At 43.1% G+C, this 288,358-nt stretch overlaps 12 protein-coding genes and 1 non-coding gene across 16 annotated transcripts; 8 read left to right on the plus strand and 5 right to left on the minus strand.

The window, feature by feature from the left end:
• Positions 1-5,534: 5,534 nt before the first annotated feature.
• Positions 5,535-10,986, plus strand: LOC117746276. The gene is made up of 7 exons (XM_034555318.1): positions 5,535-5,660; positions 5,772-6,014; positions 6,238-6,428; positions 6,679-7,281; positions 7,363-8,986; positions 9,428-9,497; positions 10,814-10,986. Exons 1-7 carry the CDS (start codon positions 5,535-5,537, stop codon positions 10,984-10,986), a joined length of 3,030 nt encoding a protein of 1,009 aa, XP_034411209.1.
• A 17,136-nt stretch (positions 10,987-28,122) lies between these two features.
• Positions 28,123-78,934, plus strand: tox (thymocyte selection-associated high mobility group box). Its single transcript, XM_034555862.1, is given in 14 exon segments — positions 28,123-28,728; positions 45,497-45,562; positions 52,772-52,882; positions 58,744-58,761; positions 58,763-58,798; positions 58,800-58,877; positions 58,879-58,956; positions 58,958-59,032; positions 69,051-69,296; positions 71,720-71,956; positions 72,346-72,426; positions 73,019-73,627; positions 77,253-77,413; positions 77,546-78,934. Coding segments are annotated over 14 exon segments (1,938 nt in total). The 5' UTR covers positions 28,123-28,623; the 3' UTR covers positions 77,583-78,934.
• Positions 78,935-82,272: 3,338 nt separating this feature from the next.
• On the minus strand, positions 82,273-86,829 carry lrrc53 (leucine rich repeat containing 53). Its single transcript, XM_034555788.1, has 3 exons — positions 86,545-86,829; positions 86,030-86,222; positions 82,273-85,330 (listed from the first exon to the last, which is right to left on the minus strand). The coding sequence occupies exons 1-3, from the start codon at positions 86,764-86,766 to the stop codon at positions 83,016-83,018; spliced, it is 2,730 nt and encodes a 909-aa protein (XP_034411679.1). The 5' UTR covers positions 86,767-86,829; the 3' UTR covers positions 82,273-83,015.
• Positions 86,830-87,789: 960 nt separating this feature from the next.
• cryz (crystallin, zeta (quinone reductase)) lies at positions 87,790-101,941 on the minus strand. Of its 3 annotated transcripts, XR_004611346.1 has the most exons (10): positions 101,735-101,940; positions 95,439-95,591; positions 94,326-94,489; positions 93,197-93,248; positions 91,692-91,841; positions 91,471-91,572; positions 90,594-90,689; positions 90,351-90,497; positions 88,131-88,210; positions 87,790-87,907 (listed from the first exon to the last, which is right to left on the minus strand). XR_004611346.1 is itself a non-coding variant. In XM_034555789.1 (9 exons), exons 1-9 carry the CDS (start codon positions 101,840-101,842, stop codon positions 88,240-88,242), a joined length of 1,038 nt encoding a protein of 345 aa, XP_034411680.1. In that variant the 5' UTR covers positions 101,843-101,941; the 3' UTR covers positions 88,197-88,239. The 3 variants fall into 3 exon arrangements, 2 of the variants coding, with proteins under 2 accessions (XP_034411680.1, XP_034411681.1); XM_034555789.1 differs by lacking the exon at positions 87,790-87,907 and having other exon boundaries at positions 88,197-88,305; positions 101,735-101,941; XM_034555790.1 differs by lacking the exons at positions 87,790-87,907; positions 88,131-88,210 and having other exon boundaries at positions 90,241-90,497.
• An 827-nt stretch (positions 101,942-102,768) lies between these two features.
• dars2 (aspartyl-tRNA synthetase 2, mitochondrial) lies at positions 102,769-113,452 on the plus strand. Its single transcript, XM_034556235.1, has 17 exons — positions 102,769-103,195; positions 104,425-104,524; positions 104,854-104,920; positions 105,036-105,137; positions 106,141-106,236; positions 106,336-106,459; positions 108,438-108,484; positions 108,683-108,789; positions 108,888-108,957; positions 109,487-109,666; positions 109,910-110,017; positions 110,181-110,243; positions 111,034-111,186; positions 111,286-111,504; positions 111,601-111,711; positions 111,794-111,869; positions 112,255-113,452. Exons 1-17 carry the CDS (start codon positions 103,027-103,029, stop codon positions 112,488-112,490), a joined length of 2,028 nt encoding a protein of 675 aa, XP_034412126.1. The 5' UTR covers positions 102,769-103,026; the 3' UTR covers positions 112,491-113,452.
• An 8,366-nt stretch (positions 113,453-121,818) lies between these two features.
• bpnt2 (3'(2'), 5'-bisphosphate nucleotidase 2) lies at positions 121,819-128,223 on the plus strand. Its single transcript, XM_034555847.1, has 8 exons — positions 121,819-122,606; positions 123,072-123,144; positions 123,510-123,656; positions 123,775-123,934; positions 125,236-125,331; positions 125,497-125,658; positions 126,058-126,192; positions 127,065-128,223. Exons 1-8 carry the CDS (start codon positions 122,488-122,490, stop codon positions 127,205-127,207), a joined length of 1,035 nt encoding a protein of 344 aa, XP_034411738.1. The 5' UTR covers positions 121,819-122,487; the 3' UTR covers positions 127,208-128,223.
• A 2,137-nt stretch (positions 128,224-130,360) lies between these two features.
• On the minus strand, positions 130,361-132,903 carry LOC117746570 (ankyrin repeat domain-containing protein 45-like). Its single transcript, XM_034555796.1, has 4 exons — positions 132,098-132,903; positions 131,706-131,873; positions 131,539-131,624; positions 130,361-130,843 (listed from the first exon to the last, which is right to left on the minus strand). The coding sequence occupies exons 1-4, from the start codon at positions 132,330-132,332 to the stop codon at positions 130,697-130,699; spliced, it is 636 nt and encodes a 211-aa protein (XP_034411687.1). The 5' UTR covers positions 132,333-132,903; the 3' UTR covers positions 130,361-130,696.
• On the plus strand, positions 132,838-132,909 carry trnaq-cug. The gene has a single exon. It is a non-coding gene; the product is annotated as a tRNA-Gln (tRNA).
• A 567-nt stretch (positions 132,910-133,476) lies between these two features.
• Positions 133,477-139,901, plus strand: trnau1apb (tRNA selenocysteine 1 associated protein 1b). Of its 2 annotated transcripts, none has more exons than XM_034555626.1 (9): positions 133,477-133,637; positions 134,418-134,515; positions 134,633-134,732; positions 135,653-135,705; positions 136,295-136,423; positions 136,843-136,959; positions 137,773-138,040; positions 138,430-138,475; positions 138,955-139,901. In XM_034555626.1, the coding sequence occupies exons 1-9, from the start codon at positions 133,602-133,604 to the stop codon at positions 139,089-139,091; spliced, it is 984 nt and encodes a 327-aa protein (XP_034411517.1). In that variant the 5' UTR covers positions 133,477-133,601; the 3' UTR covers positions 139,092-139,901. The 2 variants fall into 2 exon arrangements, with proteins under 2 accessions (XP_034411517.1, XP_034411518.1); XM_034555627.1 differs by having other exon boundaries at positions 138,433-138,475; positions 138,955-139,237.
• A 1,687-nt stretch (positions 139,902-141,588) lies between these two features.
• Positions 141,589-143,822, minus strand: fitm1 (fat storage-inducing transmembrane protein 1). The gene is made up of 2 exons (XM_034555319.1): positions 143,644-143,822; positions 141,589-142,261 (listed from the first exon to the last, which is right to left on the minus strand). The coding sequence occupies exons 1-2, from the start codon at positions 143,820-143,822 to the stop codon at positions 141,589-141,591; spliced, it is 852 nt and encodes a 283-aa protein (XP_034411210.1).
• A 13,686-nt stretch (positions 143,823-157,508) lies between these two features.
• On the plus strand, positions 157,509-171,151 carry myh7l (myosin heavy chain 7-like). The gene is made up of 38 exons (XM_034556536.1): positions 157,509-157,526; positions 158,375-158,560; positions 159,076-159,219; positions 159,711-159,867; positions 159,965-159,992; positions 160,096-160,201; positions 161,537-161,629; positions 161,750-161,813; positions 161,941-162,039; positions 162,178-162,281; positions 162,758-162,896; positions 162,976-163,094; positions 163,241-163,390; positions 163,519-163,689; positions 163,778-164,087; positions 164,173-164,249; positions 164,340-164,545; positions 164,622-164,745; positions 164,847-164,983; positions 165,087-165,342; positions 165,421-165,663; positions 165,745-165,921; positions 166,023-166,168; positions 166,250-166,340; positions 166,416-166,805; positions 167,380-167,506; positions 167,593-167,711; positions 167,803-167,999; positions 168,488-168,671; positions 168,820-168,985; positions 169,071-169,195; positions 169,272-169,580; positions 169,664-169,867; positions 169,967-170,263; positions 170,353-170,457; positions 170,533-170,628; positions 170,715-170,849; positions 171,063-171,151. The coding sequence occupies exons 1-38, from the start codon at positions 157,509-157,511 to the stop codon at positions 171,081-171,083; spliced, it is 5,820 nt and encodes a 1,939-aa protein (XP_034412427.1). The 3' UTR covers positions 171,084-171,151.
• A 5,753-nt stretch (positions 171,152-176,904) lies between these two features.
• LOC117747120 (myosin-7) lies at positions 176,905-194,166 on the plus strand. The gene is made up of 38 exons (XM_034556537.1): positions 176,905-176,992; positions 177,174-177,386; positions 178,467-178,610; positions 178,708-178,864; positions 178,946-178,973; positions 179,829-179,934; positions 180,025-180,117; positions 180,194-180,257; positions 180,350-180,448; positions 180,553-180,656; positions 181,227-181,365; positions 181,448-181,566; positions 181,682-181,831; positions 181,987-182,157; positions 182,246-182,552; positions 182,662-182,732; positions 182,881-183,086; positions 183,294-183,417; positions 183,878-184,014; positions 184,125-184,380; positions 185,074-185,316; positions 185,399-185,575; positions 185,684-185,829; positions 185,916-186,006; positions 186,094-186,483; positions 186,578-186,704; positions 186,846-186,964; positions 187,046-187,242; positions 187,483-187,666; positions 188,146-188,311; positions 188,404-188,528; positions 188,607-188,915; positions 189,004-189,207; positions 189,332-189,628; positions 190,535-190,639; positions 190,747-190,842; positions 191,134-191,268; positions 194,092-194,166. The coding sequence occupies exons 2-38, from the start codon at positions 177,186-177,188 to the stop codon at positions 194,110-194,112; spliced, it is 5,808 nt and encodes a 1,935-aa protein (XP_034412428.1). The 5' UTR covers positions 176,905-176,992; positions 177,174-177,185; the 3' UTR covers positions 194,113-194,166.
• A 15,273-nt stretch (positions 194,167-209,439) lies between these two features.
• Positions 209,440-278,984, minus strand: map4l (microtubule associated protein 4 like). The gene is made up of 16 exons (XM_034555320.1): positions 278,795-278,984; positions 264,707-264,793; positions 263,061-263,138; positions 261,503-261,742; positions 253,139-254,461; positions 225,344-225,711; positions 223,838-224,029; positions 222,540-222,654; positions 220,496-220,555; positions 219,136-219,377; positions 218,186-218,242; positions 212,929-213,021; positions 210,824-210,905; positions 210,625-210,734; positions 210,216-210,405; positions 209,440-209,444 (listed from the first exon to the last, which is right to left on the minus strand). The coding sequence occupies exons 1-16, from the start codon at positions 278,982-278,984 to the stop codon at positions 209,440-209,442; spliced, it is 3,432 nt and encodes a 1,143-aa protein (XP_034411211.1).
• Positions 278,985-288,358: the final 9,374 nt, after the last annotated feature.

Genomic DNA, 288,358 nt, shown 5'->3' on the forward strand with positions numbered 1-288,358 from the left:
ACCGAACCACAGCGTCATCGTATCAACACTGTTATGGCGTTTGCACTGTTAGAGCTGTTAGCACTGTTAGTGGAGGCAATCCCTCAATCATTGATATCCTCTTAATTTAAAATGTAGCACCTTTAACAATTTATTTCACAAGAAGGCCTACTTGTTTATTTTATAATGTCTTTTTTATTTGATATTGAGTACTTTGGGGATCAATTTATTTTGTTTATTAATATTTGTTTAATCTCAGTAGTCATACCATATTCAGATAGAATGGGACTGAAAATACAGAAATTGATGAAAGTCAATAAATAGACTGGAAGTGCACATATACTATACTATCTCTAGCAACACAGTCCCGGTCTTCCAGCTCACTTTATATTTGCAGCAGGGAAACTATCCCTTGAGTTGGGTTTCTGTCTGTAAAAACATCTGACCAACACAAAAGCCACTTAATATCCACTTAAGCCCGGCGCTGAAGCTTACCTGCACATTCGCCCTCAAACTCCTGGCTATAATAGTGGTAATGCACTGGCTTACAACTAAGTCGCTCCAACATACTAAGAATAAACATACACTCAGAGAGTATATTGAGTTTTGTGTACAGTGTTGTAGATGGTGTCTTTTTCACGTTATGTTGCAACTTGAAATGTTTTTGTTTTACTGTCAGACCCCGTGCAGTTCAGTTTAGTCTGGTCTGACTTGTGGCCAGCTGGCTGGAAATGTGTGAACATAGAACCCCAAGCAGGAGCAAATATCCATGAATTCATAGCACTATCAGTGAGTATCTTATTGCACAGAAAGTCACACTCCCCATACAAGGACACGCTGGCTTTGCTACCTGCACTGCTTCTGATTTGAGCACCAGTGACAGTCATGTCAGCATGACATGGCAACACCTTCCCAACACAGAGCATGAAGATGCTTCTTTATGGTGACTGTGTGTTGTCTTTCTACATTTGAATAATTCAGATACGAAAGCAGTCTGTGAGAGCTGTGATGCTTCAACTGCTGTCAGTGCTGGGAGCCAGTCCAGGACTGAAAAGGTTGGAGTGGTTTTCTTCACAGAGAGGTCAACACGTCTGATTTGTTTTTTTATTTCATATCAAATGTCTCCTTCCATAAATGGTGGAGGTCCGCTTTTTTATGATTCCTGTAGACGCTTTTCAGTCCGGCATCTGTTTTTCCCAGTGCTTTCATTCCTCATTAAAATTAATAATGTGAAATAATGGTGACTGTGTGTTGTCGATATTGCATTTCACTCACTGCAAAGTGATTAGTGATGTCAACCTCAAGTAGGAAAAAAATGTGTGTATAACCGTGGTAAGTAAAGTAGGCCCAAGTTGAACTGGAAGGTTGTCTGTAAACTGGGATGGAAGTTGTCTGAAGTTCACTTGATGAATACATTATTTTTATAGCTTATAAAGTGGATGGCTAAAACTACATTAATAAGACCCACATTGTGATAAACCAGAATTATCTTTAGAGTGTCACTTTAACCCCCAGGTCTGAACCTCCTCTTTATATCCACCTGCTGCATAATGAGGAAAAATGCAGTTAGTGGGGCATTCAGCCAGCTAACGTAAGCTAGCTGACTATTTTTATATTAATGCTTCCTCCACACACTCTTGCCACAGTGTCGGATAATCAGAGGGCTGTGATTGTAATGCTACGCAGCGGTTCAAGAAAAAGGAAAAAGGAAAGACGCTGTTGGTAGAGGAGAGGAGGAGGGTTTGATTAGAGGGAGTTAACATTCTTTTATTTCATGACGTAGATTAGTCCAAATGGTTGACTCTATCTCAGAATTGGCTTTGCAAGAAAACATGTAGTTTGTATTGTATTTTCAACCAGGAATTGCCGATCTCTATAAATTTGGAAACAAATATTAACACCAGCATTGATGTTTTTTCCTCACAGTACAGTGAGAAAAAAACATATTTCAGTTTGAAGTACCTCTTTAAGGACATGGGGGCATCTACAGACCCCCAATGCTCGCTGAATGGATGTACAGGTTCTTAGTCAATTACTGGGACTTCTTAGTTCTAGGTGCATATTTTCCAGAAACCCTCAGAAGTGCAGGATTTAGCTGGGTTGTGCAGGGGGAAGAGCTCCTTCTTCCTGGTGAAACCACAGAGACTCACAGTTGCTTTATCACTTTGTGGGAATCATATTACATGATTTGAAATAGGACTGCAGCATATGGTACCTTGCGTAAACATGAAATGGCTTTTAAAAAACCTTGTTTTATCCTTTTCATTTTGACATGTGCAATATGTTCTTCTTCTCTCATTTTCAGTTTTTCTCATATTCATCTGCACACAGTATGTTTACTGTGGCATTTAAGTGCATTTGAATTGATTTGAGAGAGAAAGAGAGGGATGGAGGGGAGAGGAGAGGAGGGAGAGGGGGATGGGAGAATGTTGCCATGACAACTGCCATAATAATCATCCTAATGATTGATGTGCTGCGCTCCATTTCTCCGCGTTTGGACTCTCTCTCTGTTTTTCTCTTTTTTTCTCAGTCTGCCTGTCTGTCCTGTGTGTTCCTTGTTTTTCTATGTGCGTGCCATTACAACGGGAGATACTGAACACAAAAACATAATTGTCCATTAAAATATTGGTGGGAGAAAGAGAGGTTGTTTTAATTCATTACTGTTTATTAATGTTCTATTGGAATGGATAACCAGATCACTTTCACATCATCACTTCAGCCTGAAAAAGGAAATAAACCAGTCGTCCAAACACAGTGACGTGCGTACTTAATTACCTATCAGCTCTCCATCCTCCCCAACATAGCATAACCCCCCCAATAGCTCATATGCGACTGTAGGCCTTCACATTGTCCATCATCTGTTAACAGCCAAATTACTTCAGCAGTCCCTCCAGAACCGATACCAGTTCCACTCTGCTGGCATTTTGAGCCTGGTTCCTGGGTCTGAGCCAGAAAAAAGGTTCCAGACAATGTATGTGCAGTTTTCTTCTTAGCATATTTCGGACCAAAAATAAACATAGCGGACAGAAAAACGTCCTCGAGACCCTGAAACCACCTTTTTAAAAGCTTAAACGGTGCAAACAGCCAAGGTCTCTGAACAAATAAATATTTAAGGGGTATTAATCTGGGAACAGAAAATGCCCCAGCTTTAAGTCCAGGTGCACTCTGTATCTGTTCAAAGCTATTGCCCCGTGTACAACCCCCCACTGTAGGTCCGCAGTCCACTTTTTCAATGGACAGCTTGTACAAAGACATCTAGCTATCTTTCAGGGAAACATATGGACCAAATAACTCAGTCTCCTTGACTCCATCCCGGCCAAAGAGCGCAGGTTCAGAACCTCAACTCAGATTTGGTGGACTGCTATTTTACCTGAAACTTGTCCAGGTGTGGGGATGTGAAAGACAGCAGCTTCTTCTTTCCTGCAACTCCCCCATGGCAGGGATCATAGACAGAGAGGGGAACAGTAAAAGGTCCTTCCACCGGTCACACAGAGTATCCGAGATTGCAACAGGATAACAAATACTCCCTACCCTCTGCTGATCAGCCTGATAGAGGAGATGTTGCTATTCTCTCCTCGGGTGTCCACAAATGTTGCCTTCATCTTTATTCAATGGCCCAGTTTGGTGCAATCAGCCTCTCTTAGACTGCAGTGTTTAAGCCTTAATAAAGTACTTAAAAAACAAAGTTCCCTCAAACAACAACATTCCCGGAATCTTATTTGGTGTGATACTGAAAATCTGCAATACCTGCAGTACAGAGCTGGAGAAAGTTGTCAGTTCATAAAGGTCTGTGTCCTCAGGTTACAAGAGGAAAAACGTTTTATCATAGCTTAATTGCCCAGCTCACCTCAGCAGCAATTGTACAGTCCAAAGTCTAAATTAGGTGGACTTTAGACTGGATGTCAATCAGTACCTGGACCAGTGCCCTTGGTCAGACCAGAAAAAGTCCAGGATGGCTCTCTGAATGTCCTCTATCAGGCCAATTGGTGGCATCAGAACAATCAGAACAATGAATGCCCACCAAAGAGTTAGTTAAACAAGTTATTGCCAACCAGTACTGTTCCCTTAGATGACAACTCGGGTAGCAACCATTTCCATTTAGACAACTGGGCGCACACTTTCTCCTTTACTCCCTCCGAGTTTTCTTTGAAGCCCTCAGTGAGCCAAAACATGTTCAGCACTTTCAGCCCCTCTTTCCACCGCTCAAGTCTGGGCACTGCCTGATCCCTCCATTGTCCCACTACCAAGGCTTCACTCTTAGCCTAGTTCATCCATGCAGATAAGGCCTTTTCATACAGGGACAGGCTATCCTGCAAACGTCTGTCTGGAGGCAAAGTTGGCATAGGCAGACGCAGCGGGAGGACGCTCAAGCCGAGGGTACCCCGACCTCTCAACCTGCACAGCAAGGGCTCGATAGCTAAGCTATAGTTGACCTGAGATGGGGCAACCCTGTTTACCCCTAGCTGTCCAGGGATGGGTCGACTTAGCCCTGCCCCCACTTTCACATTGTACAATAAACCAACCCAAAGCCAAAAAAGCATCACCATTACCAAAAGCCCTAAGTGAAGAAAACAAATAAGAGTGATCCACCCTGTCAAAGGCTTTCTTCTGATCCAGAGAGACAACACCAACATTAACGTTATCATCAGATCTGCACACATCAAAAACAACTTGCATAAGGAAAATGTTGTCCATGATTGTCCTGTGATGAATGTGATATATTTAGTCCGTACAATTACTTCCAGGATGTCCTTAAGTCTGTTTGATGAGGCTCTGGAAACTAAAGCAGTTCTAAAGAAATCCTTTCCTGGTCAACAAAGAAAGCACTGCTCGCCGAGACGAGACGGGAAGAGATCCTATTCTGAAGCATTCCAAGAGAACATCATGCAAATTAGTTCCTACGGTATTCAAGAAGCACTTATTATTGTCACAAGAGAGTCCATCAATCCCTGGTGCCTGTCTTGATACCATCAGATTGACAGCAACTAGTGTAGGCGATGAAAGGGGAGGAGAGGAGTAGGAGAGGAGAGAAGATGAGAGGAGAGGAGAGGAGAGGTTTTAAAGAGTCCTTTATTTCACTATCGTGAGAACAGCAAAACACTCTACAAAATCATTTGGAAAACAAGTAAATAATAGTCAAACAAACAAACAAACAAATATAGCCAAAGAACAAGCAAATAAACAATCACAATGTTCAAAAATGTACCAGCAGCTCTCCACCAGCACCCACTGAGCATAACATGCTCCCATTAGTCCATTTGTCCCTGAAAGCCTGTACATTGTCCACAGCCTGGTAATAGGCGTGTTCCACCCTGCTTTCAACAGTCCCTTCAGAACCCTCACCGGATCCTAACTACCTGCTCCCCTCGCCCGATTCTTCCGTGTCAGCCAGATGGCCAACTTGGCAGAACCAGACAAAAAATTCACCAGTGTGTGGACAGCCTTCTTTTAATGCAATATTTCGGCCCAAAAATAAACAAAGTGAAAGAAAAGTCCTCTCTAAAACCCTGAAACCATCCCTTCAAAAGTTCAAAGAGGGCTGAGAGCCGAGGACAATGAACAAACAGGCGTTCCAGGGTCTCCGCCTCACAGCAGAAATAACACTCCTCCCCAATGTGTGGATCGAGGTGTGCCCGGTATCTATTTGTGGCTATAGCCCTGTGCACTACCCTCCACTGGAGGTCTGCTGTCCGCTTCTCAATGGGAAGCTTGTACAAGCACCTCCAGCTGCCTTTTGGGGAAGAACCTAGGCCAAAGTACTCGGTCCACCTCGACTCCTTCAACCCCGCCAGAGAGCGCAAGTTCACAACCTTAATGCCAGTCCCCCACAGTCCCCCAGTCCCATCCCACCGGTCAGACAAAGCACGACTTCCTGCAGCAGCTCTCAGGTGCCGTGGCAGTGTGGCACAGACCTCCTCCACCAACCGTCAGTCAGCCTGACAGACGTGATGTTGGCGTTCTGCCTGAAGGTGGACATGCCTGAAGCTATTGATGACGTTCACCAAGTGTCCCAGCAACCGGCTTCTCTCAGCCAGGTTTACAGACTGTCAGCGTTTGAGTCCTTATGAAGCTGTTGAAGAACAAAGGTTCCTCCAACAGCTACACGCCCGGAGTCTCATCAGCTTCACGTGAGATGTTAAGAACCTGCCAGGCCTGCAGAACAGAGCCGTAAAATGGCGTCAGTCCGGACAGATCCACTACCTCAGGCTGTAGGAGAAAGAGCTGCTTATCATATCCCAACCGCCAAGCTCTCCTCAGCAGCAGTCGATCAGCATCTATCCAGCTGGGGCCACAGCCATAGAACAGCCTCTGTGCAGTCTGGAGTCTGAAAGAGGCAATCCTGGACAGGATATCGATGAGACCATGCCCCCCCTCTGCCACCGGCAGATAGAGAGCCGCTGCACGAACCCAGTGCCGGCCAGACCAGAAGAAGTCCACAACAGACTTCTGTATCTCTGTCATGAGGCCCGCTGGTGGCATCAGCGCAATGAGCCTGTGCCAAAGAGTCGAGGCAACCAAGTTATTAGCAACCTTCCCCTATATGACAGCTGGGGCAATAACCATCTCCACCTAAAGAACCGAGCACACACCTTCTTAACTCCCACCAGTTCCTTTTCTGATAATCCTCAGAGCCTAACAAGATGGCGGCGCGTGTGGACGCAGCGGCCCCTCTCTGTCCTTGTTCTTGTTTGTACGAAGTTTGTTCGAAGTCTTGTTCGTCTTCATCTCGTCTGTCTACGTCGGAATACAACTACAGTCGGCAGGTTCTGTTAACCATCAGCAGGACCAAACTTTACAACACTCTGGACGCTGCACAAGCAGAAATAATCAAGGAGCTAGGATTACTCCGCCGGCCTTCGAACACACCGGACTCGACTGCCACTCCTCCCCGAAAAGGAGGCGCCGCAAGCGGTGTGAGAGGAAGCAGAAGAGGGGAAAGCGCGGAGGTATCCGAGCTAGGCTAGCGGCTAGCCCAACTCGCCCAGCCATACCATCCATTATCATGGCTAATGTGCGATCCTTGGACAATAAAATGGACCACATACGACTGCTTCGGACGGCGCAGCGAGACGTGAGGAACTGCTGTGTGTTTCTTTTCACGGAAACATGGCTAAATGACAACATCCCCGACTCCGCTGTGAAACTCGAGCAGCTAACATGCCACCGAGCAGACAGAGCCCTCGTCAAAGGAGGGAAGACCCGCGGCGGAGGGGTGTGTGTTTACACACTGGATGCATGGTGTCGGGACGCTGTCGTGGTATGTAAACACTGCTCTCCACTGGCGGAGTTCATGATTATAAGGTACCGTCCTTTTTATCTGCTGAGGGAATTTACAGCGATCCTGCTAGTCGCTGTTTACATCCCCCCCACCCCCAACATCAGTGACAGAAACGAGGCACTGTGTGAACTGTACCAGGCTATCAGTGAACAACAGACAGCCCACCCAGACGGCTTCACCATCCTCGCTGGTGATTTCAACCATGCAAACCTCAAGACTGTCCTTCCCAAACTACATCAGCACGTTGACTTCCCAACAAGAGGAGACAACATTTTGGACCTGGTCTACACTAACCACAAAGGAGCGTACAAGGCCTCCCCCCTACCCCACATTGGACTCTCTGACCACATCACCGTCATGCTAATGCCAGCATACAGACCCAGAGTGAAAGTCTCTAGACCGGTTCTGAAGCAGGTCCGGGTGTGGCCAGAGGGGGCCTCCTCCGCTCTCCAGGACTGCTTTGACTCAACAGACTGGGGTATGTTTAAGCAAGCAGCCACATACAACCACCACACAGACATTGAGGAGTACACAGACACTGTTACTTCCTACATCAGTAAGTGCATGGATGATGTGACCCACATAAAGACCATCACCACTCGGGCTAACCAGAAGCCGTGGCTGACAGAGGAAGTCCATCGGCTGCTGAGGGCCAGAAACAAGGCCTTCAGAGCCGGGGATGAAACTGGCCTGAGAAGAGCGAGAGCCAACCTGTCCCACGGCCTCAGGAAGGCAAAACAAGACTACACAAACAAGATAACCTCGCACTTCAGAGACAGCAGAGATACACAGAGCCTGTGGCAGGGCATTCAGACCATTACGGACTACAAACCCAAGCCACAGACCTGCGACAACAACGTCTCTCTGTTAAATGACCTCAACAGCTTCTTTGCACGGTTTGAAGCACAAAACGGCACACGTCCATGCAAGACTCCACCCCCTCCCCACGATCAGGTCCTGTGCCTGTCTGCTGCCAGCGTGAAGAGGACACTCTCCAATGTCAACACCCGCAAGGCAACAGGTCCAGACAACATCCCTGGTTGTGTGTTGAAGGACTGCGCAGAGGAGCTTAAGGATGTCCTTGCGGATATCTTTAACACTTCTCTGAGACAAGCTGTTGTTCCAACGTGCTTCAAGGCCACCACCATCATACCTGTGCCAAAGAAACCCACTCCGTCCGGCTTTAATGACTATCGTCCAGTGGCACTTACCCCCATAATAATGAAGTGCTTTGAACGACTAGTCATGTCACATATCAAATCCATTCTCCCACCCACCCTGGACCCTTTCCAATTTGCATACCGTGCCAAACGGTCCACGGAGGATGCAATCTGCTCTGCTCTCCACCCAGCCCTCACCCACCTGGACACAAAAGACTCATATGTGAGAATGCTGTTCATAGACTTTAGTTCAGCATTCAACACCATAATCCCACAAAAACTCATCTGCAAACTTGACCAGCTGGGGCTCAACACCTCGCTGTGTAACTGGCTGCTGGACTTCCTCAGTGAGAGGCCACAAGCAGTACGTGTGGGCAACAACACCTCGAGCAGCATCACACTGAGCACGGGGGCCCCTCAGGGCTGTGTGCTCAGCCCACTGCTCTTCACCCTGCTGACTCACGACTGCAAAACCACCTACAGCACCAACCACATGGTCAAGTTTGCAGACGACACAACTCTGGTTGGTCTCATCACCAAGGATGATGAGACTCACTACAGGAAGGAGGTCAGTCTTCTGACCACGTGGTGCGGAGACAACAACCTCCTTCTAAACAACAGCAAGACCAAGGAGATTGTTGTTGACTTCCGGAGAGGCCACACTGAACACCCACCACTGACCATCAATGGTAATGTCATAGAGAGAGTGAGCAGCACCAAATTCCTGGGGGTCGACATCAGTGAAGACCTCTCCTGGACAGCCAACACAACATCCCTGGCAAAGAAAGCACAGAGGCGCCTCTACTTCCTCCGGAAGCTGAGGAAGGCAAGAACCCCCCCACCCATCATGTGCACCTTTTACTGTGGCACCATTGAGAGCATCCTGACCAACTGCATCACTGTGTGGGGCGGAAGCTGCACGGACTACAACAGGGAAGCCCTGCAGCGCATAGTGAACGCAGCTGGACGCATCATCGGTGCCTCACTTCCCCCCCTCCCCTCCCTGCAGGACATATATAACACCCGCCTCACCCGCAAAGTGACCATGATTGTGAGCGATTCCTGCCACCCCTCACACGGTCTCTTCAGCCTCCTGCCCTCTGGGAGGAGATACCGGAGCCTCCGGGCTCGCACCACCAGACTGTCAAACAGCTTCATCCACCAGGCTGTCAGGAAGCTGAACTCTCTCCCCACCCTCCCACTCCTAAAGTAGACTCATATGTCAAATGCTGCTTTATATATTGTTTACATGTTCTTTGTTGTTGTTGTTAACTGTTTGCACTTTATTACTTTTATTTATTATTATTATTACTACAATCACTTTATGTTGGACAGGAGAGAAACGTACTTTCAGATCTTCTGTATGTTTGCACAAATGGAAGAAGTGACAATAAAGCTAACTTTGAACTTTGAACTAAAAACACACCCAACACCTTAAATCAGTGTTTTTCAACCTTTTATGCGTCAAGGCACACTTAAGACACAGAAAAAATCTCACGGCACACCAACAACAGGAAATGATATGCAAATCAAACCCAAACATAGATTCAGCATGAGCATAATATACTCTAAGAAATCAGGGAAACGCGTGTTCTATTTGTTGTGTTTTATTAAACTTAACATCATCCTAATGCCACAGGCTTTATGCCCAGGTACAGATCATTTTATGCCTGTTTCATAGTGTTGTCATGCAAACAAACAAAATAGTTTGGATCCTTGTCTTGGAGCGCAGGGTGTTTAGTTTGCAAGTGGCGTTTAAGCTTGCTAGGGACCATGGCACTGTTAGCTAGCTTTTCCCCACACACAACGCACAACGGACTCGGTGCGGCGGGAACCCCAGTGAAGGAAAATCCAAATGACAGATACTCATCACTGTACTGTCTTGAGCTCACCGTTTTAGCCTTCTTTTGACACCCACTTGTAGTGGGTTCATCATCTGGATCAAGTGTGGGGGGATCTTGATCAGGACCTAGTTTTCTTTTCAAAAATGTCTCCATTAGACTTTTATGCGTGTACTGTACCTATCTCTCTTGAGCCTTCATACCACTGTAGCGACCCTGTGACATGGCTGTCAATCACAGTGTGGCACCGTGCATGCTGGTCGAGGGGGCGTGCCTGTGATTGGAGGAGTAGAGGGGAGGCGGGATTAACCGGTCGGAAAAGGGAGTTAAGTGTAGAACGTCGTCCCGTCTCCGTGTCATCAGTGCAATAACGTCCGAAACATTACACCACCAACAGCGCGACGACATACACACACACAAACACACAAGTTGGCTTTTTTTTTCCACGAATGAAGTGACAGTATGTAAAAAATGTTTATTTTTCACGGCACACCTGACAGCCGCGGCACAGTGGTTGAAAAACACTGCCTTAAATCCCTCTTTCCCCACTGAAGTCCTGCAGGCAGGTGAGGCAAAATCTGCTTTCTCCACTGTCCCACCAACAAGGCTTCAGAAGCCTCATAAAGAGACAAAGAACATCTCCCTGGTCCCTGATGAAGATGTTTACATCATCAGCATACACAGACAAAGCGAGGGGACGACAAAGACTGGAGGACCCAGGCAGTGAAAGTCCACCGAGTTGACTTCTCAGCCTGCACAACACGGGCTCAAAAGCAAGGCTGTGCAGCTGCCTTGAGATAGGACAACCCTGCATTATCCCCCACCGTAAAGGGATCGGTCAACTCAGCCCAGCTTCCATCTTCACCCATCTTCCCATTCAGCACCATTGTACAACAAACCCACCCAAGCCAAAAAAAACCTCACCAAGCCCAAAAGCCCTAAGTGCAGAAAACAGGTAAGTGTGGTTCACCCTATCATTAGCCTTCTCTTGATCCAGTGAAACAATACCAACATTGTGGAATTTACACTGTTCTCTCCGGCATACAGTATGTTTGGTCACTATCTACAACTACTTCCAGGTAGTCTGTTGGACAAGGCTCTGGAAAGCACCTTATAGTCTGTACAAAGCAAGGCCACTGGTCTTCAGTTCTTAAGAAGGGCCTTCTTAGGCAGCAAGGAGAGGACCACCGGCTGGCAGGAAACAGGTAGTGATCCTGTTTGAAAACATTCCACCAGCACACAATGTAAGTCAGAACCGATACTGTCCCAGAACTGCTTAAAGAAGTCTTGAAAAAAGCCCAGCAAAGGCTTTATTTCGTCAGGCTGCTCAGGAAAGCCGGTCTGAGCCGTCGCCCTCTCACCCAGGCCTACAGAGGACTGGTAGAGAGCATCCTCACCGCAGGCATCACTGTCTGATATGGGAACACCACACAGACAGAGAGGAAGGCTCTGCAGAGAGTCATAAAGATTGCGGAGAGGATCACAGGGACAACACTTCCTTCCATGGACTCCATATATGTGTGTAAAAGAGCAGAGGGAATCATCCTGAGACTCACTCCACCCAGCTCACTCTCTGCTCCGACACAAACAAAGCTCATACAACCTGAGACACAGCAGAGCGGACAGCATCATCACCCACAGAACACGCTTCTTCAATAGCTTCTTCCCGGCCACAGTCAGACTGATGGCAACACTACCTCACTACACTTATGTGCAATATGTGTCATTTTATTTTATTACTTAAAATAATATAATTATGCTGCCCTCAGTATATGTGCCGTGATACACCTTGGCAGTTAGACAAACTCCTTCCTGACATCACGACTCTGAAGACAGTTGTCCGTTGTCCACAGGTTTATTGACGTAAGAAAGAGTAAAACTAAAACACACAAAGGGCATAATGAATACAAACAAAATGCTTTCTTTTTAACCTTACACATACACACAATGTAAATATACAGATTCTTAAATGAAATAACTTTCTTTATTTTTAACCGCTACTTTTATGTATTTACTACTGATTTACACATATGTTCCTTATGTTCCATATGTCATATGAACAACATTCATAGCGGAGTAGTCATTAACTATGACTCGATGGACTTTGTGCATAAAACTTCCCAAACTAAACATTGTCACAAAAATAATCATCTGCGATCATAAGTAACAATAAAACAAATCAATACATACCAACGATGCCATCAAAAGGCATAAGATGCAAGCAGACTCAACTGGATTGTAAACTGAGCCATGCTCTTCCTTCACTTCCTGATTACAAGTCCCCTAACAAGTTACAAGACATTTCCTGTTTCAAAATAAAACGTGCTGTTTCAAAATAAACAATATAACTTACTGATTTGACAATTGTAAACAAAACAATATTTAATAATTTAATTTAATTTAACACCCCTCTGTATAGATCACTACTTCTGAACAGTGTTTTCTTTATATTTTATATCTTGTATCTTGTATTTATATTTTATATCTGGTATTTTTCTCTTTTATATTTTATATCTTGTATTCTGAAACGCTGACTCGGAGAGCCCTGCATAAGAATTCCAATGTGTCTGGACTGTTGGTCCAGGCACAAATGGCAAATAAAATTCTTGAATCTTGAATCTGTGGAGAGACCGTCAATTCCCGGAGTCTTTCCTGAAGACATCTGGTTCACTGCAGCCGTTAGCTCCTCCAGGGTCAGCTCTCCAACCAGTGTCGCCCTCTCTGAAGGACTGAGCTGTAGAAGACCCTCCAGGAGCTCCTTACGGCTCTCCTCACAGCATTGTTCTTCCCCAGACAGAGCAGCGTAGAAACCCACAGCATGGGTCCTCATCTCTCTCTGCTCGATGGTTATCCTGCCTCCTGGGAGCTTCAAGCAGGTCATCTGCTTCCTTTGTGCCGTCGATCTCTCCAGATTGAAAAAAACGAGCTTGGGGCATCCGTGTCTGTCAGCTGGAGAAAATGAGACCTGACCAGGGCTCCCTTCACCCTCTCTTGCAGGAAGGAGCTCAACTCCGACCTCCTCTCCTTCAGCAGTCGGCCCATACTGGGATCCGGATCTCTCTGGAAGCCTTCCTCGCTATTCTTTAGGTTGGCTTCAAGGTCCATCAGCAAACGGTCCTCCACCACCTTTTTTTTGATTTACAACTTTCATTCCTAATGCCCTTTTATGCCTATCCCTCCCACCATTGATGTGTAAAGACCCTACATTAAAGCTCTGCATAGGAAGGTCAGAGGATAGAAAGAGACGAGACAAGACAAATAAGCAGAAGAAGGAAACATCCTGTGTGACACATGATCATAAACTGTTTACTTTGTGTTTTTTAACCTTTCTTTTCCCATTCCCTCCTTTCCTCAGTATTGTGATGCCTTTCCTCAGTATTGTGATGTGTTTCTTCAGATATGAAGGGATGTGGCCTGTTTAGGAGCTTGAATCAATCTTTCTGTGTCATTGCATTGACCATTCAGGCGTTGTGTGTGTGTGTGCGTGTGTGTGTGTAGGATATTGTGTTATACTGCTCTTGTGGAGACATGAATCTGAATATACTGTCCCATTGTGGGGACCAACCCTTTTTTTGGGGGGGGGAGGGGGGGGGGGGGTAAAATGAGGACCGTTACATGCCCCTAAAGACTTGCTTTTAAGGTTATGGTAAGGTTAGGTTCAGTCTGGTAGCGGTTATAGCTAGGGTAAGTCTCCAGGAAATGAATGCAAGTCAATGTCATGTCCCCAAAAGCCATACAAGCTCGACTGTTTGTGTGTGTGTGTGTGTGTGTGTGTGTGTGTGTGTGTGTGTAGGTGTGTGTGTGTCATAATAGATAGCCTTGTAATATACTACAAACAAATAATCTGTGTCTGCATCAAAGAATGGCATGTGTCTTGCATCTACTGAAGTAAGTTGTGCAGTCGTTGATAGGTGATAACATTGTAAATCTTTTTTTAAGGAATCAGAGACACGCCTCACGCCTCAGCAGAGATGGTGGCACAACCTTTTCATCATAAAAAGTGTTTTGAAAGTCCATTATGAAATTGGATTAGCTAATTAATAAATCTGGTATCATAATTAACAGATACAAGATTACAACCTCATCACCGAATATTCACACATCTTTATGTGCATTCCTACGATACAAGCACTAATTTCATTTAGCATGACACCCTCCACATGCACTTTCATCATATGGGATCTTATGACATCCATAACCTTATACAATATGTCAGGTCACACTGCAGACCTTTCCTAAGCAAAAAGCTCTTTAACCTCTAATCCTAAATCATCTGCCTATACTATTCTCAAACAGAGAATTCCACATTTTAAAATCCTGCAGAGTCTATAGCTTATTTCCTCGTCTGTTCTTTAAATGTTTGTTTTTCTTAACCTATGATGCATTTGTGACTTTATTGACAAAAGTCCTTTCTGAAATGAATAGTTCCAACTCTTGTGAAACTTACTAATTTGCTTGCTTACCCATAGTTTTGTGAGAAGATCAATTCCATTTTCATGTCTGTCTGTAGAGCCAACCGGTGGTTAGCTTAGCATAACGACTGGAGACTGGGGGTAACAGCTAGCCTCGCTCTACCCAAAGTGAACAAGTACTGTCCCTCTTTCTTGGCTGGTTGTGGTGACTTCTTCAAAATGTTGTTGTCACTGTGAAGTTGCTAGGTAACCAGCGAAAACTGGTCTGACTCACAGGATGTGGACCGTATTCTCCTCCCTTTCTGCTATCTGTATTTTGCAAACCCCCCGTCGCTGCATCCTGTGCATAGTGCCGCCCAAGACAATTGTGGTTGGGTTCGAGAAATGCAAACAAGCCAGAGCGTTTTTGACCCCGATAGGAGCATGATAAAGTGTGGAGCCCAACCTTACTTTAGCGCTGACACAGTGTTGTGCAGATGGCCATGTGAGATTGTAGGTAAAACTAGAAAATATTTATTTTACATTACACACTGGAAGAACACTATTTATAAATTGTCATGATGTGGTATATTTCTATAAAAGTGTCTGTACAGTCAGGGCTGGCAACCCAGCAAACTGTTTATAATACATAACAAAGGTTTTTTCTGCTCTGTAATTGTGTAAATTCATCATCCAAATGGTTTTATATTCAATAAAAGAGTAGGCTATTTCACAACAATGCAACTGAGTGTATAGGCTAGTGTAACCTTGAGCTGCTCGTCTAAAGGAGAGATGAGCAGTGGGCCACACAGCTCGGCAAATCACCCCATGCTTTGGAAAATTGTGTTGGACATTTTTCTGAAAAAGATTAATCAATTGCTCAAAGAAAATCCGATTAAATGATATTACAACTCATCATTAGTTGCAACCCAACATCAGAGGGGGGGGGGGGGGGGGGAACCTGTCAAAATGGAGTAGAACTCATCGCCACATTGTTGTCTATGCAAAACTGACATGCTGTCAGAACACTATCTCTTCCTCTCCTTAACTCTCTCTCTCTCTCTCTCTAGGATTCGGGCTTTAGTGGCATGGAAGTTTAACAATGTTACCTCAATAACAGTAATATACTGTATATATATCCTATGCATGTGTGTGTGTGTGAATCCTTCACTGTCCCTCAGGTTGTGGCATGTTGATATATATTGGATCCTTAGAGTACTTATGTTAATGAGAGGCCATTCAACTCTTTGTAGTATGACATTACAGAGTTGAGTTGAACTCATAGAAATGTTGACACTAAGCTTCGCCCTTGCGCATACTATTCTCGCCGGTTGACCCCGGCGGAGGGAAATTATGATGTCGGAAACCGAGAGCTGTTGGCCATTAAATTAGCTCTGGAGGAATGGAGACACTGGCTGGAGGGGGCCGCTCATCCATTCGTGGTCTGGACGGACTATAAAAATTTGGAGTATATTTGGACGGCCAAGATGTTAAACTCTCGCCAAGCGCAGGGTGATCGTTATTCTATGGACGCTTCGACTTCTCCATCTACTACCGTCCAGGTCAGAAGAATACCAAGCCCGACGCTCTCTGTCCTGGTACCATTTTCCCGGCAATCTGTGTGGCAGCTTCTCTCACGTGGGAGATTGAGGCGGTTGTGCAAGATGCTCTCCGGACTATGCCAGACCCCGGTGGCGGGCCTCCCGGCCGTCTCTTTGTTCCCCCACCTGCACGCTCCCAAGTGCTCCAATGGGCTCATAACTCCCGTTTCTCCTGTCACCCGGGTGTCAGGGCGTACCATCAACATGCTCCGGCGGACTTTTTGGTGGAAGTCACTGGAGGCAGACACCAGAGCATTTGTCCTGGCCTGCTCTACTTGTTCCCGCAACAAGTCGTCACATCGACCCTCTTCTGGTCTGCTGCAACCACTCCCGGTACCACATTGTCCCTGGTCCTCACATAACCTTGGACTTCGTCACAGGCCTGCCACCCTCACAAGGGAACACGATCATCGTCACGGTGGTAGACCGCTTCTCCAAAGCTGCCCACTTCCTCGCTCTGCCCAAGCTTCCCTCTGCCCGGGAGACGGCAGACATTATGGTCAACCAGGTGTTCAGGTTACATAGGATTCCGGTGGACATCGTGTCAGACCGTGGTCCCAATTCATTTCCAAGGTCTGGAGAGCCTTTCGGCCAGGCTCTTGGCACAACAATCAGCCTATCCTCCGGGTTACACCCCCAGTCTAAACGGGCAGACAGAGATGCTAAATCAAGAGCTCGATGCCTCCCTCTGCTGTGTGGCAGCATCGAACCCACGCATATTATTATGTAAGTATGGAACAATATACAGAATATTTAGCCAAGAATCGAAAGACAATGTATTGGTGCATGGTATACTTGTACTGTAAAAATAGTCGGAGAACAAATTAAGTATTTTTTACCAATTGAGAGCAAAAAAACTGTCTGTGGTGAATACTCTATGTGCATTGATTCTTTTGTATGCATATGTGTGCATATGGCTGTGTGCTGTACAGCACCATAATAAACTAGAAAATTTCGCAAGAAATTTAAATGGTGTGGCTTCTACCGAGAGGTGTTTAGACAAATGTATATATCTAGTGAGGGGGGAGGAGGGGGGAAAGGAGAGGGAGGGGGAGGTGGGGGGGGAAGGAGGGGTGGGGGTGAGGGGGAAGGAGAGAGAGAGGGCGGGGATAGAGGGGGGGGGGAGAGAGAGGGGGAGGATAGAGAGAGAGGGGGGTGAGAGAGAGAGAGAGAGGGGGCGGGGAGGTGAGGGGGAAAGGAAGAGGGGGAGGGAGGGGGGAGGGGAAGGAAGAGAGAGAGGGAGAGAGAGAGAGGGGGAGAGAGAGAGAGGGAGGATAGAGAGAGAGGGGGGAGAGAGAGTTCTACCAAACAATTTAAAACATTGTAAAGAAAAACATGATCAAATCACCAAAATAGAATTATCAATAGAGAGGAAAGACTGAGCCGAATGTGTTGATGTATTGGTTATCTTGGTGGAGTAAATATAACCGGAGTTACTATGAAGCTCTTTCTCCTCTGATCTCTCTATAAAAGACACACACATGTGTTTTTGGGTTTAGATATGACGCTTAGTCACCGTTTACAAAGTGCTCTCACTTGTCTAAAGAAAGAAAATTTGGCTCGGGTTTTATAATGGGGGCAGATGGGCAGAGAGTTGGACTTGCTCGCTCGTTAAGGGTTCTCCGGACAAATGTGGGAAACATTGTGGATTCTATCGACACATGTGAGGACCGGCACAAAATTTCCTACGTTTTGATCCATAAATGGTGTAAATAGGGTGCCGACTGTGAGACTTGTGGCAAAATACGTTTTATTTTTTTTAGACTTTCGGTTTGTCCTCTCACCCTCTGGCAGTTGGTCTGTCACTCTAGATCTGAAAATTCCGTCCCACACACACCCATTACAAACTCTGAAACAGCCCAGAAATCTTCCAAGACTCGAACAAAGATTCTGTCTAAACTGTGCTAGCTATGAAAAAAATTTCCAATTGGGCAAATAAGCTCCATCCTTTTGTTAACGTTTTAAACTTTAAATCATTTCTCTACCTTAATGTATGGAGACACAGTGTGGGCACAAAGATTAGCGTTGATTAGCGTTTTCTCTTCCGAAACCCCATTCAAGTGGATTGGACAATTTCTCACCGTTTTGGGGGCTAAGCGCCTGGCCGATCTCTTAGTATCGAAAAAGCACACGATTCCCTATCAGGCCACACGTTTTGATGTATTTTGATGCATCTGCAAGCTACGCTTTGGGATCCTTAGTGGTCCAAAGTTCTGGCGGAAGAGGGAGAATTGGAAGAACTAGAAAGAGCATTTCCTGCTGAAAATGCGTTGGAATGCAAAAAGCTGAAGCTTAAAGTGAAATATTTTAAAAAATAGCTGAATATAGCTGGAAAATAGCTGAATATCGCTGAAAATAGCGGAATATAGCTGAATATAGCTGAATATAGCTGAAAATAGCGGAATATATCTGAAAATAGCGGAATAGCCGAATATATATGAAAATACAGAAAAGGCAAACTACCTGCTGAAAAGTGTTGAAGCCCAAAAGCATTTAACTGAATTGCTGAAAATCCTTGTTTAAATGTATAATTGGAAAAATTGAAAGGAAAACTGCATCATCTAAATAATCCAAGAGATGAATTACAATCCAAGAAAGGAGATAGAGAGACAGAGAGAGAGGGAGGACAGAGAGAAAGAAAGAGGGGAGAGTGGGGGAGACAGACAGAGAGAGAGATATTGAGAGAGTTGTTATAGGCAGAGGGGGACAGAGAGAGGGAGGGAGGGAAAGAGAGAGAGAGACAGAGAGATAGGGAGAGGGAGAGAAATAGAGGGAGAGTGGGAGGGAAAGAGTGACAGACAGAAAGAGAGGGGGGACAGAGAGAGAGAGGAGAGAGAGAAAGAAAGAGGGGAGAGGGAGGGAAAGAGAGACAGACAGGGAGAGAGAGAGAATGAGAGAGTTGTGAGAGGCAGAGAAGGACAGAGAGAGGGATGGAGGGAAAGAAAGAGAGATAGGGAGAGTGGGAGGGAAAGAGTGACAGACAGAGAGAGAGGGAGGACAGAGAGAGAGAGGGAGAGAGTTGTTAGAAGCAGAGAGAGAGAGAGAGGTGTGTGTCTGTCAAAGTGCACTAATGAGAACACCTGTGTGACTTGTGGGGCTTTTATTTTGAAAGGGAAGACAGAAAGATAGACATTCTGTAGCTGTTCTGTGTGTGTTTGTGTGTGTCCTCTAAATGTAGCTAAAACAAGAATGAGTGTGAGTTTTTGCTGTGAAGAATATCTCCCATAGCCTCCAATTCATTTATTTTTTTCGGAAAAAGCTTAATATCATATAGAACTTCAAAAGCAAGACCCCAAACTAATTATATATCCTGAGACACAAGACACTTGCGAACCCATAAATGCCGCTTGTGGGTCTGTATGTTAGACGATGTGTCTCTAGTCGCGATTTACAAATCAGGTGCGATCGTCTGTGAGAAGACGTTTTGGAGGGAAAGATATAATGGGGCTCTATGCGGCAGAGCCTGGACTTGCCCCCTCGTTAATCCTGACAAATGGGGGAAAACATCGTGGATTCCATCGACACCTGTGAGGACCAGCACAAGAATCCCTACGTTTTGATCCATAAATGGTGTAAAAAGAGTAGACAGTGTGGCCGTAGTGACGATTTACAAATCTTTTTTTCGCACGATCCTGAAGCGCCACTCCACTCTGGTGATGACATCACAGCTCTAAGCTTCCACATACACACACATTGAAAACTCTCAAACGAGCTGAAAAACACATAAAAACTAAAACGGAGACAGCTAAATAAGTATAAAAGCTATCAAAAAAAGCTAAATTATAAAGTTATAGCTAAAGATTGTAAAAATCGGATTTGAAGTTTTCCTCCATAGGAACCTATTCATTTTTTATTCCATATAAATATGAATTATTTGAAGATATGAGAATATAAAAAATATATGAAAATATACAGTAATAGCTGAAGATTATGTCAACATTTAAAAATGTAAATGGTGTCTTTAGCTGAAAGTATGAAGATGTTATAAGGTTTTAAAAGTTTAAGATTTTCTCCATTGTGATCCCATTTTTAAAAAAAACTATAAAAAAATTTATAATATGAAGATTTGAAAAGTTGAAAAGTCTTTCAGCTTGATTCCCGAAGGAGTTGAATTTTTTTATATTTGAACAGTTTCTATAGTTGTTCTATAGTTGAATATATATATATAGAGAGAGAGAGAGACTCACACACACACACACACACACAAAAGAATATATTGTTTTGTACAAGGGTCATAAAAGTTCATATTAAATCTGTTTTTCAATATGACTTCTCCTTTTCTCTTCCTGTTCAAAGCGTAGATGAAAATAAATATCAATAAGTATAAAACAAACCGAACACTGACTCCAGATAGAGACAGTCACGTTTCTCCTACATGCTTGGCACACGGCAGGAGTTTCAAACGTTAATGTAGTGATGTCACCATATTCCCAGATCTTCATAATGAGTACAGTATTAATAAAACTGCTAGAGAGAATGGCAAAACCAATCCTTGTGATTAAATCTGAACACTGTATCAATATTTACTCACGCTACTGCATCCGGGACCATATTTACCTATTAAGCATTCATAAGCAGTACATACACACATTAAGTAACTTATAACCCACTACAGTGTAGTCTTAAGCAGATAGAGGTTTACAGCTGTAACTCATTATGTGGCTGTTGGATCAACAGATGCTAAAGGACAACATAGAGACAACAGTGATGGAGACCTCTGCCCCTCCCCCCACCCGGCATGTCATTCTCCAGCTGCACTGATAAAAGCAACAAAAGCCCTGAAACAAGTATGAAAAAGTTGCATAACAACACATTACAGCGTCTCGTAAACAATTTACTAAATGCTCATATACTATTCATACATGCTACATGCCAAAATACAGTGTTACCTACTGTTCAGGCCCGTAGAGATCACCCCGCAGCCCCGCACCGCGGGGGGGCCTCGCAGGTTTTTTTTTTTTAATCCAACACTAGCCAGCGGACTCGGCCGTATTGCAGCTAAGTGTCGGCTGACTCGGCTGTGTTCCGGCTCGATGCGGCCAAATGTGAGCCACCTTTGGCACATTTCACTGTTGCCATGTCTGGCCCAGGTGTAGCTGTTACGGACATGGGCAGATTCTGTCTGAGACATGGCAACCGGTTTATCGGCAGCCATCATCGACTCTGTCAAAGTCAGACAATGATATGTACCAGTCAGCGAGTGCCCTTGCTGAGCAATACTCTGACGACTTATCTGCGGACTTCCCAGACCAGGTGCTTGCCTTAAGACAGGCATTAGAGTTCGCCATCAGGGAAATAAAAAATGGCTCAATTTATGATTTAGCGAACACGCTAATAATAAAACACAACTCCATACTATCAAGTGTGCCTGATGTAGCCACGGCCATCAAATTATTTCTGACAATACCCGTGACTGTCGCAAGCGCTGAAAGGTCATTTTCCAAGCTAAAACTGATCAAAACATATCTCAGAAGCTCCATGTCACAAGAGAGGCTGTCAGGTCTGGCCATCCTTAGCATAGAGAATAAACGTGCGCGCAGTTTAGATGTAAAGAGCGTGGTTAAAGACTTTGCACACAGATTTGCTAAAAGACGCGCACATGTGTATTCAAATGCAAACCTGTAGAAAGTAGCCTACTGGTGTATCGACTATATATAGGCATATTTGTTATGTTGTTGTAACATATGTTCTGTTTGAGCTGTTTGATAGGCCCTAGCATATGTTTTTTTTCTGTTGGAATACATTTGTTCTCTGTTTGAGCTGTTTTTTCTGATTGAATAAATTTCCCTCAAAAGAAAAGCTTGGGTCCTGTTCGTTTATCTTTGGATAATGACCGCCGGACAATACATTATCCCTTACATATGGGGGGGGGGCCTCTCTGGGTTATTCTGCAGGGGGGCCTCATGTGTTTCCGTTACGGCACTGCTACTGTTACCTACTGTTAACTACTATTACCTACTGTTACCTACTGTTAACTACTGTTAACTACAGTTACCTACTGTTACATACTGTTAACTACTGTTACCTACTGTTACCTACTGTTAACTACTGTTACCTACTGTTACCTACTGTTAACTACTGTTACCTACTTATTCTCATTAAGTCTAGTAGCAAGGAGGTCTTTATTCTTGGTGTACATGCAGTATGATGCAGAGGGTCATGCTGCATGGTGTTTACATCAGAGCTGTAGATGAGGCCCCAGCTGACATGTTCTGATCTGAGCCTGGCTGCTCCCGACAGCACCTCATTTCCTCTAACGGTCAAACCAAAAAGCCTCAAACATTAAAGGTATGGACCCAGGGCCCTATTTCTCGTACGTGGCTCAACTAAGTCGATCAAATGTCCTATTAGCGAGCTAAAATTAACAAGATGATTGACATCAGGCTATCCCAGTTTCTCAAAGGCTGATCCGCACTCAAACCATCTCGTTAATTCGAGCCAGACGTCAGTTCACAGGATAGTTCCGCGTGCCCGTCCGACTTCAAAAGTCGTCGATCACAGAATCCATACTAACAGCACAAAGGAAAATAAACTCAAAGGAAGAGACTCTTTTTCTCCGCTGAGGAGCAGGAGATGATCATGAACGTATTTGAGGAATTCCAGACCATAATCATGGCAAAATCTAATAAATTCATTCACTTCACTCGCGCTTGAGAGGGTGCATGGCTTTCCCGCTCCATGGAAACATTTATAACTTCCGCCATTCACCATGGAACAAATAACCACTATTTCTGCTTTATACTTGTTGTGGAAATCCCACAAACGTTGGAACATCTAATGCCCTCGTGTTTGGGTTCATAACATTAATATCATATATATATATATATATATTTATACATATATATATATATATTTATACATAACATCACCCGTGGCACACACAGCTCGATGACTTTCACCGACTATACGTCTGGATAAGTGGATCCTCTTTATTCGCATCCATTCGTCTGTGCATTGACTTTCATGGAATCTACTCGCAACGCTTTTGGTGTGAACGCAGCATCAGTGTTGGGAAAATGTATCGTCTAATTTTAAGTGCCTCATTCTTTAAATGTGCCTGGTGGCAGTCGGCGTAATGGCATGCATCATCCTATGAGATATAAAATAACTATCTCAACTCTTTCAGAAGTAGATAATATATAAGTGTATATTCATGTATGTGGAGATGACCATGTAGAACTTGTATTGCATTTACTCGGACATGGCCAGGGAACATGATGAACACATCCATGAGTTCCACCAAAACCACAGCATACAGCGGCTTTCCCAGTGTTCTGCATCGCCGACACTGTACAACAATGTACCACACTGTACCACAAGGCTCTGCATACAGACGCAGAGCCTTGTGGTACAGTGTGAGACAGTCAATGCTGCGGCGTGTGGTGTTCAATGTACGGCTCCAGAAGGTCTTTAATAAATGATTCCTTGTGGGCAGAATCGATGGCGTTCGTACAGGAAGTCATCATCACGTCATAAGAACTCTCTCCCTATAAAACGTTAATCTAACTAATACCGCTCCTTCATCAATGAGGAAGTGAGCTGCAACTTTCTTCAGGGGGAGTGGCTGGATAATCTGGCTCAAATTTGATGTGTTGCTATGGTGATTTTTCCAAACTTGCTTCGAGGAACCGAAAACCCTGGCTTGTGTAATCTCATCCGCGAAATTATCCCGCTAAACACGTTAGCCATGTACGAGAAATAGGGTCCAGATGTCTCTCAGCTTTCTGATTTGATAGAACTCCAGTGGTGGGAGAGGACAGATACATGACAGATACAGGGCGAGGGGCAGCAGTTAATTAACGCTCATTAAAAAGCATCACTGTTACCAACCTGAAACATGAGATCATTCACACCCTGTAGTTCATCTCTCTTGAAGTGGGTTCAGAGCGAATATTTAAATATTTAGAAATTCAGGATTTGACTTTAAGGTGGTGGTGACCCAAAGGTGAGAGAAGGGAGCTTGTGACCGGCAGGATAAATCTGGGTGCGGGGGGGGGGGCTCCCTCATTACCACCACTGAGGTGCCCTTGAGCAAGGCCCTTAACTCCAACTACTCCAGTGGGGCTGCACATTATAGTAGATCAGACTGTAGGTGTATCAGGCAGCTTAGAGAAGAAAAAAACACTGGTCAAATTCTGACTCTCTCCAGCCCCATCCTCTCATCCCCAGGCCCCTTCCTCACCATCCTCTACCTGTCCACCAGGCGCCCTCCCCCACATTCCCCCTCACTCGCTGCCCTAATTCCCTGTCCTCTCTCCCGCTGCCATTAAAAAAAGGCATTAAATTCTACAAAACAGTCACAAGAATAATTAATCAAGTTGCAGCAACCTTCAATCATTTAGTTATTTCAATACATCAGGTGTGACGTCAGCTGTTGGACATCTCTGGCACTGTCCTCAAAGTCCTCTCAAACTATGGACGGATTCAGTCGTTGCCCCAGTGACTGAATCTCTTTGATTTCTAAATTGAGTCATATTGGCGGGCTCTTTATTTTTTATGTCTACTGACGGTGGCACAGCAAACATTTAGTGTACTGGATTTGACTCTTCTGGTGGTCACAACTAAAAAGTCATGCCAACGGTACTTTTTGCACAACAGCACTGTTCCGTTCCCCTCCACTGTCATTACAATGCCATGCATCCAAACGTTGTTCAACTTTTGGTTCACTTTATAAGAAATGGAGATTCCAGAGAATGGTGCACAAAACATCCATATTTAGCCTGCTTGCATATAGAGATAGAGCATCAGAGAAACCCTTTTTGATATGACGTGTTGCTCTTTGTCACACAAAGTAAACATGACAACAACAACAACACAATTCTCACAATATTTACTAATATTTTGAGTCTTTCTCCCGCAAATTGCACCTCCTCCTCTCTCATACTGGAGAGCTGTAATACCTAAAGGACTGGCGGTTTTTAGCCCGGAGTGGATTTCTGCACTATGAATCTATAATGTAATCCCCCGACATGATGAGACACACATCATTCAAATGCTACAGTACATTAATGTTTCAACCCATCAGATATGTGAGAAAGCTCATGCATGGAAATAGGAAAATTGTTCGAGGTAAAGTGTGTGCGTGTGTGTGTTTGTCTTTAAGTGCATGTGTATGTGGTTTGCATTATATATATTTATATATATATTTATATATATATATATATATATATATATATATATATATATATATATATATATATCTGTATGATAATGTAAGTTGACATGCATATGGTGCAGCACTGGCATGGTGTGTTTATGCTGCAGTTGTGTCCTTGCATCTGTTTTTTATATCTGTGTGTGTATGTGTGTGCGTGTGTGCATGTGCATGTGTATATGTGGAGTATTTAAGTGTATATGTGTGTTTGATTAGTTTAGTGCATATGAGCATGTGGGTCGGCGTGTGTATACTGTGTGTGTGTGAGTGTAGTTTTATAGAGAGGAACTGTGTGTGGGGGAGGAGAATGTGCAAGTGAATTATGTATTTTTCAGTGGGGAGGGGTGCATATATGTATGTGGGGGATGGGCAGAACACCCACTGTATGTATGTTCACTAAGTATGTGTGGGCTGGCTTGTGGCACGTGCGTGAGTGTGTGTGTGCGTGCGTGTGCATGTGTGTGTTAGGGAGAGAGTGAAAGAGAACATACATTTTACGACACCTATTTCTGTGCGTATAAACTCAGTGTGTATGTGTATATTTGTATGTACTTGTGTGTCCAAGGTTATGTTTCCAAAATACAAGTGTGTGTGTGTGTGTTTTTGGATCGTATACGTTATGTGTACGTGTGTGGGTGTGTTTTGCTACTATATAAAGTACAATTATGTGTGTGTCTGCAGGTACTTCATGTGTGTAAGTGGATTTCTAAATTTAATATGCATGTGTGAGCATCTGTTGAAGTGTACTGTATGTGTGTGAATCAGTGAGATGTGCATCTCTGTGTGTGTGGGGGGGATAGAATCTCTTTGTTTATGTGCATCTGTGTGTATGTATTTATTTCCGGGAAATGGAAATGTATTGTTCTGTCATTGCAGATCTTAGTTAGTTGAGTATTGAATAGTCTCTGTTTGTCAAACACACACAATCTGTTTCACTGGAGGAAAAAAATGCAGTTTTTACACACTACACTCATCAACATCATATGCCGACATATCTATATGTGTGCAGTGCACAAGAAGATAATGTGTGTGGAGTTACTTTTCAGGCATTATTGACAGCAAGTGGAAACCGCTTGCAGCGTCTTTCTTTTTCATGATTTCAAGGTGCACGCCGCACGAGCCTCAGGTAGTATTAAAGGAGTTAGAGGTAGAAGACAAAAATGTAATCAAGGTTAGCGGGCCTACAGTTTGTAGAAAATGTTTCCCAATGTTGTCGCGTGTGAAAAGAACCAAAATGAACACTGGAATGATTCAAACTGCATTTGTAAAGGAATGATTCTCTCCCTGTCTTTTTGATCCCCATAAGCGATTGATTATGTGACCTGTGATCGCTATGAGCTGTTTACACTGTAGTTCGTACAACATGCCGCCCAACCTTTGAAATGCCAAACTGTTGCTTCAAACAGAGTCTGTAGATGTGGAAAAGTTTATATATGTATCTAAAATATATATATATATATATATATATATATATATATATATATATATAGATAGATATAAACTGTATATCGAGAGAGAGAGAGGATGGGCAGCAGAGGGACAGGAGACAGGTGTCTCTAAGCACCTCAACATGAGTAAATACAAGACCAAAGGGCATTGTTCAATCATGTTAAAAAGATCCCACATCACAAGGAAGGAACTTACAGCTTTTCCTTGTGACAAAAAAAAAGAAGCATCCTTATCTCATTCGTGCCGGCACTCCCAGAGAAGTCGCTTGTTGATGGAGCAGCAGCTGCTGGAACCCAACGTGGCATTAAAATGGCACCATAATGGTGGAGGACTGAAGAGAGTGGGGACCACACTCCACCACCAGTGACACAACAGGACTGCTGGTGGAATTCAAATCCGAACCACATGCAAGAAACAAGATAGCATGTGTCCGAGCAAGGTTAACTTGTTAGAGGGCCCTAATTATGTTAGTCATTGTTTATTGCACTTTTAGCGGCCATATCGTTGAACACAACTTCATTTTAGTTATTGCAGAATCCGAGCACCATGCCAACTCAAACAACAACCTTGAAGCTACATTTGATGTGCTGATACTGCACTGGTTTTGTGATAATGTAACCAAATTACCAAGGGCTGATTGACGCACGGGGGACCTGGGTTTTAAGAAGTGGGCTCTGTGCAGTGTTAGCACCATGGACAGCATCACTAATCAACATACTGATTTTTCTACAATCTTTTAATTGTTTTGACTTTTGTTGAATTTTGACTTCACTGAACAAGAGTCACGCATCCCTATAATTTAAAAAACACCCGTTCAGTCACTTGAGTACCTTTATTTAGGCAAAAGAAACACCTGGCCGGACCTTTAGACACACTCTTCTCCTCTAGATGGAGCACATTCTATAGCTCAGCTTCTTCGGATCATGTTTGTCAAGTTGGACGCAATCAGATATGTCGATTACTCTGAAAATAAAATCGCTCAGGGTTCTGCAACAGCATTTTGTAAACAAGATTGTGATTATAATTAGTATAATGAGTCGTGGATGGTTTGAATACGTTAGTTGAATAAGAAGTATGCTTTGTCCTTTCCAATCTCTTTTATTTGTTGTTGTCAACGGGGGGTAGAAAACAAACGGAGCTTTTATTTTGTGAGAAAATGCACATCCGGGTTTGTTACGGCTTACTCTTGCTAGCTTGATGCTGGAGCTCTTTGTATGACTGGTCCGTGAGGCACCTCCGCACCGAACACACGCGCGGCAGCAGCAGCAGCAGCGGCGGAGGAACATTGACACACAGAGTCCCAACCAGGGATAGACCGGGTCCTACAGCGTCCCCCTGTCCGAGCGAGACGTGGCCTACGACGGCACAAGCAGGGAAACGACGCTTTGTTCTAAGTGCATCGTTGCCGTTTTGTTTTTTAAACGCTAGGTATTAAAGAAGTGGGTTTACGGGGAAGTTTGTTTGCTCACGGCAGCGGTGACCGGAGCATGAACACCGGTGCGGGGAGGCATCAGTCTAAACTTCACTGACTCCGTGCGCTCGGTCCACGTTTTTTTCGCCGACTTATCTGCTTGAAACCTGCGTTTATTTTCCAAAAGAAGCTCGTTTTATCGGGCCGCCGTGGTTGTTTCTCTGTTTGGTCGCCGAAAAGCCTCCAACTTTGTAAAAAACATCCAGGTTTCCAGACAGATATTCACAGATTCACAGAGATACGAGAGGGAAGAACTGCGAATAGAAGGACGGACGGAGACGTGGATGTATCTGCAGCCATGGATGTAACAGTTTACCCGCCTCCTCCTCAGCCTCTGTCCGCGTCAGACCACACCAGGCTGGGGCAGCTCTCGTACCCTGACCCGGCCTTCGGGACCAACAAGGTAAGCAAGAAGAGAGGGACCCTCCGTAGACCCCTTCTGCTTCCCGTTGTCTGAAAGATAAGACACCTTTGTCCTGTCCTACTTTGATTACCCCAGCTACCCCCCCCCCCCCCCCCCCCCCCCATGTATTCTTTTATCTTGCCTCGCCAATAAAGTGGTAATTAATTGCTTTATTACACTTTAAACAGCCATCGAAGTTAACTACACCCCCGTTACCATTTCTTCTGAGCACATCCTCTCGGTTCAGTTTGTTGCCAGTGATGTAATGACACCCATAATTAAAAACCTCAGCAGCTGTAATTGAAAGCTAATTAAGTTTAGATATGCACCGAATCACAAGTACAAACAGAGGAAGTGTGGTGAGAATGGAATTACACCGGCAACAAGCATTGTTAGCTTTTTCCTTCTTCTTTTTTTGTATGCTTTAAATAGTTTAGACTGGAGTTCAATCATTTCAGTTTGATGATGCTGGAGTTAATTGGTGTCCGGGGAAGCTCTGCCGTCTTTCTCCCTCCAGAGCAAGGTCAAAGGTTAGGGTCAGATTCGCGACAGAGGTGGAGCTTGTAGGGATCCAGTGTGTTGCCACCTTGAGAGACCCCTCTAAGGCAGGATGGATGATTATATATCTAATTATATTTGATCAGTATAGACCTATCTATCTATCTATCTATCTATCTATCTATCTATCTATCTATCTGCCTATCTGTCTGTCTGTCTGTCTGTCTGTCTGTCTGTCTGTCTGTCTTTTTATCTATCTATCTGTCTGTCTGTCTGTCTTTTTATCTATCTATCTATCTGTATGTCTATCTATACGTCTGTCTGTCTATGTGCAAAGGGATGTGTCTGGGTACTTTGGGACAGACACGAGAGGCAGTGGGACTGTGCACTTTGACAGTGATTAATTGCTTAATTATTTAACTAGTTGCAGCTGATGAGTGCAGCTATTAGAGCAAGTGACAGATTAGTAACCACTCTTAAATCTCTGCACAACACCTTTTTTAATCACATTCATTTTGGTGTTTAGTTTCACAGCATTAAGATGAATAAATACAATTTCAATATAACAATATCACATGTACACAACACTGTTATGTACATGTGATATATGTACTGAAATGTACTTTAGTTCCCCTTTCTTTGATACTTTAATTCACCTGCTGTATGGACTCCTCTGTTTCTCTATTAAATTTCCAAATATATTTCAATTAGCCAACTGATCCGAATACGTGTGTCACACTGACAAGCAGCAGGGAGGTAAACCGAAACGGCATCATGTGATATCCGAGGTAAAAAGCTTTGCTGTACACAACTCCTCATGCTCGTACTTTATCATCATTTTAGCACCGTGGGACCAGAACTAACTCGACAAGTGCTTTAAAAAAATATATAAATAAAAATCTGAAAACCTCTCTCATGGAGTACAGTGGACTATGTGATGTCAGAGTATGCTGTCATCCCTGAGTGGCTGCTGTACAGTTTAATGATTGATGGGGCTATTCACAGGCTGGTTGTCTGATCCTGCCATGCCCGCAGACATTTATTAACTGCTCCCCCGCAGCATCTCTGAGAGGCTGCGTCTCCCTACTGCTTGACCCTCGGCAACAGCAGCGTGGTGTCGACTTGTGGCTACAATAACTTTGAACAGAAACGCTGAGTTCAAACTCTCTGCTAGCGGGCCACCCACTTCGAAGTGCCACACCTCTTGGCTCCATGTGAAGCCCAATAGGGTACAAATGTTAACAAATAGACACCATGAACCTTCCCCAATTCATTACTTAAATAAAGACAATGTTGTTGTATTTTATAACAAGTTGTATATTCATGTTAAAATATGCAAAGAGGCATTATCTGATTCAATATTTGCCAATGTGCATACATGTTCAGAACATTGGATAAAGCAAGGTTTAAAATTCATGGTTTATCAGATATCACTCAAAGGTTTTTACAGAGGTAATTTGAGATATCTCTTTGTATCACTTCATAAATTACAACAGCCATAAAAAGGCATTTGTATAAATTAGGCTCTGAATGATATCTGAACAAACTCCTCTGTAAAAACCTTCAGAATATAGAGAGGAACGAAGGTGGAGAGTTTGGTAAGCTGCAGAAGAGGACATTTCTGGATCCGAGTCTGAGAATTTTCTTTTTTTATAAAAACGACCTTTAGAGACATTTTGAAGACAGGCAAAAAGGTTTAGCAAATGCACTAATGGAAATAACCATGAAACTTCCCCTGTTCACAATTTTTTTTAAATGTTCAGTTGGACAATGCAAGTGAGGCATTACTTAATAGTAACTTTTGCTGAAAACCTACAGATACAAATAGACAGAATAATAAAATAAACTCCTGAATTTGTATTTAGACATGTTATGAAGGCAAAATCTCCAAAGTTTTTGCCTGGGGTGTCTTGCCTCGAGTACTTATTTGAAGCAGGTTTTGGGTAGGTAGTGTGTTTCAGGGTGTGCTGTGAAAGTTCACTATTGCTTCTTTACACGTGCAACTAACCCTAACCCTATACCTCCTTGAGCGGTCACTTGAGAAATGCAGAATAAATAAAAAGTTCCACAATGCGACATACTAAGAAAACGGAGACACTACCTACAGCTGTGATAAACACAAGAGAGGTCGCCTGAAAGATCTTGGGGAAACAAAACCAAAACATTTTGCTGTCTAGTTGTGATGTGTAATTGCTGGTGATGTCCAACGGAGAACAAATGTTTATCTTGTTTGTTTGTTTGGAAAAAAAATATTGCAGCATGACATTATTACATAGTAGATTCTTTACACATTCATTATGTAGTTTGGAATTGGAGCACCACATCTGATTCTCGACCAGTTTTGTAGCCGACTGACCTCTGACCTGCAGCTTGGGCATGAACGGAATATCCCGTCTATGTCTTTATGAGATTATAGTTTTAAATATACCGGGTTTCATTTCACCCTCAGTATTTAATGACTACACTCGCTGTACTGGATGCCAATCTGCTGCTTTTAATCTCTGAATCCAGCATCATTGTGTAGAAGTGTTTTGCACACAGACTCATGCAGCATCGCATTGTGGGCTTTTTTTCTTCGTCAGTGAGTATATTTGTTTCAGAAAGAGGGATGTGGAGAGAGAGCTGTGTGGTGTGGTTGGGGGTAGGGACTGGAGAGAGAGAAAGAGGGAGAGAGGAGAGGGTTGTTGGGGGTTGGGATGTTGTAGATGAGAGAGAGAGAGAGAGAGAGAGAGAGAGAGAGAGAGAGAGAGAGCAGTGGGGGTGGGGCCACTAAGGTTTGTACTATATTTCTCTCTTTTGATTCACGGCTGTGTCGGCCTGATAGAAGAGATCATATTACTCCGTGTGTGTGTGGGGGGGGAACAGAGACAGAGAGTATATAAAAAGAGAGAGATAAATGCACAGCAGAGGAAAGAGGGAAAGGGACAGGAAGTCGGAGTAGAAAGAAGGAAGCAAAGGAGAAACAAAATTAGAAAAAAAGCCAAGAAGGAACAGAGAGAGGTTATAGTGAAAAAGAATGGAGCGAGACCGCGAGTGTGGGTGTACGCGTGTGCGTGAGAGAGAGACAGTAGAGGCGCCTCCTATAGACGTGTTAATGTAAAGATACTATACTTCTAATTACATGGAGCAAAGTCTCTTTACAATTACCTCTGAGAAGTGGAGGTCTAGGCTGAGGGCTACGATGTGTGAGGCATCAACATTTTTTATTTCTACACATACAAATTTTTTTTTTACTGTGAGTTTTAAATGCAGCATATTTGTAATGATCCATCATTTTAGATAAACAGAGGCATTCGCCAAGCTTAGACCGTAAACCAACACGTGTTTGACGTCTGTTAAGTATGACGTCCGTTATGTTTGACGTCCGTTACGTATAACGTCCGATACATCTCACATCCGATACGCTTCATGTCCGTTTGTTACGCTTTACGCTTCACGTCCGCTACATTTGACGTCCATTACGTTTGACGTCCGTTACGTTTGACGCCTGTTACGCTTCACGTCTGTTACGCTTCACGTCTGTTACGCTTCACGTCTGTTACGCTTCATGTCCGTTACGATTCACATCCGTTAAGGTTCAAATCCGTTACGCTTCACGTCCGTTACGCTTCACATCCGATACGCTTCACGTCCGTTAAGATTCACATCCAATATGCTTCACGTCCGCTATGCTTCACATCCGCTATGCTTCACATCCGCTATGCTTCACATCCGCTATGCTTCACGTCCGTTACGATTCACGTCAAATACGCTTCATGTCCGTTGTTACGCTTTACGTCCGTTACGATTCACGATTCACGTCCGTTAGATTCACGTCCATTACGTTTCAGATCCGTTACGTTTTACGTCCGCGGTCTGAAACCACAGCGGAGACACTTCGGTCCTGTCTCCAAGACCAGAGCTGACGTGAAGCTAAGCCACGGTCACTCCGCTTAGCAGCCGGGAAACAACTTGGTCTTGAAAAGCTGCAGCGTTTATTTGTGCACAAACTATATCACTTGATATCTTCCTCTTAAATAAAAATGTCTCTTTCTAGTCACATACTCGCTCCGCTAGGCTCCAGATGAGCTACGCTGCAACACTGGCAATCATGATGTCGAGGATTGGGTTTAAAATTTTAGATTAATTACCTTTCTAAACAGAGACATAATCTTTCAAGAGTGAATCGCAATGCATCTAAGAATTGATTTCCTCCCCTATCCCTACTGAAAAGGCTGTACAGTGTAGCTGTACTTACAACATGGTGCGTGCCCTTCATTAGGAACTATGGTAAGTTGGCCAATACATTAGTTTTTCAGGAGGTTTTGAATCAGAAATGAGTGTCAATTTCCAAAAGCAGAGAAGGCAGCATTCCTCCACACACTCTCAATATGTCATTTCTGTGCTACATTGTACTTAAGGTCTCTGGTATTTCACCGCATCTGAAGCAGCCTTTAGTCGTCTTTCATCTGTAGATGTACATTTACAAAGTAAAGCTGTCCTTTGCCTGTGAAATGGGTTCTATGATTGTAATGGTAATGATCAAACGCATCATAACAACCATTATAACCAAAAATATATGTAATGGCCTAAAAAAACTTGTTCATCATTTGCTACAGGAGTTAATCATTCAAAAATGTTGCGATGTCATGAGGTGTTTTCGTGGTAGGAAGACTTTAAGTATGTAACTAAAAACTAGTGGAGAGGGAGAGGGAGGGAGAGAGGGAGAGAGAGAGGGAGAGGGAGAGGGAGGGAGAGGGAGAAGGGGAGAGAGGGAGAGAGAGAGAGAGGGAGAGAGAGAGACTTATGTAAACATGATGATTGTGAAAGCTGGGTGAGGTATTTCTAAAGCAAATAGAGAGGAAGAGAGAAGAACGGGGAGGAACAAAGAAGGCCTCAGTAAAGAACAGGAGAATATAGACCAAAGGAGAGCGGTACAACAATAACGCAGAGAAGCACGGAAGGAATAGAAGTACACCGGGATCTTATGAAACAGAAGTGAGAAAGTCATCAAGAGCAATTAAAGCTGTAATACTGGTCACACATCTCAAGTACTGGTTCAGCAGGTGCAGCGTTTAAACTCCACTCAGATGCACATTCATGGCTCTGCAGTGTAGCGTCATCATCCCTATTTTAAACAATACTCTGTAGTCTTAAGAATGCTGGTTTCAGCTGATACAGAGTGACGCAAGTTTGGCGCGGATCATTTTCTAGGATGCTGGGTGCTCTTGTATCGCCTCTCAAAAGCCGTGTTTCCCACTGCATGGTTATGGCTCGGCTCTGGTACCGGGTCCTATTCTCAGGGGATGGTTGTAGCGACGGCGCACAAAAAAGGCTTTTTCATCGGCAGCCGAACAGAGGAATGTCTGCACTTTGTTGTAGTTTTTTGCGAGCGCCCCATTGTTCAAACCTCGGTCAGGTGAATTAAAAAAAGTTGGGGAACTTCATGCAAATTGTTTTTGTATTCATCTGCAAGCTCTGTAGTCATTTGCCAAACACTGTGAAGGTGTTGGTGGGACAGGAAGTCTGGTCTACATTACCAGGAGATTGACGTACGCCCTTGTCACGGAAGACATTTTGACATGGTAGGAAAATCACAGGTGTAAATAATAAAATGGTAGCTGAATTATTGAGCTGCTTCAGTTTCCGAGTCCTAATGTTGTTCATTCACTAAAAAAGGTGTATTCCCTATGATCACCACCCCCAACCCAATTTTTTTTTTGTGTGTTTTTCCCTGAATCCTTTCAGGTCTAAATGCTTTCTTCCTGGACCTCATCAACGTCCTCCTCACTGCTGTAGTCTACTGCAAACAAATAAACTTGGTATTAAAATGAACATGGCTTCAGTTTACCAAGTTTTAATGTTGTTCCTATCTTTCATGCTTTTATCTTTTATCCTGTATTATTTTATCGTAAGGTGACCTTGGGTGACTTGAAAGGCACCTCCAAATAAAATGTATTATTATTATTATTATTATTATTATTAAGTAATCAATATGCTAGGTAATGACAAACAGTGTTGGGAAAGTTCACTTTCTACATGAACTAGTTCAGTTCATAGTTCATAATTCAAAATGTTGAACTAAGTTCACAGCTCCAAAAAATGAACTAGTTCAGTTATTTTTTTCAATATGTTGTGAGCTATAATTGAAATCTCTATCTGTATGCAATACCACTCTTGGCCTCTACGCAACTTGGCGCTCTCACACTTGCCAGGCATAGGGCTGAAATGTTCAGACACAACACTGATGACAAAGAGGTTCATGTTTCTGGCAGACAATGTTCCCAACCAGCTGCATTCAGGGTCCAGCTGAGCTAGGCATGCATAGTCTTGTTCTCAACTACATTAAAGTTTTTTTTTCAAAATTCCTGATGGAAAATTCCTGTGGAAACTTTCCGGAAATTTACCCGAAACTTTCCGCCCCTTTGCAACCCTAGTCCTTCACAAGAAGAAGTTCTATTGAAGCCTCTGCCCATTCATTCCTTTGCCCTCTGTGCTGCTGCTCATATAGCATTTCATAAACCCTGCCTCCTCCATCCGAGCGTCCACCCGTAGGCTCTGATTTTAAGTCACCTTTGAGTGACAATTTATTGTCATCTCACTCTGGGCTTAGTTTCACCTGCAGGGTACATTCAGTGTTCATATAATAATAAATCAGCTCCACTTACTGTACATTATGATCACTGGCAAGTAACCGTGGCATAAACAGGATCATCCACTCCATAACAAACCCCTTATGGCAATACCGCCTTTTTTTAAAGAACAATTTTTGTCAGTCAGGATTACAAAGATTAATTAGGATGGATTTGCCAGTAATTTTAAAATGGGCTTTCATGTATCAACAGCGACACAATCAACTTGTCTGCCTGAACACTGCTTGTGATATTTCAGCAGGGCAGTTCCAAAATATATAGGGTGAAAATTAACAGGCAATAATAAAATAGATATATAGGGGTTATTTGCTCAAGCTGTTTTTTTATTTGAGCTGACAATGTGTGCCATGTGCAAACTTATGGTTTACAGTAAACAGCTTATAAAATAATTTTTTACAATACAAACGGAATGGAAATGGTTTAAATGAAACTCCTCAATCAGCTCAGTCAAGGTACATCCCACATGGTAACATCCAGCTAACAAAAGCCAGCAGACGGTGTTTTATGTACCGTGCACTTTGCTTTAGGCTGGTAGACAAAATATCATAACAAATTTCACATATATACACTCCACTAATATGATCTAGATGTACATGAAAGCATGTGGTGCTTTGACAGTGTTGGCTACACACAGATTATCTGTACATGATGGAAGAATGGGTTGCTGAATGCTACAATTAAAATACTGTAAAAGTATAATGTTTTTATTTAAATTGGGTAAATTCGCAAATTTATTTACTCAACTTTCCTTAGAAATATATAAAGGAAATGTTCCACCCCTTTGCAACCCAAATCAGATCCTATTTTATTGCATTGTATTGTTCCTAATTGTACCTTAATGTACCTTATCGTACCATATTGTATTTTATTGTACCATATTGTATCATGCCTTATTGTACCTTATCGTATTGATCATACCATACCTTATCGTACCGTATTGTACCGTACATTATCGTACCATATCGTATTATATCGTACCATAAGTTATCATACCTTGTCATACCATATCGTATTATATCGTACCATACGTTATCGTACCATATCGTACAGTACGTTATCGTACCATAACGTATCGTATCGTACCATATCGTATTGTATCGTATCTTATCATACCGTACCATATCTTATAGCCCCTTTCTGGTATTGCATCCTCCCATTGTCCCTCCTACAGCTTTTTAACTAACCACAGTGTCGGCATCTCATCTAATTATCTATCGGAACACAACCAGTCAATCTGTCTGTCCGTCTGTCCCTGTTGGCCGTCACTCCCGCTACTGAACACCTTGCCAGACCCCCCCCACCCCCACCCCTTCGCTCTCTCCTCCCCTCAACCCTGATGATGATGATTGGGTGACTTTCAGCCCTGTTGCTTGTGTTTTTGGTGTGTCTGAAAGCGTCTCAGTTGGTCAGATTATGGGGACGGAGCGATGAGGGACTCCTGGTTGGTGGAGGGATGCCAAATGGAACAGATGGGTGGAGATAGAGCACTGCCAGAAGAGACTAATTATCAGGATTTAGTTTCCAAAACAAACATATTGCAATCAAATCACATACTGCAATCATTGCTGCACATTGTTGTGTGTGTGTGGGTGTGTGTGTGTGTGTGTGTGTGTGTGTGCTGTATTAGTGACAATTAAGTTTTGGTGGAAGAGATTGGAACAGTTCCTGAGAATTTCTCTTCATATTTTGTTCCCGATCATACAACTATAACTGTGGCGGTGTGGTGCTAATTACTGTGAATAGATTGAAATGATGAAGTCCCATTTGAAATGCCGTGTCTGTTCTGACCCTGTGGCCCTGTACTTTTGTGGACTTGACTTGACTTGATGCCAATCAAATCTTTCTGCTATAATGTGATGTGTCTGCTGCTTCTGTTAAGTGCATACAGTAAAAGTTGTCAGATTTGGGTTTTAACTTAGGTTTTGTGATATTTGAGCGTCAGCATGAATCCTACCTGTTTTTTTCTCCGTGGCAAGTTTCAGTTTTTACTCAAGAGTAAAAAGAAGAACTTCACACTGTGGAGCTTCAAGTCCAGCTGACAGAAATCAGCAATTGAAAAGCAGGCTAGTGTGACAGAAAAAAAGACAAAATGGTGCCACATAAAGTTACAAGTCAAAAAAAAGTCTTGCTTTAATTGCAGTGTAGTCCAGTCCTTAACTTTGGAAATCCCCTCCCCCCCACACCTTCAGATGTCACAATTAGGTGCAACACTATGAATGTTTTCCAGCAGGGACTGTCTGAAAATGTCCACTATGATCCCCAGAATTACCAGTTATCACTTCTCCCATTTCTGAGGATTTATTGCCAGATTTATTCTCCGGAAAAATATAAACTTTTTTGATTAGGAAAAAAAGAATATTCCACGACTCCAAAGACAGTTTTGTAGAAAAAGATCCATTTAGTGATATCATTTATTCAGGAAGTATCAAACCATTATCCTTCACTAGGGCCATTATTAGCCTTTTATTTGGTTATTTATGTTATCATATTGATTGTGTTAATGCATATGGAATACATTGGGCCATGGTTGTAAGGTGTTTTTGGAATTTTGGAAGTTGAACCTGAGCTCCTCTAATAAGCATAATAAACGGTGTGGCCAAAATACAGACACTCAAACCCCGAAGGACAAACATGTACCCATTGAAACCCATTACAACCAAAAGGTTTGATCCCATAACCATTAATCTGGAGCCCAGGCTTCAAATTGATACTCTTTACTATGTTCCAACATATTGAGCCAGTGAGAGTTGTTGCTCATCATTTACATATTTCATACTGTGGGGAAAAAACGTATTTAGTATACAGAAAATAAATTAATGGCATTTAAATGGTTAAGATTCTGAAAAAGAAAGAATATTTACAAAAATATAATGTGTACAATAGTATTTTTATAACAGTTTTAGGAAGTTAACAAGTGGGAGTTTCTTTTCAACTTCACAAAATATGCAGCAAAATCATTGAGATATCAATGAATAAATAAATAAAAATACCCCAATTAGTTTGCATTTTCTTTCCACAAAAAGCAAAGGCAAAGGCATCATGTAAACAAACATTCAACGGGTTAACATCCTGATGTATAGATATTTGGTGGATATGATCAGGGCTGATATTGGTTAAAAGATTTAACTCCCTGAAAGTGGAAATTAATATTAATAAAAATATTTAACTTTGTGTTTTTTGTCCTCGAAGGACATCAGAGCAACATCTTTTTTTAAAGTGTTGCACAAGGATTCAATTAAAACTCTGTCTGTCTTTACTGCAAGAATTCGTACACAAGAGATACACACACACACACACACACACACACACATGTGATACCCTACGCACACACCATCTATCTAGACTTTTAGTCGGGGCGAATACAGTTAGCCAATAAAACTTTGGTTTATATTGCTGTCATGGTGACAGAGATAAGACAGATAAACAATTGCTGAGCTGAACTACCACAGCTGTGTGAATCTCCGTCTCTCTCACAAACACACACAGACACAGACACAGACACACACACACACACACACACATAACACACAGACACACATACAGACACACACACACATACACACACACATAACACACTGACACACATACAGACACACACATACACAGACACATACACATACACACACACAGTCACCCATTAGTCTTCCTCTCTCGTTCCTCACCATCTCTCACTGTAGACTTGGTTTATGTCCCATGATGGAGTTTAGAGTCAACTGAAATCCATTCAGATAGTTTCACACGCCGCCTAAACCCATGAGTGATTACACACTCAGATAGCGTACACACAGATAGCCTTGCAACCCGATTTCTAACTGTCCGACAAGCATCTGTGAAGAACGCTTTATTCTGTCTTAAATTGAAGTTTAATCAGATTAATTATTTAGCGCTTTAAAATCTATTTTCTTCTTGAGTTCTTAGCCCAGGTCAATAAGAGGAAATCTATATATCTAATAGATATCACCATGAACTTTACGTTATGTTTAAATATGCAATTGATGCATCTTCTAATTGTAACCTTTGGTAAATTTAGGAGAAATCTACAGACGCAAATAGAAAAAGTAATAAAATAAGCCCCTGAATGTGTATTTTGGATGATTTCTTTACACTAGAAGACATGCAAAATAGACCAAAATCGCAGAACTGACCAGTGCACCGATTGAGTACTGATTTACTTTACTTTGTGTATTATTACTTTTAAAAGCCTGAATGAATAATTCCGATTAGTTTAAACAGGATATTAGAACTGAATTTTAGGTCTGATTGAATCAAACTCATCCAATTTACATCTTACCGCATGCGTCTCTCTTTACCACTTTCTCCATTTCCTTATCTTATCCATTACATTTCATTTCTCCCAACCTCTCCTTCTTTATCCTGCTCCTTTCCCCCCCCCCCCATGCACTGTATTTCTCGCTTTTCCTTTGTCCTTGTCTGTCATCCTAATAGTCTCTCTCCCCCCTTCCTCCCCCCTTCCTCCGACCCTGACCCACTTAGCTGGCTGCTTGTTATTCAAACCATAGCTTTACCCACACACACACACACACACACACACACACACACACACACACACATACACACACACACAAGCAGCAGAGATGAGAGAGTGAGAGACAGGCATGAAGGGGAGAGAGGGAGAGGGGTAATTTAGTTTGACTACAAACCTAGCTACCTAGAGGCAACAGTACCCATCCTTGATACATGTGCTTCTTATTTCCTTTAAATAATACATTTCTCACTGAGTCAATGAAATGTTGAAAATAATATTCAATCGACTGTCATACAAGACAAAAAAACAAAGCAGAACATCTTCACGTTAAGAAGCTGACACCAGGGAATGTTTGGCAGTTTCACTTGAAAAATTACTGATTGTTTTTTATCGATTCAGTCATCAACCTATTGATTAATCGACTCGAATAGTTGCACCTTAAAAACCTAGATAAATGTATGTTTTAGAACTTTTCATTTAAAGGGTAAAACAAAAACAACCAAAAAAAGAGCCCCAACATAATGATGACCTCAGACTAAGGTGCTACCACAGCTGTGACCTACTGAACCCCGATTTATTTTTAAAGTGAAAAATTAATTTAAGTGGATGCGATGCCAAAGCACCATCTTGGTCTTAGATGATGTTATAACTCTGTGATGGACATTATGACAGCGACGGGTTTTTTTTGTGTGCAAATTTACAAGGTTGTAAAATAGTAAATATTACAAAGACCCTTTTTTACACAAACTACGTCATCTGTTGAACAAATGCCACTCGAAGAAGATCACAGGACACAAAACAGGCGAGAGCCAACACACCGGCCTCTGCATTACACATGTTCATGGTTTAGGGGTTAATTGTTTGCAATTGTGTGTGCATTATACTGTATGTATCATAAGCCTTCTTTCTTTCAATCATTTTATTTTAAGTTTATACAAGTTACACATTACCTCCTAGACAACATAAAACAACAAAAATAAATAAATACAAAATAAAAATATATAACAGCATAATGACCAACTGTAGCATTCTTGTTTTACTATTTACCAACAATGAGTGATGAGTGTGTAAATTGGATTAAAAGAATTATATCCTGCCAAAGTGTGGGTGAAAAAAATATACTCTAATCATACATACAATACTTTTCTGTGTTCTACTAGTTTCAACACTGGTGATGGATCCTAGAGCGCTGTTGCAACACAACCTTTGTGACTGTTTGCTGTAGATCGGGGCTGCGTCTAACAATTATTTTGAAAATCTATCAATTTGTCAATTATTTTTTCCGATTCGTCGATTAATTTATTTGAAATGTCAGAAAATAGCGAAGAATTTTCAATTCAATTCAGTTTATTTTGTATAGCCCAATATCACAAATTACAAATTTGCCTCAGAGGGCTTTACAATCTGTACACATACGACATCCCTGACCCAGGACCTCACATCAGATCAGGAAAAACTCCCCAAAAAAAACTTTTACCAGGGAGAAACTATTGGGAGAGCAACAGAGGAGGATACCTCTATCAGGATGGACAGAAGTACAATAGATGTCATGTGTACAGATGAACAACGTAACTGATGGTATAGCTCAAGAATGTGAATAATGGTAATAAGCGGTATTCCTCACTGTGTGGAAGTGACTGGGATCATTCTTTTAACAAATTAGTCAAAGCTTAATCAGGAATTTAAATTATAGAACTAGAGTTTATTATAATCGGTACCCGATCCAGCTATTTGAGTCAGTATCGGCCTGATCCCAGTATCGGTGCATCACTAGTTGAAACTGGAACATTTCATCCCAACTGCACAACTGTAGCTTGAGAGCTGTATTTGCCCCAGGAACACATTAGCCACTTAGCATTACCACCTACAAATGACTGTATTTTGTAGCCTGGTTCAGTTTACAGTGACATTAGTCAGCATCAAGCCCCGGTCTACTAAAAGTTGCGTTCCCATACAACCAAGCTTCAAATTAGTTGTTAATTGAAACCAAACTAGGTCAGGTTTAGAAAAAAGTAATGGTTTGGTTTAAAATAAGTGTGTTATCTGTGTGACGCAAGTGAAGTACGTTTTGCTCAGGTACATATGTTTGTGTGTCGCACGGGACACGAACAACGACCTCAGGGGTGAAAGTCCTGTGTTTGTGCCATACACCGACTCATACTGACAAACGGTATGAAAATATGTTTTCCCCTTGAAACGTTGATAATGTAGTTTTTCAGGAGACCTGCAAATATGTGGTTAAAAAAGGCAGTTTGTGTGTCACCCTGTGCTCGTTGTTGAGAATGAATTAATCTATCATCTACAGTCTTGGGGCTTCAACATTAGGCTGACGTTGGACTGTAGACTTAAGCAGGTCACAGTGGTCTAGATAAGGATAGGAGCAGGTGGCCACACTGGCTGTGCTCTATAAGGCTGTGCTGGTGTGGATGGTGGTGTTACATAGCAGCAGGGAAAAGTGGATGCATGCAGCACATGAGGGGGGCAGGTATGATGTCCCAATCTATCATCTGATCTCCAAACAGTGGCATGTAGAGTGACAGGCGTGAAGCTGTGCTAGAACTTGCCGATTGGTCGCGGTGAGGTGTGTAGGTATTACAAGCGGTCTGGGATCACTAACTTGTAATAGTGGCATCAACTTTTGGTTGCAGAAACAGAAAATATGGTGGACATAAACTTGTTCATCGTTGAATCATAAGCACAGTAGTCTGTGATGTTGACGGGCTAGTCGACCCCGGCAGTCAAATCACTGAATCTGCATCACCAGTGTCTCTAAAACAGAGGCCTGCATGGACGCCAGTAAACGCACCAACGCTCATGTAGCGTTTCCCTGGTTCAGGTTCTGACAGCAACATCCACATTTAAATATCACTAATGCGCCTGTTTGCTGGCCCTATATTTAATCTTGTAAAAAAAGTGGTTGCCACTGATGACAACCAATGGCCAAGAACTAACTACTACTAATGACTAAAATTGGTTTCAGGTAGTTATAATTATATTGCTGACGATTTCCGTTCCAATTGATCCGATGACACCGGTGGTTACCGTGGTAACGGCAAGTGCGGTTTCCATATTCCAGCTCCCAGAATTACGGAGGCGCCAACTCTCATTGTTTTAATAAAGAAGTCATGCAGCAACTGTAATTTTTCCATCACGCCATGAGCCACGGCGGTCTGATTTCATGCTGTACACGGCGCCAGTAGTGGTGTCGGTCAGCTTGCTGAGGAGGTCAATAGTTTTCCTGGTTACCTGGTAAGTTGTAATGTGAAGCAGCAGAAGCACTGATTGCAGAATGTAAAATATGAACCATAAATAGTATCAAAGAAGGGCTTTGATTCACTGAAAATATTAGTTGGCAGAGATGGTTCGAAAAATGTATCATAAGAAGCCATGAGAAAGATGTTAAAAGATCCTGCTTCTGTTGCATGATGTTGAGAAAGAAACCTGCAATTACACATTTTAAACACCGGCTTTTTTATATATGATGGGCATTGTATTATTATTTATTATTTAGTTTGATTATGGTGTCCTATTCTTTCTAAAAAGGCTTTGTGACATCGTTATATTCAGCTTGTGTGTGTGTGTGTGCGCCTGTGTGTGCCATGTGGGATAACAGGTCTTGTCAAAAAAGTAAATGCAAGAATCCACTTTGACCATGAGGTCAGGTCAGCATGTCTGCTCTTCTCTTCCTCTCCTGTGATTGGTCAGAAAAACTTTGATCGCTCTCATAGGAGGAGGAATGAAGCTCAGGCTGAGAGACGAGACAAAGAGGAGTAAATCCCATCCTTCCTATTACTGTTCTAATTATTTGATATGTGTATGCAAAGCATTAATAACTGGTAATTCCAAAAGCCACACTATGTGTGTGTGTGTACTTGCGTGTTATGTCTGTCCCAACACTGTTTTAGCTTTCTGTTGACTCTGTAAACCTATACCTCATTTGCATAATACCCAACAGCTGGCAAACGGATGGGGTAGTTACACCTGTCTGTCCACCTGTGTTTGTATTAGTGTGTGTGTGTGTGTGTGTGTGTGTGTGTGTTTTGCATCCACCCACCTGTTCAAACGTTCTTCTGTCAACCAAGACAATGATTATGTACCAATGAATTATTTGAAAAAGGTTGTTTTGTTTTGCTCATATTGGTTTGACCAGTAAAAGAGTGCTGCAGGAATGAGTACTTCCTGTCCCCTCGTCTTGAAGTCAATGGGTTTTTGGTCAGATGTCTGAAATAAGGTTAAAACCAGCTGAGGAGCAGTTATACATCAGCTAACTAATGAAAATGTATCCTAACATAATTCAAACTTTAATGATGTTGATGGCAATGTAACAGTGGACAATACAAGTATTCTTTATCATATCAGGACACAACACTGAGTACTGTTAGTCCCCTAAAGTAGTGATATCAGTAGCTGTCTATGGGTTCCTATGACATGCACTGCTGACTATAGGGAGGACAATTGCAAGCTAGTGGATGGAGGAGGAGATAAGGGATCCCACAGGAGGAAGAGTAGGGCAGATAAGAGAGGGAAATGAGGAAATACGAGTCCAGGCTGCATGCTAATAGGATTCATTGTATGCTAGGTAAAATATACCCTTTATTCTGATAGTGTACGAGACAGCATTTATATCATTTCCTGTTTTGGATAGGAAATATTGTAACACGTACATTGACAGATGTCACGCAGTGAATGTTCCCAACAGCACAATCAAAACTAAAGATGTAGTATTCATTCTGATCATTTTAGTACTCTTGATACGGGCCCTTCTCCGCTGCACACTCAAAACCTGCATGCTTACATTTTTAGGCACATTATAAGTATACTCTTTAGGATGTATACATTTTGTAAATTGGTAGTTTAATGTATTTTAAGTAGTTTAATGTATTATTTTGAGGTGCAATATCCGTCCAAAAAACATGTCAGTGATGCTGTTTGTAGATTATGTATATCATCAATATATCTGTGCACAAGACTGATTGTGCACATTGAGCAGGGTTTTCAACGTGTGAAGGAGATGGTATACAGATAGCGGACTTATCGTTCAAAATCTGTTACCTCAATCTCCACTTATGGTCTCCTTGCTGACTGGTTCTTCGTTCGCTGTGTTTGATTATAGTTTATTGACATTGTTGCTCTTGTGTTCTTCTCTCTCCAGCTGGATGGGGACACCATGTTCCTGGGTATGCCAGAGCAAGGCCTTGACTATGCCTCAACCAATCAGGTGTGTGTGTGTGTGTGTGTGTGTGTGTGTGTGTGTGTGTGTGTGTGTGTGTCCTGAAAGTGTTGTAACATTTCCCAACAGAAACGGCATGCGCTGTATCTTATTTAAACACTTTTCAATAAGTGGAATGAGTGAAATAATCAGTTCCAAACGTAAACATGTGTTTCTCGCTTGCAATGATTTCAACAGGAAACGGCCTTAATGTTGTCCCTTTGCTAATATGGTTCATGGAAGTCTGATGGGAGAGAGCTTTTTAGTCCCTGCAGAGTGAGTCTGTTGAGGGTTAATGGTTTCCCAATATCTGTTAGGAGTTAGCTATTAATTATGGCAGGCCACTGAAATAACAACAGTGATACAATGTGATCTCTGAGGCCTCAATGAACGTCTTTCCATTCATCATTCTACTATCATTGGCTTTATTCCACTTGAGAGTGGGGCGTGTCATTCAAACCCAAATTCTGATTTAAGAATCCTTCTTAAGCAAACCTTAGAACCCCGACTAGGTTTATTCTCTTTGCTCCTGTCCTATTTTACTCTGTGGCCTAGTTTGTCCCTGCAGTGTATTTACCGCTATAGAAACAGACCAATCCTGGCTACAAGTAGAGAGACCTCCAACATGTAGTTGGTGCAATATAACAGTTATAATACCCCAAATCATAAAAAAAGAAACGCAAGTGGGAGGAAATGAATCTGGTACATCAAACATTTGGACCAATATCTGAAACAAAATGGAGTCTCCACGTGCTATACATATGGAACTGTTTACATTTTTACAACCTCTCCTCCTGCTCTGTGTTCAGCAGTGAGATTTCAGTTTGTGTCACATGACGTTGGTCTCAGCCAAGTCAATCATGGCTTCCCATGCTGAGGAGCACAGAATGTTATGTTTTTTCTACAAATTCTTGTGAGATCAAACCTTTAATTTGTTGGCATACATTTAAACAAGACATATAGAGTAAAATTATTTTTATGAAATATCACTATTTAAGCTTAGATTTGGTTATTCTTCCTGAAGGAAGAATTCGTCTGACAGGATTTGTTCAAGGACCGATGGAAAATCTTTTTAAAACACATCATTTCTGTTTTTACAGTTTCTGGCTATAATGAATTATGTCATTTTGCCAATTAAAAAAAAGAGAACATGTCTTTGAAACCCCACCGGTAGATTATTAGTGGACAGGAGAGAAGAAACGCTACCGTTATGCCCATGTTCAGATTAACTTCCAGTGTCGTGCATTCATTATATTATTTTACAGATGTGTTTATTGACGCTGTGTCTTTGAGCTCACCTTTAGCTATTTTAGTCTTCTCAGTTAACTCAAGTCAAACCAACTTTTCCTCCCAACCTATTTCACAAATCAAAAGGCACACAACACATTACAGGGATTTTTTTTTATCTCTGCACTTATTTACATGTTTACTGTGTAGATTATCACAGAAGTTTCTTATGAAATGCAATTCTGCCTATAGAAGTAGTAGCTTTATTTGCCTTGAGAAATGGCAATAAAGTACAGAATGATGTCATTATCGTCTCGACTGAATCTTATCTCAATTGCTTTTTTATGGTCCTCGTGACGACTTCGTCGTAGAGGAACCTATTGTTTTTCTAGGAATTCTTCTTCTTATTTTCCTCTCCAAAGAAACCCCTTTTTGGGAACTTTATCGTTTCCCAAAAACTGTTAAATTTGACATGCATATCAGGACTGGTGAAAAATTTGATAATTTGGAGGTCTCGCATTTGGGTACGAATAATTTTCTCTATAGCGCCCCCTGTGACCGATGACCGATTGACTTGTCAACCGTTTTTTTATATCCCATTGTGGTAAGGATCTACCACAATGGGGGCGTGTCTTGTTTTTCAATGCTCATAGCGTCAACACTATTGGAACTTATCACTTCGAAACATTTTTCCTAAGTGCACATGGCATGCCTTAACTTGCATAAAAAATCTTGTGTGATTTGAAGACTAGGGGGCGCTACGATAATTCTCCGAAGTTGGCCGTTTTTCGCGTTTTTAGCTCGTTTTTGGCACTTTTTGCCGTTATACATTTAACGTTATCTCCCACAAAAAAACTTTGCTTTCACCCACTCTCACTTGTCATTAAAATAATTCCAATAAAATCCCACTTTCTGTTTTTTGTAATGCTAAAGACTGTTGCTTTAACTAAACCAATCTTTCCAAAAATAATCATGCATGATGCCAGTCAAGCCCTGAACACATTTCCAAGAAACTTTTGAAAATGTCATAGAAACACCAACTAAAAAAATAAAATGACAAGTTTTAGACCAGAATATCCATCCATCCATCCATTATCACCCGCTTATCCGGGGTCGGGTCGCGGTGGCAGCAGGTTCAGCAGGCCGACCCAGGCTTCCCTCTCACCCGCAGCACTTTCCAGCTCATTCTGGGGGATCCCGAGGCGTTACAAGGCCAGCCGGGAGATATCATCCCTCCAGCGTGTCCTCGGTCTTCCCCGGGGCCTCCTACCAGTTGGACGTGCCCGGAAAACCTCTAATGGGAGGCGTCCAGGAGGCATCCTGACTAGATGCCCGAACCACCTCAGCTGACTCCTTTCGACACGAAGGAGCAGCGACTCGACTCCAAGCTCCCCCCTGATGTCCGAGCTTCTTACCCTATCTCTAAGGCTGAGCCCGGCCACCCTACGGAGGAAGCTCATTTTGGCCGCTTGTATCCGAGAACCAGAATATATATATAATATATATATGAAATATATATATATATATTTTAAATACATATTTGTTTTAAATATAAACTATATATTTATAGACGCAATATATAAATAATTATATCTGTATCTATATATTTATATATGTAACAGATTTGTATTGGGCAGGGAAGAAGTTTACTCGGATGATTTCTTTTCCAGCATTTATTTGCTCCTGCAGAAGACAATAAAACGCACATATTGTCTTACAAAAGGTAAGAAAAAAATAAAATCACAAATTTTAGACACTAATATTTTCTAGCTATACGAGTTCCGATCAATTTTTTTCAGCAAACCGTTGGTGCAGTGAGATAAAACACATGCCTTGAATGTGGGGGCAAATTTTGTCAGCACTTTTTTTTTTTTACCTTTTAATTTACATTACGTGGTCTAGACTTCACGTAGAGACACATGATGCATGTATCTGTTCACATTCTCAAAGCGCCCCTACTGGCCAAAACAAATGAGCCTAAAAATGCATCAGATTCACATGAAATGTACACAACATGGTCTACACTTCACGTAGAGACACATGGTGCATGTATATGTTCACATTCTCATTGCGTCACTTACTGGCTCAACTAGACTTGCTCGAATCTGCCCCAAACTTGACATGCTTGTTACAAGTCACGGCCTGAGGATATCGACAAGTCTAATTTCAGTCGTAGTCAGAGCGCCACCTGCTGGCTCAACTAGACTTGCTCGAATCTGCCCCAAACTCGTCGTGCTTGTTACAAGTCGTGGCCTGAGGATATCGACGAGCTTATTTTCACTCGCAGTCGACGCGCCGCCTACTGGCGAAAGAATATCGGGGTTACGCGACAAACGGTAAAATGGTAAAACGCAAAACCGGCGGCCCCGCGTTCTAGGCCAAGTGGGTCGGCGTCCTGCTGGCGCCCCCGACCGGCGCGGGTGAGCAAGGACCCGTTCATTGCTGCTCGCAGCTTTAATTTGTTTTTGTTTCTTGTACTGTTTATTTTTGATAAATGTTTGACAAACTATTAAATATAAGGTCAAATTATTTTTTCTTTATTACAATTGTGTCTGGATTTGTGGTGTTTTTGGATTATTATTTTATTATGTTCGGAACCCTGATCCTAATAGTGCACACTGGCCACACTGTTAGTAAAGTTCAGAGCGAACCCGTCAGATTGAAACCCGAGACACATTCCAGCCAGATGTTGAAAAAGTGTAAATGCATCCTCCACAACACTGACGCTCTCAGAGGAGATGACTTCTGATCCCCGGTCTGGCTCCTCTGTCTTCATGTTCACGGCATCTTAAGTTACACTGGAGACACACTGCAGCTTTAATTCTGTCTCCTGGATGTAAACGACAGCAACGTTCAAAGGAAGAAACTCGCTTCTCTTCCACTGTTTAAGTTCCAAACTGGGCTCTGAATTACTGATTCAGCAATGACGCAGGAAGTTAGCATCGTACTGGTCCCTCCACAAAAAGACAATGGAATTTTTCCTTTGGATTATTGAGGAAAATAAACTCTGTGGCCAACACAAGTTTATGATACTCATGCGGTTTGTTCAGCAAGATATTCTTCAACAATAAACACCAATTTTATCATTTTTGAAAGCGTGAATGTAATCTGCAGAAGTAAAGCGTAAACAACAGCAGTCACATGAGCGTACACACCAAGGCCGTGAAGGAGGCCTAGTGTTCAGTGTGATGACGTCATTTAGCCATGTTAGGGACCGCCTTTTTTAACGAGCGGGAAAAGCTTAAAAACTCACCAGAGGGGAACGCAGTATTTATAACAAACAAAATCTTTTCCAAAAGACCAACAACTCAACTAGGGAACAGGAAGTGCAGGTTATGCAACTTAAATAAATGATCACTCATTTCTGCAGCCCTTGATGGTGGTTGTAAAAAAGAAATGCAAAAAAAGAATCATTTTCGATCTATTTGTACTCTTAGTCACATATCTGATAATCACAAAGTCCAGAAACAAAATAAACTCATCAATGCACATAATTAGTGGCAATGACCATAACCAATAACACACTCTCCACCAGTATCTCCCTCCCCCTCTCTCTCTCTCTCTCTCTCTCTCTCACACACACACGCACACACACACACGCAGACACACACACACAGATAAAGCAGAGCACTGGATAGGCCCATCGTATAACCTACACATTGAGCTGGGGTTTTAAACAGACTCATAGGAAAGAGGACATCTTCTAGTATATATGTGAAAAGGTATTCTAAATTAAATAGGTGATTTTTTTATGAAAAACGTTTTTTATTCATGAAGTGTGTGTATCCCAAATGAGTGCTGATTAAGGCTCCAGCCCCTCGAGATGCTAAGCAGGATAAGAGGTGCAGAGAATGGACACACGGGTGGAAATTTCCACGAGGGAACATTGCGTCCACTGCATTGAGTGAGCGATCAAGGTTTATGGCGTATGTACAGCTGTCGTGTTACGTCACCTTGCCGCGATGGCCAAGGTATTAAAGATCAGCTGTTTTCAGATTCCTAAGCAACAGTCCCGGAACAGCGCTATGCAGCAAACAGTTTTTTTATTATTATACGGCTGTGGGTGTAACTGCTCTCACTGAGAAGTTCCCAGAGGCCTCGTGGTGCCTCTAGAGACGTGTTTGTTGGTACAGAATTACCTCACCGCCCAGCAAAGCCCGTATTAATAAGAAAGGCCAGCAGAAATGCATTATTCATAGAGTACAGTGTAGAGAATATTGTGCGGTATAGGCATCCATGATTTGATGTTTTATTCATACCGCTGTGCCTTAAGAAGAAGGAGAGCGGTGTGTGGAATAAGAATTCATAGTTGTAGTATTGAAGTGCGCTGCTTCCATGAAGTCAGAGGTTGTTGTGATGAATGTGACCAATTTTAGTCCAATCTGACCCTTCCACTTTTGTCATTTAAAAAAGCATTGTTAATAGAGCAGCAGTGTGGCTGAAGCAGTGGAGGAACTAGCCAGAAAGAAACAATGGGCCTCATTTAGGAGGCCACATGAGAAGCAATTCCCTCTTATTTTGAAATCCTATCCACAATGTCTTCTTATTCGTTTATACTTGTTCGTTAGCACCCACTCATGGCTTGGACTCACCAGTGTTCGTAGTTTTGATCTTCTCTTATGTAAGACACATTTTATGAGAGCACTCTTACACGATAAGAAAAAAAGCATCTTGTTTTCAAAGTCCACAAATTGTTTGTCCGACAAGGAAGCAAGTTTTAAACGTGAGGAACAGGTGAAAAAAGCGCATGAATATCATAAAATAAAATGTTGATTGTTCTATGATGACTTAAAGGATTATTAAAGAGACACTATTGGTCCTTTGATCTCCTTAAGACTCCTTGGCGGATATTGGATGCGTTCGGCTTCTGCATGGCTTACAAACCGCTTTTAGATGCGTTTTGATGAAAATCACATGTTTACTGCTCAAGACTTTGTTTCCCTTTTTTTTCTGACATCCCTTTAGTATCAATATTTGCACGAGGCACAACACCTGCCCTGTTTCGGTGGCGCTGCCGATTTGGATGGTTGAGAACGTTTGGTGCATCTGGAGTTGACTTCTCTCATTTCTTCTCTCGACAAAACGTTAAGAGAAATCAAGAGAAAGTTGCTGCGTGAGACCAATTGTCTTAGTTAGTCACTCATATTGTTGAAATTAAATAGGGAGTGACGAGTTGGACCGTTTCTCGGCCTGTTGCCCTGACTTCCTGGAGCCTCCCTCCGCTGGTTGCCTGGTTACCGGTCTTTATGCTAACTAAAGCTGAGCTAGCCAGCAGCTGGCTCCAGGTTCGTATGTAATGGGCAGATGTGAGAGTGGCGTTGATATCTTCATACGATTCTCGGCATGAAAGATAATACGCATAATTCCCAAATATTAAACGTGTCCTTGAATCCATATTGTGCCTCCTCAGCTTAGTAGAGCTGCTTGTTGGGTGTGTTGGTGTTAAAAAAGAAAACAGTGATCACTACACTTTAAAACATGAACTACCTGTCTGTGCCAGTGTTGTTGTGTGCTCCCGATGTCCCTGTGTTTGTCTTTCTTCCTTCATTGCAACTGTACAGTACTCAATGTAACCTTTTCTTATCAGGGATTAGCTGTGGAGGGAATGAACAAGCAATTTATTTACAGCCTCCCTCTCTTATCTCGTTCTTTCTCCAAATAGCTCCCGACTCTCGTTTTAATCTCTCTCTCTCTCTTTCTCTCTCTCTTTCAGTCAACTCCATTCAGTTGTTGCTGTTAGTTGGTGTTTAAGTAAAAGCAGGATTACACAACCATAAAGATAAAATATCATTTTGACCCCTGTGTGTGAGTGTGTGTGTGTGTGTGTCTTTATGTTTATCTGCAACTGTGAGCAAGGGCTTGTGTAGAATCTCTCTCTCTGTCTTGCTTTGTCCTTGCTCCGCTTAGTGACCTTTTCATTTGACCTTTGACCCCTTTCCTGGCCCCTGAGTCCATTTCAACCGTTGTTTGTCTTTGTTATTCTTCCCACAGTTTCGTGTGCCACAGCCCCCTCACCCTCTCAGCAAGGTGACGCCACCCAACCAGCCCTCCCAGCACTGGAGGAGGGACACACACATGGCCGACTCACACCGTCTGCCCTGGGTAAACGCACGCAGGCACGCGCACACACGCGCAAACACACACACACACACACACGCACACGCACACACAGACACACAAGCACAACACTGTCCAGGCAACCCTCTAATCTTTCAGATGATTTTATAACACTGAAACTCTCACATAAACCATAAACACTGAGCTTAAATGGGCAAATTGTGAAAAAGAAAAGAACATTGAATAAATGCGACATAAAGCAGGTTCAGCCAGTTTCATGCAATAGCAGAACGGGACTTGCAGTTCTAGTCCGACCTGCACCACCTGCTGCATAGGTAAGGAACATATAGGTAGCAGCAGTTTAGACCTGCAGTTGTAAGCAAGCTGATGTCTACCTTTAGGGCTGGACCGCATGTCATTGTTTTACATCAGAACTTCTGTTGAGGCTTTAGTGGAAAGAGATCGATTTGATTATGTTTTTTATCCAACACATTATACTGCTTCAATCCATATGGGAATGGGCGTCACGCCCCAAACTCACCTGTTATCATTAAGGAGACTAAATAAACCCCCTTTGCCTTACTTTCCATCCAGATTAGATCCGTTTGACGAGCAAAAGTGAAGTTGGACATGCACTAAATGTACTTAGGTTGACACCACGCGCTATAGATAGTTTATATAGGGCCCTGTATGTGTTTATGCGGTGTTACTTTCCTTTCCTGTAGGTGGGGCAAGCTGGTGTTTATAGAACTAGTTTGATAACAACTGAACATTAGCTGTGTAGTCTTTCTGATTTGGATTATACTCAAATGGATGTGAACACGGTCAGCTTTGGACACCACGGACAAGTATTAGTTATGTTCATAGGGTTCACTTGGAGGACGCATTCCACAGATGCTCAGTGGATCAGTACGCTGCTGTTTGTTGTGTAGGGGTCATAATGCATAACTGGGGGTACGTGGACATCACTCAGCACTCATATGAATGATATTTTATCCCACACAAAATGATTTGCGGGTTCATCAGAAGCTCCTTCAGCTCAGACACCAGCGGGGTTCCGAGCAGCGACCGGACTGACCTGTCATCCGCCCGCTTCCGTAAAATGTGAGACTTTCTAAAGGGACTTTCTAGAGGGCGCTCAGAAACACTACCACTATTGTCCACAGGGACCGCCAGAATCACCACGGAATGAAGGAATGGAGATCATATTGATGAAGAGAGGGGGGAGATTGAGGTAATCATTGCAGCTGTTCAGGTACACAGACGTTACTCTTCAATATGATATTCAAGTCATCAGATCCACTGTATGAAACACAATAAAACACACAAATAGAAGAGCAAACGGCATAGAGAGAAATTGACCGCTCATATATACCTATCCTATAGCTATCATCACTACAAGTTAGCATTTAGAGATTGCACATTTTGTCCATAAATTTACATTTTAGACAATATTACAATATTAATCTAATTTGATGACTATTAGATATGTTCACATATCCGCCCCTCCTAGAGACATTAAATCACCATTCGTCCATAGAAACCGATGCTGACGGTCACACGTTACTTGTGTCCAACAGACGTAATGTGTTTTTTCATATTGTATGAAACAGTCATGAACAGTGAGTTGTGAGAAGTGTGTAATGTGAACACAACATGCGTGAAAGGACTTTAATCCTGACTACATTAGTCTCTGTAGAAGCTCCCAGAGCACAGGGAACAGGCTATTGTACTGGCATGAATGGAGGAGCTGAGAGAGAGAGAGGAGTAATTTATTCGGAACTTGAAGAAATGATGGATAGAGTAGATGAGGGGGGAGAGAGTGAGAGAGGCAGACAGACAGACAACAGTGTAATTTATGCAGAGCTGTGAGCTCCAACAGGACACTGCGTCTGAGAAACTGTTGGACGTTTTGGTTTGGTGGAGTACGTATACTGGTGGATACACATGACAGAAACAACACACACAGCAGGACTCAAGAACTTGGTGGGTGACTGAACAAGAATGCAAAGACAGCTGATCTTTAGTGATATATAAAACAGAAATATTGTGTTATGCCTTTAGTGATCAGATCGTACCCCGTCAACATTGTCGTAACTGTATAGGAGCAAATACTGGCCCCTGAAGATTTTGATCTCCTCGACCACTTCACAGTTGTAAATGTAAACCTTACCCAATGTGTCCCAGTTCATTTCCTGCTTCAGTGTATGTGAATGACAGGAAGTAAACAAGGAGCCAAGCTCTAGACCCGGGCCCTAATTAGTCGGTCGAGGACCTATTGTTTTTCGAATGTTTCTTATTATTATTATTATTTGGGTACTTTGCATGGGGAAAAGAGGGTCTTGGCCTAAAGTTGCAAACTTCAAAATTCCCACACATGGGGTGTCGGGGAAAAAGTCGAAAAAATTAGCTTGGTGGCGCCCCCTTATGTTGGAAAAGCTAATACTTTTTTTCAGCAATGGCCAATTGACTTGAAATTTGGTACACATGTCCACTTGGACCTGCTCTACAAATATGTTCAAGGTGACCATAAAATGCGCCATCTTAGATTCTCCGCCATTTTGAATTTTGTAAAAAAAAACGTTTTTTCCATTTCCTCCTAAACCCTTGGTCCGATTTTGACGAAAATTTATTTGGTTCACAAATATTAATTTAAGCAGCCCCAGTGCTACGTTTGGCCTACATGTCTAAAACTTGGTAGGCATATGTAAGACATGTAAACGAAAAAGAAAGTCATGCTCCAAACTGTACCGGAAGTCGGCCATTTCGATTTCTGTGTGATTCTTTTCATACCATTCCTCCTAGGCAAATCATCGGATAAATAGATCCCTCTCAGAATGTGTCAGAATAGACTTAAGACCTTGATAATGCTTCACTGTGAAGATTATATGGATTCCTTGAAGGGCGGCGAGTTGGAGCATCGAAGTTTGATCGGCGAAGTCTGATCCTTCGCCGTGACCGAATAAACCATTGTAACATGCTCAAAACGTAACTAAACTTAGCACACATATTTAAAGTCAAAGATGTAGTTACCTGATACAATTTTAATGCTTCAGAATGGCAATATGACTCGATAGCGCCCCCTACAAATATTAATTTAAGCAGCCCCAGCGCTATGTTTCACCTACATTTCTGAAACTTGCTAGGCATATGTAAAACATGTAAACTGAAAAGAAAGTCTCTTGGAACCATGCTCTAAATGGTACCGAAAGTCAGTTTGTGGGATTTTTCCATTAATTCTTATGTATTTCATGCCACTATATGTTACTGAACTCCTGATGAAGGGAATTGATCAGATCCCCTCAAATTTATTATGTTGATGCATGTTGTCTCGTGCCATACAGTAGTGGATACAGCAAGTGGTGGACTGTTTGCAAAGTATAATTTCCAGCATCGCTATTATGTTGATGCATGTTGTCTCGGGCAATACAGTGGATACAGCAAGTGGTGGAGTATAATTTCCAGCATCGTTCCATGCAGGAAAAAACATCTAACTTATAAACGCTTACTCCAACGGTCACAGACCTTCCCGGGCCGCGTGAGCCGGCATCCAGCCAGTACCCCCGACAAACGTGGGAGGAGGAGGAGGAACGAGGACCCGCACATCGCTGCTTGCAGCTTTAATTTATGATTGCGATTCGTTGTAGGGTCATGTATACGCAACAGATCAGGCTGGTGGTCTTCTTTATTTTTCTAATTTAAACAAACTCTGCAACAATCTGAAGAAACATCTTTTAAACTAAAAACTAAATTGCATTTGTTGGGGACTACTTTCAGTTGCAGATTAATGTACTCTACATCCTGTGCCCGGTTAGTATTTACAGCAGCTCCAAATGAACGACAATGTCTGGATGAACTGATGCAGGCAGAGATTTGACTACATTGACATAAGTCACATACCTGCTTCAAGCCATCTCCAACACCCCTACACCGAAATAAATCTCAAAAGTGCAATTTCCCTTTGGGATTAATAAAGTCCTATCTCTCCCTACATCTATATGTCGCCACCTCCACATACCACCTTGTCCGAAATCATTGCGTTTGCAGTCTTCAAAATGTGCGGCAGCGGTACCGTAAAATGTGTTGGTGGCACCTCAAACATCACTTCTCATGTAAGACTGAGGGAGTAGGAGTGAGCATCAACAATATTGGTGGACTTTTATTGTGAAGATTTAACAGGAAGCTCCTCTGGTTGTATCGAAGTCTATATAAAATGACTCTACTTCTCTCTTGATTTATTCCCTCTGTAAACATTATAAACATGAGTTCATGGTCTCAATCTTTAGTTTCAAGTCTTCTTCAATACAGCATGAACTTTATTGAAGAAATTTTACTTGCTTGATTCTTGTTGTTCTGAGTTTGGACTCATGGTTTAATGCACTTTAATTCGCTTTGGATAAAAGCGTCAGCTAAATGACATGTAATGTAATGTAATGATGTTCATTTAACAAATGATTGTCCATTTAGAGTCAGACAGACCATAAAGCAGGGGATGCTTTAGGGCGGGGCTACAAGGTGATCGACAGGTCGTTGCCGCTACAAGAGCCATATACTTTACAAACACTCCTCCGCTGTCCAAATATGGTAACTTCCTCTCACTGGTTGCAAACATCCAAGATGGCGAGGCTCGACAAGTCAAGGCTTGTGTAACCACGGTTCGTAAGAAACATCACCAGGCTCGCCCTTCAAATCAAGAGCATGTGAATGCAAATGTGGGTACTGGATGAAGGATTAGCATTAAAGTGAGGACTGCTGACACATCCGATGCATTCCACCGTTCCAGGTGTACTGACACTTTTAACAGAGGCACTGGAGGAGGGAAACATTGCCTGATTAGAAATACATCCTTGTGAATCAAAGACATTCTTTTTTTCTGTGGTCGGGGTGATAAATTCCCATATTTTCTGTTTCCTACATTTTCTATTAAAGGGGGCAAAGCTAGCATAGTGAGCATACTCATCACATGCTCGGCTCCTAACTCATCACTCGGCTCACAAGTCACGCAACTCATAACCCAACGCTGCATATTGGGTTGAGACAGAGTAGAAAAAGAGAGAGAGAGAGAGATGAAAGAGAAATTGAGAATGAGCGGAGAAGAGCGAGAGGGCAAAGAGGGGTGGAAGGAGGAGGGATGGCGAGAGACGTAGAGCCGAAGAGAAGGAGAGGGGAGAGACTGGTGTGGCTAGCCAAGCAGAAAAGGCTGTCAGTCTCCATAAAAGATCTCCACTGTCAGATTAGTATGAGAGGGCTTCTCTAACACTGCCTCTCTCTCCCTCTCTCTCTCTCTCTCTCTCTCTCTCTCTCTCTCTCTCTTACTTTTCACCCTCTCACTCTTCTCGTCCTGTGTGATTCTCTCACTCCATTTTCCTCTGTATTTGTCTTGGCTTTCAGATAATTTATTATCGTACACGGCGCCGCCACTGGTTTTCTTTTTGTGCGTCAGGTTAGCGTTGATAGATTTTTTTTAACACACTCAAAGCAAAAAGGAGGCTTGTACATATAAACGACTGATTTTTTTCTTTTAAGGCTGTGAGTATCATTAGTGATAATTAGTCGGTGACAGGAGCTCTGGGCTGAAGAGGAATGACATCAGGACACCAACACACAGACTACGCTCTGTATCTGGGGGGGTAGGTGGGGGGGATGATGAGCTGTGTCTCCATTCTTCCATCTTATTATCTCTGACAGTGATGATTCACGACACTTTGGTCTCTTTTAGTCCCGTATGTCATTTTTATTGAATTCGCTCCAAGTTTTCACTCTGCCGAAGGCGACATCACCCGTCCACCCGAGCTGTGCCACGCATCCCCGAACTTGCCTTTGTCCAATCAGTGAAGCCGACTTTTCAAAAGTATACTTTTCCTTCATTTAATTGTATTGCCTCTCTCTCTCCCATCTCTCCTCAGTCCTACTCAATGGGCGGTTTTGGGCGATGAGGACTTCAACATCCCGCCCATCACTCCCCCCCACCTTGCCAGACCACATGCTGCCCCCCCACCTCCCCCACGATTCCCGCTCTGGACCGTACCACCCCATGGACGCCCCCTCCAAACTCTGCTCCACACCACTCCTACCAGCTGCAGGGCATGGATCTGCCCGGCATGCCCGGCAGCCAAGACGTGGGCTGCCATGTTGAACCAAGATGGCCGCACCTTCAGTCCGGATGGCGGCCCAATGACCAGCACACTGTCCGTGGTGAGTGCTTATGAATAGTCGCACATATCCATGATTCTTTAGCTTTAGGAATGAATGGGGGAAGTGAAAGCGATGTGGTACAGCATGCAGTCAAATTTGTAAGGTGGATTTATATACATGACATGAGGGAACGTGACCTGTTGTATGCTCAACCACGACAGACCTGAAATTCAAAGGCCCTGCTCGCCACACAGATGTTTCCAATAGTAATTAGACCTTGTAGAAATGAACAGAATATATGCATATGCAAATATTGTTCATTTTAAACTTTACCTTACTGAGAAGTCCATTCCCAAGGGCCTTGTTTTCACACAGATTGCAGATATTACGCAATGAAAATAGTCTTTGTGTATTTGGTTTTGTTTCTCTGAACAAGGCCCATTTTTTAACAAATCACATTGTTGAGAACAAGTTGAGTTGCGGCTTTTTTAACAACACAGAGGCTCCGTAGTCCAAACCAAGATGGCAAACTTCATTCTGGTTTCAACATTGAGAAAGGCAGCGCAGACCAGATCCACTTACAATCAAAGACAGACATAAAGAGCCATGCTCATGTGTGTAAAGGCCACTAGTGTGCAGCATATGCACTGGAGTATGGCGAGGCAATATGGCTTATAAATAATGTCTTCATATTTTTTGTTTATGATGCAGTATACAATATACGTATATCTCGATATCTTCTCTAAAATAACAGTTTTATGTAACCCTTTGATGATCAGGAAGTTTCTCAGTGTCACTCTGAAGTGATGGACTGTGATTTTAATGTCAGATTGTGACTTAAATTCTTATGAAATTAATTCTATATTATTTAGTTTGACTAATTATTCACTCCATTGTAATTTATGTATATTGATTCATTTATGTGTTAATATAATTGACGCATGGACTGATTGACTTATTCAATGAGTGTAAAATTGCTTTTCTGGGTCACAGGAAGGTCACTTTTATTTTGAAGTCAGTGCGTACTCTTCCCTGAATGTCTCGTATCGACATGAACCACAGAACAACACAAGGCTGGAGGAAGAGAACCGAAATGCTTAAAAAACACAACAGTACAATTTGTACCTGATTCTTTGCGTGTAGTCATTTACTCCATCCCACGTAGAACACGCCTCGATACAGCCAGTGTATTCGATACATCTCCCACTGCATGTCTGAAGTTACCACATCACACTTGTGAGCGTTCTGCTCAGTGAAGGTCAAACAGCCGAGTGAAGTCAGCAATAAGTTAAACAAAATATTTGAGTGAAGGTTGGCATTAAAGAATGATACAAATGAAAGATAGACAGTTTGTTTTCAGAAGCGTTCACATTCTACACAGTACTGTTAAGTTCAACCGAAATTCTGAGCTTCCCGCGCTTCGAAACATGTCCTCAGACCAGTAATTTATAATATAAAGTATTTAATAAAAGAATAAGGATCATAAGCATATATTTATTTCCCAGCCGGGAAAAATAGTTAACTGTCTACCGCCTTCATGTGAGAGGACAAATGCCACGCCTTACATAGTTCCGAACAATCCATACACTGAGCATAAAGCTTCTCCATTGGTTAGTATTAGGTATGCATGCTTATACCTCAACTACACAGCATGCTATTTGCCTATCAGTACAAGGAGGTGGACTTCTCTAAGCAATAAACCACAATGCTACTTCCCTTATCTCTTCCCCTTTGGTCCTAAACAGTAAGATGGGCTCATTCAAAATAAATGCCTATCTTCTGGTCACTTAGGGAGACCACTACTTTGACCACGCCTCCTTGGCATTCGACATTCCATTCATACCTGAGTCATCTTTATAGTTATGATAACCGTAAAGCATAAAACAATCAGCATACAGTTACAATAATACTTATTCAGTGATTACACTTATACAGTAACATACTTATACAGTGACAGTGACTTTTCTCCCATGTTCCCCTAACACATTCTTTAAAATATTCTTCAGAATATCCCTTATTGATTATTATATCTTTCCTTTGTATAAATTTAAAACATGGACTTTCCTATTTACATGTGCTAGTATACATAAAAAAACATTACAACTCTACAGTACCAAACAAACAAATATCAGCAAATATTAGTATATCTTTGTTTAGTTGAGAGGCAGGTGATGAATCATTGTGATGTTAATGTTGTCTAAAATGTATTTTTGCTTCATGTTTTGCTGAGGGGGAGCAGTAGAAGTGAGTCAGTGGGAAAAGGAAGTTAATGTGCACGTCACCTTTCAGATTCAAAGAGGTAATTCACAGATTTACAATACTTAATGTAAATAAATACATTTGGAAAACCATTTAAAAATACAATGAAGAGTACAATTCCTTTAAATAGGAACAAGATAGTATTCCACAAAAAGAACAGACAAGAAGTGCAGTTAGAGGGCAGAGATTAGTCTCAAATGACAGAAAGGAAATAAATGTGGCAGAGAAATGAATCAAGGGCACGGGAGAACCGGAGAGAGTGAAGTATCTTTGGCTGTTGTCATTTCAAATGCAGTGCTTTTCCAGTCATTTTAGTTGTCATGTTTTATGTATTTCCCCTTGGAAACTAAGCTTCTTGTTTTTCTATGCACATCCTTTTTCACGCATTAAAGGCAGATTTAGTCATCTTCAAAACATTATTCATATTTTTGTTCTCTAAACATTCTGACAGCAATGAACGAGTCAAATGCTTTGACAAAAAAAGAAAGACATCTGGCCTCTGTTGCTGTCTCAGGACTGTAATAAGACGACCGGCCTGTCTGCCAATGCACTCACTGCTCGTCTTCCACAAGCTGCTATCTCAGTAGCTGGGGGTACTAACAATAGCCATGTTTGCCATTTTGGCAATTTAGTGACTTTCCTGCTAGATTACGCAATTATTGTTTTTAATCTCTCCTACACTCGTTAGTTTCTCATGATTACCAACCCTTCCATTCAAAAACCGCCGAAGATAATTTGTTTTACAGGATACTTATGCTCTGTGTTCTTTGCAGGTTTAGATAATGTAAAAACCCTAATTCCCTAAGTAAATGATTGAAGCTGAATTTGAGCCGACCAGCTGCTGCTCCCTAACAGTGACTACTGGCCCTGGATTGTGCTTATTTCAGGGTGGACTATTACTTTGTGTCATGTTCTGAGATACTAGGACTTCACTTCCTGGAAGAAAAGAATTGCGGATATTTTAAATCTACTCTGTCATTTTGTTCTCCAGTTTTAACCGTGTGAAGTGGACAGTATTATATGAATTGCGGCAGCTGGTCGATGTGACATTTTCCTCATATTTTAAGTCTTCATTTCACAGTAAAGTGAAAATCCTGCTTTGAGCTGTGACTTTCAGATGTGCCTGACTGTGTTGTACAGCACAGAAATGAAAGCCTCACCTTCACAGACTTGTAGTTCCTTCAACTGTCATACAAACGGAGTATTCAGGGGGGTGACACAAGCATATGTGTGTCAGTATCTCTAATAAAGATGTCTCCCATGTTATTAAGAATGAAACTTCTCACCTCCCACTCTTGATCTTTAAATCGTTCTGTCTGTTGTCTTCATCTCCATATTGAATCTACTTGCTGTAATATGAAGTGTCTGAAAGCTCATGTTGAAGCTCTCAACGCTCCCTGGTTGAATCAGAAGGACCATAAAACAACAGAGACAGTTTTTAATAACTTTGAATTATTTGTCTTTAATTGAGACTAACCCGTCTGTTAACTGTGGAGATAATAATGGCCTGAAGGGAAGATCTTATATTCTCCATCTCTGTCTGTCTCAGTCCCTTTTTTCCCTCTCTCTGCTTCTCTCTACCTCGCTTTTATATTCTCATACTAGCATTCATTTACTGCCAGTCCATGAATGATGGTTGCCTAGCAACCGTGCCTGGCTCGGCCTAATCGGGGTGGGTTGGGGGGCTAGAAAGATGTGTGTGTGTGTGTGTGTGTGTGTGTGTGATTCCAGGAAGAGACAAGACCACTCAGTTGCAGTTAATATCGAGACTACTCTTTTTATTTCCTGTCTGCCATCTGAATAAAGGTTAATGTCTGAAATGATGAGCTTCGAGAGGTTCATTTTGTGATTTTCAGATGCCGTTCTTAACTGGTTCAAAGTCATAATCCATGGTGTTCAATATTTAACTGTAGTGGGTCTGCCATGATGCAGATGTTACCCAAAAGGACTTCAACCTCAAGTCCTTTCACAGGACGTTTTCTCTTCTAAACACATCCTGGTCATTTACCAACAGCAGCTACAAATGTGCACGCCTAGTGATATGGATGAACAAATAAAAGGCAATATATATATATATATATATATATATATATATATATATATATATATCATTCTCAGTTCTTCAGTTATATTTTCAGAAATTGTACTATATGGGGATATTTGTTAATAATGTGATGTGGAAATTAATACACCTATACCACCAATCCTTGCATTCCTCTGGACTCACGGTGTGATTTCTCATCATAAATTAAATATCTGTCAGAATAGTTAACCACAAAAAACACTCAACTTTTAAGTCACCGTCCTAATTACAGCTGCAGCGATCAATTGATTAGTCGAAAATTAGTTAAGAACTATTTTAATAATCAATTCATTGTTTGAATCCCTTTTTTTGTTTTTAATTTTTTCAATGTCTTACTTACATTGCAATAAATAGATTATTTTGGTGTTTGGACTGTTTCCAGTATTTTCCTATTAATTAGGATGATAATTTTCGCTAGCCAACTATTTAGAGGATCTTTTAGTACTACCAAAAGCTGAGTTAGCTGAGCCTAAAAGTTAGCTGAAAAAAAGATATGTTCCAATTGACTTTGATTAAGTGGAAAGCCACTGCAAAAGAAAGAGTCAGAGGGAGAGTAACCACAAGTAACCAGACCTCTACAATTCTAAGACAACTGGGCCAACTCATTCATGAAATACAGAAACAAAATGCAGATGTTCCCAGACTATAATCAAGAATCTGTGCCTTTCATATTGAAATCCTGTCATCAACCACACCGAGCGTGTGAGCGCTGTGTCAAGCCAAAGCTTTCTCCCTTCTCGGGACATGAGTCAGTCATCAAGGGGTTCCCACATGCACACACACAGTCAAAGCTGATTATTATTATCTGTTTCCATTCGTATTTTGTTGTTGTTTTAGTTTAATGTTACGTTAGCACAAGGTTTTGTTGAATGACCTGGTGACCTCAGTTCTTTAAATGTCTTACTCTGTATTTTCATTTTGCCAACTACACACTTTTTATTATTCAAGATATTAATTGGACATCCTGAGCCATGCAGTTTTCATAAATAATATATACTGTTGTAATAATAATATTGTTTTGAAAAGTGTTTCTTATATAACAATGCATCGCCGATAGCTCAGCTTGGTCCACAGGTCTTCAAACTCTCTGGAGAACGATAACAGTAGGATATTTCCACTGACTAATATGACATTTATCAAAGTCCCAACACAACCAATGCCGAACCACAGCTATTATTTTTCATCATTTCTACCGCCGCGCGCGTCAATCTGAAACCTCTTCCGACATTCAAGAGATGTCACTCGTGCTCCATCTAAATACGACAGGCGGCTGCTGCCGGTAACCGAGTCCAGGTAACGCGTTCCCGAGAGGGGCCGACCACATCCGCTATTATTCGATGCTTACTGAGAAGAAACTCTAAATCAACCAAGGCCCATCTTCATATTTGCGACGGTAGGTGTCAAAGTTCCCATGCTGCGGTTGTTGGCAATCACTTTTGTGTTGCTTTCGTTTTCCTTAGAAATGGACAGAAAATCGCTGACGACTGACTCATTACGAGACTGCTCACAACTCTTCAGACGGATGCGCTCCACAGTGGGTGACTAAAGGGGTTCATGAAAAGGAATACAGCATGAAAAAACATTCTGATATATGTTCAAAACTTCTTATAGGTAGCGATCATGAAAAAATGTCAATCTATAGGTGAAGGAAGACACACAGCAGGGATGGGGCCAATGGCCCACTGATGAAAGTATTGCAGAGTTTATATATTTAAAGCAGTACAAACTGGGTGCCATTGGAAGTCATTCCTTCATTACAATGACATCACTCAATAAACCAAGAATCATAAACTTAACATCATGGCACCAAAGGCCTACAATATCAGTGTGAAAACATTTACATAATTTCATATCGCAAGAATGCTTTGAAAATAGTTTGATTTGCACATTGACATGAGGAAGTAAAGCTGCCATCCCAAGATACATGTTTAGAAGAAATGCTATGAGAGAAACATGTAAGTACATAAGCTATGAAGAACAAATCCCAGAAGATATCTCCTGACCTGTCATGGAGAAGTAGCTCACTAGTATACTCCGTTGTATGAATACAAAATGGAGCCATGCACACAATACTCAATCAACAAAAAGACTCTTCATATACATTTTAAATCTCTAAACAGAAAACAGCTGCTTTGTTGCTTTGTGGCAGAGAAGACACAGCTTATATTAACATTTTGATGTGACATTAAAATGGTAACATCAAGGAACGCACCCTTCATGTTTATTTGATTGCATACAGATCGATTCATGTCGATTCATTCCATGTTTCCCCTCGTTGTCTCTCGGGATACATTTGTTTTGAGAGACGCACAATGGAGCATTGTGCATTCATGACACAGGTGTGACCGTAAAAGCGTCTGGTCACTTTATATCCAGCAGTACATCAGCTTTCTGACAGATTATTGAGGAAGCAGGAGGAAATAAAGCTGGTATCTATTCGGTCCAAATGTCTCCTCCAGATAAAAGGATGGAGCAACTTCTGCAGCAAATGGAGTTTAGTGTCTTGACTGATGTATTTACACGCAAGAGGGAATTTATGTTAAATGACTTCTGATCCTGTCTTCTCCCTGACCTGTATTACCTGTTGCCACGGTTACTATCAGATTTCATTATTAGTGCCGCACACCGTGGCAAACCTGTGAAGCAAAGGCAGACTGTTTCAGAGCCCAGCTGGGTTGGTTACATAAACACGTTATGCAGCTCAGATACTGTTTCAGCTCACCTTCTGCTCCGTCCAATGGGGAAGCTAAGACATCAGCCTGAATGTGGAGCAGAGTCGGAGACCATCCCATAATGTTGTACCAACGTGTTGGCAAACAGACATTTGAAGATACTATAGGACACCTTTCCGTATTAAAAAGTCTTAACATCTGTGCGAACTTGGAGAGAACATTGTTGGAAAAATATAATTAGATTCTTTATTACTCCCCAAATTACAAGCAAATGTCTGTCTATTGTTCAACCATGTTGGAGGAAATATGGGGCAGTAAATGTAGACCATTCTCATATATTTTGGCTATGCCCGGAAATTACACAGTTTTGGGGAAATGTCCATAAGGTTACTGTCAACATTCTAGGCTATGACACACCTAAGTCTATGTTTTCTCTACTTTATGACAACAGATACCGTGTTAGGGGAAGATCTGCTGAAAATTCTGCTAGCAGCTAGTAAAAAGGCTATTACAAAGAGATGGCACACAATTAAACCACCATCACAAGATGGATGGTTGAAAATTGTGACTGATATACATGATATGGAAGTGTTAACTCACAGAATAAGAGCTCAAGAGGAGCAGTGTCGTGAGAAGTGGGCGAAATGGACTGTTTACACGTCAACGATAACACAAGAAAAGAATGCTCAAGTTTTTGAGAGGACAGAGCAAACCAGACCCCCTTCTTTACTTGTTGTTGTTATTTTTACTTGTTTTTCATTTCTGTATATATATATATGTCTTCTATCTGTGGTGAAAAGCCAAAAAAAAAGTGTAAAAAAAAAAAGCCAACAGTACCTCTGCCTTAAGGAAGGGGACGTGCAAGAGCCCACGGGTCGGATATGCTTGTTCTGTCGTTGCTCTTCTTCTACACTTTTAAAACTAAAAGGATATGCGGAGGACTTTTACAACAAAGTCACAGAGATTTTTGTCCAGAAGGACAGACGAATAGATTTAATTTCCGTCTCATATTTTCCGTCTCACATTCTCCGTCTCAGATTCTCCAGTCTATTGCTCCCGACCTTCTTCCCTTTCTCACCCATCTTATTAACACCTCCCTCTCAACCGGCTATTTCCCTAACTTTCTGAAGGAGGCAAGAGTCAACCCTCTCCTGAAGAAACCCACTCTCGACCCGTCTGAAGTCAACAACTACAGACCCGTCTCTCTCCTCCCCTTCCTTTCCAAAACCTCTAGAGCGAGCTATCTTTAACCAAGTCTCCTCCTATCTCCACAGTAACAACCTTCTAGACCCTCACCAGTCTGGATACAAGGCAGGCCACTCAACAGAGACTGCCCTCCTTGCTGTCGCTGAGCAGCTTCACACTGCTAGAGCAGCCTCTCTCTCCTCTGTCCTTATCCTTCTAGACCTTTCCGCTGCCTTTGACACAGTGAACCACCAGATCCTTATTTCCTCCCTCCAGGACCTGGGTATCTCAGGCACTGCGCTCTCACTCTTCTCATCCTACCTCACCGACCGCACTTACCAGGTAACCTGGAGAGGATCTGTGTCTGAGCCTTGTCCTCTGACTACTGGGGTCCCTCAGGGCTCAGTCCTTGGCCCTCTTCTCTTCTCTCTGTACACCAACTCTCTTGGTTCTGTCATTCTCTCGCATGGCTTCACCTACCACAGCTACGCTGACGACACCCAATTGATCCTCTCGTTTCCCCAATCTGAAACACGGGTAGCAGCACGAATCTCTGCCTGTCTGACTGACATCTCTCAGTGGATGTCCGCACACCACCTGAAAATGAACCCGGAGAAGACTGAACTTCTCTTCCTTCCAGGAAAAGGCTCTCCCACCCACGATCTGACTATTACCATCAACAACTCAGTGTTGGCTACAACTCCGACTGCCAGGAACCTCGGTGTGACACTCGACAGTCAACTCTCCCTGACTGCCAACATTAGCGCAATAACACGCTCCTGTAGGTACATGCTGTACAACATCAGGAGAATATGACCTCTTCTCACTCAGAAGGCGGCACACGGTTCTGGTCCAGGCTCTGGTCATCTCACGGCTAGACTACTGTAACTCCCTCCTGGCATCTCTGCTCAAACCGTACACCCCAGCTCGTTCACTTCGCTCGACTTCTGCCAATCGGCTTGTAGCTCCGCCACTACGAGCTAAACACTCAACAAAGTCACGACTGTTTGCCGTGCTGGCTCCTCATTGGTGGAACGAGCTCCCCATTGACATCAGGACAGCAGAAAGTCTCTACATCTTCCGTCGCAAACTAAAAACACATCTTTTTCGACTATACCTTGAATAGGGAAGGTAGCGCCCTAGTAACACTTTGGTAGCACTTAAATGGCTCTTACTGATAGCACTGATAAAGTTTAACTTTATTGAAGAAATTGTACTTGCTTGATTCTTGTTGTTCTGAGTTTGGACTCATGGTTTAATGCACTTATTGTAAGTCGCTTTGGATAAAAGCGTCAGCTAAATGACATGTAATGTAATTTACAAGTAAAGACCATTTATACACTGCAGTAGGATATATGGCCTATTTGTATCTGTATTGAATATTAATTATGTATTAAAATATTAAATAGTCTTAAAAGGACTAGACCTAACTTTTACATTATCCCAAATGGTTCCAACAATTTTCATCTATCCAACATTATCTTTTAGCAATGCAAGGCAACATGAAGGTCATGTGTTCAACTGGGAACCTGATAAAAAGGTGCATGTTGTCGCTTAAAGTGTTACCAAGAAGGACCCGAGAGGAAAAATACGTCACCTTTTGTTTTAAATGTCAGTTTTATTTTTAAGTGTTTACCCATATTGCTGCGGTTGATATTTCTTCTGTAACTGTGAGTCTCTTCCTGTATTGAATACAATTTCTGTGCGCGTTTTTATTCTAATCTACAATAAATAATGGCACCAAAGAGTCAAGGAAAGGCCAAGTGGAACAAAGGAAAGCCAATGGACCACGTAGACTGTCGGAGATAAAGACATACTCATCAAACTCCAAATGACATACTTTTCTTTCATTTGCTAACTCTCATTATCGACTGCACAGATGCAGCAGATGGTGAACTCTGATTCTCGGTTCACCAGCAGCCAGCAGCCAATCGAGGCGGCTCTCGGACCCAGGAGCCAATCGGGCATGAGCCAGCAAAGCCAGTTGTCCACCATCAACCAATCCCAGCTCGGCCTGAGTGGGAACTCTGTTACCCATCACTCTCCCTCACCCCCTGGAAGTAAATCCGCCACGCCGTCTCCCTCCAGTTCAGCTCACGAGGACGACAATGATGACGGACTCAGGGTAAAGAAAACACAGACACACACACACACACACACACCCACACACACACATAGAGATACACACACACATATATAGACAGACACACACAGAGATACAAACACACATAGACAGACACACACAGAGATACACACACACACACATAGACAGACAAACACACACATAGATACACACACAGACAGACACATAAGCAGATACACACACATGGACAGACACACACACAGACACATACACACACATTCACATAGACAGAAACCTACACCCATACAGATTCATACAGATTCACACACAAACACAAAGATAGAAACACACACACAGATACACACACAGACAGACATTGTATCTCCTGTTTCTATGAGTCACTGAGTCATATCTGGCTGGGCTGTAACAACTGTGTGTGTGTGTGTGTGTGTGTGTGTGTGTGTGTGTGTGTGTGTGTGTGTGTTTGTGTGTGTGTGTGTGTGTGTGTGGACAGTGGATAGTTGTTATGATAATGTTATGTGTCATAATAGAGCCGTTCTCCCTGCATATCAACGAGATGGAAATCAGCTCCCTCACTGTTCGCTACCTCACACTGAAACCAAAGTGACTGTTCATATTCTGGGAAATGGAACCATTACTGTACTGCTGGATAATATCTACCAATGAGAATGATACACTGTATCATTCTCATTGGTTGTATAGATGAAGGACTTGTATATGGGACTTGTATATGGGACTTTATAAGCAAGTATCCAGGTAGTGCTTGCTTCAGTCAGGACGGGGAAGGGAAAACAAAATGGACATCGCTGCTTTTGCCTTTACAAAATACTCCTACACACCAAAACAATGGCTGCTTCTGTGGAGTTACACAACATGGAGTATTATTCATGTTGATATACTAGTTTCTAGATTTTAGTTATCATGACAAAATTCTATATTTGTGTGTAGCACCTTTCACATTGAATCCCATTTCATCAGCGTGACACATGGACTCACATGTAGGCAGAGTTAGAACACTTTTGGTTATGCCTTCTTGTTGCGTAATGGGAGGGGCTCAGTTGGGAAAAGGTTACGTCCCATATTTTCACCAGAATTGACCAATCTAAATGTGACCACAGGCTACCAGCCGGGCTACTCTCAGTCCAGTCTGATCGCACCACATCTACACAGACAAATGAACCAGAGAAGCTCCGGTTCAGTGTCGGCCTGTGGATGTTGAATGCTGTGAAGAAAAAGTCAAGATTTCCAACGACGTTTTCAGGGGCTTTAAGCTTTAAATCATTGTTTTTTAAAAAAAAATGCTGTGTTGCTCCTTTTCTGAAATGAATTCCTTTTTTTCAAGGAAAATTCAGTGAGGTCTAGTAATCAACAATGAAAACAATGTAGCATAGATGCTACCATTCAAGTCTTGCCTTTGTTGAGTTTCTCTGAAACTGTGTTCTTCTTGATATTAGTTGTTAAAGGTCAATAAATACAGAATGCCTGTCATACTATGGGTCAGTGGTTAGCATGCCCGTCTTTCAATCAAGGGGTTGGCAGTTCAATCCCCGCCCTAGTTGATGTGTCCTTGATCAAGACACTTAACCCTGCATTGCTCCCCGTAGCTGTGTCCACGGTGTATAATGTAAAGTGTCTTTGAGTATCTTGAAAAGCACTATATAAATTAAATGGATTATTATTATACTAGGATGTCCATTTGGCTACCGTGCCTTTTTGAGCTCCCATAGCAAGCTGAGCTGTGCTTCACCACGTATTGCATCGCTACAGAACACGAGTGGGTGAAAACTAAGCCGCTGTCGCCGGCTACAGGGAAACGGTGCGCTGGTGAGAATAGTCAACACACTATCCCCATGACTAATACAAGCAGAGGTGAAAATCAGGAGAATGTGCGTGTCGCAGTCATCCAGGATATGGGTATCTAGTTGTAGTGAGTCAAATTCTTTCTTTTATTTCCTTTGAATTTTAAACACTCCTGTTAAGGACGGTGTCAATTTGTACTATTTTCAGGAAAAATAGGGACAAATAAAACATTATTCTTCATATTTATTGAATCATATGTTTGTGTGTGGACATACTGTATATCGCATTACGGCTTGGTCAGCTGAACTGCTGTACACTTAAAGATTGCTCTTTATTAATTGGAATTTGTTAATTGCTAATTACTAGAGATCTACGGTGCGTATTTATTGGTAGGGGTTCCCTATTTACTGTGACACCAGTGAACGGCATGCTGGGTACAGCTTGCTATTCCGTCATTAGCGACAATATCAAGTGTAACACCGGCAGACGGCATGCTGGGAACAGCTCTCCGTCATTGTTAACATGTCAGGGTAGTGATGATAGAGTGGGGAATGACTCTAGATATCAGTAGTCTCTGTCCATCCACGTTTTCATCCCTGCCTTACCTGCCTGTGTCCTACTCAACGTCCTTCTTCTTCTCTCAGCTGGTCAGCGTAGCAGAGAAGAGGCCAGCAACAGTGGACATCTCCAAGAAACCCAAAACACCAAAGAAGAAGAAGCGAAAGGACCCCAATGAGCCAGTGAAGCCAGTGTCCGCCTACGCCTTGTTCTTCAGGGACACTCAAGCCAACATCAAGGCCCAGAACCCCAACGCCACCTTCGGGGAGGTGTCAAAGATCGTGGCCTCCATGTGGGACGGGCTGGGAGAGGAGCAGAAACAGGTATGTCCTCCATCTTCAGATCAGCGTGTCTGTGTGCCTCTCTGCGATCGCTATCTTTGTGACAGGAACCTACAGTTCTGCAGGGAAACATGAGCTCTAACAATACAACTGGGACTACCGATCATTGCATCTCGCAAAATGTGAACTGAATCTTTAAGAGTTCATAGTCAGAACATAGTTGTATTAGGTGCATTGTATTGGGAATTCCTTCATGTGGTAACGTGTTGTTAGACAACTGTGTAAGCTGAGGGAAATCCTGTGAGCCCCACGATGGCTGTACCTGAGTGCATGCTACGTTATTGCGATAATTTAATATAATTTTTCAAAATGCTGTATAACTGAGATAGAGGTGTAAAGTCTGGTTGAGAAGTCAAATGTTTGTGTTTCAGTTGTATAAGAAGAGGACAGAGACGGCCAAGAAGGAGTATCTGAAACAACTGGCAGCCTACAGAGCCAGTCTGGTCTCCCAGGTACTACACACACACACACACACACACAGTGATAATCCAAGTTCTTGGCATTTAACTGGTGCCTTAAAGGGATAGTTTGGATTTTTTTGTAAGTGGGGTTCTCCACAGTCGGTGTATTACTTCAGCGCCACGAGACTCCTTTGACAAAAAACGTCATTTTGCTATTCCAACACTTCTTCCATCGTTTAGTTAGTGAATCCAAACTGACCCGTTTATTAACACAACAACCTAAATTATGGGGGCAGCGATAGATGAATGGAGTCTGGTGGCTTTGAAGAGAGCAAAGATAACGTGTCTTTGAGTGTCTAGAAAAGCGCTATATAAAGTATTATAACGTCTTCAGTTCCCCGACAGAAAGGTCTCTCTGATACCAAGATGAAGAGTGGAGAATATTCTAAATACAGCGTTCACCTCAGCTGATTAATTGTCTAAAATACATTGCGTTGCTCCTCTGCTTGTACTTTTGTCTCTTCAAACTCCATCTAGTGTAGTGATATACTGACTATGGAGAAGATCCTCATAAGACCCAAAGTATCTCTTTAAGGCACTAAATGTGCAAACTGAAACTGATTTTCTGATTTCTCTTCTTCAGAGCTACAATGATCCATCTGATATGAAGCCGCCCCACTCTTCCTCCACACCTCCCTCTTCCTCTAACTCAATGTTTACACCCAAACCCTCGGTCTACTCTGGTCACCCAGGCCAGCATCATTCCTCCGGCTCAATGGCCCACCCTCACCCTCACTCTCACCCTCACTCTCACTCTCACCCTCACCCTCACCCTCACCCTCACCCTCACCCTCACCCTCACCCTCACCCTCACCCTTCCCATCCCCATCAGCACCCAAGCATGTACATGCCGTACCCTCACCCGTCGCACCCGTCGCACCCTTCCCACGCCTCAAGCCCTGGCCTCAGCCCGCACCTGCCCCCTCCCCACACCCAGATCCACCCCCAGCTCCAGGCTCTGTCCTCAAGAGGGACCGTCCCGCGGCCCAGCGTCCCCCACCAGGGAGTTCTGTCCCTTGGCGGCATGGCGGCGGCGTCCCCCCCACCTCTCCAGGTCAGCCCTCCCCTCCACAGCCAGGCACACCTGGGGGGGCTGCACAGTCCACACCATCAGCACCACCAGCACCACCAGCACCAGCAGCAGCTCAGTGGACACGCACTGGGAATGACGCACTCACCTGGCATCACACAGGTCAGTCACACACTGATGTACATCTTTATTGTTTGTTGATACGAAGGTAGTCAGTAAATTGGACATGAAGACCCAAACCAGAGTGGTTTTACTCTCTAAATACTTTCAGACTTCCCTCAGTTAGTTTAACAACAAAAAGAAAGAAACTACTTTCTGCTGCGGATGTGTGTGTGTGTGTGTGTGTATGTGTGTGTGAGAGTGTGAGTGTGTGAGTGTGTGAGTGAGTGAGTGAGTGAGTGAGTGAGTTCTGGTTAAAATAAACAAGAGTGTTTGTGTTTCCTGGTAATGAAGGAACCTGTCACCCGGGGCGACAGATGATGAGTTTTTAATGGACAACAATGGAACTCTATGACAGAGGGAGTAGATACACACAAAGTTCCTTTTTAATGTTTTATGGGATGTTGTTGACAACATGAAACATGTAAAATACTCACCAACATTGTGTTTAAATACTGCCGTTGAGCCACCAGTCACTCTACCACAATGTAATGCAGACCATCACCACTGTGTGGGATTTTTCTACAATTTCTTCTGACACTTTTAATTAGAAAGATAGCAATGAATGATTTTCAGGCAGGGTAAGGTGTATATATATATTATGAGGAATCCACATACTACATACTGACGTTACACTCGCTGTGCAGTAGGATGTCATTGAAAGGGACAACAAAATGTGTTTCTAGTGATTTCATACTTTTTACAGTTGGCATCTGTTTCACAAGATTATTGTTAATAATTATTAATGACTATCTTTATGGATGTTTATATTATTAATGAGCTTTCTGCATTGCATGATTCACTCAAACAATCCGCCATCCGTTCTTTTGGGTAGACCTCATTTTACATTGGACTTGAGCTTGGAATCGGGACACATCTATTGTCTCCTCAGTAGTCTTCCATCTCTACGTTCCTCTGTGGACCCTCACACCCTCTATCCTTCCCCTTTCCTCGAGGTAACAACATCTGGCTGCTTTAAAAGCTGCAGAGAGGTGAATGAAGATAGATGAATATATCCGCAGAGGAGACACACACACACACACACACACACACACACACACACACAGAGTGGAAATAAGATGGGTGCTAGAGAGGGAGAGGATGCATCAGCATTTCCTTGACGACTGCAGCGCCGAGTAGACTTGAACATAACTCCATTAATCCTAATTATCATCCAGTCGTCTCCAACTATGCTGCTGGATTAGTTGACCTCTGTTCCTCCAACGGATGTGTGATAACATGCAGTTGGGATAGTTTGGAGACACAAAGTCATTTAATCACAGAAATGCGTTTTTGGGTGAATTTATGTCCAGACCTGTTTCTCATGGCTGTCTGTCGTGTAATGAGTGCGTTGTTGATATTCACTGTATCCAAACAGGAGGAAGAGGATGGAGATCTGAGTCTGTGTTCAGTCTCCTCCAGATACATGACAATGGGGCGATGGATTGCCGCTCAGACTCATTTTATCCCTGGTTTTATAGTCCACTTTTAAATGCACTTTTAAATCCCACACTCCCATAATCTCCCCCCCCCCCACACACACACACACTCTCTCTCTCTCTCTATTCTGTTTTTTTGCATATTTTTCGCAATAAAAAGAGGGAACCGAATAAAATGAAGAGAGAAAAAAAGGAGAGGACACAGTGACAGAGCCCTAAACTTTTTTTTTGCCTTGAGTGAAGACTAAGAAATGATGGGGGAAGGGTAGAAAGAGAGGGAGAGGGAGGGAGCGAGAGAAAGACAAAAGAGGCAGATGGGGTCTTTGTGAAGGAGTGAAGGAGAAGAATTTGCTCGACAATGGATGAATAGGTGAGGTAGAGGAGGAGAGGGGGGAGAACCCAACCACCTGCTGTCCTCCTCTTTCTCCTCTTTCACTCACAACACTCAGATTAACTTCCCTTTCAGCCTCTCTCGCTCCCTGTTTGTGTGTCTCTCTCTCTCTCTCTCTGTGTATGTGTGTGTGTGTGTGTCTCTCTCTCTGTGTGTATGTGTGTCTCTCTCTCTCTGTCTCTCTCTCGCACACACACTTTGTCACTGCACTCCCTCGTTTTTCTCCCTTTCCATCTATCTCTCCTCCCTCAAGTATCTCATGGTTAGAGACATGCTCACCTCCCTTTCCTCCTCCTTCTCCTCTTCCACTGCTTGCTCCTCTCCTCTTACCTTTTCATCTCCACCTCACTCGTCCCCAGCTCTCCGATCCCCTCGCCCGGCAGATGATAAAATCAGCAAAACTGTGTAATTACTGCTGATGAACCCATGACTGATATCTTACTCCTTTTCACTTCCGCTACATTCAGAGTGTCTCCTATAATCAGAAAGCATTTAGCAAGGAGCTAAAGGTTGGTTTGATGAACCCCCTCAGCTGCCTCTGGATTCTTTCAGGTTGAAGGAGGACGTAAGCACACTGACTATTACTGCGATGGCATATCACATTGCTGCAAAGCCCTGGGATGAATGGAAAGGATTTCACTTTTTAACCGCTTTTGCCAAAAATGAAGATCTCATTCACGTTGGAAATATAGTCAACAGAATGTCCATTAAAAGGAGGGTTATGAACTAAAAAGGTTTTTCAAAGTCTGACACTGTTTACATGTTGTCAAATTAAGGTATGAGCTTGTAACTCTTCCTCTTGGCAGCGCACTGATGGGTGTACAGGAAATTATCACTGGATTACCTTTACAGAGAGTTCTGGAGTTATAAGCATCTGATAGATGTTAGAGATAAAGATGTCACACAAATATGTGAAATGAGTTACGACTCGGAGAAGAAGCAATTGTTGACGCAACCTGCGCTGGATGAGAATCCCCATCACAGGCCAGACGTTAGCGGTTTACTGAACCAGAGTAGTGTTCATGTCGGCTCCAGGGGCTGAAATCAATAGAGTGTGTATGTAGAACATCAGCACGAGAATGTTGTCTATGTCTACGTAGTTATTGTGATCGCTGCCACCGGGTCGATTATGGTATCACCAGAAACTCATTCAGCTCAAACTCCAGTGACAGATCCGGCTTCGCCTGCAGTCGGAGCCCCGGAGGGAGGAGCAGGGCTCAATTACATTACATTACATTTTGTTTGTATAGCCCCAAATCACAAATCTTTACAATCTGTATATGTACGACATCCTCTGTCCCGGGACCTCACATCGGATCAGGAAAAACTAAAAGAGGAAGAAACCTCCCAGCAGCAGAGTCTCCTCCTCCTCCAGGGGCAGAGAGGAGCAGAGCTTCTCCTCTCTGCTCCTCCGGGCCCCACTGGAAGCTGCTGGAGGGAAGGGGGGCACGGGAGAACCAGAACCAGGACTGAGCGGGGCAGCCTGTCAGACCCTGCTGCAGTACAGAGGTCTTCTTAAGGGACCCTGGTGCTCTGGAGCATCACCACTTCCTCCACAAACCACACCATGAGAGTTCTTCGTAGCTTTAATTAAAAGGACACGGTTCTGTTCTGTGAGACAAGCAAGTCGCAGGAATCAAGAAATGTTCTAAAAACGCTGAACAGGACCTTATTGAGCTCCACCTGCTGACCCCGTTGGGTCCAAAACAAACATGTTCTATGTTTGTTTTGGACCCAAATGTTCTATGTAAAAGTATGATGTATTTATTTGTAAAGTATTTCCTTGCTTTATTTCCAGGGCTACCACTCCTCCCTCCAGTCTGACTACCAACAATTAGGAGGAGGTATGCTTAATAGTGGAGCGTTGATGTCATCATCAGTGGACTACCATCCAATGGCTCGACACACGCCCAACCAACACCCTCCTCTGGACTGGAGTACCGATTACCACGGCAACAGGTAGGGTATTAGGGTGTCTGAGGAGTGAAAGCCTGTTTTTGCTGACCTCCTTCTCCACACCTTGTTGCAGTCATGTACCCCAGGACACTGGCTCCTGTAACCTCACTCTGAGTGTCTCCTCTCCTCCTGCAGCGGCCTGCAGAGAGACAAACCTCTCTACCTGAGCTAATCTCAGGACAGAGGGACGCCAAAACTTCAACCTAGCCCTTCGACTGCCATGCCGCTGGAACATTCAGCCTCACCTCTACTCGACAACCCAGGCCAGCCTAGTCCAGCCGTAACCCACTGAGGACTCAACCACCTGCACGCTTCAGTTGAAAGCCCCCAGTAGAATAATGGGCCATACCTGTGTGTAACTAGCACGTCTCCACTCAGGGACAACAGGGCCAGTGTTAAGACCAGGAAGAAGGAAGCATGTCCCACGGCTGTATTTCCTTTTTACTGACCATTTACAGCATAAGACAAGTTATGCTTTGAATTTAAATTGTGCATACCAGCGAGGAGAGGTGGTGTGCTGTGAACCATGATGATAGGTGTATATACTCCAACCTCCCTCAGAAAGGGATAATCTGTCTAATTTCCTGTCTGCCCTTAACAAAAAGAAAATGTAAAAAAAACAACCTCATATTTAGTTCCTCATTTTAAAGATGGTGTTTACCATCAGTTCCAAAAAGAGCCAAGTGTAAATTGCTAAATAACAGTTTGAGCTATTGCTCTTTTTGACCTAATAGTTGCTTTCTCCTTCTGCGACCAAAGTCAAGAAACACAAACAATGGGTCAATAACCAAATACTACACAAAGTGTGTCCCCGCTTGTTCCTTAATGATCTAAATACATGTGTGAAGTCCCACACACAGAGCGACGTATCGCTGAACGCGTGACGACGACACTTCACTCAGCTCACGATAAAGAAGAGAACGAGAGGTGGAGCGGCACCTGAAGCCGCCGGCCACCTCTGTAACCGGGAATAATTGTGTACGATTAAAGCACTCTCATTGTTCTCTCGCGGCGACGCTCACATCGGCAGGGTAGAAACTCATTGTATTTTAGTCCTTGAAGTAATGAAATGTCAAACAATTCTTTGTTGGGCGAGGGGGGGGAGAAGAAAAAAAAGAAAAGAAACTAAAATACTCCTTTGTACGATGACAGCTCCTCCTCCTGGCATATGTTCGTTGATGATGTCGATTCGGATCCAAACTGTGCGTGTGCGTGTGTGTGTGTGTGTGTGTGTAACGAGAAGGCGGAGTGGTTGATTGGGTTGCATGGTCTCTTTTGTCATCTCTATTTCTCTGTGCACAGAGGCTATTTAAGAAACTATAACTGTTGCTGGGTTGGCTGTGTTTTAATGTTATTTTTTTTAATCAAATAAAGTTTTGTTTTAGTGTTAATGATGATGATGAGGGACACATCTCTCTCTCTGCTCTGTATCGCTTTGTATTAATGTGTTTATTTTGGCAGATGAAAGGACTCTGGGCAACAACAACCATGAAGATTTTCTTATTTTTAGATTCAAATAATGTGTTTGAGAATAAAGTCAGTGCTGCATTGATGTGCAGTCATTACTCCAAAACCTGCCTCTCTTCCTCCTTTGTTTGTGACAGTAGCTCTAATTAACGCCACACAGCAATGTAAACCTTTACGACTCCTGCGACACAGTACACTTTGTGTCCTGGCCTTTGCATTTATGCAAAGCAGCTGAGCGGTAATTGCAAAACAAACATCTTTGAAGTTTCACAAAATAGGTATTTTTAACCTCCGGTTGGCTCGGATCTTGTCGAAATAGTTTGAACAAAACTAAACCTAACTGAATTTCCTGTGAAAATGGAAGTTTATTTCTCACCGTGTACCCGTAACGAGCAGACATGGAACGTTTTAGTGGCTTCTGTTGAAAAAATTCACAAAACAATAAATAAAAATAAGGCGTAACTTCGATGAGACGTCATCTCCCAACTCCAGTCTCGTGTCTCAAGTTGCTGAACAATGACCTGGTGCACAGAAGACGAGTCTGGTCCTGGGTTCTCCACCAGAACCCTGTTCCACAAACCCAACCAGCAGACAGACAGGTAGTCACTAACGGTCTCCCTAGAGCAGCTAAAGAGTTGGTGGAGACCAAAACCGATCTTAAAGGAGAGGGTATATGGGTAACTGTTTGTACACTACATAAGAGGAAGTACAGTTGTATATTTGACGTGTATATATCTCAAGTCCAGTATTTCCATTTTCAGAAGAAGGCAGCCTGCAGTGGTTGTGGGGGCGAACAAGCTTTTCTTTTCTTGCATCCAACATTTGCATTTCACACGCACACATGCCTGAGGACACAGTTACTTTACTGCTAACAATACAGGTGTTTGTTGTCCCGGTGTCATTTCAGGTTGCTGTTTAGCATCAATTATATTCAATACTTTTTTCTATTTCCAACAAAACTGTTATCTGCTGATTCCACCCACAGTCTGTAGTTAAACCTTCATCCTCAACTGTTCAGGGGAACCGGAAGCTCTTCAAAATTCGGGACGTTTTTCGGTTTTTCCTCAGTGACGGCTGTATCATTTCGACATTGTGATATTTGAAACATTATACCGAAACTCCACAAATTGGTTCGATTCCGTTCTCTGTGCCTTTCCTGAATAAATTAGTCTTTTTTGTAATAATAACGTGTTCAAGCAGATTCTGCACTGTTCTGCTTTAATTGCATTTGGAGTCCAGAAAGTGCCATTTCACTTCTATCCCTGACATGAACGTTTGCTGAAGAACAGGCTTCCTTTGTGTGTGTGTCGGCAGGTACACACTGCCCCCTACAGGCAACAAGGGAGGGCTGCAGCTAGTTCCTATTGAGGTACACAATCCTCAAATCCATCTGTCCTTTTTTTCAATTTGGCTTCCACACAATACAGCTGTCCCTTTTCCGTGACTGTTTTGGTGAATAACGAGTCACTTTTGAACCAGTAATTTTAGGAGGTGAGATGAAAGTAAAACAATTTCATTTTAAGAGAGATAGGACTTGAATAGACCTGGTGGTCAGGTCTGTATGAGCCATGGCCTAATGCCTGGACAGCTCCCAACTACAGGGGGACCAAGAGACAACCCCTAGCTGAGATTTGGGAACCCTGGATACCACGAACGTTAACCCCATTTTCAGGAGCTGCAGCAGAAAGACGTTTACAGCTAAACGTCCCGATCATCCCATTGTACACTACCGGCCCGGCATCAAACAGCCGAACAACACAGTTAGCAGCTCGCTGGTGAACATAGTGGAGCTTTTAGCAGCAAGAGACAGATATTTCCCTCAGGAACTGACCAGAAACATGACTCTGGACGAATGATAATGTGTCTGCTGGTTGTGTAATGAAGAAGCTACTTGCTAACATGTTCAAGGGGATAATGTCGACAATGGCCACAAGCGATCTAATATTGCAGGTTCAAGTTGTTGCCTGTAGCATTTTACCATCAATAGTGAATCAAATAGTGAATCATCAATTGGTGAATTAAATGACAGACTATTTTCTGTCCTATAATTTTGGATGGATTGCTTACGCCACAGAACAGACAGAGGAGGCTGTTCTTGTTCAAAAAGCAACCAGGCTTTTGGGGAAACGTGGTGGCACATGGCACCTTCCAACAAAAGAAATGTGAGTCAGTGTCACAGATAAAAGTGACGCTTTTGTGAAGTGTGATGTCATGAGAGCAAGGGTCATCAATGGGAGATACATCCCCTCCCAGTGGTTGCGGCAGAGACTACAACCCATCATGGCAGCTGGGTAATGAACTACAATTCCCAGTAAGCAGGGCAGGGAGCCAAGGCTGCTGCCCAGCTGAAAGAGTGTGGGCTGATTACCCAGAAGGGGCTGACATGAGAGAGAACAAAGGAGAGGAGCAGAGGAGATGAAAGAGAGTTTTATGTTACGTTGAAGACAAAGAACTAGAAGAAAACTGAAGAATACTTACGTTTGTTTTGTGTATGGCTTTTCTGCCGGAGTTAAGTTCATCCTTTTTCTAAATACATAATTTTGAGTTAGAAACCACTGCTTGTCGTCCTGTTTTGTGCTCCCACGCCTCACAAGCCGATCCCGACAGTAGGTAAAGGTTTGGTGAGCGTAAACCGACCCACCTGTAGGCAGCATTTAGAGGTCGGCAGTGTGACCAGCGAAACCCAACGCACTGGGAACAGCCGCCATGGTGCCAAAAACCGAAACCCAATCCGGCGGTGCGACATAGAAGCCCCGGCAACACAGGTCAGTTACTGCCGTTTCAGATTGTTTTGTGTTCAGGTTCATGGGCTGCCTCAATCACTGAACTGTAAGTATGTCACTTCGTTTTTTTCATTTTTGTCTCAGTATTTGGGGTTCAGTACTCATCGGTGTGTCAGCACGATGCTGTCATGTTACTGAATCGTACTGTATCCTTCTTGAAGGTGCTGCATTTTAAATTCAGGATACTGGAGGGCAGAGCGCCGGCCATTAGCTAGCCAGTGGGGCACGCTCACAAAGCACAAAAAAGATCAGATTACAACACACACGAATACACGCATAATAGTTGTTTGATTCTATATTAATTCAATTCAATTCAATTCAGTTTATTTTGTATAGCCCAATATCACAAATTACGAATTTGCCTCAGAGGGCTTTACAATCTGTACACATACGACATCCCTGTCCCAGGACCTCACATCGGATCAGGAAAAACTCCCCAAAAATAGAAAAAAAATCCTTTCACTGGAAAAAATGTGAAGAAACCTTCAGCAGAGCAACAGAGGAGGATCCCTCTCCCCGGATGGACAGAAGCAATAGATGTCATGTGTACAGAATGAACAGCATTACAGAGTTACAACACATGCAATGAATATGACAATGTATGAATGGACCTCCACAATCCATTGATGCTCTGAATATCAAATTTAGCCCATTTTAGGTTGACCATTTGCATCCAAGAGCAATCATAATGTAATATGTATACATAGAAATCAATAATATTGCAAAAATATTTAAAAATAGCATTCCATTTTAGTCCAGTATCTCTCTGTGTACAGTTTTACAACAAATAACAGCAATTGAGAAAATAATTACGTAAAGTTAGCTGTTCCTGAGCTTTTGACCATATCACATGCTCTTCATCAGTTAGCTTAAAGATTTGAATTTTTACTCGGCAAACTCTATCTGTCGATGAAGATCATGTGAGCCCCAGGACAGCTACCACACAGACCTTGAGGTAAGAATGTTAAGTCAATGGTTTCTAAGATCAAGAATTAACTTTGAAACTTCAAAATTAAAGCAAGGATTGTTACACATGTGAAACCCAACTTGTCCGCCAACATTGACAAGATGCTCAGAAAAAATGTCAATTTGAACGTCTACGAACAGAATTTAGTTTGTTGTTAACTGTTATAAAGGTCAACAATGAACTTTGAAACTTAAAAATAACACCACAGTCTTTTTACTTAATGTTTATAATTAGAAAAGCAAATATCTTTGAAACACTTTTTAACAGTATACAGAATCAGTCTCAGTACTTACTGAATCTAATGTTGAACTATTTTAAATGACTTCTTCTGACCTTTATTAAAACACTACCAATCCATAACATTCAATTCATCAAATGACACGAGCAGCTAGCGTATCTTCCTCTCAAGTGCGGTGGGTGGTCGGCTGGACGTCTTCTCAGGAAGCACCAGCCTCAGCTTCCTCCTCGGGGAGGATCCTCCTTCCTCTGACAGGTACTCCTGCTGCAGCAGTGCAGCAGCTGCATATGTGTCCCCTGTGGAGGATACACTCTGTGTGGACATACTAGGTGCAGAGGCACCTGATACACTCACATCTTCTCCCTGCATACTGCCTCCGGGCAACCCTGCAGCAGGTCCTTCAGTGAGGGCAGCACCCCCAGCTGACATGTGGACTGTGGATCCAGCATGCACACCCTCGGTCTCTGTCTGACTGTTGTTGTTTGAAAGATTCTCCACTGTGGTCACTGGTCCATGAGCCGGAGGGGTCACCCAAGACAAACTATTCACACTAGGAGGTGCCTGAGTTGGGAGATTGGGATATACTCCTTCCCCAGTCTGAAGGCCTGGTCCCTGGGCTTCAGCCTTCAGTCTTGCTACAAGAGGAGAGCTATCTGGAGGGGGCTTGCTTTGCGAGAGGCACTGCATGGGTGCAGGATCAACAGCTGGGTTTGCCGCTAAACCCGAGGCTAGTCCTGCAGGCTGGGTGGTATTAAGAGGAGAGGTATGGATTGCACTTGCTTGCAAAGGGTTAGCATATACAGTGTTAGCTAGAAGGGAGGTAGCAGGAGACATGAGGGCTTCACCAGGTTGCAGACTGACGCTGTCTGGGGCGACACTTGGAGCCATGTTTGGCCCACTGATCGCTGTGCAAGGAGCAACAGAATTAGCTGGACCACTGGGGAACAGTGATCCTGGGGCCATGGTGTTGAGCAAGAAGTTTTCTCCTTGAAGAGAGAGGCTGCTGCCAGTCAGTTGTGAGCCCGCCGAACCAAGCAGGGAGAGGTTGGTAGTGTGATTCCCACCAATGCCAGAGAGTGATACGGGATGCTGCGGAGATAGCTGAGCACTTTCCTTATACTGAAGACTCCCACCCTGCAAGTGTTGTCCCTGTCCAATGGCAAGAGCAGAGGCTGATTGGTCGGCAGTGTTGGCGGTATCGCTTAGTCCGGAGTTCTCTGGGTGAGTACCCTCTCCCTGGTCCCCCTCTGTACTCCCCTGCTCGATTTTTTCCTGCTTAGAGGAACTTTTTCTTTCCTGTTCTCCTTCTCCTCTGTCTTCCCCTTTCTTCTCTTTCGCAGCATCCTCAGTCGATCCTTTGGGCTTGGATCTCTTCGTTTTCTCACCGCTACCCTTCGTTTTCTTACCAGACTCATTCTGCCTTTTATCTTTACTCTTCTTTGAGCTGCTTTTCTCTGAGTGGTCCAGCTCCGTTTTCCTCTTAGGATGGACTTTGCTTTTTCGTAGCGGGTTCAAGTTTAGTTTAACCTTCAGTAGCCGGCTTGACTGGACTTTAGCTTTATCTCTCTTTCCTCTCTTCTTGTCTCGGGAGCTCCTCGCTTCCTCCTTCCTCTTGTCCTCGCCTTGACTGCTTCCTTGCTCTCGGCTTCTTGAACTCTCCAGGTCAAACGTTACGTTTCTTTGTTCTCTTCTCAATTCTATGTTCTTCTTCGTGTCAAACTGGTTGTGGTTAACAATCCTAACCCTGTCCATCTGTCTGTATTGAGGATGGACGCCTTCAAACCAAGCCAAGTCTTTCATGTTGGTGTGAATCCTCCCTTGTCTCATGGTCTGCTCTGGAGGTCTGTTCGTCCTGTGGCAGCTCTCACAGTGTAACAGCTCTTGTCCTCTGCTCTTACCTTCCATCTCAGTCCTGTTGACCTCCCCAATTTCTCTGTTTGCCTGAAAAAAGGTTTCTTTCCATGGATGTGAGGAAGAGTTGGTGTTGCTACGAGAAAGAAGCTTGTTATGCATGTCCCTGCTTAATATTCTCTGCTCAAGCCTCCTCCTTTCTTCCTCTGTCATCATCCTCATTCTCCTCGTCTCTCTTTCCTTCTCCGTCTCCATCCCTCCATTTGTCCTGTTGTTCCGTCTCATTTGGTTCGACCCCGTCCCTCTCTGTCCTTTGGTGCTACAGTCCGGACACCTAAACTGTACGTTCTCATCAGTTCTGTACCCAAACTGGCTGCCATGGCCACCTGTCCATGGGTCCAAGGTCATGGCCTCCCTGTTCCAAGGCTGGCTTCTATGTGCTTGCCAGAAGAGGTCCCTCCTCTTTTCATCAACATCTAGGTGATTGACAGGGTGATTCACCACCGTGCTGCTTCTCTCTTCTTCTTCTTTCTGTCTTTTACTTTCTTTCAGTTTCTTCCTACGAGACACTTGATAGTAGATCAGGACAACCAGCAGGGTCAAGCAAACTCCACCTGAAGAACAGCAGGATCGGTATGATTTTTACATTCATCTTTATAAATCTTCTTCAACTTCATATGAATGAAATCTTCGCAGTGAGAGGGTTTGTTCACAACAGCAAAGTAAATCCAGAGATATTGCCTGTTATATGTATTGTGTCCCAGCATCTAACGCCACATAAGCCTTCAACAAGGGATGACATGTAGTTTGCAGTAAGTAGTGAATAGTAGGTTGAGTCAGTCACCGAGCTGGCTAGCTTGCTAAATGGTGGCTAGCAGGTTAGCTATGTGAACAAGCCGCTTTTTTGTAAACTAACTTGTCTGTTACCAGTTAACAGCCTTGCTAGCCCGCCAACCAGCTCGCTGACAAGTTAAACAGAATAAAATGCAGTTCATGGCCACTAAATAAGTCAATGTTGCAGTCGCACAGACTGCTAACTCCTGTTTTGTACTGTATGTAAGAGACTGTCTTAGACTCCCCTGTGCAGTTAGCAAAACAATACATTTGTTCAATACATTGTAAATGGAAAATGTGTGTTTACATTTTCTGCTGTTTGTATACACAGTCAAATGTGTTTTCTTTGCTAATATTATTTAGGAGCGTTTTGAATCTAATTCTTTCTCACTTTTTCCGATTAACTAATTAGTGACATCATGGCACAGCTGAATTCAACGAATCAAACCATTTCTCAGTGTGTTGCGTATCATTCTCACCGATGAAGCAGATGACTGCAGTGACAGCCAGATCTCGGGCGTACCGGTGAGGGGTCACTCTGCCTCTTGCCTCGATCCGCAATGTGATGTTCTGATTGGACGGGACACAGTTGGCCTCGGTCAGCTCCAGCACTGTGGTTACTGCCGAGTTGTCGACGCTCACACACACCATCCTACGGCCATTATAGAGGGTCTGAGAAGCAGTAGGGGAGCAGAGATGTCATCTGAGTCAACTCGTCCTGTGATTAGCATTTAAATGACAGAAACTTGAAATAGGCTGAAGCTGGTAAATTGTATCACTATTAGGTAGAATCTCTTCAAATCCCTTATTTGTCATTCCTGTATCATCAAGCATAATGCAATGTCTCCAGTCTTTTCAATTATATCATTTCATGTTTTCTTCCATACATAATTTGCGGCCAGCAAATAAAACATGTTTCCGCTCTGTTTTAATTGTCATGTGGCAGTTCCGGAAACATTGGAAATGTGTTCAGGTTGAAGAAGAAGTTCTGCACCTTGTCGGGCTGTTGTATGAAGGTGGACAGGACGGCAGCCAGTTCCAGCAGCTGACACGAGCAGTTCCAGGAGTTGAGGTCTAGGTTGAGGTTTGTCAGCCAGCTGAGATAGGAAAAAGCCTCCGCAGGAGCAGAACGCAGACGGTTTCTGGACAGATCCAGGATCTGCAGTCTCACCAAGCCACCGAAGCTAGGATCAAAACTGACTATTTTCTGTATCATAAATATATATATAATACTGTGTGAATGCAAATACTGTACATTATTGGAAACGGTGTGCACTTCCAAGAAAGTATGAAAAAAGCAAAGTGCAAGAAAAAATAATGTTTTGAAAACAATAAAGAAAACCTACCAACCTGTTTCTATAGGTTTTCTGACAGATCCAGACTCCCCAGGCCTTCGAGGTCTTTCAGAGGAAAGGAATCAGAGCCCAAACTGGTGAGCAAGTTCCCCTCTAGCTTCAGACTGCGCAGGGCCTTGCTACCTTTGAACCAGCCACCTTGATCTGAATATCAACACATAGAATTGAAGGAAACCATACAGACTTTATTCAGCTGTTGTATATACAGATGCATGTAGTTCTCTCTAAGTAAAAGAAGCGAAACGTAATTATCATGACTGCGTCAATAGCATTTTCTCTCATCCACTGGATCACCCAAATTATTTAAATACGTCATCCATCTATAACCAAGTCTTGTTTCAAATATCTTCCCAGATATGCTGCATGTGTTCCCTGAGGCGGTGCCCACCATGCTGATGAGGTTGTAGCCCAGGGTGAGCACCTCTAGCCGGGTTAGATTGGTCAGAGCGCCCCCCTGCAGGGCCTGGCTGGTCAGGAGGTTGTGGTCCAGCAGCAAGGTGTAGAGGAGCGGCAGGTTTCTGAAGGACTGTTTCCCCAGCACTGAGATAAGGTTGTGACTCAGACCTGGAAGAGTGACAGATATACTTATAGTTCATACTATTCATGAGAGAATAATGGCAAAATGCTAATTACTCATGTAATGTCACAAAAATAAATGCACAGACACACGCACGTACTGACGGCCCTATGACTGTAACGTTGCTGAGGTCAGACAGTGAGGCAGGCTGGACTGTGGCGATGGAGCCTTCTGTCAGCAGTAGTGCCTGGGTTGTGTCTGGAGCATCTGGTCACACACGCAGTTAACACAGACAGTACAGTCCTGTAAGCACATGCGGTCGTGTGGGTGTGTGTGTGTGTGTGTGTGTGTGTTACCGATAATGTGAGCCAGTCTGTGACAGATGAGGGCATCTTCAGAGCAAACCACACAGGAAGCAGGGCATGATGGGACAGGGGACACACGCTGGGCTCTGATGACTGACAGTAGCAACGTCAGGAAAATGCCTGCAGATAAATTAATATTTTCCGCAAATTAACTTTAGCCTGACTCAACTTGCACACAGTAAGGCTTGAAACAGCATCAAGACTTGTCCTCACTAAAAGCTCATCTTCTTTCAACGCAGGTCCCTGTTAAACAATATTACTTCCCATTTAGCTTCCTGTACTGTACAGTCTCATTTGTTTGCGATGAAACTGATGATGGAAATCCACTTTGTACAGAACTTACTGGTCATGTTGTGTCACAGTAACATCGTGATGAGGTAGCATCTCTTCCATGGAGCTTTAACCCGCTGCATCAGTCATGATCTGATTGGCCAAAGAAAACTTCACAATAATCACTTCTCTTCAGCTCCATGCAGGTAAGTGTAGACTTCAGCGCCACAGGGCCCGATGTTCATGTCCTATGTTCATAGATCAAAAGCAACAAACAATACCCTCATCACCATGACCATCATCATCTCCAACCACAACATCAGTGCTTTTCGGCTTTCCGTACAAAATGCTTGTGTCATACTGTTTATGAAAAGCAATGGATCCCAGCAGTGGTATTTTTATTCTAAAGAGCATACATTTAAATGTTCCATGCTTTGCTAAAAGTAAATGTCATACTAAATGGTCTTGGCTAAAGATTGACAGGAGCAAATTGTGATGTCATTAGTTTGTAAAGATTAAAGAGAAATGTACTTGAACTCAGATTGCTGGGGGCCTTCTGGAGCCCTATCAGAGACCTCAGCGTGTCCTTGGAGCAAAGTCTGTAAACCTCCATTGTCACGTGTGTACACTGTTAGTTGCTAGGCAAACAAACAGGGATACACGTGTTGTCAATGAACTGACGTGTGTGTAGTGGGGGGAGTAAGCAGACTGATGGATGACAGCCAGACTTTGTAGCAGAATGAGGCCTATCATGTTTCTGCTAAAGCTCTTTTCCTAATGGACTTACCTCTGGTGAGCAAATACGAGTTACTCCACAACAGTAGCAAATGTTTTCATTAAATCCACAAACCAGAGTGGATGGACAGAATGTGAACATGACCAGAGAGCAGAGCATGATGGTTTTATGTGCCTACAGACTTTCAGCAATTTCATCTAAAGTGTCGCTGTAGAAAACAACACGTGAAGTCACATACAGCTGCCCCTAAACCTGCAGTACGAAGTGATTCAGCATTTCAAGTAATCATTTTGAAAATGTTATTGAATCAAATGTGGACATTTTGCATGTCTTTGTGGTCGTTTCGTGTCTTTGCAGTTGTTTTGCACCTCTTTGCCATCGTTGCATGTTTCTCTCAGGCATTTTGCTTGTGAAGCCTTTAGCTTTAAGCTCAACACTTCTAACCTTGTGTTTGCTCCTCCAAGGCTGTGTAGCAAGAGATCAGGTAGCATGGGCCGTGGTGTGTCTTTGGCCCGTTATAAGGGATCCCACTGGTCTTCTTCTAGGCAAGACCCACCTTGTGCAGCATTCAAGCGCTAGGATTGGCCAGGGGTCCATGCTCGCCAAGGTACTGGTGACCTGATTTGTTCTGGTCCTATCCCCTACCAAAGGGCTCTATCCTGACCCTAACTACTCAATGCCTCACTTTAACCAATTGTCTTTGCCTCAACGAGCTACGCAGGGCGGGTCATGCCAAGAAGAGCGAGTGAGTCCAGCCCTGGTTTACACTAGATGTCTGACCTTAGAAATCCTGACTCACGAAAACCATTCCATTAGTATGTCTCATTGGACATTAAATTGAAATGTTTATTCGTATGTATTTCTTTTCTCTTATGCCCAATCAAAAACTATAACCTCATCCTATTTGACTGATCCCCAGCAAGCGAGTGCCACATATTTCAATAGAGGAGCAAGATAAACGCACAGCTGACTAACAATCCCCACAATAAACAAGAAAGCACCAGAACATGAGGACCTGTTTTCTTGATTTGCTTTCAGCTTTAGTTTCTGAACATCTGCTGTTTACTCCTAAACCAGAGAAATACCGATCATAGTGCAGGGTCATTAAAAAACCCAATACAAAGTGCTCACCTGGTGACACGGTACACTCCATTGCCGTAATAATCCATAAGAATGATCTGACGAACCCTGGCACAGTGGGCTGGAGGGAGACTTAAACTGGGAGCGACATTATTTACCGGTTGCCACAGCGCTGAAGCAGATACAGTGTGTGTCTAGCTTAAGTTACCGGGCCCTCTGGAGCATGCTCAGTAGAGCCGGCTGTCACCTGAGAAGCCCAGATGTCTTGTTTGACTCCTCTCAGATATGAACCTTTTTAGTCCTTTCTATTACTTCCTCTTACCCAAATGTCAATGTGCTTGATTAGGATCACAAAAAGATTCCAACATGTCTTTATTATTTTATTTATTTGTATTAACCTTTGTTTGCTTGCAAGACTCTTTCCTCTTTCTTTCCCCTATTATTTATGCTATGATCACATCATCAAATGATTAGGACCTTCTTTCCAGCAGCCCCGGGACACTCAATGATGTCATGGTGAGCCTGGGCAGCCTCGGCGAGCGGATACTGGGAGCCCACGACCGGACGCAGCCAACCAGCTTCCATCCCCGCGTAGAGTAGTGCCGCACACTCCTTGTTATCCTCCTGTGAGAGGAGGGAGGGATAAAATGTACAAAACATGTATTTTAACAATCTGGAGCATTGCATCAGGACGGCTTGTGTGATGCCACTGCTTCATACCAGCGTAGCGAAGGACAGGACCACTCCTATGATGCTGCTCTCCTTCGCCATGGTGTCTCTGGGGTTGATCTCTACAGAGCCTCTGGAGCCAACGATCTAGAATAAAGGAGAAAGAGAGATGTATGAAGTGATGTCCTGCAACGAGCTACACTGGGATACAGCTTCCCCTCTAGGCAGTGTGGCCGAGCTGTGATGCTACAGAGCTTTAGAAATCTAGGGGTCGTATTAAAAAACATCCTTGGGCTAAAGGTAACAGTAAAGTAGCTCCTAACTGGTGGAAAAATAAAGTCTGCGTCAGCCCTAACTTTTTGGTCTGAGAGTAATTCACAAGGCATTTTAGCGCTAAAAGTAGCTCCTCATTCTGAGGGAAGTTGGATGAAGTGTAGAGGACTTCAGAGTCTACGTTTGAATTAATCTCATTTGTTCCTTGCTCCCACTCTCAATCACTGCCACTGTCAACCAATCACTTTGGACATAGTATTCATAAAACATGATGTCATTCGTTGAAACCGGGTTAACCCCACCCCTTCTTTTAGCTTAAACGGTTTCTCAGTTCCTTAGTAAAAGTATATGCATTTCTGGGCTGATCTTAAAGGGACCTTTCACCCAAAAAATCCAAAGTACTAATTTTACCTCTTAACTTAAGTGCAATTTATTGATCTGGATTATTTGGGTGTCTCTACGGCCGATATCGTCAAAACGAGACCACTCACACCAAAACCATCTAGCCTGATACCATAGGCAAGAGAAAGAAAATATGGATTTCTTTTATTTTGGAGTGTCCTTTTAAGAGGAAACTGTTTCTTAGGAACTTTTAGTGCCATTTATGAGAGGAGATCCTTTGAGGATACGGCCCCTGGACGTCTGTGCTACTGACCGTAACCCGTCCTCCCATGGCCAACATCTGGAGGTCTTTACTGAGGTTAACGTTTGACAGCATCTCCACTATCACGTCGATGCCTCTGTCCTCTGTAGCTTCCTAGAAAAAAAACACGAACACAATATTCCTCTAACCACTAAAACACCCGACAGAACCAATCAAAGCTTTTTCTTCAAGAAACGAAGAATAAAATGTTTAAATGCGGTGTGTGTGCGTACCATGATTTTGCCTGTGTAGCCCTCTTCACTGTGATTAAAGGCCAGGTGAGCTCCATTGCTGAGGGCCAGCTTCAGTCCCTCCGGTGTCCCTGCCGTCCCAAACACCTTGAGACCCAGAGCACGGGACAACTGGCACGCTGCCACACCAACCTAAACATGTGCGCAAACATGTACATGCAATGAGGATGTGGAAACCATTTATATTTGAGAAAAAAAATATATATATATATATATATATACACACACACACAGGACTGTCTCAGAAAATTAGAATATTGTGATGAAGTTCTTTATTTTCTTTATTTTCTGTAATGCAATTAAAAATCAAAAATGTCATGCATTCTGGATTCATTACAAATCAACTGAAATATTGCAAGCCTTTTATTCTTTTAATATTGCTGATTATGGCTTACAGCTTAAGAAAACTCAAATATCCTATCTCTAAATATTAGAATATCATGAAAAAGTATACTAGTAGGGTATTCAACTAATCACTTGAATCGTCTAATTTACTCGAAACACCTGCAAGGGTTTCCTGAGCCTTGAAAAACACTCAGCTTGGTTCAGTAAACAAAATCACAAGTATGGGGAAGACTGCTGATCTGACTGCTGTCCAGAGGACCATCATTGACACCCTCCATCAGGAGGGTAAGACACAAAAAGAAATTTCTCAAAGAGCAAGCTGTTCACAGAATCCAGTGTGAAGTTCCCACAGTCAGTGATGGTTTGGGGAGCCATGTCAGCTGCTGGTGTTGGTCCACTGTGTTTCATCAAGTCCAGAGTAAATGCAGCTGTGTACCAAGAGATTTTAGAGCACTACATGCTTCCGTCTGCTGAAAAACTCTATGGAGATGAGGATTTCATTTTCCAGCATGATCTGGCACCTGCCCACAGTGCCAGAACCACCAGTAACTGGTGTACTGAACATGGCATTACTGTCCTCGATTGGCCTGCCAATTCCCTTGACCTGAACCCCATAGAGAATGTGTGGGGTATTGTGAAGAGGAAGCTGAAAGACACCAGACCCAACAATGCAAATGAGCTAAAGGCCGCTATTGAAGCATCCTGGGCATCCATAACACCTCAGCAATGCCACAGGCTGATTGCCTCCATGCCACGCCGCATTGATGCAGTAATCCGTGCAAAAGGATTCCCAACCAAGTACTGAGTGCATTAATGGACATTTTCAAATGTTTAATTTTGTTTTGCTGTTATAAATCTTTTTTTTTTTACTTGGTCTGAGGAAATATTCTAATATTTAGAGATAGGATATTTGAGTTTTCTTAAGCTGTAAGCCATAATCAGCAATATTAAAAGAATAAAAGGCTTGCAATATTTCAGTTGATTTGTAATGAATCCAGAATGCATGACATTTTTGTTTTTTTAATTGCATTACAGAAAATAAAGAACTTTATCACAATATTCTCATTTTCTGAGACAGTCCTGTATATATATATATATATGTATGTGTGTGTATAAAATTAGAAAATAAACAAAAATGGCACCCCTCCACTGGCTCCATGGATGAGGACGGTCTCTCCAGCTTTAGCGTGGGCTCTGCAACACACAACCTCAGTTAAATCACACTTTTGTCATAACACCTGCGATTAACTGGCTTGTTTAAAAGGCCCAGTCGTGTGTTGTTCTATAGATTTGTCATGTTGTAAACAAATACCATTAAAAAATGCTTCACAAATACAGATCGTTATTTTCATGAAGAAAAAAAAAAAGGCTTAACAATTTGGTAAAAGAGGAGCTGTATACTAGTTTTTAACTAGGCAGCAACCACTGAAAATTCAAGCCAATGCCAACATGCCTTCTCTCTACTGACCACCAGGGGGCGACTCCTCTGGTTGTATAGAAGTATATATAAAATGACTCTACTTCTCTTGATTTATTCCCTCAGTAAACTTGAGTTTATGGTCTCAATCTCTAGTTTCAAGTCTTCTTCAATACAGCATGATGTTCATTTAGTAAATTGTGGTCCATTTACAGAGTCAAACGGACCATAAAGCAGGGTATGCATTAGGGCGGGGCTACAAGGTGATTGACAAGTCGGCTGTCTGTGTTTTCATCTTACTAGTTTAACCCTTTCACAGTGTGTTTTTAGATCATGAAAGTAAATTGTAACATTTTGGTCATCAAAAAAATCTCATTTAGTGTTTATTTGGTCACCTTCTTGTGTCACTTGTGGTTTCAAAAAAACAAAGATGGCGACGGCTAAATGCTACGCTCAAGGCTTCAGGACTGCAGTCCACAAACAAACGGGTGACATCACGGTGACGACGTCCCCTCCTTACATACAGTCCATGCTTTTAAACACGCATTACTCAAACAGGAGAAAATGGTGTGTTTGTTGTTTTTCAGCATTTTCATGTTCTAGTGGAAGATGGTTCCAACTTAAAACACTGAATCACAGTGCACATAACTTATACAACCACTTTAAAAAGGGAATTCCTTACGAAGTAACTTTCAGTGCACTTGTGCTGGAGTTGGTGGCAGCAACATTTTAAAAAACACATGCAATCTCATTTAACGCTACATTAATTGATCTTTTTCCCCACTTGGGGGAGTTGTTTTGATGTTATGGCCCAAGTGATGTGAAAGAATGCAGGTTGAGAGCTGTGGTCTTACTTGTGAACCAGAGCCCTGTAGGCGGTGAAGTAAGGGATCCCCACGGCTGCACCCTGGGGGAAGGTTAACGCGTCGTGCAGCTTGTGGACACACTGGTCGGCTGCCACGGTGAACTCTGCATAACCTCCGGTCTCTGTCGCCATGGTGAACACCCGGTCTCCTGCCTGGAGGACACACAGGGGAATGGATTTACTGCAGTTGCATTCTGTCAAAGTATTGAAACCGTGGATAAGCTTGTTTGTTGTCAGCTTTCAGAATAAAATAATTTAGTTGGGTGTCATCCTGTGCCACGAGCTGCCAGTGCCAATAGTTATCACAGGAGTGCCACTAGATGTAAGAGCTGACAGAATGAAATTAAGATATTTAGAAAAATGACATTGCAGTCATCAATAAAAAAAAAAAAGCAGTTTGATACAATGTCAGTGGAAGTTGTGATTTTAAGTCACTGCTCTGACTAGTGGTGGCACCCGTTACAACTATTGGCACCCACTGACACCCAACTATATATAAGAAGAGGACAAGTGGAGAGATTATCAGACTTATATTAAGAAAAACTAATTCTAACATTTAGGCATAAACACGTGTCAGTTGTCACAGCAGATGCCACGAAAAAGTGAAAAACATGTCATTCATTACTGCAGCTGATTATCTATGACTATTAAAGTAGACCAATAATTAGTAAAGACTGCAATTGTGTTGCTTTTAGTAAAACAATATTCATTATAGTATAGCAGTATTATATATTGTAATTGAGTATAAAAAGGGCCACATTATCTATCTGTACACTTAGGTATTGAAAAAAGAAATGCCGCAGCTCCTCTGACTGAACTACAATCCATACTATGATCATAAAACTGGTTATTAAGATGTACCAATGGGTGTTCCCAGGAAATGTGGCTCCGTCTACTCAGCTTGGCAGCTTCTTTTTTTATAATTCTTTATTCAACAATTGCACATTTAAAATTCCCTACTTGAAAAAGTGCAAAATACATTTAAACTAACATGCCAGTGTCGTTCTCTTGCCGATAACTGACGCCTGCCACTGTCAGTATTCACACTCGCTGTCTGTCTGATTGATTGGACATTTCTATTGGTTTTATTTTTTACTCAGACCTTTAATGCGGTCACACCTTCTCCAACCGATTCCACCACTCCAGCTACGTCTGTGCCCGGTGTGTACGGCAGGGGGGGCTTACGGGCGTACGTCCCAGCCCGGATGTACGTTTCCACGGGGTTCACTCCACAGGCATGGACACGGATCAGGACCTGTGGCAGAGAGAGACATTGTGACTAGAGCTGTGGAAGGGTGATGATGGGGACACTAGATATCAAGAGAAAAATGTCAAGCACACCACATGATACATGTTTTCCCAGTTCAATTGCTCAGCAGCTCAATGTAATCCTTATAGATAACAATATCTAATATGAATTGCTTTTAAACAATTTTGACACTTTGATTGCCATTCTGTGGACGATAAACCCCAACACAAATGTACATTAGTAACCATGTTTATCCATTATTATCTTTCAAAAAGGTGAAGCCCGGTCTACTAGGCCAGCACCAGATTAAAAGGACTTATCAGGAAAGTTGGGCCTGTGTTTTGCACGTAAAGACTAAGTTGGTGATTGGTTTCTGGGGTTTAACGTTCAGTCCGCTTTACAATAGCACTGGGCTTTTAAAGGGCCTAGGAGCTGTACTGTTATGTCACTTATACAGTGACGTGCGGTGAGGTTTGTGGCTGGTGAAGAACTGACTTTACAAATAGACACACACGCACTTGTGCGCGCATAGCAATTCCACAATTCATACTCATGCAATACAAGTAGGCCACACAGCCTAATGCAGTGTATGCATGGTCCTACCTTTACTTGTAAATAAAGTCCATTCGTCCATCCTTCTGGACAAAAACATCTGTAACTTTGCTGTAAAAGTTTTTGTCTTCTTTTAAAAGTCTCTCCATCTCAATGGAGACTATTGCCAGGGATGGAAGTCGTCCTTGGTCAGTCTGATTCAGACTGTGTCAGGATCTGTAGTGTTGTTTCGTGTTTCCTGTCTTATTTTGAAGTCCTTGTCTCTCGTGTCCTCTGTTTCTCTTCACTTCCTGTCCCTGTGATTGTCTGCCCTGTTCCTGATTGTTTCCTCCTGTGTCCAATCACCTGCACCAGCCCTCTGTATTTAAGTCCTGTTCATGTCATTCCCCTTTGTCGGTTCGTCTTGTCTAGATCGTGGAAGATCTTGTGTGTAAGACTGTTTTGGAACCCTGTTTTGGAATCCTGTTTAGCAATAAAAGTTGCTTTTCCATCGTTGACGGCGTTTGGGTCCTGTGTTTCAAGCTGCACATAACAGAACGAACCGACCAAAGATGGACCCAGCCTACAACCCCTTCGAAGGGACCCGCTTGGCCTATGGGGGCCCTCGTAGCCTCCAGAAGGGGAACTACAACCCCCATAGGGTCTCGGCACCAAACCCATTCGAAGGAACCCGCTTGGCCTATGGGGGCCCTCGTAGCCTGCAGAAGGGGAACTACAACCCCCATAGGGTCTCGGCACCAGACCCCTTCAACGGGACCCGTTGGGCTCGTAGCCCCAGTGGCAGAGGTCACGCAGGCCCAGCCCCAGAGTGGGGGGCGCAAACCTCTGGACCGCGTCGTTGGAGGGTTCCGGCTGCCGCCTCTGTGCCGCAGACTACTCCGGTTCCCGCAGTCGCCTCCGTGCTGCAGCCCTCGCCCGTTCCTGTTGCCGCCTCCGTGTTCCGGCCAACCCCAACTTCCTGGGACCTATTGGACTTCCGGCCGGCCCTTGCTTCCTTTGCCTTATCCCAGGACGCTTTCCGGGACATGATGGAGTCCCTCCGAGCGTTAGACATGGTCCTGCTTCGGCCGCAGTCTACGCCGGTTCCTGCAGACGCTGCGCCGCAGTCAATGCCGGTTCCTGCCGACGCTGCGCCACAGTCCACGCCGCAGTTCCGTGTTCCGTCGGCGCCCCAGCCGAGTCCAGCTCCCCGTGTCCCGTCGTCGCCCCGGCCGACTCCAGCTCCCCATGTCCCGTCGGCGCCTCGGCCAATCCCAGCTCCTCGTGTCCTGTCGGCGCCCCGGCCGACTCCAGCTCCCCGTGTCCTGTCGGCGCCCCGGCCGACCCCCGCTCCTCGTGTCCTGTCGGCGCCCCGGCCGATCCCAGCTCCTCGTGTCCCGTCGGCGCCCCGGCCGACCCCAGCTCCCTGTGTTCTGTCGGCGCCCCGGCCGACCCCAGCTCCTCGTGTCCTGTCGGCGCCCCGGCCGACCCCCGCTCCTCGTGTCCTGTCGGCGCCCCGGCCGACCCCCGCTCCTCGTGTCCCGTCGGCGCCTCGGCCGACCCCCGCTCCTCGTGTCCCGTCGGCGCCTCGGCCGACCCCCGCTCCTCGTGTCCCGTCGGCGCCCCGGCCGACCCCAGCTCCTGCTGTCCCGTCGTCGCCCCGGCCGACTCCAGCTCCCCGTGTCCCGTCGGCGCCCCGGCCGATCCCAGCTCCCCGTGTCCCGTCGGCGCCCCGGCCGATCCCAGCTCCTCGTGTCCCGTCGGCGCCCCGGCCGACCCCAGCTCCTCGTGTCCCGTCGGCGCCCCGGCCGACCCCAGCTCCTCGTGTCCCGTCGGCGCCCCGGCCGACCCCAGCTCCTCGTGTCCCGTCGGCGCCCCGGCCGACCCCAGCTCCTCGTGTCCCGTCGGCGCCCCGGCCGATCCCAGCTCCTCGTGTCCCGTCGGCGCCCCGGCCGACCCCGGCTCCTTGTGTCCCGTCGCCGCCCCGGCCGTCCCCGGCTCCCCTTGTCCTGTCGCCGCCCCGGCAGACCCCGATTCCCCGGGTCACGTCGCCGCCCCGGCAGACCCCAGTTCCCCGGGTCACGTCGCCGCCCCGGCCGACTCAGGCTCCCTGTGTTCGGTCGCCACCCTGGCCGCTTCCTTTGACACGACCTACGGCTCCAGAGCCCGGTTCCCCTGAGCCCGGTTTTCCGGAGTCCGTCTGTCCGTCTGGTGACCGTCCTTCTGCCCGTCCCCCGGAGCAGGTCTATGTGCCTGGTGGCCATCCTTCTGCCCGTCCCCCGGAGCCCTTCCGTCCGCCTGGTGGCCGTCCTTCAGCCCGTCCCCCAGAGCCCTTCTGTTCACCTGGTGGTCGCCCTTCTGCCCGTCCCCCGGAGCAGGTCTATCTGCCTGGTGGCAGTCCTTCAGCCCGTCCGCCTGGTGGTCGCCCTTCTGCCCGTTCCCCGGAGCAGGTCTATGTGCCTGGTGGCCATCCTCCTGCCCGTCCCCCGGAGCCCTTCAGTCCTCCTGGTGGTCGTCCTCCGGCCCGTCCCCCGGACTTCTTCTGCCAGGCTTTTGGTCCCGCCTCCGGCTCCCCTCCACCCACCCTGGGGGACTGTGTTGGGTCGTCTGGAATCCGCCCCTTGAGGGGGGGGTTATGTCAGGATCTGTAGTGTTGTTTCGTGTTTCCTGTCTTATTTTGAAGTCCTTGTCTCTCGTGTCCTCTGTTTCTCTTCACTTCCTGTCCCTGTGATTGTCTGCCCTGTTCCTGATTGTTTCCTCCTGTGTCCAATCACCTGCACCAGCCCTCTGTATTTAAGTCCTGTTCATGTCATTCCCCTTTGTCGGTTCGTCTTGTCTAGATCGTGGAAGATCTTGTGTGTAAGACTGTTTTGGAACCCTGTTTTGGAATCCTGTTTAGCAATAAAAGTTGCTTTTCCATCGTTGACGGCGTTTGGGTCCTGTGTTTCAAGCTGCACATAACAGACTGTATGTTTGGAGTCTTTTCAGAGCAGAGAATGAGCTTTCCACCGACACTGCAGAAGCCGGTAGAGTGAGCGCGACCAGCTCAAGTAACTTGGTCGCCTCAGGAACAGTCCGCATCAGATCCTTCTGAACCAAGAAGCGGAGGAGCTCTCCATGGGACTTGCATTCATCCCTCACCGTCTGTGAGCTGTAGAGTCCGATGAGGTCAGCCTTTAGCCGGACGAAGTCGAAGAACCTGTCGTATTTCGACAGGCTCTGCAGTTTCATCAAAGTGTCGTGATAATTCGTTCCATTTTTTACAATCGACCAAACCAAGGAACGCCAGCTCAACGAAATGATCAAATCTGGCTTTCAGTTGAACACTGATATTGTCCAGGATGCTATAAAACGTGAGTTCCCTCTCATCTCGGAGTCCGGCTGCCTTCTGACCTCGGACCCCATTGGTCGTTCCCAGCGTGGCGCATCTCTGCTCAAACCTCATGTAGTCCTGCTTCTGGTGTGCCATGAAGCCGATCGCCTCGCGGATCCGTGCGTGGCAAAATCCAAGTCCATCACTTTGTTTTGCAGGAATCTAAAGAGGGCATTGGTTTCACTGGAAATGTCCTCATATGCCATCAAGAAGAAACACGTTGATGTGTTTAACAGCCAGCGCTCATACCCGGCGGCCATCATAAGGGTGTCAAGTCCCAATGGTCTGGCTGTTCGCTCATAACCCGGAACGCGGCGCACAGATCGGACTGGTGCGCGCTTATCGTCTGCAGCACCCTGGAACCTCGGCTCCATCTCGCGGGCGCCGCTTTTGGTGACCGTTGCCTCACGACGTCATCCAATAAGTCGATGCGCTTCGTGGACTGGCTGAAAAACGCCGCCAGTCCCTCAACCGTTTTAAAGAAAGCTCTACACTCGGGCACGCGTTTAGACGAGCGCAGGAGCTCCGATGGCGTCACAGCTGCTACGTCATAAGTGTAAGCCACCAGCTTTTCGACACACTTGTATTTCTCCAACAGTCCCAAGACGTGCTCGGCTAAAGCCGGGGCTCCTCTGTCGTCGCTTACGTCATCAAATCCCAGAAACGCCTCCCTGACGTCACTTTTAACCACATAGCGCAGAACCACAGAGAGCTGGGCTCTGGCGATGAGCCCCGTCGTCTCGCCTACCTCGACGGCAACAAACGAGGCCGCATTAATCTCTTTCTGTATGTCATTTCTAATCACTTCACCGACCGCTTCAATCAAATCGCTCCGCATTCCGTTCAACGAACCGGAGAACACAGCGGACGTCTCCAGGTGTCGCGCTAATCGTTCATCTTTCTCCGCCAACGTGTGCAATAGCTCTACGTAGTTGCCTCGATTAGCAGTCGAGCCCTCGTCGCTCCCAACAAACGCCAGCTCCTGTTTGGCGAGGAATCAGGTGGCGTTAATGAGGTCTTTCAGAAGCTCTCGGTTCTCCTTCACCTTCTCGTTGTGGACGCTGACGTACAGTCTCCGCTGCTCGTCCAGAGCCACTTCTATCGTTGGGTCTCCGAAGGTTTTCAGAGCAATTTGGCTTTGTATGTGAGTGGTCGACAGCTCGTGTTTGCCGAGGCTCCTCGGGAGGTTCTTCAAGTCGCAGAAGCCGGATTGAGTCCAGACGTTGTGGCACGTCGAGAACAACAGGCAGGGGAAGCAGAAGAGGCGGTTTGTGGCCGCGCAGCCGCACAGCCAGTCTGTGCCCGTGTACCACTCCGTCTGGAAAGAGCGAGTGATCTTCGGCCCGGTCATTTGAACCAACGCGGTGAGCCTCGGCGTTGGTCTCCCGTTATGTATCACCTCTCGCTTGGATTCAAAGTCCAGTTCGGAGAAATGTTGAAGCTTTGATATGTAGTCGTCCATTTTAGCGGCCAAAGCAAAATATAAGCCGAAGAACAAGAGAAGCGTAGAATAAGTGTCGAAGAAGAGCAACGTCAGAACAGGCATAAACCGGACCAGTGCGGTACAGAGGTACTGTTTGCCTACCCTCTGCGTGTTTGTCCGATCAGCAGGACTAAATAGGTGAAATACACTACCTGTTCTATGGTAAGAAAGGACATAAAAGTGTCTACAAATATTGCAGTGGTGACAAACAATGAGAAAGCTAAAGGCACGGGATCAACCCAGTTTGTGAGGGATTGCGCAATCTGAGATGAGGCACAATTCCATTCAGTTTAATTTCAGTTTAAATCACAAATTTGCCTCAGAGGGCTTTACAATATACGTACGACATCCCTGTCCCAGGACCTCACATCGGCTCGCGTCTCCTCGCGTTGAACAGGGCATGCGCAAATTCAGCAATTTTTGATTTTAAAAATGATTGGAATAATACAGAAATTATATTTCTATCAGTATTTGTTTTTTTACTTTGATGACCCTTCACCTGCCTCACCTGACCGCACTTTGGACTTACACAAGTTACGCAACTAAAACAATGTACAGTTTGAGAATTATGTATGTAATAAAAATGACAGTCATCAAAATATTAGTGATAGCAATTGGTTTTACATCCAAATATATTGTCGGTAAGCTTCCCGACACTGCTCTTACACAATAAGGACAGTTATTGCAGTTGTTTGTTAGTTTTTACTCTGGCTGAACTTCCCCCTGTAGACTGGGTGGTTTTGATCTACTCGTCTTCCTCACCTGTCTGTGTCCGGGCTGTGGTGCCGCCACATCCGAGCAGAGTCGGAGCACCGACGGAGCTCCAAACTCACTTACTCTCACGGCTGTCATCAGCCTGCATCCCGACATTTCTGCGCGCAACTGCGGGAGAAACGCACTCGCGGAAGTCCCACTCTCAACGCGCTCGAGCCCAAGACGTGGGCGTGCAGCTTCTGCGAGTTCACAGATACAACTACATGCGCAGCGGCGCCGCCTTCTGGATCTTCTGGAGTGTACTGCAGTTGACAGGTTTGATAAAGATGAATAATAATAATAATAATATAATGCGGAGTAATGTAGCTTTTTTAATATAAGAAAACAACATGTATTTCTTCATTTTTTTTATTGCAATTTATTTAACCAAGAAAAGCCTCATTGAGATTAAAAATCTCCTTTACAAGAGTGTCCTGAAACATTTAAACGCACTTAAGCCAAAAGGGAATAATGGACCTCAGGACAGACCTGTTAATCAATGAGTACAGTTTGAAGTGGAAAATGAAACAACAAATATATCGTCACATCCTGAATTAAAGTATTTTAGACCAGCCATCAAATTAAACAGTTCTTTTGAGCTTTACGATTTTCTCTGGGTTTTTTGGGTGGTTGTAATGCTGGACAACTTGTAATTGATATGATCCCATCAAAATGCAGTGCTTTCTTAAAAAGCTCCACGTTTGGATTTAACTACACATGCTATGAAATAAAAATGTCCTTATTTTCAATGCAGTTATAAGACTCAGTTTTGTAACCATTTGTATTCAATTATCCATTCTTATGTTTGTAATTATAGTGTCCATTGTATGGCTTTTTGTTGTGGTAATATTGTTGTATTTTGAATTCACTTCATAAAAAGGACACACATACTCATTTCACATCATCGTGGTAATACGGAAATATATAAACACATCTTGACGATGTCGCCCAGTTGATAGCCGATTTAAAATCGATTATGTTGCAGATAGACTGATTTGGTCTAGGCCTCCATCACAACGTCACATCCGTTTGCGTATCGTCGACTCCCAAGCCGTGTGGATGGGCATTGAGCTCACGTGCTGAGCAACAGAAAAGCCCATCCACGTGCCTAGAGAGCCGCGAAACAATGCGCAACCAGGAAGCCGGTCAGTGAAGTCCGGGTCCCCGTGTTAGCGCCCTCATGGTGAAGTACAGTGTCGGTACATAAGAAGCGCTCGCTCGCACGCGCCCTTTGCAACCCGCAGAACACGCGCTGACCGGGCGCTTTAGTTAAACGCCTCGCGCTGTGCTCACACAACAACATGGCGACAAAGAGCATGTATGTGCTGCGGAGGGTGCTCGGTGGACTCCGAGCTCACACGGTTTGGCACCAGAGCTCGACCTCACGTCAAGGACGCCCACCGTCGAGACCTCAACTCAGACACCTGAGCTGCTCACATCCGGTCTGCGATTCAAGGACCCCCATCACAGGTACGGTGAAGAGCCCTCTGGCTGTAGCTCATACCGACTGGGCACGGACAGTGGCTCTCATCAGGGTCCAGGATGTGCACGAGCACAATAATGACAAGTGGTGTTTAGTTAGTCCAACATTGTAATCATGAATCACTTGTTTGAGCTTTACTCCAGTAGTTCATTCATACTAAATACACAAACGGTCTGAGGTGATGCCAATAACATCAACGGACGAATACTCTTTTTCCTTCCTTGCTTGGGAAGGTTCCTTGACTGCTTTAAAGACGCTGAAGTATCTGAGGAAGGCCTTTGTAAGAGCATCCTCCTCCTTCCCACAATTCTTATCAATCGCAGCAACAACATTTAAAGGAACACCTGTGTCATTAACATCATTGCATAATTAGGTAGCCTTTTGTATTTGCAGATTGTGTTATTTTAGCCCCGCCGTAGTGTTTCATAAGTCCCTCACATCGTTATATTATCTCATGGCATTTTCCAACAAGGTAAAGGAAAAGTAGTTAGGAAAAGACATAGGACGTAAGTATTTTTGACTATTCGACCACAGCCAATGGCTCTCTTTAAGTGTCGGTGAGCCAGTAGGGCCAACATCAGGACCTGGTCCAAGTGGAATGCAGCCGTTGTTAATGAATGTAGTGTATGTCTACTGTAAAACAGGTCTATGTAGTCTGATATAATCACAATATGCATTCATAATAATATGTATATGCTCAGAGGTATAACAAATGCATTGACATCACATGAGCTAATCAAACTTATGTTGAAAGCAACAAATTGCGCTCGCAATTTGTCATTTTGTAGGCTTGCTTGCTTGGAGTCATTGATTTGACACCACCTTCTGTTTCATGGATTGTGGAGGTCCATTCATACATTGTCATATTCATGTAATGTGTTTATGCAACTCTGTAATGCTGTTCATTCTGTACACATGGCATCTATTGCATCTGTCCATCAGGGAAGAGGGATCCTCCTCTGTTGCTCTCCTGAAGGTTTCTTCCCTTTTTTTCCCTGTGAAAGGTTATTTTTGGGGAGTTTTTCCTGATTCGATGTGAGGTCCTGGGACAGGGATGTCGTATGTGTACAGATTGTAAAGCCCTCTGAGGCAAATTTGTGATATTGAGCTATACAAAATAAACTGAATTGAATTGTTAATTGGAAACGTGTAGACAATGACATCATATGACCACACTCATCGTCCAGTCACAACTTTCACCTTGTTCCTCTTCCAGGTCCCAGCAGTCTGTCGTTCAGGAGTCACACCTGTGGAGAGCTGAGTTTGGATCATGAGGGAAAGACGGTCACTCTGTGTGGCTGGGTCCAATACCTCAGGTATTATTCTGTCACTTCCGACGCCGAGAGGTCCCAGTTTACCTGCAGAGGATCCCCTAAGTCAGTAGGGTTCAACCTATGGGGACCATGCACGTCTGTACGACATGTTATTCCAACCCACTTAATGGTTGACGACATTTTTCAGTCTGGATCAGAGACTGACACATCACTGTTACATTTTAATCCTACACTTCCTGTGACCGTACTGCACAAAAAGAGGAAACGTGCAATTACATTCATGTTACGACTTAGATGGTTGCAGATTTGCATGTTTCGCACCCTTGGTCTCGCACAAACGAGTATTTTAACCACGTTTCTGCCTCCAACAGGCAGGACCTGTTTGTCATCCTGCGAGATTTCAGTGGCTTGGCCCAAGTTCTGATCCCTCAGGAAGAAGTAAGGATGACAACAATACACGTGCCATGTAGCTCTCTCTGGTTTAGGTGGCCGCTCAACTCAAGAAGTTGTTTCACTCGTGTATAATCTTCTGTTTTTTCCCTGTGTTTTGAAGTCTGCGAGCCATTTGAAAGCAGCGCTGTGTGATCTCACAGCCGAGTCTGTCGTCAAGGTTACGGGAACAGTCAGAAGACGCCCAGCGGGGCAAGAGAACAAGGTGTGTTTGTGTGTGACATTAAAATCCCAACTGGCTGTCAAGAGCAGGACCCCTTATTCATATGAGGAAATTCAACAGGGGGGGGGGGGGGGGGGGGGGGTGTTGAACATGTTTTTACTCTATTGAACATCTGTGTTCACTTGTAAACTAACCGTAGTAGCTTAGACTTTGTCAGAACAATAAATCTGAACTAATAATTTGCCAATTTAAGCGTTTAAATGCCAAAGTGACAACAAATCCATCAAAGAAACAAAGTGAATTACACATTGTTATGTGTACTTCCCTTTTAGGTATGCATTACTATGCCATAAGGAAATGGGAATCTTAGTTAAATCACAATTATTTAGCTTTTTGTCTCTGACAACTCAATGAATTGTTTCTTTATTAGTGTCCAGCAGAGAGCAGCATAGAAATGTCAAACCCATTATGCAGAGAGGTGAGAAGGATTCTTTTGTGTTGCGTCAGCATTCCTCGCTCTGAGAGACGGACGCTTTTATAACGAGCAGGTTTGACCTTTTCTGCACAACCGAGGAATACAATAAATCAGCTCAAGTTTATACAAAATTCTGCTGCAGGAGTGCTGACTGAGACCATATATTAAAGCGTTTAGTTTGATCATGATTTAACTTTTAAAGCACATTGAAGTGCTTGGGATTTGTTCAAAGTGTAAAAAGAAGAAAGGAATTATTTTATTTTAATTATGAAATAATATACATGAATGAGAAATACACATGATAATGTGTATAGTATTTAACGTTATTTCTTTGTGTTATTGTCTGAAGCCTAACCACTTGGACCACATGGGAGTGCACAGGAACAAGAAGCCAACAATCTATTTCAGGGAACCTCTTTAATCACTCCATAGATTACATAGAATCTCTGTAATCAGCTGAGTTTTCAAGGTATTTTTCAAGAGCAGTCCTAAACTTTGGTGCTTGGCAGAGTCGTCGTTTGTGGTCCAGAGTGCTCCATCCTCTCATTCTGCTGCTCTCTTCACCAACAGGGGATGCCAACGGGAGACATAGAGATCCTGGCTGAGGGCGTGGAGGTTTTTAACGTGTGCCGGAAGTTGCCTTTTGAGATCAAAGGCTTTGTCAAAGTAAGTCGACAATTTCAATTTCAAATGTTCATGCAAGTGATGTGACTTATTATCGTTGTTAATCGTGAACGATTGTGTTTCTGTTGTGTAATTGGACAGACATCTGAGTCTCTGCGGATGCAGTATCGCTACCTGGACCTGAGGTCTTCTCGGATGCAGAAGAACCTCAGACTGAGGTCTCAGCTGGTGATGAAGATGAGGGAGTACCTCTGTAATGTGCACGGTGAGGAGAGAGGGATCACCTGCTTTTTTCCAGACAAACATTTTGGCAGGTTGCCCATCGATTATCTGGCTAATTCTGATCTGATTTGCTTTTATTAATAAGTTCCTTGAATGTTTTTCATATACAAAACGGATGGGGGAAAAAAGTTTGAGATTATAATTTTTTCTTTTTTCATTTTTTTAAGTATTTGTTTTAATTCTCATTTTGGCTCCAAGAGGCAGACATGCACCACTACCCGATGTTCTAAATAAGACTAAATGCCCTCGTGTTTTCTTCGAGGTGAGTTTTAATGTCTCCATGCACTTTAAACACGAGCTACAGATATTACAGATATTTCTGTCATGTCATTATTTCGGCTAGAAATGTATTTTAATCTGCAGCTACAGTATCTGCCTCCAGGGAAAACTTTAACGCTTTAGAACATACAGTGGTACACTTCAGCCTCTGGTGGCCAAAATGAGTATTACAACAACAAACACTTGATCCTGGCAAAACTGTTTGTTTTTTACCCATTTCACCGATGGAAAAAAAAACGCTGAGAAAGATTATCTTGACATTTTTTTTGTTTCACCCTAAGTCATGAATAGGGTGAAACAGGTGAATACAGGAGAGAAAACTATTTAGATCATATTTAGAAAAGGGATTAGTAGAATAGTTTCTTTTCTCACTTTCAGGGCTTCCGTAGGAAATCCCATGAAATCACTACACACAAATGGCATAATAGTAGTTATTAAAATGGTAGAATCCTATGGGGTCAGATCAGTCTCAATAATTGCAAATGCACACAGAGAGACTTACAAATGCAAACACAAAGATTTACAAATGCGCACAGAACAATTTACAAATGCGCACAGAACAATTTACAAATGCGCACAGAACAATTTACAAATATGTTCGATTTACAAATGCACACAGAAGGATTTACAAATAAATTAGACTCACAAATGCACGCAGAACGACGTGTCTGTGTTTATTTGTCAGTCGCAGTGCATTTGTTTGTGGATTCTTCACATACGTGTGTGGATTTATAAGACTCCCCTGCCGTGGCTAGATCCGCAAATGCATTTTTTTAAAAACAGACCTATCTGTAGCCAATCAGATGTCGCCCTCATTTTCAACCAATCACATGAGCGTCATTAGCTTTATTTGCGCCTTAGAGGGGCGTGGCTTATTTCCATGGCTTTACTCCGTGGAAACAGTTATAACTTCCGTCATCCACTATTTCTGCTTTATACTTGTTGTGGACATCCCATAAACGTTGGAACATCTAACGCCCTCGTGTTGGGGTTCATAACATTAATATCATATTTATATATTTATACATAACATCACAGCTCTGTGACTTTCATCAACGACGTCTGAATGACAGCGGGCAAACTTTTTCGCTTCGCTCTATTCGCGTCATTCGTGCCGCGCCAAGATTTTCTACAAGATTTACAAGATTATACCGAACTTTCAATGGCTTACAACAATGGGGGAGGGGTGTACATTAATTGTGTATCCCTCTGCAAATTGCGCAACTGTAACGCTGGCAGCCCGGTGGGGAGGGGAGGGGGAGATGCGCTCATGTGATTGGTTGAAAATGAGGGTGACATCTGATTGGCTACAGCTAGGTCTATGTTGAAAAAACGCTTTTGCGGATCTAGCCACGGCAGGGGAGTCTCATAAATCCGTACACACATGTGAAGAATCCACAAACAAATGCAGTGCGATTGACAAATAAATAAACACAGACACGTCGTTCTGCGTGCATTTGTGAGTCTAATTTATTTGTAAATCCTTCTGTGTGCATTTGTAAATCGAACATATTTGTAAATTGTTCTGTGCGCATTTGTAAATTGTTCTGTGCGCATTTGTAAATCTTTGTGTTTGCATTTGTAAGTCTCTCTGTGTGCATTTGCAATTATTGAGACTGATCTGACCCCATATAATCCAGGTCCTCACTGCTGAAGCATGTCTATTTCTTTGCCGTTTGAAGGTTTTGTGGACGTGGAAACTCCTACTTTGTTTAAAAGAACACCCGGGGTAAGAAGGTCCTTTATCATGTAACAATTACGACAAGGAGCCAAAGTCACTTTGACCGTTCTTAAACAAACATTCTGAAATTTAAGAATTTGTCTCCAAGCTGCTGCATAATCATTTTGAGAAAAATACATTTTCTCTTAAAATGTAGGAAACGTATACAGCCTGTGCTTCCCTCAGACTCATTCTTTTGTTTTTCAGGGAGCCAAAGAGTTTGTGGTTCCGTCCAGAGAGCCAGGCCGGTTTTACTCTCTGCCCCAGAGTCCACAGCAGTTTAAACAGCTGCTAATGGTGGCTGGTATAGACAGGTGGGTGCAGGCCTGAGCACAGGAAAATTAAACTGCTGTCCAGTGCTGGTCTGACTGACATTTGAACTTGTCTTTCTTCATTGTTTTCACGGTGGCAGGTACTTCCAAATGGCTCGGTGCTACCGAGATGAAGGCTCTAAACCGGACCGGCAGCCGGAGTTCACCCAGGTAACGTGGAGGCAGAATGGGGAAAACCCACTTTTTTTAATCTTGTGTCTTATCTGCACTTTTTTTATAGTGATTTGTGCTGGAACTGAAATATTCCATTTTGACCCGGACTAGGCTAGATCAGTGAAATTAGGTATTTATTCCAATACTGGGAAACGTACTGGGGTAACCAAAAAAACTGTTTCCTGACTTTTTAAAACTCCTAATTACAACCTCGTCACAGTTCTATACATCTTTTTTAACTGGTGCTGGATTGAGTAGCTCAGGAAATCATAAGAATATCAAAGGAACGCCAACAAGCATACATGACGTCTCATAATATGACATAAATCTTGTGCAACATTAAAAAACAAGCATCATTTTTGAGAGATAATGTTTCTTGTTCCTTTAGTCTAGATGCTGACTTTGGTTTGACTGGTCCTGTTTTTTTGACCCAGGTGTGATTTGCTCACGGTCCTGGTGTTGACCTGGACTTAGCGGGCTGGTTTCTCAGTTCCTGACCGATGTCTTCTCTCTGTGTCTCTCTCAGGTAGACATAGAAATGTCTTTTGTGGACCAGGCAGGCATCCGGTCCCTGGTCGAGGGTCTTTTACAGTACTCCTGGCCTGCAGAGAGAGGTGTCCTTACGGCCCCTTTCCAAACCATGACGTATGAAGAGGCCATGAGGGACTACGGTGTGGACAAGCCCGACACCAGATTCAGTATGAAGGTGGGATGTTGGCCGGGTTTATTTCTTAATGTCACCTAGATGACTTGATATCACGGCTCCTTCTGCAGGAGAAAAGAATAAAGGCCATTACATGACTGTTACTACTGTTCTAACATCAGTGGTTTTAAGATCAGACCTAAATATTTAAATAATGGCTCTTCTGAGTATGAATATGTCATTGGGACCAGCTGTGTATTTGGCTGTTTAAGCACACGCGTCTGTCTTTTCTGTCTGTCTGTCCAGTTGATCGACCTCGGCCAGGTTTTCTTATCCACGGAAATCGAGTTCCTCAGATCAGCTTTGAGCCAACCGGGAGGCTCCGTCCAGGCCGTCTGTGTCCCGAGTGGAGCAGTGAGACCCAAACCTGGTTTTCCTGTTTTAAAAAAAGAAGTCTATCGGAGCATGCTGGATGAGAACCATAAGCTGTCGCATCACAAACAGAACGATGCTTGAGAAGTAACAGATTTGCTGATATCTGACTAAATGATCCTCTCTGTCTTGTGTTTGACCACAGAAACTGTTTGCTGGGAAAGATTTGGAAGAACTGAAACAAACAGCCCAGACTCAGTTCGGCCAGGTCGGTTTGTTTGTCCTCTTACTTTCTCCCCCTCTATTGTCTTGGGATTGTTTTGTGACATCACCATTTCATGTGACACCAATTTCTTGTTTTGTACTAATGAGCCCTGTGGCAAATATGACCTTTGAAGCATACACAGTTTAAGTGGCTTCAAATCTGCATTTCTTGTTAATATTGATTATTTGTAACTTAAAAAAAAAAAACTCAGTCAAAGTTGCAAAACATCTTAAAGGGATAGTTTGTCTGTGGAGAAGTAACTCATACAACCACGTTTAAAACAATCCAGAGTATGACTACAGTAGATGGCGTTTGGAGGAACAGACAGGAATATCATCACAGGAGCTAATTATTGTTCTGCTGGAAAGAAATCTATCAGTTGAAGTGAACGCTATATTTAGAATATACTCGGCAATCCATCAAATAGCGGTTAAGAAATTTTACTCCAAACTACACATGTTAATCTGGTACGAGAGTCATTAAGATTCATCATCTGGGAACCATGTAAATATAGTAATCCATCCATTCAATTTTGACGTATTAGTGTGGACCAAAGCGATGGGCCGACATCCCCATCCTTAGAGCCCCGCTGCTAGTGACTTACATTAATCCTAATGTAAAAAGATGGTGGTATGATGGCAGTCCAAAATCACCGCCACTATCCATCCATCCCGTCAAACCCCTCTGTCCGATGCGTCTGAAACAAAAGAAGAACTCCAGCATCACAAAGGTTGCAGTATTTTCTCATTGTGTCCTTGTCCGTTTTCTTCATGTGGGTATGTTTTGTCCCCAGGAGCTCAGCGTGGTGCTCGTCAAGGCGGACAGGACATTGAAGTCTCCCCTGAAGAAGCTGCTCTCTGTCTCGGCCACAGACGAGCTGCTGCAGAAGACCGCAGCCAAACCCGGAGACCTGCTGCTGCTGGCAGCCGGGTCCCTCCACTCTGTGGTAGGAGACTCGCTGACGTCAGGGGGAAAGTTATACACATGACATGAATATATATTAATTCCATCTCTCCATCTGGCCTTTCCGCCGCTCTGCTCGCAGCGCCCCTTGCTGGGTAATCTCCGTCTGCGGTGTGCGGCGCTCCTGGAGTCACGCGGCGCGTCAGTCCGCGACCCCTCAGCCCTCCACTTCCTGTGGGTTTTGGACTTCCCCCTCTTCTTGCCCAAAGAAGAGGATCCGGAGCAGCTGGAGTCAGCCCATCATCCATTCACTGCCCCACTGCCCGAGGACACGCAGCTACTCCACACAGATCCACAGAAGGTAGTCACGAGACTCGCTTCTTATTTTAGTGTTTTTTTCTACTCATTTTTGGAACGTTTAGAAATAATCCTACATGTCACGTGGGATGCATTCCAGGTACGTGGTCAGCACTACGACCTTGTGTTGAACGGCTGTGAGATTGGAGGAGGCTCCATCCGCATCCACAAGGCCTCAGAGCAGCTTCACGTCCTGGAGAGTGTCCTCAAGGTCAGTTCTATGCCATGACCACTTTGGAATCATGATGAATAAATGACTGGCCATAACTTTATGATACCTGTGTCCGCTGCAGGAGGACCCCAGTCTTCTCTCTCACTTGCTGGAGGCTCTGGACTCCGGAGCTCCACCACATGGAGGCATTGCTCTGGGTGAGCTTGACTCTGCACTTGACCACAGCCACTGAGCTAGTTTAACGAAGTAAAAACAACTAAAGTGTATTTTTACAGGATGCTCCCTTTAGCAAAAGTGACCAGCAAGAAGAATATCAGTAAATCTGGGACCACATTACAAGTTGTACACTTCTGAAATATAATGAGCACAAATAATAATAATTATGAACACAATTTCATTATTAAGTTAAGTTTTAGAGTGAATTTTGATTGGGTATAAAAAATGTTTTCATTGTAGAAAAAAAGTCAATCGCAAACCCCCGGACTCTCTTCAGCAAACAAGCTCAACACCTGCTACCAAATGTAGCCAGTTAGCTCCTGTTTTTTCTGTCGTTTTAATGCTCTTCCTTTATTGCTTTTCTAGGTTTGGACCGGCTGGTCTCCATCATGGTCGGCGCTCCCAGCATCCGGGACGTCATCGCCTTCCCCAAGTCGTTCCGGGGTCACGACCTCATGAGCTGCGCCCCTGACTTTGTGTCTGAGGAGGAGCTGAAGTCTTACCACATCTCTGTCAAATGGCCGGCAGAGCGAGGAGCAGGAGAAGGGGCGAAGCGAGGAGATGAAGAAGGAAGCGATAAGGAGACGCCCAGGAAGGGGTGATACCTTGTCAGGTAGCAAAGGTTAGAGAGGACAAGGAGACAAGCAGCTGTGAAAACATCTGACAGCCGGCCGGCAGACGTGAGGATGTGGTGATGCTGTGGCTGCATCTCAGTACTCTGTCACTTTCAAATTGAAGAGAAAAAAGGGAGCAGCAGACATTATGGAAATCTGAAAAATAAACTTGTTGAACAAAGTCTCACAGAGCTAACAACCCTAACAGGTTTATAGATACTGAAGCTCTGTTGTGGTGCTCAGACCAATGCTTCATACAATCTTTAATAACAGAATGTTTTATATGAACAATTTCCTCAATTTAAGGACTTATGGCTCTACTGACTCTAAAGAGCTGCTTATTTTGTATTGGTTTGTGTCCCACAATGAAGCCAAAGATGTTGTTCCAGACAGTGTTTCACCTTGATAAGTACGGTATAAAAATCTGGAGAAACCTCTAACTGTAACATCAACAACCTTTGTGCTGTGTAAAAAATAAATAAATAGAAAAGCATTTTAATTTTCAGCTGAAGCTAGTGTGAGATGGGTTATGTGAAGGGATTGTAACACAACGAGTGAGTATTGCACCCAACACATGATGACTTCTGAAGTTACTCATTTGGAACAAACACCATCACTTCTACAGCAAAAAAAATGTTTAATGTACATATGATTGTTTCCATGAGACAGACTTGGAAAATGTGAGCCGCTACTTTCATATCATTCAAGTTTGCACGGGATAAAGAGAAATTAATGTTGGCTCATTTTAGAAACCGCAGATAGAAAATGTCAAATTAAAGTAGGGCTGCATTTAAAACCTGGTTTGAGTACTCCTGATTGATGAAGCATTAACCAAAATGAGACGCAGACAAGGATGTTCACTTCACGTGGAAATGTATGAGCTTCTAGTTTTCTGTACACGGACAGATTCACTGAGGCTTTGAATTCAATAAAGAAGGGGGAACGTGTAATTTTCTATATATATATATTTTTTTTTTTAAACATGCACTTCATTAAGGATAATCACTATGCATCTTAAAATAATAACTAAGTAAGTCAGAGGTTGAAAGAGAACCCTTACTGTCGAGCCCTGCTATGTATAAATGTGTGTTAAAGGGAATTCCGGTGTCGGTGATAACAAACAGCCCCGCTTTGTCCTCGTCATTTTGATGTCCTGATGGCCCAATCCCAGTCTCCCCCTCAGACTGGGAGGCGCGTTCCCTCAGTCCGTGAGGGTATAGTTCTGTCCCACTGTCGAGTGTTTGGGGCCCTTTATGAACTCTTTCCTTAAGTCAGCATTAGATGCAGACTTTTCCCAAGTGTATTACCGACAATTCATAGCAATGTGACTTTAAACACGCCGTTACCAATGGAAGCATGGGTGATGTGTGTTCACCTTGGCAAAATACATTAACACAACATTAAGGATTAAAAATAAAAACACATGAAATCAGAGATTTATTTATTTATTCATCAAATATTTAATTTAGCCAGTAACGCTGTTTTGACTAAAACAAGTAAAAAAGATTCTTTGAAATGAATTGCGTGAGGAAAGAGCTTGGAAAGTGCCGTCCCATTCATATTTACACCATGTTATGCCCTCACAGCCTCTCACCCGCATCCATTTACCAGGTGACGTCAGAAGGTCCCTGAGGGTTTGAGGGCTTAGGGGGGACACTGGGCCAAACTCTGTAACAAATCATATCACTTTGAAGCAGCAACACATGACACATAATTGAGCTCCATTATCTTCCCTACATAAATATGAGCAGAGGTCACAATCCCTCCTTGATCACTCAGTTTTACTGGGTGTGGTGTTGGAAAGAGGTGAGTTAATACCACAAAACTCCACCCAAGTTGTGACTTATAATTGGACACCTTACTTACTGTACTAATATAGTCGTACAGCAGAAGAATCATTCAACTGCCCGTGAGCTGTTTTGCTTATCTGTGACATTCCCTGGGTTTATCAGGATGGAACTCTAGTCCAGACTCGTTCATCTCTATTGTCCAACAGCAGCAAAAAAAACAAAACAATAATTCAATTAAGGGCAACAATGGAATTGATTACTCACTAAAAAAGAGGTACCGGTACATAAAAAGTTTTTATGTGGTTCATAAAGTGCCCTGACTGCTCAGAGAGGTTGAACCGGATATGAGAAGAGAGCCACACAATAAACATACAGTTAGATACACGCATCCTGTTTACGCTGCAGGCAGTTAATCAAGGGGAGGATTGGCTCTTGGAGCAGTCCTGTCGTGCATCCCTCATTGTCAATATATTGTGTTTCTACTGTATATAACTGTGACCAATGTGGCAAAAGGTGCCCGAGGGAAGAACACGAAAATGTTGATCTCCATATCGATCAATCTATTTCTATATATCTATATACTGTATACTGTATATAGATATATATAGTAATAGATGCACTCTATGTGTGTTTCTATTGCTGCTGTTTACATACCTTATGATGCAATTAAAAAAAAGGAAAAAAAAGTATATATATATATATATATATAAACAAACACACACAGGAGGAAAATCTGAAAGATTCCCTTTTTGAGAATACTAATAAAAACGTGTTGTTTTCTTGCAACTCAATACATAATACAAAATACATAATACAAAAATAGTATATATATATATATATATATATATATATATATATATAAATAGATATAAATAATGAAGTTTTAGAAATAATAATAATAATATATATATATATTATTATATATAAATAATTTGCATTTTTCTCAGTTCCTGACCAATGTCTTCTCTCTGTGTCTCTCTCAGGTAGACATAGAAATGTGTTTTGTGGACCAGGCATGCATCCTGTCCCTGGTCGAGGGTTGAAGCATGCACAGTTTAAGTGGCTTCAAATCTGTATTTCTTGTTAATATTGATTATTTGTCAAAAATGTGTAAAAAAAAACTCAGTCAAAGTTGCAAAACATCTTAAAGGGATAGTATGTCTGTGGAGAAGTAACTCATACAACCACGTTTAAAACAATCCAGAGTATGACTACAGTAGATGGCGTTTGGAGGAACAGACAGGAATATCATCACAGGAGCTAATTATTGTTCTGCTGGAAAGAAATCTATCAGTTGAAGTGAACGCTATATTTAGAATATACTCGGCTCTTTAGCTCTCTGTCAGACTCACGGGTTAGTTTGTGTTGTTTGACTTTGGTCTTTTAAAGGGTTGGTAATTTATATATTTATTACCTCATTTATTTATTTCGCTATTCATCTTAGACATATTCATTTATTTAATTATTAGAGACTCATGTGACATCTTGTAGATCCAGGGTCACTTTTCCGCAATGCAATTTCATGGCAATCCATCAAGTAGCGGTTAAGAAATTTTACTCCAAACTACACATGTTAATCTGGTACGAGAGTCATTAAGATTCATCATCTGGGAACCATGTAAATATAGTAATCCATCCATTCAATTTTGACGTATTAGTGTGGACCAAAGCGGTGGGCCGACATCCCCATCCTTAGAGCCCCGCTGCTAGTGTGACTTACATTAATCCTAATGTAGGACACGCAGCTACTCCACACAGATCCACAGAAGGTAGTCACGAGACTCGCTACTTATTTTAGTGTATTTTTCTTGTGGAATCATACCCAAGAAGACTTGAGGCTGTAATTGCTGCCAAAGGTGCTTCAACAAAGTATTGAGCAAAGGCTGTGAATACTTATGTACATGTTATGTTTTTGTTCTTTATTTTTAATAGATTTGCAAAAAACAGTTTTCACTTTGTCATTATGGGTATAGAATGTTGAGGAAAATAATGAACTTAATCCATTTTGGAATAAGGCTGTAACATAACAAAATGTGGAAAAAGTGAAGTGCTGTGAATACTTTCCGGATGCACTGTATAATAATAATAATAATAATAATAATAATAATAATAATATATATATATATATATTTTATTATATATAAATAATTTGCATTGAACCAAATAAGCACTGTTGTTACCCTCACCTAAGTAGTACCAAGCCAATCCTAACTGACCACAAGTCTGGACCCCAATCCCCTCAAGGCATAGTGTGGCTGGCGCAATGCTCTGGAACCACAGCATAGGCAGTGCTGTGGAATTGGGACCGAGCTAGCCTTGTGACAGGGTTAGGAATGATACCCTTGAGTTAGAAGCTAACACCACTACTGAATATACACATGTGTTCCAGGGCTATTTAAAGTAGTCCATAGCACAACCATTCTCAGTCAGGGTACAGGTATTTTGTGGCTCAGCCCTTGGAATTCTGGGTAATGATAATGACCACCAGTGTTAGGGCTTTGTAAATATGGATGTAGGACTCAGACCATATTCATAAACAAGTAACTTGTATGTGCTGATTGGTGAGATGGGCCACACATTAAATCACATTTCTTCCAGCCTTCTAACTTCACTGCAGTGCTGTTTAGGTGTTTTGTCTACCGGAAACACGAAAAATCAGATTTAATTGTCTTTTGTTATTTTTTTAAATGTGACTTATAATGGAGCAGCGAAGATAAATTAGATGCAGTACCGTGTTTCGCCACATCAAACAGTGATTAGCGGGTGGCGCTGTTTCCTCAATTTGGCAGTGAAACTGCTAAAAAGGCTGTGAACAAGAGGCAGTTTGAACTTGAGGAAGTTGTAAAGCCTCTGGATTTCCTTTGGAGAATCTCAGTCAAAGAAAGAATAATATATATATATAATGTAGCTAGGTAATGCTGTGTAACATCTTTAAGACGTACTTCATGCTCATAGTCCTCCGGTGAGAAGATAACTCCAGTTTACAGTGGTTACAAATAGCTTTGCTTTTATCAACTACGCCGTCTGTAGAGATTTTAAATGAAAATGGCAATTTAAAAGTACCTTTCTCCATGTTCTCGGTCAATGTGTGCTACAGTGTTATGCCAAAAAAGAAAGAAAATGCTGTTAAGACATGAATGAAGTGATGAGACGGGAGGATGAAATTCAAAAAGTAAGAGTGGAAAGAAGGATCACTTATGCAGAAGCTGTTACAGAATCAAAAGTAAGGTACAATGTTACCAGGACTCAAGCAAGAGAAGGGGATCAATAGCTACAAAAAGAAAATGACAGGATATATGTGAACAAAAAGGATTTAGTAACATTCATTGCAGGAGTGATTAACAGCACGGCAGAAGTAAAGTCAAAAAATGATAAAATCCAGTTGATAGTCAAAGCAGCAGTGAACCACTTGGGACTAGTGGGAATGACATGGGAAGAGGTGAGGGAGAACCTTACTAATCAGTCAAGCCAGGAATCACCAAGGGTTGGTTAGCACTGATAATGGTTATACTATTACAATGGAACGCCAGAAGTCTACTGGCCAATGGCCAGGAATTCAAGCATTTCATTAAAGAAATGGATGTGAAACCAGATGTAATGTGTGTTCAGGAGACTTGGTTGAAACCTACTTTAGATTTTGTAATACATGGGTATTCAGTAATAAGGAAATACAGAGATCCTGTGGTAGGGGGAGGTTGTGCTACATTTATCAAACAAAATATTCCATATAGGGTACTGGAAAAGGGAGACAGCCAAGAGTATATAGTGGTGGAAGTGTGGGAAAAAGCGGAGCAGGTGGTTATAATTAACTACTACAATCCATGCAAACGATTGGATTTGGACAGCCTACAAAAAATTCAAGGACAAAACGGAAATAGAATAGTGTGCGGATTTCAATGTTCACAGTACAATGTAGGGGGGTCTGCAAACAGATTGAAATGGAAGGGTAATTGAGGATTTGATGGATAATAGGGGTCTGATCTGTATGAATGATGGTAGAGGAACAAGGATAAACATAAATACAGGTGCAGAGTCAGCATAAGATATCACAGTAGTGTCTAATGCATTGGCTGGATTAAGTAATTGGGAAGTTTTGACCGCTACAACAGTAGGCAGTGGTCATTATCCAGTATCATGTTTGATAGGAGGAAAAGTGGAAGTTAGACCAGGAGGTGGAATCCCAAAATGGATCTTTCAAAAAGCAAACTGTGAGGAGTTCCAAACGTTAAGTGAGGGAGCAATGACAAAGATCGACATGTCTGGAGATATTGATGACATAAACAAGCAGGTAACTTCACCGATTATTATGGCAGCCAACGGATCTATACCCAGGAGTAAAAATAGGAAAAGTAAGAAACTTGTTCCATGGTGGACAGAGGAGTGCTGTCAGGCTGTTAAAAGCAGGAACAAAGGATTTAGACTAGTCAGAAGAACCCATAACATGCAGCATTTGATTCAATATAAAAAGGCACAAGCAGTGGTGAACGGTACGACAAGCGAAGAGAGAGTTGGAGACACTTTTGCAATAAAATAGGAAAAACTACTCATGTGGGAGAGATATGGGGAATGATAAAGAGGATGGGAGGAGATAGAAGGGAATGGGAATACCCAGTGTTGACTTCTGACTAGGAAACAGCGTTCTCCAATAGGGAAAAAGCAGAGATAATGTCCAAAGCATCTATGAAGATTCATGGTTCAGATAAGCTGTCGGAAGAAGAAAGAAGGAGAAGGGAAAGAAGAATGAATCAGCATCCAGGTGTGCTAGAGAAGAGGGAGAAAACACATGTTAACATTGATGAACCTTTTACAATGGCAGAGATGGTGAGAGCAATAGATGGATCAAAACCCACATCGTCAGGGGACGATCAGGTATGCTATGTCATGTTAAGGCACTTTTGAAGCTGCTGTGCCTTTATAACAGAGTGTAGGAGGAAGGAAAGTTACCAAGCGTATGGAAGGAGGCAGTCGTGATCCCAATTAGAAAACCCGGCAAGGATCCATCTAAACCAACCAGTTACAGACCAATAGCGCTAACATCAAATATGTGTAAAATAATGGAAAGGATGATAGCGGAAAGATTCTCATATACGCTTGAGAAGAGAGAAATGCTGGCAAGTTTTCAGAGTGGAAACACCATGGACCCAGTGATAAGGCTAGAGACTGACATTAGAAAGGCCCAGGCAAATAAAGAGTCAGTCATTGCAGTGTTTTTTGACATTGAAAAAGCTTATGATATGATGTGGAAGGAAGGTTTGCTAAGCAAGATGCACAAAATGGGAATTTGTCTATAACTGGGTAAAGGATTTTTTGTTTGGAAGAAAAATTCAAGTACGGATTGGGTCAGACATCTCAAATCAATACTTAGTCGATAATGGTACGCCTCAAGGCAATGTGATTAGCATGCTACTCTTCATCATTATGATTAATGATATATTCACAAAGGTACCAGTAGATACAGTATAGGTAGGTCTCTGTTTGCTGATGATGGGGCATTGTGGAAGAAAGGAAGAAACATGGAACATGCAGTCAGGAAGGTACAAGAAGCAATCAATGAGGTGGTGGAGTGGGGATATGAGGGGTTCAGGTTCTCAGTGGAAAAAACACAAACAGTCTTTTTCACCAAGGATGGGATGAAGCTAACGATGTATGGGAAAGAATTAGAAAGAGTTGGAACATTTAAATTTAACATGGGGAGACCATATCAGGAGAATAGAGGAAAAATGCAAAACAGTTATAAATGTGATGTGATGTGTGAGTGGGAGGGAGTGGGGAGCCAGCTGTTCATCATTGAAAACCATGTATGTGGCCTTGATAAGATCGTTGTTGGATTACGGGAGCATAGCATATGGGTTAGCAGCTAAATCTCTAATTGGTAAATTAGATGTGGTTCAGGCGCAGGCATTAAGAGTATGTAGTGGAGCTTTTAAAACATCGCCAATCCCTGCCCTGCAGGTAGAAATGAGAGAAATGCCGATGGATCTAAGGAGAAAACAACTAATGGCAAACTACTGGGCTAATTTGCAGGGACACAATGATTATCACCCTGCAAAAGGAATGTTGCAGGTGGTCTGGGAGAACGGGAGGAGCCAGAAAGATAACTTTGGTCGGGTAGGCAATGACATTGCGAGGGAGTTTAATGTGATTGGTCTGAGTATAAGCCCCTCTGTGGTTTACCCAGTGGTGGCTCCATGGTCACTTGTGTGGCCTGAAGTTGACTGGTATCTGTTAGGGGTAAAAATTAAAAAGAAAGGAATAGGGGATTTGTTAAGTGCATTTGAATATCAAGTAATGAAACTATACAGTGAATATACTAAGATTTATACGGACGGTGCTAAGAAACCTGAGACAGGAGTGACAATACCAGACAAAGGAATAGGGATCAACAGGAGAACATATGATAGTCTAGAGGTCTACACAGTGGAGATGGTGGCAGTGCTGGTGGCATTACGATGGGTGGAAAAGGCAAAACAGGAAAGGGTACTAATATGCTCCGATGCAGCTTCAGTCCTAGCAAGCCTAAGATCTGAAGTCCTTCAGTCAGTCACACGAATAACCAATCAGGGAGGTCAGGTTAAATTCATGTGGGTTCCAGCACATATAGGAGTGAGTGGGAATGAGAGGGCGGACAAGTTGGCAAAGAGGTTTTAAAGAAAGGAGACATAGAAATGAGGATTAGCATCAGTAAGGCGGAGGTCAAGAGCATTAACTGAGAAAACGTCAACCAAATGTGGCAACATAGGTGGGACAGAGAGAAGAAAGAGAGACATTTGTATAATATTCAAAGGAGCGTTAAGGTTCTGTGCTTGGACCAATTTTATTTACCTTATATATGCTTCCTTTGGGCAACATGATCAGGAAACACTCCATAAACTTTCATTGCTATGCAGATGATACTCAATTATATCTATCGATCAAACCACCACGTCAACTGTTCTTGCTCATGAGTTTACTCCAATTATTCACTGTAAATTATATATATATATATATATATATATATATATATATATATATATATATTAACAGTTAAGCTGATTTAACCTGTGAACTAATAATAAACTCTGTGCTCGTTAGATCCTCCAAACCCGAATGATATCTCATGTGTAACCGCTACGGAGAAACCAGAGCCAGCGGATCATTTGAAAAAGTCCTGCCGACATCAGGCTGTTCTCGGCGGCCACACTGAGCGCGACCGCCTGGCGCTGCAGGCTCACCGGTCCCGCGAGCCGGAACTCTGCGAAACCGTCGGCGCATATTTTTTATCGGCTGAATCTCGACAAACCGACCCCAGATTTGATGCTTAAACTAATAACTTCTCGCCTGAAAACATCCTAAAATTACATTCCGTGACTCAACAACAGTAGTATTTAGAAAAAGTCAACTTTCAGTTGAGTATTTTCTCCTTCCCCATTGCTCCCCGTCGCTGGTGCGAAATGCATTGTGGGATATTGGCTCTCCAAAGTACGCACAAGTCTCCTCTGATGCATCCTTTGGAAACTGGGCGGATCAAGTCACATCCGGGCATTTTTACCGTGCTTTGCGAGAAGCGGACTTTTGAATTGGAACAGTACTTGGGCCGCGACTGGTGACGTTTCACAAGTCCACAGAACACAAGTACGGACAAGAACGCATATTGAGAAACGGCCAAAATCAAACCCACACTGATGACGACACCAGCGATAACCCGGATAAGAAGCAGGCAGCCCGTGACCCCTCCTCGGTGTGTACGTAAGGAGGGCAGCAATGACGGAACAGAGGTGTGATTGTTCCGCTTCGCCCCCCACACCAGCGAGCTCCCGGCCCGCGTCAGCGCGTTAACGAGGAGAAGAAAGAGCGCAGTCAAGCGGCCCGACTAACGGAATGTCGGTGCGGCGCTCGGTTATTCGGGAGACTTTGACAGACCGCCGGTGCTGAACGGGCAGCCAAGCTAATCGAAATTAGCCCCCGTGCGTCAGGGGTTCCGCGAGGCTGCGGCCGCTCGCTCCATGACTGTCGACGTGCTCTTCAGAAACAGGGACGCCAGGTGCGAAGCGGCGAGTGAACGCGCGAGCTGCCTGCTGCTGTGACGGCCACGTCGGCTGACGTGAGCGTATCGCCGCAGCTATCTCTGCTCGGTCGTTTTTGCGAGCACTTCTGTCCTCGGGTTTTTGTTTTTTTTGTCATATTATCCATAAAAAACTTCTAAAGGGGTGTCTCCGATGGCTCCGATGGGTGTCCGACTGTCTCCGCTCGGCGTGGCGGTGTTCTGCCTCCTTGGAGTCGGCGTCATCTACCACCTGTACTCGGGGGTCATCTCAAGCCGCTGGGCCGCTTTCAGGTCAGACCCCCCCCCCCTCGTTTCCTTACATGGTAATGATGTAACGTGGCATTCTCTCTGCCATGACAGATTTGTAGCTGCAGGTTAATATTCCATGCTCAATCAAGTGACCCTGCTGCTGACTAAACCTCAATGAAGTGCACACTGTACTGTGTCTGTCTGCATTGAATGGAGAAGGCCTTAACTAGACTTGAGATGTGTACCTTCTGATCAGAGCAGCCATGACTGCTGACCTGAATGCATTACCATCATCTGGCCTTCTGTGGGGAAACAGTGATTAGTCTCTGCAGTTGTCTGATTGTGAACCACAAACTATCAGCATCATCTGATGAACATGGCCAGGGGGCAATGTCCAAAACTTTCCCTGTCTCATTCACTTTCCAAGAGCTGATATGGCCGACACAGTTCCGGTGTGAGGAAAGGTCACAGTTGTAACGTTGTCCTTCTGTCCCCTGCTCTCTGCAGACAGGGGAGCAAAGTGGATCTGAGGGACCTGCTGGCGGTCTCGGTGGAGGCCGCGGTGCTCGGAGGCACAGAGGTGAAAAAAAAAAAGATCTTCATTTACACGGCTCAATGGACAAATGTTGAGTAGGCTTTTATAATATGTATGTTTAACTAAGATCAGTTATCACATTTATTTTGTTTATTTTTATCATGGTTTTGTATTGGAGGTACTAAATGATCTGACCGTAGCCACAAATGTCATAAGGGTGTGACCCTTAGTTTCACAACTTATGGCGTAGTAGCCTGTCTACTATATATTTCAGTATGTCCATTTTATCAACCGTAGGACCAGGCTCACATTTAATGTACTTTATAATGTTAATGATTTTCTGATCGTACTGAAACTTGCAAATGTGGAATATGAGCCTTGTCTCTTTTTCCGCCCCTCCCCCTCCCCAGGTGAAGAAGGTGCGCGATGAAAACGGCCTGAAGGAGAAGTCGAAGGGCAAGACGAGGGAGGGAGTCGATGAGCTTCTAACCATGGGTGACCTGCAGTCTCATAGAAAGATGTTTAACCTCATCAGCAACACCTTCCCCGATGTCACGGTAAGCGCAAATCGCTGTGCAGGTTTCTTTGTTTATTTTTTTCAGTCATCTAATAACTTATTTTTAAAAAAACTACGCCCAAGGCACATAACTGATACTTGTGCCTGCATGGGTTCAGGTGAACAGCGAGGAGCATGACAACATGGTGGACAAGGCCGCGTCCTGGAGCCGGGACATTCCCGCCGACATACTGGACAAGATCGAGGGGGGCAAGATCGTCCCCGCCGAGAGCGTCACCGTGTGGATCGACCCTCTGGACGCCACACAGGAGTACACAGGTGTGCCTTTTTTAATTAGTATTCTACCATTATTTATGTAAACGTGACTCTAACATTCATGGCCCCTTTTTGTAGCAGAGGACTCTTTTTAAAGGGACAGTTCACTGCACTCAACACGCTGTAAAAATACAATGGAAATACCCAACAGCATCTGCCGAAGTACACCCACTTATCGTATCCCAGCATGTACTCATGGACGAGAGGCTCAGGCTTTCGACAGTGAAAACATTTATGGCGTCTCTGCTCGGGCTGAGCTGTGCCGTTGGCTAGCTAGGTGGTGCTAGCTATCGATGCTCGCCTCCCTCTGTGCATTGACACAGTTGGCGGGTGTAGTTTGGTGCAGAGAAAGCATTTCTCGACAACTCGGCCACACACATGTGGTTAGGGTTGCAAAGGGGCGGAAAGTTTCCACGGGAATTTTGGGAATTTAAAAAAAATACAAAATGTGCGTAAGTTTTTTTTTGCAAAAGCATATAACAGGGAACTTAAATGTAGTTGAGAACAAGACTATGCACGCCTAGCTCAGCTGGACCCTGAATGCAGCTGGTTGGGAATAATGTCTGCCAGAAACATAAACATAAAACGTTCTGTTGTTTTTGAACGTCTTTGTCATCAGTGTTACGTCTGAACGTTTCACTTCGCCTGGCAAGTGTGAGAGCGCCGAGTTCCGTAGAGGCCAAGAGCGGTATTGCAGACAGATAGAGATTTAAATTATAGCTGGCAACATATTGAAAAAAATAACTGAGCTAGCTCATTCTTTGGAGCTGAGAATTTAGCTCAACGTTTTTAATTATGAACTGAACTAGTTCATTTTAAAATTTGTGAACTAGTTCATGTAGAAAGTGAACTTTCCCAACACTGTTTGTCATTACCTAGCATATTGATTACTTGGTAAACTGAAGCCATGTTCATTTTAATACCAAGTTTATTTGTATACAGTAGACTAACTTGTTACAGGTGAGGAGGATCTTGATGAGGTCCAGGAAGAAAGCATTTAGACCTGAAAGGATTCAGGGAAAAACACTCCAAAAAAAAAATTTCAGGTTGGGGGTGGTGATCATAGGGAATACACCTTTTTTATTCAACGTTCATGTTTTTGTTGTTCGATGAAAGAATAAAGTTCTACTCACAAAATGTCGAGGTATGACGAGGTAAATACAGTTAAATTACCCCAACATTTCCAGTTAATTCCCGTATATTCCCGTGGAAAGTTCCCGGAATTTTGCAACCCTGCATGTGGTGCTTGGTCTCATCTTTCTTATCTCACCCTCTCTTGTTTCTTCCCCCCCCCCCCCAAATAGAGAATCTGGTGAAGTATGTGACCACAATGGTGTGTGTGGCCGTAGATGGTAAACCAGTCATTGGGGTCATACACCAGCCGTTCACTGACTTCACTGGTAAGTGTGTGTAATGCATGGCACCTCCATGCCATTAATGAAGGAACCTGTCAAATGTACTGTCGAGAGCTTTTAATGGTTAAGACGATGGTCAACAAAATAACATGTATTGAACTTCTTCCCCCAAATCCTCCCTCCTCCCCCCCCCCCCCCCCCCCCCCCCAGCCTGGGCGTTTGTAGGTCAGGGGTCCAACATGAGTCCCCGTGCGTCCTACAGTGACAGCCCTCCGAAGGCGATTGTATCACGGTCCCACTCCGGGAAAGTTAAAGGCTTTGTTCAGGATGCTTTTGGAAATGGCACAACCATCATAGAAGCAGGTGGAGCAGGTGAGAAGAGATTAGTTATTGTCATTAGTTATTATTATTATTATTATTATTATTATTATTATTTGTCACCTGACTTGCCATTTCTATCTTCATGAGCTAACTAAATGTTATTTGTGGCATGTTGCCACAAACATTTAGTTTAGAAAGTGTTTCCACTGCATGTTACATAATGTATTGGCACCACTGCGTGAGGAGGTAAACCTGCTAAACTCCTGTAATGCAGATGGGTCCTGTCCTTTACTGAGGGAGGGCAGCCAGCAGTAAAGAGGTTCATGCAAAATATGCTCTTAATTTGTAGGAGTAGATATCAGAATACTACTAGTATTCTAGTACTAGTGATAAAGAATCACATTGACCGTGCTCTCTTCTCTATCTTTTCTCACTCACTCACTCACTCAGGGTATAAAGTCCTGTCACTTCTGGACATGCCTTCCAGTGAAACCGGTTCTATGGACCAAGCAGACGTTTACATCCACGTCACCTTTATTAAGAAATGGGACATCTGCGCTGGTGCTGCATTACTCAATGCACTGGGTAATTATTTTAAATTTTATTTTGAGTTCTCCTGCTGATATTACAAGAACCCTTTTTGGTGGGCATGTGTTGTTTAGTGGACTGATTTAGATGCATGTGAATCCTGATTGTTTTTCCCACCGAGCCTGTGAGAAGAACACTGAAATGTCTCGTGGTGTCATCCAAGCTGCTCTGACTGGCAGTTTGTTTCTGCAGATACCCACCTGTCTTAGTCGAGCCTTTAATCTTTATTCACTCTGCTAAATGCTGATGCAGCATTCCTGTTGCCTCTGGAAATAGACCTTGCACCTCACACAAAGAGATGCTAAAATGCAGCAGGATATCAATTCCACTTCACAAGGCCTGCCTCAATAAATATGTACGATATTTAGACATCGCCTCAATAATTTTTACGTTATCAACCTATCGTACGATATTTGGACATTGTTTTTGCCAATCTCATGCCAGAATAAACAGCAGGTGTTCCTGACCATTAGAAGACTTGGACCTTGCGTAGACATTACACATTTTTGTTTACAGAGCCAGAGTCCATTTTATTTATGGGTTTGGTTGTGTGGTTTTATTTTAGTTTTAGGATATTTACATTTTCTAGTCTCTGAATATTCTCAATAGTTAAATGTTCATTGCTCTTTGAATTAGTGCACTTGCATTATTATACAATTACATTATCATTATCAGTGGCATAGAAATGGTCCTAAAAATGACTGTCTTTTATTTATGGGAAAATCTGTCATCCAACAAAAGTAATTATCCTGACAGCCACAAGCAATATTGCATCTTTTTTTTTTATCGAATGTGTTTTCATCTCTTGACTGGATGTTTTAATGGGGGAAGTGCACTGAACCAATGACATGTAATCTCCATGACTGTAGGGGGCCACATGACGACGCTAAAGGGAGAGGCCATTGACTACAGTGGAGCGCCGCTCAACAAGGGAGGCCTGGTGGCCAGCGTTGGTGTGGACCACCCGGCCTTACTGGAGAGACTGCCCAACTTGGATCCTGAGAAGCACTGAGACGCATAAGGACAGAGCCATTGGCAGTTCAGTCAGGTTGTGGAAAGGCAACATGTGGCAGCGCCTGGGACTGGGACCATTTCACCAAACATCTCCCGATCGGATGGGTTGGAGTCACCGTCGCGGGCCACCGAGCAGGACTGTGCGGGAACCAACATGGCTGCTGCTAGACACTGCAATGGCTGAACCAATGGCTCTGAACTCGCACTCCTGGACATGCAACTATATTTGCAGCTGGGAGAAACGGTACCCCTTCCTCTCCACATGCACACAAACACAGGCTCAGAGAGAGCACCGGAGTCCCTTACCCCTCACGACTCTGTCAGACCGAGCAGCACAAAGCGGGACGTTACAGCGGAACCCATGAAGGGCCTGACGGGACTTTAAGACATCGACATCACGCGAGAGTCCAGTGAAAACGCAGGATGAAGGGCGGGGTAGCATTAAGGTCACATCGGCTGGTTCAGTTTGTGAAACCACCAGGGTAGCTTGTGATAACAACCCCTTTGTTCACCAGCATCGGTACACCGCAATAGTCCACCTCACAGTCTTACAGTGCTTCAACAGCTACAGCTGCTTCAAAGTTGTCATGTGAGAAGGAGCATTTCAACTTTGGACTGACGGAGAACACTGACTTACATTTACCAAGTCGCCGCGGTTTCTGTTAATTGGACTTGTGCACACGGCCTCTCAGCCTCTGGTGCAAGAGGACCCAGCTAGTGTATTTTGTTTTTCAAACATTGATCTTCACTTCAAGAAAATGTATTTCAGAAAATCTAATTTTGGACTGGGCATTGTGGAGTATATCAAATCTGTCTTCAGTGACAACCACACATTGGATGTTAGTTAGTTGACATATTAGCCTGAGAGGGTTTACAAAAAGGTCAACTCCTAAAAATGTATGAATTAGGCCAACTCAAAACGATAGTGAATCAATTAGATTTACTCTAGATTTTTCTCATTTTTTTTATCCTTAAAAATTAAAAAATTTCGTGTGTGTATTTCCCACAAACATAGCACATATAAAATCTGCAAAGTGTCTAACAAGAGAAGCAGAAACGGCTTCCTTGTCCTCGTCTCCCAGGTGCGGGAAAGTGGAAGGGAAGCAGTGAGTGAGTGAGTGATGGATGGATGGATGGATGGATGGATGGATGGATGGATGGATGATGAAGTATTTAAAATGGCTCTCCTTCGTAATCACAGGTGCAGCATATGTCTCACAAGCCAATCAGAGCCGACTGGGCTTTTTACGTAGGGATCTTAAAGAGACCGGTGCTAAAACTGAGTGTTTCCGACAGAATATACAGGTATATTAAGAGTGACGGTATGGTAAAAATGTGTTTTTTGGACACTAGAAACCTGAAATACAAGTATGGACCTGGAAATTAACATATGTCCCCTTTAATGAGCCATAACCCTGAGTGAAACTAACATTAATCTTCCTCAACACCCTGTAAATATGTGTAATGAACTGAAACCATAAAGCACCGTGACACTCATCACACCTCCGGTACGAGCCGTGTTGGCCGGTTTACGGAATTTAAAGACTGGTTGGCAGCGTTGTCAGCGCTGCTGAGGACAAAAGAACAAGTCCCATCCAATATGTACTGTCTCCTGCATGTCTGCCCCGTGTTGGAGTGGGTCTCTAACTAACCCTGACCTGCCTCCTCCCCGCTTGGAAAGCGTTTCAATTCAGTTTATTTTGTATAGCCAAAATCACAAATTACAAAATGTGCTCCTGAGCAATCAGCTGCGTACGCTCCCAACCTGAGAACGTGACCTCTTGACCGTACACTGTGGGAGACGCGTGTACTCGCATGGTTTTGTATTTTGAGTAACTTTGGCCCCTCTAACACTCCTAAACTTATCTAGAAATGTCTTTCTGTACAGTCATGTCCATGTCTCCAGAAAGATGCCGTTCCTAGTGACCCGTCTGAGGTTCTGCTTGTGCGATTGATGACCCTTGTGGTGGAAGATTTCTATGTTTGATCAGGAGGAGAGTTGTGGTTCAAATATTCAATTGTAACAAACAGTCTTCAGAGTAATCAAAGTTGTCTTTCTGTTTATTCAAGCTTGCAAGCTGGGAAAAGGGTTCAACAGCCACGTATCTCAGTCAGCTGCCGAAATCTCTTGATTCATACATTGTATTACATCGTGATTTATACAAGCATATGCACCCCCCTCCAGGGCCCACTAATGACGACAAACGAAGAAAGAATGTGAATGTCTTGGATAAGAATACAGAAGAAGAAAGAACAGAGTGTATTGGTTTTTCGATAAGACATATGGCCATCTGTCCTCCTCCCCATCCTCCCTGTTGCTCTGCCCTTGAACCAGTCCACAAGGTAACACATATTTTTACTGTCACACCCTGCACAGAGGTTACGAGTTAAATGCTCAATATGAACCCTACAAAGGGACGAGGAGACAAGAGGACAGCTTTATATAATAACAGCAATATATATTTATATACATATACATGTGTATGTGTGTGTGTATATATATATATATATATATATATATATATATATATATATATATATATATGTATGTGTGTGTGTGTGTGTATAGCCCTGGCCCTGCTAGTGAGCGATCACAGACTGACAAGTAGAAGTTAAACAACATTCACGCTGAAAGTAGGACGGCCAGCAATAAATCACCGTCAGTGCGACTGCAGATTTAACAGATTGGTGATATCGCTGCTTCATCTGGAGCACGACAGATCTGACTATATATAATCTATAACTGTGTGTTCTGTTAGTATGTTTCTTAGATTGTATTCTTATGGCCTAACAATACTTCAAATTGTGTTGCTTCAAGTCTGGATTATGACTAACTTCTTCTTAATTGTGTATTATTAATGTACCAAGCGTTGATCGGAGCAGGTCAGGTGTTCAGCTTCAGTTACCACGGCGATCTACCGTGGTGAGAAAAGTGAACCAGTGTCGTAGGACTGGAAGTCACTTCGCTACCTGAACTCAGGGTACACATCCAATTCAATTCTGTTTGTTTTGTACAGCCCAGAATCACAAATGACTAATTATCCTCAGAGGGCTTTACAATCTGTACGCATGCGACATCCCTGACCTTTGACCTCACATCGGATCAGGAAAAACTCCCCAAAAAACTGAAAGAACCCTTTCACAGGGAAAAAAGGGAAGAAACCTTCAGGAGAGCAACAGAGGAGGATCCCTCTCCCCGGATGGACAGAAGCAATAGATGTCATATGTACAGATGAACAAAAATGATCTTGGACAAACTGGTTTTGTCACCTTGCAAAACGTTTTCACACCACTTTCACAGATGAAAAAAACAACCATATAAGTCATAGGCTTAAAAAAATGAATCAGCAGATATATATTTTTCTCTCAGCGCTTCTGTGAAAGGAAAATGTGACTGCAGTCGTAAGAATTAATTTATGAACAATAAAACCGTCCAAACGTTTGAAAACACAAAACCAGTCGTCAGTAGTCGGTCCTAATATGACCATCACTCACACTGAGCGGACAGCCTGTCCAGAACAGGCCGAAGAGTGTCCTCCATGTCTCTCCTTTGGGTCGTGAAGTCTGGGGCCGTTGGGCCTCCGACACTCTGGATCCAGTCCGTCTTGGAGGAGCATGCACGCATGCAGAAGTTCTGTGCAGAGGTTGACACGAGGGAGAGGCACCGCGATAATTAAATGGCAGGAAAGCCCTGTTAGCATTGGTGCCATTTCAATTCTATATCATTATTATTATTATTATAAATAGGTTATGTTTTTGGTCAGGCTTGTTAGTTTGTCAACAGGATTAAGGTAAAAACGAGCCAGACGGGTGTAGCTGGAGCCAAAGAAGAACCCGTTCTCTCGAGGGCCCCAGGACCAATTAGCCGCTAATGGATAGTGCGACATACGCACAGCAAAAAATAAATAAAAAAAGGTTTGGAGACATGTGTTTCATACTATATGCACGTACCCATTAGATACCATCCATTTGGCAGAGGTTTGTTTTTCTCCAAAGCAACTTACATTTGGGGTGCAATTTAGGATCAGTGTGCTTTAAATGAAAACTGCTGCGGTTAAGAATTTTGAAGACTATAAATATCCACTATGTCTTAATTTGTTAAGTGCAGTGAACTGGGAATATGGAGGTTGCTGAGTGAAGCTGAGACGATGTGAAAGGTTGAAACACTTTGTGAAATGTCAGCTGTAAAGGCCATGGTCCTCTCATCCCTGCTAATATTACACACACACACAAACAATATGTATTCATAATATACAGTTAATAATAATCAATGTCAAATCTATCTATGCACGTGAATATTGTTGAATCCTGATGTATAAAATATGTCACCTTTTCCTCCTTTGTGAGGCTCTTCTCTGGGTCAGAGACGAGGTCCCTAACAAAGTCCACATATGACGTCAGGTCCTGTTTAGCCTCTGCACAGGAATAACACGTGCATAGGTTAGGACTTATAACGTCATAACATATCACTCACACACACACACAAACACACACACCGGCCAGGAGGAGACAGTCCACACAGTCTGTCCTGCAGTAGGTCCTGGCCAGGTCCACAGGCCGCTGCCCTGTGAAGGTCTGGGCCAGCGGATCCGCTCCGAGCTCGAGCAGGGCCCTCACGGTCTCCAGGTGGCCCCAGCAGGCGGCGAGATGCAGCGAGGAGTAACCTGCGGGACAAAAAGCGTCACGCACGGGGACCGGCAACGGGGGCGAGCACGCGTGAAGAAAACACGCCGTCTGCTTTGAGCTCAGAAACATTACAAATCAAAGGATACTGTCACACACACAGGCTAATTTAACTTAATTATTGTATGCCAACATGGCACATGTGTCATTAAAACTTTGGAACACATGTGCCCCGTGCTCAGTGTAATTCATAATAACGTCTCACCCCTGACCGTCTGCGCGTGGACCGGGGCCCCGTGTCCGACCAGCTCTCGGGCGATGGCGCTCCTCCCCAATATGCAGGCGGTTAGCAGCGCGTTCCTCCCGACCTCGTCCGTCATTCCGCACGGATCCGTTTGCTGCGACTCCTCGGCGACAGCGTCGCAGTCCAACTGCTCCTTAAGTCCCTCCAAGTCCCCAGACAGCACTCGTGTAAAGACTTCTCTCTGTGTCAACGTCATGTCTACCCGCTTCTTCAGCTAGCTGGCCTTCCCCCAACAGACTGTTTCCATGGTTACAGCATTACCTGCGAGTGAACTTGTTGTTTTTATTTATTTATTTATCTGTGCATTAGTTGTGCATGTCTCTTTTGGTAAAACACGAACACGGTTCTTCTGTGACAAACATAAGTCTACCAACGAAATAAAAGTAGCCTCCGTTGTTTTGCTACCGCAAAATAATTTTATGGATTGTAAAATAGTAATGTCCTGCTTTATATAACTTTGATCAATGTCATGTCTAACTTTGTTTAACTCCTTAAGGTAGTTACATCATAAGTGATGTGTCACTTTGTAAAATGATATTTGTGTTTCTATGACCATGTGGTGTGTCACAGGGTTACCTTTATTTATTTTTTAATATAAAGTTTTATTTTCAGAATGTGGTCAAGTAACACTAAATACATTGTCATTATGAGTTTACCAGTCCGTCATTAAAGTCTGCGAACACAGGGAGCGGCATCACAAAGGTTCCATGGTGTAATGGTTAGCACTCTGGACTCTGAATCCAGCGATCCGAGTTCAAATCTCGGTGGAACCTAACTTTTTGTAATTTCTAAATAAATCCTTTCCGCACCATTCTCGAATATACTGTAAATTACTGGTTGCATAAGCGAGAAAGCATGTGGGCATACTTGAAGCGTTGCTAGTTTATCACGCATCTCTGCTATGCCTAAAGATAGTGGAGAAACACTGAGTGAAGCAGCTTTGTTGATGGTTTAATTAAACTTATTCACTACGAAAACACTATTAATTACTGTCCCTACATTCACATGGAGGTAATTAGAATACATATGTTGTGTGCGTTTCTGAACGTTGTTGTCCTAATTGAAGTGCCTGAGTTCAGACACCTTTCTTCGTAGCCTTCTTTTTGTAAAACCTCAGATTATTTTCCCGGCTACATCTTCCTCTCCTATACTGTCGGCTGCTTTGCAGGGAAATGCCGTAACATCATCCCCGACCATATGAAAATACTTTGTGCATGCCAATTTATCATCAAGTACATTATTCGAACTGCATGCATTTGGCGGCGATAATATAATGTAATGCTCTGCTCGTGCGCTCGAAAGGCGCACACGATTTACCACCGGAAGTGTGACAGCATTCGCTTGAGACGGAAGCGGAACCAGGTATTGGTTTGTGTGGAGAACGTTGTAAAATTCAGCCCCCCCCCCCGCTCCCCAGCACACACCAACGAGCACCTCTCCTATTTCCTCTCTGTTCCGATTCGAGATGTTTAACCGACAGACGAGCCTGTGGATGGGTGACGTATGTCTAAAGTCTCCGTGTATTTCAGTGTTACGTTAGCTTAGCTGCGCGTGCTATTCGCTAGCTCTGTTGTGTTACGTTAGCCCGGATATGTGACCCCTGTCGTAAAAAGGTTAGGCTAAACTCGGCTCTGTGCTACGTCGCTGGTGGAACTGTGCGCAACACATTGCGTCAATACTTATATTGGCGAACAATGGCGGTCAAGTGATTCACTAAACACCGCCCATGTCCTCCCAAACGTTGGCCGTTACGCTCTTCACCTTGACGCAAGCGTTAGCCAACGTCAGAAGTTCATACTAAACTAAAAGCGCATGAGCAGGATTGTCATTGTGTAGCGTCAGAAATGAGCGTGCGTATCGCGTGAGCGATTCAAAGAAATCTCTCGACTCCAAATTGACACAATAGCATGATATGAGTTAGCGTCAGTTTAGTTTCGTTATTAATGGCGCCGTTCTATTTGTGTTGGTGCGTCGAGACCCTTGTGTGTTGCATACCTACTCATGTATGGCTTTTTGGGGGGAGTGCGGGGGGCACCAGCAGAGAACAGAGCCACCATTAACACCACCCACGTATTATACTCGCCATATTTTAAAAGTAACGATCCGTAATCTTCCCTAAGTAGTTTTACTCAACCACAGATTGTGTTATAATAATAGTAGTGTTACAACTGTTTGCCATTCTGTAAACAAGTGTATACTACTTCTGCACTATTATTTGTTGTTGGGTATAAAGTGTGTGTGGTGATGCATGTGCAATTTCTTTTCCCACGTGTGTGTCCAGTTGGACCCATACATGGATGAGACCTTCATCAAACAGGCCTTTAGTGCCATGGGAGAGTCGCCGTTTGGAGTCAAGATCATCACTCACAGGATAACAGGGTAGGGTATACAGAGCAACACACACACACACACACACCTGTGTGCAAATGTTGACTGACCGTAACCAAGATAGCAGGGTTGATCTGACGTGTGAATATTTCCTCTCCTGGTGCGCAGTGGTTCAGCAGGATACTGCTTTGTGGAGCTAGCCGATGAAGCCAGCGTCGACCGCTGCGTCCAAAGGCTGAACGGGAAACTGGTTCCTGGATCAAACCCGGTCAGTTATATGCTGTAATTTCAAAATACTTCCTCATATATATCTTTACATTTTTTTTATGCAATCCTTACTGCAATATATATATATATATATATATATATATATATATATATATATATATATATATATAATTATTGTTTCTCCGCAAATATACATATACTATTGACAATATAATACTGCCTTCCTTTTTTTCCCAGTATTGGACTTATGTTATCAAGCAGTATTTAATTGTTGATTTGACTGTGGATAGTGGAGCTCCACTAGTCTTGGTCCTCTTTTTGTTACAATAACTCAATAGTATGTATATATAGTATGAGGTTTGCTCGGTAAACGCACCAGATTCTTGTTAATACAACAGATCTGTTGGATTTGCTGTTTCGCTACAACTACTGTACTTCCCCAGTGGCTTTAAACAAACCGTTTACAAAGAAGCAACGCTAAATACCTGATTCAGATATTGTACTACGTGGAACTATATTCCATACCTGCTGCTGTGACAGCACTTCTTCTTAAGGATCTGGTAATGTAAAACCCCAAAAGGCAAGCCAGCTGGAAAATTTGCTACGTCTCAAGTGGTGTGTCGAGTTGTGAGCTTTTAGCTGCTTGCTACTGAATTTGAAGTGCTGTTGGCCCCTGTGAGCCGGCCAAGCTACTGGGCTCCCCTGTCCACCGGCCTGTACCTGCTGCTGAGAGGCTGCTAGTACACAAATGTACTTTGTTTGAAGCTGGTGAATAGAGTCTCTGGTAGCAACTAACTGAGGAATGGGCTAAAGGCTGGTCTGGGTGGTGGAGGTATGTAAACCCAAATAACAACAACCATAATAACGCCACTCTTCATTTTCAGCAATATCAGTGCTATACTACACATCGTTGGTGTTTGTGGTTTGGCTCAGTGTGTGTTTTCTCTCTTCCCCGTGCAGCCCCGGAAGTTTAAGCTAAACTATGCCACCTATGGAAAAAGGCCAGAGGCAGGGTAAGATGTGATTCAAACCTTTTCATGTTGCTGTCTGAGTACAGAAATGCTTAAGTACAGCTGGGTTTGAGCTGGTCTGCCATGACCAGAGCGCAATCGGACTCGTATAAATAAAAAAAAAATGGCGGTCACATTCACACAAACATACGAGAGTTTTACGTCGACACAGCATCACGGGTGGTAACGTCACAGGCACTAAACATGTGTCTGAGTGAAGGAGACATAACGCTCCCCTCTCAAGATAAGCATAACCATTTGGAACAGCTAACCTAATCAGACTTTTATTATATTGTAATTCAGTAATCGCAATTAGCAGCTTATCTGCCGCCTGAGCAAAAAGCTCAGCTTATTTTAATTTATGTGTTAATTTGACGGTATAAAATTGCACGCTGATAATGTTAGTTATGCTTTTAAAGAAATTTTCAGAAAAGCCTAAAAAAATCTGAAAACCACAGATTAATTTGTCTGGTTTTAGGTAAACGGAGGTGAATGGCAACATTTTCCACAAACCCAGCTGCCCCTTTTTTAATTTTGGACAATCGGCATGTACAGAGTAAGAATATTTGATCAACATTTTTCCTTCTCTTAGGCCAGAGTTCTCAGTGTTTGTGGGGGACTTGGCCTCCGAGGTGGATGACTTCCAACTGCACCAAGTTTTCAAGAAGTACCTTTCCTGCAAGGGAGCCAAAGTAGTCACGGACCAGTATGGATACTCCAGGTATGTCAGCTCATGGAGGTGGACCGGACAGCGACGTGGCTTCAGAAATGATCAAAGTAGTAATTGTTTGAATAGTATGGTCATAAATACACAATAACATATCATGATTTTGTGGTGTAATGATTAAATGGACGTTGACCACCAGTACATCTTTATCTATTTTCCAAACAAAATGGCTGAAAAAATGTTCACTTTCCGTCTTTTATGCTAAAACTATTGTTTTCCCCATATAGGCTAAGCAAGAGCAACTCACAATTCAAGTGATGCTACCTCATGTTAAAAGTAAAACAACAAGTTTCAGTTCTACCATAATAATACCCATTATATACTGTTTCTCATGATAAGTGGCTTATTAAATGCCACGTATGGAGTTGTGTGTCGGTGTGGAGAGGTTCGCCTTACTGTCGTTTCACCTGCAGAGGCTACGGCTTCGTCAAGTTCGGGGAGGAGGGCGAGCAGAAGAAGGCCATCGAGGAGTGCCAGGGCACCATGCTGGGGGGGAAGCCGCTCAGACTCAGCATCGCTGTGGCCAAGAGGTAAGACACTGGCGAGGAAACGGCTACACGACAAGACGGCACGCCTCCCAAGATTTCATGCACCACGTCATGACACACATATATATATGTGTGTGTGTGTATGTATATATATATATATATATATGTATATGTATGTATGTATATATATATATATATGTATGTATATGTATATATATATGTGTGTATATATATATATATATATATATATATATATATATATATATATATATATATGTATGTATATATATATGTGTATATATATATATATATATATATATGTATGTATATATATATATGTATATGTGTGTGTATATATATATATGTATATATATATATATGTATATGTGTGTGTATATATATATATATATATATATATATATATATATATATATGCGTTGCATCTTATCTGTATAGTAAAGGAGTAGTAAATAATTTTTTCCTGTGAGAAAGTGGGAAGTGAAGTTGCACAAAATGTAATACCTCAAAATTATTCTCGAACGGTCGTTCATCAGTAGTCATGGTCATCTGCACACTACATGTCATTTCCTGGCAAACATTAAGACATCCAAAAGACATCCATAAATAATTCTTAAATTTAGTTTCGGGTTGTCCTGCTCAGGTTTTGGATTGAGTATGCTTGAAACTTGTCGTGAACTATAATGGGCTGACCGATGGTGGCTGCTGAAGAGACGCTCAACCTGTATTCTTTTTTGAGTTCGATTCTGGAATCAAAAACCGGAGCTTAGTTAAAGGGCCTTTCACCCAGTTCCCTTCCGGTGTTAATGTAACCATGTTTTATTTCTTGTGTTGCAGCCAGAAGATGAGCAACTACCACGGGGGCCAGGGCCAGAATTACCATAGCAACTACAACCAGCCCCAGTCCAGTTACTACGGCAACCAGGGCAACGGGGGTCAGGGGGGTTACTACTCCCAGTGGGGTGGCTATGACCAGTACAGCGGCTACAACAGCGGCTACGGCAGTGGCTACAACTACGGGCCCTATGGGTACCCTCCACCAGGCCACGTGGTGCCACCACCTCCCATGGGGATGCCACCCGCTGACATGTCGGGAGCTGTGGAGGTGAGGGGGAAACTTTGACACTCATGCTTGAGATTAGACCAGGATGTTAGCGAGGGGAGCTGAACAATTATTTGTAACAATCTACCTACCAGGTCGAGTATGTGCTTAATGTGTTCCTGAATTCTGATCAGAGTCTAGTGGGGCTTTAGTAGACTGTGACATTTACATTCTGGAAAGGAAAGTCCCTGGAAACCAGAATTGCCCATATTTCTACACAAACAGTGGAACAACAGTCAAAAATGTGAGGTGTTTCTTTCACTGTTTCCAGACTTGGATGTATACCTTTTTGGTCCTGTGGTATGGTTGCCTGGGTTTTTCCTTCATGTGATACATGCACACATTCCAATGTGTTTCAGAAATAATTCCCAGTGTTTCATGTCTTCCCCCAGCAGAGTCACGAGGAGGGCGGAGATGTAGACGAGGATAATTCAGAAGGTAAGACCCTTTTTATCATGAAAATACCATCATCGATGTTAGAATCACACTGTTTTTCTCGACAAAAAGCCAATGGCATTCCTCCAATTGGAATTTTGGTTATTGCAGGAAATAAGCTCTGTGTCAAACAAAACTCATTTGCTTTGAGACGAGGCAAAATGTTGAGTCACATCTGGGTTTTAGGACTCCTTGCTGCAGCCCTGTATTATCATACTGGATATGCTAGTAGCTTGAAACAGACATTTCCATATCTAACATAGCTGGTTATGTCTGTTACATATGTAATGGTAGCTAGTCTTCAGGAGTGGTCGCAGTAAAGACCTCACAGATAAGCGTTGATAACTTCAGGGTGGTCGGGTGCCACAGAGGGGCCCTGCACATCACAATCTCGTAAACTACAAAGGCATCAAGTGTTAAACTGTGTTGTTGTTTTTTATACTTCTGACATGTTTGTAAAATCATTGCTCTGTGTTTTACAGAGCCCATCCCTGAATGTGATGTGGATCAGTGGAACAAAGATTTCATGCAGAGGAGCGAGGAGCTCTACGACGCCATGATGAGCTCTCACTGGGAACCCCTGGACTCTGTTAACTCCCCTATCCCCTCCCTCTCCTGATAGGTCTTCTTCTTCTGATCCCTCCTTAAAGCTTAAATATTTCTTCTTCTTTTTAGGATTTTATACTTCCGTTATGTAATACCACATGGAGACCTTTAAAAGGCCCCGCTTTAGCTCGTCGTTTCGGTACACACCGATGTTACTCGTCCTATATTCAAAAGTACGCACAAATATTCACTTGATTTTAAAGTTTACCATGTTGGTAATATTCAAAAGGTTGTTCAATAATCAGTGAAGTGTAGTGCACACTGTTTATAAACCAGAGCTCCAAGTTTTGGGATGACGCACTGAAGTTGTCTTCTCCAATATTTCACCATTTAACAATATCACAAAGGGACTTTACTGTCATGTAATCCATGATGGTGACACCAGCAAAAGCTACAAAAGTACAAAAATTGCCTTAATTATCATTTACCATGCAGTTCCCTTTTAATCTATGATGGTCATTACATTGACCTAGTTTAAACGGGAGGTCTCCTCATATTGTTTCTTCTTTTTTTTATGAAGGAATTTACTTCTGTTTTTTATTTTATTTTTCTGATACATAAAAGTATGGAAAGATAATGGCATTGACTTTATCCAACAGTAATAATCAATCACATTTTCCAGACAATGAGCTCAACGTCATCTCGTTTAATCTCTGGATGCTCTGGATGGTGCGACCTCCCAGTGCTTTTGAGCGCTGTGAAACAGCTCACTTGCTGGGTCAGACGTCCAGGCAGTGTTTATTTTCTGCTATTTGATGGCTGATGCTTTGTATATATTTTCTTTGTGGAAATGTTTTATCAATAAAACAAATTTAGGAAGGTTGTTCCGTCTTTTCAGCGAGGTGATTTCTCTTTGGTATAACGGCCGGTTAGCAGGAAGTCATGTGACGTTAGCGTCACTGCTGGCGATTTGTATTCACACTACAAAAGTGTTCATTTGTAAAGATTATCTTGCTGAACAAAACATGTACATATCCTAAACATGTGTTGGCCACAGAGCTCACTTACCTTTCGTTCCCTTGAAGATCAGGAGCCTACAGCCAACTAGCAGCTCTGGGAGGCTGTACTTAAAAACAGTTGATGCTAATGTCAGCATGCTAATATGCTGCTATGATGTTAACCACTCTCACCATCTAGTGTGTTAGCATGCATATGCTAATTAGCACTGACAGTTCACCCCAAAATATAAAAAATACAGTTGCCTAGTTCTGGGAACATGTCTGCGGTTTTTCCAATATGATGGAGCTAGACGCCGCTCGGCTGGTGGTGCAAATAAATAAATACATTTCATAACGACAATGTCTCTTTCCTAGAAATCATGACCTGGTTTCTCAACATAATCCACACATTATTGTGAGCAGTTTAATGGAGATTTTATTTTCTATTTCCTTTTCTATTTTTTTATTTTACAGTAATTATGTTTTTCTTTGACGATATACATTTCTTTGCATTGCCTCTGTCTTCTTTGACATAAAGCTGCCTCTTCTTGCCCATGTTCTCCCACAGTGAAAGAGCCGACGCAGCTGGAACAGATTTCTCTCAATGTGGAGCATGATTGAGGATATTGTAAGCAGAAGACTCATGTGATATCTATAATTAATGTCTGATATTGTGTCATTTCTTATTTTTTAAATATGCAACAGCTAAGTGAAAAGTGAAGACATGTGCTAATGGAACCAAGATCCAGTGAAAGTTTTTTAATCACAAGTGACCGCAATGCAACAGAGAAAAGGTGTAACTGAACTCAACGAGCATCTTACCCGTCTGTTCAGATGCTGTCACACAGTGTATTGTATATCAATGTGTGCTCATGCAAAATAACACACTGATAGAGAAACATATTGGTGTTTTATAGTCCCATCTTTCAAAAGCTTCACAGAACTAAAGTGGTTAATTACACAAACTATTTATTGAATTTTTATTTGTTGACTTGATTTAGTTTTTTAGCACGTCACATATCCATAGAAACAACTCAGTATTTGTTTCCTTCTGCATTATTAGAATTCCTGTCTTGTGGAGACATGGATGGATTACTCAAAGGGATGCACAATGACTAAAAAAAGGGCCAAAACAACCACAAAGACTTCTAACCTTTTAAAGAGGCAAAACAACTTCAAAGAGATGCAAAATGACAACAACAAAAAATACTTGTTTACAAAGTGACACAAAGCAACTACAGAGAGACCCAACACAACTACAAAGTGACACAAAACAACTACAGAGACAGAAAACGACTACAAAGTGACAAAACTAGAGACGGACACAAAACAACTACAGAGAGACACTAGCATGTATTTTTTGCATTTTTTGCATTTTCTTACATTAAAATAAAATAATAATATTTTTGACACAGATACATTTTTGGAAGTCCATTTGTTTGTTCCAAGTGTCATCAGGATATCTGGTCTTAGTGTTAAAAGAGCACAACAAACACAAATGGACAGGTCATCTCAGCCTCCTCCAAACAAACATCTAGCTCATTATTTATGCATCTGTGTCATTTTTAAGTTTCAGTTATTGAGGCTCTGTTGGGCCTCCTCCGCTTCAGTACTGCTGGTCTTGGTGTTGAGCAGTCCCAGTCCGGGCCTCCCGGGGCAATACCAGCTGGGCCCCTGGCAATACCAGCCCTGGTACAGTCCCCTCCAGCTCAGGCACCCCAGAGCACCCCCTAGTAGCTGAGTGGGGAACTGAGGGAAGTAAGCCAAGAGACAGAGCAGCAGAAAGAGCCAGAGCCAGAGCAGGAGAACGCAGAACAGGAAGAGGATCCTCAGAGGGGCACCTGAGATCCCACCCAGGCTCAGATAAGGGCCAAACACGGCGGTTTCCTCAGCCAGCAGCAGGCAGCAGAGACAGAGGAGGAAGACATCTTCTGAAACTTCATACCCCCTCCACAGCATCCCAGCCTTGAGGCACACAGACTTACTCTCCCCTTCTCGCAGCACCAACAGAGGTTGCCCGCTGGCGACCTCTGGGCCGCCGAGTAACGGTTCGTAGCAGCTTCCTGTGGTGTTCTCCAGAAGGTCCAGGAATTTACAGAAACCAAGCCACAGCCCTCCAGCCACCCAGAGACGGGAGAGGTGGCGGACGGAGAGAGAGAGGGACCGACGGACGGAGAAGGAGAGGAGGAAGACGAAGGAGCCGACAAAGATGCAGGTCCAGCCCCAACCGGAGCGCAGGAACATCCTGGAGGAAGGAGAGGAGAGACGTTTTAGATTGGAGGATGCCGGATGTGATGGGATGAATTGGATAAGATTAGATGATGACAAGAGTTAAACATCAGGACATAAGTGAGAAAGTGGGGTTGTTGTATTGACTCTCATTCATGACGAGCACACAATCCCTGACCCAAGGAACTAGTTGGTCATGAGCACACACTCACTCAGAGAAGACTGAGACCACAGCTGGGATACCCGGCGATGCAACGAGGGACTTCAAAGTAGTGGGTGAAGGACACAAACTGGGAACTCTCATCACTAGTTTCTTCCATTTTGTTCCTGTTACATTTTAAAATTAAAAGTGACTAGCACTGTCGCCTCACAGCATGAGGGCCCAGGGTTCGGATCCCGGTCAGGGTGATCCTTCTGTGTGGAGTTTGCATGTTCTCTCCCGTGTCAGCGTGGGTTCCCTTCCGGGTTCTCCGGCTTCCTCCCACAGTCCAAAGACATGCAGGTTAATTGGACTCTAAATTAAGTGTGAATGGTTATCTGTCTCTATATGAGCCCTGAGGTGAACCCGCCTTCGCCCAATTTTCAGGCGGGATCGGCTACAGCACTCACCCTCACTTCACCCTAAAAAGGAGAAGCGGTTCGGATAATGGAATGTTTAATTATAAGAAACACAGAGAGCCGTTGTCTTCCACCATAGTCTCACATGTTTAATAATGTGCAATTAATTAATTTGAACAAATAACATATTGAGAAGTAAAGAATACTCATAGAGCAGCCTGACAATACAAGGCCAGTATTCAACTTATCTTAATAAATCTATTGTACTTCAGTTACTATTGGTCTAATTCAGTATTAAATAAAATATAAAATTTGTGCAATTCAGTTACCCATTTTAGAACTTATGCTGTTTACTCTTTTATACGACACACAAGTCATTTGAAGTAAGTTTGAAATCTGCAGTGTATTCATACTGAAAAAGTAAACTTATTTAAAGTAAAAAACGTTAGTGTGCATATGAATTAACCTCAACTATTTACTGATGATGGACAATAAGGCACTACAGTGGGGAAATTAAATAATGGATATTAAACAAAGTTCCCCCCTGGGGATGAATACAGTATCTATCCATCCACCCATTTAGACCTAGTCTGCATTGTTTAGATTTTATCCTTACTCTTTTAATTTTCAGAAGACTAAAGGCACAGGAAGTGCCTCCGATTTAAAAACAACGCATTTAGTGCAAACAGAATTTATGTTTATTTACATATAGTGAGAGCTGATCACGAGTGGCCACTCGAGAAGCGTTCTAAAGCCAGGTGGGAACAGGGCCTCAGTGGCACAACAACCGCCACACACCACTGGTTCAAAAAAGATAAGTAAAGAGGAAGTCAGCCTCACCTGTAGAGGAAGTGGCTTCTCTTGGCAAAGACGCTGTGCTGGGAGACCCAGAGGCTCAGTGCCGGGCCGAACATCACCACCACTGACAGCAACAGGTGGAAGTGCTTCCGGAAGGCAGTGTTACCCAGGAGCCCAGCCGCCAGGTCCGTCAGGACCACCAGCAGCGTGTTGAGGAACATCTGGACCCTGATCCAAACCCCTGACCAGATCTCAACTTAACTTAATGTCACTGAGTGAAAGTGGACTGCTGCTGGCTCTGAATACAGCAGCGTGTTTGTGTAGATTATCAACCTCAGACTAAATAGCATGTGCTAAATCGGTAATCCGGTATAGAATGCACTTAGTTGATGCCTTGGACTTGTATCGCATAACACATCGCATAACAGATCAATGCTATGAGGTCCAAATGGCTGGTTGAAATCAATCAATCTAAACTAAACAAATCTTTTCAAAGCGTGAGTGGAACCATTGGTGCATTGATGGTGGTCAAATCGAGTTCCAGGAATCCAGAAATGCTGGCTGTGTAGTAACAAATAGTTGAAGTCCACTGGCGTTAGCTGCAGGTTTTCGCCATCCGTAGAGTGTGCTGTATAATATGAATGAAAAGACAGCTGGCCCCTAGCATTCCACGGACTGCAAATACTGCACACTGTGAAACCCCACCAGGAAATTCTTCAATCCGGCAGGCACTCCTCCTCCTGACTCCGTACTGCTGGTAGTTTCAGTGCACAAGGAGTTAGGCGACAGCTAAACAATGCAACCAAACACCCACAGCGGTCGCTCTGCTGGTTTTTCTTGCCACTGCAGAAAGGCAAGTTGAGCTTTTGTCCTCTCTGACCTTGTAGAGCCGGTTCCTTCCCCCGTGTCCCCCTTCCCTGTTCTCCTCTCGTCCTGCAGTGATTGTCACTGGCCACATCCACCTTTGGGTTTCAGTCAGTGATGGCTGCCGCTGCGTTTCTCAATGGTTGCAGGAGAAATACCTCCACTGATGGAACTATCTCCGCTGTAACTGTTTCTTCTGTGCTCCTCTCCGTCACTCACGCACCACCCGCCCTCCAACACACAGAGCATGTTCTCGCCCTGACGAATGCTACCTGGGCCTTGAAGGTGTCACATTGCTCCTACTGAAGGGGTATGGAGAGCTTGCACCAATGACATGGGTTCCTTGGTGTTAATATGGATATTGCAAGGTTTATGACTAATTGAGTCTCCATTGCCAGCAGAGGCAGAGGTTGAGAGCAAGCTGACCAGCGTCAACAGAACCAGTGTTACTGAAAAGTCCCAAATTAAGTGTGAACATTGATGTGACATTAGGTGCAATTTTGTGTGTGTGTGTACATGGGTTTTCACAAGTATTATTAGCAATAACCTTTGTACTGTATCTGGGCTGAGACTCAGCTGTTGCAGCAGTCTGTCCCTGTCAATCAGTGTATGGTAACACACACACACACACACACACACACACACACACACACACACACACACACACACACACACACACACACACACACACACACACACACACACACACACACACACACACACACACACACACACACACACACACACTCTGAAAAGCAAAGAGAGTACCGTAAGCTTGGGTTCTCTCTAATCAGGGGGCGACTCCTCTGATTTACACTTTCTGAATTACACTTTTTTCAGAGCCAGAGCCGCTGTTTCCTCTTGGTTCCAGTTGTTGTGCTAAACTAAGCTAGCCAGTTGTTAGCAATATAGGTTGGTATTACTGTTAACATCAAACTCTGGGCAAAAATAAGCACATACGCATATTTCCTAAAATGTCTAACTATTGTGTTGAGAAAGTCACAACTACAGCTGCTGTATGTGTTGATCTCAGCTGTAATCAAAGTATATATTTCAGTACATTCAGTTTGTATATTATGTTCATGTTTGTGTTGAAAATATAAAAGGGGGATGAGAATGCTCACCAGAAAGACATCAGTTAGTCAAAAGGTTACATGGATTTTTCATCCTGTGACAACTCAAGCACAGATCAAGAGGAGTATAATTCAACATCAGGCAGGTTCCTCTCATTTGGTGCACTGTCCCTTTATGTCTTTATATATACTATGATCTGCTTCTGTCCCATCCTATGCGGTGCTTTGTATTTCTGTAAAGTTCTGAGCTGAACATTCTCCTGCCCGTCTGCCAGTTTCGGTTCTGAACAGCCGGTAGTCAGTCCAGAAATAAAGGTTGACCTAGTTTGGAAGTGTTACATGTCTCCCTACTCCCTTTCCCACTGCTTGCAGAAAGCCTGATCGATCTAGGGAAGTTACAGACGGTGTTCGATCCACTAACCACTCCATTTGCCAATGCATAATTAACAATCAATTAGTGCAACAAGTCAGACTACTTTTTAAGGAGAGGTGAGACCACAGGAAACTACACGTCTTACTTGCTTTGGACTTCCATTTAAAGTTCTTGTCCTGCTATAAGTGGGACCTAAACCTCATATAATAATAATAATCCTCAGATGTCTCCGCAGACTGATCCAGTCTGCAGTCGGACTGACCTTAAAGCTATAGATACCAATGTTCACACAGTGACAAGACAAATACAAACACTTCTACAGGGCAATGCAATATAATACATACAATACATATAGCTCTGCAATAGATCCAACTCATGTGCAGATTTTGAGACAATGGGCTAAAACTGCTGTCAGTACCCACTAAAACTTTATTAGGACAGTGACTCGTAATTTGCGATATTGGGCTATAGAAAAATAAACTGAATTGAATTGACTTCCACTGTTTAGTAATTTTTATGATTATGTGTCCTAAAGCAAGAACCCCTGGGCTTCGGTTCTGAATCCGACCCTGACCTCCCTGTGGAAGGAGACCAATACAATATGGCTATAACAAAATATCACCAAGTTCTCATGCCATTGGATCCAACCCCGCTCAGTTTAAACAAGACTGCCCCTGTGTGGATCAACTCTGACACTGCAGTTTATTTTGACAGAGGGGAGGGGCTCGCAGTTAACAGCTACTTGATTTATTATTTCCTGTATTGAAACAGTTAACTAACCACTAGTAACTACCTGAATTAATCATGAATTGCAGGATTAAAACACGTTTATAAAGCACATGTTTAACGTAGTCCCTAACCATTGGTGCATATCTAAATCATTATGTGTATGCATGCATAATTTACATTTATATAATTATTTTAATAATTTATTAACACTTTATAAATTATATCAATAATCATCTATAAGTCCTTAATAATTTGTTTGTAATATATATGACTTAATTTACAAATGGGGAATACATCATTTATAAGGTATGAAAACCCAATCATGAAACACATAACAGTCAAGCTTATTAATCAAGAATAAAACATTTATAACTATGATTATGAAATGCATACTAATGAGTGTTAAAGTTGGAACAATGCTTTATAAATGATGAATTAAGTGTTTACTCATACTTAACCAATGCTTGTCGTTATTATAAAGTGTTACCGAAAGCGACATGTTGCTAGATCTAGCGTTAAGTTATTGGCAATAATGGAGAGCTTGTGAATTATTTTACCTTTCAACAAAGTTAACCAGAGACCCACGACCCCCACTGCATATCTAAAAAGTGGTCAATGTTTAAGCTTTCCAATAGCGGATATACTGTATTACACTAAAGGAATCTTTTAACTTGAAAAACTGAATATATACATATATATTTTTTGTTTTGTTGAGAAAGGAGATTACTTTTGTACTTTTAATATATTTATGAAATCCACCCCCAATTCTAGTATTCTCAATTCTCAGTCTAGAACCTAAGGGTGTCTCACAGCTGGAGGCAACAGTGAAGTCAACCCGTGTTGAAATACACAGAAACTGTTTTTAACAGGGAACAAAAACAAGATTCCTACTATTAAATATCAACATAACAAATAACCGTATAATTGATTTATTCTAACATGAGAAGAGCACAGCTATAACCGACAGCAAGGCCGAGATGGTGTCATAGTCGTTGTACCAGAGGCAACAATATTACAATTTCACCTTCTTGATGAAGTTAAAACAATCTCCCGGTCGCTCTATGTGATCAAGTTGTGTAGATCCTGAATAATAAACACAATGCTTGTTTGACTATAATCATATTTTAAGCTCGCCGGGTGAATTGGAGCTCCATTGTTGAATTTCCAACGATTGTTCATGTTTTGGCATTGGTCTTAATTGTATTGGTGAGGTCAGCTAAATGAATGAGGATGAGTGCCACGTGCTTGGGTCCACGTGCTCGGGTCCACGTGCTCGGGTCCACGTGCTCTGGCCACATGCTTGGGTCCACGTGCTCGGGTCCACGTGCTCTGGCCACATGCTCGGGTCCACGTGCTCGGGTCCACGTGCTCGGGTCCACGTGCTCGGAGCCACATGCTCGTGGCCCCTCCCGGTGCCGGTCCGTTGAAGGGCCTGGTGTCTGTGTGGCGTCCAGGAATCCAGAGGGTCAGCAGTAGGATCACACTCCTAATCCTCCTCTGACTGAGAACACAAGCAGCTGCCTGGCCACCCGCTCCACCCGCTCAACCTGCTCAGCGCCAAGAAGGAAGGACACTGGTGGACATGCTGGAGAACGTGTGTTCATTCCCAACAAGTGACAAAAATATGTCTGACGGAATTCACTTGAAATGACAGAATACAGGCAGTGATTACTGCACTTAGAATGAGATAAGACAAGATTATCCTTTCTTAGTCGCGTAGTGGGGAAATGTACAGGATTACAGCAGCAAAGGGTTAAAGTGCACACAAGACATATAAGATCAAAACAATTAAGTGACATAAACAATAAGCAGTAAACAGTAAATGAAACAGTAAATAATCTACGGTAACTGAATAATATATACAATAATATATACACACTGGCAGAATATATATGGCTATTTCCACAGTGTATTGATATTAATATTGCACAGTGTATTAGTAGTTTGTTTTTTAAATCTTGGGTTGCGATAAGAAGCCCTCACGATCGGGGTATCGAAACGGGGTAATATCATCACATGAGGGACTTCAAAAAGCTGTTGACAGAGAAGTGAACAATAGAGCCTGATTTAAAGTAAATACTGGATTACAACACAAATAGACACAATGTTTCAATTTAAATTGTTTTTTAAAAAACAGTTTTGGGGACCTTGTGAGTTATGATTATCTTACTAAAGATGTTTTTTTTCACAAAAAACGATAGACGTGTTCTCTCTGTGATACAATAACAATATTCGTTTCTTAACCCAAGTTAAGGTGAAGCATTCCAGTATGTTTATTGCCATTTCAAGAGTTCTAAGCATATTTTGATGATTATCGAGATTATATTTTGAATCCCGATTAGGATAGTGGTGACATGGCATTTTCATATTGTTCCATGTCTTTTGAAAAGTATGGGAGCACTCAATAGAGCTATACCCTTCACAATACAAAAAGTAATTTACTCGGAGGTAGGGCTGGATGATATGGCTGTGATCCTCTATCACAATATACTGCAGGTCAATTCATATCTCGAAAAAAACAATATACAGCTCTATCCCAATATAGCCTGTTTTCTGGTAACTCAATAAATAAATAATCTCCATGAAATAGCCACATGGTAAAGCTCACTTTTGTATTCTCCTGTTGATTTCTCTTCTTGTTCAGAACTTCAAATATTATGAGGAACTTGAGTTAGTATATTTTTATTAATTTAGACAATGTAATTGTTTAGCACAACTTCACAAAGAAAGATGTCATCACATGATTCCATTGAAAGCCCAGCCCTACTCTGAGGCTGATTGGCATAGAAGCCCATTGCCAAGCCCAGGTGTTCCTCTGGAGCTAAAAGTTGTAATCTTTAACAGTCTTCGTCAATATTAACATATATTTAGTATCATAAAACCTACAGTCATAACGTGGCTGCTATTCATCACACAGAGAGATGTTGGTTATTGTCTCCCCATGACTTCATCAGCGAGCCCTTATCTTCTCTCTCAGATACGGTTTGTGTGGGGTCAACAGGTTTATTTATATCCATCACACCCAGAGTATTAATAAACTGCTCCCATGCTTAATACCATAATTATGAGAGAACAATGGGCAGTGGATAGAGAATTTAATGTCCCGGACTCGAGAAAGATGGTTTCATGGTTCAATCAGTTATTTCCTGGGCGCAAGGGTCCATACCGAGCAGGGTCTTTTTTTATTTGTTTATTGTAAATCATAAAGGACAAAAACAGTGACTCGAGGCATTAATTACAGACAACTATTGATCCAAAGTGTTGTGACTTTAGGCGTTGGCCTAAGAGAACTCGATGTGATGCTCTCCCAAAGATGAAACATGCTGCCGTTAAAGAGTTGAGGGAGATGAGCTGTGAGAAGCCGAACCAACGTTGGAACCGTAATCAGCTGAGCTTAATAGTTTTGCTACACAATCAGTGTGGTGAGAAGAATTAGCACCTGCAGCAGCCCAGGATTGCACCGACGGCCTCGATGCTAAGTGGTGTATTCATGGCTGGGCCTCGTACAGATCAAAGTGTGGGCGCACGATCAGTGACGAAGGGCGAAGGGGAGGTCTGACAGGAACATTTTCATTGAATTAAAAAGGCCAAATAGCTTTTACATTGCACTGTGTGTGACATAACTTTGTGTGTTCGAATGTTTAATGAATCAATGTGGTGCACTTTGAGAGAAAAATAAAGAAGCTAATGGATGAAAAACTTTGTTTTAGAGGCTTCACTCAAAATATCAGGTCAATTGAGAGTTTCGTAGTACACATTGTTACCAGCATTCCAGCATTTACAATACTCACTGTACTACTCTGCTGCTGTTAAATATGAACAAAGTATGAATAATATGACTTGTTTAGGAATCAAAGTTGACTTGGGACCTGAGCACTAGGGATTTTGGTGATTTCCAACGGCACTATACAACACCCTTTGGCAAATTGTATCACGTTTCTTTACGGTTGATGGATTGGAGTACACACTTAGAAGGAATGTGTATTAGAGACACCAGAGTTTAACAGTACAACCAGTAATGTCTGCCATGTCATTTCATATTTAAGTGATGATCACATAAGAGGTATTTTAGCTATCATAAATGTAATGTTAATAAAAACAACTGCTCTGTTGGCTTTTCAACTCCAGAAAGCACAATCTAACCGTGCAATTCCTAAAATAAAAAATCCTGAATCTAACCGTCTGGAGACTGACCCTCAGGAAATATCAGATGCTTTTGAAAAATATTATAAACAATTATATAAGAGTCAAGAATCAAAGAAAGAAAGAATAGAGGAGTTCTTGAAACCCCTCAAAATGACCAAAATGTCAAACGAGGAAGCAACCAAATTAGTAGATCCCTTTACACAAGATGAAATGAAAGAAAACATTGCTAAATTAAAAAACAACAAATCGCATTACAAAGCCTTTGTGAATGACCTTACCCTTGTCACGGCTCGGCCGTGACTCTCGTCCCTTTCTCTCTTTTACTTGTTTGTCCCCTGTTACGTGTGTGTGTGTGTCTCGTGGGCGTGGCTTCCGGCAACTGGCAATCATCTCCACACCTGCACGTCATCTCCGGCACCTGTCTCCAATCACATCATCAAGTCCTCCCTGTTAAAACACCCTGGCTTCCCTCTCTCCAGTTGCCAGATTATTGCACCATTTACAGTGGTACCTCGACTCTCGGCTTCACTAAGAAACGTACTTTGCTTGTTACTTGTGATTTCCTGCTAACCCCTGTTCCCTGTGCCCAGGAATCCCGTACCTGCACTTCCGCTCAGACGCCGCCGCTCACGCCACCTCACCACCCCATCTACGCTCTCCCGGTTCTATTTACCTCCACCCAACCTTGCCTCCCCGTGTCTGTGCTTGGGTGCAGCACAACCGAACCCTCACAACCCCTATACTATGCAAAATATATAACTATGTACTAAAAATGGGAGATCCACCAAAATCATGGTCCGAAGCCATCATTACGGTCCTACATAAAGAAGGAAAAGACCCCTTAGAATGCGCCAGTTACCGCCCAATAAGCCTCTTGTGCGTAAACTATGAAATTCTGACCTCCATCCAAGCTGCCAGAACCCAAAATATATAAAAGAATTAATAAAACCAGACCAAACAGGATTCATCCTAGGCCGTCAAGGAACAAACAACATAAGAAAAGCCCTAAATTTACAATCAATAGCGTCAAGAGACAGACAACATTCAATGCTTCTCGGCCTAGATGCTGAAAAGGCATTTGACAGTTGACTGGTTATTCCTGGAACAAACATTAATAGAGATGGGATTCGGTGAAGAATTTGTTACTTGGATTAACTTGCTCTACAGAGACCCACGATCAAGAGTCAGAGTCAATGGTCACTGCTCAGAATTTTTTAACGTGGAGAGGGGCGTGAGACAGGGGGATTCACTGTCACCCGTCCTCTTTGTACTTAGTATTGAACCTCTAGCAGAAGCTTTACGCCAAAATATGAAAATTCAAGGAATAGTGGAAAGTGGAACAGACCATAAAATAGCTTTGTTTGCAGACGACATTATGCTTTTTATAAAAAAACCTTTTCTCTCCATTCCTGCACTCATGCAGTGTCTGCACAAATACGGCTCAGTATCAGGGTATAAAATTAACAAAATCAAATCAGAGGCGATGATGGTATCCGGAATCTGGCCCACACAGTTGAATGAGGATGTTTCCTTTCACTGGTCAAAACAAGGATTTCGATATTTGGGAATTAATATTACACCTAGCTCCACACAGCTGTTTGATGCCAATTACAATAAGTTAATCAAACAAATAACAAATGACATGACTTGTTGGCAAATCCTTCCTCTCTCATTATTTGGTAGAGTGGAGACGGTGAAAATGAATGTGTTACCCAGACTCCTTTTTGTTTTAGTCCCTACCTGTGGCAGTACCATTTTCTACCTTCAACAAACTACTCTCAAAATTCATCTGGCAGAATAAGAGACCCAGGATAAGACTCAAAACACTGCTTCTACCCAAAGATAAAGGAGGCCTTGGCCTACCAAGCTTTAAACTATATTATTGGGCAGCACAACTAACAGCTATTGTGGCGTGGATTGGAAACGACCAGGAGACAGGATGGACCCAGATAGAACAAAGCACTGCTAAGGGGATATCTATATCAACATTGCCCTTTATCGATATAAAATCCTTTAATAAAATCAAAATTGAAAACGAATGGATAAAACACACACTGAAGATTTGGACAATAATAAAAAAAACACTTGAAGGACCAAATTCACTCTCAAGGGCTATGCCACTTGTAGGCAACATAGAATTCCTTCCCTCCATGTGGGATAGTGGATTTAGACGGTGGGCTGAAAAAGGTCTTAAAACCATCAATCAATTATTTGACAGAACAGAACTCAAATCCTTTTCTCAGTTGCAAGAGCAATATACACTTCAAATGAGACACTATATTACAAACCATAAAGACAGACAGTTAGTCAAAAAAAAAACTAATGTAATGGAAGAATATTTTATCAGTATAGCAGAAAATTGCTTTCCAACTAAAAACCACATCTGCCACATATATAGAAGGCTTACAGCTGACAAAATACATTGAACATCAAGGAAAAGTGGGAATTGGAATTAAATGTTATAATTGAAGATAAAACATGGAAGATATGTGCAACACATGTCATAAAGGAATCAATAGCCAATTGTGGAAATAATTTGATTGGAAATTAAAAATCAGATATTTTAATACACCTCTTAAAATACACCTCTTAAAATCTCATATGTCTCATCTGCTTCATTATGTTGGAGAAAATGTGGAAAAATAGGAGATCACACCCATATATTTTGGGACTGTCCAGTAGTCCAAGGGTTTTGGAAAAATATCAAAAAAGAAATCGTTAAAATCATCGAAGTGGAGGTACCCTCAGACCCATTAATATTCTGCTGGGATCTATACCAAAAGATTTAGGGGACACTGATCAGAGGTATATTTTGCGTATACTTTTAATGACTGCCAGGAAAATAATAACTCTGAACTGGAAGGATGCAAAACCACCAACCATACCTCAGTGGAGACAGAGACTAAATCAGGTTCATACAATGGAAAAAATGACTGCAAAATTACAAATGACAATAGATATCTTTATAAGAAGATGGACCTGTGTTACATTATACCTTTTTTTTTATTTTTATTTTTTTTATTTAAAAAAAAGAAAAGTTGTATGTATATATATATATATATATATAGTATATGTGTGTGTGTGTATATCTGTATGTATGTGTGTGTGTGTGTGTGTATGTATAAATATATGTGTATATATGTATATGTATATATGTATGTGTGTATGTATATTTGTTTTTTGTTTGTGTTTAAAGTCTTTTATTTTACTTTAGTTATTTACTTAGTTCCATTTTATATTTACTGCATATATAATTTAAATCGTTCTCAATTTAACTATACAGTCCTTCCCCCCTTCCTCATTGAACTGTGGAATATATGTGCAAAAGTATATACGTGTGTGTGTGTGGGGGTGTGTGTGTGGGTGTGGGTGTATGTGTGGGTAGGTAGATATGGATGGTCATGTATTGGTGGATGCCGATATGGATGGTTGTATATGAGTGGGGGTATTTGTGGATGTCGATGTTCAAGTAGGTGGAGATTGGCATTTGTACTTGCTGTGGGATGGACTATGGATACTGATACTACTGCTTTGAGTGTATGATGTTTGTTTTGTTGTGTCTATGTATTTAAATGTCAAGGATTGCTCTGTTTTGTTGAAAATGCAAAATAAAAAGTTTTTAAAAAAAACAACTGCTCTTGAAACGGCTGATGTGTATGTACGTTTGTACATGTTTCTTCATTTTGTGTTTCTTTTTTTTACACTCCGTCCATCGGTTTCAGCTGTATTTTACCAGTTCATAGCAGGCAGGAAGTCATTGGCCTTGTTTAGAGCCGTTGCATGTTCCCATCCTGGAGCCTCTCTGTACTGCAGTAGTACCCAATATAACCTCCCTGTAGGAAGGAACTGAAAGATCCTCCAAGAGGCTTAAACCAGCTGAAGGGTGGTGTGAGGAGGCCTTCGCCGCAGAGTAAATACTACCATGAAGACGACCTTCTGAACAGACCAACACATCCGGTCACTGAGCTGCGATGGAATTGTCCTCGGTGTACCCGTCCTCCCGCCCCACGATACACTCAGTCATAAGCCTTTAAGTCCACAAAATACACATGCAACTGTTCCATGACCAGGATGGGCATCTGCATTGTTCCCCAAGAAGCAGATGCTCGGCAATCAGCTGGAGCCTGGCGTGTCCCTTTGGAGACTCAGCAGTTATATGAGCACGTCTTTATAACAAAAGGAACCTGCCGGGCCCCAACAACCACACAAAAGGGAAGATCTTCAAAGGGTTTAAAGGGTTTTTATTTGTCATTATATCACAGGGGACAACACACTTTATATTGTTGTCCCAATTTGCTCAATAGGAAAGAAAACAATAACAAAACATTATATATATATGGAGGTTGGAGGATGAATTAAGGAGTCTCACAGCCAAAGGAAAGCAGCAGTTTATAAGTCTGGTGGTTTACCAGCTCTATCCAGAGGGCAGCAGGTGGACAGGTTGTGGCTGGTTTGTTTTGTCTTTTTAATATCCTTTAGCTCTAGCAGGCACCTCTTGTGACTAACATCCCAGATGATCAGTAGATGGTGCCTCTGATGTACTGGTTTTGATCGCCTGCTGTAGAGCCCCCCCCTGTCTATTTCTAAACCCAGCAATCAGCTACAACTGACATTGTGGGCAGGTTGTTCTCTGAGCTCCACTCTGAAGGTTGTTGATTTCCTCTCTATATGAAGACTCAAGTGTCATCTGCAAACTTCACCACAGAGTTATCTTCATGTTTGAGGTAGCAAGTGAGGATGTAAAGTGGTCCAAACAGGAGGTTGGACCAGGAGGTGGGCCATTTAGAGTCAAATAGACCATAAAGCAGAGTATACTTTAAGGCGGGAGTACCTTGTGATTGACAGGTTGCTACCACGGCGTTGACCAGTCTGAGAGTTGTTTGTTTTGTCTTACAACTTCCACCCTTTTAGTCAGTTCTTCAAAGGTGAGCGACTATGGCTCAGGGATTAGAGTGGGTCGTCTCTCAATCAGGAGAACAACAGCCTGATCCCCAGATCCTCTAATCAATGTCGATGGGGCCTTGGGCAAGACATTTAGATAGATCCTGATGGGCAGGTGGCACCTTGCATTGTAGCCCCTGACATCAGTGTGTGAATAAGCGTCTGACACGTATTGCTAAAGTGTTATGAGTGTGCGGAGTACAAGAAAGTACAAGTCCATTTACCATATAATTGTAATATTTTGGTCGTCAGCATTTTTTGTTTGCAGCCTTCAATTGTACTTGTTGCAAAATAATAAGATGGTGATGGCCAAAAGGCCTATCGCCAGGTTTTAAAATGTAAGTCGATAAACGAATAGGCGGAGTCCCAGTGTCTCCGTCCACTTCACATATGTAGTCCGTGGTCGTATGGCTGAAGGTTCTGTCATTGTGCTGGCCCGTTAGTCGCTCAGTGTTCGGCCACCTGGAGTCCTGAGCCCGTCCAAGCACTCTGCCAGGCTGCTCCACCCCTCGGACACAGTGCTCACCCACAGCCTGAAAACATGAGAATGCAATACAAATCTCAAAAGCACAATACAACAAGCAGAATAATAACTTATCTGACACGGTATAGCAAACACTGCTGAGGTGCTACTGGGGTCATGGCCCAGAGGACCAGCAGTAGCAGTAGAGAGAGCGGTGTGGCAAGGAAGGAAACCGGCTGAGCTGGTGGTGACAGCTGATGGGCCACAGTGCTCATTAAATGTGATAAAGGTGACCATCAACATCACTCTTGGGGGTTATGGCAGGGGGTTCACAGGGAGCAGTAGCTGCAGCAGAAGAGGGTTGTGGTTGTGAGGGTGGTGGGGAGAAGAGGGACGGAGGCTGAGCTGGTGGTGACAACTGGTGACCCAGAGAAAATCCTCACCACACCACAAGTAAAACAGATTTTGACACATCACTGACAAAAAACACGTAGCGGCTGTTGTTTAGGTGGATGATGGGTGGTGAAGCAGAGGGACCAGCATTCTATTCTTTATAATGGATTTAAAAAATAATAATCGATGGAGAGGTAAAACTCTCCAGTGTAAACGGCGGCCAAAGAGACAAGCTTCCTTCTGAGCACCTTGCCACGGTAGGCTGTGGGTGACAAATGAGGAGCTGAGCACCAAGGGAGGCGTGACAGCCTTCATCTGCTAAGCCCTTCCAGGAGGAACGGCAGGACATTCAGGTTCCTTAATGTTTAAAAAAAATATATATATAATTTGGGCAATAACGTAATTTAATTGTTGTGTCTGGTCATTTAAAAGATATTCATTGTGTCCCTGGTTCCAGGTTATATAATGAAATATTGCTTATTTGCACTTTATCAAAGCAGCTGTAGATTTTAAAGTGTGCGATGCAGCTTAAACAGCCACGCTCAATCCCTTTTAGCAACGACGGGAGGAGCTGCTCTCGCTGAGTTACAGACGCAAGAAATGATTTCCCCCCAAAAACTAAATAAAAACAAATGTCATAAATGAGTTGAGTGAAGAGGCACATGGTGAACTGACTGTGCTCCTTTGGATAAACATAAATATAAATATTAAATATCGCCCTGGCTTGCACCCATTTTCTCTCCCCCCCACAGGCAATAAATAGAATCTGCTTTCTGTCCACGGCCGTAAAAAAACACTTGGAAAACGAATTTAGCATGAGTGTTGCCAGAAGTAAAACCTGCGTTAGAATTAGAGATAGAGAGGCTATGTTTGGGTGAGTGACAGACGAGGTATGCAGGAGATCGTTCCTGGCCCTGCTCCCACAATGTCCCGTCATGTGGACGTGAGTGTGGAGGGCAGCCAGACACCATGAGAGTGGAGAGCCCTGTCACAGTTGATGAAAGTGATGCAGATTAGCTCAATGTGTGTGTGTCAAGGGTTACGTGTGGAAGTAGTGTACCTGTGTGTGTGTGTGTGTGTGTGTGTGTGTGTGTGTGTGTGTGTTTGTGTTTGTCAGTCGGTCAGGGTGGTGCCCTTGGCCTTGTAAGGCAGGGTTATCTGGGATTATATATTTGATCCCAGCCTGCCCTCCAGTCTAGCAGCTGCTTCCTCTTCACCTGGCCTCCGTAAGTCTGCACAGCTGGCTGTATTCTTTCTGTTGTCTAAAGCAAAGGTAAATGGATTTAAACACAATCTCGTTTAACAGAACAGTAATGATGGAAGGTGCTTTTTGAGGGATATCTAACACAAGACTCTAGATGCTCGACAAGGCGTATGCCACAAAATGTCTTGGTCAGATACACTTTTAACCCTTTTCACTAACGAGGTTGAATTACTGATCCAACATACTGATTACAAGCTACCGGAATACTTTACTATATATGTTTCTCAGCCCACTTCAGGTGACTGGCGTACTCTGAAGTCTCACCTGTCATCTGAGCTGAGTCCACCGGTAATTTCTCCTTTCCTCATGCTTTCATAGCGTTTCATATTGCAGATTTCGACACTGGTATAATATGACTATATGTGCTTCTAGTTCAAAACAACATATATATCTATATTTTTTCCTTGAAACCAATGGCTGAAAAGTAGAGTGAAAGATGATAGTGAGGTATGGGGTACAGGCCGAGTGGACCCTTTCTCATCTCTGCTACCTGTGTGTGCATCAGTGCAGCCATGGGGGACGCACAGATGTCTGCATTTGGTCCGGCTGCCTCGTTCCTGAGGAAGTCGGACAAGGAGCGCATGGAGGCATCCACACGGGCCTTTGACATAAAGAAGGAATGCTTCGTCCCGGATCCGGTGGAAGAGTTCGTGAAGGCGACCATCACCAGCCGAGACGGAGACAAGGTCACCGTGGAGACGCAGCATGGGAAGGTCAGTGGTTACATTTCACCATTCAAACAGGTTTAAATTATTTAATATGATTTATTTTATTAATAACATTATGATGATAATAATTATTGTTATGATATTATTAACAACACATTATAATAGTTGCAATCATAACATTACTATCACCCTAAAGCCTCACCGTAACATGTCAATATGTATATAAATAAGTGTCCGCACGTAATACTAAGTAAAGGGCAGGCTGTGGACAGTTGGTGAATTATTAGTTTCAAATGTTATAACCGACTCCCAAACATCCGTGTGAAGGAATTAACTTACAATGGAAAGGCAATTACTTCATAGTGTCTGCAATGAAACGAGGCATTACTGCCATGCGGCATTAACAATGTGCGGCATGCTTTGTGTTGACAATAATAGGGTATAAAGTCCACAACAGAAACTGAATGTTTGGCTCACTTGCTCCGAAAGGTAACTTTCTTTTTTGTGAAATGTTTGTGTCCATCACATATTAATCAGAAAACTGCTTTCATGTTCCTTAGACTGTGGTGGTCAAAGACTCCGATATTATGCAACAGAATCCTCCAAAGTTTGACAAGATCGAGGACATGGCCATGTTGACCTTCCTCCATGAACCAGCTGTGCTGTTTAACCTCAAAGAGCGTTATGCGGCGTGGATGATCTACGTGAGTAACAATCCAAGAAACACCTTTCATGTATGCTTACCATCTGTGCTTACTATATACTTATTGAAAATGTCTCCGTATGTCAAATAAATACTGTTGCATTGGCATTAGTGCTCTCTTTATGTTGGTACAAAATGTAATAATAGACTAAAAGTGTCCACAATCTGAAATCAACAAAATATTTTAATTGCGGATTTTAATTGGCTTTTGTTAAAAGTGCAATATAAGATATTCAGAAAATTAAGATAGCAGTAAAAAACGAAGTTATGTGTAAAGATATAGTGGAGTAATGTGTACCTCAGCAGAGAAAGAAGACTATTTTTACCGACTGGAGTCTCTATGAGGCACTCTTCAAGTCACTTGAGTCACAGAGTCAGTCAAATGGCAGTGCCCCCCTCCAGCACCCCCCTCAGCCATAGCCATGTGGAGAGCCGCTGAGAGCCGGTATATTGCACTTTTAAACCAGTAATCTTCTTCTCTGTGATCCGCAGACCTACTCAGGGCTCTTCTGTGTGACGGTCAACCCCTACAAGGGGCTGCCGGTCTACAACCAAGAGGTGGTTGTTGCCTATCGAGGAAAGAAGAGGGCAGAAGCTCCTCCTCACATCTTCTCCATCTCTGACAATGGCTACCAGTACATGCTGGCAGGTAAAAATTAATAAGACAAATACTGTTAACTTCTGTTACACGCAATGATGCTGAATCTTTATACTAACAATGTTGTACTCTATGCTTGTTTTTGTAGACCGCGAAAACCAGTCAATTTTGATCACGTATGTAACTTGAAAAGCATGAATGACACTATATCCTTGGAAATAAATACCATATCCTACATTACGTCACTGTAGGTTTTGATCATTGACTTTATATTTACAGTGGAGAATCTGGTGCTGGAAAGACTGTCAACACAAAGCGAGTCATCCAGTATTTTGCAAGTATTGCAGCTGGAGGCATAAAGAAAGACCCCAATGCCAAGGACAAGGTAAACAATATGTCAAAGGTGTGAGTTGTCGGAGGGGTTCTGGTAAGACTAAAACTAAAGATGACGCTAGTACACCGCTTCACTGGAATTGAATATATTTGCCATACTTGCTTAGGTGTCCCTGGTGGAAAGTAAGTAACAAGAGTGCATTGGCAACAAATCTAACTTAAAAATAACCACACTCACAAACAGCGACTTAAACTCTCCTCAGGATTAACAGCTTCTGTGTTGCATAAGTTGGAGGTTAAGAAATTCTTTAAACTTCCATAAAGTGCCGCCGGAGGCTGCTGAAGTCTTTGTGTGTAGCATGAAACATTAATGACACTGTAATGCGGTGCCCGTTCGGAGGTTTGTTGAGAACTGAGCTATGGCAGCTCGCAACCGGCGAGTGTTAAGCTGAACACTTCTCTAGATATGTAAAGGAGAGTCATACATACAAACACAGACAGACAGATAGACAGAGATACAGACAGAGATACAGACATACAGACAGAGATACAGACATACAGACAGAGATACAGACACACAGACAGACAGAGATACAGACACACAGACAGACAGACAGACAAATATACAGACAGACACACAGACAGAGATACAGACAGACACACAGACAGACAGAGATACAGACAGACAGATAGACAGAGATACAGACAGACACACAGACAGACAGAGATACAGACAGACAGATAGACAGAGATACAGACAGACACACAGACAGACAGACAGACAGACAAATATACAGACAGACACACAGACAGAGATACAGACAGAGATACAGACAGACACACAGACAGACAGAGATACAGACAGACAGATAGACAGAGATACAGACAGACACACAGACAGACAGAGATACAGACAGACAGATAGACAGAGATACAGACAGACACACAGACAGACAGAGATACAGACAGACACACAGACAGACAGACAGAGATACAGACAAACAGACAGACAAAGATACAGACAGACAGACAGACAAGCAGACACACAGACAGACAGACAGATAGAGATACAGACAGACACACAGACAGACAGACACATAGACAGACAGACACACAGACAGGCAGACACACAGAGATACAGACAGACACACAGACAGACAGACAGGCAGACACACAGACCTTTATAGATATATGATGCTGCTACAGCAAAACCATCTGCCCAAGTTGCACCACATTCAACACTCCCTTGGGTCTTGAGCAATCCAACAGCCGAGAGTTAAGCTGATTGGATGAACAGTTCTAGATATGGGAAGGACAGACAGACAGACGGAAATAGATTCCTTTCTTTATAGATTGATTGAGCAGACACAATGTTCCCCTTTGACAGGGTACCCTGGAGGATCAAATCATTCAGGCCAACCCGGCTCTGGAGGCCTTTGGTAATGCCAAGACCATCAGGAATGACAACTCTTCCAGATTTGTGAGTCTCTAACCTTTTTTTTGACTAAATTGAGAATATTATGTATTCAGTAGCCATGAAAACACAATAAGTGGAAAGAGCAAATATTAAGATTTTCCTTCCAAAAATCTATTCTTTCAGGGTAAATTCATCCGGATTCATTTCGATGCCAGGGGAAAGTTAGCCTCTGCTGATATTGAAACATGTAAGAACAAACTCTCATACTACTGTTACTAATCCTGAACATGTTATATTATTCATGTTACATGGCATAAAGCAGTAATATAGTTGATTTTACACATGGCAATCTTTCGCTCTTGTATTTATCACAGACCTTCTGGAGAAGTCCCGTGTGACCTTCCAGCTCAAGGCTGAGAGAGATTACCACATTTTCTACCAGATTCTGTCCAACAAGAAGCCTGAACTCCTGGGTTAGTGGCTCAGCTAAAAGAAAAAGTGGAAAACAAAAGTGGAAGAAAAAGAAAAAGTCATGGCTGTAATTTGATTTTTATTGTCCATCTCTCTCTCTCTCTCTCTCTCTCTCTCTCTCTCTCTCTCTTGTCCTCCAGAGATGCTGTTGATCACAAATAATCCCTATGACTACGCCTTCATCTCTCAAGGGGAAACCCAAGTGACCTCCATTGATGATGCAGATGAACTGATAGCAACAGATGTCAGACTCTCACTCATTTATTTAATTTTATTTTCTACATATATACATACATCCACCCTTTGTTAAAAAACAAACAAACAGAGGGGGCCTGTGATGGTTTCGTGACCGGCATGACAATAAAATACAATCCACAAAGTCCAGGAGGAGTAACAGAATAAAGTGTTTAAATGCCAAATGACTGCAAACAGGTTTATAATACTGAGAGAGAGATTTTTTACATCTCTAGAAATCTATCACGGCAGCAACTATTTCATCTTTTCTCACAGAAATCGTGAAGTAGGAGGTATGGTAGAAATGCGGTATGGTAAAAATACGGCGTTAGGTTATGTGATCTACCAGGAATGTGCACTTGCATTCCAGCAAACGTTTAACCAGGTTCAAGCTTTCATTTTTGCATATTTTTAAGAATTTATAATTTTGGTCAAAACTATATTATTGGCACAAATGTTGAGAAGTTATCCTGTGCTCCTCCGCAGGATGCCTTTGACGTTTTGGGCTTTACTCAAGAGGAAAAGAACTCTGTGTACAAGCTGACTGGTGCCATCATGCATCACGGCAACATGAAGTTCAAGCAGAAGCAGCGGGAGGAGCAGGCGGAGGCCGATGGCACTGAAGGTGAGTCGAGCTCCGTTTGTCACATTGGCTCAGAACAAACCAGCAAGCCAGTTTGAAAGCATTCACTCTCCCTTTCCAGACGTTGACAAAGTTGCGTATCTGATGGGCCTGAACTCTGCTGACATCATCAAAGGTCTCTGTCACCCAAGAGTCAAAGTAGGAAACGAGTGGGTCACCAAGGGACAAAGTGTTGCTCAAGTAAGAATCAAAACAAGTCAACTTAAATCTTTGTTATACACCATGTTCTAGATCCAATGCAGGAACATGCTTTCTATATGGCTTTCTATCAAAAAATGTATTATTCATTTGTATGCTTGGCATTAAATATGTTGCCGGTCCCCTAGGTGACCTATAGCGTTGGAGCTCTATCCAAGGCTATCTATGAGAAGATGTTTCTGTGGATGGTCATAAGAATCAACCATTCACTGGAGACCAAGCAGCCTCGTCAGTACTTCATTGGTGTACTGGACATTGCTGGATTTGAAATCTTTGATGTAAGTTAACTCATTAGAACACAATAAACCAGCCCACTCTTTCAACAGCTAACAAACATAAGCAAAATGTTGCTAAACATTTCCATGCCTGAGTTAATGAATTCTGCTTGCTATCAATGTCATTGCAGTTCAACACCTTTGAGCAGATGTGCATCAACTTCACCAATGAAAAGCTGCAACAGTTTTTCAACCACCACATGTTTGTGCTGGAGCAGGAAGAGTACAAGAAAGAGGGCATTGAATGGACTTTCATAGATTTTGGTATGGACTTGCAGGCCTGTATAGACCTGATTGAAAAGGTGAGAGACTGGGCTATCGCATCTTCAGAGATATATGAAGATTGATTGAGTTATTGTCTTCAAACCACTCGTGTTTTTGTCCCTTCAGCCCATGGGTATCATGTCCATCCTTGAAGAGGAGTGCATGTTCCCCAAAGCCTCTGATGCAACCTTTAAAGCAAAGCTCTATGACAACCATCTGGGGAAATCTGGCAACTTCCAGAAGCCCAGAGTTGCCAAAGGAAAGCCAGAGGCCCATTTTGCCCTGATGCACTACGCTGGAACTGTTGACTATAATATCGTCAACTGGCTGGTGAAGAACAAGGATCCCCTGAATGAGACCGTTGTAGGACTCTTCCAGAAGTCTAATCTCAAAGTGTTATCTACCCTTTTTATAAATTATGCTGGATCTGATTCAGGTACTGTGGTCCTTGATTTTCTAGTTTGGACATTTTCTTTGTCTTCCTACACTTACTTACACTTTCAGCTTATCTTTCTGAACAGCTGATGGTACAGAAGGCAAAAAAGAGACAAGGAAGAAGAAAGGATCATCGTTTCAGACTGTGTCTGCTCTTCATAGGGTATAGTGATTCATTATTTTAATATTTTATATGATGCTGAATACTTTAACAGCCAGTATTTTATAATGTATGTCATATTAATATCATCAGGAGAACCTGAATAAGCTGATGACCAACTTGAGGTCTACTCACCCTCACTTTGTCCGCTGCATCATCCCCAATGAGACCAAGACTCCTGGGGCCATGGAGAACCCTCTGGTGATGCACCAGCTGCGCTGTAACGGTGTGCTGGAAGGCATCAGGATCTGCAGGAAGGGCTTCCCCAACAGGATCCTCTATGGAGATTTCAAACAGAGGTATTATTTGATTTAAGTCAGATACTGTACAATTCCAAATAGATGGTGAATAATATCCTCTTTTTTTATTTTCCAGATATCGCATCCTGAATCCTGCTGCCATCCCTGATGGCCAGTTCATTGACAGCAGAAAGGGAGCTGAGAAACTTCTTGGGTCTCTGGATATTGATCACAGTCAGTACAAGTTTGGACACACAAAGGTATCTCCTGAAGTGGTTCCGATATTGGGGAAAAGTTCAAACATTTCAGTGGGAGATGAAGTTGATGGCAAAAAAGTAAAATACCCATTTGGTGTTGTTAGGTGTTCTTCAAAGCTGGTTTGCTGGGTCTGCTTGAGGAGCTGAGAGATGAGCGTCTCTCCAAAATCATCTCTGGTATTCAAGCCAGATCCCGTGGTCTGTTGTCTCGTATTGAGTATCAGAAGATGGTGGAACGCAGGTATCTTTAGTGTCCAGCTGATGTCTAGCAATTCAAAAATGAATGGTTTGTGATTTGTACAGTTAACTAAAGCATTCTATTTTATTTTAATTATATATTTTAGAGAAGCATTACTAGTAATCCAATGGAACGTCCGTTCATTCATGGGGGTCAAGAATTGGCCCTGGATGAAGCTCTTCTTCAAGATCAAACCTCTATTGAGATCTGCTGAATCAGAAAAAGAGATGGCCAACATGAAGGAAGAATTCCTGAAGCTGAAAGAGGCTTACGCAAAATCTGAAGCTCGTAGAAAGGAACTAGAGGAGAAAATGGTCTCTCTTCTTCAAGAGAAGAACGACCTGCAGCTCCATGTCCAGGCGGTGAGAATCCCACTCTACTAACATTTTCCTTTGAACCTGTCATGAAGGTATGTGCTAATGAGATCAAATGTTCGGCAGGAGCAAGATAACCTTTGTGATGCTGAAGAAAGATGCGAGGGGCTGATCAAGAACAAGATTCAGCTGGAGGCAAAAGCCAAAGAGCTTTCTGAGAGACTGGAGGATGAGGAGGAGATGAATGCTGAGCTGACTGCTAAGAAGAGGAAGCTGGAGGATGAGTGCTCTGAGCTGAAGAAAGACATCGATGACTTGGAGTTAACTCTGGCTAAAGTGGAGAAAGAGAAGCATGCCACAGAGAACAAGGTATAACGTCTAATTTAACCATTTGTTTCATATCAGCAACTTAATGCGGCATCAAGTAACTCGTCTTTTTTTGGTTCATAGGTGAAGAACCTGGTCGAAGAGATGGCTACTCAGGATGAAATCATTGCTAAGTTGACGAGGGAAAAGAAAGCCTTACAGGAAGCTCATCAGCAAACGCTGGATGATCTGCAGAGTGAAGAAGACAAAGTCAACAGTCTGACCAAGGCCAAGACTAAGCTGGAGCAGCAAGTGGATGATGTAAGTATCCATCCATTTCATATGTAACTACTTAGATGATATTGTGAGTATTAATGATTAAACAATTCACAAATGTTGTAATTGCATGTTTTTTCATTAAGATTGAAGGATCTCTTGAGCAAGAGAAGAAGGTTCGAATGGACCTTGAGAGAGCCAAGAGAAAGCTGGAGGGCGACTTAAAGTTGACCCAGGAGATTGTGATGGATTTAGAAAATGACAAGCAACAACTGGAGGAGCGCCTGAAAAAGTACTAATTCACTGACTTCGGTTATTTAATACTGTGTACATGGTTTCAATCAGCTAACACTGATTCAATATAATGCTGCAGGAAAGACTTTGAGGTCAGCCAGCTGAACAGCAAAATTGAAGATGACCAGGCCATGATCATTCAACTCCAGAAGAAGCTGAAAGAGCTGCAGGTACATTAATGGGTCATAAGTTAATGTTAACATTTTCCCAAAGTATTGCTAAATTTTGACACGTTTGGACACTAGGCACGTGTAGAGGAGCTGGAGGAAGAGCTGGAGGCAGAGCGAGCTGCCCGAGCCAAGGTGGAGAAGCAGAGAGCAGACCTGTCTAGAGAGCTGGAGGAGATCAGTGAGAGGCTGGAGGAGGCTGGTGGAGCAACATCCGTCCAGATTGAGATGAACAAGAAGAGGGAGGCCGAGTTCCAGAAACTCCGCAGAGACCTGGAAGAGGCCACTCTGCAACATGAAGCCACTGCCGCCACACTCAGGAAGAAACAAGCCGACAGTGTGGCCGACCTGGGGGAGCAGATTGACAACCTGCAGAGAGTCAAGCAGAAACTGGAGAAGGAGAAGAGCGAGCTCAGAATGGAGCTGGATGACGTGGTCTCCAATATGGAACAAATAGTAAAGTCTAAAGTATGTGATCATGAGGATGCTCAAGCTAAATGTCCACACTGGTGGAACTAACCAACAACCTGGTAGCAAACGTAATGCTTGTGCCTGTTTAGGTGATGCAGCATCAGTAAACTGGGAACATGAACACTATCAACTTAAAAGTGTTGTTCTTATCAGGTTAGGCCAGCGAAAAATTGTGTGAGAAAGGTTTAAATGCCCTCTCATCTACATGCTAAATGACCTCTTTCTCATTGGCAGTTGTGCAGTTTAGTTATGGTCGTTTGATTGATCTTTTTCCCACCCACACTCAGCAGAGACCCGCCCTACTCTGCCTCTGATTGGCTAGTTGATTGGCCTAATTTTTTGCTATGCATTAATGTTAACCTCAATGTTCAAAGGCACACTGATTAACAAGATGGCACTTCATATCAAAAAATGTTGCCGACCTCGAAGCTGGTTGGACCAGACACATTTAATTTCACATTTAACATTGAACTCTTCTGTCCCCCTGAGCTGGAACTGGGAGTAGTGTATAGTCCATGTTGAACAGTAATAAACCATGGCTGTGAATGAATATGGTTCAATTCTTTTGTAGACTAACTTGGAGAAGGCCAGCAGAACTTTGGAGGATCAAATGAATGAATACAGGAACAGGTATGATGAAAGTCAGAGATCCCTGAATGACTTCACCACCAATAAAGCCAAGCTTCAATCTGAGAATGGTCAGTGTTACTCTTTTCACTTGCAATAATACACTTGTTTATTGTGGAATGCGACACAACTTAAAACCTACATTTGGCTTTTCTAGATGAGCTTTCAAGGCAGCTGGAGGAAAAAGAATCTCTTGTTTCTCAGCTTACCAGAGGGAAGAATTCCTACAATCAACAACTTGAAGATTTAAAAAGACAACTAGAGGAGGAAATAAAGGTATGAAAATGACAAAAATGTATGTATTTATAAAAAAATAAAAATAAATGACTGTCCAAGAGAAATACTCACATTATCAATCTTCATCCAGGCCAAGAATGCTTTAGCCCATGCGGTGCAGTCCGCTCGCCATGACTGTGACCTGCTCAGGGAGCAGTATGAGGAGGAGCAGGAGGCCAAGGCTGAGCTGCAGCGCGGCATGTCCAAGGCCAACTCTGAGGTGGCTCAGTGGAGAACTAAGTACGAAACTGATGCCATCCAGAGAACCGAGGAACTGGAGGAGGCCAAGTGAGTCCACAAGAACATTCATCTAAAATGAGAGAAAGACTAGGTGAGAAGAGCACTATACGTGGCCATTGGGACTCTCTGGGTCTTGTTCATTTAGCAATTGTCATCCTCCATTGTGGAGAAATGAGTTCTCGCGTACAACAATGTGTATTGGGCCAAGCTGCACACTCTCCTACAGCTGCGTTTGGTTTTTACATCAACCAAACACTTGTCTCTGTGTTCCGAATGAAAATAAACCAAGAAAGCAACTACAATGGCAATTATGGCTAACTGTATTGTAATCTAGACTCATGTCAGATCACTGTGAATGGTCACACATTCCACACCCACTAAAAAAAGTTCAGGAGGCTCAGGCAGTTTGTACAAATATACGTTGTATTTTATATTTGAATTGCCAGGTCTCCAGCTCAAATGAAGCATTGGTTCCAAGTCCACATTCTTTTAGAGCACTCAAGCATCGGTGGTAAAGACTTGTTTTGTTTTCTCAGGAAGAAGCTGGCTCAGCGCCTGCAGGATGCTGAGGAGGCCGTTGAAGCAGTGAACGCTAAATGTTCGTCTCTGGAGAAGACCAAACACAGGCTGCAGAATGAGATTGAAGATCTCATGGTGGACGTGGAGAGGTCTAATGCTGCTGCTGCTGCTCTGGACAAGAAGCAAAGAAACTTTGACAAAGTATATCAGCGTTTTCTAATCATCATAATCCTGGTTTTCAAAGTATTGCTCCAGTGCAAATAATCCTGAAATATGACATTTGCAAAACTGAGAGCCTGATATGGTGAATAAATCTTGAAAATGTAAAAACTTCTATTTCAATGTCTAGGTCCTGTCTGAGTGGAAACAGAAGTATGAAGAGTGCCAGTGTGAGTTGGAGAGCTCTCAGAAGGAAGCCAGGTCTCTGAGCACCGAGCTCTTCAAGCTCAAGAACTCCTATGAAGAATCTCTTGAACATCTAGAGACCATGAAGAGGGAGAACAAGAATCTGCAGGGTAATATATATCGCTGAATGGCTCTCAGGAGGTAATACAAGTTAATTGCAGGTGCCAAATTAAATATAACTACTTTCGTACACAGAGGAGATTTCTGACCTCACGGAGCAACTCGGTGAAGGAGGGAAAACCGTTCACGAGCTGGAGAAACTGCGTAAGCAGCTGGAGCAGGAAAAGAGCGAGATTCAGTCTGCCCTCGAGGAAGCCGAGGTGAGTCTGACATCTCAAAAGTTGGAGAATAGTTGGAAATATGTAAAGTTTAACACACTCCTGATGCCTGTCTCAGGGTTCTCTGGAGCATGAGGAGGGCAAGATTCTCAGAGCCCAGTTAGAGTTCAACCAGATCAAAGCCGACATGGATCGCAAGCTCGCTGAGAAAGACGAGGAGATGGAGCAGATCAAGAGGAACCTGCAGAGGACCATCGACACCCTGCAGAGCTCTCTTGAAGCTGAGACTCGCAGCAGGAATGAGGCTCTCCGTTTGAAGAAGAAGATGGAGGGAGACCTCAATGAGATGGAGATCCAGCTGAGTCAATCCAACAGGCAGGCAGCAGAGGCCCAGAAACAGCTCAAAGCTGTTCATGCACATCTGAAGGTAAATATAAGGACACACATTTTAGTTTTGCAAGCACCACAACTATGGTGTCTTTGTAACCGGAGGCTCTGAACTTCTTCCAGGATGCTCAGCTCCAGCTGGATGACTCTCTTCGATGCATTGATGATCTGAAGGAAAACAATGCACTGGTTGAGAGACGCAACAACTTGCTTCAGGCTGAGCTGGAGGAGCTCAGGGCTGCTCTGGAGCAAACGGAGAGAGGTCGCAAACTTGCTGAGCAAGAGCTGCTGGACGTTAGTGAAAGGGTGCAGCTACTGCACTCACAGGTAAGGCAGATGCTAGACTTTGAATTTGTTTAGTTCTTTTTCCAAATGTTGCCCTGTCGTACGTTCTATAACCAAATGTCCTTTATTGTATAATGAAAGAACACCAGCCTGATAAATCACAAGAAGAAGCTGGAAGCCGATACATGCCAGCTTCAAAGTGAAGTGGAGGAAGCGGTGCAGGAGTGCAGAAATGCTGAAGAGAAGGCCAAGAAGGCCATTACTGACGCTGCTATGATGGCAGAGGAGCTGAAGAAGGAGCAGGACACCAGCGCTCACCTGGAGCGCATGAAGAAGAACATGGAGCAAACCATCAAAGACCTGCAGCACCGTCTGGATGAAGCTGAACAGATCGCCTTGAAGGGAGGCAAGAAGCAGGTGCAGAAGCTCGAGGCCAGGGTGAGTGTTCCATCGTGATGTGTTATTGATGGCAGGTACTTCGAAGGAATTGTTCGGCGCGTTATCTCAAACATATTTTCCCTGACCAGGTGAGGGAGCTGGAAAATGAGGTGGAAGTGGAGCAGAAGAAAAGCAGTGAAGCTGTGAAAGGCATCCGTAAATACGAGCGCCGCATCAAGGAACTGACCTACCAGGTCCGTAGCAGCTTCATTAATCTGCACGCGTGGTTAAAATTCTTAACTTTATAACATTGTGTCTTATTCACAAAGACCGAGGAGGACCGCAAGAATATTGCCAGACTCCAAGATCTGGTGGATAAGCTGCAGCTGAAAGTGAAAGCCTACAAGAGATCTGCGGAAGAGGCTGTAAGTGTGGAGATGAGAGTCTTGATTCGGCTTCTGCCCCGAAGTCAGTGTGTCACGACATCTTTGTTTGTGTTCATCCCAAACAGGAGGAGCAGGCTAATGTTCACCTGGGCAAGTTCCGCAAGCAGCAGCACGAGCTGGACGAGGCCGAGGAGCGGGCGGACATCGCTGAGTCTCAGGTCAACAAGCTGCGGGTCAAGACCCGGGACACCGGCTCCAAGGTGAGAAGCTGCGCTCTGCAGCAGGTGCACAGCATCTCACTGGGACACATGCTGCCCCCTGCTGGCTGCGTTTTGACATCTTGCACTGCTTTGCAAGCATTAGCACAAAGACATGATTGGTACATTGCAGGTTTATATGAGTCCGTTCATGAATACGTTGCTTCGTGGCATTCTGCCCTAACACCGTTTCTCTTTTCTCCCCGGCTGGAACAGAAAGGGTTTGATGAGGAGTGAAGCTTCGGAACCTGCAGACATCCTCCTTCCCTGCTGTGTGATGTCGATCTACGACCAAGTGCTCGGCCCACATTGAGAGGGAAGACAATTCTGAGATTTTGTGAATTAAATTGTAGTACTTTTGAGGAAAAAAATTTGAAATTAGATCGTATATTAAGTAGAATTAAGTCATAATAATTCAAGAACAAAAAGTTGTAATATTACAAGAATGAAGACGTCATTTTTTAAGTCAAGATGCTTGGGTGTAGCAAACAGATGAGAGCAGTACGTCACCGATCTTATTATGAGAGTCAAAAGAAAGCAGTTACATGATGGATGAGTCAATAACCAGATGTGTTTAGAGGCAGCAGCTGGATGCTCAGCAGTCAGCTGAGAACATGATGTGAATGAGGTGAGCAGCAGTCTGTCGCCCAGTCTGCTGTGCTTTATGTTATTCCTGTGCACTCTGCTGATATGATAGTACCTCATGGGACTCTAGGTTTAGGTAACTGTCTGTGCACTGCACTTCACTGGAAGAGGAACACTGAAACTAACTGTTTAAATATCCCCTTTGTGTGGCTAATTGTCCACAAAACCTTCGACAAAATCTTCTCCGATGAAGTGCTCCACACAGCTATGTTGCTCAGCTTTCCAGAGGGAAACATGGTGGAGGAGAGAGACAGAGCAAACAGAGCAGGGGCCATCCAAATGTAGGGGAGAGCAGAGGAGACGGGGCAATACGATCCAAACAGGAGTCCAAATTACTGTAGGCTACAGTAGTAACTATAAGATAGCATATATGTTGAAGCAACCGTTTCTGTTTTGACTTAAATTTTTCTCAAAAATTATGACTTCATTCTCAAAATCTCAGATCAGTGGTTTTATGACTCCATCACATAGATCCGCTCAACTATCACTATTCACAACCTGTAGTGCTTAATAAAATCTCATCAAGCCGTTGCACAACATTGTTTTCTTCCATTCAATACAAAAACAACAACAACGATTGGGTTCATCCAACTTTATGGAGGAAATACTGTGTTTAATGAAACTTACAGCTGCAGTTGGTGATTTTCATAAAACTAACTTTTAGTCATATTTGCTCAAACTGTCACTTTATCCTGACAGAAATATGCATCCTTTTAGTGCTCCTAATGGCATCTACAAGATTACACCACGCCCAAAGGAAAACAGCCAATCAGAGCCGAGGAGTCTCTAACACTGTGACCAGGCAGGGCTGATTTAATACCAATCAAGATTCTGATACGGTATTGCCTTTTTCTTGCCTTAAATGTTTTCAGAAACAGATTTTCGTGGACTGTTTACAACTAAAATTAAAGTTTGTGACCCCATGTTGAAAACAGTCTAGCCCAAAACAAGCAGCCGCAAACTTTCTAATTTTACAACTAAACAGTTGTGAACACATTCAAGGCAAGAAAAAGGCAGTAACAGTCACACACTCTTCATTCATACTTGATCATCGCTGCCTCATTTGACAGTTTGATCGGGACTCATAAGAAGTGATTGACAGTTTCCTTACAGACTCCCTCACCCTGATTGGTAGTTTGTCTCTGGGCGCTGATGGAGTCTTGTAACTCCATTAGGAGGCAGAGGAACCTCATTGTATCCCAAATTACCTGTCTCCTATTTGGAGGATATAGAGACTACCTGAACAAATGTGACTAAAAGTTAGTCTTATGAAAATAACCAACTGCAATAATTACATTGACTGGTCAGTATCAATGTAGAAGTTACACTAGTTATATTTTGGATTATAAAAAGAACAACATGGAGTGAAAAACACAATTCTACATATGCATTTGGCAATACACTTTCATTCCATTAGGATCAGTGGAGGGAGATTGATTAAAACGTGTATAGGTAAATTATCATTTAAACCAGGAAGGAGCAGAGTTAGGCCTAAGTAGAGGAGGGGGGGCAATACACCGTGGTGGCAGAGGGCCTAAAAATTGGCAAGTTGAGGTGAAGTGATTGCTAAAAGAGAGAGAAATAGAACAAATCCCCTTTATCTTTAAATAGAGTTAAAGAACGCCTCAAGGTCAACCCAATGCTCATACTCAGGCCCACCATAATACCATTCATAATCACTGGCAGCTGCTCAGTAAATGCTTGTCTAAGCCTGCCTGTTCCTCCAAATGGCTAGGGAGGATTGCAAAGAATCAATAATCAAATATCTAATTCATATACTACGACAACCAACAAATTATAATTACAACGGTTCTTTTTAACCCTGAACTAAGAGTGCTATCCTTACATGTTTGGCAACTACATAATGATTAGAGGCAGGAGGAGGGAGGCCTTAGACTCAAATTGTGTGAAAGTCAGGGAGTCCTGCCTCATCTCTTATTACGGGTCATGTCTTAACTCCCTGAGCGACCACGCAGGTATCTGTTCGCTAATGAAAACACATTTGCAGTATGTGTTGAGGATTATCAGCACAATTAACAGGATATCTGAGACTCAGAGGACTGGCCGAAGATGGAACAGTTCACCACCTCTATAATTAGACCATCTTTAACATGGTGTATGATGCTTGTGGTCTTAACCCAGGAGTTTAACACTGCCATATAGTGTTTACGCAAAACTTTTGCTCTTACCACTAACTGCCCTAATGCGATGGTGATTTATTTATAGACAGTTTAAGAAAGATTTTATAACACGACGGTCATATCTACAAAGGAAGCTGGTGTTTCTATGGTAGCCAAGAACGGACAAACCAAACACTGATAGAAACAGCCTTTTTACGTTTCTATGTTACCTGAAGGTACCCGTAGTTAGCACAGAGTAGTCATTATAGCAAGGATGGCCTGGAAAAGGTAGTGGAGGGGTATTCAGTTGGTTTCAATCTACAACCACTCTGCTCGATACACACTGCCCCTTTAATTGTAGAAATGAACAAAACCATGAAAACATTCAGTTGTACCGCTGTAATCGATGTACCAACCGGTATCAACAGCTTAGGGACTAAAACAGTAATAATGAACTGAAAAGTAAAAAGCAGAGGAAAGAACAAAACATTAAAACAATTACAAAGTCACCGGTGAAATTTGAAGAAAGCTTTCAAAATTGAGTTTCAAACGAAAAGTTGCTATGAAGTTGATCCAGTAGGTGTTCAATGTCACAGTGTCCTCCGGGACCAAAGGCCAGAGACCGGTGGCTTAATGCCCCATCTATTTCTCCTTCCCCAGTCTGGGTCTAATTAACTATATGTGGCGACAATATTCTCTTGTTGTGACATAAACCAATCCTCTGAATCATGTTTCCTTTAACGAAATCCAAGTTTGACCCGTGAGGTCAGTGCTGTCTTCACTTGGTCTTTAGCAGGGGCATGGCATCTCTCACCTCCATTTGGCACCCTGACACCAGCTGTCAGTAACGGGGCCGGGAGCCGAGCTACGAGAATGGAAATAATCTCAGCACTTGTCACCAGCTGTTGACCCTCCTTTAATCTCTTGACCTCCGAAGGGGCCCTGATTACATGATGGGCATTGTAGCTCCTAACAGGGAAGTGCAGACTGGCAATCGGGAAGTTCGAGAAGACTCCCGAACGGCCGGTCTATTTCCAGGCCGAACCAGCTGGTGGTCATTGAGTTTTTATCTTTCAATTTGTATTGTCAGTAGCTACCGATTGGTCCTCGGCTGTCGGGTATGGAGCCGAGCACAGAGCAAACTGTCTAATACTTTAATTAGACGGTTTAATACTAATACTATACTGATTTCATCTTAAGGTCCCAGGCTGGATTTCAGTCTCAGTGTGCTCTACATAATAACTAATGTGTGTTGAATAGGTGTAATGGGTTATACATTATTAAAGGTGCTGTGTACAGGACTGGGAGCATTTTAGTTTGATTCTCGATGGCTCTGAACATGGCGACGGTGCCAACAGCACTTTGGCAAATGTGCCGACTCAACTAACTGTGTTAGGTTGAGGTGGAACCGGTGCGTGGGCAGGAAGTGACTTCATTCAGATAGATATTACTCCTCTATACTTGTTAACTGCTTTAAGTGTTAGTGGGGGATAGTGGGTTAGGTCAATAAATTAGATTCAATTAAATTTAAATGTGTTTTGCAGTAAAACTGCCTCGATGACCAGCACCTAAGGGTGAGCCGTCAGTACTTTAGGGGAAACCCGCTGTAGAATTGAAGTCGCTCAGCTGAGAGACTCCACCGAGGAGTGGGGTTTGGCAGGGAACATTGAAAGTAGAATGGATTTATGTGAGACAGAACCCGGCTCGAGACCATCATCTGCTGCAAATGATCCCAGACGCAGGCAAAAGGCCGGGTCCTGAAAGCCTCTGAAGGCTGTTCTCATCAATCAGTGCCGTGTGCTGAACAGGAATTTCACACAGTTATCTTTGGCCCCCCAAAGACACGGTGCCATGTCAGCGGCACTGTAACTATGGCGGCTGGCTCGCGCCCCGCCGCTGCCTGATAATAGGAAAGGGCTTCCACGGTGACCTTGGCGCCGCAGAGAAGCATGTCATGCTGACATAGCCCTCCATTGTGTGTCATAGTTACTGCCTTTCAGTGAATCCGGAGCATATCACCTGTGGCAGGCCTCTGTCTGCGCTGACTGCACTAACTAATCACACAGGCTGCTGTTCTTTATTTAGACCGACCCTTTCGGTATCTGGTGGCTGTTTATATTACCCCAAACTCCATTCTATGATTACTAAACGCAATATGTTTCCAATGCCTCACTGCGACTCCACCTAAGCCTTCTGGGTAATTGAGACCAATGCATGACATGTTCCTCTAGAATATCTTGCCAAATATTTTCTGCATCTTCCTTTGTGTTTAGAAAACAATACCAGCACTTTGCATTCATGGAATACTCTGGATTATGTTTCATCATGCGAAGAAACTATCTTTTTTTTGTTTTGTTGCTGCTTATTTCTTCTTCAATCTCCAGCTCACAAATTTATCTTTTGTAAAAACAGGTTTATATTGAATTAGAATCTTATGCGATGATTTTAAAATATAATATATTTTTCAATTCAAAACAGATATATAATACCTTACTTGAGCTGTTTTCACTCAAGATTTTAGCGCTATTCTAAAATGTACTATTTATACTAGATGTACAATTCATTTGTACTTGTTTACATTTTTTATTAAATAATTCTTTTTTTAACTTTGTGTGAAAGTGCAGATCATCAGGGAAACATGACATAATAATATATATACATATTTTAAAGCTGTTTTCTTTCATCTTCATTTACATATTGCCATCTGCCCTCTGATAGCAAACAGCTGTTTGAGCACATTTCCATTACATCAATGATCCTCTTTGATAGACCTGCCCGATAAATAAAAAACATTGGTCTCGCCAATAAACAAACAAAATGAGAACGATTTGATCAGTATCAGTCTTGCCTGTCTGAAGTGAGGATGCTTCTGCCCAGTGCTGCATGTATTGTTCCTGTAACAGAAGCTCACTTCAGGGATGATGGAAAAGGAATTCCTCCCTGTGTCTATTTCCAGAGTGAGTTGTGGTCCCCTGGCTGCTTGAGGATACCTATGATTAATCGCTGCCCCGCATGGACCTCCTAATATGGCCTTTGTCAGGAGACCCCATCCCTGATAACACTCTGACCCGCTGATTTCTTTATTGCTCTGGGCCACTCATTTAACCCCCTCCCCTCACCAGCCCCACGCAGACACAATAACATTCCTGGACCCTGAACGCTCCTCCATATTTGGCGGAGAGGCTTTGTTTATAAGGGGAACTCACGGTGAAACCCCCAACAGGTCACCATTCTATCTCAAGGTAAGCTTGGACAATGGCTCACAAAGCACTGTGAGCGTTACCTGCGTTGGTGTGGACTTCAGACTGGTCTCATCAGTTTCCTTTTTCTCCTTCCTCAGGACCAGCACACCTCAGTCTCCTCGGTCGGGACAAGGGCAAGGTAAGAGAATCTGACAAATGAAAATGTTTTTGATTTAGAAACGGAATTTCATGACACGGAGAGAAGAAATGAAATACAACACCAATATGTGATACATTAGCAAATGCATATGCTTTCTTTTTGTCCTGCCCCTTTAGATAAATGAATAGCAGTTGAATGTCAATTATTTTTTCTCCCGTAGACAAGGTGAAAAATGGGTGACGCTGTCATGAGAGACTTCGGGGCAGCGGCCCCGTACCTGAGGAAGTCAGACAGGGAGCGTCTGGAGGCCCAGACCCGTCCCTTCGACATGAAGAAGGAGTGCTTCGTTCCTGATGTGGACGAGGAGTACGTGAAGGCTTCCATCACCAGCCGTGAGGGGGACAAAGTCACGGCTAATACTGAGAGAGGGAAGGTCAGTGAGCTGGCAGGCACAGCTGCTTTCATTCAATTCAATTCAGTTTATTTTGTATAGCCCATTATTATTATTATTATTATTATTATTATTAAGAATTTGCCTCAGAGGGCTTTACAATCTGTACACATACGACATCCCTGTCCCAGGACCTCACATCGGATCAGGAAAAACACCACAAAAAATAGAAAAAAACCTTTCAGGTGGAAAAAAGTGAAGGAGGAGGATCCCTCTCTCTCCCCAGGTGGACAGAAGCAATATGTAATGTGTACAGATGATTACAGAGTTACAACACATTCAATGAATATGACAGACATTATTAATAATGAGTAGGCATGGACCACAATCCAAATTTCCACAATCCATGAAACAGAAGGAGAAAGAGAGGGGGGGGGGGGGGGGGGGGGGGCGGCGCATCAGCAGGGCCATGGCAGGAGGCCGGCCCACCAGGCAGGAGGCATCAGACACAGCCAGACCCTATGAGACGTGAAGTCACAAAGACTCCGGGGAGGAAGCAGAGTTAGTAATGTGCAATTGAGAGATGTAAATTCATCAATAAAGAGAGAGAGAAGAGGAGATAGAGGCCCCAGCAGCCTATAAGCCTATAACAGCATATCTAGGGGCTGGACCAGGGCAAACCTGATTCAGTCCTAACTATGAGCACTATAAAAGAGGAAAGTCTTAAGCCTACTCTTAAATGAGGTGACTGTGTCTGCCTCCCGAACTGAAAGTGGAAGCTGGTTCCATAAAAGAGGAGCTTGATAACTGAAGGCTCTGGCTACCATCCTACTTTTTGGACTCTAGGAACCACGAGTAGCCCCGCATTTAGTGAGCACAGCTCTCTAGTGGGGCAATATGGTACTATACATACTATACACAATATGGTTCATAACTAAGACCCAGTGGTACAATGCAAGGGAAGCTTCAGTTCCATGTGTCCTTTAGTTATACATAGAAGGGAAACAAATGAGGCGGATGCGTTCTCCGACTGCGCATTCACACAGAAACAAAAGGCACTCGTAATCTGTGAACTCCGCAGGATTCACAACAGCACATTAACGCTCACGTCTCCTTTTTCAGACTGTCACAGTGAAGGAATGCGATGTACACCCTCAGAACCCGCCCAAGTTTGATAAAATTGAAGACATGGCGATGTTCACCTTCCTTCATGAGCCCGCTGTGCTGTTTAACCTCAAAGAGCGTTACGCAGCGTGGATGATCTACGTGAGTTGAGGCAAAGACTGGACCCCTCACCCAGAGTACAACTGCAGTGAAACAGCATCGTTCAAAACTGTTTGCTTCCTCCGTTTCATCCTCACAGACCTACTCTGGGCTCTTCTGTGTGACCATCAACCCCTACAAGGGGCTGCCGGTCTACAACCAAGAGGTGGTTGTTGCCTATCGAGGAAAGAAGAGGGCAGAAGCTCCTCCTCACATCTTCTCCATCTCTGACAATGCCTACCAGTACATGCTAACTGGTAATTCCCCTTAAGCTTTCGTAATGTTCACAGGGAGGTGAATCCTAGAATCCTCCAGTGATCCTTTCTTCTCTTTTCCAGACAGAGAAAATCAGTCAATTCTCATCACGTAAGTCGTGTTGTCGTGGTGTGCTGCAATTGAGAACGATATTTTGCTGTGAGAAATATTGTTTGTTTTGTGACTTTTTGCTGCTATGCTCCAGTTACTCCCGGAGATGTATGTTGTTATTTTAAGTGGTACGTTATCAGTGAACATGTTGATGCCACAGTGGACTAGAGCACCTGAATGTGAACGTTATCATGAAATAGTAGATCTAATGGCAAGAAATGAAATAGCTCAACAATAATCAGGGTTTATTCTCATTTACTCTCGTTCTCATATTAATTGTGTCAAATACCATCACTTTGACACATCCCTCGGCATCTGATATCGACACCCCTTTTACAATCTGTATGAGATCCAAGTACCTACAATGTAAACCCATCCACGTCCTGGCAGTGTTAGGCTGAAGGACAATGACAGAAGCAACAGGCTTTCAACCGGTGTTAGAGAGGTCCTGTCCTAAAGTGTTGATTTGAAGTTATGTTAGTTATGTTTGCAGCGTTTTTTCTGTACTTATGTAAAGTTGTTTATGTTTTACTTAGTTTACTTGCTTATTGTAAGTGGTTGTGTTGCCTAAAACTAAGTTTTAGTACTTATTTTAAGCTCAACAATGATGTTTTTCCTAAACATAACTAAGTGGATTTGTTGCCTGAACCTAAGCCGCTGCTTTTTTTTTAATTAACAATATTAACCCTGTGTTCATTGCCACCAGCACTTTGGCTTCCCAGTGTGTTAGAAAATTATGCTAAAGCGTCAGTATGTCACGACTTTGATGGAGAACGTGTTGGCGTTCTTTCATCAAAACGCGTGGAGATGACGTGCTGTGTCTTGTCAACTTATCAAAACCACTTGTGTCTTCAGTGGAGAATCTGGTGCTGGGAAAACTGTCAACACCAAGAGAGTCATCCAGTACTTTGCCAGCATCGCTGCTGCAGGCGGAAAGAAGGATGCAGGCTCTGACAAAAAGGTTAAAATGCTGAAACATTTAACGCAGTGCATGATTATTATTTAGATCTTTACCAATTTAAACAAATGTTACACTCCTCAATTCTTTCAGGGTACCCTGGAAGATCAAATCATTCAGGCCAACCCTGCTCTGGAGGCCTTTGGGAATGCCAAGACCATCAGGAATGACAACTCTTCTAGATTTGTAAGTTTCTGCCTGTAATGAAATACCCCTTTGTACCGATGCTATTTTAACATATTTTCACTGTCAACATTCCTAGGGCAAATTCATCCGAATCCACTTTGCAGCCAGTGGAAAGCTGGCCTCAGCTGATATCGAGACCTGTAAGCAGTCTTTTCTCCGTGTTTTTCATGTTGCCCCTTCACATGTTCACAATGATCACCATTCCACTTACATAATGCACATATCTTTACAGATCTGCTGGAAAAGTCCCGTGTCACCTTTCAGCTTAAGAATGAGAGAGATTACCACATCTTCTATCAGATTCTGTCTCAGAAGAAACCTGAGCTGCTAGGTAAATGAAAACAAACTGATCTGTGGCCAGTAACAACTACCAGTGGTGATGTCGCTACATCCCCACTGTCATAAAGAATCTAACATTTCTGTGTTGTCTCTCAGAAATGTTGCTCATCACCAACAATCCCTATGACTACGCCTTCATCTCCCAAGGAGAGACGACAGTAGCCTCCATCAATGACTCAGAGGAGCTGGTGGCCACTGATGTGAGTAGGGATTAACCAGATGTCTAATCATGGAGCCAGCCACTCACACCAAAAAGTCATAATAAATGGTCAATTGATTAATTCAACTTTAGCTAATAGTTATCTAACTGTTAACAAACAATGGAATGCTAATTAATCATGTTTATTTATTATTAATGCTATAATTTATGTTATTTTATCATTAGTTTGTGTAATATGAAACATTTTATTACACCAGTAAACAATTTATTACAGTTTATTTTTGCACATAATATAGTATGTATTATTGCAGACAGAGCCAACAGTGTAACCTGCTCTGGCTTTCTGCATGTTATTTTGCATCGCCCTGTTGATTTAGGATTATTAAAGTTTATGTCACTTATAACCCAGTATTACTGTGTCTCTCGCCAAATGATTTGAATAGACTGGATTAGATTCCACTCTGGTTATAACGTGGGATGGTGGTGGCTCAGAGGGCAGACACTATCTTATCCTCCGGTCAACGACATATCAAATATAATGTCCCTCTTCCCAATTTAGGATGGCAAAACTAGCACAAATGTTGATAGGTTATTCTGTGCTCCTCCACAGGATGCCTTTGATGTGCTGGGCTTCACTCAAGAAGAGAAGAACGGCATTTACAAGCTGACTGGTGCCATCATGCATCACGGCAACATGAAGTTCAAGAACAAGCAGCGTGAGGAGCAGGCGGAGGCCGATGGCACTCAAGGTGAGGGACGTTCTCCGATCGGGGACAGGAAATATTTCATCAGAATGTAATGAGTTTATTAAGAGATTATGCATTTCCTCAGATGTTGACAAAGTCGCATATCTGATGGGCCTGAACTCTGCCGACCTCATCAAAGGTCTCTGTCACCCAAGAGTCAAAGTAGGAAACGAATGGGTCACCAAGGGACAAACTGTCCAGCAGGTAACAATAAAACATATTGTTAGGTGTTCCTTGAAGTACAATAGATATAGAAAGAAACACGACTACCATACAAGAGCTATTTACTGTAACTTTTAAAAGTTGGATTTTTCTTTAGGTGTACTATGCTGTTGGCGCACTGTCTAAGTCAGTGTATGAGAAGATGTTTCTGTGGATGGTGGTGAGGATCAACCAATCCCTGGACACTAGGCAGCCCCGCCAGTACTTCATTGGTGTTCTGGACATTGCCGGATTTGAAATCTTTGAAGTGAGCTACTTCTATAAATGTCTATCAAATATATATTATTTAATCAACTCAATCCTTTTCAAATTAATGCAGGTAACACATATATTAGTATAAAAATGACTACTAAACATTTCCATGCCTGAGTTAATTTCTGCTTGCTATCGATGTCATTGCAGTTCAACACCTTTGAGCAGATGTGCATCAACTTCACCAATGAAAAGCTGCAACAGTTTTTCAACCACCACATGTTTGTGCTGGAGCAGGAAGAGTACAAGAAAGAGGGCATTGAATGGACTTTCATAGATTTTGGTATGGACTTGCAGGCCTGTATTGACCTGATTGAAAAGGTGAGAGACTGGGCTATCGCATCTTCCGACATATATGAAGATTGATTGCGTTATTGTCTTCAAACCACTTGTGTTTTTGTCCCTTCAGCCCATGGGTATCATGTCCATCCTTGAAGAGGAGTGCATGTTCCCCAAAGCCTCTGATGCAACCTTTAAAGCAAAGCTCTATGACAACCATCTGGGGAAATCTGGCAACTTCCAGAAGCCCAGAGTTGCCAAAGGAAAGCCAGAGGCCCATTTTGCCCTGATGCACTACGCTGGAACTGTTGACTATAACATTAACAACTGGCTGGTGAAGAACAAGGATCCCCTGAACGAGACCGTTGTAGGACTCTACCAGAAGTCTAATCTCAAGTTTTTATCTTTCCTCTTCATTAATTATTCATCTGAAGCAGGTATGAATAACCGAATGTACTGCATTTGTCACAATAAGAACTGCAGGATTGAATAACGTATGCCTGTGTCTGTTAATGCAATCTAATGAGTTGTACACTGGTTCATTAGGTGAAGGGGGAAAAGGGAAAGGAAGCAAGAAGAAGGGTTCGTCCTTCCAAACTGTGTCTGCCTTGCACAGGGTAAGTAAAAACACATACATATGTGTCAATGGCTACTTCATATGTAAACTAATGACTGAACAGTAATTCTACATTGATAACTGAGAGACATGTATCACAATAATCATATAAACTGGGTCTTAAGCATAAGATTGCATAACTTCCACAGGAGAACCTGCACAAGCTGATGACAAACTTGAGGTCTACTCACCCTCACTTTGTCCGCTGCATCATCCCCAATGAGACCAAGACTCCTGGGGCCATGGAGAACCCTCTGGTGATGCACCAGCTGCGCTGTAACGGTGTGCTGGAAGGCATCAGGATCTGCAGGAAGGGCTTCCCCAACAGGATCCTCTATGGAGATTTCAAACAGAGGTATTATTTTGTATGGCATGTATAATATTTCTGTTGAAATGTTTCTTAACTTTTAGCAGTGCTTTCCTGTTATTTCCTCTTAATGTCTATTGTAATTGAAAACGGCCATGGCAATAAACTCGATTCTTATTCTTCTGCAATGCTTAGTCACTTAATCCATAAATCCAAAATAAAGTGGAAATCTATTTTTACTTTTTCAATTTCCAGATATCGCATTCTGAATCCTGCTGCCATCCCCGATGGCCAGTTCATTGACAGCAGGAAGGGAGCTGAGAAACTTCTTGGGTCTCTGGACATGGATCACAGTCAGTACAAGTTTGGACACACCAAGGTAATTAATACAAGAGAAAAGTCCAAAGGACATCTGTTAAAAATGTTTAAGCTATAATAAACCACAGAATGATGGTAAATGCAACATGTGGCACAAAAGTATAAGAAGAAAAATAATCAAGAAGACTCATCAAGTCAATAAACCGGCCAGAGAAACAGATGAAGAAGGAGAATGGACATTGAACTGTTTTCTGTGGTCATTTAACTAATACAAAAGAAAATGCCAGCCTGCTGTTCAGCTCATTAACTGTAACCAGGGACCATCCTGCTACATTGATTTGAATGGGAATATCCAATCTACTTCTAACTTTCTCATACTATATAATACACCATAATCTACTGGTTACACCATACCAAATAGGACTGTAGCAGCACAATCCAAGTGTGTTGCATTGAGCAAGGGACCATTTCGGCTGAACTTTGAATTTCTAAGAGGAACATATGTTTCCATGCTCGTAAAGGTGTTCTTCAAGGCTGGTCTTCTTGGGCAACTGGAAGAGATGAGGGATGACCGCTTGTCACTCATCATTACTGGAATCCAGGCAAGAGGAAGAGGCCTCTTGGCAAGACTGGAATTCAACAAGATCTTTGAGAGGAGGTCAGAGAACACACAAACTTCAAAATGAACTAAAACCAAGAAAATGATAACGATCATTCCTAGAGATTTAGTGTAAGTGCCAGTAATAACTCTGGTTTATCTTCCCACAGAGATGCACTATATGTGATCCAGTGGAACATCCGTGCCTTCATGGGGGTCAAAAATTGGCCCTGGATGAAGCTCTTCTTCAAGATCAAACCTCTGTTGAGATCTGCTGAGGCAGAAAAAGAGATGGCTAACATGAAGGAAGAATTCCTGAAGCTGAAAGAGGCTTACGCAAAATCTGAAACTCGTAGAAAGGAACTAGAGGAGAAAATGGTCTCTCTTCTTCAAGAAAAGAACGACCTGCAGCTCCATGTCCAGGCTGTGAGTCTAAAGACATTATTTTTAATATCAAAATGGTAATATAACCATACAGTATATGCAACACAATCTCAGTCCCAACATGTCAATTATGGTCAGGACCCATTGGTATCCCTTTCTAATGCACTGGGTACCTTTGCCGTCATGTTTCAACGTGTAATTAGAAGTCCTATTGACTTCAACATGTTAATGTTACCTAGGTGACATAAGTTAAATATGTTACGTTACTTCTTGTTAAACGTCAACTTTTATTTATTCATTTGAGGAGTTGGGAGTGAGAACTGTTTTATGCATACCAGAGTTTCCCAAACATTTGGCTTTCTAGGGACCTACTTTTTAAAATGACACGTGACCCAATTCAAAACAGGCCGTATGTATAATTTGTGAGAGGAGCAAATTTGTGCATTAATGAACGTTTTCACATTTCTACATCACTTTACATTACCTGGTAAACCAGCTAAAAAAGCTTTTGGCCTTTTCTATCTGCTGGAGACCTCTGTGGCTCTGGTGCACTCCAGATATAAATGTTAATTAAAAGAAATCCTGCAAATTTGATTGGCGATCCATCTTTGAGAATGATTGGTATATATACGATTTGAATATAATATACTTTATATACATTTTTTTCTTTTCTTAATTAATCATGTATATTGCAACTTACCTTATGTTAACAAAGTAATGCCCATTTCAATTTAGGAGCAAGATAATCTTGCAGATGCTGAAGAAAGATGCGAGGGGCTGATTAAGAACAAGATTCAGATGGAGGCAAAAGCCAAAGAGTTGTCTGAGAGACTGGAGGATGAGGAGGAGATGAATGCTGAGCTGACTGCTAAGAAGAGGAAGCTGGAGGATGAGTGCTCTGAGCTGAAGAAAGACATCGATGACTTGGAGTTAACTCTGGCTAAAGTGGAGAAAGAGAAGCATGCCACAGAGAACAAGGTAGGACATACACTACTTACTGTAAAGTGCTCCAACTAACATCTGCATTGAAGTCCTTGAAGAACTTGTCCTCTGTCCATAGGTGAAGAATCTGGTCGAAGAGATGTCTGCTTTGGATGAAATCATTGCCAAGTTGACCAAGGAAAAGAAGGCCTTACAGGAAGCTCATCAGCAAACGCTGGATGATCTGCAGAGTGAAGAAGACAAAGTCAACAGTCTGACCAAGGCCAAGGCCAAGCTGGAGCAGCAAGTGGATGATGTAAGTATCCGACTACGTATTGTCGCAGACCTTAAAGTGTTCTGTAATGCCATATGCTTCTTGCATTTTGGGATACATAGTTTGACTTTTGGCAATAATATTGTCCAGCTTGAAGGTTCCCTTGAACAAGAGAAGAAGATTCGGATGGATCTGGAAAGAGCGAAGAGGAAACTAGAGGGAGATTTGAAATTGACCCAGGAGAGCTTAATGGACCTGGAGAATGACAAGCAGCAACTTGAAGAGCGTCTGAAAAAGTAAGCACATTATACTCCTGTATGTACAGATAAAAGCATAACCAATGACCAGTCGTTCCAATCCTAACTACTTTATTTCTACACAGGAAAGATTTTGAAGTCAGTCAGCTTAACAACAAAATAGAAGATGAGCAGGCCATAACAATTCAGCTTGAAAAAAAATTGAAGGAGCTCCAGGTAATGGCAGATTACCGTAATGTCTAATGGTTCACAATTGGTAAAACCCTTGATGGTAATTGTGACCAAATTGTTCTGCATTTACAGGCCCGCATTGAGGAGCTGGAGGAAGAGCTGGAGGCAGAGCGAGCTGCCCGAGCCAAGGTGGAGAAGCAGAGAGCAGACCTGTCCAGAGAGCTGGAAGAGATCAGTGAGAGGCTGGAGGAGGCCGGTGGAGCAACATCCGTCCAGATTGAGATGAACAAGAAGAGGGAGGCCGAGTTCCAGAAACTCCGCAGAGACCTGGAAGAGGCCACTCTGCAACATGAAGCCACTGCCGCCACACTCAGGAAGAAACAAGCCGACAGTGTGGCCGACCTGGGGGAGCAGATTGACAACCTGCAGAGAGTCAAGCAGAAACTGGAGAAGGAGAAGAGTGAGCTCAGACTGGAGCTGGATGACGTGGTCTCCAATATGGAACATATTGTGAAGACAAAGGTCGGCTGAACGGATTTATTTCTAATGTTGAAATTGTCCAGGTATAATTTGGGGTATGATAGTAACATTTAAAATGTTTCTTTTTAAAACCTAGACAAATCTAGAGAAGACATGCAGGACTGTAGAAGATCAGATGAATGAATACAAAACAAAGTTTGAAGAGGCTCAACGCTGGATCAACGACTTCAATATGCAAAAAGCAAAACTTCAAACGGAAAATGGTACATTATTGCAGCTGACAATGTTCATGTAAAAATCTTTTATTTTCAAGGTTCCATGAATATAGAGAAAGACAGACAAACTATATTTACAAAAGGTTTGTTGCAACACTCACAATATGATTCTGCCTTTGCCGATACAAGGTGAGCTCACAAGGCAGCTGGAGGAGAAGGAGTCCCTGGTGTCTCAACTGACAAGAGGAAAAATGTCCTACACTCAACAGGCTGAAGACCTAAAGCGACAACTAGAAGAGGAGACCAAGGTTTCAGTCACATCTCAGGACATTAACTCCTAAATGAAGTGTGTTACAGTGTTACTCATTCATACGATTTTGTTTTAACAGGCAAAAAGTGCCCTGGCCCATGCGCTGCAGTCTGCTCGCCATGACTGTGACCTGCTCAGGGAGCAGTATGAGGAGGAGCAGGAGGCCAAGGCTGAGCTGCAGCGCGGCATGTCCAAGGCCAACTCTGAGGTGGCTCAGTGGAGAACTAAGTACGAAACTGATGCCATCCAGAGAACCGAGGAACTGGAGGAGGCCAAGTGAGTCAGTTTAACGTACAAATGGTTCATGATTTGAAATATAATTCCTACAGAGACATTTTACTTCGTCTAGCAGATCAGCTTTTTGTTTGTGTTATGTTCCTACTAAAATGTAAGACGAACAAAAAGTTTGTCTGTTGGACGACCGAGCAGCCAGTCCTGTTAGTTGATTTTAATCAAATGTAATCAACTAGCACAACTTCAGGAAGATTGAACGGTTTGCATGGTGGATTTCTAAAGGAAGAAGCTGGCTCAACGCCTGCAGGATGCTGAGGAGGCCGTTGAAGCAGTGAACGCTAAATGTTCGTCTCTGGAGAAGACCAAACACAGGCTGCAGAATGAGATTGAAGATCTCATGGTGGACGTGGAGAGGTCTAATGCTGCTGCTGCTGCTCTGGACAAGAAGCAAAGAAACTTTGACAAGGTGAACTACTGCTGAGTGTCTGTGAGCACCAATCAGGAAATATCTTTTAAAATGTTATTTTCAGTTGTGCCACATATTTACAGCTAATATGTCCGACACTCAGAAATGTACATCAAAATAATCTAGATTGATGAATAACACTACAGGTAAGACACACATATGTATTTTCTATAATAGGGTTGAATTTTCCCTTGAAGTTTATTGGCCAATGTAACTCTATCATGGGTTATTAAAGCCAACATTGGTCCAAATGTGTCTATAAGACACATTTTAAAATTTGTTTGGCTGCATTCACACCAAATCTGGTGTTCGCTAAAAATAACTACCAGTGCTTCCATTCCTTTTAATCTCGGTAATTTGTTGTCAATGCAGCCTTTGTGTTATCTTTAATTCCACCTTGGACACATGTTTCACAAAAAGCGACCTCCCTAACCATCTGGTGCATATACACTTAATGCTGGCCTTACCGTCCGCTGTAGGTCCTGTCTGAGTGGAAGCAGAAATACGAAGAGTCCCAGTGTGAGCTGGAGAGCTCCCAAAAGGAGGCCCGGGCTCTGAGCACCGAGCTCTTCAAACTGAAGAACTCTTACGAGGAGTCTCTGGATCATCTGGAGACCATGAAGAGGGAGAACAAGAACTTACAGGGTAAGATCTACTGCCGGGGCTTGTGTCTGAGTTTCTGCAGACATACTTACTTAAATTGTAAAGCCCTCTTACTCACTCTGCTCTGTTAACAGAGGAGATTTCCGACCTCACTGAGCAACTTGGTGAGAGTGGGAAGAATATCCACGAACTGGAGAAATTACGGAAACAACTGGAGCAGGAGAAAAGTGAGATCCAGTCTGCTCTTGAGGAAGCTGAGGTATAGGCCCTCTGGATTAAACATGTTAGAGTTTACACTGTCTTCTGCAATGTATAACTCTGCACCCCCGTCCACCAGGCCTCCCTGGAGCATGAGGAGGGCAAGATTCTCAGAGCCCAGTTAGAGTTCAACCAGATCAAAGCCGACATGGAACGCAAGCTCGCTGAGAAAGACGAGGAGATGGAGCAGACGAAGAGGAACCTGCAGAGGACCATCGACACCCTGCAGAGCTCTCTTGAAGCTGAGACTCGCAGCAGGAATGAGGCTCTCCGTTTGAAGAAGAAGATGGAGGGAGACCTCAATGAGATGGAGATCCAGCTGAGCCAATCCAACAGGCAGGCAGCAGAGGCCCAGAAACAGCTCAAAGCTGTTCATGCACATCTAAAGGTAAACTAGGAAAGGAAAGGCGCACTTCCTTAACTTTAAAATTCAAACTGATTCCAAACATTCACGTGGTTGATATCATTCCGTAAAGGATTGCCAAATTCAGCTGGATGAGGCTGTTCGGGCCAATGATGATCTCAAAGAGAACATCGCCATGGTGGAGAGGCGCAACAACTTGCTTCAGGCTGAGCTGGAGGAGCTCAGGGCTGCTCTGGAGCAAACGGAGAGAGGTCGCAAACTTGCTGAGCAAGAGCTGCTGGACGTTAGTGAAAGGGTGCAGCTACTGCACTCACAGGTAAGGCTTAGTAATTCATTGCAACACCCACATATGACTGAATGGTTTTCTTGGACATTATAAAGAAATCAAAGGCATTACTCTTTCTAGCTGCAGTAACATTCTCTCAAATCTCACATCTTAGAACACTGGCCTTATAAACCAGAAGAAGAAACTTGAGGTAGATGCTTCCCAGCTTCAAAGTGAAGTGGAGGAAGCGGTGCAGGAGTGCAGAAATGCTGAAGAGAAGGCCAAGAAGGCCATTACTGACGCTGCCATGATGGCAGAGGAGCTGAAGAAGGAGCAGGACACCAGCGCTCACCTGGAGCGCATGAAGAAGAACATGGAGCAAACCATCAAAGACCTGCAGCACCGTCTGGATGAAGCTGAACAGATCGCCTTGAAGGGAGGCAAGAAGCAGGTGCAGAAGCTTGAGGCCAGGGTAAGTGAAATTTGCCAATTTACAAATATTACACACAAGTACAATTGTTGACCAATAAAGTTGGTAACCTCCGGCTCTGAAAAGTAAAGCCAATACTTAAGGGCCTGAAAGCTGCCTTCTCTCTACTGACCACCAGGGGCGACTCCTCTGGTTGTATAGAAGTCTATTATAAATAGACTCTACTTCTTTCTTAATTTATTCCCTCAGTAAACATTGTAAACATTTAGTTTATGGTCTCAATCTCTAGATTCAAGACTTCTTCAATACTTACTTCATTTAGTAAATTGTGGTCCCATTTTGAGTAAAATAGACCATAAAGCAGAGTATGCTTTAGGGCGGGATTAACTGGTCACTACCATGGTGTTGTCCAGTCTCAAAGCTTTTGGGGTTTTCATCTGAGAACTTTAACCCTTTCAATTTGTTTTTTTAGCTCATGAAAGTTAATTGTGACCATTTGGTCTCATAAAAATGTCTTATTCAGTGTTAATTGTACTTGCTCCACCCTCTTGTGTCACTTCAGACAGATCAAGCCAAAACGCCCCAGTAGAGACTTCTAAACTGTAGTCCACAAATGGGTGACGTCACAGTGACTATGTCCACTTCTTATATACAGTTTATGGACCAACATTCATTTTATATTCATAAAGCTTTAGAATCACAGTTTGAACTCGCAAGGAGACAACATAATCATCCCAGTCTTTGAAATGCCCATAATGCTGTTTGATTATGGGCAGGTGGTGTACAGTGGATATATCAGACCTTTGAGACTGTGCCATGCCCTTAAAATTGGTTAAAAAGCTCAGCAGTGCTGCAGAGTTGACTGATAATTATCTTGGGAGTTAAATGTTGAAATATATTATTGTGTACCAGTGAATTCCCAATAAGTCCTTTTCTGGTGCTTTTCAGGTGAGGGAGCTGGAGGGTGAGGTGGAGTTGGAGCAGAAGAAGAGCAGTGAAGCTGTAAAGGGAATGCGTAAATATGAGAGGCGCATCAAAGAGCTCACATACCAGGTGAGCTTTCTTTTTTATGAATGGATCAACAATTTTTTTTCTGAGCCTTCTCTATGTTCTCCTTATCAAACTTGAGAGCCTCTTCCCTAATCCCTCCGTTTGAACAGACGACAGAGGACCGCAAGAATATGGTGCGTCTGCAGGATCTGGTGGACAAGCTGCAGCTGAAAGTCAAAGCCTATAAGAGAGCTGCTGAGGAGGCTGTAAGTGGGCTTCGTGTGTGCTGTGTGCTCACCATCTATACACCGTTTCTTGACTTCCCTTTGTCACCTGTGTCTTCAAAATACTTCATTTTTATATTGTACAATTTAAGATATTTTGTAGATGCTTAAATAAATAAATACTAGGAAACATCTCCGCCTCCACGTTGACTTGTTTTAGACCTAATTGGTGAACTACCATGTTGGAGCCGTGTTACAATGGACCCTTTTAGCTCGTCCATTGTTTCCTGCAGTTATTGATATTGTGGCCTTTCTATTGGTTGAATCCTTCAGGAGGAGCAGGCCAATACTAACCTGGGCAAGTTCCGCAAGCAGCAGCACGAGCTGGACGAGGCCGAGGAGCGGGCGGACATCGCTGAGTCTCAGGTCAACAAGCTGCGGGCCAAGAGCCGTGACGTGGGCTCCAAGGTGAGAAGCCTCTCTCCGCTGCATACACGGTCCTAATGTGGCCCACCGCTGTTCAATCAGCCTCTCGCCATTTGAATCTAATCCATTTCTGCTTTTTAATCAGCGATTATAGAAGTGTTCATCATTTTAAATAGGAGTAAATAAACCAAGGATAAGGAGCAGTGTGAAGCTGCTCAGAGACCACAAGGAGGGCAGTCTCTGTTGAGTGGCCTGCCTTGAATCCAGACTGGTGAGGGTCAAGAAGGTTGTTACTGTGGAGATAGGAGGAGACTTGGTTAAAGATAGCTCGCTCTAGAGTTTTGGAAAGGAAGGGGAGAAGAGAGACGGGTCTGTTGTTGTTGACTTCAGACCGGTCGAGAGTGGGTTTCTTCAGGAGAGGGTTGACTCTTGCCTCCTTCAGAGAGTTAGGGAAACAGCCAGTTGAGACGGAGGTGTTAATAAGATGGGTGAGAAAGGGAAGAAGGTCGGGAGCAATTGATTGGAGAACGTGAGACGGGATGGGGTCAAGGGGGCAGGTGGTTGGGCAGGCAGAGGTTACCAAGGTAAGAACTTGATTGGGAGATAGGGGGATAAAAGAGGAAAGCGAGGGGGAAGAAGATTAAGTTAATGGAGCTGTAGTTATAGAAGATGGATTAGTAAAGGAGGAGTGTATGTCGTCTATCTTTTTTGTAAAGTAGTCAAGGAGGTTGGAAAAAATAGAGAAGAGCTTTTTGGGGTTAGAAAAAGAGGATTCGATTCTGGATTGGTAGAACAGGCTTTTGGCTGCAGAAATAGAGGCAGAGAAGGAGGAGAGAAGTGATTGATAGGCGAGCAGGTCGTTGGCGTTTTTGGATTTTCAGAGACATGAAGTGGAGTTACAGTGAGGTTGGATGTAGAGCAGTTTCTGGTGAAAATATAGTCACGGTGGTTGCCAGCTTTGTGAGTATGAGGGGAAGGCCTGAGCGAGAGAGCAAAGGAAGACAGTAAGAGTGACTTCTCTGTCATGGATGTTAAAGTCACCGAGAAGGATGAGCTACGAGTAGATGGTATGGAAAGAAAACACATTATCACAGGGAAATGTTTATACTCAGCCGCCGAAGACTCCCACGAAAGACTCCTAGGTCTTTATTCTCAGAGTCTTCATACAAGGAGTCTTCCCTGATGCTTCAAGCCCCCACCTGGTTTTATACCAGAGTTGGTGATAATTAGCTACAGCAGTGTCGAGCCCGCCCTCAGGTCGTTGAAGGAATTGCCCATTTATCGATACTGGTAAGAGTCGGCACTCATTCCTTGCCACCAGTGAAGTTAGAGTTTTGCTAGAATGTGAAATTCTTGCCAAACTAATTAAGGACAAAGGTCTGTTTACCTCAAGGTAGAAAGTAGAATATAGTTTAGTCCCTAGTAGATTTGGATTACAGAACAAATACTTAAATCCTAGCTGGTTTTGTTGCCTTTTTAGTCACTTGTGTAAAAAGCAAGAAATCACAGCTCAAAATGTTCAAATTAGAAAGACAGTACAGACTAGCATTCTAGTATACCTAAATACAGCAGTTACAATAGTAATATAGCAGAGAAACCTCTTTAAAGAATACACACAGCAAGATACAGGAAGTCCCAGAAGTCAGTGGACTCACAGGCCACACTTATAATTATAAGTGTGCTCTGCCCATAGAACATGTGCGTTATGAGCATTCTGCAAAGGTATGATGCAGCAGTGAGATGTGCAACATGCGGTGTACACTGTAACTGTACATTTGTAATCAACCATCATCCACGATTGGACTTATGTTCAGAGCCTTCAGAGGACTCAGCGTTTCCGAGCAGAGAACACTGCCTTTTTTTTAGGATTGTGAAACCTAATTTTATATACTTGATGATTTTTCTTTTTTTTTTCTTTGGCTGGGTGGTTAATAACACATTGTTGTGACAAACTCAGAAGACATTTATTTTTGGTTTTCCCAGACTTTAACCTTCTAGGTGTTAAACAAAATGATTTCAACATAACTCAGTGTACAGTGTTAAAAAGAAAAGAACAAAAGATTTAAAGCTGGGGTCGGCAGTTTTCAGGAAAAATCAAAAAACAAACAAACGCCAGGATTTAATAAACAACCCCACCTGCACCTCTTTCCTCTCTGTCTGAAGTCCCCTGCATGGGCATAAACATATGCATCGCAAGCTGGGAATCCAACTTCAGGCCGATGCAATCACGATATTGACACGTTTTATTGCATTTCTGACTCTTTTCGTGTTTTTTGGGGTTGCTTTGCAGTGTAGGCAGTTGTTGTCAATGCTGGAATAGAAAGTATTCTGATAGAAAGATCTGAATCATTGAATCACATCTTTCATCCTCTGAAGGGTGCATGAATGCATGTGCATTCGTAGACCAGCCAATAAGTACACCCTCTCTCTGAATAAACTCTGGCCAAAGTCACGGGCTAGATCATCTAAAACCTGAATACAGATTGCAGATTGATTCTACTTTTCTCTCCCTGACCACTTGGATTATATGATGAAAGGATACCTTGGAATTTTGGTTCAATAACATCCAGAAAGATTATTGCCTACTCCAGATTTAAATAAAGACAAGCTTTTCTCTTTTTTAAACATTTTAGCTTTCCTCCAAATGCATTCGGTGCTGCATTCCAAATGACTTGTCGACAGTGTCCAACCCAACGTATTAAAGTAAAACAAACCTCATTCAGGGAGGATCACTAAAATTCTCAACGCTTCTGGTGTGAACGCAGCATAACATAAATCCCCTTTGGTAACACTGGTTGGGTCTCGTTGCTCTGCTGTCTCTAATCCATGTCTCTTTGTCCTCTCTCTTATCACTCTTCATCACAGAAAGGGCTAGATGAGGAGTGACGGCCACCACAGACCTCCGGGATCTCCTGTGCTGTGGTCCCCTTTGTCTTCAACGTACTTCTGTAGAATAAAGAAAAGGTGCATTCAAATGAACGTGTAGAGTCCTCATTCATTCCAATCAGGCAGAATTCTCCACGCTAACCTGGAAAGACCGGTCATATCACGTGTGTGTTACATTCACCAGCTTTCACTTCATCACCCATGACAACTAACCAGTGGGTACATTCATTTCAGTAGATGAAGACAACAGAAGGGTTGGCATTAGAAAGCATAAAAGAAACCTGACGCAAAACAGGAAGTGGATTAGGGTTCCTAAAGGTCACCCCTGCCACCTTGTGCAGACACTGAACAAACTTTCTGTTGGTGCAGAGTTTATGGAGAATCCTAATAGCATTATACATTTATGAAGATCATGACTGGGTGGTACATCAGGTTGATAATGCAGGGGAACAATATTGGCTTTATGTGAATATATTACATATCAGTTACTAAAGGTCCTTTCCTGACCACAGCAATACCATTGTAAATATATGTCAATATAATTTTTAAAAAAAGAATAGAATATGCTTCAGTGGAATGTTACTCATGGTTGTCTATATATAATTTCAGAGGTCTCTTCCCCTTGTCCATAATAAACCAAATATCGAGGAAACATAGATTGTAAACTTAATTCTATAGCAGTTGAAGGAGACCAACTTTATATTGGCATTAAAAAAAGTGGTTGAACCCAGTCTTAAAATGACTTTACCCAGTCAACACTGGAGACTCCCAATGAACACAAAGAAAAGATCTTTCCTGAATGGAGTTGTGTTAGTCTGGGCAACAGACAGGCCTGGAAGTGTAGTAATAACGCACAACTTGCACTTCATATTATTTCTGGTGATGTTTCATAGTCTTACAGAGTTCTAAAATGTTGTGAAAAAACCCAAAGAGAATAAGATCCACCAGTGATGTAGAACTCCTGTGTTATACTCCTGTATATATATATATATATATAAAAAAATATATATATATATATACATATATACAGGAGATATAGAATAACTTCATATCAGCTCACATTAAATCTACCTTCCAGCTGGATCTAAGACAGGCTCACCGTACTTCATCCCATGAAGCAGCACAAGGAGCGACTGGTGCTCAGGTTCTGACACTATCCGATGGATCCAAGTGAACCAGCTTGTTGAGGCTGACTTTGATCTTATATATTTGCACAGAGATTACAAGCTAAGACATAAAAAACAGATTGTTATCCTTTGTCGTCCATACGCCAACACAATACTTATTTTCTTGCTCACCCTTTAAGACTCGAGTGTAACGTTGTCAGCTCTGTGCTTCAGTATTGCTCCTCTGTGCTAACTGCTTAGCACGTGGAGTACTAAGAAATACTTTGGGGCTAAGAACTACTTTGGGGCTAAGAAATACTTTGGGATTAATTAGCAGACCAAAGGGTCACAGTGTTTGTTCTTTCCATGGAGGATTAGTGGCGATACCTCAGAGGATTGTGGTTGCTAATCCGTACCCAAAGAGGGGGATGAAAGCCAGGAAGGGGACATGAATGAGAGCGACTCCCACAATGTGAAAAGCCCTCTGATCAACTCTCTGAATGTCTCACAAGGGCTGAGTGGACAGATACGTTCCATGAAACAAAAAGTACACACATATATTTGGATATAAATATACAGGGGTAAAAATACCCTCCATAATAGAATAACAGCCATGCACCTGTTAGCCCTCGTCCACCATGACAGACAGACAACTCTGCCCTCAATCACAGAGGAATAATTCCACTGGGTTATCTTTGTCCTGGAGGCCTCAAGGAGAAGGGAACAAAGCCACGAAGGGAGTGACCTCGCGGGCCAGAGCGGTGATGAGTGATAACTCCTGACCTCAGCTCTCACTCTACAACAGCTGCAACGCTCAAAGAGAGTCACGGGAGAGTTTAACATTAGTAAAATAAACTAGAATATGTAAAATACCAAATTAAAGTACAATATATTAAATCAAACAAAGCTAAATGTTTAAACTAAGACACTCTTCATATCTAACTGAAGTATGACCCAGTATGACATGACATCAAATCATAAACTCTTGTGGAAAAGAAATTCCATCATCACAACAATATGAATGACAGTACATTTTGTTTGTTTATGTACAGTTGTTGACATTTAATTGATACCTGATGAAAACGGGGTTGGGCATGGGGTCCTATAAAGGTACTATAATTGTAACAAATTTAGAACTATTATTTTTCACCATATTCAAAAAGCCTAACTAAATATTTCAAGAATTCTCTCAACAGATCAGAGAACTGGAGAATTAATTAGAGGCTGAACAGAGAAAGTCCAGAGATTCTGTCAAGGGAATATGAAAATATGAAAGACCAATCAAAGAGGTGACCTATCAGGCACATTCATATTCATTTACCACATTGTTGAACACTCAGATTGTTATCTTTATTCAAACCTATAATTGTTTTGTTTGTTCCTTTGTATCCAGACAGAAGAGGACCATAATAATCTTGCCATCACATATTCATATACCATGGCTCATTTCCAACTAATGCAGTAAAATGACATGTGGTGGAGTTGTGGCACAACATAACTTCAATGTTACACATTCATGTTTCATTATATGTTATGAGTGCACAAATAGATGTGATAGTGTGTTTGTATTCTACAGGAGGAGCAGGCCAACAATAATCTTGGAAAGCTTCAACATGAGTTTGATGAAGCTGAAGAGAGAGCGGACATCGGCGAGTCTCAGGTCAACCAGCTCCGTGCCAAGAGCCGTGATGTGGGGTCAAAGGTCAGGATACTGTATTCCTAACAGAACCCATTAATGCCACCCATTAAATTGTGTACAGTGTGCACATAACCTTCTAACTAATATGTGGGATGGTGAATCTACAACATTTAAAAAGTTTCACGATGTATAATATATATTCTTAAATAACATTTTAAATCAGATTAATTACTTGTTGTTTTTCTTATTTTAGAAAGGACATAATGAAGAGTAAAGCTCATGAAATGAATCTGTATTTCTGAGATATGTCTTAATAATGGTATCTCCATAAGCATGCCAGAATAAGATAAGTCTGCATCTCAAACTGGGCCTTGGTGTATTGTTTGTACTTCACCATATATTAAGTATACTACTGGTGTAAATAACCCCATGGAAGGTTTTGGCTTGATTGCCTGCTTTGTATTTGCCTTATTTGGTTTTTGACGTATGCCTAGGTGATATTGTATTGTTTGAAGAATGTATAGAGGCTTTATGCTACTTTCGCTCTAATAGATAAATAAGACTTTTATTTTGAAAAGGTCAAAGGAATCGCAGATTTGTTTTATGTTTGAATGCAAACTTGACAATACAGCTATGGATCTTGTTACAGACGGATGTGTATTTATAATTTTAACAAAGTTTAATAGTGTAATGGACCCGTATTAAGGTTAAAGCTCTTACGGTGGTGATAGTAGGTGAAAAACTTGATCAATAGGTTAATGGATTCAGGAATTCATCAAAACAGCTTTAGAATGGCTTAATGTTCATGAGTTGTATGCAAATTCTGAACAGTTATGTTGAATAAATAAAATTAACTAAACGCACTACACCACAAATATGTCTTTGAATTAGTAGTTATTGTTGTACATTAAGGATACAGTGTATAATTATGGATATATTATTTATCATTAAGTATCATTAAGCACTAATCCTCTGATCATACCCCGCAACACCAATAGGGGGTCCAACTGTGAGGTCACAGAGTGGGGACACATCCGGATGCATTAAACAGTGTTGTGCTAAACAGGTTATTATATAAATATATAAATATAGATAGTATTTACATCCACAGCACGATTCACACTGCCAAATAGTCAAGACCTCTCGACATATCCGTCACAGATATGTCTGATTTTGTACACAATATGATCATGTGACGGTGTCATGAACATAACAGACACTATTTGCTTGTTATACTCATACATGTCTCATCCTCAGCTTCGGGTTTCACAATAAAAGCCCATGATTCTTTCAAAAAAGAAGAGCATGAAATATTACAGAAAGTTTGACCAAAGGCACTTCAGCTCTTTGTCACTTCAAACATTTATTACAGATTAAGTAAAATTTTTACATATCAGCAAATTATTTAAAATCATTGCAGTAAACTATACGTAAGTATATTAGAATATATTCAAGTAAGTCACTTGTATGAAATACAATATCTGATAATTCACGTTTCGCAGACATACTTCTGAAATTGTAGTGATAAAGTAATTAATCCATACAATGCCACCACTTACAGCCATGACATGGGTTATAAAGGAAAGGACTTTTTTTCTCTCTACATATTTTCCAACAATATCACTATATTTTCAAACATTTCAAGATTTCATGAAAAATGTCATATGAGCACACACTGCAGATATGACATATGTCATGGGCACATTTCCCACAAAGACCAGTATACGATTGAATGAATGAAAGAGCAAAGTGCATTCCAACGTCATGCAGCCTACCTGCTCTGCGGCCTCGGGTTGGGGCAGCGCTCCGTGTTCAGACCTCTCAGTCTGAATGGAGGAGGTAAGACATGGAGGGAAGGACACATGGAGGGAGGCACGTCCCACACTCAGCACCTCCTCAAGGGAGCCTCAGTCATCAACAAGCAGTCTAACAACAGTAATCTCCTCTGAACCCACAGCTGGCTCACATTTCACGCTGAAGGTGCCTCCTCACACCTTCCCATGTGTGAGTCGAGTGAGCGCACAAGGTGCAAGGACTCAGGACAGCTGGGAATGGGACCTTTGGAGGAGGCCTGAGTGTGCCACTCACCCTGGAATAGATAGGAGCTCTGTAAAGAGGTTCAGAACTGTGGCATGATGGGAAACCACTGGAGGGAGGACGCTCTCAGTAACATACTGCTGTTACCTTATCATGAGGCCAGGGTCAATGACACTGGTACATCAGGGTAGGGCAGCCCTCAGAAAGTCCATCACGGATGACATCGAGTCACAACTGATATGCTAATGATATGCTAATGACATGCTAATGATATGCCACTTGAATGGTTACTGATAGAGAATGTTTGCTTGATCTAGAGATGCACCAAACGGTAACAGAGAAGGCTGAGGACTATGGAGCCAAATTCAGGCCAATAGTTTTGTTCGTTTGAAGTTGTGGTCTTGAACATTGAAAAATTCAACAATGTATTCTAAATAAAAATAAGTGCATGAAAAGTGTTGTTGGCTTAAATATAATTTAGATTCAGTTATGTTCTTTTCTTTGAATAAAATATATGTTTTAATTTTTCAGTAGCAGACTTTCAACTTTTTTTTTTTTTACAGTTTTGAATCTTTTTTTTCCGGTTCAGTTCTTTTTTTTAACTTTCAAATCTTTTTTATTCAGGTTCAGACTTTTGGCAGGGATCTGGCGTGGGGGGCGTGGTTTCAACTACAGGGGCGTGGTATCATGAGCATATAACAGAGAAGGCTGAGGACCTGCCTCAACTATGTTGCCTTCAGGAAGCGTAGGTACCGCGAGAATTCTGACTCAATACTTTATACACGCCAGATTCACGGGATTGGCAGTAAACAAAATTGACGCTAGTGACTAAGTTATGTTATTAAGCTGTTTCAGACCATAATTGGTATGAATCGCAGTACAAGAGCCATAAACTATGCAAAATAAAAAGTTGGAAACAGCTCTTCTGAACTACCACTAAGCCGTAGAGGAAAGAAGCTGACTGGAAGTATGAAAAATGCAGTTAATGATGATTATTAGTGATATATTTACTAATGTGAGTGTTAAATTAATAGTAGTAATATATCCTTCAGTTTCTTCTAAACTCAGCGGTAGTACAGGAGACTCATGAGAGGGTCAGACACCGGACATGATCAGCAGTTTGAAACTTGTCCACTGATTTTGATCGCCAGTCAATAAGTAATATTTTCATCATGAAGATGGATAACTTTTCATGATAATGAAATACTAAATGAATGCTGCAGCAAGCCGCTACACCATAGGCTAGTTTCAAAAGACACACGACCTTGTGTAGTGATCACATGACGTGTGCTGCACAGGGTAGAATATGGTTATGATGATAGAGATGAAAGTCCGTAGTCTTTAATATAAAACATTACATTGTGAAACAGCACAGTGTTGTATCACACGTTAATCTGTGTGGATCACAGCAGCTGACCGTCATCTCTACGGTGTTTGAGTATATTTGTATGAATGACAGGTGTCAACTACAAAATAAACTAAATTGAATTGGACGGAAGACCTGAAAACATTGTTCCTCCGGCCACCGATATTTCCTATCATAACAATATTCTTAACAGGATGTTATTGGAATAAAACCCGTGTACAGAAAAACTGGACTAAAAGCTAAAGTCACTCACATCCAAATAGGAAATCATCTTGCCATGAAAGATGGCTCTATCTTTACATTCACAGTGAATGATTGGCGGCCTCTTGCTAAATCACCTGTTGCCCCCCCCCGTCCCCCCGTCACTAAATCCACGGTCCTGGGAAAGCGGCCAGCAGGAATTTCACAGGTTATCTTTGGGCTCCAGGACACCAACCCCATTTTAGACGTGGCCTCGCAGCATGTCTAGTTTGATTATCTCTATGGGACTTATGGAATACATAATAAGTCATGAATAAGTAACGGATGCTGCTGCGGGCACATTGTGTCCAGTCCTCTTCGTCTCTACAGAGAAAGTCAGCTCAACAAAAGGTCTTGCAACCTGAAGGGGGCGTGAACCAAATACCTTCAGCACATGTTGTCTGGGTTTATTTCCTATGAAAGGTCAACAATGAACCCAACAAGCACGACTGATCCACTGTCTCTTCTTTTGAGTGTGCTTTTAGGAACAGTGGCTAAAATAGATTATTATGGAGTAGGATTTAAAGTACTGTAAATGACAAATATTGGATAATTAAGTCTTTCATTCAAATGGTCATTAAAATAAGAACGGCATTCAGTCACAGTAGCATGTTACTATATGGTTAAAAGGAAAGCTTAATGGAATCACAGGTTTTATGTCTCATAAAACACGTACGTATAGAATAGGACACACATACATATCGACATGGCGACTGTGGCTCGGAGGTTTGATCCCCGGCTCTGTTAGCCCACGTCGATGTGTCCTTGGGCAAGACACTTCACCCCAAAATGTCTCCCGTAGCTGTTCTACGGTGTGTGAATGTTAGTTACTGCTGATTGGCAGGTGGAACCATAGCCCCTCCCATCAGTGTATGAATGGGTGTTAACGGGTGAATGATGTCATGTAGTGTGAAAGCGCTTTGAGTGGTCAGAAGACTAGAAAAGCGCTCTACGAGTACAGGTCCATTTACCATTTACCATAATCAGAACTTATATTCAGCATCCAAAACCACATTTAAAACTACATCATATTTGAGCCATCGCCCCTCCACATTGAACACGTGTTATTGTCTGCGTGGAAAGTTGAAGTGAAGCCAAATAACCCGTTTTTAGTACTTACAGTCCCACAACAATAGGCTACTTTAATAAACACCTACATGAATACTGAAAGGTTTTGGTGAACTCATTTAGAAAAAGTGTCCGTCTGGGAAGATAAATAATACTGTAATACTTTGTTAAATAATATTGGTTTTCATAAAACATAGTTTTTTGTCATAAAAATATAATTGTATAGTATCAATACATGCAACAATATACATCTAATATAGTTTCCTAAAATGAAATAATACAGTATGTCATAAAAATGTGTACAAATAATGATAGTGTCATAAAAAATGTTTATGTTAGAAGATGTCTGTATCTTTAGCTGCTAAATGCTCCACTGTGTTCCCCAGCTCGTTGCTTTGATCCGTACGTGATTGGAAAGCTGTGCCGACAGGTGTGTAGTGGGAAGAGGGTACGCAGGCGCACGCTGGCTGCCGCTCCTCTTGACACTTTGTTATCGCTTGTGTGATTTATGTGACTTTTTAAAGCTATTTTATTCTGCGGACTTTGGATTTAATAGAGCCTACCTGCTCTACTGGAGTCCTTATTCTGTGATGACTATTGGTGTGTTTTTTCAACTGTTGGCATCTGGGATCCTCTTCAACTGAGGCTACAGAGGAGCAATGCAACAGCTTCATTGACTTTTTCAAATCAAAGGTCAACAACATTCACTCTCTGATGTCCAGCTCTCCATCTCTGCTTCCCTCTGACACCAACACCTTATCTACAAGTGTGCTGGCTCCTCTACACCTCGCTGAGGTTCAGGAGAGCCATGTTGAGGACACAGTGGATCACACTATCCTCCTAGAGCGCCTCTACACCACTGTTGGACTATCATACTCTGCACTCAAGTGGTTTCAGTCCTACCTTTCTGGCAGAACTGAATATGTCTCACTAATATAATATAAATATATAATATAATACGTCAAAGGAAATGTCATAGTATCGTCATAAACCATACACAAAAACAATGGATTGAATGGGTTGTAAAGTCAGAATGGAGGTGCTTATTAATAACGTTTAGAGAGCCGTTGTGGTCCATACAGAAACATTAATCACACAATACAAGGACACAGTAGAATAGGAATAACACAACCGTGACACGGACTGATCTTTTGCTCATCTTTTTTATTTCAGGATTAATATTCACATCACTGGTTAACAATAAATCACAATAAACATCTCTTTCATACCAAATATTCAGAATGGGGGGGGGGGGGGGGGGGAGAGTTCTATCTGACAGGACAGATGCCTAACAACCAGCACACGGTTGGCTGTCTTCATGCTCTCGCTCTGGAGTCGTGCCCTACAGAAGAAGACAGCGCCCACGACACTGGCTCCTCCTCCACGCCACTGAACACACGCTCCTTTCTCCATTTGTGCTAACACCGCTGACCAGACTACAGCAGGTAGGACCGCAAAAAGACAAAATGGAATCTCATTAATAAAGCCTGTCTAATAAATAGAATACATACAATATGTGTCGTCTACAGAGTGGTATTACAGAGCTCTAGCCTGGTGCTTGCCTTGATGGCAAAGGACACGCGTAAGGGTGCTGGGATGCTGAGCAGACTCTATAGGTGGGGGACACGGCGATGAGGCTCCAGGTGCATATCTACCAACACTCCTTGTTTCTTACGCAACCCCAGTTACATTTCAGGCAATTCGCCGTCTCTCTTAAGGTACAGTTCAGGCCCCAACGCGCTATACTCGTTGATTCATCCTATGCTTTAAAAAAAATCATGTCCAAACGTTTCCGAAATGTTCTTTATAGAAGATAATGAGGCCCGAGACATCCTATAATTCAGTTCCCGTGTTGGTAGGTATGTCGAGGTGTCTATAGGAGCTGTCTAATACACAACATTACATTCTACCACATGCCAAAAGACTAAGCCTGGTTAGTCCAGCGGGGGTGGGGGTGGGGGGTCTGCGAGAGAAAGGGCTGACCAGTGTGTGTCCGGTGGAGCATGTACCGCAGTGCGTTCCTAAAGCCCAAAGCGGAAACTGTTTTCAACCAACTCGGCTCGGCCAAACTGATTCTGAGGCTCGGTGGACTTCGTGCTCCTCGTTTGTTGTGGTTTTTCTCTGAAACCCGACACACACCTGCTGCCTCCCTTCCCGCCCGTCGAGTTTTGGATCCGGGCAAATCATACGTGTACTCGTAAATCTTGCACCTTTAATACATTTTTAAAAACATTCTTGGGACTTCAGCAGCCCTTTTTCTTAGCGGGGGGGGGGGGGGGGGGGGGTCGGGGGAACAAGACTCTAAAACAAAAGGAAAAAAGAACAGTTTTCCTCTCTTTTGCTTTGCAATCTTCTAATAATATAATAATACCATTATTAAGCTTAACGGTAACAGGTTCATGAACGTCAAAGCTCATCCGTCAACATCCACAACACCCTGTTAAGAAGTACGATTTTTTTTTCCTTCATTTTTTCATTTGAGTTAATTCCGGAGTGATAAAAACATGGTGGAGACTATATACAGGGGGCAGTGTGAGATACTAGTGGAAGGGTGGTGTTGTAGTGCTATAAGTGGGGAAGCCAACAGACATCAGAGTGAATATGGTTATTACCTTTTGTCCAAGCTGCAAAGTTAACTGTGTTCCACAAATGTAGTCTTTAGCCTATCATATGCTCTATGATTATATGAAATATTAACTTGAAAGGATGAGGGGGCAGGAAACAGACAGCTGCATGTGCTATTCAAGCACAGAGCATGGAAAGTACAGCCCGACCCATACTACATTTTTCAAGGTAGATACCAATATTGAACATTTGGATGATTACGTATTGACTCTGCTGGTATTTAATTTTCAGAAGGATCAATAAAGTTGTAGCCAATATTTGCACTGAGCAAATAACACTGCAACACACCTTTCTGGTGTGCAGCTATTGAACGTGTCTTAACAAATCCACCGATCTCTTTGAGCTGACGCTGGCCAAACCGACTCGATTGTCACGTCAAGTGAGATCTTCTTATGCAACAACTGAATTGTTGTCTGTGCGTCGCCATGGCGGCCGAGCGGTTTAAGATGGTGGCCATGCCCATGGCCCTTTGTTACTTTTGTTCTATTGTGTTTCCTGTCCGCTCTCTCCCTCCAAAGAAAATCTGTATCAATAGTAACTGGTTAATGTCACTCACTTCCTGTGGAAACCAAACTAGCAATGCGTTAAATATTTCTGAACCTTTAGTGCAGCATTTTGACACTTTTCTTTAAAAGCATTTGATTACCTGATTGATATCTTTACTTTCATGCCATGCACATAAAATGCTCAATACTTCACTGTTCTAGGAGGAAGACAATCACTTCCATTTGTGTAAAGATGCTAAATTCAAAATTCAGAGCATAGCATGATTGAGGGATTGCCTCCACACGGCTCTCAACATGGAGGCGGCTAAGACAGTGGCTAGCAGCTCGTGGTGCTAGCAGTGTGTGGTGCTATCAGCTTGTGGTGCTAGCAGCTTGTGGTGCTATCAGCTCGTGGTGCTACACACTCGAACATTAAGCTTTCAACACACATTAAGACGACAACTTGAACTTTTGAAACGCACAAACCACTGTCGGGACCTCTCAGCGTGCTTCCATCCCTTTTTGTTCTTCTATTTCCTCGAAGACAGATTCACATCAGCACTTCCACACATGTTTATTTACTTTCAGGCAGCTCATGGGCATGGTGATTTGGAGGGAACGGGACACTTTAAATGTGCTTCAAGGGGGCTTGTAGTTGCCTAGTCTTCATTGTTCACTATTTGATCACTTGCTCTTTGATTATCATGACTTTATCTAACTACCAAAACTGAACATGTACAGTACACCGCTGATGATGTTTTATCAAAACACAGCAAAGCCACTTTTATATCACGTCAAGAAATGTGTTTCAGTTTTGAGAGGGAACTGTGCATATTTCATAGGATTTTGGTGGTATTTAGTAATTTCCAGATACAATAATATCAAGTGGCCGTCAATGGCAACAGTGTGAAACTGGCCTGAAGCTTCTCTACTGGGGATGGAAGGTTTCTCAGAGCCAGACTATCAGTGTTCTAGAGGCTAAGCAGCGCTCTTTACAGGATGGATGCAGTAGTAACACTTCACACATCTGACAACTATGGCAGCACCCCACCAACACGTCACCACTCCATAGTGATAGCGGAGACCCGTCCCCGGCACCGTGCATAGAATTACTCATTCTTATCACCACGCTTTTGGTCTGGAAATCAAAGTCACATCACAGTGTTGTTTTTCGATAAAATGCGTTTTGCATTGAATTTAGGGGATTTCCTAGAACAATACAAACAGGCTTAAAGTGGAAATTATGGAAAAAGAGAAAAAACAATCCTTTCTTATCTCCCATTGATTTAGATTTTCTCCATCAGTGAGTGCACTGCGACCATTTTAATAGTCCTTGCTGCAGTATTCGCAGCTCCTTCTTGGTTCTGCCTTTGATGAAATACTGCTTCATTCATGGTATTTTGGAGCTGGGCAGTCCTGTCCATATTTCATATATATTTTCATATTTAATATTTTTTTTTTTTACCTTTGAGAATTTTAGGATTATTTTATTATGACCAGTGTTATCCTATACAAAACTAACAACTACAAAATGCCCCCAAAAAAAGTTTACAAAAAAAATCTATTTACACTACAAATAAGTCAAATATATACGCTCGAGACGTGAAACTTGATCATGTTACTGTGCAGTCGTCACCTCAGGAAGCTTGGTACCAGAGTTGGTTCAATCTACTAGACACTCTCTAGTGAATTAATCTGTCACCAAAAAGTTGCAAAGAAAATGCCAACTTCAGACTTGCCATGAATGTAACAATATTCCCTTTTAATTGACACTCCGTCCTGCAAGTAAACTCCCATCACACCCCTCTAACCTCTGTGGTCGTCCTCTGTCTTTGTCGTGAGTGTGTGCCGCGCGTAACAGGAGGCGCTCCCAGCTAAGAAGACTGTATTGCTGTCACAGAGTCGGAGTGAACCACGAGACGAGGAAGTGGACGAGAAGGAGGCGGGATGAGCTGAGCCCATGATGACAATGTCAGACAATGACTACGGGAGGGACGGCACACCGACACAGACGGTCATTGGTGACGATATCAGCGTAGACCACCAGAAACACGATAAAGAGTTCAATTAACAGAGAAATGCTGCGATGGACAGCGTGTGTGTGCATTACAGCATGTGTACATATGCTGATTTCTGTTTGTTTAGATGTGTGTGTAAGGGCATGCACACCAACAAGCATGTGTGTGCTTTCCTGTATACATGTATGTCGGTGTGTGTGTGTGTATGTGTGTGTGTGTGTGCGGGTCTCAGAGGATTCTTAGATGCACCGGTTAGAGGGAGGACTCAAAAGAGGTTGTGGCTCTGTAGCCCCCATTCTCTCTCCACAGGGGGTGAACTACATGACCAGGAAGTACCACATTCGCGCGAGAGAGAGGGCACTGTCTCTCTCTGTGTCTGTCTCTGTGTCTGTCTGTCTGTCTGTCTGACTGACTGTGGCACGGGAGACATGGGAGGTTTGGGGTCAAGCAATCAGAAATTAGTCTTATTGAGCAGACTAAAAGGGTTAAGTGCCCCAAAACTGTATGCCACGCAAATGGTCGGACATATGTGTATGAGTTTATTTCAAAATAAAGGTTAAGGGGTCTGGGCGACTGTGGGTCAGTGGTTAGCAGGTCCGTCTTTCAATCAGGGGATTGGCGGTTTGATCCCCGCCCTAGTCGATGTGTCCTTGAGCAAGACACCCTGAATTGCTCCCTGAAGCTGTGTCTATGATGTATGACATGATTGTAAGTCGCTTTGGATAAAAGCATCAGCGAAATGAAATGTAATGTAATGGGTCTTTTGCTCTTTTTTTCCAGTTTGTGGACTTGTGCTACGACCACGTGACCAGGACTGATCTAAATCAAAGTGTTACAGGTTCAGCATTAAGTTTTTCACACTCAATATCCCCCGTGGTGATGGCTAATATACTCTGGAGACCTGTGTCTACCCTGATGTATTAATAAATATCCAACCATTTGTGTTTCAGGAAGACTAGCAATCACTTTGTGGAAGCTATGGGGGATCAAAATAAAGAATACAAAATATTGTGTTGGAGTACAATTAAGGCCCGGTCGCACCAGGAAGTGGCAAGGTGAAATTCATCTCTACGTCTTCCTGAAGTATGTGGCTTTAGCAGCTGGGTGACGTGGGGACCAACTGCAGGGCTTGTTGCACAACAATGGCTGCTAGCTAGCTAACAGCTAAGACCCTAGCAAGCTGAAAACATGCTAGCCTCGCAAGTCACAGCAGTTCTCGGGTGTGGTTTTTTTTCTCCGTTGTGCGGTTTACTCCCTAACAGCAAATTAGCGTGTCAAAGTTCATTAACTTGAACTACATGTGAGAATTTTTACAGGGTTTTACTTACACCGCATGATTGAAATCACAGATCATGCCAATTCCATTTTTACCAATTAATCATATGGCTCCATTTCAGGGTCTGGCGTGACCGGGCCTTCACCCAGCAGCCTGTGTGACACGACGGTTGACGCCATCCGCAGCAATATTTGGTATACAGTGCACTGACGCTTTCATGTTGACTAAAAGGTGCTGCAGCTAGCAGTTTAACTAGTTTAACACTTATCCTCAAGGGTTAAATACTCCTTTTCGAGATCAGACCCTTCAAGGTTAAATACTCCTTTTCGAGATCAGACCCTTCAAGGTTAAATACTGTGATCTCAACTCATTCGTCTTCAAGATCAAACACCTGTGTTCAATTCTTCTTAAGCCAAGGTGAGAGAAGCCCAATCACTTTTCGCCTCTTCTAATCATAAATGTGTCAAAAGCCGTCAGCTTTGTGTACTGTACTGTATACTGTCATTGAATGCATCTTTTCTTGAAACCTAAAACAGGACATCCCAAACGCGACTTTCTGCACTGATTTGGAACTCCACCTTTGGATCCGTCTCCAAACGTCTCAGATTGTATGCTCTCTACTCCACATAAGCTCCTGTCTTCTGCACTGATTGCTACTACTGATGAAGACAAAGAAGCATTGTTGTAATACGTCTGGGTGAGTAACACTGGTGCAATGATACCAAGAGATTTATTGGGAGATAATGTTTGATGCGTGGGCTGCAGAATTAACTATGATGTGACAAGGTGCATTGCTGTAGATACTGTAGATTTGGAAATAACTACTGGCTGGCTGGGAGGCTGGAATGTGTTGATTTAAAGAAGACTTGCCAGGTCTTCTGCTGGTTAGTGTGGTCTGGGGCTAAGTGGACTGAGGAAAAGAGGTGGGGCAAATGGTGGCGCTAGCGTAGGTCTGCTAACAAGGTTTGAAGATCAAAGTGGTTTTGAATTGGTGGTAGGAGGAACCATAGATTAGCCCCAGTGTTAAAACATTATAAGACTCGTGGGTGGAAACATTCTAAGACTGTCTATATTCAATACACTTCTATAAGCATTGACTACAGAAGTGGGTTTATTGTGTGAATTTTGGGTTTAAGTCTTCAGAATCAGTGCTTGCAAGGGAATGTTATCAGCCGAGAAGCTGGCGGAAACCCACACACAGACAAACAGGAAGTGCTCTTCTCTGTGGTAGGCGGGCCAAAGGTCAACCGTTGAGAGGTCAAAGGTCAGGGGTTGGTAGCAGGAAGCCAGCAGGCGGAACCCCCAGAGAAACACAGAGAGGCGATCGGTCAGTTCGGTGCTGCGGTGGGCAAGTTGAAGGGCGGGGCCAAGGGGAAGTGACTGCGCCGTGGTAGGTTGGTTGGTCGGTCGATTGGCAGGTCGGCGAGTGCCATGCGTGTCCCGCCAAAATCTACTAGTCACTGGGACTCAATCTGTTGGGGGGAAGAAATGGAATTGAGAAACGAGGAAGGAAAAAGTTGATCATGAGAGAAAAGTAAGAAGAAGATGAGAGAAATGTGATACTGAGACGGGGATGGAGACTTCCTGAGTCTCAGTTTAACAGCCAGATGGTGTGCAACCTTAGCTGACAGGCTGCTACAGTCGGCAACCAGGTTCATATGAATTATGGACCAAATTATGAACCATTCCTGTTTTAATTGTATTAGCACTACAGCCATCCATCAATTAGACCAAGTTTGGAAACCGCATCGGGTGGCAGAAGTCTGTCGTCCCTCTGAACTCAGGGAGTCTGGAGGCTGGCTGAAGTGCCAGAGATGAACTTATCCACCGAGACCGGCTAATCTTCAGTCTGGAGGTCTCTCCATAATTTCATTTTGCAACAAAGTGTCTGTTGCCACCACTCTCCATCAGACACGTAGCGGAGACCAGGTAAACATGCACGCACAATAACTCTGTCTTGTCAAGTGTATCTGTACTTGCTAAACCCCTCAATGTCAGGTCTGTCAGGATGAAGCGGTGTAAGAAGGGTTATGGAAAGAGCAATGCTGTGTCTGAAGGCTATTAAATGGATTAACAAATGTTTTTATCGGCCCTGACATTTGCTACATGCCCAGCTAACTATTTCAGAATTAGCTAACTGTATCATTAAATAGGATTACAGGTTACATAAAATAAATATCTGTTTAGTGAGCAGTCAGTTACAATGCTTTTAGAACTGATAGTGTGTGTGTGTATTCACCCACTTGTCTCAGTGATGCGTTTGTCTATGCTATGCTCCCTCAGTCCGTCTCCCCCAAAAGGGGTAGGTGTGGACTCCTTCACCCCGTTCTCCTTGGCAACACCTCCTAGTGCTGTTGCCTTGGCAACGCCCGGCGGTCCTGTTGTCGGAGCGCCACTTGGGGGTGTAGATGTCTTCTGCTCTGTTTTCTCCTCCTATGGCCAAATATAGACGCATGCACGCACGCACGCACGCACGCGCACACGCACACGCACACGCACACGCACACGCACGCACACACACACACACACACACACACACACACACACACACACACACACACACCCACACACACACACACACACACACACACAGATTGTATTGATAGTCAGAGAAGGTAACTGATAAGATGAGTGACTGCGTTAAAGTCTGACCTTGTGTCCGTTGGTCTGCTCGTTGCCTGGCCCCACGTTGTCTATGGATCCAATCTTAGACTTAGCTTTAATGTTTTGCTTATGTGAATCAATCTTCACATCACCTCCACCTGAGATAAAACCAAAAAAAAGAAGAAGGTTAGTATGAGAGTTAAAATATAAACATGAATTGGAGGAAAACAGGAGTAAGACGTCCCACCTGGCTTATGTTTGATGTTGTCCTTTGAGCCACATTTGGACGTCACCTTGCTCAAATCAACCTTCTTGTTCAGGATCTGCACCTGCGGGGGGGGGGGGGGGGGGGGGGGGGGGGGGGGAATGATGTAGCTTGCTTAACACAAAGTCACAAAGAGGCACTACACTTGGCCTGTCGTTAACGTGCACCTGATGCAGTAATAGAGGACGCGGTCTGTACAATACGGTGGTGTATGTGGGGAATGGATGCTGGACCGACTACCTACCCGAGGCTTCAAACTCGGACCTGTGCTTTTATGTGTGGCAAACGACGCTGCGTGCATGCTTATGAGTCCGCTCCGGGTTCAACTGGAGGGGAGAAGCCAGTTATGAGAGCGACTGCCCGTCATGAGAGTGTGCGTTCAGTATCAGCTGGCGCTGATGGATTTTGAGAGGCGGTGCACCTGCGTGGCAGCGTGTGATGAGAGCAATCCAATGTACATGTGTGATGACGGACAGGAGGACACTGGAGGCCGACTGCGACCCTCGGTGCGGTTGAAATTGTGTTAGCAAACAAAACCGTGATTGGTTTTGAGTATGGCCGATTGACATGAGAGCTCCGCCTCATTAGAGGTTGCTTGGACAGGTTCTAATATTTACCACATGATTTTTATAATACAAACATGAATATTTGAATTCTTAACAGCTAATCTAAATATTCATGATGTCATTATCGGACTGAGAAACACACCTTTGACTTCAGTATAGTATAGAACATTTGAATGTTGGTGAAAATGTGTTTACATACCCATCAGTTGGTTTTGTACTGTGATATTACTACCTTACAGGATTATGTATTGTGTTAGTATTTGCTTAATTTATGTGGAACAAGCGTTACAAAAAAAGTTTTTTTATCACATACGTACGGAGCAAATATATTAAGTTTGTGTGTATGTTAATCCATTTTCAGCAGGTCGCCTAAATACTCTCTTAAAAGGGGAACTACACCCAAGACATTCATTGTCAATGGAGCAGCTCCACACTTTATACTTGATGACGTCACACATTTGAGACTTCCTTCTCTGGTTTCTGGCTTGTAGAGAGAGCCGCTCATGTTCACAAATATGGATTGAATTTATTGGAATTCTTCGTTTAGGTGGTGTCCCCCCATTAATATTTCATGGGTGTTTTTTTTGGGTGTTTTTTTACATCAATATGTAAAACAACAATACATAAAATCACACAGAGCACCATGTCAATTAAAACAAATGGGGTAAAAATGGACAATAAAAGGTAAAGATTAAAATAAACATATGCATAAGAATAATAGTACAAAGGTTTGAGAGGTAGAACATGAGGAAACGGACTTATTCAATGTTAGCGTGACAAAACAGCTGTTAGAGACTCCTCTGCTCTAATTAGTTGTTTTTCTTCAGGTGCGGTCCTATACATCTTGTGAATGCACTAAAAGGAGGCAGAGGAAGCTGCTTTTTTCACAGGTGACCTGTCTCATGTCCAACTGTCAGCATATAGTGACAATGTGAGCAATTATGACAAAAAACAGGATTTAAATAAACGTTACCAACTGCAGCTTTAAAACTGAACAGCTGCTGACGTTGTGATATGGGTCCAGCCTATAGCTGTAGTTGATGTCCTGTCTATCCTTTTGCATTTGTTTTAAATGACATGAGACAGCAAAGTGGTGGTTGTGTGGGCAGCCCAGAGATGGAATATGATAGTGCAGCAGGTGTTCAGAGCAGATGGGAGCAACATCTGGAAGGGTGGGCAGAAGGTCCTGTGGCCAGGTCACTTTGAGTGTAATCAATCCAAAATGCAAACAGAGAGGAGCCATAAATGCGCTGATTACAGTGCAATCTTTCTTAGTTGCTTTGAAAATGATGCTTCTGGGTAAATACAGCCCGATCGGGTGTAAGAGATGCAACATGCTTCCAGCCATGGTGGACATACGAGGAACACAAAGTCCTGATCTTTTAGTGGCTGGGATAAAAAAGAAAAGAAAAGTAGATCCTCAATTGATCACAATTTCTGAGCAATTGAGGGTCTATTAGCTCGGAATATGATACGCATCCACCCTCACCAGAGTCTCCCGCCAGCTCCAGCAGTACTTACTTTGCCACCTCCAGGGACATGTTTGATATTGTCCTTGGAGCCACAGCGAGACGTGATATGGCTGAAGTCCAGCTTTTTGTGCACTATCTGAACCTAAAGACAGGCAGGCAGACACACACACACACAAGCAGGAAAGTGAGGAGGTAGAAGGGAAAAGACAGAAAGAAAGAAAAAGAAAGAAAGAAAGACAGACAAGAGCAGCAGAGAAGAGCAGATCAGCTGGCAGCTTCAGTTAACAGGAAACAGAGCAGGCTTGCTCTGTAAGTATGGAAGAGGGTCTGTCATTCAAATCAAATGGTTCCTCTTACGCACAAGTTTGGTGATTATCTGTATTATCTGATAGAACTGTATAAATGGCGCTGGGACCTAATGCAAGGAAATGATTGTGTTTGAAAAACAGGGTGCAGCTGATCGTGCGGATACTTAAAGGTTTAAGGTTTGTGAATTCCTACCAAAAAAATCAACGCTGAAGTTTCAAAAGATGGAGGGTACTGATTGAATGACAACAGATGCTTCCATAGTCAATAACAAAAACGGAGCACAGGACAAACAGTGGAAGGGGAGACAGCACATGCAACAGAATATTACACAGGAACAGTGAGTGATTTTGTGTTAATGCATGCCGTTCTAAGCAGAGAAATGTCTGCAAACAACTGACACAGGAATGTGGAAGACAACGGATTTTCCTTTTGGGCAGGGGACTATTCTACACGACACCTATCAGCCTGTGTTTCTGCCCTGCAGCCAGTCCCGCTGTTCTATGGAGAATGACTAAAGCACAAACTGAGCACATGTTGCATGGGTGGGTTGGCAAGGATTGTCTGGATTTAATTACATTTTCAACAAAAGCAGGGTAAAGGGTGGTATCACAACGACACCAAAAATCGAGAAAAAGGATAAACACAACCCAATATAATTATTAATCAGCAAATGGATACAAAAAGTCATCTCAGGAGACACAAAGGGACACCATTAGTATTGATAAATACAAATCAAGTGACCAGTAAGATGAAAATAATTTGCAGTTCAGCAGTGCTGTTGCACTTAATGTGGATAAATGTGGATTGTTTTTTGTTTTCAAAGCAGGAGATCTGAAGCATGAATCAGGAAGTCTTGGCAGCTTTCAAGTAACGACAACGTAACCACCACTTCACAATGCTAACCACGTGTTACAGCGTAAACCACCATCGTTTCACAACAACAACAACAACGTGTTACAACGTTAACCGTCATCGTTTCACAACAACAACAACAACAACGTGTTACAACATTAACCGCCATCCTTTTACAATGCTAACCACGTGTTACAATGTTAACCGCCATTGCTTCACAACACCAACCATGTGTTACAACATTAACCGCCATTGTTTCATAATGCTAACAACGTGTTACAATGTTAACCACCATCGTTTCACAACGCTAACCACATGTTATAACGTTAACCGCCATCGTTTCACAATGCTAACCACGTGTTACAACGTTAACAGCACCTACTTCACCAGATTAATCACATGTTACAAAGTTAACCGTGAACGTTTCAAAACCTTAACCCTGTTACAACATTTACCATGAACGCTTAATAACATAAACCATGATTTACAATGTTTACTGCAATCATTTTCCAATGTTAACAATGTGTCATAACGTTATTAATGTGTCCCGTTAACCACTTGCTTCAACGTTAACCGGCACAGTGTCAGAATGTAAACCATGTGTCACAACGTTACCTGGCCAGTAACCTTTTCACATCGTTAACCATATGCTACAACGTTAACGGCAACTGTCTCACAACGCGCAAAACTTAAGTGTCAAGATACATTGCAAAAGGCTACCCCTGGGGTCATTCAAGTGATAGGCGGGTGCTTCTGCCCAAGCGGCAAAATATGATCCTATTCAATATTATATTACATACTAGGATGAGATCATGCTGAGATCCAAGACAGAAGACAGAGGCTGATACTGACTTTCCCTGACTTTGCAATGCTATTATCAGCCAAAACTAAGAGGTGCTGGGTTTGAAAGAAATTTACACTTGTATTAATCCGACAGTGGGGAAATTCTTCTCGGTATTTGACCCATCCTTAGTTAATAAGGAGCAGTGGGCTGCAGTGAGAGCAACTGGGGTGTCTTGCTCAAGGACACTTCGACATGCAACTATGGGGAGAGCGGGGATCGAACCCGGCTACCTTGTGGTGACCACTCATCCCCATGAGCTACAGCCGACCCCCAAAAAACATCCTACTTAAGAAGAATTCTGGAATCAGTGCCAAAAAAAGGAGTAAACAAGAGCGACGACACCCCACTATCTATATTACTTTTGACATAACGCTAGTTGCTTGCTGCCACTCAACATAATGCACAATGAGGAGTTAGCAAGCAGGATTGAAACTATGAACCTACTAGGGACATTTCAATCCCTATAGTCTCCGCCCCTAATGGCTATTTGAATTGCTCACTTTCTCTGGAACGTGATGTATCACGTTAATCAAGCAAGCTCACGTTTATGCAGTGGTCAGTTGTTTGTATTGTTCTACCACTGAGGGACGCCCCCCAACCGACCCCTACACTAACACAAGGTCTCCCTATTGGAGACTGGGTTTCATTGCCTTGGTGGTTGTGTTGTAAAAAACCCTGCTGCATACTTCATTCGCCTTCCTCCATTGTCTCCGTCTCTTTCTCCAGGATGAAAAAGTCACGATGACGCAGGTGGCACCAGCAAAGGATGACTCACTGAGCAGTTAGCGCATGTGCACTTAATGTGTGATTGTGCACTCACACACACACACACACACACACACACACACACACACACACACACACACCTGTATATCCTAGGTTCTTGTCTCCTCAATTTCAGTGAGAAATGTCACGTGCAAAAAAAGGGACACAGCAGGATGCAGAACATGTTTCCCTATATTACTATTGTGCAAGTGAAGCAACAGAACTAAGTGAAACTCAACCAGAGGAAGGTAACCATATTTCATGAAGTGCCACAAGTCTGATGACTACACACGGCCCTTTCACTAATACAGTCCTTCTCAGAATACCTTTTGTGCCTCTGTGCCTTGTGCAACCTCATCTGCAACCGTCCAGGAAAAGCCATTCTTTTAAAATCCTTCATCGTCAGTTGAGTGACAAAGTACTCGGCAATCTATGGATTTACTTTTTGGACTACTTTGGAGGGGAGGCCTGAAGGGGCGGGCTGGCAACTTTCTCATTATATTTAGAGACTTTTGGAACTAGTTAGCTCCTAGCTAATTTGACTAGAAAAAAATTGGCAACACTGGGTTGGATTTTTCTTTCGGACAATTTTCTTTGATATGGTGTAGCTTACATGTTGGGGGTTTGCAGTGGGGCGTGCAAGAGCATGTGTACTGGTGGCACGTAAAAGCCATTGGTGTGTTTTGCAGTGATATCACCGGGGGTAGCATTTAGTTGCATTCAAATCAGTGTGCATTGGTAATCAAGTATAGGAACACATTTAAGACACTCTCGGCCCCCCCGACATATCCGACCACCTGCAGCTTCACACTGGTGGTTCACTTTTTAGTCAACCTCTCGCCTACCTCAGGGACGCTGCCGCTCTGGTCCTTGAACCGACTCTCCTTCTCTCTGGATTACGGCCTCTCCCGGATTACAATCAGGGACGTTCTGAATCCTACACACTTACCTGCTCTTCAGAGTTGATATTTTACATACATACGTATGCTGCTCGCTATCCACAACCACACTGTAAACTTATTGTAAGTCGCTTTGGATAAAAGCGTCAGCTAAATGACAAGTAATGTAAACAATGTTTTCTTGGCATTGCATATATTCTGGATTTGCACCCCATTGTTATTTCATATCAGCACTCTATATTAGCACTTTTTGCTTAGTTCTTTCTTTGCAACTGCTGCACAACAATGTCCTTATTCAGGATTAATACAACATCACAGCTGCTATTTCAGTCAATTTAATGTAGTAAAACGGGGTCGTCAGTCCCCCGCTGGGTGTCCTTAGGAAAGTGTTGAAATATAGGGATGTGTAGATGATGACACTGGTGAACTTAGACAAATGTATTCGGGAGTTGAAATGAAACGGTCAATGAGAAGAAATGGTTGCGTTCAGATTGCATCTCTATGATACCGGAATCTGCTGTGGGAAAAAAAGAGACCCTTTGCAAGCACACGAGGGGAGGTAGGGCTGAGCTACAAAGCAGCATCGGAGTTCATAGGAGCAACACCTTGTTTTTGACAAGGTCACGACCCCGTCTGCAAAAGAAAAACTGCTTCCGGTGTACGACGGGACGACGTCTCTGTCACGATGCAGTAAAAGCAGGATGGCATGAGGGAGCTGCCAGAACCACTTAGCTACACCTTATGATGCTGCTGCTATCAAAGTCTGAGCTGGGCTGCTTTCAAACTCATTTCATTTGATATGGTCTTAATGTTCAGGATAGACACTGGCCGATACACCTTGTGCAGCAATGAGATGTAAAAACCAGGAACATGCATCTATCGTTTTGGTCACTTTGAATCTTGATTTTCTCGTCACGTGACAGATTTTTAAGAACATTTGAATGTTTTGTCACAAGGTACGTGGACAGTACCTTGTTTGTGTTTTCCTTCTTTTGTCCATGAATGTATTGAAGGACCAGTGTGTAGGACTTTAGGGAATCTATTGGTAGGAATGGAATCTATTTCAAAACTATGTTTTCATCAGTGTAATAATCAGCTGAAACTAAGAACCGATCAGAACGAGCCCTGCCGGAGTGAGTCATGTTTTCTACAGTAGCTCAGAACGGACAAACCAAACACTGGCTCTAGAGAAAGCCTTTCATGTTTTCATCACGTTCCCTGAAGGCCACCGTAGCTCTCTGAGACGCTTGTAAAGGACGAGAGGAGTGAGCGCAGGTGTATTCAGTTGGTTGCGGTCTGCAGCCTCACCACTAGATGCCACCAAATCCTACACGCTGTCCCTTTAAACTTGAAAGGTTACACAGAATAATATCCACACACATCTTTGTAGACAAAAATACTTTTGGTGATTTGATTTGGTCATGTGATATAAACAGTGATGCTGGAAATGTTGCTTTTCAGTTTGTTTGGTAATAAGTCACAACGAAACAACTGATATTTACATCATGTAGTGTTAACAGGTATAATCAGCGAGGGTGTGGGTGGTATGTGGTAAATACAGAGGGAGGACGAAGGTGTTTGTGTGTTTGTGCGTGTGTGCGTGTGTGTGAGTGAGAGTGTAGAGGGTAGGGACTCACTCTGGCCTTGGCGGGGGTGGAGGGGTCTGATGGCTTGTTGTTCGGGGTGGAGGAGACCTGGAGGAGACAACAACACCACCCACATAGTCAATGTAACCAACCACACAACACAACACGGTGGAGGGACGGGGCACAGGGGAATTATGACTACCAATCAGAAGAAATCACATGATTGTATGGAGAATAGCAGCAATGTGTGTATGAATCTTTACTAGCACCATTTACACTAAGAAGTAATAGGAAGGGAATAAACAAGTGTGTGTGGAGCTGCCTATCTGACGCCCTGTTTCAGAAGAATCACGGCAAGTGGCATTGAACCGACGAAGCACTCTTCAAAGCGTGACATGAATTACAGAAGATTAGCAGCACCATGATGCAGTTTGTCAGCTGGCGACAAGAGTCGATCAAACACCAGCACAAACAAAAGAGACTAAGAATAACTACACAAGCAGGAAACCAGACAAATTATTTAATTACTGAGGACGGAAAGGTTGTCAGACCAATAAGCTGCTGTTGAATGGCACATATTAAAATACATAACAGACAAACCAATATTAGTCCCACTGAATAGACAGAATGAGTCAGGGCCACTTATTGTGATGCAGGGCGGCGATGTGTGTGTGTGTGTGCGTGTGTGTGAAAGTGTTGTCGCGCTGACAGACTGACAAAATAAGAGTCTGAGCCTTTGTTTGCAAGGTCATTAAACAGTATTTCATGAATATTTTGTTTTGATTATAACAGCGATTAAAGGTGAACGGGCAGCAGCAATATTAGGCTAAAAGTCATCTACGAGTTGAGATTCAACATTAAACTTGTCGAGGGCAAACAGCCTGTTGTTAAGAGGTACAGCTGTTTGACGTACAGAGCAACCGGTGCCAACTCATCTGCAGACGTTCCCCCAGGAACCTTGACCTTCAACTTTCTTGTGGCCATCTGCTTTCTTTGCCTACCTTTCCTCCGCCGGGCTGGTACTTGATGTTGTCGATGGACCCGATCTTGGAGCGCACGTTCTTCAGGTCGGGTGTGGGAGTGTTGATGGGCCGGGGGGTTCGCGGAGCACGGGGCACTGGCGGCTTCTTTTCCATCGGGGTCTGCTTGGGCACGGGGGGCTTGGTGATGACGCGGCGGCGGTGAGAGGCCTCGCCGTTAGTGGAGGCGGCAGGAGTGGTGGTGGAGGGCGGGCGGGGGCGGGCTGCGGGGGAAAAGACAGGAAGGGAGATTAGGAGTCAGGGGGAAAAGAAGAGGAGCCTGTGGTCTCAGCTTTCATCCCTGAGGTGCAGATATTGATCAACAAGTCAGCGATCAGTGAAATGGACTGGATTACGTTGTAATGGACGTATAACGGGGCGGTAAAAATCACACATCGTTCCCATAAAGATGCTGGAAACTCCTTGACGCTTGTGTTTGAAGTAGATTAGACCGTTCTCTTTCTTGGTCTTGCGAAAACAATCAACTGTGCTGCTCGATGTCCGAACAACACGAGGAGGAGAGAGCGAGTGCAGCCCAGTTCCTCTTAGAACAGAACTGAGTTTTAAAGCTCTTTGATGTTTGGGATCGGCCTACATTGCAGAATCTCTGTTGTTTTATAATCCTTCACTCAGATCTACTGCTGGGTTTTTAAATGCAGACACACACACACACACACACACACACACACCACACACACCACACACATGCACACGCACACGCACACGCACACGCAAGCTAGCTCCAAAATCATGGAATACCCTTCCAAAAGATAATGGCTTTTTTAATGACAACAAAGTCGTGTATATTTAAACCTATATATTTAATTTCTTACTAATACTTTCATTTGTATTACTCTTAATGGTTTTCTGTTTTTGAATTTCCCTAATATCATTTATTATCTTCTTCTTTCTCCGTCTTCATAATTGTCTAAATATATTGTCCCTTTGAAAGGTAAAAGGTATTGCTATGTACAAGTCCTCATACCTAAATGACTCCCGAAACTAAACACACATATATATGTGTGTTGGAGGGTACCGGCGACAGGCGCACAGGTCACAGTTTTGATGGCGCGGTCAACGATGTGAATTGAAACAAAACAGCTTGGTTAGGGTTAGGAATAGGTCCTGGGTTAGGGTTCAAATTAACTAGGTTTGTTATGCAACTCACGCACTTAACAACAAACTATATACAGACGTCTGATCTGAACCGTCACAGCTTGAGAGGTGCTTGAAGCAGCTTTGACTCCACCATGTACAGATTTCTATCCATCATCTTCTATTCGAGTGGCGTTTAGAAGTGGCGTGAATGAACTCTCTTTCTTCTTCCTCCTAGTTTTCTTACCTGTAGTCTTGGGTTTCTTGGCCTCTGCCGTCTTGCTGTCAGTCTTGTCATTCTTGTTTGCTGTAAGCAGGAAACATGACACATGACACCGGTTCTTGTTTCTCCATAATCTACCAGTCTGTATCAGGACGTGATACACCAGGGTGGACCAGAACCTGTACTTCCCTGTGTCTAACCAGGTGTATCACCCTCACAATTGATCCTCTTACCCTCTTATGAGCAGGCGGACAAAGCTTGCGACCAAAAGAAACGGTGTGGCTCTCAGAGGCTGCTATGCAGCCCGAGCAGCGTGCTATTTTCATCTCATTATCTGAATTTAGGGTTATGCAGACATTTTGTGCAAAATTGGCCCACTTTCTGTAGCAAGTGAGCCTCATCGCAAAAACTGCCCAATTCACACAGAATAAAAATGTGAAATGTGAAAAAACAAGGTTAGGATATAAATGAATAAACTCCCTATTTCTTCCAGACATGGGCACATTATTCTTGGCTGTAATATCATTAGCGTATTCATTATTAGATTCATTTTCCTCTCTTGTCAGGGTTTCCTACCAAACTAAAATCCTTTTGTCAAGTGTTCCGACTTGAAAGTTGTGTTGCGTGCTTTCTGAGCGGGAAAGAATCCAGAATCAAGAGTCATTTCACCGTTTCTAAAAGGTGCGACCGCTTGTCCCTGTCACCTACAAAGCCTTGATTGGTGATGCACCATCATATCTTAAGGAGCTTGTAGTACCATATTGCCCCACTAGAGAGCTGCGCTCACTAAATGCGGGGTTATTTGTGGTTCCTAGAGTCCTAAAAAGTAGAATGGGAGCAAGAGCCTTCAGTTATCAAGCTCCTCTTTTATGGAACCAGCTTCCACTTTCAGTCCGAGAGGCAGACACAGTCACCTCATTCAAGAATAGACTTAAGACTTTCCTCTTTAATAGTTCTTATAGTTAGGGCTGAATCAGGGTTGCCCTGGTCCAGCCCCTCTATATGCTGCTATAGGCTTATAGGCTGCTGGGGGATGTTTTAGGATACACTGAGCACCTATCTCCTCTTCTCTCTCTCCTTATGGATGAATTTACATCTCTCCATTGCACCTTATTAACTCTACTTCCTCCCCGGAGTCGTTGTGACTTCACGTCTCATAGGGTCTATTGGACCTGGAGATGTCTGATGCCTGGTGAGCCGGCCTCCCGCGTTGGCCCTGCTGATGTGCCCCGCCCCCCCTCCTCTCTACCTCCTTCTGTTTCATGGATTGGAGTTCCATTCATACATTGTCATATTCATGTAATCTGTTTATGTAACTTTGTAATGCTGTTCATTCTGTACACATGACATCTATTGCATCTGTCCATCTGGGGAGAGGGATCCTCCTCTGTTGCTCTCCTAAAGGTTTCTTCCCTTTTTTCCCTGTGAAAGGTTATTTTTGGGGAGTTTTTCCTGATTTGATGTGAGGTCCTGGGTCAGGGATGTCGTATGTGTACAGATTGTAAAGCCCTCTGAGGCAAATTTGTAATTTGTGATATTGGGCTATACAAAATAAACTGAATTGAATTGAATTGAATTGTTCGCCATGCCGATGCCGTAGTTAGCGCGGAACTGGGCTAAACCACCGGGGCAACGGCCACACAGGTAATGAGAGTTCACTCACGGAGCAAAAATGAAATATGCACCTTGCAGTGAACCGGGTGAATGAATCGCATTCCTTTGGGGGGAGGGGGGGGGGGGGGGGCTGTTTGACTAGCACAGCTCTGACTGAGTCATAGCTTAGTCTCTCTGAGGTGAAAACCGCCTGTGATGTGCGGATAAATATACCAGTCTGCTGTCTTCAAAAAGAATCAGATAAAGCGCAACATATGGTAGCATTTCAGTGAGCCCCGTTGAGTCATTGTTACAGCTGCTGCGGAGAGGTCAGGTCCCGCCGTGGAGGTCACGTGGCACTTTCAATGCCAACGAACGGGCACAACGCAGAGGAGGGGCTCACAATCACACAGTCAGACACACCGGGCAGTCAGACACTGTGGGTGGAAGAGAGATGACGAAGCTCTGCACGTACCAGCGGTTTTACTTGCAGACGGCGCCGCAGAGGAGGAGGAGCCATTCTTGTTGACAGCCGCGCGGGGCGCCGGCGCCGCCTTCGGCAAAAGTGGGCGCTTCTCATTTTCTGGAGTCTGGAAATCACAACGGACGACACAGACAGTTTGGTGAGCGTGACAGAAGGCGTTATGCCACCTACCTGGTGTCGCGAGGGGTCTGAAAATAGGAACAATCATCCAGCCCTAATACAGCCACTGCAGTAGAGACATGTGGGACAGTGGGATGGTCACTCGTGTCAGAGGTCACATGGGACCATGCAGGTATAAGAGCTAAAGCCACAGTCGGCAACAGGCTCATGTGAAATATTAACATTTAGATCAAAAGTTTAAATCTAAAGGAGCTAAAGGCCTTTGTTAGAACCCAACTCAAGTTCAACAGCAGGACGCATAACGCTGCATTCGTAAAAACCTTAGGGCATTATGGTCAACCCCTGGTTCCACATGATTGTTGTCCATATTGGAACATTACATTTCATAGAAACTGGAAATGTGTTGTTTAATTGGAGAGATTAGGCTGTTTTTAGTCTAATAAATGTTGTGTGGTCCACTTTCATCAGACCATTACTCATGGTTCTCATAGACTGCAGTTCTAGCCTACACTATTTATTATTGAGGTGTCAACATGGGATGTGAGGATTCTTAAGAAGATCTGTACAGATGTTAAGTTCTAATGGTCAGAATATCTGACAGATCACTAATTAACTTTAGTTTTAGAGGAACAGGTCCAGCAGCTGGTTTATGTGCTGCTGTAAACTAATATGATGGCTGCCTTACATCAGAATTCTAGCCCATCCAAATAATCACAAAGAACAATTGTGTACATGGGGGTTATGAGGATCACAGCTAGCTCATGAAAGCATTCTGATATTCTACCATGACACAATTAAGACAACTATAACTAAATAACTAAATACTATAACTGAGTACAAGCTGAATAGATTGGAGAACACGTTTGTCGAGACTGTTTTAATAAAACATTTGCTGACAGCCCAGTTGACGAGACAAGGGTAAACACACACTTAGCTCGTAATCCTCCGGCATCGCCTCAGGTTGATTTGAAACTAGAGATGCATTCTGGGATACACCAAGTCCCAAAAAGGTATCCTTGATTAACACTTCAGGTGATTAACACTTCAGGTGAGACTTTGGATTGTGATGATGTTTCACAAGTACACACAAGAATAGAGACTAAGAAGCGCCAACCTTCACTACGATGGAACATGTGACATTCATATCTGCCCGTGTGTATTATACTCACCTTGGCAGCCTTGGCGGAGCCAGTTGCAGTCGGTGGCCGCTTGGCGGCAGGGGGTGTGGTCGCCTTGGGTACAGGGCTTTTTTTATTGGCTGTGGTGGGGGAGGGGCGTTTGGCCAAGTTGGCGTCGCCATTGGTGGAGAGGGTGGATGGGCGGGATTTGGAAGAGTTTGGTTTAGTTGAACCCACGTCAGGCTGGTGATAATGGAATTAAAAGAAGCCGCAACACGGTGAAAAGAAGAGAGGGGAGGGAAAGAGAGAAAAAGATAGAGAAAGAGAAAGAGAAAGAAAAAAAGCAGAGATGAAATCATTGATTGCCATGACAGCGTGATATGGCAGCAAAGCCAGCAACTATATGACAATCACAAAATAAAATCGTACGTAAAGTTAGCAAATTATCGGAACTTTTGAGAGCTCATGACTAGTAAATTATAAAATTATAAGCCTCAAAGCCGATGAAATGAGCGGCCGTCCAAAATTAGTGTTTGAGATGGAAATCAGGACTCAGATATTGGAGAAACTCGCAACGCACACCCACAGGAACTAAATGATAATTATAATATTTAGTACTTCCTAAAACATACTAGTGGCACAGCAACATTACTGGACGGTGCTGAGGGCTTAAAGGATGAGCTAGCTGTGGCTAGCTAGTGAAACAAGCTAACTGTTTGCACGCTAGCCGCCTGCAACCTGCTAGCGCCAGTCAGCGACAACAGCTCTCCAAGCCTCTGTATATTTTCTCTGCACTGCACCGATACCTCATTTAAAACATTTGTTCTGAGGGTTGTTATTAAAGAGAGGAAAACATGCTTGATTAATCCCATCAATGTGTCAATTCAGAGGAAATAGCAAAAAAACGTTTTGATAATTGATTCATTTATCAATCCAGCTGGTCCTTTATTGGGATTCGTTGCTTTTCTTAGTTGGTCGACATCATCTTGGAATTTAGGAAACTATGACGGGCATTTTAAACTGTTCTCTGGCATTTCAGAGCCCAGAAAATGATCTGCAGATACTTCCATAATGAAAATAATGGTTTGTTGCAGCCCTGACTAAAACAAAAGAAAACAAGTGGATGGTGCAACTCAGCTAATAGGCATTGATAGTTTCCTCCATTTTGGACTCTCCGGCTTTCCATTTCTTCAAGATGGTTTGCTGATGGTGAAACCTGACACAAATGGACAATGATTTAATTTGTCCCTGGGAGCAAATCCTCTGATTGCAGTGATTCTACTAAATGAAAGACATTTAAAATGCAGGTGTGAATTTAGGACACACACACACCATAAGAGACCATTAGATGCAGCAGAAGCAGTGCACTGACTCATCCATGTGCGTAAACAGGCAGTGGGGTGAGGGGGGGGTCTGCTCAAGGACACTTGACCGGGCTGTTGTTGGACACACCAGCTGTGGCAGAGGTCAACGCTGTGACCTCTTGGTGACAGGGTTGTTTCTGTTACTGTGCGTGGGCAGCAGTACTCTCCGTATGTGTGTGTGTGTGTGACCCACCTTGCTCTTGCCGTCGGGGCTCGGCAGGGTCTTGCCGCCGTTGCCCGTCGGAGACTTGGCCGTCCCTTTGCCCCCCTTCTCCTCCTTCTTCTCCGCCACCAGCTTCTTCTCCTCCTCCTTCTTGTCATCTTTGTTGGTCTTCTCCGGCTTGTCCACCTTCTCGGCCTTCTCGTTGGCCTTGTTGCTCTTCTCCGCGTTCATCTTCTCCACCTCGTCTTTGAGGATCTTCTCGGACTTCTGGTTCTTGTCTGGGCCGGTGTCCTTCTTCTGCTGCTCGTCCTTCTCTTTCTTGTCAAAGTTGTCGAGCTTGTCCGTCTTGCCAGACATGATGTCCGCCTTCTCCTGCTTGTCCTTGTTGTCCGATTTCACTGTGAGAGAAAAGAATATCAACGTCAGCTTCAAAGCATATTTTACCAAAGATCTGGAGTCGATTCAAATAAAATGTTTTCAAAGTTGTCACCATAAATCAACAATTTGGACCGCATATATATGAACACAATTCTACAGTTTATAAGCTCTACTGTTCACAAGCACAGGATTCTTGGAGGGGGCCGAGGCCAATTAGTGCAAACAAGTTCAGTTCAGAGAGATCGTCCATAAAAACCAGGAAGTCCACTTAAGTTTGAAAACAAAATCTTCAAAACATTGGTCAAGGGCAGTGGTTCTCAACCTGGGCGTTGGGGCCCCCTAGAGGGTCGCAGTATAGTTTGGGGTCACCAGATGGTTATGTTAAAACAAAAGTAGCTTAACTCTGGAATAATTTTTACATTGCATCACCTGTACCAGTGATACAATCTGCGTGCCAGCACATGGGTTTCTAAATTCGCCTCCGGGTCACAACTTAATTATTGTGGGGGGGTTGAAAAAAGAAAAGGTTTAAATGCATGGCACGTTTGGAGCATTTATTCATTTAACTATGTTTTTACTTGGTTAGGATTAGCAAGGAACACATGGTTAGAAGGTGAAAAGAGCTACATTTGTTCCAAACTTATTACGTGGTTGAAAAACAATTCAATGTCGACTTTTGGTTTTATGCCACCATCACGTAATGCACTGCTACCCACAGACTGTATGAACCGGACTACTTCTGCCGTTTCTTCTGAGACAAATTCATTATTTGCTCGGCCACAAGAGGGAGACAAGAGCAGGCATTGGAACAAATCCGGTCTGCCGACTGTCCTTCCATGTCCTTCCAATAGTCATTCTAATACATGTTTACATTCAGATGTAATCAGCACTAAGCATGTAAAGTGACAACCAACAGAACATTTAAATACCGGATGTAGTAATAATACATTTAATAATAATACATTTATTTATATAGCACCTTTAAAAACAGAGTTTACAAAGTGCTCTACATATAAGCAAGGTAAAAACATAACATCAATACAAGTAAACATTTCAGAAAATACATGAGGCAATGAACACAATAGAGGAATAGAAAATTACAAATACAAAATAAAGCAGAACAGACAAACTAAAATAGGGGAAACTGCATAAAAGGACGACATCACTTAAAAGCAGTTCTATAAAAATGGGTTTTAAGAAGTGATTTAAAAGAAGCTACTGATTCTGCTAGTCTTATCCTCTCAGGTAGGTCGTTCCAAAGTCGAGGGGCTCTGAAAAGCACGGTCACCCTTTGATTTAAGCCTTGACTTTGGAGGATCTAAGGCTGCGAGCTGGCTCATATGGGGCTAACATTTCAACGATGTAGCTTGGGGCCAGACCCAGGCGTGCTTTAAAAGTGAGCAGCAACATCTTAAAATCAACGCTAAAACTAACAGGGAGCCAGTGGAGAGAGGCGAGGACTGGAGTAATGTGATGCCGTCTGTTAGAACCAGTCAGAAGCCAAGCTGCTGCATTCTGGACTAGTTGGAGGCGGGAGATGGATTTTTGATTTATGCCGGAAAGGAGTGAGTTGCAGTAGTCGAGTCGGGAGAAAATGAGTGCATGAATGACTTTTTCCAGCGTGACAATATGGGTTTGATTTTTGAGATTATTCTTAATTGAAAGAAGCAGGACTGGACAATTGTTTTGATCTGTGATTCAAAATTTAATTGAGAGTCAAACATTACACCCACATTTCTGGCAACAGGTTTTAAATAAGCAGCCAGGGGACCAAGTTGACTCTTGATGAGACTGGTGTTATTGTTTGGGGAACTGAATAATATGACTTCTGATTTGGAGTTATTGAGCTGAAGAAAATGTTGAGCCAATTTGGAGTCAGAGAGACAATCTAAGACAGCAGCCAGGCTCTCTGGGTCACCAGGTCTCAGCGGAAGGAATATCTGTGTGTTGTCTGCATAGCAATGAAAAGATACATTGTGTCGCTGGAGGATTTGGCCGAGTGGAAGCATGTAGATAGAAAATAACCTAAAATTGAACCTTGTGGTACACCACAGGTAATGTGAGTTGTGGAAGACAAGTGATTACCTATGGTGACCGAGTACGATATTTCTAAAAGGTAAGAATAAAACCAGCGAAGTGCAGTGTTCTTGATGCCAACCCAGGTTTTGAGGCGATCGATTAAAATGGCGTGATCTACAGTATCAAAAGCTGCACTAAGGTCTAAAAGAAGTAAAACAGCGCTCTCCCCCCTGTCTGCTGCTAAAAGGAGGTGATTAGTTACCTTGAGGAGGGCAGTTTCTGTGCTATGAAGTGCTCTAAAACCTGACTAAAATTTCTCAAATATATTATTATGATTCATAAAAACTAGGAGTTGTGTTGAAACCACTTTTTCTAAAACTTTTGATAAACATGGAAGTTTTGAAATTGGCCTAAAATTTGAAACAACAGAAGTAGTGACCCTGTTGCCTATCAAAGAAAAGGTCACTATGGTTGCTCGGAGACTTAGTTTAGACACAAGCAATAAACAGATGCAACGTACAGGTTTTAACGTGAAAGGTTATTTATTTCTAAAGTGGTACGTTTTTCCAACACAAACCAAAAGATACGTTCCCTGTCAAAACCCATTTGTCTGTTCCAAAAAATGAAAGAAATCAAAACATTCATTGTGAAACATTGTCTGTTCTCACACAATCAAAAACGGTGTGCTCCTGCCAATCTAGCAACACCTGGCCCTCCTGCTTCACCTGATTAATATTGGCCTCTGTCCTCATTGACAACGACCCTACGCCCTCTAGTGGTGGGAGGTCCAACCAAAAACAAACAAAATGTCTCTTACACCGGACAAACAACTTTGAACGTCCATGTAGCTGATGATTTTGTAGGTTGCACCAGCAGATAATTCTGGGTCCGGTTGACGGACAGGACAATCCCAGTTATTCCATTGGTGTGCGTTATGCAAGAGCTAAAAGATCTTTAAAATCCACATCAGTGAGAGAGGTCACGCCCAACCCCGAGAGTGGAACAGGGTAGCAGACTGTTATCTAAGTTCATAACCTGTCCTCACTCACTTCTCACCATTTCTACTCCAGTGAAAGATCGCAGTCACGTTACTTCTCACCTGTGGAGCCGGCCTCCAGAGCTATGGTGGATGTCAACGACTAGTCTCTGCCCAGCCACTCGTGATGCACGGCGACAGAAAGAGGCGAGGAAGTCGAGCTGCGATACGGGAGGCAGGATGCAGCGGAGTGGGGAGCGAGTGGAGAAAAAGAGAAACACGTTCTTTTTTTCCCGGGGCGGCGAGGTTGGGAATAGGACAGTGGCGGTAGGATGGGGGATGTACATCGAAAATATAAAAAGGGGCAGCTGTGTGTTATTTTATCATTTATTTGAATTTATTTCATCCTGAGGAAGGCTGGGGTTTGGTCAATGACATGCCTTCTGACATTTAAAGCTTGTAATTTATTTTAGAAACCTCTTTTGCTATATTTGTTGAAAGTCTCATGACTGCAATCAATAATAAAAAAATAAATAATGCCCTGGCCATGAAAAAAAAGGAAAAGGAAAATAGGACTATAATAAGCCTGACCAATCGTTTCATTCGGCCCGAATGCTCGCTCGTCAAACGAGTTTTCCACAATTTGCTATCTTAACAGCTGTGAGTACTAAAAAAAGCTGTGCACGTTGTTTACGTTCATGATCATTTTGGGGGAGCTATGGAGGGAGGCCTGAAATCACTGGCAATTTCTTCACGAGATTTAGCCATTTTTGGAGCTAGCGCTGTCCGCTACTTTTATTGGGAAGGAGTTGGGCCAGTTTTGTAGGTTTGTTGATTATTTACTTCTAAATATAGCTCTCGATGGTTTCTCCAATGTTTCCAACTCATGTTGTTAGTTGTACCTCTGTGTGCAGGTGATCCTTTTATTTGCTCTTAAATAGTGTTTCATTTATGTTTTTTTAATTTCGTTTTATTTTTTATCTGAATTTGAAAAGTATGATTTTAGTGTTCATCTGCGTGCCGGGATTATGAAAACACCACATGGGGTCATCTATCCTCGTCGCAGGAAGCACAAGGTCAAAGCGGGGTCGCAAATGCATCATGAACAGCTGATTCATGATGTGATGAGTGAGAGAGAGAGAGAAAAAAAACCCGGGGGAGAGACACAGGGGATGGATGGAGTTCGGGAGGTTGACAGGGTTCAGGTCAGACTGCCGGCGGGGCCGAGGGATGGGACAGAAAGAGACAAGGGGCTCTTTGTTGCCACCAAGACACCCCTTACATAACAGTGACACTGGACAGGCCTACGCTGGGCCCTTATGTCCCATCATCCCCCCGTTTGCTGCGTCACAACGACCCACTGCAACCAGGCCAATGTTGCTGCCGCCGTGTTTTCTCTCTCTTTCTTCTCCATAAATCAAGACAATGCAACATGGAGAGTGTCTCTCCAGCACGACAACTGGCATACAGACGAGAGGCGCTTTGTTGCATTAGTTTTTAAACTGTGGTTGGGAATGCGCTCAAGCCCAAATCAAATCCCCGCGTGTGGTCATGCAGGCAACAGAAAAAGTTCATTTGGAGCTCTGCATTGTGGTTCTGTTGTACCGGAATGAATCCCGCTGACGGAGACTCATCCCTTGCTGCTTCACAAAGCCTCCCAGTGACACCTACTCATGAATTTTAATGTCCTCCACTGTTTTGGTCCTGGCACCGGAGAAAATTTGCTCCAATATTATCCATTCCTTTTCCAGGAAGGAACTAAAAAGAGCTTGACGGCACTTAATGCTCATTAAACTGCACTTCTTTGCCGTATTCCTAAGAAAAGGAAGGCGTTCTGTCCTTAATCTGCTGGGTGCTGTGGCATCCAGACGATGAAATCCACAAAGCGTTGGACTCATGATTGACAGTTAAAATAATCAAATTCAAATCAATGCAGCAGCAGATATATCAGATGAGATGTATTGAAATAAAACAATCCCAAGTTCAAGTCCCCTTTCTCATTAGGTGTGTTTACATGGAGCCTAATATTTCACTAATAATTAGAATAACAGCACAATCAGAATGAAAAAGTAGCCACGATAAGGAAAGGGACTGTCCCAATCGGAGGGACATTTTTTAAAAATCAGCTTGGATTGGTGTTACCTTTGATATTTCGTTCAATAGGAACAGTTTATGGTCTAATAACCGTTAATACTCAATCCAATCTCTGTGGTTGGAATAAATAGGTTTTTTATCATCCTAATCACCAATGTATCCGGCAGATAGGATGCTTCACTAGCCTTCTGATTTAATGTTTTATGGACTCTTGGATTTTTTTTCCAATTAGAATGATTCCCATCGAGTTGAAGAAATATCCATGTAAGCGTACTTTACGATCGATACCGTCAGAATCAAATAACGCTGTACTCTCTGATGTCAGAGATTTATGGGACGCAGTGAAAAAACAGTCTGATGTGGTAAGAAAACAACAGTTAGGTAGGATGGGGAGACAGGATTAGCATAGAAAGATGGCATATTAGTATATTTCTGTCTCAGGAAGTCAAGCTCAATTAAAAAGGGAAAGTGGCAGAGCAACATCGATCACCAACAACAAGGCTCTCACCAGGGAAAAGTAACACGGAGGCTGCACCTGTTTTGTGCCATATTTCCACAAAGATTACAAGAATTATTAGCTCAAATATTGGTTCATAGCAGTGAAATAATACCACGGATATGATGTCTAATAACTCTGCACTTTCAGTATCTCTCCACATGTGAGAAAATAAATGTTATATGTTGGTTAAATATTGGTTATATTTGCATAATATATATATTATAGTTTCACAGAGAAGGGTCCCAAACAAAGAAAATCTATTTTATTGTCAGAATCTTCGGAACCCATTTTTATAGGTCCAATGTATACTTTAGCAAAGAAATTGGTCAAAATCTGTGTTCTGGCTCCCCGTTGGAGTTATTCAACTCCAATAGACTCTTAAAGGGGCGTGGCACAGATACAGGAAACTGACTCAGTGCGGACTCTCCTCCCTGAATTGTCTCCGAGTCCACCAACAAGAAACATGTCCCAAATCCTGCAGATAATACTTCCATGGAGGAGTGGACTGGGCCCCATATTGGCGACTTAAACCAGGGATCGGAGAAAAGTGGAGCACCATCTTCGCTCCACCAGGCAACGCACCTCCACCTAACAAACCTAATGCAAGCGTTGATAACGGCGTGTATTAGGTTTGCCTTGGCGGTAGCCATCCTGCTGACGCTGGACACTTTCTCTGTGGCACAGATAATGAAAAATAAAGGGCCAAATAATGAAATCAACATAACGCTAGCCTGTGGTTAAATAAAGAAATATGCTAGCTGCTAGTGGTGCTCTCCATAGCAACAGCCTGTCCACTGCAACCGCCTCGGTTTGTGCAGGCAGCCCAGGAGATTTTCAGTGGTTACTTTCTCTGAACACTGGGACAGTTTTGTCATTGATGCTGGATTCACAAGCACACAGGACTCACAAGAAGCACTGCGGTGGATGGGTTTCAGTGCATCACTCAGTTAAAGCATCATTGTTGTGCACATCTCTCTCTCTCTCTCTCTCTCTCTGTGAGCGTGAGCACGGAGGTTGTGAGCTGAGAGCGTTGTCTCGAGAGTATATGGTGGTTTTTGTCTGCTTTTCGTGTTGAAAGTGGTCGACAGAGAGCGGTGTATGTTGTAGTGTATGTTGTAGTGTTCTGTGGTGTTACTGGGTGCACAAGGGGGTTTAATGGGTTCTGTGTGCCTGTTGGCGCAGCTGGCCTCGCGATGGATCTCGCGATGGATCACAGAGACACGGCTTGAGATTCGCGCCGTGTTTCGCGTGCTCGGTGGAGGACTGCAGTCTGGCGGTGGGGCGGGTGGTGGGTCACGGCAGCATGAAGTCCGCCACACGCATGGACAGCGCGGTAGTGATTTTCCTCGACAGCATGGAGAAGGTGAGCACGGTAGTAGCTAAAGGCATCGTGGTGAAGGGCACGGTGGTGCCAGTTCTGCCGCTGGTAACACCGGCGGTCAGAGTCATGGCGGACAATGTGCCCCCATTTATTAGGGACGAGGTTTTGCTCGGAGAGCTGGCGAGACACGGGAGGGTGGTTTCGTAGGTGAGGAAGGTCTCCTCGGGGTGCAGGTCTCCCCTGCAGAAGCACGTTGTGTCTCACTGGAGGCAGCTCCTCATGGTACTGAATAACAGGAGTGAGGAGCTCAACCTCGTCATCAGGACCAGAGTTGAGGACTTTGAGTATGTGTTGTATGTGACCTCTGGAAACGGAAGGTGTTTCTGGTGTGGACGAGAGGGGCATCAGGCCAGGGACTGCCCAAGCAAGAGGTCAGCTGAGCAGGACGCTTCTAGTGAAGCGGCTGCTGAGGGACCGAGCCAGAATGGTCCTGAGGGGGTCGGAGGGGACCAACAGGAGGGGCATGGAGGACAGGGGGAGACGGGTGGAGCACAGCAGGGTGAATAGGGGCTGGGGGGGGGGGGCCAGCAGGGTGGAGAGGGGGTTCAGGAGGGTCTGGGTGGGGCCCAGCAGGGTGAAGAGGGGTTCAGGAGGTGCTGGGTGGGGCCCAGCAGGGTGAAGAAGAAGGGGCAGAGGTGGCCCAGGAAGTGGAGGAAGGGAGGGCAGAGGTGGCCCAGGAGGTGGAGGAGGAGAGGGCAGGTGTGTCTCAGCAGGTCGAAGTTGTCGAGTTGGTGGACGGTGAGGTTGACATGGAGGAGGATGAGGAGAAGCGTCAGGCTCACCGTCTGAAGAGGAAGAGCAGGGAGGATGAGGAAAGCTCACGGGCCAAGAAGGGGGCAGAGGAGTCTGGGTCCAGTATGGAGGAAGACTCCTACTCTGATGCTGAAGGTGATTCCTTTGATGACACTGAGGAGCGCCCAGGAGTGTACAGTGTGGGCAGAATAAGGGGGTATCTTGTTAGGACTAAGAACCTGAGGGTTGTGATAGAGAGACACTTCTCTGACATGCCAAGGCTCTCTAGGTCTATTCGTCTCCACAAGCAGGAGGGCTACAGGTTGAGCAAGATAGTGCAGTGCGTTAATAAAGTGCTATGGGAGGGTGATGAGTGTGAGTTTCCAGAGGAGCGGCCTGAGGGGTGTGTGTCTGTGTGTGTGTGTGTGTGTGTGTGTGTGTGCGCGGGTGTGTGTGTGTGTTGGTCACTCACTGTCCCTCAGGCTGTGGCATGATAGGACATATGGTGCAACAACAATATTGCCAAAGCATGAGACATAGCAACACAAAAAAAATTCATATGGATAATAATAAAAATATGATAGAAATAATTACATTGAAAGAAAGTACAGTTGTGTTTCTTGGGACACAATAAAAGATGCGTGTGTGTGTGTGTGTTGGTCACTCACTGTCCCTCAGGCTGTGGCATGATAGGATAAGGCAACAAGGCGGGCTGTGTTTCCTTCTCCTAGGAGGATTATTAGTTGAGAAGATTCTCCCAATTCTCTGAAACCTTTGATCTGGGAGTTGAGCCGGTCCAATAAAGTCTGTCTTACTATACATATGTATATTTATCACATTTTAGGAGGAAGTGCATCTCTGTCTCAACCTCACCTGTCGAACAGTGACCACATATTCGATTTTCTTTTAGTTGCCAAGATTTCTTCTGTCGGCCTTTTTCGATTGCCAATTGGTGGTCACTGAGCCTGTACTTGATCAGGATCTGTCTCTGCTTCTAACCCCTGACATAAATGAGATATTCTGCCAATTCATAATCTCTTTTTAGGGCCAGATAACATTCTAATCTACTTTGACTTTCAGTTTCTTTTTTCCAATGTTCCAAATATGTTTCTTTGCTTTTCTTTCGTGGCTCTGGAGGGCTTTAAAATGGAGGGTGTCTTGTGAACTTGTTTGAAGGTGATTCCAAAAATTGAGTGCTCGTTTGTTAATGTTTATTATAAGGGGATATCTGCCTAATTCTGCCCTACATGCATTTGTTAGTGTTTTTCTTTGAACGTTGAGGGTCGTTCTGCAGAATTCTGCATGTAGGGCTTCTGTAGTGTAGTGAGTTGACCCCAAACTTCACTACCAATGGGCTTGATCACATTATCAAAAATACCAGATTTTGATTGGAATTTGGATATTATAAAATGTTCTTTTAATTGCATCTCTCTCTCTCTCCATACAATGTGTTCACCTAGAAAAAGGAACACAGAGCATCTCTTGTTGTCAGGAAGGCGCAGGAAATGCTCACAGCGATCGTTCATTGAAAATGTTTTGTCACAAAGTAGCTTCTCAAAGGAGTTTAAAAACACTGGGTGGATGAAGCGAACGCAAATTTGCAACAGTTGCAGAACTTTCTAAATAAAAGGCTGGAAAAGAGCGGAGGGACTACGGGGTCCTAGTGACCCAAAGTGAAACTCTTCCTGAGCATAGTAGTTTTATTGCACAAGCCAACTTAAAAATGTGAACCTACATTTATGTAAGACTTAGACTCTATATAAGAAGTGGACATAGCCATGGTGACGTAACCCACTGGTTTGTGGACTGATGTTTGGAAACCTTGAGTTTGACGTTTAGGCTGTATTGAAGAAGACTTGAAACTAGAGATTAAGACAATAAACTCATGTTTACTGAAGGAATAAATCAAGAGAGAAGTAGAGTTATTTCCCCATAGACATCTATGCAACCAAAGGAGTCGCCCCCTGATGGCCAAGGAATGCGAGTTTCAGGCACTTCAGCAGTGACTTCCCTTTTCAGAACTGGAGGTTGCCGCCTGATAACGAGCAGAAACTGTGCATTTTCTGTGTACATGGCGGTTTATTTTGAACAGAAGCCCTGCCCCTCCAAACTCGCCGTCCCTGACATGTCCAAAACCGACGCCAGAGGGGAACATAGAGCGTCATAGCTTGAAAGGTAGGGCTACGGACCAAGCTGACATATTTGGCGAATTGGGAGTGAGAAGGTGTACGTGCACCGTCCATGGAGACAACAATACAGGAGACAAACATGAGCATAAACTTATTTAAACATAAAAGTGTTTTAATTGAGGTACTTGAGCCCTTCTGTTTAATAAACAAGTTGTATTTGTATTGTGTTGTTTTGTATGTGTCACCTTTTGAGTTCCATGTTAATGCAAGCTTCAAGACTCCCTCCCCTCCACCCCCACAACCCCTTTACGGTTGTGCTCTTCTCTGTGTGTGTGTATTGTTGTGCAGCTGTGATCTATTTCTATCTTTGTGTGCGGAACACGCTGCCTGCTGTGAGTATGTCTGTGACTGTAAAAATCTGTAAGATTCACGTCAGTGGAAGCTGTTCACCTACACACAAACAAACTGACACACACACACACACACACACACAAGCTGCTAGAAATAGCTGCTCTATATCTGAACGGGTACAGTCAGAGTCGATGTTTAATCAATGCCCCAGCTTTTCTCCGTCTGCTGCAGTCTGAAAAACAGAACGCGTGGCTGGATGGATGTTTCATTACATGGTCCAGTGTGCCCGGACTATACATGGACGGAGGGCATCACAATAAGGGGAATAGGGAAGGAATGCGTTCGGTTCCTTGCTCATTAACTCCGTAATAAAACGCGTCAATAATCCAAACCGTTAAAAAACATAATAAATTCTAAGCCCTGCAGCTGGTCCTCCCACAATCCTTTGCCAGCTGCCTTCACACCCACACTTTCCCTCTTGATTTAGTTATGTCACCATCAACCCTTTACGTTGGTCCTAGAATTCATCTGTGGGTCAATTCAAAGAACGCAATAAGACACCAGGATGTGGTAATATCTGTGTGACATTCATGAAATGAAACCTGGAGAAAAAACATGGTCTCCTATGGATTTAGCTCATTAATACCCCAATCAGAGGAGCAGATGACGCTTTACATAGGTTTAACCTTTGACTTAATGAAAATAAAGAAGCTCAGTCTGCAAGGGTGTTCGGTTCAAGTCCCTTTGCGGACAAGGTACAGAGTGAGTGTCCAGGATGCAGCAGAGCTCACTCAATGATCAATGGCTAACATGGCAGTTGTTTAAGGGGCCTCAGTTGATCGGGTGCCTTAGTACTGATGATTGGTTATCAGTACAGTTGTTTTCTCAATGATTTCAATACCAACACAAACAAAATATTGATTTCTTAAAAAGGGAAGCCCCCAATATTGTGCACATTGTAATTGTGAGATGGTACACATTGAGACTGAAAGGATGCACGTGAAGAATAGTCAGCACCACTAACAGCACAATGCCACAGCGGGTTGCACGCATAGTGCCTGTGCTTTATACCGAAGTGGGCCCCAGCAGCGTGGCTGCCTGGTATTGATATTCTAACTACATCCCTTTTCAGACAAAGCTAAGATAAAAAAAATAAAAAAATGCAGCCAACAACCTATACTGAGCCAAATGCTACTGTTGTAATGCCATGGATGTGCAGCGGCAGGAAGGACAAAGAAAGAACAGCGGGCAGTCATGAGCTTAGCGTTGTAATCAGGACATTCAAGGGCCATACACAGCCCCTTACGAAGATGAAGGCAGAGCAACATCAAAGCTGGAACGGCTTATTTAATTTAAAGCTTGATTTATAGCGTAGAAACAGAGCCAACACACTGTGGCTAATGTGCACCTCAAAAATACACATCAGGGCTACATTGACTGGTGCCTGATGCTGGTGGAGATTGCTTGGAGAGAAGACGACATCAAGCAAGCTTGTATTAAAGTCAATATTCTCCCTTTTCTCAGTAGCGCAGATGTAGCGTCTAGCAGCCAGTTCGGCTGAAAACCCTCTGCTGACGATAAATCTGTATCACAAGGTTACTGTTAGTCTTGGGAGTTTTTAGTTTAGTTTTGTTCAAACGAATCAGGAGCGAGCGACATATCCACATTAGAACCGGCGGTGGTGGCTGCTACTAGCAGTTAGCTCAGTTCTTTTTCACTTTGATCAAAGAAAATGTGAACGTTAAGAGTTGGTATTTCTGCAAATTGGACCTACAAACCAGCCCTATATTGATACTGATTCAGACTGTTTTCTCATATCTATCTCAACAGACACATACGCTCACGAGGAGAAGCTCTTACCCGCTGAGTTAAGTTTGCTATCTTGGGTGCTGTTCATAGACGTTCCTGCAGGGAGTGGAACGGGAAGTAAAAAATTGGTCTCGCAGCTCCCAGGGTGCCTCCTTGGAGGTGGGGATGATGGCAATACAGCTGACGTCATTAGCGGGGATGACATCATTGTCGCCATTGCAGCTGCCGCCTCCGTTCCACTTGTGACCGTGAGCGAGCGCCGGACAGCCATGTGTGGGTAGGACGCCCTGGGTGGGCATGCTGTTCCCAACAAGGCAACATTTGGTAAATTGGGTATGATTGCTGGCGATCCTCCCATACCGGTGGGGTACGTTCCGGCCATCAACATGGGAACAGACAGGTGTGAACAGTCAGACATTGCCCGTCTCACCGCGGTCCGCTGTGGCAGTTCACTGCTGTGGCTAGTTTTTGTTTCCCTGCTTACGCCTCTGCCAGGTGAAGTACATGACACTGTCTTCCCCTTTTCAGTATGGCTTAGGTTTTCTCTTTCCACCCTACTCTCCAAAACACCACCCACCCCAGCATCAATGTTTGTTGAGGTTGGAGGTGTGCTTGTTCTAGCGGCACCATCTGTACTTCCTGTTTGTTCAGCAGCAGAAGGAGCAGTACCAGTAGGTCGTATATCATTACTTTGCTTGCCTAAAGATGGCTTGAGCATTTGTTTAGTTAGATCTGCAACAGCCTTTTCGGTCAGACTTCCGAATAGGCTTCGAGACGTCGAAGACTTCTCCTCCTCTTTATTACCAAGACTTGATCTGGTACCAGTGAAGCAAGGGTCCAATGTGTTTCTTTCCTGTTGCATTGAAGGAGAAAGCATGTCCTGGCCTTGGGCAGACACTTGAGATCCCTGGATGAAAAATCCACTTTTGTTGCCTGAATATTTTTGTTGCAGATCCTTTTGTCCAGAGTTGGAGCTTGATGCAGGTTTACGGTCCAGCGCAGAATTCAGGAAGGATCTCCCGGGTGAGATGGAAGGGGAAAGTAATGTAGAGGATGGGGTAGAGTTTGAAGATAGGGGGCTGCTGGGGCTTTGTCCTGCACTCCCTAATGACCCACTCACCCCTCCCGCCCTATGTCCGTCTTCCCTTGGCCTCCCCCCTCTGGATCCCTCATCCTCTATCTTCAGCGCTGGCATCTTGAAGCTCTCCGTTCCTGGCACCGCCCCAGACAACGCCACCTCGGTCCAGCCTCGCCCTGACATTGCCTCGTCTTCAGTCAAAGTTATTTCGGATCCCCCCTGTGTTGCTGCGCCGACCTGCCCCCCCGGTGCCACCTGGCCATACCGCTGCCAGTCACTGCGTCGCTCTGAGGCTGGGCTTGAGGGTGGCAGCGGAGAGGAGGCCAGGACCACAGGGATGTTGGCATCAGGGAGGGTAGCGGGAGGTCTGTGCTGCTGCTGCTGCTGATGCCCACTGGAAGGTTGTCCGTACCCGCTGCCACCGCTAATAATGCCAGGCTGCTGCCAGGGCGAGTCAGACAGGAAGGACATTCTCCGTCTCTGTTGTCAGGTCTTGTTGTCTCGCTTTTTTCCTTCTTGTCTCTCCTTTCTTCTTTTATTTACTCCTTGTTTGACTTTCTTTGATAATCTCTGTTTTTTTTTCTCTTTCTTCCGTTTTTCCTGCTGTCTCCTGCTCGTTTCTATCTCCAATAAGTGTTGTTTTACTGGAGGCAGAAATGTCCTCAGTATCAAAAGTGTTATGAGCTTGGAAAGTAGAGGAAGCAATACATCCTTTTTTTGTTTTTCTTCTCACTATTGAGTTTTCTTCTCCTCGTTGTGTGTAACTCTGCTGTTGTGTGTGGAGTGCATTTGTGCATATGTGTTTCCAGGCAAGGCAAAAAGAGTGCGAGTGAGAGTGCGTGTGTGTGTGTGTCTGGTCGCCTCGGCTTCTCTCTGAGCACTGCACGGATCAGCTGTGGGGCTAAATTGCACCTTGCTCTCTCTCTCTCTGTTTTCTTTCTCTCTCCCTGACATCACACGGTCACATGACAGCCCAGAATAATCCCTTATTCGCTGGAGCAAAAATGTCTGCGTCTCGCCCCCAGCGGCAAACGTGACACACATGAAGAGCCATAATCACGCACACACATGTAAAGTGGGAAACTAGCACATAAACAGATCAATGGTTGTCACAGTTATTCAGCTGCTTTTTGACAGCCACTGTTCACATGTTGATTCAGAGTGAGAGACTAGTGAGACATCTCTGAAGACTCTAATCATCCTCGCTAGATTAATTTGTGCCTTCACTGGGATTATTTTGTGAGTTTCACATTTTCCTATTTTCATCAGTTTACCATCATTTTCCGAACAGGTTTAGATTACATAGTCATTGATTAAATTAAGGTATATTTCATTAGGAAAATCTTCTCTGAACTCTAAATTCAAGGCTGTGCCTGTGTTTTTTTGTGTAACTTTTCAAAGTTGCAAAGTTGCTTTAGGTTTGGCATTCTGTTTTCATAGTTAGGATACAATGATAGGAGTTTCAGAGGGATGGGTATCTTTAAAGAAAAACTATGATTCGATACATATCATGTGAATGGAAGCATTTAGTTGTGTAAAATGCCACCACGGCCACATTCATTTAGATCAGACGCAGTGCAGGTTAACGCTGACTGCTGAGTGTGTGAGCCCTTGAATAGAGGTAAGCATCCTGCGTCAGGGATTTGTTTCTTTCGGGGAAAAACTTGGATGTGGTGAAGATTAAGCTGCTGAGGAGCTGCAGTGCGAGGCCTTGACACAGATAATGCAAACTAATGGATTCAATGCTCTCTAATTCTCATTTGAGCTATATAAGTAAACAAAAAAATAACAAGTGTTTAACTTTGCAGTAGAAAAAAGAAAAGTCGGAACAAAACACCTATGACTCACGAAGGTGAATCATGTTAGCTGGATTGCCAAGTAGCGATATGCGTCAGCTCCAAAAGATGTCTTATAATTAGCAGTTTGATGTGTTTTTTCAAAGCAACTCAAAGCAGCTAACAGGCAGTTACAAAAACTACAGACATAGTTGTGCATCTTTGTAGTAACACTGAACAGTTTGGAGCTAGGGTGATGGTAATCAACTTGAATGGCTGTATGGCCTAGATGTAATGATTGTATTCACTTCTAGACAATTGTTTTTGTTGACAAAATCTCCTCTGATTGAACAATGGAAGCAGCTGTGGACTGTTAGTGTGAAGCTGACTGTTCACGTGTAGCCCAGAGTTGGCTTACAAAGGGTCACTAGGGGTATGGAAAGGGGCGTGCTACGAACAACGTTCCACAGAGCCAAGCTTTATTTGCGTGAGCTAGTTCTACGAAGCCTTGAGCCCCAGTCAGACATAATGAGCTCCACGCTGATGGAGCACTATCAACTGCTTTCATCATCCAGGTCTGTGCACGTTTCTATGAAAGGCTTTCGGCGACATTTAACTCTGCTACCGCACAGAAATGGCCTGATTCCGGGTTCATGTAGGGTCTGGCCTTATTTTTTGAACTGAACAAAGCTCAGCTCAGGCCTTCAACAAAGGGTCTGCGTTGCCAACCGGTACACATCGTCTGCGATGAAAGACTCATCTGTTGAGACTCATTAGGTTTGATGGCTCTGCGTGGCTGTTTAATGGTCTAGGCATGAGGCAATTCCTATAGTGCCCCTATGGTAATGATGCCCCTAAAACACACCACTAATTAAATTAGGCCACCTCATTGAATATACAGACGATGACTATGGGAAGCTACGGCGAGCCAAGCACGATCTCACTCCACTCCTCTCAGGATTTAGACTGGAGCTTTGCAAGGAGGATTAAAATGATTTTTGCAGAGCACTAACTTTCTGGACTTGCCTGAGAAACTGTGTGCAGGAGCTAACTATCAGTGTTCCATTACATATACTCATTCTCATCTACATTTGATTCGAGGCATTTAATTAACTGATGCTGCTTTGCAGAGAGACCTAATGGCGGTCCGAGCAGCGTTCATTTCACCGACTCTGTGCTCGACGCAGAGAGCATAAAATGGCTTCGAGGAGTGCCACCATCTCGGGTTCTGTGTTCTCTCCCGACAGAATTTCTACTTGAACCGACAATTCTTCTGGCTTAAAGCATTGGACAATCTTCCCCAAAGAGGTCCAAGGTCAACAGGGGGAAATAAACACTGGGTAAACCACACTTTATCTCATCTATCAGTCTCTATCTCAGAAATATATTCAGAATGTAACGTCATCTATATGGTTTTAGAATCTACATTTGGAATAAAACCGAATAAAAATCTGCTTGTTGTGTTCCTCAACTGGTCCGACCTGGATAAAATAATAACTAGCAACTCTACATTGAGTATGATAGTAGTCCTACGCCATCCAAAGCATTGCCAGCTAAGGAGTGAGACTCTTGACCTAGGCATGGGACGATATGAACATTTCATATCACGGTTATCATCGACAAAATAATTGCCATTCGCAATATTATCCTGATAATCATCCAAATATCCTTAAAACTGGTACTAACACGTGCAGGTATAACCTTTCACTTAGATATTTCTTCTTCGTTTTAGTGACAAACAAACAATCCTAAATAAGATAATCATGAATCATAAGGTCCCCCTTCAAAAATAAAGGACAGTCCAAACAGGTACATCATTATATAAATAGCATCACTGTGCGAGTCTGCTCTTTCTTGCGTAATAAATACTGTACTTTTTAAATCAATTCACTTTCAAGTCACTCGCGAGGACATTCAAGAAATAGAAATGTACCACAATCAACTGTGTTTTTCATAGCCATCCGCAATAAAAAACAACAACTATATTGTCCCATACCTATCTGGAACCAAGATTGGGATCATGGAGCCTTCGCAATGTTAAAGGTGACGAGAGAAGAGAAAGCACTCTCAGAAGACAAAAAGAGCCAAACCGAGTGAAACAGAACAATAATACATGAGTGTGCAGCAGTAAGAGCAATCAGCTGTCAGTGAGTCATCCCAGGGTCTGGACCCTGCCTTTGAAACACAATCTCAAACAAACACCTGACGAGAAGCTGACTGCCTCCCAACTACCCCACTTCGCCCCCCAACACACCCGAGGCCTGTGCCAGCACAACAAGAGCAGCCTGTCAAGCCTGACCGCAAATGAATGAGAATCATTACATAATACCTCCATAAACAATTTGTCTACTGTAACGGCAGAGGGAGAGGGAGACATTAGAGCATTGTTCGCTCTCAATAGACTTGCAATGGGGTGGGTATTATGCAAGAAAATCCTTCCGGTAAAGTCGGGGTTAGGCTTGTGCTAACATTCAAATGGGCTCTCGGGTTAAAGCGGAGGGATTTCTAGATTTGACAGTTGATGTTCTGGCATCTCAGAGACGAGACACACACCCTCTTCTTCATCTCTTTCTTGTGATAGCGATCAAATCAGATCCCAGCTGGTGAAGCCGACTGTGCGTTAATTGGGTATCTGTTGGACTGCCATGTCTAGAAGCCTGTGTGGCAGTGACCTTTGGCAGATACTCCTTCTGCTGAGATGTCCAGAGATGTCTTCTCACTGTCCAGTGCACACTGGGAACGTTGCACAGGTTTCCCTTTGTCTTTGGGCCTCACTGTTTGCTAGAATTGTGTGGATGATGCTTTGGATTCAGTAAGTTAGCTTTAGAATTTAGAACTGAGAATTTTAGTTGCCTCAGAGTTTGAAACTCGTCCAAAGTTTGACTGTCAGTATACCAGAAAAGTAACTGACATTGATAACTGAGGAGACTTAAACCGTTCATGCAACTAAAGTAAAATCCATGGTTCCAAACACTTCCGAACACTGTATGGCGCATGGTTTCAGTGTGAAAACTGCAGCCATAACTGAAATAATATAAGCTATTAATACTAAACTAATAATGCCTTGATTTCTGCCTTTTCACTAGTTTTTCTTCTCCTTAAGTCTGGATTCAACCCAACTGAACTTACCATCACTATATATCATGTATCTGTGCCAAAGAGCTCCATTGTTGTATCAAAAACACATCACTGTTCCTTCATTACCATCAACACCATTCCCTGTTATCAGTTGTTACCAATAAACCCTTGATTGGTGATGCACCATCATGTCTTAAGGAGCTTGTAGTACCATGTTGCCCCACTAGAGAGCTGCGCTCACTAAATGTGGGGCTACTCGTGGTTCCTAGAGTCTTAAAGATTAGAATGGGAGCCAGAGCCTTCAGTTATCAAGCTCCTCTTTTATGGAACCAGCTTCCACTTTCAGACACAGTCACCACATTTAAGAGTCGACTTAAGACTTTCCTCTCCTTTCAAGCCCCAAGCTATTTTCTAGGTTTCTGCTTGAAATATCATACCCAAACTAAAAAGGGTGCATCTCTGCAACCACAAAGGCTATTTGAATAATGTCGGTGTTATAATAAAGGCAAACCATGTGTGCTTTTGTTCAGATTTGTAAATATTATTATATGTGTTACGGGTTAAGAGTAAATAAAGATGAAAGACAGCAAAAGTTGAATTTCTAGGTTCGCCTAGAAAAAAAAGCACTTTCAGGATGATTATCTCTTGGAAGGATGAACAGAAACAGCAGAGCACATCATATATCACAGCACAATATGTGACCAGTCTCTCTGCAAAGTTTGACTTTAAAAAGTAAAGCAGAACAAAGTTAGAGAGGTTTTAGTCCAGATAAATTAGGCGAAATGGGCATTTGGGCACCATCTGTGCAATTTGAATTTTCTCATGTACCAAACCATATATTTCACTTGTATATTACTTATGGTGTTCAATACATCCAAATATAGCAGTATTGGTTGATTAGAAGAAGAAAACTGTTTTTTTTTTTTAAAAAGCCAAAGATAAGAAACATTTGTGACTGTAAGTGCTAAATTGATTCATGTTGCTGTGTTCTTTTGCTCATATCTCGGTTTGAAAACATATTTAGAATCTGTGTGGAGTCCTCTTGCTTTTTGCTATCTGGCTTTTTCTGATAGCACCGAACTGTGGGTTGCTAGTTCCGGAAACGTGCTGAGTGGGCTGACTTATGATATTTTCATAATTCTTTCAGTGGCTTACTGATTCTTGTAGCCCAAGTTCTCTTGTTTAATTTGATGTACAACATCAATATATTTGCTCATGTTTATTGTAAGGTTTTACACAGTCTAACTATAATGTGTAAATCGGCGCCATGGGGCTTAAAAGGTTAATAGTGCTTATAGTTAGAGCTGAATCAGGTTTGCCCTGGTCTAGCCCCTAGATATGCTGCTATAGTTTTAGGATACACTGAGCTCCTATCTCCTCTTCTCTCTCTACTTATGGATGAATTTACATCTCTCCATTGCACCTTACTAACTCTGCTTCGTCCCCAGAGTTTTTGTCCCTTCACGTCTCATAGGGTCCATTGGACCTGGCTGTGTCTGAAGCTGGTCTTGGGCCAGACCTCATCGGCTCTTTTGCGATGCCTCTGTGGCCCTGCCTCCTGTCACTAATTATTCATAATTTCTGTCATATTCATTCAATGTGTTGTAACTCTGTAACACTGTTCATTCTGTACACATGACATCTATTGCTTCCGTCCATCCGGGGAGAGGGATCCTCCTCTGTTGCTCTCCTGATGGTTTCTTCCCTTTTTTTCCCTGTTTTTTCTATTTTTGGGGAGTTTTTCCTGATCCGATGTGAGGTCCTGGGACAGAGATGTCGTATGTGTACAGATTGTAAAGTCCTTTGAGGATAATTTGTGATATTGGGCTATACAAAATAAATTGAATTGAATTATGAAAACTGCACTTTTCCGTAACTTGAGTCACATACTTAGTCAACGTGTTAGTCCTGTGTTTGTTCGACCAAACTTTCTCTCTTCATACGATCTCACCAGACTTCCCCCTTTGCTCCCGTCACAAATACTCCGGCCACAAGAGATATGTGTCGTCTTCTTGCATTCTTATTGCTGATCAACCATGTGCATAGATCATAATGGCTTCCAGCAGTCGGTGGCTCAGCGGGTCGTAATCACCACAATCCTCCTGTCCTTGAACACTGAACCCCAAGGCGCCTTACTGCAGCCAAATGCTCCTCCATGCTGAGGGCGGGTCAAATGCATGAGTGTCCCTGTATGTATGTGACACTTCTAACCCATATCTTCATATCTATCATATCTAACGCCCATTCATTCACCTCGCTGATCCAAACTCCAGAGCACCAAATGTGGTTTAATCCGCTGATGAAAACAGATGCAGCACTTCCTCCTGTTTGAGTAACGCTCGAGAAAAACAACATGTGGCCATGTGTATTTCATTCTCATTAATTCACCAGTTTCATCCAATAAATTACAGCCACGCAATCCAGCAGAGAAACATATACACAATTAATTTAGATAATTCAATTAAATAGTTATGTTGCTTGTTTATCTCTTGGGCTCCAAAATGATTTGACTGTTATTGTTTTAAACGGTTTGTATTTTTTATATCACTGTTTATATTTGTGCTACTCTGACATATTATCACAACAGTTCTGTGAAAGATTGGGACGATCTCATGGCTCTCCGCTCAGGCAAGAATCCCAGAGGTCACTGTTCGTCCTCCTTCTGACGGTCACAGCTTGTTGAACATCCTCTGGAGATGAAGGGAACAGCGAGAGAGAGATAGAGGATGCTACAGCTGGTTGCCTATGGCGCCCGGCAGAGAGACGAGGAGGGGGAGAGATGTGGGGGGCAGAGGAGTGGGTTGGGAGGAGGAGGAGGATCTTGTCAGAGCGTTTCTATTTTTACTCCTCGACCTCACTGACTGTCACACCCAGTCCACCCCTTCTCTCTCCCTCTATCCCTTCACACGCCGAGTCTCTTTGTTTCTATGGTAACCGGCTCTCTGTGTCTCCCTGACGACGCCCCCTCCCCACCCCACCCCCCAGCCTCCAATGCAGCGATCCTCACGGTGCCGCAGCGACAGGGAGTCTGAGCAGGAGAAGGGGAAGATGTGATGCAGACGGAGGAGACAGAAAGGGCAGAGAGGAGAACGAGAGGATGGAGGGATGGAGGGATGGGGGGGTATGAGGTATGATGCACAGGAGGAAGGGAGGAAAGGGGGAAGGTGGAAGTATGGGGTGTAAGGGACATTGAATTAAATTAATCCAACAAAGAAAGGAGGCGAGCAGACAGAGGAGCGGGGATAAAAGATGGAGATCGGCCCGAAAGGAGGGAGAAAGGGAGGAACCCACTTCTTCCTTCTGTCACTGTCACCTGGCCTGTCTGTCTCTCTGTGATCTGGTTAAAAAAGGCCCAAACACAGAAACACAAAAAATCAACCTAACCGACCTAAAAGTTCAAAAACATAAATTATTTAACCTGCAGAAGATTGGCAGCGTCTTCGGGCTTCTACGCCTCAATAAAACAATACGTGCCAATGAGTGCAAGCATTTATAGGGAGGCTGTTACAACACAATCCTTTGATACGATAATTAGGATCAAAGGATCCTAATAATTGCCCTCGATGGACTGGCGGCCTGTCCAGGGTGTCCCCTGCCTTCGCCCTATGTCAGCTGGGATAGGCTCCAGCGCCCCCGCGACCCTAATGAGGATAAGCGGTATTGAAAATGGATGGATGGATGGATGGATCCTAATAATCTGAAATGAATGGAAATCAATGTTAGGAGAAAAAAAAACATTTAAAGGTCTGATATAGCCCCATCTATAGGCCCATACTGATATTTGGGAATTTCCAAATTCCAACGATGATATCAAACCAATAAACACACCTTGACACAGATCCCTTAGATCAGTTTTTTTGTTTGTTATTTTTTTTAATGACCTAGTTTGACATTACTGTACTGGAATAGGGCAAAATATACCAATATAAATATACTATATCCCTCTGGCTGATATTTTGGTCTAGGTCTATAGTCTACAATAATGTATGCTTTGGAGAATATTTAACAGCATGGCTGCAACTAATGCTCATTTTTATCGTTGATGATAACTCGTGAACAGCTTGGGCTATGAAATGCCAGAAAATTATGAAAAGTGCCCGCAGACCATTGTGACCATCTTCTAATCTCACAAAAGATCCAAAACCCACCGATATACTATTTAATGAAACACAAGACGGGAAAAAAACTATGTCGCAAATCCTCACATTGGAGGAGCAGGAAGTAAAAACGACGAACGAGCTAAACAGTCGATTAGAAGACTTGTTATCCAGTACATAAAAAAATCCATATTCAGCCTTATTCAATTCAGTATAATCACACATTTGAATGAAGCAATTAAAATAAGCAAATAAGCAAACTCAAATATGAATAAAACATATTTAGAAAATAAATGTAAAGATATTGGAGGGATTTGACACTGCTTTGAGATTTGGAAGCATTCCTAATCCAGGTGAGAGTCCGTCTAATACTGCTCAATAATTTAAGTCTTTTCCACCAGAAGCCATTTCGTCTCTGGGGATCAATAACGGTTCATTTTAATCTGGTCTCTGATGAGCTGCTGCATCCGTCAAACGGCTCTGCAGTTCTCCCAGCAGGCCACTTTATGGAGCCAAAGAGCAGTGCTGAGACTCAACCAGTGCCCCCAGGAGCTATCACTCACACACACACAAACACACACACACACACACACCTCAAAAATAAACAGGGTGTCCTCTCCTTATGTAAGGGTGAAATAGTCCCAGACATGAATATATTGTATGTGAGAGGAGATGAGGAGATGGGGAGCTGTGAAAGCAGAACGCAGGTGTATAAATAGAGACACACAGAGACATAAAAAAAACATAAAAAGCAGAGGACGCAGTCAGATATCAATAACTCTAATAGGTTTCATCCACTGAGACACAGAGGTTGGGTGGGGTTTTTATTTTATTCAGGGGTATTATTTTAAGCCAAGCCATGATGTTTTTTCTGACCCTAACGAGTAGTTTTGTTGCCCAGACCTGTGGCTGTTTCAGGTTAACCGAGTGTTTTAACGTTAACTCATGTCTTAAAATCTTTTACCACGTTACCACATTCACCGTGTAAATCTTCTGCGTCGAGATACTACAAAAAAATGATCTAGAGTTATGGCTGTATACCCAAAACAAAGGATTTACAAATCATTTAATCTCTTATAAAAAAGTGAGGCAAAGTCGTTTCTAAAGGTGGTTACAGATCCAAACTTTCATAGAGAAATGGAATGATTGCAGTATATTTGCCATGCACCGATCAACAGCATACTGTACATATTAACATTGACAGCATAATTCCACAGAAATTTGACTTCTAACCAAGAAATGTCAATAAAGAATTGTTGAGATTTTTGAGAAGTGCAGTGCAGAAACGCTCCGGCAAGGAGCAGTAAGTTTAAAAGGTTAGGATTATTGCAAACTCTACCACAAACTCAGTGAAAAAAACATTAAAAGGCTCAATTCTTACTGGACCAGAGCGTCCGTTTGAAAAACAAATACACAAGGGAGGCCACGTTAATAACCTTCATTTTTCAGACCGCATGAGGTTTGTGTGTCTGTGCTGCAGCAGCACCATGGGTCTCAGTCAAGAGGACCAGCTACACACAGCGTGGCGCTGTCCTCTGCAGCAGACACTTCAACAAACTGCTCAGCCAATCATTCATAACTTCATTCATTCATTTCACTGGGCGGAAAGCCATAGGAACATGCCTTGCAAAAGAGAACTGGACCTCACCAATAGACCCAAACAGACAAATAGTTAGATCACGTTAGATCAAATACGTCCTTTTCTTTTGTTGTCTTAATTGTGTAGTTTTATTTAGCTGCAAAAGCCGTGCAATCCATGTGTGAATTTTACCCATAATGTACAACATTACTCATCTTTCTGCGGCTACATGCTGACCTCTAATGCCCGAGAGGATGGGTTTTTACCTTCAAGCTAATACTTATAATACTCATCCTATTAGTGGAGCCTGATCTTTATCTGCAACTGTGCAGACATACTGAGTTTAAGAAAGCTCTTTTTGTAATGAAATCAACTTTCTTTCATGAATAGAACTTGTAAAAAGAATGTGGCCTCTTACGTAGACGACTAATTTGTAGAGTGAGGTCAAAATATATATTTTAAATAGTTTAACACATTAAACTGACTTTGGGATAAATGATCCAGTAAGTGTGTTATTACGATTTTAGTTACACAAGTGCAAACCTGGTTTTAGACAATCTCAGAAAAAGGAAATTCTGGTTCAACCCTCTGTGATCTCTGACGCCCTCTTGAGGGGGGCCCGGACCCCAGGTTGGGAACCACTGCCCAAGAGCGTAATTCCCCAATGTTCCAAGAAACCTCAAGCGCCTCAACCCCAGTATACAAAAAGAATGCCCTTTGTCCCGGAAGAACATAATATGATGTTCTACATTAGACATGCCAACAACTCTCTCTTAATTCTTTTAAAACAAAAGCTTTGCCTGTGCTTGGTTTTAGTCAATTCTGCTTTATATTAATACCACTACTTTACATGCAAATCCACCACTGCCATATTTGTTCCATATGAGAATCCAACATGCAAACTGGAAAAAGAGAAACATGTCTTACCTGTTGATCAAGGTCGCATGATCGGTGCCATTATGAAACAGAAATGAAGGGAGAGGGGAGAAAAAGACAATGGTCAGCCAGTTCAGAATCAGCTTCAATGCAATAAAAGGCACTTTCACATCCAACATCAACTCAGACAATACTTGAACATCGTTATTGTGCTTCAAAACTCCAGTTAGAATATCAGAAGGTTACAGGACGATTCAGAGGCTATGGGATGTTTCAGAGGCTATGGGGCGTTTCAGAGGCTAAGGGACGTTTCAGAGGCTACGGGCTGTTTCAGAGGCTAAGGGACGTTTCACAGGCTAAGGGACGTTTCAGAGGCTAAGGGACGTTTCAGAAGCTCAGGGACGTTTCAGAAGCTACGGGATGTTTCAGAGACTATGGGACGTTTCAGAGGCTATGGGATGTTTCAAAGGCTATGAGATGTCTCACTAACTATGGGATGATTCAGAGGCTATGGGATGTTTCAAAGACTATGAGATGTTTCAGAGACTATGGGACTGTGGGACGATTCACAAACTATGGGCTGATTCAGAGGCTATGGGACGTTTCACAAACTATGAGATGATTCAGAGGCTATGGGGCGTTTCAGAGACTATGGGACATTTCACAGTCTATGGGATTTTTCAGAGACTATGGGATGTTTCACAAACTATGGGATGTTTCAGAGACTATGGAACGTTTCAGAGACTACGGGACGTTTCAGAGACTACGGAACGTTTCAGAGACTACGGGACGTTTCAGAGACTACCGGACATTTCCGAGACTATGGGACATTTCAGAGTCTATGGGATGTTTTAGAGACTATGGGATGTTTCAAAGACTATGGGATGTTTCAGAGACTATGGGACGTTTTAGAGATTATAGGATATTTGAGAGACTATGGGATGATTCTGAGACTATGGCACGTTTCAGAGACTATGGGATGATTCTTAGACTACGGGACATTTTAGAGATTATGGGACATTTCAGAGACTATGGGACATTTCAGAGACTACGGGATGCTTTAGAGTCATATTAGATTAATTGAGTTAACACACATTTCACAGACGGTGTTTGGTATTGGGTCAGGTTGTAGTCGTAAGAAAAGTCTGAGGAGAAGCACAGGTGGAATCGCACTTATAAATAAATCTTTGTTTAGCAGACTGTGGGGATGTCGCCAGAGAAACCCAGCATCATCAGGAAGAAGAAGCATCCGACTGAGGTCATCTGAGGGTTTATCCTGGCGTACAAGAGGCCGGGCAGGCCAAAAGGGCAGACGTTACTATGCTGTTCACTACATGGTTGGTCCACCCAGGGGGGGTGTAACAAACTCACAACCATAACTTTCTTGGACATGTCAAGAGTTAGCAACTGGGAGAAACCCTGATATTTAAGGGTGATTATATTTTTCCTTTCAGAAAACAGATTCTAACCAGGACTATCGTTTTGAAAAGGATCAAGTGCAAAAACCTATAAACTGCTCGGGAATTTTGCATCACAGGATCAAGATAACAAGGGGTTAAAATTTAGATACTTTAACCGTGAGCTTAAGGGTTTATTATTCACCTTGACTATACAGTAACCTTGTGACAGAAATAATTGGAATTCCCTTATTTGATGTCTTCCATAGCTTTGAGGAACATCTTGTGATCTTCATTGTGTAGTTTTTATTATATCTATGGAGGCGGTTCAGTTGTCATCTTCGTACTTAAGCATGGAAACTATGGTCACTGACAGGTGGTTGTATATTGGAATATATCTGGCAAGGGGAGAGATATTTTTGTCAAACTACAACTCTTGTCTCAAGGGGTTCAAATAATGTATTGGGTCAAACAAGCACAGGACGTTCACCTGGGAGCCCCCTGTTCTTGTCCCGTGTGGAACCGAAAGACTTCATTAAATGTACTTTTCTACTTTGCTGATGCCAAGTTACTTATTTGAACACAAACCACAATTTTCCTCAATCTAACCAAGTAGTTGTGTTGCCTAAACCTTTGGTTTCGATTCAAGAAGTTCACTTTCACTTTAGGTGCAGTTTGGCCCATGAGAAGCATTATAAGGTTAGGTCGAGATAACCACTGATAACTCCCATTCTATCGGCTGATGCAAATTCACATGACAGTTGCAATAGAAACACAAAATAAACACAATAAACCCAGGAGGCATCAAGAAAATTGGAAAACTGCAGGTTGTGTTTCACCAACCTAAACCATGTTTTACATGATTGGTAAACCAAAAGTCTCGGTCACAGCCATTTCTACTTTTAACTTCTGTACTACCGCCCTACCTTTAACAACTACAACATTATCAACTTTAGGAAGCTAAAAAGCGTTAGCAAACTAGCTTTGCCAAGTAAGGACCCAGGTCATGTGTGTGTTTCTATAGAGAGAGAGGAGATAGTGGGGGGTTACATGGGCAGCTGACAATCATATGAAACAGTAGACAGTGGAGCAAGCAAAGATAGCAGAGCTATCAGAAGCAGAAGGTCAAGTGATAACATTGTTAGGAACATGGTAACAGGAACACAGAGGCAGGCAGAGGGAAGTCAATCAGACAACTTTCATGTAGGGTCTGACCAGCACAGTACATTTGTGTCCCATACTCTTGCCACCAGCTGTGAAGAGTGATTTATCTGGACACAAATGTTTCTCTGGTAAAAAATCTTTGGGATTTGTTTAATGCTGATATAGAGAAGATTTATGTTTGGATCAGATTATTATATACAATTGAGCTGCTCTGCATTTATGTCTCTGGCCCTGGTTATTACACATACATAAAGAAAAAGATAAAGCACCAAGCAGTCCTGGTGCTCAATCCACAGACAAAGAGCCATGCACAGAGGAAGACAACAAGTAGCTACTTCCTGCTAGCTTAGCCTACAAAGATTTTATTCAAATGTGCCCCATGTTATTCATAATCTTCCCTGTAGTTCACCAACCTTCCAGTGGGGGGAGCTGTGGCGGCGAGGACTCCTGGTGCTCTGAGTGTGCAGGGAGAGAAGGAGGGGCTGCGGGGGTGATGGGGGGTGGGGAAGTGGCTTTTGCTGAGCTTAAGGGCGTGGCTACACTTTTGGGGGGAGTGTCTGACGATAATGTGAGGGTGGCTTCATTCTTACAGTGAGAAGCTGAGGGGATAAGGGGCGTTGCTGAAGTGGTAACGGACGCGGTAGCTGCAGTCAAACTGGGTGTGGCTGTGTAGGACAAGAGTGTGGCCGAGGGGACAAACGGCTTGGCATCAACGTTGAGGGCGGACCCCACCGCAGTGGCTGGGGGGCGTGTTCCTACGAAAACTAACGGTGATGTGTTGGTGGAAAAAGCGGAGGCAGGAGGGAGGTCTGGAGTGATCTTGAAGGGGTTCAAAGCAGTAGTGGCTTGTGAAGCAGGGATGCCAATTTCTGTTGGGGTGGACTTAGTCAGTGGAACAGTAGCAAGGGAAGGGGTGTAAGTGATAGGGGTGGTGGTCTGCGAGTCAGGAGTGGAGCCTGGAGGGGTCTGGAGGACTGAATCCAGGAAGGAGAAGGTCTGGGAGACGGGGCTCAGATTTTCCCCGGTCATCAACGCTAGACTACCACTAACATTCCCAGCTGGACTACTCTTGATGGCGACACTAGCCGTTGTACTGTTATGTTCAGGTTTCCTCCCCAAAACCTTCTCTTGATTTGCTTTTGGACCACCATTATCAGACAAGGGGAAATCGTCCACACACATCGGCTCGTAAGAGCGTGGAAATGCATCTGTTAGAAGGCTAGCATGGGAACAGTTAGTGAAACTGGTGGGTATTTGCGCAGGGGCAGAGGGCAAAACAGGGCTGGGGTTGTCATCCGGAGTTTTGGAGTCAAAAGGACCAGAGTTGCCAGTTGTGGCCCAGGTGGGAGTGACTGTAGCCGGCGCATGGGAGCTGGGCTGCTGGGGCACACCCCACTCCTCTGGGAGTCTTGCCCGACTCTTAGTCTTCCTGCCTTTCACTCTACCCCCTCCTCCACTCTCTCTGATATCCCACTCCCAGTTCTCCTCCTCGTCCTCCTCCGCCTCCGGTCCTCCCTTATCCTGCATCCCATGCGTGTCTGATTGGCCGATGTTTTTCTCCTGGCTTGCCAAGAAGTCGTAGATCTGGTCATGGCCCTTCCTCTTCTTCTTCTGCCGCCTCTGCTGTTCCTTGCAACTCTCGTCCCCCGGCCCCACTCTCTCTGGGCTGAGAGGTTCGGAGGCGGAGGAGGTGGGACTGCTGTCGTCCATTGAGCCGTTGGGAGAGAGGACGGGAGCTGCCGAGGGGTGGGGGGTGAGGGTTTTATAAGAGGAGGAACCAATCACATACTGTGTCAGAGAATCAGCTGCCGGAAAAACCATCAGACTGTGGTCATCGTAGGTGGCTGTCACTACTTCATGAATACATTGTTTACTGTTTCATGGCAGTAGGGGAGTGTAAAGACTGGTCTCATCAAAAGTTAAGCTCTATACGAGATGAGGCGATATTGCGTGTAGGTATGTAGGTTCGAAGGTATGCCACAAAGACTAGAGTTAGAACAACGGCAAGTGAATGTGCCAGTTTTTTTAAACAGTTGGGTATGCTTACTTAGAGATTCAATGCAGTCCCTGAGATTGTTTGCACATTTATTGTCATTAAACATATTTCCTAAAGGGGGACTCCATCAAAGTTGGTTTACAGATGTTGGGGAGCACTGCTGCACATGACAAACACTGTATAAAGTCCTTTATGTCTTTTAAATTTTTTTTTTCGCTTTTAATGATATCTCTGTATAATTAATGTGATTTCAAGTATTCAAATTATGTTAGTTCACTACTACTTTATTATTTACATAAGTGAGTTATATCCGCAAGGGGGTTGGGTCATAATAACATGATTAATAGCGGACAGGTCGAGTGTGGGTGAAATGATAATTCATTGATGGGAACAATATTTATTACAATCTCTAATATGTGAACATAGCAGAGAGCGCATAGCTTCATTTTTCATCGGGCAAGTGCTTCCCCATTAAGAGAGACGGGTTAAGTAGCTTAATTTCATTGATTATTTCAGAAACTAAACGTTTAATCCCGTTTTGACATTGTCGACAGGGATTGTTAGGGGTGGAGTGAAATGTCTCTAAATTTAAGAAAATAATTTATTTGAGTGGGTGGTATTTATGAATACCAGCAGATTTGGATGACTATAAAAGACTAGAGGGTCTCTATTTGAAGTCCCAGTTAAATTAAACTGTACATAAATAATCAGTGGAATACTTTTTTTTAAGTGGACATATCATAAACCCCCCCTCTCATCTGAGTATCTCCACCCACGGCTTGAAAACTACCTCTGCAGAGGTGCGCTATTTATTTAATTTGAAGCCAATCAGAGCAGACTATGCTTTTCTGGGAGGGGTTCTTAAAGAGACAGGCGCTAAAACGGAGTGTTTCAGACAGAAGACAGGTATGTTCAGACAGACAAAGTGAGAAAAATTAATATTAAAGAATGTAAACATGTTCTAGTAGAAACCTAAAATACTAGTATGGACCTGAAAAGGAGCATGTCATGTCCCCTTTAAGAGACCTACTTCCATCAACCATTAATTGAGCAAAACTATGATTATGTCCTGATCAAGACTAAAGGCATCTACAAGTTTGTCTGAATGTGGATATCTGGAAAGATTTTGATTTAACCGTGAGTCGTGAGTAAAACAACGCAAAGGCAAACACAACGCATGCCCAGTAGCAGACTACCTGGACCCCTGAGGGAGAAATGACCACAGCATATTGCTCGTCTCTACGAGTCTGAGGTCTGCTAGTGTTTCCACAATCGGATTGCTTTTAGGCTCCTTTTGGCACAGACTTTGGGATGTTTCATCAAACACGATGTATGTGATGGTGCCTGCTTTTATAAATACATTCAACGTGTCATTTACTAACCCGTTACAGACTTTCTATTTTTCAGTTATGGCACCGAATTGGAATATGCATAATCGAGACAGAGATGTTCAGATGCTGTTTTAACATAATGGTTCAGAGCTGAGCACCGAGTGAGAAGAGTTTCTTGGATTTATCTGCTTGGTTGTGTCTCCTCTCTGTCAGCGTTGTTTGAATGAACTGTTAATTCACATTTCATATAAAACAGTTTTCATTCCAATTTGCCAAATCTCTATGGTGACTTCGAAGGACCAAAGCTCACTGTGACTGGAGATCTTGTGCTTATCTACATTTCACATCTTTACAAAAGGCTTAACAGGTTCAACACCGCTGCTTTTAGACGTTACGGGATATCATTCTACTGTGTATTAATACCAATCAATGCAGTGAAATGAAAGGAAATCAAAGTTGAAAAATCCATTGGCTGGTCATATCATATTGTGTACATTTTCAATGATGAACATTCTGAATGGAGTCTGGAATGGACTGTATATAATACTATATAATGTGTGATTCTCTCAATGTGGAAAATATGTTGGATTCACCTCTTTTTAATCATCATCATCACCACCATGGCTCACACAGCAGAGCAAAATAAGGCAATAAATAAAGAAAGCACCTTTAGCATGCGGGATTAGAAAAAAAATGCATGCACGTTTGAAGAATCCCAGCAATAAATGGAATCGTTGTCCCACATGCAGGATAACATATGGACTGTGCAACTGAATCACAACGGCATGACAAACTGTGCACGTGCAAGCTTTGACAAGCAAAGAGAAGAACAAAAAAGCTTCAGCCTGCCTTGAAAGGATCCCTTTGTTTGTCCACTCCCACTATCTCCTCTTATTTGGGGAATGAAGTCATCACTGTTGCGGCGATGGTTTTCCCCGCTGAGGCAGTATTTCTAAATTATTTCTGACGGGCACGTCATAGGCTCAGAGAGAATGAGAGAGAGAGAGATGAACCGACGGCCAGACAGACGGATAGGCCGCATCGATAAAACTCGCACCTATAAGACTCCTTTCAGTCTGCACGTCATGTCCCCTTTTGGTCTAAATTCCTATTCCTCCCATCTCCTAAATCTGTCCTTCATCCCCGGATGTTAATGTGAATCCAGATAAAGCTGCACCTTTCCCTCTAAATCGGCCACCTCTTCCCTGTTTTTTTCGAAACTGATTGAATTGCAGGAGACGTTTTCTTCCCTTCGGCCTCCAATGCTTTTGCCCGGCTATAAACAGCTCGAAGGAAGAGGCAGGCTCGGGGCATTATCGTCTATATTTAATGTGATAAGGTATTTAATGGAGAGTACATCTTAATCTGGGCTCTGGCTAACTGCCACATTAATGTCGGAGCGCTGGCTGCCTGAAACACTTTGCTGATGCAAAAAGAGCTGCGTGTCAGAGTTTGGACTGAAATGTTGCTGCTAAAGGGGGCTTTGTCTCACTGAACCCCACCGATCACTCCTATCATCTGGATCAGGAGTTATTCTGGACTCAATCCCATCTGGCAGCAAACATCTTTAGGTTCTCGTGGAACCTTTCGGCCCAAAGGAACACCACTCATCCATGAGCTCTTCTACGAGAGGTGTTATGACTCTTTTTGCTTCATTGGATACTCAGTGATGTGAGACGGGAAGAAGCGGAGCTATATGACCTGTCGTGACTCTTTCTGCCTAGCAACAGGACTGAACTACTCATACTCAGCCACTCTCATTGAAGCTTGAAGAAAGCAGCCGACAACAGCCGTTGAAACTGCTATGTTTTAATAAAGAAAAATGTATGTATTAAATGTTGTTGTTAATATCAGAGGACTTCACCTGACATATTGCATATGATGTTCAAAAGCAACTGGGGCAATAACAAAGTATCAATGGAATTACATTAGAGTCGGGGTGTAATGGGCCTTTCTTCGTGGATTTTGTTCTGAACAGAGCCATTGTTATTAATATTAGTAACATCTGTACTCCCTCATTCTGGATGGTATATTAATTATTACATCCTCAGCAGGTTCTGTAGAGTACTTTGCACCATGTCCGTGCCCAGGGCTCTGACAGATAGCTGATGCTAATGGGTAATTCTGAGCTCAGGGGACGGAGTCCTTCTTGAGATTATCAGCATTTCTACCTCAGTACTATAGAGTTGTAATGGTTTTTTATATATACTTGCACATGTAAATAGGAAAGTCCATGTTTTAAATTAATACATAAGAAAGATATGATAATCAATAAGGGATATTATGAAGAATATTATGAAGGAATGTGTTTGGGAAACATGGGAGAAAAGTCACTGTCACTGTATAAGTATGTTACTGTAAAGGTGTAATCATTGAATAAGTATTATTGTAACTGTATGCTGATTGTTTTATGTTTTATAGTTATCATAACTATAAAGATGACTCAGGTATGAATGGAATGTATTGATCCAAGGAGGCGTAGTCAAAGTAGTGGTCTCCCTAAGAGACTGGAAGATAGGCATTTATTTGGAAGGAGCCCATCTTACTGTTTAGGGCCGAAAGGGAAGAGATAAGGGAAGTAGCATTGTGGTTTATTGCTTAGAGAAGTCTGCCTCCTTGTACTGATAGGCAAATAGCATGCTGTGTAGTTGAGGTATAAGCATGCATACCTGATACTAACCAATGGAGAAGCTTTATGCTCAGTGTATGGATTGTACTTAACCTTTCGAAACTCTATAAGGCATTTGTCCTCTCACGTGAAGGCGGTAGACAGTGAACTATTTTAACAGATTTTGATTCATATAAATCGTTATTATAGCCTGTGGACCCAACGACACGTGAGCGCGCCCGGCTGGGACAGAAATATATGCTTATGATCCTTATTCTTTTATTAAATACTTTATATTTTAAATTACTGGTCTCAGGACGTCTTTCAAAGCGCGGGAAGCTCAGAATTTCGGTTGAACTTAACAGTACTCAGATGTTTTACTTAAAGGGGACATAACATTCCTATTTTAGGTTCCTACTAGAACATCTTTACATTCTTAAATATTCAGAAACTACATTATTGTTCTCGTTCTGTCTGTCTGTATACACCTGTATTCACCCTCTGAAACGCTCTGTTTAAGCGCCTGTCTCTTTAAGACCGCCTCTCAAAAAGGGTCTGCTCCAATTGGCTTGGGGGAAGAATTCGGTGTTCCTTTTGCTAATTGCTTGTTTTTCGATCAAGGCAGCCAACAAAAAACTGACTTTTCTTCTTTTCACGATTTGTCCCCTTTAAGTAACAGAGCCAATAATGCCGTGTCAGTTACAAGTGAACACCCCACATTCACGAAAAGTACCTACATTAGAATGACTTGTTACGTAGAATGAATGAAGAATGCTTCACTTGAGGCTAATTTAATTACTTTATATACTGCTGGGTAGCTTAACCGTTCATGATACATTATTAGTAATAATTTAAATATGTAAAAGAAACAAAAGTTAAATATATGCAATGCAATAAAAAGTCAAATATTTGCCTCCAAAATGTAGTGGTTTAGAAGTGCAAAGTAGCATAAAATGCGGGCAATCGGAAGTGCCTCTAAATTGTACTTCACATGTTGTTGTTAGGTATATGCAGAGCTTCCATTCTACTCTTCGTTGCTGTCATCCAGATGATGCAACAGGATCGGCATATTTACAGAATGTTTGCAGGTATTTTGTGTAATGGAGCGGTTGAGCTAAGCACAGGATTTTAAAATAGCAGCATTTGGTTACATCACTGCCTCCTCTTCCATGAGAATTCAATGGATAGTCCTAGCACTTCCTATGACACCCATGTCTATAATGAACATACTCATAAACTCATACCTTATGATCTGCTGTGTAATCATAGTTACAAGCGCACATCAACATTAATAATAACACATGATAAAGCATGCAAGTATCATAATACTGCATCACAATCACTGTTAATATCAAGCGTTCATGGATACATTATTACATTTATAGTTACTGTCATACTCACAAAAAGCAACTGGCATATGACTAGACAATTCTTTTTAACTGGGCTCTGGATGAAAGAGATCAGCTTGGGCTGAAACGGGTCCTGGGAATTTCAAAATAAAGGCATGTCTTAAAGCTGTGTATTGGTTTTCAGTGCATCAGTGACATTGGATTATTGATCATTGAGTCTACATATCAATCGAGATTGCAATGCATTATAATGTGATTATAAGTAACTAAGTTATTGTTGGCTTCAAGTAAAGCAAAATTAATCTGACAACGTTTTGTGTTGTTCGTGCATAGATTTAAGGATATCTTTACTTCAAGCAAACAATCTACATTTAGTGTCACTTATAATCACATTATAATGCATATTAACAACAATGTTGTTATGGTGTGTATAATGTATGATGTATTTTAGAAATAACACAATGTATTACAACTATGATTATGATGTTATGATATTCAGAGCAGATTATTAACAACTTCTCAGTATGTTTATGATGCATTACAGACATGGGCATCATAGGAATATCCTTATGCTCAAACCAATAGGATTGTGAATCTAAAGACCACAGTTACCCAACAGCATTGTGTAACGAGCAATCCCTCCTCAAATCCCTGGTTTCTGGAAGTCTGTTGAAACTTCCTGCAAGTGTTACGTAACAACCAGCCGGTACTGAGCTATCTTTAGAGAGGAGATCCAAAATAAAAATAAAATGAATAGAGCTTGCTAAATGTTTAATAAGTTGTGCACTATCAAAACTCAGATGCTGAGTCATTTCAAAAGTTCAATTGAGGGCCCTGCGGAAAAAAATTATCTAGATTTCTCACCGAACAATTCTGTTCGGCTGATAAAATAACTGTTCATGTCTCCATTGACAGTATCTGATAACCGGCTTTTAGATTACACCGGAAGACTGCAAAGGCACGGCCAGCTACTTTGCCGTTAAGTCAGCTGTTCGAGCAGATAATGAGTATTATAAACATTAACAATTCAGGATTAAAGGCAGCGAGACATGAAACTATGGGCTGTCCTGTTTTTATGATTGTCTCAGACTCCTCTGCCTGCTGATCCAGTGAGCAGAGGAAGAGAGTGCACGAGGTGCAGCAGTGAGGCGACCGGTGACGTCAGTTTCCACCTACGATGGGGAAGGCTGCCCTCTGCTGCCGAGAGCAGGGCCTGTGTGATGATCTTCCCCCGTGCTGCCCTGCTACAGAAACCCATGGCGACTTTCTGAAATAATAAGTGTACAATTTGAGGTTTAAAAAAAATCTAATCGAGGACATGACGAGGATGTAGGTGTTTTTTCCCCCAATCTGGCCCGAGCTGTAGCCCCCAAAAGCACACTGCGTATATCGCAAGTTCCTCCTCTCTCCTCATTCTCCTGACTCCCCCCTGCCCTCCACTGGCAAACAGTAACAACATGCAACCACCCACCCCCACCCCCTCTGTCTGATACCTGTGGAGTGATCCATGGAGGGGATTCCCGGGCCGCCAGACGACAACAGATCGCTGCTCTTAAACGGACTGCTTCCACCGGTGTTGCTGGTGGTTTTGTTGTCTACGCCAAATAGGCCCGAACTCTTCTGGGTGTCCATGGCAGAGCCCATCCCGGTCTGGCCGAGAGTGGTGCTCATCCCGGTCTGGAACGGTGGGAGGCCGGACCCCATGGTCCCTCCCATCCCCGACTGAGAAAAGCCTGATGGGGAGGCGGAACACAGAGATCACAAACAGACCACTGGCACTCTGCTGCTTTTGTTTTGTTAGGAAGCTGTAAGACCAGGTAACAGTTTAACAACTGCTTTAATGGGACAGTGTGTAGGTTTTATTGCCATCTACTAGTGAGGTCGCAGATTGGGACCAACTGAATACCCCTCAGCTCTGCCTTCCCTTGTGTTGGAGAGCTCTTCAGGTAATGAAAAAGTGATAATATTATTTTCCATTTCTGCTAATAGATCACCTGAAATCCTACACACTGTTCCCACAAAGCAATGTTTTATGTATATAATGTGTCATACTATCCAGTTTCAACAATACACATTTATTTTGCATGAGACGGGTTTCCAAGTTACAAGTGAACCAGGATGCACAAGCGTAGTGAATCCGCCACGCCGCTAATCCCTGTTCCTTGACTGCAGGCCGGCCATAGCGTAGCATCTGCCTTCTCCGACAAATGTGTTCTTCATCTTCAGCCTGGTTTTGTGGATTTGGAGCTCGTTGTGGTTAAATCTTGTGTGATATTGATGCTTGTTAGCCTGAAAGGTTGGAAGGATATATATGTTTCTAAAACAATATGTTTCTATATTTTTTGAGTCAAAGCCTCAGGTAGAGGGGCTAAAGAGCCGCATGCGGCTCCGGAGTCGCTGGTTGCCGACCCCTGCGTTAGCACGTATATGCTACGCTAGCTACTGAATGTCTACACATGTTGCTTTTGTGGTGAATGAAGACCTACCCTCCTTCACAGGAACAGTTCTGTTCCTTAACTTCATTGTCTTCAGTCTCCATCAGCAGGTGATGAGGTGGTTCACTTTCACACTAATCTGTAGCTTCAGCTTCTATCTTTATAACCTGTTAACACTACTGAAACATCCTGGATACATCCTCCAAAACACATACGGTACACCCTTTGTTGCTTCTCTCTGAAATCACTCTCTCACATTTAGGTTTTTCCATAAACTAGATCATATTTATGCATTGAGTGCAGTTAGTGACAGTGTGGACTCTGCAGTAGTTCCGAAAGAGCAACAGCTGGGCGTAGAGAAGGGTCAATTACGGACATTTTCAGTTTTTTTTAAATGGAATAACTTGATGCAAAGCTGATTAAAAACTACTGTTCAATGGTAAATGTGTATGCAGCACGTGTGGAGTGTCGTCACCTACAAAGCAGCAGCTTGCGTCAAAGGTTTGTTTTTATAGATTGCCCTCCAGGAGGATTTTCGCATAAAATATGGTGTTTGAGCAGGGAAAATATGACGTCTTTCCCAGATTTAAAGTCAGAGGTAAAAAGTTAAGTGGACCTAGAAATGAGTCAGGCATGCTGTTGTCCTTTGTCTTGTTCAGGCTCCATTGATCTGTCCTCACACCCATCATGGGACCTGAAAGAGAGAGACAGAACGGACAGATGGAGAGAGAGAGAGAGAGAGAGAGAGAGAGAGAGAGAGAAATGGGAGAGTGACAAGGGGAAATGAAATTGGAGAATCCGAGAGGACAGTGGGCCCAGAGAGAGAGAGAGTGAAAATGAGAGCGAGGAGTGAAGTAAAAGAGGTGAACGATGGAGGAGAGATGAGGAGGAGAATGAAATGAGCCAGCAGAACATAGAAACAAATGCTGATGTTAGACATATTCAAATGTGTGCAGTCTGGTAGGTTAAATGGAATCAATAAAAACATCTGAATATAAAACAAAGTAATGAAATGAATGATGGCTGAATCCCATTAAGCTGCTTCCGTTTCAGTGGTACACTGGCATGGCTTACTGTGACACCTGAATTATAACAGAGCCATACGTATTGTTTCTGTTGTTACCTGTTTTCTGACTGCGACAAGTACCAAAAGGAAACATGTCCATGAGCCAAGTATGCTCACCAGACATCTTCTGCAAATCCCAGTTAAGTCTCAAATCCTTCAGCTCGAGCCCAAGTCAAGTATCAAGGTTTGGTCACAAGTCCAAGTCCTGCCTCAGGTCTTTGATCTATAGTCCAAGTAAGGTCCAAATATAAATGGGAATAATTGATTCTCCTATGAATTTAGTGTTCAATATGTTTGTGTTGAGGATTATGTCTGAAAACATTACACGGTTTGGTATTCACAGTGACCACATGAAGAGTGTGACCCCTTTGGTGTGCGTTCACACCAAACTTTTTGCGATTTTTTCGCGCGACCAGATCCCATGCAAAGTCAATGCACAGACGCGAATTGGGCGGCGCGAAATTTCCGCCCGAATTGAAATATTTCAACTTAAAATTAGCCCGAGGCGAAAGCCAATCAGCGTTGAGATGCTCCGCCCGTCACTGTCCTGCCGTTCTTGAATCAGAAAAAAATTGAGGACATCGTATCGGTTTGCGGACACCCCAAGCTCTTTAATACAACTACAGGTTAGCCTGAAGTCATCCAGACGCAGTTCCTGGAGAAGACGGTGAAATTCTCCGAGCTGTGGCGACAAGTATAGAGTAGAAATAGTGGTTATTTATTTCATGGCGGATGGCGGAAGTTATAACTGTTTTTACGGAGACAAGCCACAGAGATAAGCCACGCCCCCTTTTCGCGTCTAAATGCGCCTGTGCATTGACTTTGCATGGGATCTGGTCGCGCGTTTGGTGTAAAACACAGCACAACTTGTCGGGCGTCGAAAGCGGCGCGTTTGGTGTGAACGCAGCATTACATTGTTGGGTCTCTAGTTTTTGGTAGCAGAGACCACTTTGCTGGTTAGGGTGTTACGTCAGTGAAAAGCAGTTTGCTCGGTCCTTGTCAACCTTTTTCCGCTTGTGAATGTACATTAAAACACATGGAAAGCTGTGCCCAGAAAGAGTCCCGAGTGTTTTCTTTCAGACTGACCTACAGGGGGACCTTCAGGTCCCATGGGCCTCTGCAACAAAACAGCTTAGTACACTTTATGTGTAAACCTCTTCTACACGACAGTGGACAAACACTTCCTCCCCCCTCACCAGACAGGTAGTCAGAGCTGAAGGCAGACTGTCCTGGAGGGTCTTGGCGTCCACCCGACGACATCATTGACGACATCATGCCCGGACCTAAAGGAGATAGACAAAATGCATGATGAGCATCATCGTCAACCAACAAACATCACGGACTGGCTCATTATGTTGTTGAGCTTGTCATTGGCCAAATGACCCGGTAAACACATTTCCATTTATGACGTGTCTGAAATAAGACTGAATCCCAAACGTGCGGAATAAACAACGTACATATTTCTGACAAACACATGCTCCATCCCGCAGATGCCACATAGAGAGTCTGAATCTGTCACTCTGCTCCGTCAGCTGTTTATCCATCAAACAGGTCCAGCTTCCCAAAACCAGCCTCTCCAGTCTGTGAGTGTGAGTGTGAGTGTGTGTGTGTGCATTACATCTTTTGACAGTGAGGCAAGCAGACACAACACGTCGCTGAAAGGGACTATCACCATGGTTTCGCGAGGAGAGGACGACGGCATCTGCGCCTACCTGGTGCAACGGCTGTTGGTGGGAGTGGATGTGTCTTAAAGGATCGATGCCTATGTGCCGACCGCTGAGGCCCCCATACCACTCACACACTCTCAATACTTGTTCTTTTTAAACTACAGTATATCTATTTGATTTTTTAAATTTATTTACTTTACTCCTATGATTTTATGAATACATTATTTACCAGTTTGGCAATGAGAGTCTACTGTGTTTTTTCAGGCTTATTAATAATGTAGAAATGCACCAAAACCAGGGTCAAGCTCACAGTCAATAGCCACACTGCCAGTTTAATTACCTTGTGTTTGTATAATAAATATATAAATGGTAAAGAGATGGTAATCTGCATGAGCAATAAAAAAGAAAATGTGTATATATATATATATGCATGTCAGATATTACTGGTGAAGGTGGGGGAAGCAATGGGAGGAGAGGTGAGTGTTGCCGTGAAATCAAAAGGTATTATATAATGACACATATTGTATTGTATCATATATATATATATATATATATATATATATATATATATATATATATATATATATATATATATCAAACTATACATATCAATCATATATCAAACTATACAGCTGTTATTATCAACTAAATTATTGAAAAATGGTTTCTGCATGTCCACTCACTTTACCAGCTGCAACATAATGGGATCAGACACATGAGCCATATTTATGTCAACAAAGACCAAAAGTTCGAGCTCTAGGAAAAAAAACAAGAACTTTTTTTTTATTCCATAATTGTCTGTTAAGTCACTACCATCTACCAAACAAGTCAACGGCCATTTTGGTAATTTCTTTAAGGGAGGAAATGAGCAGGAACATGAGCTGTCACTTTGGCCGTCCACACAATCGTCCCGTGTTCAGCATGATATCAGATTACGGATGCCTACAGAATGAAGGAAAAAGGCCAGTTATTGAGTGGCTTCTTTATTAAAATGACGATAGTTAGTCGAGCTGCACCCCAGTATTCTGTAACCCGTAACATTAAACAACATTGGCTGTTACCACAGGTAAACAAGGTGTCGCCAAACCCCACCAGGGCTCACATCTGAAGGAACGCCACTTTAAGTACAGTATTTGAGTAAAGTCCCTGAGTTACAAGCATTAAACTCATTATATATGAGTATGAGCTGCTTCCTGTCAGAATACTTGTGGAATATCTCTATATAATCTATTATAAATAAAAAATATAATTTTGATGAAGTACAATGTGATGTTTGTTTCCTCCACCATGAACTGGCCTGCTGCTGCAGCTAAAGAGCAAATAGTAGATGTACCTGTCCATGGTCCTGAAACAGCAGCACTTACGAGGCGACAACAAGAACCTAGATTAGCACATTTGACTCATCAGCTCATTGCTAACAAAAAAGAAAGATGACGTTCGCACTAGTACATTTCTAAATAATGCTACGTATGTGTTTGTTTGACCCATCCATCCACCCTGACCCTCCTTGTTTGGACATGAATTAAAAAAGGGGCGACATTCCTGGCACTGGGCTGATGTCGGTGTAAAGGTGGACATCATGACTAATGAACAGGCGCATATTAGCGTTGATTAGGTTGAGTGAGGTTGCGAGAGCAAGTGTTTCTTTATGGCTATGTATTTAAAAAAAGGTAACACATACACACAGAGACAAACAGTAGACAGAAACAAACAAATGCATTCTAGACACAATGCAACAAGATCTCTCTCTCTCTATCTCTCTCTCTGAGCATGTAGGTTGTGAGTTAATGGTATTTCCTGGTGAATCGGGTAGACAAAGAGCAGTTTATGTTGTAGTGTCACGGTGCTGTTGTGGTGTGGTGTTACTAGGTGCACAAGGAGGTTTGTTGGGTTCCTGAGTGCTTGTTGGCACAGCCGGCGTGCTAGGCGGCGTGCCACACACGTGCTACATGGCGCTATGGACCTGAGCTGGCTGACACAGAGACACGGCGTGAGGATCTCGCCATGTTTCGTGTGCTCGGTAGAGGACTGCAGTCTGGCGGTGGGGCGGGTGGTGGGTCACGGCAGCGTGAAGTCCGCTGCTCACATGAACAGCGCGGTGGTGATCTTTCTCGACAGCGTGGAGAAGGTGAACATGGTGGTGGTGAACGGAGTCGTGGTGAAGGACACGGTGGTGCCAGTTCTGCCACTCGGAATATCGGCAGTCAGAGTCACCGTGGACCACGTGCCTCCGAACATCAGGCACGAGGTTCTGATCAGAGAGCTGGTGAGACACGGGAGGGTGGTGTCACAGGTGAAGAAGGTCTCCGGGGTGCAGGTCTCCCCTGCTGAAGCACGTGGTGTCTCACAGGAGGCCGCTCCTCATGGTCCTGAACAACAGGAGTGAGGAGCTCAACCTCGTGCTCAAGACCAGAGTGGCATCAGGCCAGGGAGTGCCCGAACAAGAGGTCAGCTGAGCACAACGCTTCTAGCAAAGCAGCTGCTGAGGGGCAGAACCAGAAGGATCCTGAGTGGGTCAGAGGGGATCGTCAGGATAAGCAGGAAGGACAGGGGGAGACTGGTGGGGTTCAGAAGGGAGATGAGGGGGATGTGGGTGTAGCTCAAGAAGACGGCCAGGTGAGTACTGGAGGGCAGGTGGAGGCCGGTAAGAGAAAGTTCTCAGGCGAAGAAAGGAACATCGGGCAAAAGGGAAGCAGGAAGAAGAGCATCAGAGTCTTGGTACAGTATGGAGGAGGACTCTGTTTCTGATGATGAATCCTCTGACTCCAGGGCTGAATCCAATAAAGGCTCAAGAGAGTACAGTGTGGACAGAATACAGATGTTTCTCCAGAGAACTAAGAACAGGAAGGGAGTGAAAATAGAGGACCACTTCTCTGATAAGGAGACGCTCTCTACCTCTATTCAGCTCCCCATGGCCAGAGAAGGCAACGGAGGCTTTACACCAAGGGAGGGCTTCAGATTTAAAAAAAGATAGTACAGAAGATCAACAGAGAGCTAAATGAGGATGATGATGGTGTATGCACACTGAACGTGAACGGGGCCAGAGATCCAGGAAAGAGCACAACACCAGGTCTGATCAGCATGTGTGCTCCTCCGGAATCACGACCCTGAGGAGACTGGTGGAGGTAGCCGGTCCTGGACTGGGAGACGTGTCTGCAGTGGCTTTTCACACACACACACACACACACACACACACACACACACACACACACACACACACACACCTCCAAGGACAGCAGCCGGCATCGAGCCTCAAGGTCACTTCACTGGAAAGCTCCTTCAAACACATCGCGTGAGAAACAAGTACACAAGCGGGGAACACACTGGTCCAAAAAAACTGCTTTTACCGTGCGGTTCGCCAAAGTGTTTGGTGGAGATGCAAAGGTCACCTTCTGTTGGAGTTCACCTCTGAGGTAGGTGGCTTTCACGGGTACAGGGCATGTCGGTAACGTGGTGCTCCAGAGGGTTTGTTACACAGCACCATCTCAGAAGCCGTAATTGGAAAGTGTTTTTTTTATTTTTATAATAGGACAGGCAATTTCAAAAGAAATATGGATGAACAATCGGTCAGTCAAACTCTTGCTATTCCAGTTGGGAGAAGAGTTGTTGTTACTTATCATGGTGTCCAGGTCACTTCTCGGACATGGACACTGCTACTCTCCTGACATGCGATGCTGACAAACCACGTGATTCAACCCTCAGGCCCTTAACCCTTAGAATGAAATGACCCATAAAGCGCTGATGCAGCTGCAGCGTCTATGCTGACCTCTCCAGGAGCCTCTACAGTCCCCTATCTGCGTCGTCGTGTCGCCACATCTAAGCCACGCTGTGGTTTAAACGCATTACTTAAAGCCTGACAATATAAATTATCGTGTGATCTTGTCAGTTCAGAGCACTTTCAGCATGGATACTATTTCCTACTTTGCTCGTAACAATAATAAAAAGTGTGTCTTTTTTAAATTTTTTAATTTATTGATGGAAATTGGGAGGCATTAATGGTGTTTTTTTCTTTTTCCAAACAAATAACATCATCCAACAAATAACATCATCCAACAGTACTTTTAACTATAAATACAAAATAAATAAAACAAACAAAATACTAATAATAAAAAATAAAAATGATAAACCCCCACAGTAATAAGAATCATGAAAAGAATAGCACACACACACTTATATCTTAAGCCCTAGGTGCCTATGTATCACGAATGTGACTAGGCGTTTGAGAGCATTATTACCAGTACCGCACACTCTCAGAGACAGTGTGGAAAGCTAGGGTAGACTATGTCTCCAATTCCTTTGAGTTGTCAAAATAATCAATAATAGGCTGTCATCTCCGGTAGAAATTCTTCATGGAACCTCTTAGTGTGAATTAATTTTTTTCTAGCTTGAGAAAGAGCATGACATCCTCCAGCCAACGGGCACTCGATGGGGGTGTGGTGGATTTCCACATAAGGAGAATTCTACGGCGGGCAAGCAGTGAAGTGAATGCAATAACATCAGATTGGACTTTAGTGACTGTAGGAACACCAAATATAGCAATTAAAGGATTTGGATCTATAGTTATGTTAAGAGCCTCAGATAACATGTTGAACACTCCAGACCAATATGTTTCAAGGGAGGGGCAGGACCAAAACATGTGAGAGAGATTTGCAGGTGAAAAAGAGCACCTGCTACAGCTAGCATCAGCCCCCTGATACATTTTCGCCAGTTTTGCCTTACGATAATGTGCTCTGTGGAGCACTTTAAACTGAATGAGTGCGAGGCGGGCGCAGGATGATGATGAATTAACTCTGTCCAGTGCGTGGTCCCAATAATCTCCCAACCCCATTCCTAACTCCTCCTCCCAACTAGCCTAAATTTTTGCCAAGTTGTGGTTTTCCAAGAAGAGCAATTTCTGATATAAAACTGAAATAATTCCCTTTTCTGGTTTTAAAAGAGTTATGTCTTCCCAGAGATCATGCTTAGGCAGGGAGGGAAAGGAGGGGAAATTAGCCTTGAGAAAATGCCGTATTTGGAGATATTGAAAAAACAGTTGTCTTGGGAGGTCATGCAATCTCTGTAGCTTCTTATAACTATCCAGTGTTTTAGAACTATAAAGGTCCTGAAAACAGTAAATACCCTTCCTCCACCATTCCATAAATGATAGGTCCATAATAGAGGGACGAAAAATGTTTTTTGTGAATAGGGCCGAGGGTTGAGGCAGACATGAATTTGTAATGAGAGCGAAATTGGTTCAACATTTTTAGAGTAGAGAGTACTATAGGATGAGAGGTGGAGTTGGAAGGTCTTATAGGTAAGGATGAATAAATTAAGGCCCCCTAACTCTGTCTTTTCTACGCACAAAGTATTGTCCTCGGTTTAACCTTTTGAAAACCATGGCCCCCAATTGGGGGCCGATTTACACATTATAATTAGACTGTGTAAAACATTATAATAAACATGAGAAAATATATTGATGTTATACATCAAATTAAACAAGAGAACTTGGGCTACAATAATCAGTAAGCCATTTCCAAACAACACAAACACCAACTGAAAGAATTATGAAAATATCATAATCAGCATTTTGTCAGGAGTCAGCCCACTCAGCACGTTTCCGGAACTAGCAACTCATAGCTCGGTGCTATCAGAAAAAGCCAGATAGCAAAGAGCAAGAGGATTTAACACAGATTCTAAACATCTTTCTGCACCGAAGCATCACCAATAAATGAACCAAAGAACACAGCAACATGAATCGCTTTAGTGCTTTACAATCACAAATGTTATCTTTGGCTTTTTATGGGAAAAAAAATAATTTTTCGTCTTCTAAATCAACAAAGACTGCTGTATTTGATGTATTGAACACCATAAGTAAAATACAAGTGAAATATATGGTTTTGTACGTGAGATAATTCAAATTGCACAGATGGTGCCCAAATGCCCATTTCGCCTAATTAATCTGCACTAAAACCTCTCTAAATTTGTTCTGCTTTACTTTTTAAAGTCAAATTTTGCAGAGAGGCTGGTCCCATATTTTGCTATGATCTCTGTGGTTTCTGACCTTTGCTCTGCATCCTTCCAAGAGATAATCATCCTGAAAGTGTTTTTTCTTTCTAGGCGAACCTGAAAATTCAACTTTTGCTGTCTTTCATCTTTATTTACTCTTAACCACTAACAAATATACTAATATTTACACATCTGAACAAAAGCACACATGGGTTGCCGTTATTATAACACCAACAATATTCAAATAGTCTTTGTGGTTGCTGAGATACACCTTTTTTAGTCTGGGTATGTTATTTCGAGCAGAAACCTAAAAAATAGGTTGGTTTTCAAAAGGTGGCTCTCGGAGTCCTCGGAGTGAACACTGCACTGAACTGTCGGAGTATCCCTTTAAATGGATGCTGACGTGCACACTTCTTCCAGAGGTCAGGGTCTGCGACTGTGTGCTGTGCAGGGCTGCCGAAGTGGTTTGGGGCATGCTGAAGGGCCCTTTGCGATGATGGGACGGTCAGTGTAGGGTTACCGAGGCTGAACCCAATAGCAATTCAGCTCACAGCACGAGAACAGCTTTCTCAATCTTATCCGTCAGCCTGCGGGCAACCCTGCTGCCTCTACTCTATTTAGAGGAACGTCTCGTCTCATGGGTCAGTGAAATTTGTGAAAATATACAGATTCATTTTTAAAAAGGGCCCAAGAATGTTCTTAAACATAAAGCGCAGTCGTTTTGAAAGAACTTCACTCAAACAGGAGGCAATAGGGCGTTTATTGGGGACTATTTTCAGCAGCTGTTTGCCAAACTGAAATATGAAAGTTGTTAAAGAAAAACATACATTGTTCCCTACCTAAACTCAAATCATGGTTGGTTCTGGTCTTATCATGGACATGAAAGAAGCCATCACGCCGACATTTGAAATGGCTACATTTAATGTACACTGAATATCCGTAGCGTCCTCGCCTAGCTAGTGTGTTAGCTGTTAGCTCCCTAACTGTCCCTGCTAGTTATTCATAAATCAGGCCTTGAGGACTGCTGATGTTGAAGGAGGGGGGGAGGGGGGGGGGGGAGAGACACACTTTCTGGGGTGACTGTCAATAGGTTCCAGTGGTACCATGCAACATGTACCACCTGTATCACCCTAATAAAAGGGTGGTGGGAAGAGACAGAGCAGCTGGTGCAGTGGTGGTTATGTTGGGTGTATTTTAGTTAGTGAGCACCCTAGATACTAGAAGTCAAACAGTCAACGAGGCGGAACAACATAATGATCCAATAGAGAAAGTGTGGCATGAGAGCATGAGTAACTGAAGGGGGAATAACCACATGGCAGCTGAACCACAGGAGGGAAAAGCTAAACTATTTCCCCCTCTGGGTGCAGATCTCCACTCCAAATGCTCTGTGCTAATGGCCCAATTTATTAAATATGTGTCCTGTGCCAAGGTGGACTGTGGAGCTGCTGGTACCTCTGCTGGGTACTGCTTTCCCTCTAGGCCATAGGTGTCTGTAACAAGTGTGAGTCCCGGCAAAGCACAAAAGAGGGCAACACAGGATATATCGTAAGTAACCGGCTTTATTATGTCAAGCTTCCATTTCCATTCTGCTTCCGCACGCTCGGTCAGCGTCTGCTCCCCGCTCTTCCTCCCATTCTCCAGCTACTACCTGCTCTTATATTAAAGAGACACACATTCAATTGACCCCAGCTGAGGTGGATTACACATCACGGCACTGTTCCCTGAACCACACCCCCGCTCCCTCCCCTCTGCAGCTGAGCCTAACCACCCCCCGCTGCCACAGTGTCAAAGTCAAGGCCCGAACCCGGCCCGCCGCATCATTTTATGTGGTCCGCAACGGCTTGAAAGTCATAGGCAGTGTCGGTGATGAAGGACAATTCATGTCGGCATTTTGACAGCAAACACCGAGCCAAGTACGCTAAATTCAGGCTCCAAGAAAAACATAAAATTAAATTGTCCAAGGATTAAAAGGCAAAACACAAATGCACAAAAAAGACACATGCTGCTGATGTGAAAGCCAGCTTCATTGTGGCAGAAGACATCAGACACCTTTAGCAGTGCACGCTAAAGGTACTGTATGTGAGCGAGCAGGTGTGCCCAAGACCACATAAAAGGTATGTGAGCGAGCAGGTGTGCCCCAGACCACGTAAAGGTATGTGAGCGAGCAGGTGTGCCCCAGACCACATAAAGGTATGTGAGCGAGCAGGTGTGCCCCAGACCACATAAAGGTATGTGAGCAAGCAGGTGTGCCCCAGACCACATACAGGTATGTGAGCAAGCAGGTGAGCCCCAGACCACATACAAGGTATATGAGTGAGCAGGTGAGCCCAAGACCACATAAAGGTATCTGAGCAGGTGAGCCGAGACCACATAAAGGTATGTGAGCGAGCAGGTGTGCCCAAGACCACATAAAGGTATGTGAGTGAGCAGGTGAGCCCCAGACCACATAAAGCTATGTGAGCGAGTAGGTGTGTCCAAGACCACATAAAGGCATGTGAGCGAGCAGGTGTGCCCAAGACCACATAAAGGTATGTGAGTGAGCAGGTGAGCCCCAGATCACGTAAAGGTATGTGAGCGAGCAGGTGTGTCCAAGACCACATAAAGGTATCTGAGCAGGTGAGCCGAGACCACATACAAGGTATAAGAGTGAGCAGGTGAGCCCAAGACCACATAAAAGTATCTGAGCAGGTGAGCCGAGACCACATAAAGGTATGTGAGCGAGCAGGTGTGCCCAAGACCACATAAAGGTATGTGAGCGAGCAGGTGAGCCCCAGACCACGTAAAGGTATGTGAGCAAGTAGGTGTGTCCAAGACCACATAAAGGTATGTGAGCGAGCAGGTGTGCCCAAGACCACATAAAGGTATGTGAGCGAGCAGGTGTGCCCAAGACCACATAAAGGTATGTGAGCGAGCAGGTGAGCCCCAGACCACGTAAAGGTATGTGAGCGAGTAGGTGTGTCCAAGACCACATAAAGGTATGTGAGCGAGCAGGTGAGCCCCAGACCACATAAAGGTATGTGAGCAGGTGAGCACAAGACCACATAAAGGTATGTGAGCAGGTGAGCCCAAGACCACATAAAGATATGTGAGCAGTGTTGTGCTCCAGAAGTGCTGTAAAAGCTTCAGTTACATCACATTCACTTCAACATATCTGCTGAACTCAGCAGTCACCACACACACGTGTGTGTGTGTGTGTCCGCGTGTGTGTGTGATGACTTCACCAGAGCACGTGTGTGTGGAGCTTCTGAAATGATGCTCCACTGCAGTGACTTGCAAAACAAACAATGCATCAGATACACACACACAAACAGTGAAAGTACACACACTGCAGGGATGTGTTCTCATGCCTCAGCAGTAACTCTTTCCCAGCTTGATAGGGAACACAACCTTTGTTGTGCTGCTACCCACAGGAAGCCCAGTCAACCATATTCTACCTATTTGAATAGAGTTATTCACACCTGGTTGATCTTCAACTCAAGGATAATTAAAGTAAAAAATTATATATATATACATATAAGAGATTCAAATTAAGAAAAATAAAGATCCCCTGAGTGCTACCCAATGCCACAGAATGAAAGAGTGTTTCATGAACGTTGTGTGAATGGATTGAGAAAGTGTTAATGAAACCACATTGTGAATGCAATTTGTAATTTCATATTCACATTAAACAAGCATGTCAAAGTTATGTGACTATCATAATATATTACAATATCACGAATTCCATAAGGTCATTACAGTCATTAAGACCTCTCGACTGCCCTTTTTACACTTTTAACGGGGAACTTTAAAAGTAATTAAAACACTTACTGAGTATACAACATAATCCAGGTTATAAAGTCTATAATTAAACATCAAAAACCCTAATTTTCCTAAATGTGAAAAAAAAACTGGCAGTTTCAACTGGTTCCATTATAAACTGGTCGGTCAAAATACATTTGTCAGGAAATTAAAAATAAAGCAGGTTGCCACATTTAAAAAATACTTTTGATATGCATCGGAAACAGTCTGTGCACCTGTTTTAAGAAAAAGAAAATTTCAAGGACTTCAATGAGATTTAATTGCGATTGTCAGACTACGGAGTCTTGATTCATAAAGATAAAGACATCCTCAGTTCATATTTCCCTGATAACTTCTTTAAAAAAGCTCCATGGTGTGTCTCCATCTATTTAAATACACAGAACTAGAGACCATATTGTGGTAGCCACGATTAGGGGCATACAAGTGGGAGGGCCAATGGGCTCAATCACCACGATGGCAGTTTTGTTACTATGAATATCTTTTAGAACTCGGGGAAGATCCTTGTGTCTCATCTCAGGATTCTAAAGAACCAGCTTCCTGTCAAAGAACAAGCCTGCAGGGGCAGAACCCAGCTCCAGGAAGAGGTTTGCCCTTCTGGACGTTGAGGACGGATGAGCTTTCGGATTCCCATTGAGTGCACACGGCAGGACTCAGGTGTGGCACATCAGTGCTTAGGCCTCGAGCGACTTCACGGCTTCCACAATGAAATACGAGTTTAAAAGAAGCCCTTCCCACGAAAGGATTCAAGAGACAAAGATGAACCGGGTAGACGTGAGAGGGGTGTGAAGAAGGAACGAGACGGAGGATGAAGAAAAAGCCAAAGCGTGTCAGGGAGAAAGGAAAAGGAGCTGGCAGAGATGTAGCTGTTGTCTCAGACAGCAGATCTCCTTGATGCGTAGTGATGTTGACACGTACCCGGACCCTCCAACTAGATATGCCGATATATGTCAGTCTATGGTTCAGCATAACACATTATTGTTGTTCTCCAGACCCTTTCATATCCATTCTCCACCAGACGCCCTCCGACTAACACACAGCTAACTGGTCTGATTGTCTTCCCAAGGTGGAGTCATTTAGGGTGATGAAGCTCTCTGACCAGACTCGGTTCTCACCACATTCCTCAACGACATACACCTGACTTTTTTATACTGAATGGAGGCTACAACCAGTTACACTGCTTCAATCATGACAGGATGTTGACAATTGCAAACAGCTGCAGACGTTCACATTTTTGTGTCTATAATATACAGTATATATATATACATATACACACACACACACACACACACACACACACAAACACACACAGCCAGAGGACGTGTGCCTGCTTTCGGTGATCGTTATTACACCAGCTGTGTGTGGGCATGTCAAAGACAATGTGAGACGATACGACATGTTTTTATCATAAAGGATAATAGTAAAAAAAAAAACACTTGCACGCAACTCTGTCCGACGTGCCGTCTGTGTTTAGCATCACAACTATGGAATAACACGTTAAATTGTGGTTAGCTTCTGATTATCATGTGAGGTGATATCAAGACGTTGCGTGAAGTGAACTGATGTATGAACGTCATATTAATGTGGCACTACGGTCGTCTCCGGATACTTTGGTCGTCACGGTGGAACACTGCATCTGTTCAATACGGTTCAAGACTTAGTCACAAAGTCAACAAAGTGACCCGGTGATGTCTGTCATACGGCGACATTTGCATCAAGATGTACCGCTAACATTAGCCACAATGAGTTACCGGTCATACCAGCCCAAGTAATGTACTGAGCAACAAGTGTGCTGATGAACTTTTAATGTGTGAAAGAAAAGTGTTTTCATCTTTCGAAAGATAAACAGTCTTGTCTTTAATGTTAGACAGAGAAGAGATGGTGTGGGTGCAGGTGCCTTCTCTCATGTTTACTCGTAGTCCAGCATTCCTGGATCTTGACAATAGACCGTACATAAGAAGTGGACGTAGCAGTCGTATCGTCTCCCGTTGGTTTGTGGACCTCGAGTTACCCATTTTGGCCGTCGCCATCTTCTTTTTTGTTTGCAACCAAAGAGCGGTAGTGACCATATATGGTGGAGTGACACCGAGGTAGAGTATGTGTACGGCTCTGCTAGCGACCTGTCAATCAACTTGTAGCCCCGCCCCCAAAAGCATACCTTGCTTCATAGTCTATTTGACTCTAAAGGGACCATAATTTACTAAATGAACATCATATGCTGTATTGAAGATTTGAAACTAGAGATTGAACCATAAACTCATGTTTACTGAGGGAATAAATCAAGAGAGAAGTAGAGTCATTCCCTCATAGACTTCTATACAACCAGAGGAGTCGCCCCTTGATGATGTCAGAATCAATCTCAATCTTTAAGGCACTTCCACGTTAGCCTCACTTTTCAGAGTGGAGGATGCTGCCTGATCTTGACCCATAATAGTAGAAAAATAGTAGAAAGTCAGGACATTTCTTCTTTGAGTTTGACCATGGTGGACGGTTGCGAGACGAGCGCTGACAAGATAGACAGGTGTTCATTCAGCTCACTGGACCAGGCTGTGCCGCTGGCTGATGATTATGCGTGTGTGATGCTAATGATGCTAATACAGCACCGTCTCCAGGCTGACACAGCGGAACAATGACAGGGAGAGAGACGAGCCGAGAGGACGGGTGGAACAGAGACAGATCATCAAACAAAATCAATAGAGTATAAGAAATAGAGATATAATGAGTCAGGATGAGGCCGAAAAGACACAAAGAAGAAAAAAAAGGTAGGAAAAATAAAGACGACAGACAAAGACAGTCAGCTAATTAAAGTCTAGAGAGTTGGCAAAAGTGTCCAGGCAAGGCAGTAACCTACATTGTAGAAAACATTAATTATTCACACATCGTTTCTCTGTAACAAATGAAAGGCTCTCTTTAAGCGGTGCATTTTGAAATTAACATCAATAAATGATCACTGTGTTATAATAATTGTTCATATGACGATCATCAGTGAGGGACTGCCATCCTCTGACGGTAGTAGTATTTGATATGAACATCACGATTTTAGTATTTTAAAATTTTATTTGAAGACACGTGTAAAATCAAGCTGTACGATTAATGCATCGGGGATAATAGATCTATAAACTGTCAAACCTAGCCGACTGTAGATAATTACTGTTTATTTGGTGAGTTTGTTGAAGTATAATCTCTATAACTATTTTCTAGATATGAATGCAGGATCTGCAGCGGTACAAAGTTTTGGTACGGGAAGCGTTTTGGTTTTCATTTGTAGTCCAGTTGTAGTCCCTTTGGGCTACCAACCAATAACGTTTGAGCTGGCAACACAGACAAACAGTCCGTGTTGAAAGCAAAATAGGCAGAACACATTGGTCAACATTGGCCATCTTGGACCCCATCAGGCTATTGTCTGACGGAGATTCTGCTTGTTATTATCTCGTCTGATTGGCTACTTGGGAAACAATGGTCTGAAATAGCTCACCGGACTGTAAACAATGACCCTGTGCACGGAGGAAGCTAAAACGTTGTCAGACCGAAAGCAGGTTCTGAAAACGTTGTAGTGATGAACGGATTATAAAACTCACGGTTTAGATCACAGATCAGATCAGGACAAAAGAAGACACATGTTTTACATGGTCTGTTTTCTTGAAACTTCACAATCTCACCCAGACGACCTAAATTCAAGCCCAGTGATGTAAAAATATCTATTTGTCTCAATGCCTACCAGCCACTATGGACTCTAGACTCTACCCCCCCCCCCCCCCCCACCCCACCCCCTCCCCCCACACACACAGGGATCAACATCACATTAGAGAGAAGAGCCACTCGCTCACGGAGACTCACCGCTCTTGGCGTCCTTCCCATCCAATAAGGGCCGGTAGTCGCTCTTGGAGACCGTCTCTCCCACCTTGTCGTCATAGCTCTCCTTCTCCAGCGAGGCCACGAAGTCTCTCTTCAGCAGGGCTTCAGCAGGGGCCCCGCCTGGGACCCCACCTCCGCCCCCTCCCAGAGCGTCTCGCAGGCTCAGGTCCATAGTCCTTTTGCTTGAGAGACAAAAGGGGAGGTGGATCTGCGTTTACTATTTGGTGCCCGTTGCTGCTTTTTGTCTTCCTCTCAACTACACAGGTTGCCTTCACAGTCCAATTGCCTACGTGTCATCAATACAACTGTAACTTCTTCATAATGTTCATGATATGTATACGACTGAGTCTGTCACACTTTTTACAAGCCCGGTTCACTAATTAGAGTCGAAGCTTGAATCGAAATTCAATTTGTGGAAGTCAAATTAACTGGGGGTGTAACTCTTTAAATGTTTAACTAGCTGAGTTTGTTGTACACGTTCTGTGTTAGAAAGACCTGCACTGTCTGTGGACACAACTACTTGACAGTGATCTCTTTACTAAGGAATGAAAACACGAGGAGTGGGCCGTTGTCTTCTTGGCGCTCCATCTGATGCTACAGCAGCTGAGTTACACCAATCATTCTCAACACAAAGGTGTCCAGATAAGTAATGCAATAAAACAACACGTATTGAATGGGTGTCATGAAAAAACTGTTTCTTTCTGGGTTTTTTACCTTTAACAATACGCATGAACCTTTAATGGAAACAAATGACTTGTGGTTCTAAAGTAATGCACCAAATTATCCAGTTTACTGTAACCGGATGGTAATGTATCCTCACTGACTGGCCATTGTCAGGCGTCAAGATACCGCCAGAGTGTTGACTGACACGGAAAACAACGGGTGGCAGTATTTTGATGTGCATCATACACTGCCAGTGTCTGTTGCTAATAAAGTTAGAAAAAAAGCTTTCAAAGATCTTCTCATTGCCTGGGGAAAAAAGGAATGACTGCTTTCCCCAACCAGTGACTTTGCAGTTTACATCCATGTTTGTCCAAAATGTTATCCTATCAGACATTTGTTGGGAAATTAGCATATGAATTATTGTTTTATGGTCAAAAACGTGTTTTGTGAGGTCACAGTGACCTTTGGCATGAAATGTTGTGTCTGAAAAGAGTTTAGGTGGATTCAGGCTGTGGAATGTATCTATACTAAAGTAAAACGTGTCAGGACGGGAAAGAAATCGGTTTAGCGCATACACAGTTTTCATCATCATTTCATAGAGGACACTCGTGGAAAGGTTTCAACTGTTTATTGCAGTAAGAGGCATTTAAATTGAGTTTTATGCTCTTTGGGACAAATCTGAGCTGACAAACGCAAAAAATGTGACAGCGGCGTCCAGAATGCCAAACTCAAGGCATTAAAACGTCGATCCACAAACCAAGACAACAATGTCACTCCTTATATACAGTCTGTGTGTGGTACACTGAACCAACCCTGCATAGGTTACCAAAGTTATCCATCCCAGTAAAACGTGAACCAGGCTTCTTGAATCTTGAATCTTGAAAAGTTAGTTAAGTTAGTTATCAAAGATCTCTGTTTGACCTACAGGTGGAATCAACTCGGATCAATTCTCCTCCCTCTTGATGGAGATGGAGCATGTCTGGGATTCACGTTCTGCTCCGTCCGCTGAACTTCACAGAGATAAACGATGTCCCAACACCCCTCAATAAACTCCTCGTTCTCCCCGTCCTCTGTTTCTGCTTGTCCCTCCATCCACCCAGCCAGCAAACAAGCTGCCATTGTCTTGCAACTGTACCACACACACACATTCCCTGTACTTCTATCTTTGCGAGGACACTCATTGAAATACTGCAGTCCCTAGCCCCTTTCACTAACCGTAACAACTAAATGCCTGACCTTCGACCCTAACCTGGATCTCACTCGGACTTGAACCTTAAAACCAAGTCTGAACCCTCAAACATATCTTTGAAGGAAATGAGGACCTGTTAAAATGCCTTCACTTTACAAGAATGCCTTTACTCTGTCATTTGGCCACTATCATATTAATGGCCAACCACTTTCATAAAGGTCTGCTGTGGTGGACAAAACAAGACATGTGAAGACGTCATCTTGGGCTGTGAGAAACACTGATCAAACTGGTCCTCACAAAGATAGATGGACAAGTACACACTCACACAGGCTGGTATAGCAGCCAGTATGAGGACATATAGTAGGGAGCTAGCAGGCCTTGAGTGGAACTGTAGGCCATTGTTTAAGGGGAAGGACACTGTACAGTGGACACACACAAACAAACATACACACACTTTCACGTTGTGTTTCTCCCTCTTGAACAGTTTTCTCTGGATTCTCTCTCGGACTTAATTTTATTGTCTCATATTTCTCTCAGATATATTTCCCTACAAATTATTCTCCCTGAAATGCTTTAACACACACATTTTGTCTTGTAATCCCAGTGCTCTCTCTCTCTCTCCCACACACACACACAAACACACACACACACACAGTGAATGCATTGAATAATTCCACCGCTCCAGTTCCAAAAATGAACCAATCCCAAATAAAGGGATTGCCCTCTTTCTGCAATATTCATCACTCCATTGAAGAGGTTTCATAAACTGGAATATTCAGTGGCCTGGAGCTGGTGTTCTTTGTTTTCTCTCCCCCATTCTGCCTCTCGGTCCCACGGTCACTGGCACCACCTCAACCACCCTGAACTAAGAAGCCATTCTGGAGGATTCTTTAAGTCCTTGTATTTTTATTTGTAACACAGTTAACACGTAACTTAAATAAAGTGTGTCAAGTGGCAGGGCTCAACAGTTTGAGTAATTGGCAACCAAACTCTTGACCTTTTTAACATGGGAAAAAACAGCCAAATGTTCGCCCCAAAAGAAGTATTTGTTTTATTATGAGTTCCATTGGTGATATTTAAATATTGCTGTGACAGAACCAGAATCAGGCAGCGCTGACAATGGTCACAAGGCCAATGTAGTTGTTTGACTGTGGGGGGAAACGCCCAACTAAGCCGTCAACATCACAGACTAAAAAAAAAAAAATACATGTCACCGCACTGCCTGCACAACAAGCTGGATCCGGGACACATTAGGGTTCCACGTTAAAGGTGGCACATACTCCAGAATCACAGGGCTGGACGAGCACTGGAAATCCACCCGAGCGAGGATGCTGGAGCTGGCGAACCCATTGACGGGCCGATGAGGCGGGGTTTCCTTTCAACCCGATGATTTCTTAATTACTCAAAATAAAAAGGTGACTAAACTGGCAATCATATTTTCAGTTTTGGCAACCAAAACAAGTGTATGTAACTTGCTCGCTTCTTTGCTGTACAAACAAATGTGGGACTTTCACCCAGGAGACCGCAGTTTGTGTCCCTTGTGATACATGGCTTACTTTACCTCACTGTACTATGTAGCCCGAGCTAGGTAACAAGCGTATATTTTAACCCAAAGTGATAAAGATCATTTCAATATTAGTTTTGTGTTTTCAGGTTTTTTGGAAGTGGACAAATGCAATATATTAATGCAGCTTTAAAGCAGATATGTCACTAAGGCCAAACGCAACGTTAACATTATATGTATTTTAAACAGAAGCATCACGGTGTAACTGTTCAGTAAAAAGGCGTGCGTGCGTTTGGAGACGGTAGTGAGATGATGAAATTATGAATAAATGATGATGATGACGATGAGGGTTGTTGGGTGCAGACAGCTGTTGCACTCTGAGGGATTAAAAACTATATCTGCACCCACAATCCCTTGCTCCAGCATCCACCACCTCTCCCTCTCTGAACACAGCCTTCTGCTACATAATCATCTCATCCTCCCAAACTGATCGCTTTCATGCAAGCACACACACACACACACACACACACACACACACACACACACACACACACACACACACACACACACACACACACACACACACACACACACACACACACACACACACACACACACACACACACACACACACACACACACACACACACAGATTGGCAGGACATCAAATACATAACTGTTCCATGAAAATACAAGAGAGATTTGGTGGATGATAATAATGTGCTCATGCGTGTGTGAGAGAACATGAACCGTCATCTAAATTAAGCCCCATAACCGTCCCACCCACTCCTCCTGTCAGTGCTGTACGGATAGCAAGAACCCAAAATGTATAGGGAAAATAATGTGACATATGAAGCGCGTTCCAGTAAGATCAATATGTATTAAATACATACTGATTCAATTCAATTCAATTCAGTTTATTTTGTATAGTCCAATATCACAAATTACAAATTTGCCTCAGAGGGCTTTACAATCTGTACACATACGACATCCCTGTCCCAGGACCTCACATCGGATCAGGAAAAACTCCCCAAAAATAACCTTTAACAGGGAAAAAAGGGAAGAAACCTTCAGGAGAGCAACAGAGGAGGATCCCTCTCCCCGGATGGACAGATGCAATAGATGTCATGTGTTCAGAATGAACAGCATTTACAAAGTTACATAAACACATTACATGAATATGACAATGTATGAATGGAACTCCAATCCATGAAACAGAAGGAGGTAGAGAGGAGGGGGGGCGGGGCACATCAGCAGGGCCAACGCGGGAGGCCGGTTCACCAGGCATCAGACACCTCCAGGTCCAATGCACCCTATGAGACGTGAAGTCACAACGACTCCGGGGAGGAAGAGTTAATAAGGTGCAATGGAGAGATGTAAATTCATCCATAAGGAGAGAGAGAAGAGGAGATAGGTGCTCAGTGTATCCTAAAACATCCCCCAGCAGCCTATAAGCCTATAGCAGCATATCAAGGGGCTCGACCAGGGCAAACCTGATTCAGCCCTAACTATAAGCACTATCAAACAGGAAAGTCTTAAGTCTATTCTTGAATGAGGTGACTGTGTCTGCCTCCTGGAGTGAAAGTGGAAGCTGGTTCCATAAAAGAGGAGCTTGATAACTGAAGGCTCTGGCTCCCATCCTACTTTTTAGGACTCTAGGAACCACAAGTAGCCCCGCATTTTGTGAGCGCAGCTCTCTATTGGGGCAATATGGTACTAAAAGCTCCTTAAGATATGATGGTGCATCACAAATCAAGGCTTTGTAGGTGAGGAGAAGAATTTTAAATGTGAGTCTTGATTTTACAGGGAGCCGGTGCAGAGCAGCTAATACAGGAGTAAGGTGATCTCTTTTCTTAGTTTTTATGAGTACACAAGCTGCAGCATTCTGGATCAACTGGAGGGATTTAAGAGACTTATTAGAGCAGCCTGATAATAAGGAGTTGCAGTAATCTAGTCTGGAAGTAACAATCGCGTGAACCAGCTTTTCTGCATCTTTTTGAGACAAGATGTGCCTGATTTTTTAAATGTTACGTAGATGAAAAAATGCAGTCCTTGAGATTTGCTTAACGTGGGAGTTAAATGACAAGTCTCGGTCAAAGATAACGCCGAGATTCTTTACAGTGGTGTTGGATGCCAGGGCAATGCCATCTACAGAAACCACATCACCAGATAATTGATCTATGAGGTGTTCAGGGCCTAGTAAAATAACTTCAGTTTTGTCTGAGTTTAACATCAGGAAGTTGCAGGTCATCCATGTTTTTATGTCTTTAAGACATTCTTGAATTTTAGCTAGCTGGTTGTTCTCTTCTGGTTTGATCGATAGATATAATTGAGTATTGTCTGCATAGCAATGAAAGTTTATGCAGTGTTTCCTGATAATATTGCCCAAAAGCATATATAAGGTAAATAAAATTGGTCCAAGCACAGAACCTTGTGGAACTCTGTGATTAACGTTGGTGGTCATTGAGGATTCATTGTTTACAAATACAAATTGAAATCGATTTAAACCAACTTAGTGTGGTACCTGAAATGCCAATCGACTTATCCAGTCTCCGTAATAGGATGTCATGATCAATGGTGTCGAACGCAGCACTAAGGTCTAATAATACCTTACACATACGAGATGAGTCCTTTATCTGATGCAATTAGGAGGTCATTTGTAATTTTCACCAGTGCTGTCTCTGTGCTGTGGTGTTTTCTAAATCCTGACTGAAACTCCTCAAATAAACTATTCTGATGTAGAAAGTCACACAACTGATTTGCGACTACTTTCTCAAGGATCTTAGAGAGGAAGGGAAGGTTAGAGATCGGTCTGTAGTTAGCCAACACCTCTGGATTAAGAGTGGGCTTTTTCAAGAGAGGTTTAATTACAGCTACTTTGAAGGAATGTGGTACATGCCCTGTTAGCAAAGACACATTAACAATATCCAACAGAGAGGTGCCAATTAAAGGCAACACGTCTTTAAGCAGCCTCGTTGGGATGGGGTCTAAGAGACAGGTAGACGGTTTAGAAGTAGAAACCGTTGAGGACAATTGGTCTAGGTTAATGGGAGAAAAGCTATCCAAATATACACCAGGGCATACAGCCGTTTCCAAGGCTACTCCTCTTGATGACAGATCGGCAGTAGTTGAGGGCAAGAGATCATCAATCTTGCCTCTAATAGTTAAAATCTTTTCATTGAAGAAGTTCATGAAGTCATTACTACTGAGGTCTATAGGAATACACGGCTCCACAGAGCTGTGACTCTCTGTCAGCCTGGCTACAGTGCTAAAGAGAAACCTGGGGTTGTTCTTATTTTTTCTCTATTACTGATGAGTAATAGGCTGCTCTGGCATTACGGAGAGCCTTCTTATATGTTTTAAGGCTGTCTCGCCAAACTAAGCGTGATTCTTCCAGATTGGTGGAACTCCATATGCTTTCAAGCTTTCGTGAAGTTTGCTTTAGGTCGCGGGTCTGAGGGTTATACCAGGGAGCAAACCTCCTTTGCCTCACTGTCTTTTTCTTCAGTGGGGCTATCGAGTCTAGTGTCATTCTCAGTGAGCCTGTAGCACTATCGACAATATGATAAATCTGGGACGGACTAAAGTTAGCACATACCCTTGTTATGACTTTTGTTCGTAAACTGTATTTTTATTATTAAATACGTTTAATTATACACCATTGGATTGGGAACTACTTTACCTCCCCCGCGAGTCTCTCAAGATTTTATGGACTTAACAGTATGTAAGAGAAAATTGTCCAATGCCACAAATTCTCCTCCAGGTCTAAAACATTCTACTGCCCACGTATTAACTAAGACCAAGAGGAGAACATATATATCATATACTGTATCTGAACACTGGGGACCTGCTTGTTTTTGGATTGATTTTAAAATGCTTCAGTCTGGTTTTAATGTCGTGTTTTGTAATGTTGTGGTTTTCATATATATTGCGTATTATCAAGTCTGATTTTATACGGTGTCTTTTTTTTCTGTGGTTTTAGTATTTATACATAATATATTTCTTTCTTTCATTACACTCAAATAGTACGTTTATTTCTTTTTTTACTGTTTTACCCAGATACATTTATTTAGTATTTTATTTTCTCAATAGGGTGTTTTTGTCTTGTTTTCGTCTGGTCAATCGTTTGTAAAGCACTTTGATTTGCATTTGATCTATGAACAAAATTGGACTGATTGGTTGATTGCTATTAGAGAGGTTGCAGACAAAACACTTGTACCGCGTGCCAATCCTGTAGGAGAACGTGGCGCCCCCGTCTTCAGAGACCATGTTTGGTTCTGTCCGTTCTGGACTACCCTAGTAACATGGCAGTCGGCTCCGTGAAGAGGACCCGCCACAAAACGTGAACATAAGCGGCACATTGGAAGCGAAAACGTCAGCGATTGTTAGTTTCAGGTGTTTACGCACTAAAGGAAATGTGTTAATTTGATATTCCATATCTGCAAGTAGATCCCCGTGAACACACTACACTGTCCCTTTAAATCACTCGTAAAGACTAAGAAGGAATTTGTTCGATGATGCAGCAGTCATGGAATCAAACCATAAATCTCCAATTAGTTTGGAAAACACGTAGCATCTTTTCCCCGGCTTGATTTTGACGAGGTGCGTGTCTTGTTTACTTTTTTTGCCGGCTCTCTGTGAACATGACAAACGCAGCAGTGTCGGTTTCTCAGCAGCGGCAACTTCACTTCAAGCTCAGCGAGGGGGCTCAGCTTCCGGTTCGGGGGTCCAGCCTGACGGATGGAAGAGGAGGGTTCACACACGGCTGATGGGACGGAAGACGAGGAGAGAATAACAGGGTGCGTTTGGGCTCTCGTCATCCAAAGATAAATGGCATCAAGAGGAAGAACTGAAGTCAAAATTGTCACCGGGGATAATACAGTGTTTTCACAAGCAGTTGATTGTTTCTCTTTGACTCAGGAGGGACGTCTCTTCAGGTGCCTCACTGAGCATCAGATCTATTTTCATCTGAGCAGCATGGAGACCGTTAGCCTAAAAAACTCAAGGTAAACTCTGTTCGACCAATAAAAAACAGCTTAAAGTGATAGCTGTGTTTAGCCCGACGACACGGACTACGTTTACATGCACACTACGATTATGCTATTATTCTGAATATGACACTATTCATACCGGTCATGTAAAGAGCATTTTGGGATTGTGGGGTATGCTGCTAGCTAGCTAAGGCTTGATGGGGTAGAGATACACGCTCAGATGAAGAAAAGAAAACCCAGACTGGGGTTGGAGGGAGAAACACACCTACTTTGAAACATTATGAAGGACTTGGATATCAAATGTGGCAGCGACGACCCTTTCAGGAAGGTGGTAGAAGTGAACACCGGCTTTTCACGCTAATGCACGGCTGCAGGTACACGGGAATGTTGGTGGAATATTCGTTTTCATAGGGCATGTAAACAAATTAGTGGAACGGAATATGTTGTGCATGTAAACGTAGTGTGAATGTCACCAAAATCTTTATTCACCATGTTACTTCAGCAGGAGAGCACTCAATACTGAGCAAATAGCCATTACTACAGAACATTTAAGCTGCATTGTATTTTAAATTATCTGGAATTTCTGCAGTACATGAAACAAAAGAAAGGAGTAATTTTGAACAAAACTGCAGTTTTTGTCATCTCGTCTCCTACGTTCCACCTTAAATGTATGGATTTACAGCGGTATCTCTTGAAAGCTGTAAGACTATACGTAGGAGTTCACCTCTAAAACCAACGGCGCTGCAACTTGAAAGTGAGTACTGAGCTCTTGCATGTAAATCTGCTGACACTGGATGAAGCATAATGTGTGTGTGCTGTGCTAAGGTCATGAGAGACCACAACTGGATGAAAAACCAAAGGAAAGCTACCAAAAGGTGTGATTATTACATGTGAAATGTATACATACATATAGAGCCTTACATATGTCAGGTGGTGGGGTGGGGCAATAGGACCAATATATGGATTATCGACGATGAGTAATTACACATCTAACTCATTGAGTTAAGTGTGGCCGGTTGCAGGCCTGAATGGTATGCTACACCCCTGTGTAATGTGAATTATAGCAGCTAGATCCAACATTTTGATGCCATTTAGTTGACTATACGATTCCTAAACGAGTCCTCGTAATCGATGTGTCGACTTGTCTCGTCCAGCTTCAGGGAAAAAGTGCAAGATCTGAGGAACTGTTCTTGTTTGCC

Source organism: Cyclopterus lumpus, chromosome 17, assembly GCF_009769545.1.
Source record: "Cyclopterus lumpus isolate fCycLum1 chromosome 17, fCycLum1.pri, whole genome shotgun sequence".
Lineage (NCBI taxonomy): Eukaryota > Metazoa > Chordata > Actinopteri > Perciformes > Cyclopteridae > Cyclopterus > Cyclopterus lumpus.

Excerpts from the sequence above, each read along its gene's own strand:
- LOC117746276 (XM_034555318.1), top strand. The coding sequence starts at position 5,535 with ATGAACAAACAGGCGTTCCAGGGTCTCCGCCTCACAGCAGAAATAACA. Across the intron at positions 6,429-6,678 it reads GAAGTCCACAACAGACTTCT|TTTGTTCGAAGTCTTGTTCG; the intron begins GTATCTCTGTCA and ends GTTTGTACGAAG. Across the intron at positions 9,498-10,813 it reads TTCCTGCCACCCCTCACACG|TCCTGCAGGCAGGTGAGGCA; the intron begins GTCTCTTCAGCC and ends TCCCCACTGAAG.
- lrrc53 (XM_034555788.1), bottom strand. The coding sequence starts at position 86,766 with ATGATACAGAAAATAGTCAGTTTTGATCCTAGCTTCGGTGGCTTGGTG. Across the intron at positions 86,223-86,544 it reads TCATACAACAGCCCGACAAG|ACCCTCTATAATGGCCGTAG; the intron begins GTGCAGAACTTC and ends ACTGCTTCTCAG. Across the intron at positions 85,331-86,029 it reads TGCAGTCATCTGCTTCATCG|GTGGAGTTTGCTTGACCCTG; the intron begins GTGAGAATGATA and ends GCTGTTCTTCAG.
- cryz (XM_034555789.1), bottom strand. The coding sequence starts at position 101,842 with ATGTCGGGATGCAGGCTGATGACAGCCGTGAGAGTAAGTGAGTTTGGA. Across the intron at positions 93,249-94,325 it reads TACAGGGCTCTGGTTCACAA|AGCCCACGCTAAAGCTGGAG; the intron begins GTAAGACCACAG and ends TGTGTGTTGCAG. Across the intron at positions 91,842-93,196 it reads TCCATGGAGCCAGTGGAGGG|GTTGGTGTGGCAGCGTGCCA; the intron begins GTGCCATTTTTG and ends GCACATGTTTAG.
- dars2 (XM_034556235.1), top strand. The coding sequence starts at position 103,027 with ATGGCGACAAAGAGCATGTATGTGCTGCGGAGGGTGCTCGGTGGACTC. Across the intron at positions 108,790-108,887 it reads ATGGTGGCTGGTATAGACAG|GTACTTCCAAATGGCTCGGT; the intron begins GTGGGTGCAGGC and ends TCACGGTGGCAG. Across the intron at positions 111,505-111,600 it reads TCCACACAGATCCACAGAAG|GTACGTGGTCAGCACTACGA; the intron begins GTAGTCACGAGA and ends GATGCATTCCAG.
- bpnt2 (XM_034555847.1), top strand. The coding sequence starts at position 122,488 with ATGGCTCCGATGGGTGTCCGACTGTCTCCGCTCGGCGTGGCGGTGTTC. Across the intron at positions 122,607-123,071 it reads AGCCGCTGGGCCGCTTTCAG|ACAGGGGAGCAAAGTGGATC; the intron begins GTCAGACCCCCC and ends TGCTCTCTGCAG. Across the intron at positions 123,145-123,509 it reads CGGTGCTCGGAGGCACAGAG|GTGAAGAAGGTGCGCGATGA; the intron begins GTGAAAAAAAAA and ends CCCCCTCCCCAG.
- LOC117746570 (XM_034555796.1), bottom strand. The coding sequence starts at position 132,332 with ATGACGTTGACACAGAGAGAAGTCTTTACACGAGTGCTGTCTGGGGAC. Across the intron at positions 131,874-132,097 it reads CCACGCGCAGACGGTCAGGG|GTTACTCCTCGCTGCATCTC; the intron begins GTGAGACGTTAT and ends TTTGTCCCGCAG. Across the intron at positions 131,625-131,705 it reads GGACTGTCTCCTCCTGGCCG|AGGCTAAACAGGACCTGACG; the intron begins GTGTGTGTGTTT and ends ATTCCTGTGCAG.
- trnau1apb (XM_034555626.1), top strand. The coding sequence starts at position 133,602 with ATGTTTAACCGACAGACGAGCCTGTGGATGGGTGAC. Across the intron at positions 134,516-134,632 it reads ATCACTCACAGGATAACAGG|TGGTTCAGCAGGATACTGCT; the intron begins GTAGGGTATACA and ends CCTGGTGCGCAG. Across the intron at positions 136,424-136,842 it reads GACCAGTATGGATACTCCAG|AGGCTACGGCTTCGTCAAGT; the intron begins GTATGTCAGCTC and ends TTTCACCTGCAG.
- fitm1 (XM_034555319.1), bottom strand. The coding sequence starts at position 143,822 with ATGTTCCTCAACACGCTGCTGGTGGTCCTGACGGACCTGGCGGCTGGG. Across the intron at positions 142,262-143,643 it reads AGAAGCCACTTCCTCTACAG|GATGTTCCTGCGCTCCGGTT; the intron begins GTGAGGCTGACT and ends TCCTTCCTCCAG.
- myh7l (XM_034556536.1), top strand. Across the intron at positions 159,868-159,964 it reads CTACCAGTACATGCTGGCAG|ACCGCGAAAACCAGTCAATT; the intron begins GTAAAAATTAAT and ends TTGTTTTTGTAG. Across the intron at positions 168,986-169,070 it reads GGAGAACAAGAATCTGCAGG|AGGAGATTTCTGACCTCACG; the intron begins GTAATATATATC and ends TTTCGTACACAG.
- LOC117747120 (XM_034556537.1), top strand. The coding sequence starts at position 177,186 with ATGGGTGACGCTGTCATGAGAGACTTCGGGGCAGCGGCCCCGTACCTG. Across the intron at positions 183,418-183,877 it reads ACAAGTTTGGACACACCAAG|GTGTTCTTCAAGGCTGGTCT; the intron begins GTAATTAATACA and ends ATGCTCGTAAAG. Across the intron at positions 184,381-185,073 it reads TGCAGCTCCATGTCCAGGCT|GAGCAAGATAATCTTGCAGA; the intron begins GTGAGTCTAAAG and ends ATTTCAATTTAG.
- map4l (XM_034555320.1), bottom strand. The coding sequence starts at position 278,984 with ATGGACCTGAGCCTGCGAGACGCTCTGGGAGGGGGCGGAGGTGGGGTC. Across the intron at positions 264,794-278,794 it reads TGGGAAGGACGCCAAGAGCG|GTCCGGGCATGATGTCGTCA; the intron begins GTGAGTCTCCGT and ends TATCTCCTTTAG. Across the intron at positions 210,406-210,624 it reads AGCAGACCAACGGACACAAG|GAGGAGAAAACAGAGCAGAA; the intron begins GTCAGACTTTAA and ends ATTTGGCCATAG.